General features: G+C 39.9%; 4 protein-coding genes and 1 long non-coding RNA gene across 12 annotated transcripts; 1 reads left to right on the top strand and 4 right to left on the bottom strand.

Moving 5' to 3' along the window:
* Positions 1 to 46168: 46168 nt before the first annotated feature.
* TRMT11 (tRNA methyltransferase 11 homolog) lies at positions 46169 to 84740 on the bottom strand. 4 transcript variants are annotated; one of them, XM_081941796.1, is made up of 14 exons: positions 84717 to 84740; positions 81608 to 81673; positions 76663 to 76736; positions 74745 to 74826; positions 73274 to 73366; positions 70707 to 70841; positions 68643 to 68799; positions 66638 to 66718; positions 65188 to 65352; positions 60566 to 60638; positions 59098 to 59229; positions 53620 to 53740; positions 49373 to 50099; positions 46169 to 48016 (listed from the first exon to the last, which is right to left on the bottom strand). In XM_081941796.1, exons 3-13 carry the CDS (start codon positions 76683 to 76685, stop codon positions 49968 to 49970), a joined length of 1194 nt encoding a protein of 397 aa, XP_081797922.1. In that variant the 5' UTR covers positions 76686 to 76736; positions 81608 to 81673; positions 84717 to 84740; the 3' UTR covers positions 46169 to 48016; positions 49373 to 49967. The 4 variants fall into 4 exon arrangements, with proteins under 4 accessions (XP_081797922.1, XP_081797919.1, XP_081797920.1 ...); XM_081941793.1 differs by lacking the exon at positions 84717 to 84740 and adding an exon at positions 84039 to 84164; XM_081941794.1 differs by lacking the exon at positions 84717 to 84740 and adding an exon at positions 84028 to 84136.
* A 3663-nt stretch (positions 84741 to 88403) lies between these two features.
* Positions 88404 to 99416, bottom strand: HINT3 (histidine triad nucleotide binding protein 3). The gene is made up of 5 exons (XM_081941797.1): positions 99123 to 99416; positions 96481 to 96598; positions 94933 to 95002; positions 92980 to 93106; positions 88404 to 89535 (listed from the first exon to the last, which is right to left on the bottom strand). The coding sequence occupies exons 1-5, from the start codon at positions 99279 to 99281 to the stop codon at positions 89488 to 89490; spliced, it is 522 nt and encodes a 173-aa protein (XP_081797923.1). The 5' UTR covers positions 99282 to 99416; the 3' UTR covers positions 88404 to 89487.
* Positions 99417 to 101228: 1812 nt separating this feature from the next.
* NCOA7 (nuclear receptor coactivator 7) lies at positions 101229 to 189528 on the bottom strand. 2 transcript variants are annotated; one of them, XM_081941792.1, is made up of 16 exons: positions 188346 to 189528; positions 169411 to 169533; positions 165261 to 165505; positions 147011 to 147090; positions 142302 to 142409; positions 137607 to 137702; positions 135731 to 135853; positions 133170 to 133354; positions 129335 to 130326; positions 126839 to 127004; positions 122343 to 122490; positions 112686 to 112814; positions 111327 to 111479; positions 110685 to 110780; positions 109192 to 109265; positions 101229 to 103559 (listed from the first exon to the last, which is right to left on the bottom strand). In XM_081941792.1, the coding sequence occupies exons 2-16, from the start codon at positions 169458 to 169460 to the stop codon at positions 103424 to 103426; spliced, it is 2781 nt and encodes a 926-aa protein (XP_081797918.1). In that variant the 5' UTR covers positions 169461 to 169533; positions 188346 to 189528; the 3' UTR covers positions 101229 to 103423. The 2 variants fall into 2 exon arrangements, with proteins under 2 accessions (XP_081797918.1, XP_081797917.1); XM_081941791.1 differs by having other exon boundaries at positions 129335 to 130359; positions 188346 to 189527.
* Positions 189529 to 210368: 20840 nt separating this feature from the next.
* HEY2 (hes related family bHLH transcription factor with YRPW motif 2) lies at positions 210369 to 225932 on the bottom strand. Its single transcript, XM_081945546.1, has 5 exons — positions 225749 to 225932; positions 223074 to 223152; positions 222874 to 222957; positions 218242 to 218323; positions 210369 to 212571 (listed from the first exon to the last, which is right to left on the bottom strand). Exons 1-5 carry the CDS (start codon positions 225829 to 225831, stop codon positions 211901 to 211903), a joined length of 999 nt encoding a protein of 332 aa, XP_081801672.1. The 5' UTR covers positions 225832 to 225932; the 3' UTR covers positions 210369 to 211900.
* A 14317-nt stretch (positions 225933 to 240249) lies between these two features.
* LOC309386511 lies at positions 240250 to 279369 on the top strand. Of its 4 annotated transcripts, none has more exons than XR_014174427.1 (5): positions 240250 to 240343; positions 243677 to 243734; positions 276118 to 276210; positions 276789 to 276864; positions 277491 to 279369. It is a non-coding gene; the product is annotated as an uncharacterized lncRNA (long non-coding RNA). The 4 variants fall into 4 exon arrangements; XR_014174428.1 differs by having other exon boundaries at positions 240262 to 240343; positions 276115 to 276210; XR_014174429.1 differs by lacking the exon at positions 240250 to 240343 and adding an exon at positions 240355 to 240471.
* Positions 279370 to 288358: the final 8989 nt, after the last annotated feature.

The raw sequence follows: 288358 nt of genomic DNA, 5'->3' as shown, positions 1-288358 counted from the left end.
CTGCCCTGGAAGCCCACGCAGCAATTTGACTTGCTAGAAGCACAAATTGCAACGGAGGGCTTCCAGTGGGAATCGGCCCCCAGTAGGGGTGCCCCAACAGCGCTGGCGTCGGCACTCCGACCCACACGCTTCCCCCAACAGCTGCCTGTGGCTTCTAGGAGCCAGAGCAAAGCCCCGGACTCCAGGAGAGCCGAAAGGGTGAGAAAAACCCAATTAAAAAGGGAAAAAAACAAACTTAAATTTAAACTCACCAGCCTGCTCTAAAAATCCTTAAATATGCTGTTTTAAAAAATTATTCTTCCTCTGGAGAGTCCAAGGAATCAATCTTAGAACTGGAGAAATCTTAAAGCGTCTACTGGGCTAGCTGAATTGAAAAAATCTGAGGAGAGTCGGCACCAGAGGCGTGGCTTAAAGTTTCAATTCAGTTCTGGGCAGATTGGCTGTGTTTAACCCCTTCTTTGGACTCTCCAGAGCAGCGCCCTGGAAAAGCAATATGTTGCTTTTAAGTGTTCAGACCAGGTTTATGTGTCTCAAAGTGGCTGCTTTTCTATGGGCAGGCCAGGTTGGTGCAAGGCAGCTTTGCCAGATTTAGTGTGTTTCACCCTGTGTCAGGCCTGCAACGGTTCCTCTAAAAATCTTTGGCCTGCCACACTTTATTTCATTTCACTATACTGTTTCATTATTGTAGTAATTGGGAGGGGGAGAATAGAAAGGACTAGAATTGTGGAAAGTGTTGTTGTCATTCCTTTATAGAAGCCAAGGTCATCTTTTGTCTCCGTACCTCGACACCTGACCGGAACCAGCGGGGTGGAGTTGTCAGGGTCGAAGAAGAAGATTGGACCATGTGATGGATTTATGGGAGTGGGCATAAGATTATGAACTTTCAACTGGGTGAAATTCCAGGAAGTTTTTCAGAGTTGGAATTTCACAGATGTGCCAACATGTCCGTTTTATTAAATTGGAACTTTAAGGATAACTTTGCCTTAGACTCTGATTTATTTCTACATGATATTTGGAACGCTGACATTATTCCAACTCTCCCTTAAAAATTTTACTTTTATAGGGGTACTGAATCCCAGTTCTGACCCAATCCTGGGCAGGATGAAATTTCAGTGAAGATGGAGGAAGAAAAGAATGCAGCAGAGAAGGCCAAAGATAACAGATCGCTTGTATTTGTCGATACTATCTATGTACCTTCTAAAGAAATGGTTGAAGCTGCAGAAGCTAGAGAAAAGGAACTCTGGCTGGGAGCCCAGCGAAAGGAACCAAACCCCAGACTTCCCTCGCAGATGGAATTAGACCTGTGAGATGAAGCCTCAAGATTTATAGCTTCTCAAGAATTCCAAGAATGATTTATTTCTACATGATATTTGGAACGTGGGCATTCTGGTTGTTTAGGTAATTCTGAGGTGGTTGCTGGTTCTGTGAGCTTCCTGGCACTGTCCTTTATAATTTCCCACAATGCCTTGATGGTTTTTATTCCAGTGGCTTTATTTTTCCTGTCCTTAGGTTTAGAGGGAAAAAAACTGGTTTCATTTGCAGTCTTTTGGGGGAGGGAATTCTTATTTTTTGGTGTTTTCCTGGCACTGTCATAGTTTGTGTGGGTGTGGGTGTGTAATGTCCCGCAGTTATCTACACATTAATAATAATCAAGAACTAATAATATTTCCTTATACATTTTAGTGACCTTTCCTTACATAATTGGTGTTTTCTTTCATACTTTTGGATTTCTAATTTCTGTTTCTGTTAGTTAGCAATTGCTAAAACAAATCCCACGTGAAAAAGTATTCAAAGCCTTCTTGATTTTAATTGTCAAGTTATTTATTCCTGCACATTGTAATATTTATTCATTTTCATATCTCTGTTTTTCCACTGTTGTGCAAACACAATTCCAGCAGGTACTAAGATGTGTAAAATTAAATATATATTGTACTCCCTTTCAAATAGCCAACAAAATATTTCTGGTTTTAATTCCATATCTTACTTTACCATTGCTTCTAACCACTAACTTCTGAATAGCTACTTGGACCAACCTAAGTACTGAACCTAATTCATATATTCCTAGTTTTTGGAACTGAGAACTAAATTTCAGAAAAAGGAAATCTGTATTGCTCTGGGAATCTACCTATGACATTCATTCTTGAACTAACTTCTTGGATGAAAGACTATATCGTTCCTGTTTGTTTATATCTTTCCTGTTTCTCAATCTTCCTGAAAAGACTGTAGATTGTTGGTTGAAAGCAGAGGTCCCTTCTGTTACCTGTAGTCCTCAGCTTACAACCACAATTGAGTCCACTATTGTTTTATTTCTTTTGCAGTTAATATTATTTATTTTTGTACTTATTTTAATCTTATTGTAGTTCATCCATTGGGGCAAAGAATTCAGTGACATTGTCTTGGCCACTCCCACCAGTCACATGATTGTCAAGCCACTCCCACCCAGCCACATGGCTGGCAAGCCAGCCCCACCCAGTCACATGGCCAGCAAGCCACTCCCACAAAGCAGGCCACACCCACAGAATAGGTTCCAAAAAACTTTGAAACCCACCACTGCTCTGTACCTTTTCTAATCTCTGTCCTTGGCAAAAAAAAGTACAGGGAAAGAAAACACAAAAAAGAATACTATGCCAAGAGTACAGATATAACCAAGAAAGTACCAACTGAAATGTTTAAGGATTACACAGAAGGGAGAATCCCAGGACAAACTAGCATTTTGTACAAACATGACCATATTTCTGAGAAACACCAGGCATTGTTCACTGGAGGAAAAACTAGGGGGAAAGAAGACTTATGTTTGCTAAATGATCTTTTAAAGAACAAATTTTTAAAAAGAGCAAAGCATAAGGCAGTCTGTTTACTTTCATAAATCAAACCAACCAGAGCCACATTTATCACATGGTTGTTAACACATAACATCAAACTATTGTTTCTTATAAGCATGTTTTTAACAAATGATAAAGATCTGATTTGTATATAACATTAAGCCACCAACCAAAGTTAACATGCCACAATGATTAGGTTGATGTGTCATGATTTGTTAGTTTTTAATGTAAAGTTTAACCCCATCGTTCTACTCAAATGAGCAGTTAAGTTGGGGGACAACATTACAAAACAAAGCAGGAAAAATTAAAAACCAAACTTGAATTGTGAAATAACAAGAAAATGAGAAAAGAGGTCATCCTAACAGTTTTTATTAAAGATGAGAGAGATGGGAAGTCAAATATTCCCATCAAGGGATTGCTTTTCCATAACTTGGGAGCACACAGGAGATAGCACTGTCCCTCAGACCAGCTGAACAAGCTTCTAACAACAGATTCATATGATGAAGAGTTGATCAGTTTCATAATTAGCAAAGTAACCCTTCAAACAATAATGCTTGTTTTTCAATAGCATTAGAAACAAGGCTAAACCAAGGGAAGCATCTTCTCAATTCAAAAATATGGGTAAAGGTGAACTTTTCACAATACAACACAATTGTTTGGTGTAAACAGGCAATGGACTGCCATCTGGCACAGACAAAAGAGTCATGCAGAAAAATGCTTCACTCAACAGCATTGCTGGACTCTTTGCAGGGTGGTTTCCATTCTTCATCAGATGGTGAGTCAAGGAAGTGCTGAAGCAAACTTTCTTCAAAGAGGTCAACCATGTGGTAAATGCATTGGCCTTTTCATGGGTTTAAAAAAATCTGGGGGGAAATTTTAAAAAAAACCCTCAGTTATTTTGTGTATTAAAAAAAGGAAGTAACTTCTTAACTGCAATATTGAAAGGTCACACATTGTCTACTCTAGGCATAATCCAGATGATCATAATTATATTCATAGCAACAATAATTATGAAAAGAAGAAGAGAATGAGTTTCTGCTTAAAAAATATTCAACAGTTAATCACACAATACTCAATACTTCTGTGAACTTGGCTTGATAGGTGATGCCATACTTCAACGGTCCTACATTTTTGGTACCTCAGAGCAATTTTCCTTAGAGCTAAAATCTGGTATAAGTTTTCAAAAAAGAGAAAGAATTTGTCAATAAGCATATTTCAATATTTCATATTTCTAAAATGTTCTATTCTAATTCCTTTTGGCCTTTTCCCCAAATTAATGGTGTCTTTTTACAAAATGGGTGCATTATTAATAGAGCAGGATGGCTTTATATTAACGCTGCTATGTGATTTTCAAAGGGAAATTATTATTCCCATATGTGATTTTTCCTTCTCCTTAATATGGTCAGCAAATTTGTTGTGATGTTTTTAGCATATGGCATGAGTACTGCACTTGACAGTTGACTTTAATTTGAAACCATCGAAAAACCTTAAGCAAAGGAGTGTAATGCCTTAAAAACTCCTAAACTGCAACATGACTAGTGGCCTGGCCTTAAGGAAGTCCTTTGATCACAAAGACTGTTCCATTAGATTTCTGAACTGCCTAATTTAATGCATGCCTAATCCTGTGTGAGGCACTTCGGATGTCCCTACCTCACTGGATACTAACTCAGTGGAATACTGTTATTTCTCATTTTCACATCAAATTTCAAGACTGTGAAATCAAAGGTTTCACTGGAAATAAGTTTCTTTTTTGTTTTAACAATAAATTTATTTCATCTATTTTCTTGTGTTAGTGGGAGAGAGAGAGAGAGAGAGAGAGAGAGAGAGAGAGAGAGAGAGAGAGAGAGAGAATGTATGTGTGTGTATGAGCTCAAAATTTCTGTTGCTAAGTGAGACATTTTTAAGTTACTTTTGCCCCATTTTATGACCTTTCTTGCCACAGTTGTTAAGTGAACCTGGCTTCCCCATTGACTTTGCTTGTCAGAGGGTTGCAAAAGCTGATCACATTACCCCAGGACACTGCAACCATAATGAATAGGAGCCAGTTGCCAAACATCTGAATTTTGTTCATGTGATATGGGGATGCTGCAATGGCTGTAAGTGTATCAGCTTTTTTCAGTGCCTTTGAAAAGGCATTAAATGAGCTATTGTAAGTTCAGGGCTACTTGTATATGTACTATAATATTTTATGTAGCACAAAATGGAGAGACTTGCTGACATTATTGTATAACTAGATACTACGATCTATGCAAGCCATTCAAAAGAGGTTCTTCACAGGATGTAGGAGTGCATGCAAAAACATCTGCAACTGAATCCCATACAGACACAGCTAAGAGCATCCATGTGAGCCCAGAGCATGTGGCTGCTTAAATATTTGGGAAAAGTTGCTTCATGCACATGTGCACTCATCATGAAGCACATTATTAACATATTTTACACATCCCTATTAACTGGTATTAAATGTAATACTCCAGCTCCTTTTTAAGCAAAAGCTCTTTGCTTAATCACGAGGTTCCTGTTCTGTTGCTTTGCTCAAGGGACATGCCTGGATAATCATGCACCTAGTGTCTGCTCTTGAAAAGCAATTGTCAATATTTGAACTCCCTTTTTCCCTTCCCTCCAATTGTCTACGCCTCCACCCCTATCTTTGCTCAAAGACTAGAAGGATTCTTTGTACAGATAGGTATATATGGATATGTGAGACAGACACAGGCAGGCAAGCAGACAGGCAGACACTTCAAAAGGAGGTGAAGTCCTCATCTAGGATTGAATTCTCTGTGTATGTGTGTGTGTGTGTGTGTGTGTGTGTGTGTGTGTGTGTGTTACATTTTTGCTGATAAATAAATGGAAGAAGACTAGTATAAATCTATTTCAAGCTATTTAGCTCTCATCAGCTAACCATACCCTTGCTGGGATTTGAACTTGGACTGCTTACATATTAGGCAGTTATATTAACCTCTAAGCCACAAGTTCTCCTCCCTCTTCGGGCAGACCAGGTGCTTTGACAGAAAGAAAAACACTATATCTATATCATCTATCTATCTATACACACCCAATCATATATGTATGTATTGTGTGTACTACACACATGTATACATACATGCACACACACATGCACATACACACGCACACGCACACATACCCTCCAATATATGTTTGTCATGTCTTTCTAATTTGGGTATGTACTTGATTTATATCCTACCTTTCATCCAGGAATTCAGTGTAGTTTATATAACATTCTCCCTTCTTATTTTTCTCATAACACAATCTTGTTCACCATGAAGTGAGTGACTGGCCAAAAGCCCTCCTGTCAACTTCGATACCTGAAGATGAACTAGAGCCAGTTTTGCTTCCTGAAAACATCTTTTTGAATTTTGTAATATATAATCCCCCAATGCATTAATGATATGACATATATCTCCGTTTGTTATCAATGCATGTGGAAATCTACTTCTATTTTGTTTCTCCAAAAGTGAAATGAACAATAAGTGGTATGTGTATAGATGGTTCTCGATTTACAATCTGTCATTTAGTGACTGTTCAAAGTTACAAGAGCATTGAAAAAAAATGACATGACCAGTCCTCACATTTACAACTTTCACAGCATCCCCACAGTCGTATAATCAAAATCTGGGAGTTTGGCAACCGGCATGAATTATGATGGTTGCAATGTCCTGGGTCATATTATCACCACATATGACTTTCCCAGACAGCTTCTGATAAGCAAAGCCAATGGGGAAAGCCGGATTCATTTAATGACCATATAATCAGTGGTGAAATTCAAATTTTTTTACTACCAGTTCTGTGGGCGTGGCTTGGTGGCCGTGTTATGGGTTGGTGGGCATGGCTTGGTGGGCATGGCAGGGGAAGGATACTGCAAAAATCTCCATTCCCACCCCACTCAGGGGCCAACCAGAGATGGTATTTGCCGGTTCTCCAAACTACTCCACTATCGGTTCTCCGTAACCTGTCAGAACCTGTCTATACACACCCAATCATATACCCCTGCATATAATTTACTTAACAGTGATTCACTTAACAATTGTTGCAAAAAAGGTCATAAAATTGAGCGCAACTCACTTAACAACCTCCTTGCTATGAAATAGAGATTTTGGTCCTAGCTGTAGGTGGAGGATTACCTGTAAAGAATATTATCACTTGCTGTTTAAGTAATTTATTTTACTGAACAATAGCAAATAATGTTAGAAAAAGGAAAATAATTATAAAAATTATGAAATGCTAATAAAATGTCCCCAGTTTTTCTAAGTTTTGGATTACAGTATTAATATAGAAGTCGAAAGTAGGAAAGCCAGTATTCAGCTTTGCTTCAATCATCTGTGGGTGGCATTAGAATGGAGAGTAAACCTCTCCTATTCTTAAAAGTCACACAAGAAATGTTAACTGGCAGGGCTTGGATTCTACCCTGATGAAAAAAGTATATATAAAACTAAGACTTCTGAGTATAATGAGCTCAGTCTAGATTCATGTTATACTTTCTTTGCCTGTGAAAATAGAAAATCCACAATCAGTGGCATAATTGTTTGTTTCAGACACTAGACCAGTGTTGGATCGGGTAATGGAAAGGCACACACATGGTAACGGTAACAACAGCTCTTTATTAACTCAGTAGCAACTATGTACAATCCAGAGAAGGTTGAGTCTGACAGCAGCCCTTTTACAGGGAGCTGTCAGACCCTTCGACCAATGAGATTAAACCTCTGTTCCCACCGGAACAGAGGACCTTGGTGGAAACCATTATAGCTGAAGCTAGTATCTATCGCCCCTCCCCTCTTAGATGGAGTAATCCTACTGGTTACGTAGTCACGCAGATAGGCGGGCTTTTTGGTCGCTCTGCCTGACCTGTGCAGTTCAGTTGGAGGGTATTCTTTGGACAGGTCAGACAGACCTGTTTGCTCTGCAGCTCCACTTGGTGGAAGCTCCTGGAACCTTTCACAGGCCGCAGCTGGAGCTTCTAGAATCGGTTCGCTCGGAGCTCACTGCGGGCCTGAAACTCAACCAGATAAGTTCCCCGGTACCCTCGGGCTTGAGCTGCCTGTGGAAGGAGTGTGTCCTTGCTCCGTTTGGGTAGGGCTTTGGCTAAGTCGTGCAGGAGTTACCTCTGGTTGCCTAAGAATGGAGTTGGAGATGCGGCCATGGAGTTGGTCAACATGCCTTCTCCAATTCCGACCGTCCTTGAGCTCTACAAGATAAGAGCGAAGCCCGGTGATGCCTATCACTGTGACAGGAATCCACAGAGTTCCCTCGGCATAGTTGTGGGTGTAAACTGAATCCCCTATGCTAAAGTTCTGAATTTTGCTTGTGGAGTCAGGGGGCGATGCGGCAGAATAGTTTGGGCGTAGCCGGTCTAAGTGGGACCGTAGCCAGGGACCCATGAGAAGCTCGGAGGGGCTTCTCCCTGTAGTGGCACTGGGTGTGATGTGCTGAATTAGCAAATAGTGGTCAACCCATATTTGACAATCTCCCGGGCCCATCCTAGATAGGGCCTCTTTTGCAGATCTCACCATTCTCTCTGCCTGACCATTGGAGTCCGGTTGGAATGGTGGGTCCAGGGCATGTCTGATTCCCTGTGCTGCTAAGAAGGTCTTGAATTGCATAGCCATGAATTGGGGCCCATTGTCAGAGACCATGACGTCGGGCAGGCTGTGTGTGGAGAACAGTCTCCATTGTACCTTGATGACCACTTCTGCCGTAGTGGAGGTCATCAGGACTACCTCTAGCCATTTTGAGTAGGTGTCCACAACTATGAGGAATGTCTGGCCGTGAACTGGGCCAGCAAAATCAATGTGTACCTTAGACCACGGTGCTTGAGGTCACTCCCACTCCTTAGCGGGCGCCTCTGGGGGAGCTGGTCTGGACTCCTGGCACGGTGTGCAGGTAAGCCACCCATTCTTCGATCTCCCTGTCCATGTTAGGCCACCACACGTAACTCCTGGCCAAAGGCTACATCCTGACAATTCCAGGATGCCCTATGTGTAAAGCCTCTAATACTGCAATGCGCAGTTTGGGTGGAACAACGACCCGGTCCTCCCACAGCAAGCAGCCATTAACAACAGACAATTTGTCACACTTAAAATGGTACATTTTGAATTCAGACCCAACAAGCCCCTTGGGCCACCCCATCCACACCCAGTTCAAAATTTGTTTGATGGTGGAATCTTTTGCAGAGTGGCAGGCAACGTCACTAGACGAGACAGGACCAGTCTCTAAGCAGTCAATGAGAAGAACTGGTGTCTCGGGGATCGGGTCAGCAAGGAGTTCTGGTAGCGGGCAGCGTCTCAAAGCGTCGGCGTGCCCCAAGGTGGAGCCTGGTCAGTGGACGAGACGGTAGGAGTAGACAGCTAAGAAAATGTTCCATCTGGTCATCCATGGTGATAATGACACAGGAGTAGGTCAGTCCCCAACCAGCAAGCCCAGCAGCGGTTTATGGTCCATAATTAGTTTGAAATCATGGCCATATAGGTACTCATGGAACCTTTTTACTCTGGCCACTGCAGCCAAAGCCTCATGGTCCAGCTGGCTATAGTTCCGCTTGGCAGCGGACAAAGTCCTAGAGTAAAAGGCTATCGGAGCCTTGGTTCCATTGGGCATGCAGTGGCTGAGGACGGCTCCGATGCCAAACGGGGAAGCATCGCAGGTCAGTACCAATGGCAGGGTCTGGCTGTACTGCACCAGGAACATGTCTGCTGAGATAAGTCTTTTTACTGCGGCAAATACGGCAGCCTCGGCTCTGCCCCAGGACCACTTTACGTTCTTCGCCAGGAGACGATGTAAGGGTTCAGCAACGGTGGCTTTCTGTTTGAGAAAGACGCTGTAGAAATTAAGGAGCCAGAAGAATGCCTGTAGCTCAGTTTGATTGCGAGGTGCTGGCATTTTTCTTTTTTGAGACGGAGGCCTTTGTCTCTAATTCTAGCCAAAACAGTTCGTAAATGTTTTAAAAGTTGTGCCTCGTTTGCAGCCGATACCAAGATATTGTTGAAATAGGGGACGACTCATGGTATCCCCTGCAAAAGCCATTCCATGATGCTTTGGAACAGTCCAGGGGCGATACTAACCAGGCGCTGACATTTGAATGCACCCCTGTGCATCACAATGGTTTGGGCCTCCACCGTAGTGCCATCTACAGGCAATTGTTGGTATGCCTGCACCATGTCTAATTTAGCGAATACTTTGCCGGGGCCTAGAGAATGTAATAGATGCTGTACAATGGGTACAGGGTAAGCACTTTGTTGTAGCACTTTATTGAGTGTGCATTTGTAGTCCGTGCAGATGCGGACAGACCCGTCAGATTTGACAGATGTCACTATAGGGGTCTCCCAGCGTGCGTAATCAACCAGCTGGCCTACGAGCTTGTCAATTTCTAGATCAATTTTGGGGCAGAGAGCGAAAGGTACTCTTCTGGGTTTTAGCTTTATGGGGTCTATGTTGGGGTACAAATTAAAAGAGATTGGAGTCCCCACATACTTACCCAGACTGGTGCCGAAGACATCCTCGAACTCCTTAAAAATCGCTTCAGCACTCTCGTCTTTCAAGGCATTGATAACGGTCACTTCTAGGCCCAGGGCTTTGAACCAGTCAAGCCCCAGGAGGCTCTGCAGGTTGCCGCTGACCACCATTCCTGGGAGCTGGCCACTATATTTCTTGAATTGCACCCGGAAGGTGCCCTGGCCCACGATGGGGACTCGGTTCCCCTGGTAATCGCAGAGGCGGATGTTAGGGGCACGTAGATGCTGCTTCTTCAGGCTAGGGATAGCTCGCTTGAGTGTAGACCATGGCATGATGGTCAGTGATGACCCCATGTCGATCTCCATCTCGCATGGAGAGCCCTCGATGAGGACTGTGACCTTCAACTTTTTTGGCCGCCTAGTGTGGACTTGGCCGATTGAGGTGTGGTAGGTGGCTCTGGTGTCACCCTCTGAGCACCGTGGTGGTTTCTGCAATGCCCCTTGGTTGGCCTCTGCTGGTGGTTGGATTGGCTTCTTGGCTGCTAGGTCGTCATGAGGTGCTCGCTTCTGCAAACTTTGGCGATGTGCCCCTTTTGCTCGCAGTGCTGGCAGATAGCATCGTGGAAACGGCAAGCCGATCGGGCATGGTCTCCTCCGCAGCTGTTTGAATTTGCGTGCCGGCTTGGTGCGGCTACTGCACATGCGGCAGCTGTCATCTTTTTTGCCTTCTGAGCTCTCAGCCTCAGCAGCCTCGCAATGAACGTGTGTGTTCTTTCACGCAACTTGTGGAGAGCTTTGGCGCTGCAGGGTTTCTGTTGACTTGACGGCTGATTCTGATGCCTTGGCTTCATCCAAGGCAATTTGTAGAGTGAGGTTAGATTTGGCAAGTAACTTCCTCTGTAAATTAATGTCCCCACACCGCATATGACACGGTCAAGAATAAGCTCGTCAAGGTCTTGGAACCCGCAGTACACTGCAGCCTTTCGTAGCACTGCAACGTATTCGTTGATTGATTCATCTTCTGGTTGCAAATATTAAATTCGTGTCAGTGGACGTGTTTAGACAGCTTGGGAGCGTAGTGAGTCCTCACCGCCTGCTGTAGCATGGACCAAGCAACCGATTGTAGCGGCGTTGTTTCTGACAGGTCTTTGGCAGTTTCGAACACTTCCCGTCCACAGTAACCGAGGAACATGTTCTTCTTGTGGCCTTCAGAAAGGTCCATGAGGTCATTAGCTTCGATAAAGCAGTCGAACCTCAGCATATACGAGTCCCAGTACTCAGTGACTGGGTCATATGAAGTCGGTGGGGCGTGCATGGCTATTTTGTGTTCTGAGGGCGTTTTGAGTTTGCCGCTCAAAAATGGCTGCCTTCCAATCCCATCCTCGTCGGGTAATGGAAAGGCACACTCAGGCTAATGATAGCAACAGCTCTTTAACAACTCAGTAGCAACTATGTACAATCCAGCGAAGGTTGAGTCTGACAGCAGCCCTTTTATAGGGAGCTGTCAAACCCTTCGACCAATGAGATTAAACCTCTGTTCCCGCTGGAACAGAGGACCTTGGTGGAAACCATTATAGCTGAAGCTACTATCTAACAACCAGGGTCTCAATTAAATAATTGTGTATATCATTTGTGAATGAATGTTGCTTTGTGGTGGAAATCATATTTTCTTCAAGTAAAAACAAAGGAATATGTGTATTTATGTGTATGATCAATATTCTGCTTAAAAAAAAGATTTTGCGGTGAGTAGTAACATTTGTATTGGGCTACACAAGCTTTGTTGTTGTTTATTCATTCCATTGGTTCTGTCCCTTCATCCACTCTGATGGATGACAGTTCACCAAGGTTGTCTGTCAACAGTTGTTTCTCTTGGTATCAATGACAGCCTTTTGTCTTCAGCTAGCTTTTTTTCCCTACGTACTTTGATTTTCCCAAGCATCACAGTGCTCTCCCTTCATTATGGGGTCAAAATATTTAAGCTTCAGCTTCATTATGACTTCATTATTATCAAATAGTGATAGAAGGACAATTGTAAAATTATTTAACATAGGAATGTCAATATCCAAGTTACCTAAGAAGTTTGCCTTTATGGTTTCAATGTTCCAATGGTACATATGTCTCTGCATTATCAAATTTATCTTTTGCCTCTTGGCTACATCATCGATTGGATATCCTTTTGACTTTAATCTAATGACATCATAAATGCCAGTGCTAATCTCATTTTCTTTCTGCTCTAACCCAAGAGTTTGGTGAGGAGCTCATCCAGAATCATGTAGATCCTGGCATTATAATAACCATTTGGTTTGTTTAGCAAAATCTTTGGATTGTCATCTTTTTTTCCAGAGGATCATATTTAGTCTGATAACTTCCCTGTTATTGATAGCAGTTCTTGAGGTAGGCAATCACAACTGTACCAGAGTTCCTCTATTAATGAGATGAGTAGTCTCCAACTTTCGCAAATAAATAAAATGTACACCTCAGAATATCATTGGAATTGCAAATTCAATGTAATGACCTGAAAAGGGACACATTCATGTGAGAATGGAATTTGGTTGTGCTGCCCAAATTTAACCTTAGCTGTACCATTTGCCATGATCAAGCTTTCTGTTAAAATTTTTAAGAATAGTATATTTTCCCAATGTTTTATAATATGGTTAAAGGCACCCTATATGGATGTAAAAATCTAGTTTTTCCATGTCTCTTTGCTGCCATTTAGTGTTAGTCTGGATGTTTGAGCAGAAATATTATTTAGTTATCTGTTTAAACTATTCATCTTTGCTTCATTTTTCCACTACTGCTGTTTTGCCAATTGAAAAGGAGTTTCTAGGAAACTGTATCCAGATTTAAAATGTATTCTTTTCTCTTCCATACAAGGAAACAAAATTGAAAAAGACAACTATTTTCTACTCTGAATTGCCTTGAAATTGAAATATATTTTGTTCATGTTTATTTGCCAGCAAATTATATTCAGTAAAAACTCTGGTGAGCAGTTGAGAGATATAAACCCTCTCCATGTTGAAAAGTCATACAAATTAAAGATGAAAAAAATGAACATTTCATAGTCACAGGGAAATTCTATTATTGAAATATTTTAATGATATAGAATATACAGCTTTCAAGAAGTCTTTTTTATGATTCTTGATTTCTAATGAAAATCTTCATTCTTTCAATGAAACAGCATTTGTAAACAAATATTTCTTAATGTGGGATACTACAAATATTCAGAATAATACCATACTTTCATTATCTGTCTCAAAACTAAAAATATGATAGACCCCAATGAAATAGTGGTACCTTATTGGGGCTGGGGAGAACATTACCTTTTTAAATGAATTTGTGTTTCTCCTTGGAGAATGTGTTTTGCAATGAACCTTGCTTCTTTGCCTTCTTTGAATTGTTGCCTTTAAGTAAGAATGCCAGAATGGAAACCAGTGTGAAATAGGCTGTTCTTTCATGGTTTCTAAAGTTACTTTTTGTAAATGGCAGACTTTGATCTCTTGACATTACAAGATGCCACATGATTTACATTCGTCCTACAATTCATTTGCAATCTTGCAATGCAAGACTTTCCATGTGTCTACTTAGAAGCGGACTAAGAAATGGCTTCTGAGAAATCCTTCCCTAGAGCTGCAATATTAAGGAATTTTATATATGCCAAGTCTCCAGTTTGAAAACAGAACGAGTGCTTGGGCGTTTTCTAAGCAATGGCTGGAGCAAACAGTAAGGCAAGCAGAGAATTTGAAAAGCCCGAACGGCTGTCTTTCCAAACAGAATCCCTCTCCTCCTAATAGAATCCAGCAGTGGAAAACAGAGCCTTGCTGGCAATTGTGACTTGTCAATTAGAAAGAAATTTCAGAAATCCAAAGAGAAGGGTGACCAGTTTCCCTTAAAATCTAGACATCCATTAGTTTGTATGAATTTGCATATTTATTAATTTGAATCTGTAACCTCCCACAGATGAAGACAGTTTTAACGCTTTGGATCCTCTAGTGGCTACCCGGGTTTTTGACAGTCCAGGAATAATAAGAGGCAAAACAGTGTTCCAATTTTTGAGAAGTTGTGGCTGTTTGTGTTGCTACTCCTGCCCCGCTACAATGGACTCTTGGAAACTGAGATATATTCTGAGTTTAGAAGTGTGTCTGGCACCTTTAAAATATCTCTCCCTATAACCAGGATTGTCCTGGGCAATTCAGGAGAGCTAAGTATCCTGCCAGGGAGAGAAGAAATAATTTCATAGAGACCTGTCATACTCAAGCTAAGAGGAATTTATTGTGTTCCAATAATATATTATAATACACAATAATACACATTGTAGGTCTTTTATACAGTTGCAAATTATATCACCAAACTCTGAAAAAGCATAGGATTTATCTAGCATTTTTAGACTGAGACAGGGAAAAATAAATAAGGTGATATAAAATGCAAATGAAACAAAAAATCCTTTTTTCCTGTCCAGCCATGTCCTTTAAAAATGCAAAAGTATGGGTTTTCCTGACCTAGCCTGAAGCATACAAAGGAAGAGTATGCCATGTCAACTGATTTAAAACATTTCGATTTCCATTCTTATTTACCTTATTCCTTTGTCTGCAATTAAAACTCCTCTGATTTTCTAAAAAGAGAAGCAGCTCAAATGATTCAAGCTGCATTAAAGCTGCAGCCAACTAAAAAAACAGCAAAGAATGCTGAAGCCCTTTAGATTGTTTGAAGATGACAGCAGGAGACTGAATGTGTACGACTGTTCCAGCAATACTAAAAAAGTAGTAAAACCACCCTTTGATATCATACGTGCTACAAGTCCTTAATTAAACTAGAGAGCAAGAGGAAAGATTATCAAAACAATACTCCGAGCCTCTTAAATTATGAGTCTATTACAAGTTGACAAGATGTACAGGACTGAATAAGAACTGTATGTGCTGGCTGGAGTATTTGCGGTTATTAAAAAATAAATTCTGTACTTTGCAAGTTCTAAGTCTTCAAACATTTTTAAGTGTTATCGCTGCTGGAAAAATTATAGGCTATGATAGAGGAGAAGGGTAATATATTAATTTTGTGTCTTGGATTGTTCATATCTTTTCTACAAAAAACAAGCAGGTCCTCAAAAATATTATTTCAGAGGCACAGGCCTTTGCCACAGGATCATGATGTGTTGACAGCAGCTCTGAAAGCAGGAATTCACCCAGTGTCTTCAGAAGCTGGCTTTTTTTTAACCGCTCCACATTTCTCATGTACTAGGAAATGAGGCGAATTCAGACATATTCTTTATGTCTGGAGACTGGAGAGGGAGAGAGGAAGGAGGAAGATTTACTTAGCACTTATCTCTATATGAAGGATGTAGTGTAGACTTAGCATGAAGGTATTAAAATATACTTATTAGAAAACGGAATTTATAATGCGCTGATTATACCATTAAAGCTCTTCTAGGCAGTCTTAAGCAAATCCTCTCCCATATAAGTTGGCACCCATCTTCTACACAATAATTTACGATTAAAATTGTAATTTAATACTGTAAGGGTTTTAAAATTAAACCTGTAGCCCTAAATCCTGCGCATATTTACACAGAAATTCATCATTTAGAGACTTAGACTTAGTATAACTTTATTGTCACTTCGAATGTACACAAATCGGCATACATTAAAATGAAATTTCATTGCATACAGCTCTCAAAGGGTCTCCACCTCTAATATACACCACATAAACATGACAAAAAACATACATACATACTTATGCATACCCCCATATATAATATGAGACGTAGAAACAATGCAGTCTAGTTCGGATGTATACAGGTATGTGGTGAGAGAAATTAATCTTGCAAGTTTATCAGATGGATGGCATAGGGAACAAAGCTGTTACAGAATCTGCTAATCCTGCTAGAAATACTTTGAAACCTCCTCCCAGAGGGGAGCGACAGAAACAGGCTGTGAAATAGGTGTGTGGGGTCGCTCACAATGCTTTGAGCTCTAAGCACATAGCACCAAACAGTGAAGCACTTTGTTAAAATGCTCTCAATCGTGCCCCTGAAAAATCATTACCCTGATGTCCACTTCAGCATATGCAGGTTTAAAAATTTACACTGCAATCTTATTCAGGCTAACCTGAGAGGGACTTCATTCTCAGTTGACATAGGTTGCATTTTAGTTCATGAGTCAATAGGCATGCTGAAAAAACTCAGTGGCTGAACACCCCTCAAGGTCAGCATCTGATTGGTTCAATTCCTGGGGAGACTGGAGGAAATACTTCCTTGAAAGTGGTGAACAGATGCAGATTCAGCCAGCCAGCCAGCCTTAGTCGCCTTTTATTACTTGTCGGTTGACTGCACTGACATCCTGCCATATTTTATGCATGTTTCCAGCAGTTTATATCTGTAAAGGCATATAACTCAGCTGTTATAGTGACAGAAATAAAATATAAAAAGAGGATTATTCATAAATATGAGAATAATAAATAAGTGCAAATGGAAACCACTATTTAATCGCCATCTGGAACAACTCAATTTTTGGAAGGTCAGTAAAGAGGATGTTAATCTGATTTTGAGAAGAAAAGCTATTCCAAAGCACAGGGGCCATGACTAAGCAATGGTGTCAGCCACAGCCTTTTTCACTTCATGAAACTGGGGACTTTCCAAAAACTTTGCCAACATGTATGCACTGGGCAAGTCAGATGGATTACATTCTACACAGAGAAGATTCTGCATGTACCAGCAGTGGGTTCCTACCGGTTCTGACTGGTTCAGCCGAGTAGGTAGTAACTCGGCCAGCCATGCCCCTAACCAGTTCTATCAGCAGCAGCATAGGTGCCTCCATCTTGTTTTTTTTACTATTGCGCATGCAGCGTACATCAAGCATGTGCGTGCCGAAGTACGTGCACGCGCAAAGCACGTCTCTGAGCGAACCGGCAGTAACAGTAGCCAGAAGCCACCCCTAGCATGTACCTAGGTTATTTGAACTAACCTAATTTTAACCAGGACTTTGAATTTTACCCAGTACCCTACTGATCACCAATGTAACAGCCACATTATAACCAGTTTCCAATAGGTCTTCAAAGACCAGGTGAATGGAGATCAATGTATGAATTAATGTTAACACCGTTATGACCTGCTATCTAAGTCAATAGTATCATGATTTGTGTGGGAGGAGACTCATCGTGAAATTCTAAAAACATCCCAGTAGTTGTGGTGTTATTATTGATATAGAGCAGACACTTTGTAACTAGTTTTATTAGCATCATTCTAGCTTAACATTATTATTGATTGCTGTGTCATTTTTAATCAGAGAATACAGAAGCAATACAGCTATTCAAGTTTAAGCATTCCTGACAGATTTGTGTCATAGCCAAGGAAGGAAAGCTTGCCATGGAGACTGAATTTGTTTCAAAATGATTAGAAAGAATTGCCTTCGATGTGTTGGAAAGAACAATAGCTTTTCTACAGCTCAACTCAATCTGTTCTACATAAAATCATATTCATCACCTCTTTCAATAATGTTTTATATTCAGTAGATTTTTATGTTGCCATGTACATATTGCATTGTTTTAACATATGCGCTGTATCAATATTTTTTAGTTTAGAAGTTGGAACCATGTGACAATTTCTCTTACGTGTTAAATAGAAAATAAATTCAGAAGTTTCTGTTCACTTTATATCTGAATATGAACTTCTGAGTTTCAGCAAGAAATTTATGTTTTAATAATACAAATTCCCTTGGCTTGTTGTTGTTGTTTTTTAATTAAGTATTTGGTCTGTAAATCTTTTCTAACTACATTGGTTCTCCTCTTTCCTCAGAGGCCAATTCCAATTGATATTTGTTGAGAGTGCATAAATAGAGTTCCAGGCACCTGCAGTGCGGAGTGCCTCCAAACTCAAATCTTTTGCCCCTTCTGTTTAATATCAATAGGAGATTGCGGGGAGAGACCATACAGTGCCAGGCCCAAAAAACAAAGGATGACACAGGGAGTCACTTCCAAATAGTTTATTTACTGTTGTTTACCTATTGACAGAATTTTACCAGACTAAAGCAAATATCCACGTAACTGTAGATATACTTTGTGAACTGCTAGAATGTTGTCACTTAGCAGGGTCTGAAGAAACCCATTTTCTCTATCTGCCTCTGCCTTGTGGGACCCATTCCCACAGAGATTCAGCTGCCCCACCCTCTTTGCCTTTAGATGGCCTTAAAGAGCAGACTCCTCCCACAAGTATTAGGATAGGATGAAGCTGGAGCCTAGCAAGATGGCATGCCATAACTTTTTAAATGAGTTTTTCTTTTTTATTGTTGGGGGGGGGAGAGATTGCTACTTTTATTGCCTTGTGACTGCCCAAGATTGTAGTTATAATACGAGTAGCTATATAAATGTTTTAAACAAGTACATAAATTATTTTTTGTAATTAATAATTAACAACAGGCAGATGGCCTGTATTGAGCCATATGGGAATTAGCATTCATATCACTGTATAGAAAAATGTGCCAAATAAAAGAGCAGAGGGTTACAGATTTGTGTGTGTGTGTGTGTGTGTGTATGTGTGTGTGTGTGTGTGTGTGTGTGTGTGTGTATGTATGTATGTATGTATGTATGTATGTATGTATGTATGTATGTATACTGGTCTTAAGACCCGAGTTTCGCTCAAGACTTCCGGTTTCCTTCTGTTGTTGTCTAAAAGAAACTGGTATCTTGGACAAGATCATTAAAGAGAAATTATGAAGCTTCCTCCTCTCTCCGCATATCCTATTTAAGATGGATGTTTTTCAACAACTGCCAGCAACAATGGGAAATTGTAGTCCCAAGAAGATTGGTGGCAGGGAAACGAAAAAGTTTTTCTTTCCTATCAATCCTATTTAAAACCACTGCTAGCACCTTTGAAGAAATTGTTATTTGTCTGCCATAGCCAACTGATGACTAATCAACTGAGGAAAAGGAGTTGGACACTGGCAGACTCCAAAAAGCGCATCATCCAGCATACAGATTGCAGACTGCCTACCATCAGTGGTGGGATTCAAAATTTTTTACTACCGGTTCTGTTGGCATGGCGGGGTGGGGCTTGGAGGGCGTGGCTTGTTGGGTGTGGCAGAGGAATGCAAAATCCCCAGTCCCTCCCCACTCCTGGGTAAAGGTTACTACAAAATCCCCATTCCCTCCCCACCCCACGAACCTGTTTTTCAGCTCCGTTCTCCTGTTCAGGGCAACAAAAGAAGATCGGCTGGGAGGCAGCGGGGACAGGGCCAGCCTTTTTGCCAGTTCTCCGAACTACTCAAAAATTCCACTACCAGTTCTCCAGAACCTGACAGAACTGGCTGAATACCACCTCTGCCTACCATGGATGTTTTTGAAAGTCCACAGGAAACAATCTGCCTAACAAAAAATGAATTTTCTTGAGTTCCCCTTGCCTTTTGGTACAACATGTGGTGGAAAATACAAATCACCATTATTTTCACTTGCAGCTAAGAAAGTTAGAGCACACTCAAACCAGAATAATAATGTCCTTCCAGAATCCCAGCAGACATAATTTAGAAACAAAGTGCTGTGCAAGCTTTCCCCAAGCTACAAGGGTCAAAAAGTAAAATAATTTTCCCAATTATAAGTCTTGAAAATGACAACACCACAGAGACGAAAGTTCATTTTTGAATCTCAGCCAGATGAGACTGAATTTCAATGTCATAAGTCTAATCAGAAGCAAAGATTTAGGACCATCCTTTGCTCCTGATGTCAGCAGGCTAGACTGCTGTAAATAAAGGGGCAGGGGGAGGAAGAACTAGATATAACATTGCTTAACTCAAACCAAGACTATTTTAAGATACATTTCTTGGAAAACCTGATTTTTCTGGGCAAAAGGATTTCTCTGAAGTGAGTGAATAAGGAGCAAAATGACAAGCTTGAACACTAGGCCAAATCAAACAGGATGATGTTGATTGGTGATAAACGTGAGGTAGAAAACATGTCTAATAAACAGTTACAGGATTTGAGAGACCTGCATGTCAAAAGGACCTAGGCATCCTAGTAGACCACCAGATGAATGTGGTCAAATGGGGTGGTGTAGTTGATAAAAAGACCAATATATGCCTGGGCTGCAATAAAAGAGACATCAAAAACCAATAATTTCTGGGGTCAATACAGTATTAGAAGAAACAAAGCAAATGATTCAAAGCTAACAAGCAGACTCATTTTCATGCTTAATAATGGTGCCAACATTTTGCAGAAACTCTTCACAATTTAAAAACATATAATACAGCTAGCCCTCAACTTACGACCACAATTGAGCCCAAAATTTCTGTTGTTAAGTGAGACATGGTACTAAAATGGAGTTTTGTCCCATTTTGCCTCAGTTATTAAGTGGATCACTGCAGTTGATAAGTTAATAACCTGGTTGTTAAGTGAATCTGGCTTCCCCGTTGACTTTGCTTGTCAAAAGGTCGCAAAAGGGGATCACATGACAGAGCAATGGTCATAAATATGAACCAGTTGCCAAGCATCTGAATTTTAATCACGTGATCATGGGGGTGCTTCAAAGGTCTCAACTGTGGGAAATGGTCATAAGTCACTGTTTTTCAGTGCCATTGTAACTTTGAATGGTCACTAACTGAACTGTTGTAAGTCGAGGACTGTACTTACAAGAGCCCAAAGCAAAAGAAGTGTTGCACTCTTCCTGTAGAAACATAATAATGGGTTTTAGTCTGAAAAGAAGATAATTGGTCTTATATCTGAAGAATCAGAGACCCTTCCAATTTTTTAAAATCATGTTTTAAAGTAAAATCCTTCACCTTCATTTAAGACTTCGTTGTCATATTTCTCCAGATAATGTTGATAATCAAGGCAATTACTTCAACAGATATTCAGTTGGGACCAAGATCTTTTCACAGTCCATTTCTTTATTTTGTAGGACAGCGGCACCCAACCTTTTGGGCATAGGGACCAGTTCCATGGAGAAAGATTTTTCTGCGGACCAGAGGGGGCATGGTTTTATGTGCTGGCTACATACTGCGGATGGGGCTTCGCTTGTTTGCATAGACATAGGTTGCTGGCATTGTACAGGTCTGGGCCAGTCCATGGATTGTGGGTTAGAGACCCCTGTTGTAGAATGTCATTCAAATGGACATACTTGAGGGTCAACATATCACTTTTTGTGTCAACAGGTGCATTTGTGGTATGCTCTGATCATTTTCAGAATATTTCCATTTTGATTCCCTTTTTTATGTTGTATTTGAAGATAGTCTATCATCAAATTGTCTTATTTCTGATTTGATCTCTGAACTAAATGTTTAGCCTTTATCTTCCTGCAGCACACGGCATGACTCAAGGGGTTTCCTGCATCTGATTTCCATAGTTTCCATACTTCTCATCTATAAGCCGTTGTTAGAAGGAATATAATACTGGAAGTGTTTTTACAAGTCTTGATGTTGTCCATCTGTTTGAGGATTGTTTTTATCTATGAAGTAATCATTTAGTCAACTTATATGGCTGTGAGGACAAACCTACGGCACGCGTGCCCAAAGTGGCATGCGGAGCCATGTTGCCTAGCACACATGGTGTTGCCTATTCCTCTTCTGGGTTTCTGGCACGCATGCACACATGACAGTCAGCTGGCCTTTGTATGTGTGGCAGTGCCAGAAATCAGAAGAGCTGATCTTCCAGCTGATCAGCATGTGTGCATGCGCAGCAGTAACTGGAAGATTTGCTGGTTGGCACACATGCACATGCCAAAAACCAGAAGTACATTTTCCAGTGTGCGCATGTCCCCTTGGCAGCTCCTCTTCCTGGTCGCAGCCTAGACGAGCACACATGCACATGAAGTGCTCCCTTTTCGGCACTTGGTGCCGAAAAGTTCGCCATCACTGTTATATGGCTACCTTAAAAAATACATAATTTTTGGATAGTTAGCAATCAAAATGTGTTTAAAATGTTAACAATAATAACATATACAGTAGCTATGGATATAGTAAAACCAGCCAACATAGCTATTATATGATACAGGCTCAATCACACACCCAGGATCCCAAGCTTGGTAATAAAACCAGATCTTCAAGGCCTTACAGAAAGTCAGTAGAATCAGGGCAAGAAGTTCTCTTTGGAGTGACAATGTTCCAGAAGGTGAGAGCAAGGATCATGACAAAAAAGGATCTTCTACCAAATGACACTCCTTAATAAACAGAATGACTCCTGCTGAATCTAACAAGACAGGTAGATGCACAACTGTGAAAGACAGCCCTGCAAGTGGACCCCTGCAAGTGAAAAACTTTATAGGTCATCAGCAGCAACTTTAATTGAACCTTCAAGCATATTGGCAAATAATATGTATAACTTGCAGAGTAGAGGGTGGGTCAGAGGTGGGTTGCTCCTGATTCAGCCAGTTTGGCCGAACTGGTAGTGGAATTCAGGCCTGGGTCACAGAACCAGCAGCGACCCAGGCCTGCCACGCCCTGAACCAGTTCCCTCACCGCCGCTGGCTGCCACCATTTTGGACTGCGCATGCGCAGTTCACTGTAAATTGTTCTGCGCATGGTGCGAAGAACAATTTACATTGAACAGTGCACATGCGCACAGCGTGTGTCTGGCGTACACACAGGTTGTGAACTGGTAGTAAAACCGGCAGCAACCTACCCCTGGGTTACATGCACTGAACAAAAAGCACCCGTAACTGCCTGAACAGATGACGCTTCCAGATGCTATTCAAGGGCAGATCCATGTAGACCTTGTATCTGCAGTCCACTCAGGAGGTAACCAGGAGGTGAATCAGTATGAGCAGAGATTTGAAACTGATGTCCAAAATGTAGCTATGCAAACACCCTCCTCCTAGCCACAGCTGACACTTCCTCAAGTAGGAGCCATGATTCCAAGAGAACCCCAAAATTATGCACAGGTTCTATCATGCGCAACCACATAAAGAAGTTCCCCAGAGCCAGAGGATCCTAAAATCTAGAGCCATTCAGTTTTGCTAGTATTGAGTTGAAACCTGTTGTTTCCTATGCAGAGTGAGGGTGAGGATATAGTGTTCATAGTGTTGATACCTCACCCAATGGCTTCATGTACAGGATAGAGTACCATGCCCTGTGACATCCTATAAAGCATCCTTTCTACCCATCAACACTGATTGGAACCATCTATGCAGGAAGTAGGAGTACCAGGTTCACACAGGGTAACCTACCCTTAACCCTGGAGCTGGTATACAAGAAAACAGTCATTGCTATTATTGAATGCTGCAGGACAAGAAGCAATGGGTGGAAACAAATCAAGGAGAGAAGCAACTTAGAACCAAGAATAACTTTCCTGATAGTTAGAACAATTAATCAGTGGAACAACTTGCCTCCAGAAGTTGTAAATGCTCCAACACTGGAAGTTTTAAAGAAGAAATTGGATAACCATTTGTCTGAAGTGGTGTAGGGTATCTTGCCTAAGCAGGGGGTTGGATTAGAAGACCTCCAAGATCCCTACCAACTCTTGTTATTCTATTCTGTTCTGTTCTATTGAGTGCCTCCATCCCACTCCCACCAGAAGTCAACTAGAAGTGCCATAACAATCCCATACAAGTCTAAATCCTGATTGACTTGTAGAATTGAAACTGAGCCATGCTGCCGTTCTTCTGTATGATATTTCTTGATCAGTTTTCTATATTTTTATATTAATCACTTAATTTCTAAGCCTTCATAACCAAGTATGCATTTGGTATTGGCAAAATGGATTCTGCATACATTTAATTTTGTTTCTATTGATCTTTAGATTATCTACTCAACTCACAGACGCAATTTATGCACTTTATAGCTTCACAATTTTATCAGCAAATGAAAGATGTGATCTTTTTGCTGTTAGAATTAATGCATCTGTCTCCTTATTTAAGAGCTGCTGTGAAAAGATTTGGGGAAATTGTGACACCTTGGCATACCTTGGTTATGTGATAAAATGATAAAATAGTGATAAAATAGTACAGTATTGTTATTGGTTGAGCAGAGTTCAGTTATTTTCCTGCAGCCAGATGTATTTTTCATCAATTCCTTGATTCTTTAGTCATTTACAACTGAATTAGACTTTCTACTGTCAAATGCTTTTTCAAAGTTAACAAAGATGAGACATAGTGGCATGTGGACTTCTCATGCTTATTCCATGAGCTAGTTGAACATATGTAAGTGATTAATGGTTGAAAAGCCATTGTGAATGTCAACTTGTTCCTCAAACTGATGCTCATTTAGATGTTTCTCCAATTTGTTCACTATCATACATGTAAAGAGTTTGTGGATTATAGAAATTAGCAGATGAAGTAGTCAATTATTGGGTTTCCTTTTTTTAGCAGTAAGATTATTTTTATAATATCCCATTGGTTTTTCTACCAAGGTACATAAATTCATCTATTTGTTCTGTTTTTCCAACATGTATATATAACTGTCAATTATTCATTTTCTCTGTTGAACACAATTACATCGGACTTGAATACATTAATTTTAGCTCCATGTTTCTCATTGTATATTACTTGTAAATCATTCAGATTATCAGCCAATAATATAGTGTCATTGACATAAAAAGCACATGTATATACAAATCACCAAACACATACCACTAATGTTACCACAAGAATTTTCTTGCTAATACTTTAGGCACCAAGGACACATCATAGTCTGTCTTAGTCCTTGCTCAATATTTCATTTATTAAACAAGTTCATATGGTCATTTGGATGACATTAAACTATTTCAATGCCCTAATATCAAGCTGCCCTTCAAGAGCACTCAGAAGCTACAATGTAGCTATTCGGTAAATGATGGATGTGTCAGAAAGCAACAATACTGCTCTTCCAAGAGCTTTAGTATTTGTAATTGGCTTCTCGGTGCAATTCAAGGTGCTGGTTGTCTCTTTTAAATCCCTTCATAGTTTCTGAGTATCTTCTGATGAAACTGAGTATCTTCTTTCAATAACATTTGTCTGCCCCAAAAAATTCAAGAAGGAAAGGCTTGTCATGGGTCCTCTCTATTCAAGATTATCAGCTTCAGAGCCCATATAAATGTAACTTTTCAATGGCATTATAGTCCTTCCCATCCTTACTTTTTTTTAAAAAAATGGTAAAAATCTGGCTATTCCATCAAGCCAAGGGCATTGGATTGCTGTAATTTCCTCTTGAGTCATGAAATTATTTATGACATGAGATTTCTTCTTTATTATTACTCTAGATGTTTATATTTATGATTCTAGTTCCTTGTTATTGTTAAACTCTTAGTATGCTTTTAATCTGAATACTGATGGGGGAATTGTATCCACTCAGAGTTGTTAGTTGGAGCAGCCTACAAGCCCTTTTAATAAATTAATACAGTAAATACGACTATAGGTTTATTATTTTGTACTTTAAAAGACTTTTATAGATGGTGTACTGGATAGAATCAAGCTCTTCTTATGGACATAAAAAATATTCAAGTAGAAATGATATCCAGACTGTTCTTGTAAAAATACAGCTTGCAGGCAAAGATGATGTTAGAGAAAAAACATGGAAGGGTGTTTAATACTTTGAAAATTATAAACATGCTAAGCTGGAGCATCTCATTATACCATAATTGTTTTTCCAGGAAGCTTCTGACAAAATTAATTTGGCAGGAGTAGAAGCAGGTTAGCTTGAGAGACATGGTCTTTCATAAATATCTTTTGTAATTTTGCCCCTTTTGCAATATATCTCAAACTGGATACCTAAAATTGGGAGACTTGCATAAGAATTTACACCTACTCATCATTTTCTGTCTCTCAGAGGATCAGCAAAGAATTTTCTCTTCACAATGCATATCTGCCAATATAGTCACAAACCTGGCTGAAATATTTGTAACTGGGTGTGACTACATAGTAATGACGACCCAACAGTTAGAATATCTGCTTGATTTATTAACTTTTGTGAAAGAAAACTATGCTAACTCTTTCCCAGTAGAAACCTGAGCCCTTTCTTCAGTAGAAAGAACAAATGAAACACTAGTCAAAAGTGATTCAAACATGCAAACTTTCTCATAAAAAATTGGAACCATGTGTCAAAAAGATGAGTGATAATTACAGGAGATAAATTAAAGACTTATTTTCAGTGAAAGACTGCTGAGTCCTAATTGCTTTTGCATGAGAAAGAAATTAACTAATTGCTACCACTGGTCTCCAGAGTTTTCGATTAATAAAAGCCAGAACAGGTTTCCTCTCTATCCTACATTCCAATCTGCATCAGCTAGTTTATTCCCAATGTGGTTAGCAAATGATCATGGAGATTCAAAACCAGACATTTTTGGGTTCCACCATGAAGTCACTGTATCGACTCAAACACGAAGTAAAATAGATTTTACCAAATGACTTTTATATAGCAGAATGGGAGGATTCCATATAACTTCCCGCATTTTTAAATGGATCTTTTAATATAACTATTGATTCCAATCCAGATACAATCATGGACAGTTAGTAACAGCACACTACATTAGCATGTAACTACTCCAAATGTTGCCTGCAAACTTAAAATAATTTAAAATGTCAATGATGAAAGTGTTTTGAATAGTTGAAATCTTGTAGGATTATCAACTGTCACTAGATTTTGATGCTCTCCTGTAAAAGCAATAGCAATTCCAGGTTGACTAAGTATGACATGTTCTACAGATTATGGTTCAACAACTTCTAAAGGACCACAAATTACAGCCTAAAGGCTGTAATGGCATGTGGGAATGACCTTGGGAGACCAGACCCAGACCCAGATGCTGCCTAGGAAACAGCCAGATAAGAAACAGCATAGTCTGCATCTGGATAGAGGACAGGGCAAGAGTCTCAAAAGAGACCCTTCCTAATATCTCAGAGATAAAGAAGTTGGGAGGAGAATTATATTTTCAAAATTGCAAGATTCAGTTAATATAACCTTAGAATAAAATAGAATTAGCTGATGTGCCATGTTTCTTGCCTGTCTACCTGGTATGGCTGACAGTGGCACAGGTCCAGATGCTCAGAACAACTTCCACAAAACATTTTATTATTTAAAAAAACATCTCAGAGATATCTGGACAGCCATGGTAGAAAGCAGAATGCTGAACTAATAGAGTCTTTAGTCTTTAGTTTGAAAGATATTCTCAAATATCTTTATGTACTAAACAAATGTTGTTCCTGCTGCTGCGTATGTTGTTTATCTTAATATATGTGTGAACATATGAGTGGTGATGCAGTGGTTAGAATGCAGTATTACAGGCTAACTCTGCCAACTGCCAGCAGTTTGTTCCTGACCAGCTCAAGGATGACTCTGCCTTCCATCCTTCCGATGTCAATAAAATGAGGATCCAAATTGTTGGGAGCAATATGCTGACTCTGTAAACCACTTAGAGAGGGCTGTAAAGCACTGTGAAGTGGTATATAATTCTAAGTGCTATTGCTAAGTGCTAAGCTTATCTAGCTATTAAATCTGCCACAGTGCACAAAAAAATCTAATTTTTACGCAAGTACAAACTGACAGCTGAGCCTAATGCCATTTAAATATTCAGTATTTGCTCAATGCTCATGTTGACAAATCTCTGTGCAAGAATCTTGCCCCTGTTGCTTGGCCAAATGGTGGATATCACCTTCCTAAATTGTGATAATTCCTCCAAATGTGAATTAGACTTCAGAAACTAGCAACTGTTCTCACTACCATAAATGGGGTACTGACTACCAGTGTCATGGCCCCATCAGATCCCAGTTCAGAGGAGGAAGAGAAGTTGGAACTGGGACCATCCAAAAGGGATGGCACATCTCCTCTAGAATGTGTGGAGAGTCCAGGGGTTGAGGACGATGCTGTCCCAGGCCCTTCACCTGGTTCAGACTGGTTTAACCAGGTGAGGAGAGGGTGCCTTTGTGTTCATTAGGAACAATTGTTTGTTTGACATACACTTTCCCAACCTTCATGAACTCTGCTTCTTTGATTTTGGATCATGTTTCTGCCATGTGGACTCTGAAACTTGTTTATGGACTCCGGACTTCCTCCTTGCCTTGTGAATCGGCTCTGTTGACTATTGGATCTAATTTGTGGCATTGGATTCAGGGGTGGTATTCACTTACATTCCCTACCAGTTCGCAAATGTGAGCATCCGCGCATGCGCTCAGCCTTCTGTAATGTGCTTTGGCTTTAAAAAAGTGACTATATAGGACAGCATAGAGCCACAGTAGCTGGGCAGGCCCACCCACGATCTCCACTACCGGTTCAGGTGAACCAGTTTGAACCGGCAGAATACCACCTCTCATCAGGTTGCACTGACTGGGGTAGCTGCCTTTGGAAAAGTTTGGGGTGGAATTTTACCAGCAGTTGTAGGGCCATCTGTCACAGGATAGCAGTGCAATGAAAGACTTTATTCCAGCATGCATCTACCTATGCTGCCTGGGTCATCACAACCAGTTTGGCTGGCTTCAGAAAAGGGATGGACCAATTTATGAAATTTTTGAAGATCAATGGCTATTAGTCTTGGTGTTAGTCTCTGCCTCTGGAGGATGTCACTCCTGGAAACTTCTTTGTTCACTTGTTTGGCTATTATGAGAATAGACTGCTAAACTCAGATGGGCTTATGTTCTTATTTCTCTGCACTTAAAAGTCAGTGAAAAACAAATGTATGAATGAATGTAAAGTTGTTTTGGCAATATTAAGAATATTTATTAAAGACATCAAATAAAGTGCTTCTCAAAACCACAGACTGGTGATTCATTCGAGTTAAAAACTCTAGTTCTCAGGATGTTGTCAGCTAGTAGTTTATCTAACAACTTAGTAAATTAAATATATTTTGTAAGAAGATATATTTTTCAAAGTAGTGTATTAAGTTTCCAAATCAGGAATGCTACACATGAAATATGTGAGGTTGGCACTCAGCAAAGAAATTAGGCATATTTGTGTGTTTTCTGCAAGATGAAGTCTTCATACATCACCCAACTACTAAACTTCTGCCTAATGTTTGGCAAAGTACCTTTCAAGACGAGTCCAGATTTACTACATTAGGAAAAGTGGTTTGAATATAATAACTTTTAGACTATGTTCATTAGAGGTTCATTTACTAGTTGCTTATTTTCTTCTAATGACATTTAGTCATAATCATTTAGCAGATTTGTGTCCTCTGAATAAATAAAAGTGTGGTTCAGTTTTCTGAAAACCCTTTTTTTTTTTTTTGTTTCAAACCACTATGGTAGCTGTGTGCCAAATATGATGCTCAGTTTGTGCACAATATGCACAACTGGCACTCAAGGCAAGAAACAATAAAGCAAGAAGACTATAATTAAAACTCATCAAATAAAACACATCAGTCTGAACTAAATTAACATTAGAAATAAATTCAGCAACAAAAGCAGCAAAACAGCCTCAAAAAAATATTTCTACGAGCTAAGAGAGAACAATCAGGCTGACTTTCCTTCAGAGGGAAATCCAAAGGGTTTGAAGAATTACTTTAAAAGCCCAAAATGTGTAACAAATTTGCCACATGAATTTGGATCCAGGAAGTTCCCAACAAATCACAAATACATGTGAAAAGCCAAGCCAGCTACACCGTCATCTACTGAGAATGCTACTGGTAGTAGCCTCCAGGATTTCTAGCAAAGATTTTTTTTTTACAAGTGGCGATGCTGCTTTGGGGTTTGGACTTAAGATCATTTACAAGTTGTAGATTTCAAAACCGTATAGATGTCAGATCTGGGCACCTTACCGAATGATAGCAGTGCTCTGCTTCCTCGTTGTTTTTAGCCATTTCAAGATGTTGTTCTTTGGAATCTGCCCAGTTATGCCTCATCCAATTTCATAGTGAAAAAGCAAATCAGCCTTTTGGGGTTAGTAAACACATCTGGAATGCAGAGAGGGTGAATTTAAGGTAAATGCTTTGGATCTCAAACACCTACTCCAATGGAAGTTGACCTTATCCACAATAGCCCAAAACTATTAGTCAAGAAATAAATTTTGAGAATTTTGAGAGACTGGTGTTGAACTATATTAAGGCTAGTCTTCCATCTACTTTGGATCCATATCAATTCGCATATAGGAGAAATAAATCAACTGATGATGCTATGTCTATTGTTGTCCATACTGTATTAAACCATTTGGAACAACAGGGAACATATGTAAGGTTGCTATTTGTGGATTTCTTAAAATGTCCAATTTGGGTATAAATCAGAGGATTTGTTTGTGGATAAATGATTTTCTGACAGATAGGCCACAGTCAGTAAGGATGGGATCTCACCAGTGACATGCAGTGAGGGGAGGCAGGGGAGGCATTTTCATCATGAAAATAAAAAAAATTACTCCGGGAAGCCGCGAAAGTGGCTGGGAGAGGCGCGCGGCTTGGTTTAGCCTCCCTGGACATCGCAGCAGCAGCCCCAAGTGCACCGATCTCACCATTTTTTGCATCGGGCGAGCCCGGGATCCTTGCAAGGGGAATGGGACCACGTGTGCAGGAGGCTCCTCAGCGCCAGCCTCAGATCAGCGCAGCCGCAGTCCCCTTCATGTTGGCTCAGGAAGGAGGGGAATGGGACCACGTGTGCAGGGGAAGGGGACAGTGGCTTGCGCTGATCTGAGGCTGGCACTGAGGAGCCTCTTGCACACATGGTCCCATTCCCCTTGCAAGGATTCCGGGCTCACACAATGCAAAAAATGCCTAGGTAACATCATCAGTGCTAGAAGGGAGTGGGGGGGAGGGAAGGAGGAGAAAGGAGAAGTTTCTCTTCTCAGAAATGTCTTCTTAGTGGAGCTGTGGCAGCCTGCCTGTCCCTTTCTGACATTTCTGAGAAGAGAAACTTCTCCGGTTGGGCTGCGCCCATGTGATCGGAGCAACCACACGGTTTGATGACGTCACCAGCCATAAACCTCACCGCACATCACTGGATCTCACCATTCTTCTACTCTGATATTAAGCACAGGAGCCCCCCAGGGTTGTGTGCTAAGCCCCTTCCTCTATTCTTTGTACACACATGACTGTATCCCATTGTATAACACCAACACAATTATTAACTTTGCGGATGACACAACAGTGGTGGGGCTCATTATAGGAAGTACAAGGGCTGACATTGTGGTATAAAGAAAATAATCTTACACTTAACACCAAAAAGCTAAATAACTGATAATTGACTTCAGGAAGAAGAGATATGTACATTTACCATTGTACATAAATGGCGAGGAGGTGGAGAGGGTTGGTAGCTTTCAATTTCTGGGCATTTATATCTCAGAGGACCTCTCATGGACCATGAATGCTAACATGCTTGTGAAGAAGGCACAGAAGAGGCTGTACTTTCTGAGAATGCTAAGGAAGATAAATCTATATCAGCATCTACTTCTGTCCTACTATCGCAGCACCACTGAGTATCCTGACATATGGCATTCTTGCATGGTATGGGAGCAGCTCTGCAGCAGACAAAAAAGCTCTACAGAATATTATTAAAACTGCCCAGAATATCATCGGGCTCCAGCTACCAGCCCTGGATGACATCTTCACATCTCGCTGTTTGAGGAAGTTGCATAACATCCTCAGAGACCCTTCCCATCCTGCTCACAATCTTTTTAGACTGTTGCTTTCTGGCAGAAGATACAGAACAATTCAAACTAGGACCACACATCTTCTGAATAGTTTTTATCCCAGAGCTATAATTGCACTCAACAATGAACTAAAGCAGTGGTTCCCAAAGTGGGCAGTACCGCCTTCTGGGGGGCAGTGGGATGACTTAGGGGGGTGCTAAGAGGCAAGTGGGCGCTAAGAGGCAAGGGAGGTGGCAGAGGAGTGCTGGAGGTGTTCTGCTGTACTGTACTCCTGACTCGCCTAGCATAGCGCGCAGGTGTGGAAAGAAATGCGATGGGACCGAAAGTGAGAGCCCTTCCCTGTGCGGCTTGTGTGGAGGTGGCAGCTCAGTCTCGCCTCACCAGGAACTGGCGATGCCGCACCTTTGGGAAGGCTCGGGTCTCTCACGTGCCTTCAACGGGAGGAAGGGCTCGGTTTTTCTTCGTCACGTGAGACAGGCAGTTAAAACTGTTCCTCCAGCTGCGGGGGGCGGCCGTGAACCCTTAACATAGTAATGGAGTTGTCTTCCCCGCTTCTAGCCGGCTTTGCACCCTTCCTTCTCTGCAGCCCGCTGAATGGGCGCGTGGGTGAACAGCTTCACAAGAGCCGAAGGTCCTGTCCCACCTGACATGAGCGCACAGAGACCCTCAGTCACTCTGTCATGCTATGTAGAAACTGAGCTGCTGCCTCCGTAAAAAATTGCAGGGGAAGCTGAAATTTTGGAATGTGATTCTTAAGGGGAAGAGCGTCTACTCCGCTTTAGCTACTTTCTTATATAAATAAGGATTGAACAGCGTACAAAAGAGGTTGTGGATTGTAATCCTTTCATGCTGGGGCAGGGCGTGATTTTGCAGCTACTTCATAGATGCACGGTTTTTTCTATAGTATTAGTATTGTTAATAGGATTCTTTTTAAAATCATCTGCATTAATAAACAATCTTAATCTTGCCCACTGCTGGAAATACTCCAGAAAAATGTGTTTTAAATTAGTAATAATTTTTATAGCATTAGCTGGCTGGCTGATCTGCTGAAAGAGGGAGGCACGTTTTGTTCAGAATAGTTTGTGGAATTGAGACAAATGGTTCTCAAGCATTGACACACCTATCAAAAGTAGCTTACAGTGCAGTTTAACCTCATGTCCTGACTACATCCTTGTGTTTCCCTCCAAAATGAATTGTCATTGCCCTGATCTTACTCCCAGTAATGAGTGAAATATCTTTAATCATTAGTTGTACTAGCTATAAAGTGGCATTTTCCTCATAAGTCCATATTATTTCAACCATAGCTACAAAGTGCAAATTAGTATTGCTTATTATCTGTTATTTTGAATCAGCAACCTATTGTGGGGAACAAAAATGAATTTGGGCAGTGGCACATCTCTCCAGTGTTGGGAGGCACTGGCACATCTCTCTAGTGTTCACAAGACAGACACCTCTTGCATTCCTGACAACAGCAGAGGTCCAGCAACACTTGGTTTCTGGCTTTATCAGGCCTAAAGAACCATGAACAACACATGGACTTACTTCTGAACAGTTTCTTTATTGTTGCTCATCTACAATCTTGCTGACTACAGCAATTACCTGCAATAATTATAGATATAATCGTAGTCATAATCGAAATCGACTCCAGATTACTGAATGTGGTGATTTAAGACTCCTGCTAAGTGACTTAAAACCAGACATTGGGAAACTGGTATCACTTCAAGTGATGTCCCGGTGCTTGGAAGCCGTACGGGTCTGGATGGATGGCAACCGACTCAAACTCAACCCCTCCAAGACGGAGTGGCTGTGGGTTCCGGCCCCCCGGTTCAACCAGTTGTTTCCATCTCTGGCCATCGGGGGCGTACAGCTGGCCCCCATGGAGCGGGCGCGCAATTTGGGCGTCCTCCTGGATGCCCGGCTGTCCATGGATGACCATGTGACAGCCGTGGCAAGGGGGGCGTTCCACCAGGTTTGCCTGGTGCGCCAATTGCGCCCCCTATTGGACCGGGATGCCTTACACACAGTCACTCATGCGCTGGTGACGTCTCGCCTGGACTACTGCAATGCTCTCTACATGGGGCTTCCCTTGAGATGCACTCGGAGACTGCAGTTGGTCCAGAATGCGGCCGCGCAGGTGATTATGGGGAGTACTAGGTACTCCCATGTAACACCTCTCCTGCGCGAGCTGCACTGGCTTCCTGTGGTCTATTGGGTGCTTTTCAAGGTTCTGATAACGATCTTTAAAGCGCTCCATGGCACAGGACCTAGTTACCTGCGGGATCGCATCCTGCCCCATACATCCCTACGACCAATTCGCTCGCACAGAGAGGGACTTCTCCAGGTGCCGTCCACCAAACAGTGTCGGGGGGCGACGCCTAGGAGCAGAGCCTTCTCTGTGGCGGGCCCAGCCCTGTGGAATGACCTCCCCCCTGATATCAGGATTACCTCTGATCTCCGCTCCTTCTGTGTAAAGCTCAAGACCCACCTCTTCCAATTAGCTGGCCTGGCTCAACCATAGTTTTATCCTATTGCTCCTGACGGGCTTTTTAAATTTTGTAATTTTAACTGAGGGTGTTTTAAATAGGTATTTTAATTCTATTTTATATATATTTTATGAGTGTTACCTCCTCCATGTACATGTACGTGTATGTGTTTATTTGTATTTGTATATGTATTGTATATATATGTATATTGTATGTGTTTTATTGTACGCCGCCCCGAGTCCTTTTGGAGAGGGTGCGGCTAACAAATTAAATTTCATTCATTCATTCATTCATCAAGTCCATCCATCACATTAATAATTTACTGAACAGTGAAGTAGTTACTAAATTTTACTGAGTTTACTATGTTACTAGTTACTAAGGTTCTTGATAAATGACTATCAGACTTTGAAAACCTGGTATCACTGGATCATGTTCAACAATTTTGTTGAATTAACATTAATTAGAAAGGTTTTTAAATTGGATTTTGAATAAATGTGCAATTAATTGTTACAGCTTTGAATTTTACTGTTACTATCTTCCTTCCGTCGTGCAAACCGCCCAGTCACATGACCCACCCAGCCATGCCCACAGAACCGGTAGTAAAAAAATTTGAATTCCACCACTGGGTGGGGGGCACTGAGGATCAGTTTGTAGCACCAAGGGGGCGGTGGACTGAAAAAGTTTGGGAACCACTGAACTAAAGGGTCACCATCAGTGAGCAATTGGACGGCACTACTTGGTCTGTTATGTGGATGTTTGGGTGGTTCAGGGGTGGAGGTTTTTTTTTTTTTTTGGTGTGTGGGGGTGTGTTTTGGAGATTGTTATGGGTGTTGTGACTGGTTTCTTTGTGTTACATAAATTTTGTTGTATGTGTAAATGTACAATGACAAATAAAGTATGTATGTATGTATGTATGTATGTATGTATGTATGTATGTATGTGTGTTACAACCCCTGGTATGCCCAAATATGGGAGGAAGCTCACTACTCCCTCTTTCTGTCCTTCGGCTCATCACAGAAAACCATCCAAGCAGAAAACCATATTTTTATTTTTAATGTTGCCTTTTTATATTTGTGCTGTATTTGTGCTGATAAATAAATCTATACTGATCTATACTAGTCTCCCTTTATTTATTTATCAGCACACGCGCGCGCGCGCGCACACACACACACACACACACACACACACACACACACACACACACACATATATATATATATATATATATATATATATATATATATAGTATATATATATATGTATGTATGGATATATATGTATGTATGTATGTGTATGTATATATATGTATGTATGTATGTATGTATGTGTATGTGTATATATATATATATATATATATATATACACATACACATACATACATACATACATACACATACATACATACATACATACATACATACATACATACATCTCTGGTTGTTCTGGTTTTCTCCCGCGTAGAATTGGAAGTATCTTCACGACGTTTCGATGAAGTCTCATTCATCATCTTCCAAAGACGTACATATCAACACCCGTGAAAACCTCAGAAAACATATATATATATATATTCACATTAGTCAAACTCTTGTTCTTCCTAGCATATTCCCACAGGTGTGGTCTCCACTTTTAGGCTCATTGAATGCTACTTAGCATGGTCAGCTGCGTCTCCAGGGCGTAGGTCTGTGGCTTGCATATCTTTGTTTATGGTGTCTTGCCATCTTTGTTTTGGATGCCCACAAGGTCACCGGCAATTGACTTCTAGATGGTAGGCAGAGTTGGCAACGATGGAAGGTGCTGATGTCTGGATATGACCATACTAGCAGAGCCAGGCTTCTCTCATCTTCTCTATAATTGGTGCCACACCAAAATGCTGTTGAATGGTGTCATTTGGGATGTGGCCAAGAAGGGAGATGCCCAATATCTAATGGAGCATTTGCATTTCCATGGCATGGAGATAGATTTCAGTCCCTGTTTTTGCTGTCCAACATTCGGTACCATATAGTGCAACAGGGCAGATGATTGTCTTGTAAATCTTAGTTTTGAGACAGGTTGGCATTCGTCTGTCACACAATATACCACTGAGTTCTCGCCAAGGCATCCAAGCTGCATTTACCCTTGCTCATACCTCGCCATTGATGTTGTCATTGCCTTGGAGATATGATCCCAGATACCGAAAAACATTAGTCAAACTGCTACCCTATATATGTTTTGGTACTCACATATGCTCATTAGATGACCTGGTACTCCCATATGCCCAATAAGATCAATACTCATTGTTGGGGAACTGTAGTCCAAACTATCTGAAGATCACCAAGTTGCCTTCTTATACCCTGAATGCCTACTATAATTTCTCCAGATATTAAAAAAACACCTTTAAAACACTGTTACATGATTAGCATTCTCAAATATGTTGAATGATTAAATATCACCTAAATATGTGTTGTTTGGCATTATTAAAAATCTGTCTTATTGCTAAGCAATACACAACAAAAACAAAGAAGTTCTATTTATTGGGGTTTCTGACATTTCTGGCTACAATTTTGTCTGGGCCTAGACTTCAGAAGACTAGTTTAATCTAGGGGGGAAAGTAATAAATAATTATGGTTAGACAATAACAACAGCAGAATAATAAATTAGTTTGCTTGTAATATTTGTTTATTTATTTACAGAATTTATGCTCCTACAACATGGAGAGATTCCAGGCAGTTTAAAGTTAATTAAAAATATATAAAATCAAATAATAACAAACATTGTAACAGAGGCAGTCCTTGATTTATGACCAGTCGTTTAGTAACCATTCAAAGTTACGAGGGAACAGACACAAATATACAAAGGAAATTGTAGAGTCGGAGAAGCTGGCAGGGAAAAGAAAACAAGATTGTATGAACAAGGGTAAGAGTAGTGTATGCTGTAATTAGGACTGTGAATTCAAAGGCAAAAAGTGCTGCAGCACACATACACTGCACCTATCGGCACCTTCTTAAATCAAACATCTCTTTATCCTGCAATTGCACTTAGTTAAAAAAAATAGTTGCTGACAGGTATGATGTTCATAGCATTAAGAACCATGCTGTGCATCATGATTTTCTTGAAAGCTTTCCAGGCACTCAGCACAGACTAGTAACTGTCAGCTCCACAAGATTAAATTTTAGCAATGATTTGTTTTATTCCTAACATCATTTATTAGGAACATGAGCTTGGTGAGATGTGAAAAGCAGAATCTCAAAGACCATCCAGTCTTTTTATTGGAACTGGTTCTAAATCACAATAGGCGACTTCCTTTTTTAATGGTTGTCAACTAAAAAGGGACCAGTCAAACTAAGCACAGCATAAAGCATAATATCAGAAAATGCTATAAATTCCATACAATAATAAGATATACATATTTATCTATATATTTGTGTTGTATTTGTACTGGGACAGAAGAGGGAGAAGGACAGAAAGAGGGAGTAGTGACCTTCCTCCCATATTTAGGCATACCAGGGGTTGTAACACAAATACTTATCTATATATTTATATATATTTATCAGCACAAATACAACACAAATATAAAAAGGCAACATTAAAAATATGGTTTTCTGCCTGGATGGTCTCCTGTAGTGAGCCGATAGACAGAAAGGGGGAGTAGTGAGTTCCCTCCCATATTTGGGCATACCAGGGTTGTAACATAAACACACACATATATATATATATATAAAAGAAAATATTACTTGTTTGGCAAAAATATCTTTAATTTAACGATAGTCAGCAGGAAGTTCACCAATACTTCGCTTCTTTTCTCTTGCTGCTTTTCAACATCAGCGTCATCCTCACAATAGTAATATAAATAAGTTTGCATGTCATTTTCATTTATTTTAATGTTATTTATTGGGTTCATTAAGACTACCCAAGTCCAGGAAAATTCGGAATAACCTTAACAAACTTTTATTTTGCCAATTCTACCTGAAGGTGAGATCAAATACTTTTTCCAAAAAAACTCAGAAAGTTCACAAAAGATACGAGATTCAGACAGGGAACAATTTGAATTGTAATTTGGCATTTTACATATATATCCAGTTGGAACCAGTGGTGGGATTCAGACAGTTCGCACAGGTTCGAGAGAATCGTTTATTAACTCTTTGTGCAGTTCTGCGAACCGGCTGAACAGTCAAGGCTGCCTGCCTACCTTCCCAACGATTCCAGTAGCTCACACATACCTCAGGCATTCCTTCTTGTAATTAACCAAAGGAAGGGGAAATAAAAAGAAGAAATAAGCACATAGCCCTTTCCTCAGCAGACAAATTCTAGCCCCTTTAAAACTCAGGCAAGGAAAATAAAGTGCAAGAGAGATTTTTTTCCCTTCTCTCTCTCTTCAGTTAATAGCTCCATGCAGACAGCCAAGAACCATTTAAGAGGCGAATACTTAGCTGCGATAACAAATCCGTATGAATGCAGTCAGCACAGAAACAATAGAAACTTACAGATCATACAGATTAACAGTTGGAAGGGACCTTGTAGCTCAACTAGTCCAATCCACCGCCCAAGCAGGAGACCCTACACCATTTCTGACAAATGGTAGTCTGATCTCTTCATGAAAGCCTCCAGTGATGAAGCTACCGCTGCTTCCGAAGGCAAGCTGTTCCATTGGTTGATTGTTCTCACTGTCAGAAAAGTCCTCCTTATATTAGGTGCACTCGTAAAAAAACTAGGTTGGAGCTTATTTTTAAGGTAGGTCGTATTTTCAGGGAAACACGGTATTGCTTAGTTTGGTAATTAAATGTTTGCAAGCCAATAATCAAGCTCAGAGAGCCTCAAAAACACAAGTGTTCACACCTGAACTACACATATTTTCTTTTATTGAATCCTGCTTTTCCCAAATGGTCCATGAGAAAAACAAACACAGCACTTCGCAAAGAAAATGAAGTCTTCAGTAAGAGAGAAAAGACAAGAAAAGCAAACAGCAAACATCCTTAAGCACAGTATTCCCAGCAGAAGGATTTTTCCCATTCAGGAATAGAGGAAAGACAAAAAGATCCCATAAAACTAATGCAGGGCACATTTCTTGGCACCAGCTGTGGCCCCTCAGATAAGGCATCATTCAGCAATACATTCCCACAAGAGACACACTTGAAGCTTATTCCAGATGCACCTTAAGGAGGCTATATAAAGAAGTAGCATCTGACTTAGGTGGCCAATTGCCATTCCATCATTACAGCTGTCAGGTAAAGTTACCTCAGCACAACACATCATCTAACAACCTATTGTAGAGTAAGGAAATGACGATGAAATAGGGAGCAACTGTTACATAAGCAAAGAGGACTGAGATATTCCTTAGGTACAAGGGAATATCCAAGAGAGACTCAGGCAAGCTCTTCCCTGATTCAGTAGGGTAAAAAAGGGGAGAGAAGATAAAACACAATCAGGTTTGCAAGATTATGTTATTATAGGTTATCTCAATGAAGTGTGGTTCTAGTTTTCCTGTGGACTCTGTTTCTTGATGTGGACTGTCCCGAGGGATGGCATCTGTGGACTTTTTGTCATGATCTTCTGATGCCAGGATATTGGTTCTTTTTCATCCCTTTTGATCCCCCTTTTTCATCTGCTACTCTGATTATACCTGTTAGACAACTTATTATATCACAGTCTATACACTTACTCTTGCCAAATGTTAAGTTTGGGTAGAAGGAAATAGCCAACGTTGAATGGTATCTGGGTCAGAATCAGAGCCAGCTGGCTCTCCACACACATAATCTGTAAACAGTGAGAGCTAGCTGGTCAAAGATATCCAGATGCTGACAAAGAGACAGAGTGTAATATGTCTCAACTGAAGAAAACAAAGAGTAATTCCACACTGTCAGCCTAAACTACTAGTCTCCTTTGCAGCTCCCACCTGTTTATTAAGCCAACTTCAGAAATCCCAGCCTGCGTTGCATTGAGTTAGCTACAGGATCAGTCTGGAGAATAGTCTAGCCATGGTACCAAGTGCCCCAATCACAACAGGTATCACTTTACATGTTTCATCCATAATCACATAGTTTCAATTACCAGGTTGCGTATTTCCTGTTTTTTTTTCTAGTTCTTTTTCTTCAACTCTGGCATGTCCTGGTACCACGATGTCAATAAATTGTACGTTTCAGTTTTCGACAACTGTGATATCTGGCGTGTTGTGTTCCAAATGACGATCCGTCTGGATTCGAAAGTCCCACAAGATCTTCACCTTCTCATTTTGATAACTTTTTTCACTTTATATTCCCATGACTTTCTGGGTACATAATGACCAGTGGATTAATTTAACAAGTCAGTATTATTATATATAATTGTGTGTGTGTGTGCGTATGTATATGTATATTATTATGTAAAGTTACAAAATATTGAGCTCCACTGGCGGTGACTAGCTTCCTTACCCAATGCATTTTATCTTGCTAGGATTGGTTCTAAGCCTGTCCTTCTGCATCCAAATCTTAACAACCTTTGGGCACTAAGACAAAGCCTCAACTTCATCTTGTGTTTACACCTAAGTCAAATGGAAATTAAACCTCAGAAGAAAAAAGTATTAAAATTAACCAGGCAATGCTTTGAGCAGATCCAAATTTCAAATTTTTTTAACACGTTTTGTTTATTATCTATTCAGAAATGTGGCACTGAATTGATTCTTTCCTGTGTTCCAGGGAAAAAAACCTTGCTATCAGTGGTGGGATACACCGGGCATACCGGTGCCTGGTGGGATCACCAGGTACCATTCCGGTACGGCGCTCCGGAGGGCCCACCCGCCTGCCCTCTTTACTTGTTTTTGAGCTGATCGGGGCTTCTGCACATGGAGCGTATGGTGCCTGCGCGACGCTCCACCAAGCAGCTGGAGCATCGTGGGTGGTAAGTACGCATGCACGTGCTGCGCGCATGCAGGTGGTGGACGCCTGGCCCCATTGCACCGTACCAGTTGCACTGGGATCCGGAACCCATTACTTGCTATTCTACTTTATTCTTCTTTCCACAGAAGCTATCCTTCTCTTGAGAAGACTACCAAAGAACAGCTTCTAGCAAACTTTTCCTGGCTATTTAAGTTCAATTTAGGGGACTGGAAGAATGAAATCAAATACTCTTGCTAAACCAGAAGGGATTTGAGTGCAATGACTTCTGTGTGTGTTCTGCTCTCATGAGGACTTCTGAAACTTACCATTTTAGAGAATCATATTAAAACATAAAGATTTTATTATATGTTTCTTCTATCCTGCAGTTGCCATATTCAGCATTTGTTGAGAAATGGTAACATTCTTTTACCTACTTATATCCTTTTGAGGTTCATGACAGATGGCTAGATGGAGTCAATCTCCATCTTACAATCAAATAATTTACACCAGCTGTAAATTGCTATGCATTCAATTAGCCGTCTGAATGTTGAGAGGTTCTGACTGAAGTGTGGATGGCTATTATCATCACACAATATTTTAAGAATGTCCAGTTAGAGATGTAAAAAAAGAAAGTATTATCTTACTATCCTACTCAGCTTCCAGTAGTAGATTGTAACAATTTTAACTTGTAATTAATAATTAAACAGATAATAATTAAAAATAAGTCTCTTTTCATATATTATATCATTCCAACTATTTATTATATGTGACAATCTAGAAATTCAGTATTGGAGGGGATCCTTAGTGCTCTCTGAGCTTGGTTATTTCTTCAAGCTCAGAGAGCACCAAGGACTCTTCATTTCAACCCTGAGCTACAAATATTCTCCTCTTTCCGTAATTCAATATCAACTTGAAAACAAAATATTTGCTTTCCTGACAGACAATTCAATCAGTCAGAAATACAATATAGTCTTACCTCTCACCTTTAGCAAACAGTATCAGTCATCATAGAGGGGGAATTATTTTCTGAAGAACAAATAAAAAAGAACTTTGAAATTAATCTGCTCTGCATATGCGCAGGGACTTCATTCTTCATTTGCCATGCTTAGACAGTGGCAGTGAACATGGTGAAAAAAATTATCTCGGGCCTTCTGAGGTGTTGTGGGCTTTTTATCCACACCTTGTCAAGAGTTCTGCTGAGAGACAAAAGTAGCTCTGAAGGGCCTATTCTTTTACAAAAGCAAAGTGTCAACACTACTCTAGGTTTTCAGTTTGGCTAAATACACCTGAAAGAGAAATACAAAAGATACCATTCTCAAATCACTCAATAAGTAAAGAATTTCAAAATAAATAAACCTCTTAGAATATCATTGCATTTGTAGAATGAAGTGTTAGATCTAACTTTTAAAAAGGATCAGTGCAACATAGTTTTTCTTTTTTCTTTCTTTCTTTCTATCATCTATCTATCATCTATCTATCTATCTATCTATCTATCTATCTATCTATCTATCTATCTATCTATCTATCTATCTATCTATCATCTATCTATCTATCTATCACATTAAGATAAACGAGCCCTGGTTGTGTAGCATTACTTCTGTAAATCAGTGGCCTCTGGCCCCTAGACAAATTATAGTTTGCATAGCTGAAATTGGGCATCAACACTTTTGAATTTCAGTTGCCTTCTACCTGAGAAGAGTTTAATTTTCTGCACTTCCTCGGGTTAAAACCAATTGCAAACAGCCAATCCCAGGATCAGTGTACTCCATCAGCAGTTGGAGAATTTTCTGATGGTCAGATTCTTACTGATTCACAACCTAATTTCCTCGTTCCTGACATGGTACGTTTCCCTCTATGAGAATAATGTTGCTATGGACACCAACCACAGCCTTTTTTCTGTGTCCCAGATTTTTTAATCCCAAAATATATAGTATTCCACAATGTTTATCTCTAAAATTACATAAGCAAAAATTTAAAGAAAACCATGAGGAAATACTTAAGGCTGTTGGAAAGCAAAGATAAGGCCAATTTGTATCAAAGCCAGTTTCCCCTTACACCCCTATTAAAGGTTAGATCTCTTGTCATCATGACAACATTGTGGTCTTAGGATGCTCTCCAATCTACATTTGTCATGTTTGTGCCTAAACTCTTTGACCGCTTGCTTCCATGCAGAACCAGCTGTGCTGTGTAGCTGGTCTGGAGAGGGTTTGGTGGTAAAAAGGCTTGGAAGTTGATGTAAGACAGGTTAGGTAGTCATAGGTGGATACTTCCACAAGCAAAGAAATCTGTTGTTTACATCTTTCAGCCCAATGGTAATTCAAGATTAAAGAAGGATCAAAGTAAGCAAAACCAGAATTCACATTTATGAATGCACAATTCAAAAGTATTAAACAGTCTGAACAATTTTGTTTACCTTTTGGAATATAGAACTGAAAATGAAGACATAATTAGAAACTGCATAGCTGCTGAAATAAGGAATTGCAACTCATAATTTCTCCAAGGAAATCTGGCATTTCTTTTTTTGCTTCTTTCTACACCATTCCAAAAGAGAACTGGTTCTAAGAGCTTAAAGTGACTTTTTATAGTTTTATTTTAATTTAAAACTGCACTCGTGTATGTCACAAGCCAACCTTTTGTTAAAAAGGAGTTTAAAAAACCATTTATAATATGACACGGAAGCTTAAAACATTGAAAGGTGCCAAAATCTTGATATACAGTACTGTACAAAAATGTTAGGTAGTTGGTGGTTTTCAGAAATTGAAATGTTAATAGTCTATGTTTATCAATTAACAAAATGGAAAGTAAATGAACATAAGAGAAATCCAAATCAAATCAATATTTGGTGTGATCAACCTTTCCCTTCAAGACATCAATTCTTCCACTTGCACAAAGTCAGGGATTTTGTAGGATTACAGTCAGGTGTATCATTAACCAATTATACTAAGCAGGTGCTAATGATCGATTTCATATGTAGGTTGAAACACAGTCATTAACAGAAACAGTTATGCAAGAGGCTTAAAACTGGGTGAGGAACAGCCAAATTATGCTACTGAGGTTGGGACAGACAGTTTCACGTCATAGGTCATACAGCATGTCAAAACTGAGCTAAGGAACAAAAGGTAGTTTATACTGCATCAGCAACGTTTCTCCCAGGCAAAGGTGTCAAAGTAGACTGGGATTTCAAGATGTGCTAATCAAGCTCTTTGGAAACACAAAGAAATGGGCAATATTCAGCACCACAGATACAGTAATTTGCCAAGGAAACTTAATGCAGCAAATAAAAGACACATCATGCTTACTTCCCTTCAACATCAGATGTCCATCAGTGCGATCAGTACAGAACTGGTGGAAACCATTAGAACCCAAGTTCAACCATTTACGGTCTGTACAAGTCTGGCCAGAAGTGGCGTTCATGGAAGAATTGTGGCTCAAAAGCCATACCTCCTATGTGTAAATAAGCAACTCAACTACGCACAAAAACATGGGAACTGGGGTGCAAAAAGATTCAAATAGGGTTGGTGATTTGGGCAGGATCAATAGTGTCCTTGATGCTGAGAAATACAGGCAGATACTTATCCATCGTGCCATACCATTCAGGGAAGCATGTGATGGCCCCAAATCTAATCTGCAGCAGGACAATGGTGCCAGACATACAGTCAATGTCATTAAGAACTAATTTCAGCATAAAGTAGTAGTAATAGTAGTCTTGGAAGTGATGGTTTGGCCACCACAGAGGCATGATCTCAACATTATCAAGTCTGTTTGGAATTTCATGAAGAATTTGAGGCAGCCTACATCCAGGTAAGGTCTGTGGTTAGTTTTCCAAGATTTTACGAACAAGTTTGAAGGAGACTTGCCAAATTCATTCAAAAACAGTGTGTAAGTGTACCTAGAAGAATTGTGCTGTTTTGACGGCCAAGAGTGGTTACAGCAAATATTGATTTGATTTGGATTTCTCTTCTGTTCATTTACTTTCTATTTTGTTAAATAATAAAAAATAAACTATTAACACTTCTATTTCTGAAAGCATTCTTAATTTCTAACATTTCTGCACAACTTGTACAGAACTCTATCTTGGGTACAATATTTATCTACACATAAAGAACTAAAGCATGAAGATATTACTTGGCTTTTGTCCTTCAAGACTTCAGCCCTGAGTTTTTCTCTTTACTTAATATAAACAAGACATAAAAGCCAATTATCCAACCAAGCAACTCATTCAGTGTGTAGAGATGAACAATCTTTTGGCAAGGCAACTGTTACCCACTCAAAAGCAAAATAGCCATTTTTATCTCAAGATGTAGAATTGAAGTCTTGTGCAAATGGGCAAGAGACATGATTGGAAATCATGTTAGATGGTTGTTACAAACTTCTTTGCTAAAATGAAAACATACTATTCATCAAGATCACTTATTTGCCTGAATAATTTATTTTGCTGCTGAATTAGGAACGTTTACAGCTGCTTCTTTCTTCTTCCTGCTTCCACAGCAGAAATAAAGGAAGCCAATGGGGACGGGGTGGGTGAAAGAATCTTCTCTGCAAACTCCCCAAAAATTATTGTATGAAACCAAAAGTGACATTAATTATTCTCTCTTGAGACAAAATTTGGAAAATATTTGAAAGTCAATAAAAATATAATATGATACAGCTTTATCAGAGTTTTTTAAAAACATAGGTGAAGAATATACATGTTTCTGGCAATTTCTTCAATTATTTTTTAAACTTCACATAGAATTCCAAACGCAAGAGAATTCTTCCAACCTTCTGGAACAGTTTGAAGAGGAAGCATGGGAGCTAGAAGTAGTAGTGGAAAGATTAAAAATTGAGCTCCACCCACTAAGTTGTCTGTCTGTGGAAAGAAACAAGCTAGATTTCACCATTCTCTTGGGTCATTTTAAATGCCTCAGCAGATAAGAGTTTGGAAGAAGTAGTGGGGCCTCAGCAGTTTGCTTGCCAGGATTGCAGTTTGAGGCTTTCAAACATCGAGTTTAATCCAAATTAGTAGGAATTTCAGAAAAGCATTTTGGCCAAGTCACAGCTGGAATGATTTTTTTTGCCAAATATAAGAAATACAAGTGTTAAAAATAAGAGACAGCAGAAGACTCTTGGCACTAGCCGTAGATTTTTTTAAAAAAATGATTTGAAATCCTGACTTAATTATGAAACATTCCATATTTTTGTCTATTCCATAATGTTCCTACACTGGTAAAAGTGTATTAAATCTCCTCCCTTTTAAAAGATGAATATTTGCCCTTATTTTTTATTGTGTAATAGCATTTTGTAAAGCCTTTCAATTTTTGGCAGGTCATTCCCTGGTCAAAATTGGTGTAATTAACAAGCTCAAGCTGATATTTGTCATAATGATTCTGCAAAACACCAATATTCCTGAAGTATATATTTTTTAAAATCTAAATGCTGAATCGAATGAATAATAAACCCTTACTGATTCCATATCTAGGAATACTGAAAAAAATATGTTCGAATTTAAAATTGTAGGAATATGTTAGTCAACTGATCTCTACTTAAAAACCACTTTGCCTAGAGCATGATTTCTCATTTTCGAAGTATTTGATGAAGATTGACTTCACGCATTTTAGATGGTTTACCAGAGAATTATTGCCATGCTATTTTAGACATGGAATTATGCAGTGATGATTCCCAGTCCACATTAAAATCCCCTCCCTCTTGATTTTACTTGAACAACAAGCTATATCATAAAGTATATGCTATACTATATTATGCTATACTATACACACAGGTAGTCCTCAATTTAGTTCATTTAGTGACCATTCAAAGTTACGATGGCACTGAAAAATTTTTTCAGTTATAACCCTTGCAGCATTCCCATGATCATGTGATAAAAATTCAGGTGCTTGGCAACTGGTTCACACTTATGACCATTGCTGTAACCCAAGGTCATGTGATCACCATTTGAAATCTTCTGACAAAGTCAATGGGGAAGCCAGATTCCCCAACAACTGAAATTACTAACTTAACAAGTGCAGTGATTCACAACGGCAGCAAGAAAGATATACAGTGTGTGTGTGTGTGTGTGTGTGAGAGAGAGAGAGAGACAGAGACAGAGACAGAGAAAGAAATATTGTTCTCTTATTTTCCTTTAATATATTTTGTTAGTAGCTATGTTCTAAACTTTGTATGTTCCTTTTAAAGAAAGAAGCAGCATGATAGATGAGATTTTTTTTAGTCCATAGCAAAGCTAGTCAAATCCAGAACTTTACCATTTCTACATCTGCTTCTCGATCAGTAAATTTCTGTTTAGTTTCAAGATAGTTTCAAACTGTCTCTTAAAATCAAATAAATTAGGAGCAGCTGATGAAATATTTTCTATGGAAACTTGTGAAATGTGGAAAAAGAGTGCAATGAAAATATAAATTCCTGAAATGCAGGTAATACAGTCTCCACTTTGCTTTATAAAAGACATAACTGCAAGCTGTCCATCATATAAAAATGTGATCTAATACATCACTGGTGATACAGTCATTTTATTTTTAAACCTGAAAAATTCAAGATTGAGGTGTTGTGGTTTCCATATAAATCTTTAAAAACCCCTATGATCTATTGGATCATCTTTTTTTCAAATATAATAGAGGCTGGCACCATTTTCACCTCTCATGACCTTCAGCAGAGCCCTGATGAAGCTGCCTCTTCTTCCTCCGTTGACCTACAAAATTGCCTGCCACTTTGCTGTGGGAAGAGTGACAAAGGAGACATGTACTGTAAAGAAAACTGCACCCCTTCTCTCCATCCCAACATATCCCCAAGGATCCCCTCCCACCAGAAAGGAAAAAGACTCAATGGTCAACAGCTACCATCACCCTGCCAGCTCTACCTCACCAGCAGGCATCAGTCATTCTTTTGTCTTTCCCTCACCACCTACCACCACTAAGAGATTTCCATTTTTTGCCTTGGTTCCAAAGCAGACATATGCAGATCCATCAGGTCCATCTTCAAAGGTGATGACTAAACACAAAAAGATGGATGGTAACCACCTTTACAAGGGGGTTGGTTCTTTCCTTGATTAGTTTCCACCCATTGCTTCTTGTCCTACCCTCGGGTGCTTTAGAGAATAGGTTGATTCCCTCTTGTTTGTGGCAGTCCCTCAAATATTGGAACACAATATAGACATTGTATATACAGTGTATATAGTGGTGTATATATATATATATATATATATATATATATATATATATATATATATATATATATATATATATATATATATATATATATATATATATATATATATATATATATATATATATATATATATATATATATATAGTCTCATTAAAAACAAAACAACATAGCAGTCTTGTTCTTCTTCTTGCCTACCGTGGTAATGAAAAAAGTGGCATGAAAGAAAACAATAGTCCAAAATAATGTCTTAAACACTGGGGGGAAAATTTCAAAGCACCCCAAAGCACCATCAGAACCAATTGCCTCTGCCAGGGGCAAGAGACTGGAATTTAACACAGTTGAATCAGTCAGCTTGGCTCTTAGGAGCCAAAACAATCTCTTATTGCCAAAGCAAATGACCCATTTCTGGCAAGGAAAAAGCCAATCCATCTTTGAGAGAGACAAGAGGTCAGAAGGAACTTGCAAGGGGGCAGCCTTGTCTCAGGTATTTTCTGGTTTTAGAAGCAAATTGTATGTTTAAAGAGAGGTGGAGGCAGGAGAAAAGAGAAAAATAAAAAGAGAAAGAGAGAAAAAGGGGCAGGGACAAAGAGCAATGGTGCTGCTCTTTTGGGGAAAAAAAACCCTCAAATGGCAATCTTCTCATTATATCATTTTAGTCACCAGACATTTGGCAGCAACAGAATGTGATTTCCCCTCCCATTTCTTATCCTTGCTTGTTTCCACTGCATCTAGTATTTGTGTTTTGTAAAAAGTTACTGTTTTTTTTTTAATTTACATCATTGCTGAGAAGCTTAACACAATATTATGAACTTATCCCAGAATCCATTACTAAATATAAAAATCCTTTAACAAGTGTATGATCATCACAAATGTAGGATTGCCAAACATGAGTGGAACATCTTAAAAATCCAAGCTGGAAGTTATGCAAATAAGGACAGATGTCAATTATTGATATTTAAGAAAGAACAGAGGAAACAAATTTGGCATAGGTCAGTTAGTAGAAGGGAGACTTCACTATTTCTAATAGTCACAACCTGCCTTCCTATAGTGGCATAAAACTGATTAACAAACAAAAGGGGAAAATAACAACCACCATAACAATCATTTTAAAAATAGCAACACAAATACCAAAAGCAGCAATACCAGGGCTTATTTAAAGTGATAGTAGATCCAACGTACAGATGAGCTTCAGATGTAGAATACCACACGGGATCCTTGGCAGGAAGGAAGAGGGTGTATTGGCTCTAGAAATGGCAGTAAGAAATGATAATTGCTGCGACAGACAATATAATTTTAAAATTCAGAACAAACTTTTCTAAATTTATTGTATGGCGGTTACAAAAGAATAAAGGAAAATGAAATAGATCTTCACAACAGGAAAAAAAATTAAACCAAAACACCATTGTATTATTCCTAAGACTTCCAGATGTTCACAGCTAAAAAAAGCCAAACAATAGTCTTCATTTTTGCTAGAGGTAATAGACTGAAAGGCTAATAGTGATAAAGGTTGTAATCAATTATCATTAGAACTTGAAGTCCTAAAATAAATTAAATAAAGGTCAAAAAAATTCTTGTGCAATAATCTGGTATAAACAAAGTTAATGAAAAAGAACTGTCCTTCACTTATGTTGTGGTTTTTGCTTTGAGTTTAAAAAAAAATTAAAAACAGTATTTGTTCTCTGAAGCTTCTACATAATGTAGAGGTCCAGATGTTCTAATAGCCAAATACAAGCCTTGTGCGTTCCTTGCTTTCATTTTTTCCTTTCCAAACAGATTACTTTTGGCTGTCTTTTTTTTCCTTGGCAATCCTCTTCGTCACTCCACTGAAATATTTCTCACGAAAGGAATCATGACATTTGTATTGCAGATACTGGCTATCCAATATGTGAGAATTATAGTCGTCCTCCTATATGGGATTAAAAGACAATGTGACAATGTTAAAAGACGCTTTGGTATGTCTTGAAATGCTAGAAGAGCTCAACTGCTAAACTATGGCAACAATATTAATTCTTACCCTGCTCTTCATTTTTCTAAAATATTTGGTTGCTGATTCCTGCAAAGATCGGCTGATGAAGATGATGAGATAATCGATAACAAAATGGATTAGGCCCTCTGAATGAGCATACCTGCCAATCGTTTTCATCATGAGGAGACTTGAATGATATTTCAAAATATATGAATTGGATGTAAAACAGTCATTTTAACTGACACCCCATTCTACCCCACTCCAGGGTTTTAAATTACTCTTCATAATGTTCAGAGAGAGACCTATGATACTTCTTGTATTTTGCAATTGTTTTAATATCCTGTTGATAATTTCTTTATTTTGTGCATTATTTGTTGCTGTGAAGAGTCCTTAATGTGAGCCAAAATGCAAGGCAGAATTAATTCTATTAGTAAATGCATAACGAAAATATAAATGCCTGTTAGTGCGAAACATTTCCCTAACCAAACATATTAGTGCACGCTTATAAAGTTATGTTAGGAACACTGCATATCTGAAGACATTGGTCTCAATTTACTAAATTATTGTTTGTTAAAGTTCAGATCTAGGTGAGCATTAAATTTGTGTATTCCCTCCTTTAGCAATCCTTTCCTTTTAACTGAAACATACAAAGAAAAAAATAAATCAGAAAACAGATGGTTATATATGGCGTCGTAGCCTCGAGGACTTAACAGAAAGAAAGAAAGAAAGAAAGAAAGAAAGAAAGAAAGAAAGAAAGAAAGAAAGAAAGAAAGAAAGAAAGAAAGAAAGAAAGAAAGAAAGAAATATTTATATAGGAAGATTGCTTGAGATAACAAGCAAATAACCAAATAAAAATGAATTAACCAATAGGTGTTTTTAGCATGTATTTTACACTGCAAACACAAAGCTCATAGGAGTAGCCAAAGCTGCAAATGTACATTTTGGTTTCCGAATGCAGAAGAATTCAATTTCTGAAAGCACTCATATGTTGAGAAATTTAAAGTTAGCTCAATAAAGATAATGTGAGTAAATCTTTGAAAATTCCAGGCATAAAAAGATTCAACCTATATAACAAATATTCTCAAGAAAAGATTTTAACGCATTTGCTCCCTTAATAATAAGATCTTAGGCATATTGATCTGAACAGTACCAGTATGGATAACATTTTCAAAATCAATTTGCTTAAAATATACATTATCACAAAAATGTGTACCGTGATATTACAGTAAATGCTACCAACACTAATTCTAACAAACATAAATGTTTATCCTATATTACTATTAACATAAGGTTACAAGCTGATATGCTGGTCAAATACAACTAGAGGATGGATTAGAGGCTGGATGGTGATGCATCAACATACGGAAGATGCTTAGATGACACCATCATCACAGCTAAACTAAAATATTATGATGGGATCCTGTTCCTTGAGATTACTGCATTAACCACTGTCATGTTTAAAGCTATTTTTACAAACTGGAAGTCAAAGGACTTTATTTTTTTAATCTTTTTAAAATTTATTTATTTATTTGTCTTAAATCTTAAGATTAAATCTTAATCTCTGAACTGTGACTGGCAAAACGGACTTTTAAGATTTTTAATAGGTTTTTATTAAAATGCTATGCTATGATGAAAAGCTACTAGAGTGTCACTAATATGCTCCTATTGTAAGGTATACACAACAATAATGTTTTATATCATTGTTAGAGCATGAAAATATCTTACAGTTCAAACCATTAATTTAAAGACAATATTGCCTTTAACCAACTGCAAAGTAATACATACATCTTGCTATTTATAGATCAACTATTTGTTAATTTTCTATTCTCTGTCACCCTAAAGCCTTACTTGAGCATGGAAACCCATTTAATGCAGACTAAATGTTTAAAATAGTTTTTCTTGTTCTCTTAAGACAGTTACTGTATTTTCTTCCCAGCAGTGCAAGCAATTTAAATGTCAAATGACCAAAACTAATTTATTGGTACAGAATTACACATTTATTTAAAATTGGGTCCTGACAGATAACCTATGCAATATAATAGCACATCAATAGACCATTTCAAACAAGATACTCAGTGCAGATAATAAAAAATTAAAAACAATTCTATTAAGTGTTTTGTTATTTTATGGTTAAGGGTTTTTCAAGTAATTTTCCAACATCATAATTAGAAAATATTTCTTTGTCAATGTATGCATGCTTATTTTCATCAATGTAAAATTATGGTACTCCCATCCCTTTCAAATGTTAGAACAGGAGAAGCTCCTTAAATTCTTGGTACACTAAAAAGTGGGGAAATGTAACAAATGCTATTGCTAATAGAGTACTGCGTCACAAAGTACTTAGAATATGTGTATGCACACACGTGTGTATTTTCAGTGTTACTGATCATAGCAAGAAAAATTGCATAACTTTACCAAGTTATGGTAAAGTTTTTAAAGTTCATGTCAGAAATTGAGATTTTAAAAAATCCAACTGCTGCCAGAGAGTTCCCCATGAAGTCAGGAGAAATGATATTTGAGAAGACACGAAAAGGATTGCCCTGTCATAAAAATAATAAAATGCTTTACTTTGTCTTACTAAAATGAGATTACTCAGTGATACATAGTTCAAAATTTATTAAATGTAAATGATTTTTCACTTGTCTTAACTGGTTTTTTTATTGTTCCTCACTCTGATTAATTTTGGGTCTCTTTTAATAATGTTAGATATGAAAAAGAAACCTGAAAGCTGGTAACAATCAACATCTAGTAATGACGTCTCCATATGATGTTCCCCACATGAATCGTGCAGACAGAGGACTGTATGAATTTAATACACCCACTAGAAGGATGGTGTCTTCCTTTCCCTTCTATTCTCTTTGAAGTTTCATTGTACGAGCTGAAACCAGCTCAGATTCACATTAATATAGCAGGCCAGGGAACTGTATCTAGAGACTCTATCTAGAGACTGCTTTCAGATGACTTTCATACTTTTAAAATGAGTGAGGGAAGATCCATAAATTCAGACGAGTATCAGAATCGGATCTGGTCTATGTATCCAAACAAAGAGACACCCTGACAAAATATTCCAAAATTGTGATCACCGTCCTCCCTTACAGAGAATAGGGAAAAATCATAACCTTTTAAGTGAAGTCAATGTGCCACGCTTAACTAAAGCAAGTAAAATGAAGAAAATTAAATTAAAGTGAAGAAAATAAAACAAGGGGGGGGATACTTTTTTAAACATCCAATATTCTTCAGAAAGAATGGAAATGAAACTAAACACTTCTTTCCTGGACTGTGTTCAAGTTCATTAAATATTTTGGCTTTCTGTTTCGATATTTATAAGCATTCACAAACTTTCTAAACTTGCTTTAAAAATATAGCTTGGCATGGTAAACACCTTACAACAGTGCAGTACAAAAAGCCATGAGAAAGCTGACAGCTCCTTCCTTGCATGAAAGCCCATCCAAACAATTACCTCAAATTCTTTCACCTTTTCCATGGTTATCAGGTATCTTGATGTGTGGTTGGAAAGCGTCTGCTCACAGTTGCTAACGAGTTTCAGGCAAGGGTGCTGAGGTATAATCTCTTCTGTATATCTGGAAGGAATAAACAGTCAAAGAGCTTATGAACGGTAATATGTGAATCTGAAACAGAACTGCCAGAGGGGTTGATTCAAACTGAATTAGACTATACACTTCCACATGGTTCATAGCCTTATTAAATTTTCCAGAAACAATGTGTGCTAATTGCTTTCAGAATCCAAGAAAGAAAGAAAGAAAGAAAGAAAGAAAGAAAGAAAGAAAGAAAGAAAGAAAGAAAGAAAGAAAGAAAGAAAGAAAGAAAGAAAGAAAGAAAGAAGAAAGAAAGAAGAAAGAAAGAAAGAAAAAGTGTTCTGTAGGGAGAACGAGGCGGACAGGAACTGACGCAAGGCAGGTTGAAGCTAACACAACCTTTATTAACAGTATAACACAGCAAAATGTAAGGCAAAGCTCGACCTGGCAAACAGCAACATTGACAGCTGACAGCCCTTTTTATACTAGAGCTGTCAGACGCTGAACCAATAGAATGGCTGTATTCTCCCGCAACCTGGCAGCTTGCGTCTCAACCAATCAGGGGCCGGCAATGTAGTCAATGGCATCATAGCCTCGAGGACTTAACATCCCTCTCCTCCCAGTTAGCACATGCGTAGTCAGCCAAATACGCTCGCCAGCATCGACTCCGCCCAGATCTCCTTAGTTCAGGGACGGTGGCCAAAGGAGGAGCCGCTGGTGGAGAGTCCTGTGGAACATCAGGAGACTGCGCAGCTGAGTCGGCGGAAAACTTGACCGCTGCGGGACTGACAGGTAAGCCTGGCGACAAGAACGCATCAGTGGGGGGTGTTGTGTGTGGCTCTGTCTGCACTGGAGCAGCCTCTGTCGATATTAGTTCTCCGAGGTAGGATTGGACCTGCACCTGGTGTTGGTCTGCTGTGCTGGTGGCTCACCGTATGACCTGGTTGATGTGTCGGCACCACATTCGCCCGTCACTGAGCTGGACCTTATAAGAGTAGGGTCCAGTTAGTTGCGTGGTTTGTCGGGGAAGCCACCTTGGTCTGGCCCAATAGTTTTGGGCGTAGACTGGGTCTCACATTAAAGCCCCTGTGAGGGGGCTTTTCTCTGCTGCATAACCAGGGTGTAGCCAGTCCAGGGTTATCTGGAGGCGACGACCCGTAAGCCGTTCTGCGGGACTTTTCTTGGTGATTGGGAATGGGGTTGTATGCTGTGCCAGGAGGTATTGGGACAGTTTGTCGTGCTAATTCCCTGGCCCCAGGCAGCCCAATGCCTCCTTAGCCGACCGGACAGTTCGTTTTGCCAGGCCATTTCCGTCGGGGTAGAACGGGGCCGTCGGGGCGTGTCGTATGCCATGCTGGCCTAAAAACATCTGGAAGGGTGCCGATGTGAACTGGGGCCCATTGTCAATCACCATGTCAGGCAACCCATGGGTCGCGAATAGCCTCCCCAGCACCCTAATTACGGCCTCCAAAGTGGTGGATGGCATGAGTGCCAGCTCCACCCACTTCAAGTAGGCATCTATGAGGACCAAGAAGTTCTGCCCTAAGAACGGGCCAGCGAAATCCAAATGGACTTGTGCCCATGGAGCCCGGGGCATGTCCCATTCCCTGATGAGCACAGAAGGGGGAGCTGGTCTAGATTGCTGGCGCTGCTAGCAGGTGGCTACCCAGTTTTCTATTTCCTGGTCAATCTTGGGCCACCACACGTAGCTTCGGCCCAAAGCCTTCATCCACACAATGCTCGGGTGAGCAGTGTGCAGGCAACTTAAAATTGGCAACCTAAGCTTTGGGGGAGCTACCACCCTATTGCCCTATAACAGGCACCCGTTAAGAACGGACAGCTCATGCTGCTGTATATAATAGGGGTGAAACTCATGATCTACTGGCCCCTGTGGCCATCCCCTGCGCACCCAGTCCAAAACCTGGGCCATTATGGGGTCTGTGGCAGAGAGCCTGGCAATATTCCGGGCGGATACTGGCATGGCCAACTCTTCAATTAAGATGACCGAAACTGTAGGAGCAGGGTCCAAAACTGGCGCTGGCAGAGGGCAGCAACTGAGGGCATCAGCGTGCCCCAAGTTTTTTCCTGGCCTATATTGCAATTGATAATTAAACGTAATCATGAAAACGCTTTACCCCTGTTACATCCGCTAGGGCCTCCTTATCCAGCTGACTGTAATTTCTTTCAGCTGCTGAGAGTGTGCGTGAATAATAGGCAATTGGGGCTTCTGAGCCATTAGGTAGGATATGACTCAGAACGGCCCCAATGCCATAAGGCGATGCATCACACGCCAAAGTTAATGGAAGGTGATCACTGTATTGCACTAATAAAAATTTGGATGTAAGGACATCCTTAATTGCCCTAAAGGCTTGGGCTTCCTTAGACGCCCAATGCCAGGGTGTCTTGAAGTCTTGGAGCCTATGAAGAGGCTCTGCCAAAGACACCTTATTGGGTAAAAAAATGGAATAAAAATTAAGCAGCCCCAGAAAGACTTGCAGTTCAGCCTTAGAGGAGTGCGTGGGGGTTTTCTTAATTGCCTCTACCTTGGACGGAGTAGGGTGGATGCCTTTGGAATCAACTAGATACCCCAAAAATTCTACACTGGGGACCCCTATCCTACACTTTTCTTGTTTGAGTTTCAGCCCCGCTTGGCAGAAAGGGGTCTGGACTGCTCTTAATTTATTGACGAGCTCAGCTTGGTCCAAAGCAGATATAAGCACGTCGTCGAAATAGGTTACCACCCCTGGCAGCCCCTGGAGTATCCGCTCCATTAGGCTCTGGAAAATATCCGGGGCTACACTGACCCCAAATTGCAAGCGTTTACATTTGAAAGCTCCCCGATGCGTTATGATGGTTTGAGCCATGGCAGTGGCTTTGTCCACCGGGAGCTGCTGGTATGCTTGTGCCAAGTCTAACTTGGCAAAAATGTTTCCCTGACCCAAGGAATGGAGCAGATGTTGAACCACTGGCACTGGGGAAGGGTTGGCTTGCAACCCTTTATTAATGGTGCATTTAAAATCCCCACAAATTATAATACTACCATCCTGCTTAATAGATATTACTATGGGGGTCTCCCAGGAGGAGTGGTCTACTGCTTCGAGCACTCCTTGTGCTATTAATTTATCTAGCTCTAAATCTACTTTGGGCCGAAGAGCAAAAGGCACTCTCCTGGGTTTTAGACGTATTGGCGCCACCTGGAGGTCCAAGTTAAAAGAAATGGGGGTCCCAATATATTTACCAAGCTTGTTGTCAATATGTCCGCAAACTCGCTGGCCAGTGCGGTGAAGGAATCTGGAACAACAGAGTGGATGCCGGAGACGTTGAGCCCCAATGTGAGAACCAATCAAGACCCGGGAGGCTGGGCAGATGGCCATCTACAATGATGAGGGGAAGAGGCCCCTGGAAGTTATTGCTGGCTATTGTGAATGTGCTGCAACCCACAATGGGTATTGGCTGTCCTTGATAGTCTCTGAGGCAAAGTGGGCACTGCCTGAATTGATCTTTGGTCAGGCTGGGCACTATCTGTTTGATAGCAGCCCAAGAGACCAGGGATTTGGAAGAGCCAGTGTCCACTTCCATCTTGCAGGGCTCTCCCTCTATGCGCACAGTCAGGTATATCTTATGGGTAGGCTTAGTCAGGGACGCATGGCTGATAGCCCAATCAGGGTGCTGCTGGTCACCTGCGATGGCAAAGCAGTCTTCGCGGTGTTTGGGAAGTCTTTTTACGAATTGTCTAGACAAAGCGCACTCCGGAGGTGGGTCATCGATTGGCATAGCCGCTCTGCAGACCTTGGCTAAATGTCCTTTCCTATCACACCGACGGCATATTGCGGCTTTGAACCTGCAGACTGACCTTGCATGGTTCCCGTCACAACCCAGGCAACCCGCCTAAGGTAAAAAATCAGCTTGAGTCCGTTTTTTCCTGGTGGCTAGTTTGAGGTGGCTAATCTCGTCGTCGTCGTCTTCTTCGTGGTGGACAGCATGGCCCCTGCTGGCATGGGTGGCCGATGGCAGAAATCTCTGAATTTCTGCGGTACATTTGTCTGACATTTCATATGCCATGGCTTCATCCACGGCTGCCTGAAGGCTCAGCTCTTTTCGTGCCAGCAAGCGTCGCTGAAGTCTGAGGTCTTTGATAGCACAGACCAGCTGTTCTAACAGGGCATCATCCAGCACAGGAAAGTCACAGTGCAGGGCTGCTGTTCTGAGGGAAGCCATGTAATCGCTCACAGTTTTCCCTTCTCTCTGGGTCCTCTGCCTAAACGCATAACATCTGGCTATGCGCGAGGGAGTTGGAGAGTAATGATTTTTAAGTTTCTTCAAAAGAGTCTCCCAAGTCATCGAATGGACAGATTGAGGGCCTGCTAAAGCCTTGGTTGTTCTAAACATCTCGTGGCCATATGCGCTGATATGCACATATGCGAGAATATCCTCTTTTACGGCCAATGGACAAACCGGTGAAGTCATTTGCCTCCAGGAAGCACTCGAATCGCTCGAGGTAGGTGTCCCATGTTTCAGTGGCTGGGCTGAATGCCGTGAATGCTGGTAGATTAGCCATCCTTAGAAGGACAGAACTTGAAGAATTAGCCTTGGAGCGACTTCTCGTCACCTGTGACTTGAGGCAGCTCTTATTAGTGACTTCGCTCTTCCTTACCTCAGTCCTGATCCCACCTTTGTCACTAGTGTTCTGTAGGGAGAAAGAGGCAGACAGGAACTGAGGCAAGGCAGGTTGAAGCTAACACAACCTTTATTAACAGTATAACACAATAAAATGTAGGGCAAACTTCGACCCGGCAAACAGAAGCATTTGACAGCTGACAGCCCTTTTTATACTAGAGCTGGCTGCTCGCGTCTCAACCAATCAGTGGCCGGCAATGATAGTCAATGGTGTCGTAGCCTCGAGGACTTAACAAAGAAAGAAAGAAAGAAAGAAAGAAAGAAAGAAAGAAAGAAAGAAAGAAAGAAAGAAAGAAAGAAAGAAAGATAGATGTTGCAGATAAAAGTTTGGTTTAAATAGGATAAATATACCATGTAGATTTTTCTTGCAACAGTTATTGAAATAAATTATTAAAATCTGCCTAATAGAAGCATTTTTTTAAAAAAAAGCTGTCCATACAATACTAAGCTGTTTTTCTAAATTTGAGAAATATGTTTCTGCCATCCTGAGTTTATTAGAACAAGGATGTTACATATGTAATTAATACTCCTTTTCTAAGCTGCAAATTGTTTACCAATAAATCCAAATGATTTCATTTTCAGTAAAATCTAGCAAATATCCAGTGTTTAGTATTCACTAACAAAATAATATACAAATAGGGAAAATATCCCCACAGACTTCAGAATCTATTCTCTCCTGTTCCATATATTAAAATCTGAGAACTATTGTAATATAGAATACTTACTCTGGTTTGTACACAGGCAACCAGTAGACCAATCTTCCCCCAAGAACCAAATACTTTGCCGCAAATTTTAACAGGTCAAAGATTATATCACTCAGCTGATAATTTGAAGAAACTAGGTTATGATTTTCAGTGCTAGGAGATATTTTGAAAAGTAAATAATAATAGTTATTGATACTTAGATATTTCACAGTTAAGAACAAAACCTAAAGATTAATTATCTCTCACAGGAATCTAAAAGTTTTCTCCTAGCCTTTAAAAATGCACTGATCTACTTGGTCTATTTAGTCTAATTAAGAATAAGTGTAAATAAAGTTTTTATATAAAGTTTGGATTTAAGGAAATATAAGGCACTCTATAAGAAGAGCAAAATTGTAGCAGTAATAAGGATCTGGAAAGGCACATGGTGATTCAATTTTATAAACTTTGGTGGGAGATGGAGTGGAACTTGAAAAGGTAAAGAATGCAAGATTATACTTGGTACAGATTTCAAACTCATGATTTCTGGTGAATACTTTAAAGCATAGCCTTACTGACATACATAACGCATGTCCAATTTGGAATTGGCTTTACAAACTCAATTATATATAGGAGTTTGGATGAAACATAAGGTAGATTTTGCTTTGAACCCCAAATAATCAATTATATTGCAAAAGTTCAGCCAAACTACTTCAGATCAGCCATGGTTTGGCAAAAGAAATCCCATAATATTTTTGAGTCTTTGCCAAAATAAAACCCCCAGAATCCCAGAATGATTTAATAGGCTGAATATGGCAAAAGTAGAGTGCATCGCCCCCTCCCCTTTCTCCAAGTGGCCTTTATGCTTGTTTGATCCTCTTTCCACAAGCTACTGCTGTTTCCTCAGCATGACTTAACCCACTATCTACCTTTTCATGACCTTCCTCTCCCTACATCTCCTCAGTTACATTGACCATGCAACAATTTTGTCTGCTCTTACCTCACAAAACCACTCTTGTCCAGAACTATTATGTTTCATTCCATATCAAGAACAAAACAGCCCTGTTTAGTATATAAACCAAAATTTCAAAAACATACATGTTTGAAACATGCATGACAGAAAACCTGCTCTTTCATGTATGCAGCGTGTTAGTAATTGTTATTGCCGGTCTTCAAAGTTACAATAACATCTGGTAAGATTTAGAGAAGGAACTCTAATTAATATTAGTGAATTATCTTTTTTGCCCGTTTCATCTATTTTCTAGAGATTACACCAAAATGCACCACTATTTTCCATACGGGAGCAATAATTTAGATAAATTTCTAACCCCAAAATGTATCCGAAAAGAGATACACAAACCAAACAAATGCTATATAAAAACTCTCTAATTAGAAACAGCATGGTTGAATTGGTTACTACTTTGGCAGAAGATTATAGCATTCAGCAAATGTTTTCACAGCCACAGCTAGCTTTCTGTTCAGATTTGTGATTCATAATCCAAGATCTGCCTACCTTTTTTCAATCATTTTTGGTATTTCACGCTGTGAACCAATTTTTCTGGTGGCTTCCCGAATGCCATATGGTGCTACAAAGAAAATAAATACAAGACACATATTGGTTTACACAACTCTGAAATTTTAGCGGCTACTAGTTCATTAACAGCAAGAACTCTCTCCATAGTCTTAATATACAAACAGATATACATATCTGAACCAACTACACTGACTTCATTCAAGGACCCAAAGGAGACCTGTTATATTTAAAATCCTACTGATAGTTAAATAACCAGGTGTTCCCACACAGATTAGCCCATCCAGTCTGATGTACTACCCTATATCTGGTCACTGATAAATCCTTGATTTATGAACTAACCCACAGAAAGCTATTCTGCAATATGTTGGCTAATCTTTTAACACAACACAGAATTCTTAGCTAGAGAGATGAGACCTCTTTCTTCAAATCAAGGTTCAGCTAACTGAATTTGATCCTGCTGCCTAAGCTGGTTTTATCTGAACATAATACAAATCCATTTTTTCCCCAAAAAAGAGGTCATTCAGTCAGCTGTGGCCTGAATGACCTTTTACTCTGTCTTTGTCACTTGCTTTGGGCATGCCAAGGGAATGAATGGGAAACAGGATGCATGTATTTATAATGATAAAATTGTGATATTGCAAAGCAATTCTTCTTTTGCGCAACGGCTTTTTGGAGTCAGAACGTAGAGGAGGCACCCCATCTACTGGTATCCAGATCCCTCAGCTCTCTTCATCTAATTGCTTTAATTGATTAACTCACCATTAAGATCCACCAAGCTTTAAAAATGATGGGTGGTCTGTCCCTGTGCTCCTCCCCCTCCTTAAAAAGGACTATTCTCTTGCTCATGCATCTAGTTTAAAGTCTTGTTAAACATGCAGCAGAACTTTGATGTGATTCTTTCTAGCTGCATAATATACGGGAGCGCTTACAAAGGTTCCATTAATCTCAACAAACTGAAACCAGTGAAATGTTATAAAAAGCTCAGTTGAATCAAGGACTAGTAGGCACAGTTTGTTAACTTACATTTGATTCAACATTTAAACTGTACTTCTTTATCATTTATGCTTTAATAAGCCTAGTAAAAATGAATCGAAACTAAACTAGAAGAAAAAAGAAAACCACAATAAAAATTCAGAAAGTGCAGAAACAAGAAAAGGAAAAGAAAAAGGCAACAAAGACAATAATAAAATGGCTTCCAACCTTCATCACACCAAACATTAGGTGCTATAGTAACTTTTCACCTTCTTTTAAAAGTCACAAATAATAACTCTTCTCTCCTTAACTTTTATCCATACCCAATCCAGAAATCGTCATCTTTTCAGTTCTGGTTCAGCAGAGTCCATTTGAAGTTACCAGAAATATCAAATACTTTATCCCTGAAATACTCCATGTTTGTATTTCTCCTTTTTGCTCTTCGTTAACGTTAGCCTTTAAATCATTCCAATGGTATCACAAGATTTGATCTTTCACCAATCCTTGGCATTCAAGAGCAGTCTTCAAAGCTTTAGCAGCCTACTTTGTAAATCCCATAAAATGGCATCATTCAGGATTTCATCCAGATCCTTTCCCCAATTTGTGGTTGTGTCCCACAAATATAATATTTAATATAGGTTTTTTTTTTCAAATCTTATCACAAAGATAACCAATATTCCAATCTTTCTGGTCCTCCAATCCACTTAAAACTTTCTTAAATCTTTTTTTTTGTCAAATGTATATATTTTTTTAAAAAAAATCTGTTTAAAATTTCCTAAATCTCAAAAAAGTAAAACTTATCAACTGTCAAATTTGAATGCCTGTGATAGCCATAAAGTGGTTAAATTGAACACTTCTGACTGTTATTCAAAAGTGAGTTTAGCTGAATTAACGTCAGTTTTAAAAGTTCCAATTCTGGTGAGAACAAAGATTGTCTCCCTTGGCTCCTGGCACTCAAACCTATGAGAGGCCATCATTTCAAACATCTGTGGGCAACCTCCCCTTTTCTCCTTCTCCAGAGAGCTTTCACAGCATTCGTGGTCTTAACACTGTTTTTTTTTAAAACATTTAATTCAGCATTTAAACTGTACAGTTTAATTGTTCACACTTCGACACTATTGTAAAACTATTATTACTTTACTTTAAAGTAAGTTTAATATTTTAGTCCATTTCCACGTTTAAATATTATTTTATTTGTTTATTAGATTTACATGTCGCCCCTCTCCTCTAAATGCTGGATGATTATTAATATATTTGGCTGAAGGATCCTTTCGGTTTTCCTATGGTCTATGAAAAATATTTTTGGACGTGATTAATGAGAGAATTTATTTTACAGTCAGTGTTAAAGCATAAATGTACACTTTTGCTCTGATAGAAATAAACTCTTTTTCTCTAAATAGTGCTATCATTCATACCTTCTAAATACTGATTCATTAAAAAGTATGAATTCAAAGCAAGCATAAAAATGGGATTTTTTGGTACTTTTATGAAATTCACAATGGTTCAACAAGCAATAGAATTAAATATGTTCAATTTAAACCAAAAAAGGGACAACCCTAATTTTACATTATTTAGTCCATGTAAATATTTAGTTGGTATGGTGTTAAATTCTGTGTTACTTTTCCAACCAAGTCACATTTCCTAAATTACATAACCATACATAGCAAAGAGGCATTTAAAATATTTAGCTTATTACTGGTGTTTTTCTAATTAATCCCAATAAAAAAACAAGCCCAATAAGAAAAGGCAGGAAAACTGAAGCATATGGTATTACTACAGAAACGACGAAAGATGGGGAGGCAACAAGACAATGCACCATATAACATATGTATAAACAATGCAGCATTCCATTAATATTTTTAAGCCATTAATAATTTGTACTCATTGGAAATGATCTTGACTTGGTCAGAAAAATAACACAGAATTTAATACCAACTAAAGGAGAAACCATCATATTTTGCAATGCACACCTAGAATTCCTCTCTGTTTGCTTATGGAAATTCCAGATGCAAGCATTACATTTGAAATTAAGATGCTTCACACGTACTACCACGTTTCCCTGAAAATACGACAGGGTCTTATTTTCTTTTTACCTACAAAATATGGCTTGGGCCTTATTATGAGGGAAGGGTTTACTGTTTTGGGGTTGCTGGGTGGCTGCTCTCTTGTGAGCAGGCTCCCAAAGAGCCGGGCACAGCCTCATGGGCGAATGGCTGTGTTGCGCTGTCGCAGCAGCGCAACACAACAGCCATGAAGCGACCATGCTCATGAGCAGCCACCCGGCAAATCCCCTTTGCAGCCGGGCACAGCGCCATTCACTGACCTAGGGGTATCGGCAAGCCGCATGAGTGCCTCTTCGCCACCTGGCTCCCACGGCTTGGCACCTTCCAAATGCCAGTGAATGACGCTCTGCACAGCTGGAGAGGGGGGGTTGCGCGAGCGGCTGTTCCGCTCTCGCTCACCCGCCTCCCAGCCTCATGATGCATGGCCCAGCTCTCATTACGGAGCCAGGGCACCTCCGCCGCTGCCGCCATCCCAGCCTGGCTTTTTCCACGGCTTCCAACCTGAGTCTTTCAGCAGTGGCCACTCTGGGCGCACGCTCTATGGTTGTGGACCAGTTGCCTGCAGAGTGTACAACCATAGAGCGTGCGCCCAGAGCAGCCACTGCCGAAAGACTCAGGTTGGAAGCCATGGAAAAAGCCAGGCTGGGATGGCAGTGGCGGCGGAGGTGCCTTGGCTCCGTAATGAGAGCTGGGCCATGCATCGTGAGGCTGGGAGGTGGGTGAGCGAGAGCGGAATAGCTGCTTTCAGCTGCGCAACTCCCCTCTCCAGCCGTGCAGACAGCCATTCACTGGCATTTGGAAGGCGCTATGCCCGGCTGCAAAGGGGGTTTGCCGGGTGGCTGCTCGTGAGTGTGGTCGCTTCATGGCTGTTGTGATGCGCTGCTGCGACAGCGCAACACAGCCATTCGCCCATGAGGCTGTGCCCGGCTCTTTGGGAGCCTATTCGCAAGAGAGCAGCCGCCCGGCAACCCCCCTCTTCAGATGGGCACAGCACTGCTCACCAACCTAGCGGTATCCCAAAGGCGCCAAGCAACACAATCACCTTTGCCTACCCCCAGGTTCCCGTAGCTTGGCACCTTCAGGATACTGTTAGGTTGGTGAGCAGCGCTCTGCCTGGCCGGAGGTGGGAGGTTGTCCAGGGGGCTTATATGTGGGGACGGGTTATATTTTTGCCCACCAGAAAAATATGGCATGGCTGTATTATGAGGACATGTCGGATTTTCGGGGAAACACGGTAACTTTACTTTTTTTGAAGGGGGGTGGGGTATAATGAGAGCAAATGCTTATTTATTCATTCACAGAAATAAACTTGCATGCCAGTACTGTGATGTTTCCAAAGTACTGAGGCACGTTTCTACTGGATTTACTATTACACAAAACAATGCACACTTGAGTTCAATATTCCTGAAAAATATTAGCATATTTTAAAGGTCCAGATGTTCCTATTCTCATATTTCATCATACGCATCTACCTCTATAACAGGTTTATAGATATTTCCATTTTGTCACCATCCCCATGGTCCACATTCATGAATTATAGTTATTTCGTTTTGGATCTTCACTTACGGTCTGTAATGATTGCATCAAACTGCACTCCCTTCCTCCATATGGGTTTTGATGCATCCGAAACAAATATGTCAAGGTAGTATTTCTCCAAACCGTACTGGCGAAGGTTGGCTCTAATATTTTCATCAGGTCCTCTCCACTTTTGATTTTTTCTACTAGCTTTGCCTTTGAGTGATGAAGAAGGGGGGGGGGGAATCATGGTGAGATTAAAATAATCCTCAATGTTTCTTTTGTCATTGCAATTCTTTTATATTCCATTCAACTAAATAACATTTGGTAAGAATATTCCTCCTTCACCTTAAATTGATCGCAAGTGATACCACCTAATTCATAATCAAATAGTCACAACTCTTCAGTAAGTTCCAGAAGAAAACAAAAACTTGCATGGCAGCATTTCCTACAGGTAGCACTCAGGTTACATCCATTCTTACAACAGTGCTGAACAATGGAGACTTATGATTGGTCCTGAGGGTTCCAATCATCACAAGGAACCCACAGTCACATGATTGTGATCTGGACACTCTGTGCCTGACTTACAATTATGAAGTTGCAGCGAGCTGCAGTCATGTGATTGCGATTTCTGATTTCCCTTCTGCAAAGTCAATGGGAAGCCGGCACCAAATCAGAACTTGAGGTCAAGTGAAGTCATCACTTAACCACTTTCGTAATCCTTGGTTAACTATAGCAACTGGGACTGCCAGAAATAACGTCGTTAAGCGACATCATCACATAACATCAGACTTTAGAGCTCCATAGCTTAGTAATGGCAATTCTGGTCCCAATTGTCATTGTAAGCCAAGGACTACCTATATTTCATTTAAAATAACAGAAAAGCCGCTATTATACTTTAGGATGACCTGAAACATTTAAACAAATAAAAAAGCGAAGTCAATTCCCATTTCCTCTTTTCAGGATTTCTGGATAGTACCCAAAACCAGAATTCATCTCTTCTCTCTGATGAGACAGAAACATAGCAACTCAGTGTACATTTTTTACTGTATCTCGTGAGAAAAACCCACTATTATTGCTGGAAAAGAAAAGAAATGATGACTACCTAAAACAACACATTATAAGAAATCAACCCATGACTCTCAACTTATGGCTCAACTTATTTTATGCACACACCATAAGTTGATTACATCTCCTAGATTTTTTTTTATAGTCAAGCACCATTCCATTTTGCAAACAGCCACCTAAATTCGCATGTAACTGAAAAATTAATCTGAAGAAAGGCACGCTCTTCCTTGAACAATCAGGAGTAAAATTCATTTGCATTTTCTTTTGACAGTAAAATTGTCTGTCTATCATAGCTCACTATGAGGAAGATCATGTGAGGCCGTGAGTAATTACTACTGTCTGATAAAATTTCCTGGGTTCAGTAGCTGTTTTGGGGCTACTATATCTTATATAATTAATTAATTTGTACTAGTAAATAATGAAAAGCACATACCCAACCCATGTACTATATTATAATCTATATCTGTGCCGCAGACATATGCTCCAAAGTGCGCAGAAGCTATAAGAAGTCCACCTGCAAGCCAAAGAAAAGAAGCAAAATATGCTCATTACAATTCACAAAATATTCCACAGTAGGGCGGAGCATGACTTCATAAAAATATTCCCAACATACTTGGAGTGCCTGAATATTTTGCCTTGTTTATGTGGCATAGACTAGGCTACTGTCATCATCACACAGAAATAATAATTTTTGACAATTGTTTTCAGCAACCCTCAGGCCTTGAATGTTTGTTTCTTTGGCCAGAAGTCTCACCTTTTTTCACCAGTGCAAATTGTTTTAAATATTAATATTTAAATTGTCTTCATAGCAAAATTGCATACACTATTGCTACTTAGTGTATATCTCATTTTGAACCAATTTACATCATACAAAAAGTGCGTCTCATACAACGTGTGACACAAGCGCCCTCTACTGTTTTGTTCAAGAAAAACAACTGAAGGAATATCTTGAATCACATAAGAAATAGCATTTAGACAACACAGCAATTTTTTAGAAGATCTATGGTGAACTTCATTATAAAATCTGAAATTTGTTCAGAGCAATGGGCACACAAATAGCTTCCTTGGTCATACAAATCCTGAAGGGATTTTTTTGATACGCTTTAGTGCAGGAAGAAGAAAGGTGCACTGTCAAATAATTATAGTCTGTAAAGGAATCTAAAAATGACCTTGCGGAAAGTTTGAAACAGCCATTAAAGGCAGGAAGGAAGATATGAGCTATTAAGGAGGAACTTGGAGAAGTTCCAGAAATTGAAGTAAGAATGAGAAAGAAACTCAAGATGACCTTGTCTTGATTTTCTTTAATACAGGATGGGTAGAAGGAAACTTGGAAGTAGCTTTCAAGAATAAATATTTGTGCCCTATATTATTTCTAGAATTGCAGCAATGTCTGTTTCTTGAACCTGAAGGGTTGACATCAATTTTGAAAGCCTCTCCAAGTATTTTCTTTATCCTGTCTTATATGAAGTTTATGAAATCAAGACAGGATTACCTTCAATCTCGGGACTGTGCAATCCCTTTTCAAAATCCCTTTTCCAAGTCCCTTTTCCATGGCTCATTCTTTAATTCACCTGTTAGCATCTTTTTCCTATCTGCCTCATTTCCAAATTCCTTTACATAAGGCCACCAGCTCCTGAGCTCTAAACATCTGTATTCCTTCCCAAAATATTCTATCAACCAGTTTTCTTCAATCCAAATGAATGGGATTCCTGAGTGGTTACACTGGAATGAACCATAATGGGGCAATGTCATAGATATAAAACTATCCTTGTTTATTTTTCCTACCGGATGAATCACTGCTAAGAGTTGAGTCATCAAACAAGTATTCTTGACCTATTTCCAGATATTATGACTGATGCTGCAGTTTCTTCGAAGCCAATGACTTCTGATATCAACTGCAACAGGAACTGCATGAATAAAACAATTAAGCTGAATATTTTTTAGTAGTTGTAAGTTCTAAGCAGTGATCTGGTATGGTTATAATGAAGCTTCAGAGCTAAAGATTAATATTAAAGTTTTTATAAAGAACGCATGAGCCTAGGGAATAAATCACATTTAGATTAATGAGGATGTTGCATAATTATATCTGGATAATATATACCTGCATCTGTATAATTTCATTTACCAGCAGGAAGGGAAACCTATGCCCAAGGACCCATTCTCAGTGATGCTTAACTCCCACTCACAATATGCTTCAGCACTTCCATACTGGCTGGGGCTGCTGGGGAATTGTTGTTTAGCAACATCTACAGTAGAATGCCAAGGGTCTGTAGAAACTGCATATTCCCAAAAGCAAATTCTTCTATCTAAAAACTTGGGAGATGGCCAGGTACGTTTGGTGAAATAAAAATAAAATATTAGCAGATTATAAATGTAAAACATTTCATGTATTTTTTTTACTTGATAAAGTTTGGAGGAGAGGAAAGAGAGGGGGATACCTGTTCCCACAAAGGGATCGAACACAATATTGTTTGGTTTTACTTTTCCATGGTTTGCCATGATAAAAGCCAAGCCGGAATGCATGCTCGTGTTCCCAATAAAATGTCTTTTTTTAACACTGTAGGATTCAATAAGGTCCCGTTGTCCATTGGCAATCTGTGGGATACATGGTTGGGAAGGCAGAGAGAGAAAAAGAACAAGAAAGATTTATTTTGGTTACCAAACACGTCTAAAACATACGAAAAACAAACACAGAATGATTTTTTAAAAACCATAGGTGCATATATTTTATCACATTACCATGTTTTATAGAAGAAAAAAAGAGAGAAGAATTGATGGAACTAAGGATAGAAATCTTGTCAGAACCACTAGCGATAACCAAAGATAAGCTGATCGAAGCAGATGGAGGGTTTCAAGCTTATACAAGATATGCAAAAAGCAATAAGTTGCGAAGAGAAGTCCATACAAAACTTACTAAGGAAATAACCAGAATATTAATGCCACAAATGGCAAGAGACACAAGACTGCACTATTACTGGAAAGACACAAGTTGATGTAATGAAAGCTTATGATAAAAAAATAAGTCAAATTTAGTTAAATTTATTTTATTTATTTATTTTATTTATTATTCGTATTTATAGACCGCCCCCTCTCCCGAAAGGGACTCGGGAGCATTATGTATTTAGAGCATTATGTATAAAATGAATAAATAATAAATAAATAAATATTTATTTCTTAGCCGCACCCTCTCCCGAAGGACTCGGGGCGGCGTACAATGAAACATATGAAATAAATATGTGGACAAAACAAACATATAACAGAGACATATACCGAGACATACACAAGGAGGAGGTCGGCTGATGAATAAAAAACAATTAGAATACAGTGATTAAAAAACCCCTAAATAATTAAATATAATTAAAATACCCAATTAAAAACCCGTCAGGAGCGATATGGTTAGATCAAAGTTGAGCCAGGCCAGCTACTTGGAATAGGTGGGTCTTAAGCTTAATACGAAAGGAGCGGAGGTCAGAGGTATTCCTAATATCCGGAGGGAGGTCATTCCACAGGGCTGGGCCCGCCACAGAGAAGGCTCTACTCCTAGGCGCCGCCCCCCAACACTGTCTAGTGGACGGCACCTGGAGGAGGCCCTCTCTGTGCGAGCGGATTGGTCGCAGGGATGTATGGGGCAGAATACGATCCCGCAAGTGATAATGGATACAGTTAAATAAATAATTGATCATGATAATAATGTATATATATGTATTGGTTTGATAAGAGGAAATTTGATATAAATTGCAAATGGTGACTACGAAAGGAAGTTTAGAAACTCTGTTATTAAATATAACCAATTTTTATTTAGAACGTTATAAAGATGTAATGTTACTGGATGATATTGAGAAGAGCTAATGGAATGCCATTATGTGGTTTTGCTTTAAATCTGGAATATTTTATATAAAAGGATGTAAAAACAATTATAGTCAAATGAAGGTTGAGGTATGATGATAGTAATATATAAAAATATATTTGATTTAAAATATATGATTTGATATGAATTGTAGGTGATGACTGTGGAAGGGATGCATGGAAGTTTTTATAACCAATCGACACACTTTCTACAATTTGTAATGGAAGATGATTTTGTGGTTTTTTGTGTGTGTGTGTTTTGTCTGTTTGTGTTTATTCAAAAGGATAGATAGATAGATAGATAGATAGATAGATAGATAGATAGATAGATAGATAGATAGATAGATAGATAGATAGATAGATAGGCAGGCAGGCAGGCAGGCAGGCAGGCAGGCAGGCAGGCAGGCAGGCAGGCAGGCAGGCAGGCAGGCAGGCAGGCAGGCAGGCAGGCAGGCAGGCAGGCAGACAGACAGACAGACAGACAGACAGACATATACCATTCTGAGATACATAATGCATCTATTTCCTTTTATTTCATCCATAAAGTTATACTCTTCAACATTTACTTCTTTCATATTCAAATCTGCCAATCTGCCATGGTAGTATTGTTGTTTTAAAAACCAATAATTTCATTATTAATGTAGTACATTACTCACCCATCTTCCAAAGTAGAAGCCAATAGGCTGTTCTATACTGTTGCTGAGATAAATTCCATGATCTTCTAGAAACCAAAATGTATGATCTGGATTATTTAAATCTACACGTCCTTTAAATGGTAAAAACTGCAAAGACTACATGGTGTGAAGAGGTTGGCGGGGGGGGGGGGGGAGGAGAGAGGAATTAGAAAAAAATGCATTAATCAACACTATTATATGTGTAATATTGTTTATTCCTATCTACAGTATCCTCCTTACTTTTATTATAATAGGTGTAATACAAATAATTGAAGGCAATTACTGCCAAAACATAAAATGTGTATTATTCATAAGCTAAAAGATTATTTTTAATGTTAATAAAGTAGCATAAAATAAAAAATATAGCACTGATGATCTATTAAAACCAAATGTCAGTTGTATTATGTATTCCTGATGGAAGATACACTGTTTAAAAATTGGGTGTTTTTTCATCCTTTAAAGGTCATCGAGCATATAGTTATTTCGCCTTGAGCTGCATGTGTTTTTTAAAATCAAAACTGTAGAGCAGTGATGGCAAACCTTTTCAGCACCAAGTGCCAAAAATGGAGCACGCACGTGCTATGCATGTACACTCTTCAGAGCCACAACCTAGAAGAGGAGCTGCCCAAGGGCCATGCGCACACCACAAAATTAACTTCCGATTTCCCGCGTGCCAGCCAGCTAGTCTTCCGGTTACTGGCGCGCATGCACATGTGGCGATCAGCTGGCCGACGCCCTGGAAAACGGAAGACAAGCTCTTCCAGTTTCCGGTACTGCTGTATGCACGAAGTCCAGCTGATCGCCGCACGCATGTGCACTAGAAACCTAGAAGAGGAACGGGCGCTAAACGGCATGGCTCCACATGCCACTTTGGTCACGCGTGCCATAGGTTTGCCATCACGGCTGTAGAGGGTTAATACAACTAATTTTCTTTTTACTGCCAGGACCCTTGGGGAGGAGAACATCAATGCAGACCATCCTTCCTTGCACTCCCAGTGCATGAATTGTTCATGAATTGTGTATGAATTGTTCATACACAACTCAAAAGTTTGTAAGTAGAGTAACATCTGCTGGCTTCTAACCTTTGGCTAGCTACTTGGAAATTTCTTTTCACATTTTTAACCACAATACGCTATTACTCCTATACATTTTACTATTTCTATATGATTATTTCCTTAAACAAAACTAAAAAATTGTCTAGCTGTATCTCAAAGTGTGATGGGAGTTGCAAAATTTAAAGATGGTGGGTGGCTGTATTCGGCCACCTTGAATATATCATATCGAAGACAATTGTGCAACCAAATATTAAGGCTATTTTTATGCTATCTGAAGTGAGAAGAAATCAAGAATGTTGACAGGCTTTATAAAGAGATTATTTCATAGATCTACAAGGTGGGAGCCTGAAGCAGAGCACTGCAAGCTTCCCAAAAGTTATAAGAGGATATCTAGTGATCTCCCTGGAATGCAGGGGATTAAATTATTTAGCCCTTTTTTGTTTTATATTATGTTTTAGAGTGTTAATGGAAGCAGGAAACTTCTAAGAGGCAAATCCTCCAAATCCCTCCTCCCTACAAATAGTGATTTGGGATCATCAACAGCGTCATGCCCATCCTTAAGGAAAATCATGTAAAATCTTGCCACACAAATTTGATCATATGATCACCAAATTTTAGCAAAACCATGACAGAGTGCTGGATAGCACAAATGGAGAGCTGGGCAATTACCTGAGACCCATGGATCATTCATTGCTGGTGTGCCTTATGATATAATATAACATAGTCTGAAAAAAGACAAGGCACAGAGCAAACAATGATCTCTTCATTGACTTGAAAAACAATGAGTAGAAGACTAACTCTACTTGAAGAATTCTGAGCCCCGGGCTAGGAAGACTTTAAAGCTAATTAAATTTTAATAGGAAACCAACAGATGGCAGTGATGTAGGGGAGTCTAGGTTACAGCTTATGTAGGTATTTATTTAGCATATTTGTACTGTATAACAACCTGTCTTCCAAATGCTCATGAGTGTACAACACAACAGCAAAACAAATCTAAACACATTTTATTTAAAAAAATAAAATAAACATATAAAATTTAGAAACAAAACCCAATAAACTAAATAAATATTAGACAAAAGTCCCTAATTATTTAATTATTAATTTCTTAAATTCTAGGTACAGGTACATATGCCTTTCATAGTTCACTCATGAGAGAAAAATGTGAACATATCATGAGGGCTTCGTGAAGCTTAGTCTGAGGCTTGGTTATAGCCCTCAAAATACACGTGGAGGCATGAAATGAATTCTTGAGCATATGAAGGCTTTGCAATGTGACACTACTGAATGAATGAACGAAGACAACTTGGCTATGCATCAGGTATTAGAAGACAGGACAGAAGCAATTGTGATTTATGTTCAAAACAACAAAAGAATGTTAGCTTTCCAAAGCTATGTGATAAATGCTGCAACATGTATGTGCTTGTGTATGTTTCCTTCCGCAATATTATGAAATAAGAGATATGTAAGCAGTCGAAGAACTAAACAATTACTTACATCTATTCTTTGAATCTTCTCTGCTTGTGTTAGCGTTTTGTTGAAAGCATGGACTATTATTTTGTAGGTGAAGTTGGACTGTAAATATGGAGCCTAAAACAAAGCAAGAGAGTTTAGATTATGGTATAGGGCAGTGGTGGGCAACCTTTTTTTTCAACTGAGCCAAATCTCGCCAAAACCACGATTGAAATTTATTTTGAGAGCCACATTTTTAAAACCGAAAATACATAGGATGGTACACTGTTTTTAGTTTCAATAAACTCTGGCATTTGAAGCACGCAAGTCTTAAAGCTGTCAAGTTACAAGATCCTTGCACCCCTAACCCTTTAGAAAAAAAAAGCCCAGGGGTCTTCAAACCTGACAGCTTTAAGACTTGTGGACTTCAACTCCCAGAATTCCTCCTCCAGTCATATTGGCTCAGGAACTCTGGCATTGAAGTGTGCAAGTCTTAAAGCTGTCAAGTTGCAAGATCCTTGCACCCCTAACCCTTTAGAAAAAAAACCCCAGGGGTCTTCAAACCTGACAGCTTGAAGACTTGTGGACTTCAACTCCCAGAATTCTGAGAATTGAAGTCCACCAAGGGCATCAATCATATTAGCCCAGGGATCTGCAAAATTGGCTCTTAAGACTGGTGGACTTCAACTCCCAGAATTCTGAGAATTGAAGTCCACCAGTCTTAAAACAGCCAACTTTGCAGACCCCTGTGTTAGCCCAAAGCCTGGTGCTGGGCCTTGCTCCCCCATTGGTGGAGCCCCAAGAAGCGAGGAGGGAGAAAAAGAGACGGAGGCCAAGGAGCTTCCCCCCCCCCCCCAGCAAAAATCTAACCGGGGAGCCGGGCAGTAGCAAATTAGCCAATCAAGCGAGGAAAGCGAGGTCTGACCGGGTGGGCAGCGAAACTCCAGGGCTCTCTGTTCTAATTCCCCGTGAAAACTGTTGCCTCTGAAGCGTTTGCTCTACTGTTTGAACCTTTAAGCGCCCCTTTCCCTTTTTTCTTTTCGACCCACAATGATTAGGGAGGATCTTGAAGTCGGGCGGGTACGAGAAGTGAGGAGGCAGAAAACGGAGGCTAAGGAGCTTCCCCCCCGCCCCCTCCCAGCAAAAATCTAACCGGGGAGCCGGGCGGGCAGTAGCAAATTAGCCCGGCTCCCCGGTTAGATTTTTGCTGGGAGGGGGCAGGGGGGAAGCTCCTTAGCTTCCGTTTCTTTTTCTGCCTCCTCGCTTCTCGTCCCCGCCCGACTTCAGGATCCTCCCTAATCATTGTGGGTCGAAAAGAAAAAAGGGAAAGGGGCGCTTGTTTTGAAGTGCCCGAGAGGAGGGAGGGGAGCAGGCGCCCGGCACACAGAAGAGCCGCATTAAAATGTGTAAAGAGCCGCATGTGGCTCGTGAGTCGCGGCTTGCCGACCACTGGTATAGGGTATAGGACGCATAACACATATTAAATGAAAAACTTTAGCATTTTTTTTATACTAACCATTTTCTCTACTGGATAATTCTTCAGCGAAGAATGCAGTTCTTCTACAGATTTCCCATGACCCCACAGCTCAAATATTGATCTAAAAGCACATAAATACAGGTATTCAAGAACATTTTTATCCGACTTCTGGTTAAAAACCTCCAGTCTCTACAAATGTGATTATTTCAAATTTATACATTTACTTTAAAAGATATATAGATAATATTTCTTCCTAGCCAAAGACGTGTAGTATGTTTATAAAACTATGGGTCAGGCACAAAAGACCAAGACCATGTGTGATGTTGCAATTAAACTTATTTATTACTCATCATGCATACGCACAGGAATCTACTCAACTAACATTAGCACTGTTTTGGTGCTGGTTAAGGACCAATGGAATTCAGGAGAGGCAGGACTTAGTCCATTTGTGACTACTAAGATACTCTAGGCTGATTTCTCTTTTGACTCTGCTGTCGGGTCTGTCACTCTTCCTACACTATATAATAATATAAGAGCAGTGAATTATTATTACAAGAAAATATATATATACAGATCCATACAGAAATATACATTACATTCACATACAGGCATTCACTGCTTAAAACTATGATAAGATCGGCAAAATAGAATTAAAGTTGAAATCAACTGACAATCTAAAAGATGACCAAAATGATGGGCTAGGTGTTACCTCAAACTAGACTCTAAATGTTATTGTGTTATATACATCTGCATTGTCTTTCTTGAGCCAGCGGTCATAAAATTGCCCTGAGGTATTAGAAAAATGCAACACAAAATACATAATGCACTTCACGTGTCAAAAAACCTATAGCACAAAAAACCCATAACAAATGGCCATTATTTTCTATCATTCTTGATTCAAAAGGCCAAAGACATATTTCCAGGGATATTTAAAAATCAATCTTATACTGCCAATAGGATCACAATGAATCTTATTTTTAAAATGTCATCCTATTTTAGGGAAGTCAGGAAGAGAAAGGAGCTAATAGGCCCTCCTTGGAATAATTTTCTTGGTTTGTCATCCCGATTCTTGTTGATAAGGATTTGCTGCACTGATGTGGTACCAATCTGATTTGCTTGTAACCAAGGGACAGTAGAATATAGTGGAAAAACAGGGGACAAAGCTTTAGAGCAACAGCTAGCATCCACCTTGCAAGAGTACTCAAGGCTGTCCCAAGTCCAATTTGAATAGGAGAAAAACACTACATCACTGACATACAAAAGGATTGTGGTCGTTTGCTCCATTAAATGAGGTAGACATTGTGGCATTGAAACTATGGAGTTAATAGAGATGTTGAAAAGTAAGTGTGCCAAGATGCAATCCCTTTTGACAGCTCTCTGTACAGGTTAAGGAGTATCCCAAGCAGGCTACATCTGATTTTCAAACTGGTGTTATAACTCCTAATGAGCAGCAGCAAATTTCTGTCTTATTTAGTATACATCCGGATGTCTCTAAAGTCTCCAAAATAAGAATTACATATTTACTTCCAGTGGCTTTACAGCGGAGATGGATAAAATTTCCAATATTGCTTTTGTACAATTCAAGTCATTCAATGATATTTGTACAAAGGGACACAACTAAAGCATACAAAACAAAAATTCCTTGCACCACACCATCAGAAAACAAACTGAAATCACTTAGTCTCATGCATAGAAACCGTAACAGATAAATATTTTCCCTCTTTTTTGACATAGATGTAAACGCATCCTAGAGAGGCCAACTAAGGCAGGATATGTCAACACTGCAATTCATAACCTAGTCAAAGTTCTACTGGCACTGGCAGTGAGAGACGGAAGGAGATTTCTGCCTCTGCTGGAAAAAAGGATGAGAAAGCTTAAAGGGAACCTTAATGCAAAAGGGAAGCAGGGACATTTCCCCTCTCTTATTCTTATTTTTTTTAAGAACATCAGTCCTTACTTTGCACATACTGTTCGTTTCATTAGGCTTCCAGCTACCTCTTCAGAAGGCAAGTCAAGAATCCAAAATGGGCTCTGAAATCAGGGGAAAAAACCAGCAGTTATTACAAGGAATAGGACTGCAAACCAATAACATCGTTATTTAGACAGCTACAACCTTCTTTTCTTTCCGTTCCTTCCTTCCTTCCTTCTCTTTTTTATTTTTTTCGTTTCTTTCTTTTTTCTTTTTTTCTTTTCTTTTCTTTCCCTTTCTCTTTTCTTTTCTTCTCTTTTTTTCTTTCTCTCCTCTCCTCTCCCCTCCCCTCCTTTCTTTTCTTTTCTTCTTTTCTTTTCTTCTCTTCTCCTTTTTTTTCTTTTCTTTTCTTTCCTTCCTTCCTTCCTTCTTTCTTTTTCACATGTATTTATGGAGCATTTATAAAATGTTTCCATCAAAACTACAGTAAGTGGTATTGCAAAGGAGCAGCCACAGCCAGGACAATAATAATGGAAATACAACATATAATTATAGTAGGCAAGCATTATAATTGATATAGCAACCCTGACAGCAGAGTATTCCCTCTAGAGTATTCAGGCCCCAGAGGCTTTCCGAAACAACCAAGTTTTAATGAGCTTCTAGAGGGCCAGAAGAGTGGAAGCAACCTATGGCGGAGGGGGTTGGGTGGGGATAGATGGGGATAAACTATATGGGATTTTCAGCAGGAATTGTTTGTGTCCTTGGATGAGACAGGCCGAGTTTATATGAGACAGGTAATTTAAAGATTTTATTAAAGCTAGATAATCTATTCTGAAATATTTCCCCCATTTTCACATCAAAGGAGGGCTATGGTTAACCTTTATCTTTCCTCTTTTGAGTGCAGGAGCCGCTACTCAGACTTTTAATGCTGATTTTCAGTATGCACCAACAAAGATACGCAACTGTGAATAACATTGCCGCTTTTATTTTTAAAGCCTGTATTCCCGCTCAGTTAAACCAGTGGTCAGCAAACATCAACAAAAAATTATTCCTGAGTTTGAAAAATTAAACTTCTTTCTACTCCCATTATGAATGTGTAATGGTAAACCCTATGGGGCACGTCCAATTTTACACAATTACATGTCATTTGTTGTGTGCCATTGGTTGTTTTTAGAATCAAAAAGCATGTTAATCTTCATGAATGTATAACCAAAATTTGCAGCTACCGTATTTTTCGGTGTACAAGACGCACCGGACTAAAAGACGCACCAAGGTTTTAAAGAGGCAAATAAATAAAAAGTTTTTGCACTCTGCAAACCTCCCCAAAAGGGGCCGTTTTTCACGAAAACGGGCCTGGTTTTTCTTTTCAAAAAAAGGCATGGATAGCCCTCAGGAGGCTTTAGAGAGCTCTTGGGGGAGGGGGGGCAAAAATGAGAAAAATCGGGGCAGTTTTCACGAAAACGGGCCCGTTTTTTGTCAAAAAAAGGGCATGGATAGCCTTTAGGAAGCTTATAGAGTGCCCATTTTTTGCTCATTTCTGCCCTCCCAGGCCCCCAGGAGCTCTCTGAAAGCATCCTACAAGCTATGCGTGGCCATTTTGATGAAGGGGGCAGGGTTTTCGGGAGGCAAAAAATGCCATATTCAGTGTATAAGACACACCCAGATTTTCAGCCTCTTTTTTTGAGGGAAAAAGGTCTATCTTATAGTCTGAAAAATAAGGTATGTGCAAGCCTAAGTATCTTATCCCTCTCTCCTCCTAATGATTACACTTAGGACACCTACCTAACTCCTCCACCTATGTTTTTATTCATTTTTTCCACGTTGTCCCCCCTATAAAAATATAAAAATATAAAACAGATAATGCTACACGTTCAACTGTACCTCCCATTTCTGAAGAAGGGGCCGCATTGCACTGTTTATGACCTCTGCCACTGGAGAGTTTCAATCTTGCTGTTCATAATACCTATTTGGTGCTCTTCCTTTAATTAGTAACTCTGTCACATCAGGCCTGAACTGATGCTACTAAGAACAGCAAAGCTCTGGAGTGGATCTTCAGCTCTCCTCAGGGAGAAACCAATTGATTACCAAAGAAGAGCAGATGATGTACGGTGCTTTGTTGGAAAATGCTATTTAAATCTCCAGCAAGATATATTGGCAGCAGTTGCCAAGATACAAATTAGAGGAAACTGGGAGGAGGAGGAGAATTGGAGACATGTTGAAAAATGTGATGAAATGAAGATGAAATATAGAAAAATATATTTCCAGTGTATATCAGAAACAAAATGCTTCTTTTTCTTCCTTGCTTTGCTTGCTTGTTTTAACCAGCAGGAGTCTGGAAATTGATTCATGAAATGTGACCCAAAATTTGTATCAGATTTGAAACTGTTGGCTCCTGAAATTCCACCACCACCACCCCCAAAAAAAAACCTGGGAAGAAAAAGACAGAGGGACAAGATATTTTGCAGGCGTTGAAGTACAGGTAGTTTTCAATTTACAAACATTTTTCAGTGATAGTTTGAAGCTACAACAGCACTGAAAAAAAGTGACTTATGACCGTTTTTCACTCATACAACCACTGCAGCATTCCCATGATCACATGATCAAAATTTGGGCACTTGGCAATTGGTACGTATTTATAATAGTTGCACTGTCCTAGGGTCATGAGACAAGCAAAGTCAATGGGGAAGCCAGATCACTTAACAATCAGATGATTTACTTAACAATTTTACTTTATTTACCACTATATTATATGAGATAGACTCATTACATGCAAAGTAAGATAGTTCAAGCTGTGATTTGTCATAATTGTGATGATTATGGCTTACAGCTCATGAAAACCCCAAATCCACAATCTCATAAAATTAGAATATTGTGAAAATGTGCAATATTCTATGCTGAAAGTGCCCCACTCTAATCAGCTAATTAAGCCATAACACCTGCAAAGGGTTCCTGAGCCTTTAAATGGTCTCTCTGTCTGGTTCAGTAGAAATCACAATCATGGGAAAGACTGCTGACCTGACAGTTGTGCAGAAAACCATCATTGACACTCTCCATAAGGAGGGAAAGCCTCAAAAGGAATTGCAAAAGAAGTTGGATGTTCCCAAAGTGCTGCATCAAAGCACATTAATAGAAAGTTATGTGGAAGGGGAAAGTGTGGAAGAAAAAGCTGCACAAGCAGCAGGGATGTCCGCAGCCTGGAGAGGATTGTCAGGAAAAGGCCATTCAAAAGTGTTGGAGACTTTCACAAGGAGTGGACTGAGGCTGGAGTCAGTGCATCAAGAGCCACCACACACAGACGGATCCTGGACATGAGCTTCAAATGTCGTATTCCTCTTGTCAAGCCGCTCCTGAACAACAAACAACGTCAGAAGCGTCTTACCTGGGCTAAAGAAAAAGAGACCTGGTCTGTTGCTCAGTGGCCCAAAGTCCTCTTTTCTGATGAGAGCAACTTTTGCATCTCATTTGGAAACCAAAGACCCAGAGTATGGAGGAAAAATGGAGAGGCACACACTGCAAGATGCTTGAAGTCCAGTATGAAGTTTCCACAGTCTGTGTTGATTTGGGGAGCCATGTCATCTGCTGGTGTTGGTCCACTGTGCTTCATTAAGTCCAGGGTCAACGCAGCTGTCTACCAGGAGATTTTGGAGCACTTCATGCTTCCTTCCGCTGACGAGCTTTATGGGGATGCTGACTTCATTTTCCAGCAGGACTTTGCACCTGCCCATACTGCCAAAAGCACCAAAACTTGGTTCAATGACCGTGGGGTTACTGTGCTTGATTGGCCAGCAAACTCGCCTGACCCGAACCCCATAGAGAATCTATGGGGCATTGCCAAGAGAAAGATGAGAGAGCTGAAGGCCGCTATTGAAGCATCCTGGTCTTCCATAACACCTCAGCAGTGCCACAGGCTGATAGCTTCCATGCCATGCCGCATTGAGGCAGTAATTGCTGCAAAAGGGGCCAAAACCAAGTACTGAGTACATATCCATGCTTATACTTTTCAGAGGTCCGATATTGTTCTATGTACAATCCTTGTTTTGATTGCTTGCTTGTAATATTCTAATTTTCTGACATGGTGGATTTGGGGTTTTCATGAGCTGTACGCCATAATCATCACAATTAGGGCAAATCACGGCTTGAACTATCTTGCTTTGCATATAATGAGTCTATCTCATTTATTAGTTTCACCTTTTAAGTTGCATTACTGAAATAAATGAACTTTTGCACGATATTCTAATTTTTCGAGTTTCACCTGTATTTTAGCGCATGCGCTCAGAAGCCCGACTGGGCTTATTATCCGAGGTGGTCTTATTTTCGGGGGAATAGGGTACCTATATGGTCACATAAATGCCAAGATAAGTAAGCAAATGACTCGTTTTCATTCCAGGAAATGAATCTCTCCATATATTGTGCTCAGCAATCATAGTATTCTGGAATTCAGTGCTCCCAGATTGTTCTAGATTCTGCTTAAAAGCAGGGTTCACTGGCAAGACAATGCTGCTCCCTGTAGCTGTCTTTCTTGGCCTATCTGCTCCTCAAAAGAAGTCTCAAGAAAAGGTGATGTCCTTCCATGATTACCCACAGATTGCAAGGAGAGGGCCAGCTGCCAAGGATAATAGGTATTCTGTCACCCAACTTAAGGATGTGGTATCAATTCTCAATGTTCAGACGTGTGGCCAGAAAAATATCAGATCAAAAAAAGGGCCCAATATACATGCATATCTTTTTGGAAATATAGCCTGCATTTTCATGGCACTGAACAACTGTCAACATTTTTCACAGGAAATATTTTGTTTCCCACATTATACTTTTCAAATTATTTCATGCAAATAAAACATTGCATCAATGTAATTAGAATAATATTCCTTATTATCCTAGGAATAATATATCTCAAGATTTTTATCATGATTAAGATTAAAGCTTGGCTTCAAAAATATTCATTTCACAAAACAATCTCATAAAAAATACATTTCATCTTCTGTCTAATTCTTACCTTTAATCTCAGTTCTTGTGAATTGCTGAACCTTCCATCACAGAGGGAAAGCAAAGACTTTATTTCCTAGAAGAAAGTAAGATATGATCAATCATTTTGGAAACAACATTTTAATAAACATCCTAAAATCATATAATACTGTTATTGCATTATTACTGACACGCTGGGCAACCACGTTGCAAGGATGCCAGACCATTGCATCCCCAAACATCTCCTCTATGATGAGCCGTCTCAAGGAAAGCAATTGCACGGGGAACAAAGGAAATGCTACAAAGATGTTGAAATCTCCTTCAAGTCCCTGGATATTGATTCCACCTCCTGGGAAACCCTGACACGAGATAGATCAACACGGCGCACACTGATCCACCAAGGCTGCCAGGCATCTGAGGATGGAAAAACCAACCATAGCACAAGAGAAACACAGCACAAGAGCACTCCACAAAGCCAGAGCTGCAAATGCTGCAACAATGGTGCCCATAGGTGTGCCCGTCATGTGGCAGAACATTTTGTGTTCGTATAGCCCTTACCAGCCACTTGCAGACACATTGTGGACAACCCACAACCTGTTAAGATGTCAAGGTCCTCTTCGAACACGATGGACGAGCATCATCATTATTACAGTATTCTTTATCCTTCAAAAAATACAGCTTATGGCTATCTTCTTTAAGAATGACTTCAGGAGAGCCAGTTTGGTGTAACAATGAAGGCGCCACACTATAAATTAGGAGATTGTGAGTTCTAGTCCCACGTTAGGCACAAAACCAACTGAGTGCCTTTGGGCCAATCACTTTCCCAGTAGCCTAGGAAGGTGGAAATGGGAAGCCACTTCTGAAATCTTGCCAAGAAAATTGCAGGAACCTATCCAGGCTTGTCACCAAGAATCAAAAACTGATTCAAAGGCACCAAATAACCATCAGTGGTGAATAATCCAAAGGCTGAGTAGATTTTCACTCTATAAGTCATACTGGAAAACCCAGAATGCTAGTTGCCGTAATTGCTTTCTCCTTCCACCCCTTCCAGAGTAGGTACAGCCAAATATTACTTGGCTTGGAAGGATGGGAATAAAGAAGGCCTCTTAAAATATTTACATCTTACCCCAGGTAAGTATAAACACACAGAAGCAAAATAGCCAACTGTTTTCCCACCTCTGCCTTGGCAGGAAAAAGAGAAGGCAAGGCTGTATTTTGGGTTATCGAACCTGACATTAAGCCAAATAGGGCAAGGCTATTCAATTGGAAAAGAAGCATTGGAGTGAATGAGAACGAAGTGCAGCAAGTGCAGAATGTTCTCCATGCAATGTGGAGGAGAAAGATACAGTTGATGCAGTGCAAGAAAATTTGGACAAGTTGCTTCCTCAACAGGTAGCATTTACACTTCCTCATCCATTCTCACCTCCCAATATGGCAATTGGCCCAACCTAAGCAGTCCTATCCAATTCTCAAGAGATTGCCTAGACAAGTACCAGCAGTTTTCTTGGCAAGGTTTTTCATGGGTGTTTACCATTATTGCCCCTTTCTCAGAGCTGGAGTATGACTGGCCCAAGGGTCATTGATTCTGTGCCTTCGGCAGGAGTAGAACTCATGGTCTCCAGTCTGATCTCTTTTAACAGTGACATCAAACTGGTTCTCAAGTTTACATGACTAGTAAAATAAATCAGAGGGGAGTCAAGGAAGGTTCTTCTACTCATGTTGATGTTCATATTGAATCTTCAATATAAATCTGCACAAAGAAGCTGTACAGAGTATGTCCAAGATTTGAGGTTCCTGAAATTCTATCCAACCTTTTTTCTCTCCCGTTCCAACGTGTATGCAATCAACTTCCGTATTAATATGCTACAGCCACAGGCATCTCACCTAGTAAATTCTGAAAGACCAGGGTAGGGAAAGATCATCACGATTGTTAATTGTCGACCACTGGAGAGCACACAATAATAATATTAATAAAAATTACACTTAATACTCTGAAGCTATGCTCAAATCCCATGGGCTACTACACAACTATAACGTGAACAAACAGAAATTCTCATAACGACCTCTCTTCCACCCCACTCCTTGGACGTCGTAGTTCTTTGAAGTGAATCTTCTTGGGTTTTTTGCAGCTTGGGGAAATGCTCCAAGGCTCCTACCGGTAGTAGGAAACCCGCAGCGTGGAGTGTCACCGTGCCAGCGTAGGACTAGCAAAGGCCTACATGACCCCGTTTTATTCGTCTGCCAAAAAAAAAAAAAGGAACCCCAAAGTTGCGGGACTTTCCAATCCCCATTCTGCAGCGCCGGAATAAGCAAAAGAATTCATACGGCGCCGAACCCCCAAGGGAGGGTTGAGATAAGATCCGGAGGCGCGTGGAGGCCGCGCGCGCCCGCGCGCGCTCAGTCCCCGGAAAATTCCAAGAGGCAGAAAGGGCTCGCGCGCGCGCTCCGCACCTCGGACTCACCGGCAACCGGAATTCTACGTTCTGCTGCGCTAGGAGCAGCAAGTACTGCCCATAGCCCGTTTTCGCCAACGCCATAGTCCCGGCTCGCGCTCTTAGAGGCGGCCGTACGCGCGCGCGGGGAGTAGGAGGCGGGGTCGAGGCTGGGGAAAAGGAGGAAACATTGTCGAAGCGCCCCGGACTTGGGAAGAAAAGCGCAGAATTTTTACTGGTCTGAATGGTGGGGAAGGCGCTAGCTAGATTTACACTAATTTTATTGTCATTTTGAATGTACACTAATCGGCATACATTAAAATGAAATCTCGTTGCATACAGCGAATTTGCTACTATCTCAGCCAAGGCAATGACGGTGAGGATAACTGCTACTGCATCATTACGGACCCTGCTGCCATAGGGACCTTATAGAGTAGAGTAGAATTGAATTGAATTCTTTATAGGCCAAGTGAGATTGGACACACAAGGAATTCGTCTTAGGGTACAAATAAGCAACCAGGAAACAATCAATATCAATATAAATCGTAAGGATACAAGCAACAAAGTTGCAGTCATAAGTGGGAGGAGATGGGTGATAGGAACGATGAGAAGACTAATAGTAATTTTATTGCCGTGCAAACTTTGTTTGACTTAATACAAATTGTTATTTTTTCAGTAGGATCTGTAGGAGAGTAAAGAAATAAGTACCGGTAGGGAAATTTTAGCCAGCGAAGTTCTTCGCGGGTTCTGATCTGCAATGTTTATTGTTAACCGTGAGAGCTGCTGAGAACTCGCTTCTTGTCCAGCTCGGTGAAATTCGTACCTCGGCATGGGTGAATCGGTTCCCTAGTAAACGAGATCCGCTTAGAAATTTGGGGCCCGTAGATGAGCTGGAGGTTAGCATCAGAACAGAAAGACCCAACTTTTAAAAAAAAAAAACCATTTTCTTGAGGATGCTAGTAACCGGATATAGCACAATAAGACAATGAAAATGTTGGACATTCGCTCCACCTTAAGGAGGCGTTCGGCAGCGAGATGGGAGCGCCGCCCTGTAGCAAGGAATAATGGGGTGGCTCTTCTCTGATTGGCCGTTTTCAGTTCAAGCAGGATGTTTGTACCTTGAAGCCAAATGTTGCAGTGCTTCAAAGGCAAGAATTCACTCCTTTCTCGCAGAGCAGCGGCATAAGTAAGTATAAAGAAGCTCTATCTATCTATCTATCTATCTATCATCTATCTATCTATCATCTATCTATCTATCATCTTTCTATCTATCATCTATCTATCTATCATCTATCTATCTATCATCTATCTATCATCTATCTATCTATCTCTATGATCTCCCTTCCTGCCTTTCAGAAAATTGAAGCAGTCTTGCTATCATTTATCTCGAACATAATGTCACTTCCATAGAACTGGTTTTACATCTTTATGGAGATTCTCAGTCATCCAGGTCATGGTTATCCCACAGGTGTTTTTTCAAAAGGCAAGTGGACTTTCTGGTTTTCCTTTGAAGACGTTTCGCTTCTAATCCAAGAAGCTTCTTCAAAGCTATGGAAGCTTCTAGATGAGAAGTGAAACGTCCACTTGCCTCTTGAAAAAGCACCTACGGAATAACTGATTTTAGAGTTTAGGGTTTAGCTGATTTATACTTATTTAGGTTAATGTGTTGCCTGAAATTATGAACATTTTGTTTATTTTGTGGATGTTTTTACTCTTGTATTTGGGTTTTTTTAATTGTTTTAGAATTTTAGAATTGTAAGTCACCCAGGGTCACTTGGTTGAGTTGGATGGCTATAGAAATTGAATAAATAAATAAATTGGAAAGGCTAGAGATGGAATCACAAGGTTTGTGAAGCTAGATGCTGTTTTAAATCTTTAAAAAGTATTATGGCTCATCAGTCACCACAATGTGTCCAGCAACATGTAGCCAGCCTTAGTCAATCAGAAACCTAAAAAGTGGTGGATTTGGATAGGAAACACACACATAAAATATAAATATAAATTTATATTTATATTTTGTAAAATATACCCCCAAAAATCTTAGTTTGGGAGACAGTTGCAACCCATTTCTGTGCTGTAGACAAAAAAACATTAGGTGGACATAAAGTCATTAAGATGTTGGATGAGGTGTGGAAAGTGACATGTTCAAGTCTTAACCTCAGCCACTGGATGCCTTTGCCCCCCACCCCCATCTCAGAAGGATGCTGTCTTGAACCTCTAGGCAAAATGAAAGAAAATATAATAAATAGTTACTCATCTACAGGTGAAACTCGAAAAATTAAAATATCGTGCAAAAGTTCATTTATTTCAGTAATGCAACTTAAAAGGTGAAACTAATATATGAGAAGAGACTCATTACATGCAAAGCAAGATAGTTCAAGCTGTGATTTGTCATAATTGTGATGATTATGGCATTCAGCTCATGAAAACCCCAAATCCACCATCTCAGAAAATTAGAATATTACATGCAATCAATAAAAAAAGATTGTACATAGAACAATATAGGACCTCTGAAAAGTATAAGCATGCAGATGTACTCGGTACTTGGTTTGCTGGCCAATCAAGCACAGTAATCCCACAGTCATTGAATCAGGTTTTGGTGCTTTTGGCAGTATGGACAGCTGGAAAATGAAGTCAGCATCCCCATAAAGCTCGTCTGCGGAAGGAAGCATGAAGTGCTCCAAAATCTCCTGGTAGACGGCTGCATTGACCCTGGTCTTAATGAAGCACAATGGTCCAAAGTTGTTGCTCAGTGGTCCAAAGTCCTCTTTTCTGATGAGAGCAACTTTTGCCAAAAGCACCAAAACCTGGTTCAATGACCGTGGAATTACTGTGCTTGATTGGCCTCTCCATTCTTCCTCCATACTCTGGTCCTTGGTTTCCAAATGAGATGCAAAAGTTGCCGGGAGATTTTGAAGCACTTCATGCTTCCTTCCGCAGACGAGCTTTATGGGGATGCTGACTTCATTTTCCAGCTGCCCACACTGCCAAAAGCACCAAAACCTGATTCAATGACCGTGGGATTACTGTGCTTGATTGGCCAGCAAACTCACCTGACCTGAACCCCATAGAGAATCTATGGGGCATTGCCACGAGAAAGAAGAGAGACATGAGACCGAACAATGCAGAAGAGCTGAAGACCGCTATTGAAGCATCCTAGTCTTCCATAACACCTCAGCAGTGCCACAGGCTGATAGCTTCCATGCCACGCTGCATTGAGGCAGTAATGTGTTAGGGCTTCTGAAAGAGTAATTTTATTTTTACAGAATATCCTGCAAAATAGTTTTGGCAGTATCTGTTGTAATTTGTTTTCTTTCCTTCACCTTTTCAAATACAGACCCCTCCTCTTCTTTATATGCCATTAAAGCTGTTTATAGCATGGAAGAAAGCAAAACACAAAATATCGGAGCAGCAACAAGTTGTCATGGCATTGTTGGACAACTTGCAAGAAACTGGCAGAGCTGGTCCAAGGATCGTGTGGCTTATCAGCAACGAAACCCATTTAGCAATGGCAACCAAGTAACCTTACGCATTGAGAAAGGGGATGCCACTTATGGGAGACCACCTGAAGGCTCCAAAACTGAGCAGAGAGGAAAAGATGCACACGCACATATGGGCAAAGAAGTAGAAGAATTATGCTTAATTATACGTAACACTGGACAGAGGGAACAGGATGGGCAAGTGAGAATAACATTTAAACAGCTCTTTGATAGGTATGTAACTATATCCAATAAACTAGTAGGTGTCCTCTTAAGAGCAAGGAAGCATGGCCTGGTTGACTTTGAAGGTGAAATGCTTTGGCAAGGAAAAGATGATAGTGTAGTTATTACTTTGTTTGAACAAGATAAAGATTATCCAGCTATTTCATGATTAATTCAGAAATCTCTTAAAGCACTTGAAACATCAAAATGACTGCCTGGCTTAGAACATAGGGAAGCAATTGTCATAAAATGAAAGTATGTTTTAAAATACTTGGTCATTACGCAACAAGAAATATGTACTTATTAAAGGAATTTAGTCAACATATATGGTTGAAAACAACTCAGTACATTTCATGAGATGTGTTGTACAAATTGCAAATGGTAATAAAATTAGAAACTACTATCACACAGATATGTGTAAGAGGGTGATTGACTTGTTTAAAAATAGTAATAAAGCTTTCCTCTACATTACAAATAAGAGCTGGTAGCTTGAAATGTATATGCTGAATACAAGTCTTTGCTTTAGTAGTATACTAGCATTCAAATAATAAATACCGGTATGATTATGATCCTGGTGTTAAACAAAATGGATTAGGTTTTTTTTCAAGAAATCTAATAACACATATAAGTCAATATTTTTACATTCAGCTGTATCCAAAAATATTCAAGAGATCTATGAGTAACAATTTTATTAAAGGTTTCCTTTTCATAACATATTAAGTTATATGTTTCACAGTTCCATCACATAAATTATCAGAACAGTCTCTTTTTATTTTAGCACATTAACATTTGAACATGATTAAACATGTTTATCCATCACCCCTAACAATAAATTGAATAAATCTTTTCAATAACTTTTACAAGCAGTTAGGAGTCATATTGAAATAAATGCATGCTAAGTTTTGAATAAATAAAACAGGTTTTAAAGCCATAAAAAACAGAACGGTTTACTTTTGGCATTCTCTGAACACTAGTCTACTGCATGCTTTCAAAACACACAATGTCAGTGCTTGCTTAAAATCATTTTGCTGTAACAGATCTGTGTGAATACCTGCCTATATAGTTTAAAAAGTAAACATGTGAAAGTCATTTCATGCTAGATTCAAGAGAATCTACGATTTCTGTATCCTTGACAAACAAATTTTAATCCAAGTCCCACATTGAATAATTTGATATTTTATGCTCAACCCTAAATCCAAACAAACTATTGCATGATTTTATAATGTTTTATTACTCCCTAACTACCTTAATACATGCATTTAAATACTAAAATTATTTAAAACTGTTCACATTCAAGTACATATTCTAATTCAATGTACCAACTAAAGTTTTACATTGAAAGTACAGAGTAAGTAAGTCATACTCCGGACAATGGCTTGTTAGCCATTCTGTGCCTGTAATCATGTACACTTGGAGTGATAAAATATAGCACCAAGACAATACTAAAAAGATTAGGAATGTATTTTATAGGCACAAACCTTGCATTAAGACAAAAACAGTCAAAGTCAGATACAGTTATTAAATTTTAATGGCATTTCATAAGTTTCAAGGATTCTTTGCATTTGAACAGATAGGTATTTGTGATCTTATACGTTCTTGCATTCAGATATTTGCCTGAGAAATTTAATGTATAGTGTTTACTAACAACTAGTTCAGACACTATATAGCAGCAAATTCAGTAGTTGTTTTAAAAAGTCTAGCCTGTTATCAACTACATCCAATCCTTTAATCGGTATTCAAAGGTCAGAAAGATGGTACAGTTCAGAGGCAGGTTTCCCTCAACTTGTAGTGCTTTCAGCTTTCAGCCGTTCCATCAGCTGCTCAGCCTGTTCAAGAGGAAACACACATGGCTTATTAGCACTTTCCAGAAATTATACAGTATTGTGTAAGAACATAAGATTGTTCCCAAACACATTTACAAAGCAGAAAATCTATTGAGACAACCAGGAATGAACTAATTCATATAATTAAGCAGCACCCACTGGGCTTAATCCAGATTCCTACCCAGTGGATGAAGGAGCATACATATACAAGCTGCTGGGCACTTTAGGGCACTGATCACTAATCCTTTTCAGCTTGTCTCCTCTTTTAGTTAGTCAAGGGATCCTTATGAGATTACTGAATCTTTTGGGAAACATAAAGAGTTGTGACCTTGCAAATGTTGCCTTACAAAAACATTTAACTTTGGTATTTTTCAAGAGCCTGGATAATGTATTCCACATGTATTACTTTATTAACCTTGTTAAGGGTAATCAGGTTATAGACTTCATACATCATCATCTTTCTTTCAAAGAACTTGGCTTAACTGAAATTAGGAATTTGTTTTAGTTTCTAGGGTAGATGAGAAATAGTATGAACTCCAATAGTATGAATAAAAGGGTTAAAGATAGAATGTAGTACTGCTATTAGAAGCACACAATGCGTATTTCTGCTTCCCTTGCTATCAAAAATATAGCTGATTACACAGTTCTCTCCAATGCCTAAACTCATTTCCTATGTTCCCCTAGATAGGCATCCGTCTATACAGAGAAGATTACATTTTCCCTAATTCACTGATGAAAATGTTCTACTGAATCAAAATCATTTTGCAAATGAAAGTCCTTGTTCTTTTTTTTTATGGAAACTTGTATGGATCCAAAAGAACATGCTTCTTCCTCCCGGTTTTTAGGGTAATTTGTTTTTTCTCAATGAGACTTCTTCAGTAAAAACCACAGATAGCTAACTGATCAAGTTCAGTGTCGGTGCATTTTTTTAGAAATGTGTTTTGTGGAATGCTGATATGGTACGATTGTGTTTATTTCACATTAAAGTTTATATTTGAGAGTCTTATTTTGAAAAGTTTTAATTTCTCTAATGCAATAGAAATAGTTTGGATGCTTAATTTTCTTTTCACACTCTGGTCTTGTGAGATGTTTTTCCTTTTGCTATTTCAGTTGTTATGTAAATTCTTCTGAACTAAGTTATCATGTGCCTTTTTTTCCCTTCTGTTCAATCATGTCCAATTTTCAAAGACTGCCTGGGCAACTTCCTACAGTTTTCCTGAAAGGCTTCTTCAGAAGTGATTTCCCACTGCCTCCTTCCTAGGACTGAGAGAGTGACTGGTTCAAGGCCACCCAGGAAGCTTTGTGCCTAAGATGGGACTAGAACTCCCAGTTTCCTGGTTTCTAGCCTGGTGCCTTAACCATTATACCAAACTGGCTCTCATGCTTGATGTATTCCTATTGAAATGAACTAAAAGCTTTTAGTTCTCAAAATATCACAATAGCTTAGGAGAAATAATTTAGCACTTTGCAATATGAATTAAAAATTTGACCTTACGCCCTAAATCAGTCAAATAGATTGCTCCCCATTACTCTGGTTACATTTTTAGCATGCTGCATCAAACCATTTAAGATTTATTTTTAATGTAAAACTTTAGCTATTTGTTAATAATTCATATCTTTGTTTACTGCTAGGTCTGTAACATATTTGACTATAATATCATATTTAAATATAAATTAAATGTAAACATGTCCAGTCATGTTCAACTAGGAAGCCGTGCTCATTTCCCTTTCTTAGCTGAGGGAAGACATTTCTGTGGTCATGTGACCTGCATGACTATTTGTCAAGGCACATGGAACGCTGTTACCTTCCCACCAAGGTGGTACCTATTTATCTACTCACATTTGCATGTTTTTGAACTACTTAGATGGGCAGAAGCTGGAGAAAGTAACAGGAGGTCACAGCAATTGTGTCTTAAACCTGGGCTGTCAGCTTTCCAGCTAACAAGCTTGGTGTCTTTAACCACTGAGCCATCGCACCCCCTAAATATAAATTAAGGATATGTTATTAAACACCCTGGCTTAACCTCATGGAGTCAGGTGTATTCTGACACTTTCTTAGTTATAATGAAAGCAGACTCTAAAAGAAGGATGGGGATAATTTCAGTACCAAATTCAGTAATTTCTCAGTCTTGGATGTACCATTTTTTGTCCAGATTAGTGGCTATTAAAAGTTTTCTCCAAATGACTTAATCCATGAACAGGTTCGATTTGCTGAGGTTAAAAATATGCTGGTTAATAGAAGCAATTATCAAAACTAGCTATTGATAAACTAATAGGGATACTTGAGATGTAATTCAATGGAACTACTAAGTCAAATGGAATTATAGTTAGTGGGGGTCTAGTGTGTTTGAATTGAAGAAAGTGCTTCCTAATGTACATGTTGCACTTGTCAGCAGCTCTTTTCTGCAGGATCAGGTTGCAACTATGGACAGTAATCTTGTTACCTCAAGAAAAGGTACAGCTGCTTTAAAGATAGGAGCTACATTAACACCTGCACTTCAAAATACATCTTCCCTTTCAAAATAATGCACAGCCCTACAAGATACAAGAATAGGATAAATGTACAATATTCCTGAGAAGTATAAATCAAGAATAGCACTGGGGAAGGAGGAGCTGACGTCGCAACGACACAACGTGCGATCTTGGAGCTCCAAGATCGCAGTCGATACTTTTGCCGCTGGACGGTTCTTTTCGACCTAAACCATCCCAAAGAGATGGTGACAGAGAAGAGTACATCCTGCTAATCTCAAGGACACCGCAAAGTCCCTGATTGATCCAGGAGAATCTCTTTTTGCCGACAACAGAAGTGCAGTCATTGAAGCTGCTGAAGTTGGGACAGCTCCAGAAAAAGAGAAAGAAAAAGTGTGTCCATCTGGTGAAGAAATATTATTATAAAAGAGACTACCCCCAAAAAAATTAAAGCTAAATTAAATTTGAAAACAGAAGAGAACAAGCGGCGAAATTAAGCTACATTAGACAGTGTGTTATCCTTTTTTTAAAATTTTCTTTTATGGATGGAACGTTTGCAAATGTTTCCTATTCTTTAAATTGAACAGATTAGTTTTTTTTTCTTCTACTCCTCCTTATCAGCTGATATATATATAATTTCTACTCCTCCTTATCAGCTGATATATATATAATTTCAAATATATGATTTGATATGAATTGTAGGTGATGACTGTGGAAGGGATGCACGGAAGTTTTTGTAACCAATCGACACACTTTCTACGATTTGTAATGGAAGGTGGTTTTGTGTTTTTGTGTGTGTGTTTTGTCTGTCTGTGTTTATTCAAAAAAAATATTTATAAGAAAAAAGAACTATAAATATCTTCAAGTATCTATTAATTAACGGGGGGGGGAACGACTCCAGATTTATCATGAAACTCTTGGCTAGCTTTTTCTAACAGCAGCAATAAAAGACACTGAATTAATAGTGAAATAACTTACTGTGATAAACCAATAGGAATTGATTCGGTATATCATCCGGGATAAGAATCCCAGCTGACTAGCTGGAGCCAAGACATGAAGGTGCAAGTGAGCTATGGAGCAGAAGGGAGGCCAGTGAAAGCCCATCCTAGAAAAACAGATATGGCAGCAACTATTCAGATGCATAAAACAAGGATCCCGTATCAAGGCAAATCGTAAAGATTTGAATCTTTGCAGCAACTTGACAGAATCAGTAGGAAATTCCATGCAGTCCCTCATGTTTTCCACAAAAGCTAAATTGTTTAGCTTGTTCCAGGCAACAAACTAGTTCTTTCCAAACGTTTTATAGTCAAACAGCACTTTACGGATATTATTCATACTAATAATTGCTCAATTTCTTTTCATTTGGAATTACACTGGAAAGCTGGTGTTTGTTTTTGCTGACCAAAAGTCAGTGAAAACAAGATTACAATTTAGCAAGAACACTCAGCACACCCTGATGCATTCGGTAAGCAGAAAAGAGCATCCTTTATTTGATTGATTTCTATTGGTTTCCATGGCAGATACAGAAGAGGAGTCAGAACTGTCTTTTTCCTTTTGTACTTCATGAGTTCCCATGACTACATGGCAGATACTTAAACACAAATCCATAAAAGAGTTGCTGCCTTAGTGCACTTGATTTCTGGGATAAGATACTCAATTAGTGCTAGTTTGTCTCATAAAATGTTTGTAATTAAACTTTCAAGCAAGGTTTTTGAAAGTGCCTAAAATATACATTTGCCTTTTGTAAACTGGATTATCATGTCCGTTCTCCCCCAATACCAAATTCATTGGAGCTCCAATAGTAGTTGGTGCTTTTTCAGGAGACAATTGGACTTTTTTTTTTTTTTGAAGACGTTTCGCTTCCCATCCAAGACGCTTCTACAGCTCTGACAGGATAGCAGGGAATGGAAGGATTTATATTCCTTGCGGACAGCTGGTAATGTGCATCCTTTTAGAGGGTCATTGAAGCATTTGCAGGTTTATCTGTGCTTCAAAACCCTCTAAAACAGAGGTGTCAAACTCGTTTTCATTGAGGGCCGCATCAGGATTGTGTTTGACCTCTGGGGGCGTGGCCAGGGGAATGTGGCCAGCTCGATGTCACTTGTGTTGGGGCACCTGTCGGGGCCTGAGTGCTTGCACGGCCCTCCCAAGCTCCATTTTCACTGGCAGAGGCACCGCAGGCTAGTTCTTCGCTGTTTCCAGGCGGCCCTGTGGGGCAGATCTAAGCACCCCACAGGTCCACCCGCAGAGCTTGAATTTGACACCCCTGCTCTAAAAAGATGCACATTACCAGCTGTCTGAAAGGAATACACATCCTTCCATTCCCCACTATCCTGTCAGAACTGAAGAAGCTTCTTGGATGAGAAGTGAAACATCTTTGAAAGAAAAAACAATGAAGTCCAGTTGCCTCCTAAAAAAGCATCTTTGGGACAACCATGACCTGGATGACTGAGAATCAGTCAGACTTTTAGCTCCAATAGTAATTCCTATAATGCAATCATGCAGCATACAGGGAGTCCTCAACCTGTGACCGGTAAGTTATGATGTATCTATTTTTGGATACTTACAATCAGATTCAAAGTTCACTTGACCAAACTGGCTGCTCAGCAACACAACCATGTTTATAGCCTTGCCATGTAACTGCATTTTATAATGGTTTCGTTGAAATCCAGTGCCTGGTTTTTTGCAAAATCACACAATAGCAAATAATGGGTTCGCTTAATAACCACAGCGGCCACTTTACAACCACCCTGTTCACATAAAAAAGGTCACAAAATCAGGATGCTTACAAAACTGATCTGGTTTATGACCATCATAACTTACAATGGGCAAGCTCCATTACAGTTGTAAAATGATGATTACTTGTATGTTTATCTTGCCATTTATGTAATAGCACAGCATAATATTTTTTCTTTCTTTCTGAAAATATACCTTATATCGTCCAAGTTGGCGCATTTACTCCACTGAAGGATAGCTTTTCCAACTGTTATCATTCTTTCCACTGTCAAAATAGGACAAAGAAAAGGAGGAAAATTAGATTTCTGAAGTTCAGCCACACAGTGCTACAGACACGTATTTCTTACTCCTGTTTAACTTCTCTGGAAATTATTTTTAAATATTCCCCTTCCCCCGCATTTTGAGGATACCTAAAATGACTGAGTTATGTTTTAACATTTCACAAATGAATTTGTTTATATATTAATTATAATACACATTAATCAACCTTCATTAAAAATGGCTAAATTATTAATTAAAAAACACCAGTATTTATAAAAGTTTAAATGAAACTATTCATACCAGTATGCTATTATTATGAAAAGAAACAAAAGCATAATGAAACCCAATTAAGCAGAATAAAAGCAGATTGGAGTGTGGAACAAAGTGTATTTTTAATGAGGCATAGAAATAGTGCAGGAGCAGCATTAATTTATCCTTGCAGGAAGGGTAGGAAGCATGCTGAAATGTGAGTATCCAGCGGGGAAAGGATGCCATACTTTTAAAAACATACATGCACCCATATATTATTCAACACAACATAATTTATTAACATGTGTGAGCTCAGCCTGATCCTGCAGAGAAAATGGGCATATGGTGACTCACATCAGACTCCTCTGATGCCAACCAGGGTTCTTGCCCCATCTGACTTTGTGTGTATTCTTAAAAGATGAATCTAATTCAAAAATTGAATAAAAAGATGGCATTCTGCAAAGTACTTGCCAATTTATTTACACAAATGCTTTGGGGCCTCAAAATAGTACCTACTGTCTAGAGAAATCATTTTAGAATATCTAGAATATATCTAGAATATCTAGAAAGATCATTTTCGCTCCTAATAAATGAATAATTTGTGATTTCCATTACCTCATGGCAGCAATTCTGAGGGAAGCTACCATATGCTGCCATCTGTTCAAATATGTCTCCGTCTCCCAAAGACATGTTTGCAATATTCTCCTCAATTTCTAAACCTGTCAGGCTCCCAGAACTAAGAAACACGCGGAGTTATTTCTGATTAATTCCTTTATTGTTCCTTATCTACAGACAGAAATCTTGCCAAACTAAGCAACTGTTTGCATCACTATGGATATATAGTACTGGGGGAATCACTGGGGAGCAGCTGTTTTAATTATTTTTCTCCTGAACAAACTTTCCATGCCTTGCTGCCTCTAGAATGCAGCCCCTCCCTCCTTGGGCATCCAAACTACATTTCACCACACAACCACACCACAATGGGGATGGTGCGGGTGGTCTTGGTTAACAATTACAATGGATAATTGTTAATATTTGGTAACACATTCAGCTTTGAGTTCTCCTGATACTGAGATCTAATCTTGCTCTTAGCCACTCATATACTGTATGTGGAGAGCTATATACTAATTAGAGTTTTAGATTGATTAGGTACTGTCAATTCAATGTTGACTTTTAGCTACTGTATAGATTTTCTCCTTTCTCTGTGCCAATATTAAGAGATTTTCCACTTACATAATGGTATATGCTCACTCTTAAGAGTCTTGCAATTTCCAATGTGGTTCTTTGGTACCACTAAATAATGATGAGGCGCTCCTGGTCTGATATCTCGGAAGCATACCAAATCTTCATACTAATGGAATATTTGAAAAAAGATTGTGTTATCGAAATTGCCTTGCTGACAAACTGCAAGTCGTGAAAGAAACAGCTTTATGTGGAGCTCCTGGAAATATCATTCCTCCCGAGAAAATGCAAATGTCGATCAAATATATACTTTGTCGTATTTCCCATTTGCGATATTCATGAAGAATTTCCCCTTAAATTGATTCGCAGCCAAACCGAAGCTAGGGTTTTAGCATAGCACTGGCACTCTCACTTGGATACAGCTATTTTATAGATTAAAGTATATCAATAGCATAGCAACAACTGACAACTTCTAAAGGGCAATAGAAGAAGATAATATTTGTAGCTCAGAGTTGAAATGAATTACCCAACTAGGTAATAGTATCAGTGCAGGTAATTGTGGGATTTGCTACCTGTTTATATGCAGTAGATTGTCCTGCAAGTTTGAGTGAAGATGTAATTTCCTCCTTCTAAGGAGTAACTAATGATTCTACCTACTTAGGTAATTAATCTTCTGCAAATCATCAAGCTCAGAGAGCACCAAAGATTCTAATAGATGCTTACACTTTGAACTGTATCATGACATATTTCAATAGCATCCCCACATCAGGCTTAATTCTTAATATCCATTCACCCTAGATCAGCAGACAGGCAAAAAAAATGCACAAGTCAAAATCAGTGACAGATGGCTGCATTAAGAAATGTAAGGAAATGAAGACAACACATTCCTAAGTTGCAAGTCAGCTGATGTCAAAAAATAGGAAGAGATGACAAGACAGTCAGAGGCAGAAATTTGTTAGCACAAATGAATCATGTTTTCACTCCTAAATTTCACCTTTTTGAGGATATTAAACTACCAGATATGCCAGATATTGTGTGAAACTGTAACTATAAATAAGCCCTAGCATTATTCAATGCTCCTAATCTCTCTTTGTATATGTGTATATATATATATACACACACACACACACACACATACACATATGTGCATGCATGAGTATATACTGTGGTCATGAAATATAAAATTCAGCGTCTACTGTAGTCATGAAATATAAAATCCAACACTGAATCTGGACTATTGTTTAGAGTTGAGAGATGCTATAGGTGCTTCCACACTAAGCTTTTATAAACATCCCGCTCATTTGTGTAACTTTGTTGAGATTGAAACAACACATCTAAATCTCCAAAATTCACATCTAGGGTCAGTTCATTATAGTGGTGAATGTGAATGCATCAGCTAAGAAACAGGGCAGGCATGAGTTTTAGCTTCTGCTTTAGGCACAAAGTCAGCTGGGAGATTTGAGCCAGTCATTCTCCCTCAGCCCTGGGAAGCAAACCATTTCCTATACCCTCTACCCAAAAAAGTGTTAAATTGGTATGTTTTCTATGACTACTCCTGTAATTGCTGCACTATCCAACAAGAGAGAGCAGGAAAGTGGGGCGGAGGCAGGGCCGGATTTTCCTATAGGCTAACTAGGCTTCAGCCTAGGGCCTCAAGATCAAGAGGGGGCTTTTATTTTTATTTATTATCCGTGCCACATTTTTTATAAAGGTTAGTACCAATTACAACATGTTTCATTTAATATATTGATATATATCACAGTAATGATGTATTTTATTATCTCTCATGTAATTTACAAACTTAAAAATGGGAGGTGAAAGGGCCCCATAAGTGGAATAGCCTAGGGCCTCTTTTCATCTAAATCCGGCCCTGGGCGGAGGGCAGAAGAGAAGTGCATTGAAAGGTTCCAAATGGATCAGGTTCAGGCCACAGGCCTGTTTCCATATTTTGTAGTCATTAGGATGCATTTGGGACGCTTCCAGTTGCATGGGCTGGAAGGCAGCAACCCACTTCTTCTGTCGTTTCCCACCACTTAGTATTTAAGGCATGCTGCCTATGGTCAGGCCATCCATGCAGTAGCCATCGATCTTTGACACACACACCCCTCCAGTCTCCTCTAAAACGATCCAGCCGCTCTGCCGATGCCCACTGTTATGCATTCTGTTAAGTCCTGGCTCGCCTCCATTTGTCTACCTGTGTTCTCCGCAAGCTAGAACACCCATAACTGCAGTCAGCAAATTTCAGCTCCGCTATGCTCCATTCCCCATCACAATGTCCAGCCCAGGGGGCGATGACAGACACCACCGCGGTCTGATCTTCGGCAAGTTTCCCACCGGCGGACTATTGGGGGGAGGGGTTTCCCGTAGTTTCCTAATGAGGAAGGGCTGTCGCTCTCCTTTGCCTGGTCTCCACTTCTGTGGCAAGGCAACAGGAGGGGAGATCAGGATGTCCCCGTCGGTTGCTCCTCCTGGGTGGGGTTCCTGCCTTCCAAGGAGAGCCGCCGGCATCAGCGCCTCCCTCACCGCCCCTCCTCGACGCGAGGTGACCTAAGCGATCCAAAGGCAGCCGGTGCCCAAAGCCATTCGTCCTCTGAACCCCCAGGTCAGCTACGGATTAGGAGGCTGCGCCTGGTTCAAGGGTGGGCGGAGGGGGGGTTGCGGCACCTCCTCGGAGGGCTGCCGGTTCTCCTCACCTCGCAAGGCAGCAGCTCGGTGCCCGTCTCCTCCCCGTGAGTGATTCGGCAGAAAATGCACTTGCTGTCGTAGCCACCCTCTTCTCCCGCCGCCCCGGAACCGGCTATTGGCGTCGCGGCGGGAGACGAGCCCGAGCTTCCTCTTTGCTCCCCGGCCATCTGGGCCCTTATTTCGAGCAGGCCACCCGCTCGGTCAGCGACCCGGGAAAAGTGGGAGGGGTAAGCAGAGCCGGCGGCCGGTCAGCGGCAAACCCAGTTCCCTCCCTCCGCCCTTTGTCATCGCGGTAAGTCTCGCCGGCCTATGGAGGGAAGGCAAAGAGGCGGCGCTTGATTGGACCTGCGAACCTAGGCGGCGATCAAAATCCCTTGCTTTGCTGAATTGGAGAAAAGGCTTCGGCTGCTAGTTTTACTTTGACGGAACTGCTCAGAACCAGAATCTTCCCTTTCGGTTCCCTCTCCCCAAATGTCATTCTTTCCCAAGTCCATTGAATTTGGGGAAGGAAGGAGGGAGGGAGGGAGGGAGGGAGGGAGGGAAGGAAGGAAGGAAGGAAGGAAGGAAGGAAGGAAGGAAGGATTTCATATTTATTTCCCACGTGTGCTGGAACAGTTCACAATTCTTCTGCCCTCAACTTCCTGGTGCGGATTTATATTTTGATACCTGGTCCAGCCGCTGCAAAAGCAATCAAGCACTTCAAGTACCACTAAAAAAATGCTTGTGGAGTTTTACTTTCATTGGACAAATGTGTCCACAGCTAATGAAAGGAGCTCTGATCTACAAATGCTTGTATCTGGATTAGTCAATATTCCAGGGTTCAAATTTGCGAGGTTAAATATATTTAAAGACATTGAACAGTATGAAAAGGATAAAACAGTTGGAGAGGGAATTCCAGCAATCACCTGTCTCCCTTTATGATGTACAGAAATAGCTGAACACTGTAAGCTTGCAGTCCGAATTCTGTTGAATCCTCTGGCTTTACATTCTCTCCAGTCCAAGATATGAATGATTTCTTTTTCACTTTTGCTTCAAGAAGAAAGATAAGAGTGTAGAATTTCTTGCTATGTCAAGGGACCATGTTAGCCTTGATCATCATTGGTAAGCATCTACATCCTGATGACTTTGACATGAGAGAAGTGGCCTGATCTTGCAAACGGCATTTTCTTAGCTTATTTATCAGCCAGTCAACATCTTCAAATTAATCATTATTGCGTTCGGACTAGATTTGATAAACCAGATAGGATACCAAGAAGAGTCAAGGAAATAGATAGCTATCCAGGCAGTCCTCAACTTTGGGATCAACTCAACAGTTCAGCCCCAAATTTCTGTTGTTAAGTGAGACATTTGTTAAGTGAATTTTGCCCCATTTTACGATGTTTCTTGCCTCAATTGTTAAGTGAATCACGGCAGTTGATAAGTTAGTAACCCGGTTAAGGGAATCTGGCTTCCCCATTGACTTTGTTTCTCGGGTTGCAAAAAGTGATCACATGACACTGGGACATAAATATGAACCAGTTGCCAAGCATCTGAATTTTGATCACATGATCATGGGGATGCTGGAAAGGTTGTAACTGAAAAATAAGGTGTAAGTCACCCTTTTCCGTGCCATTGTAACTTTGTACGGTCACTAAACGAACTGCTGTAAGTCGAGGATTGCCTGTAATTTGTAAAATCCTAAATTGTACATAGGTGTACCTACAGGCCCACCAAATCTAACTTTGATGTAATTCATATGCTTCAAGCACACATATAGATCTTGTATTGACTAGTGCCCCTTTTATTATCGATTACCAATATCAAATTGAAGTCACATTCACCTGTACACAGCCTGGCAATTCTGCCAGAGGGAAGCCACACAAGCAGTACACCACCTCACTGCAGCCTGAAGCATAAAGGTTCCCCTGGATCCCCAAAAATTCATCACTGCATTGCTGATGAACAGTCAATACGTTATGGGGGGAAAACTGTTCCACCCCCAACACTCACATTCCTTACAACTTACATCCACAAAACACACCCTCAATCCATGTCTTGGAACAAACAAGGCAGAATGTGGGATTTTGTGGAGATGTTTCAATATATAGGGAGAGGAGAAAAAAGTTCGAGATAAATACACCGAAATGCTTAATTCCTTTATTTGAAAATGTTGCGGTAGCACTGCATTACATATATTCAATATCCACAGTTTTTGAAGGATCATAGAATTTTGATAGGACAACACTGTTTGGAATATATAACACATGTTTCTGACAACTATAATGAATAAATTGCAGGTAACCTGGCTGGGATAGGTCAGGTATGAAAAATCTTTTGCTGAAATGTGCAAATGCCCATCTTTTAGTAAAACCATCTTTCGATCATCCTAAAGTGTTTCAATGTGTTAGGTAGTAGAAGCTCATTGTTATAACCATGATCTATCAGTAAAAGTGATGGTTAGAATACCTATTGGAAAGAAATGCAAAAAGCTGCTGTCCCAGGTCATAGCTTATATCATAGCTTATATCATAAGGCTAAAAACCAAGGCTATTACTTCTGTGCTGGAATTACGTTTGGACAGTACATGTGATGGATGCAATTTACTCTGCTTTATGTACATGCTGCAGCAAGCTTGTTTCCAACATATTTTCCTTTGCAACTACATACTCCAAAACCGATGTGTGTTTGCCCTATGTGATTATGTACACAGTTTTGTAAACACTTCACTGTATCTGGTAGTAAATTATATACGTTAAGCTTAAGATTCCAATTGCTAAATTCCCTTTAATTTCTGCACATAAAAGGTAAAAGAAAAGTACAATTAATTTTTTCAATCTAATCAGTTCATATAAAGTGAAAGAATGAAAACACAATTTCATCAACCTTAGACTGATTCTAATATATTTATGTCTACTCCTGATTATTCCCATGTTAGCTGAAAATAATGTCGTGAATGTGACATTGCTGGAAAGCCCCAAGTTTTAACAACAAGCTGACAGACTAGATGGATTTTGCACAGATGCTTGGTGAAGGTACCTAAAACATCGCAGACAAAGAGTAGGATAAACACTTGCACAGAAGTACCCTTTTTAAAAAAAATCCCTACTCACATGTCAATTTAATTTGACTTTTTAAAAAGAAATGTCAACAACCCCAAATCTTCTGATATAAACTTTAGGGATTGAGTTTACAATAGGGAGAAGCAAAAAAAAACCATTTTGGATTAATTTTTAGCCCGATTCTTATCAAATGAATGAATATTCTCAGCTATGTCTAAATGTTTACTTACATGTAAATATGGTCCAAATAGGTTTTTTTAACTAGAAAGAAATATAATTATTTTGCTTAAAAAACAAAATATTGAACATATCCAGGTAACCCAACTTTTTATTTGAAAAGTTAATGAAAGTAAGGGCTACAAGGTGCTAATGTTTTTTTCTAGCAAAGGTTTTAAGTAATTTGCAAGGAATTACTTAAAAGTTCACTTTCTGCTTCAAACTGCACGACTTCATTATCCAAAGGCATTTCTATCCTGACAACCAATTAAAAACAGGATTGTTCTCTCTCTTTGAACATATCCTCCAATTGAAATAATAACAAGGGCACTAGCGATGCACCTGTTTGAAATAATCCAGAATAATGTGTTCTGTCAAAAAACAAGATCCCAACAAAACTAATTGTAACCAATGACTAAGATGTTTTTACAAAATTAAAAAACAAAATATAAAAACGTTTAAGAAATCATTTTTCCACCACTGTTTTAAGATATTACTTCAAATGATAAATCTTTCTAGAAATTCTCACATTTGAAATATTAAAAGGAAAACGGCCTAGTAATATACTTTACAACCAATAAATATACTTAAAAATATCTTTAAGTGCTGTATACACAATTACTACTTTGTCAAGTAAACTACCACTGTAGAATTTGGTAATGCAACTATTCCCTCTTTTTGGTTTTCACTTTCACTGAATAAAAATACGAAGAGAATATACTATACAGCTCTATGTTTTTCCACAGTATTCTTTCACAATTACAAAAAAAAATTATACTGTTTTAAACAAGCTCATATATACACACACATCACAATTGTCTTCCATAAACATCTTGCATTCAGGCTGCAGAAATGGTAGCAGGACAAGAATAAGTTATTAACTAAGTTGCCTTTTTTGTATAAACAAATATCTCCCATTTTTGCTTCATAATCTTGTATAACCTTCGGACCAGCCGGTCTTCCAGGCCTATTCTATGGCAAAGCAATTACATTCCACTTTTTGATGTCCATTGGGTGCTCAGGAAAGCAAAGTCCATTTGCTTAAGGCAACAAGATCATTCAAAAGTCCATACTTCCAGATCCTGTACAACAAAGTCTTCTTTTTTGGACAGGATATCATTCTTGAATGTGTTGCAAGAGTTGCTCCGACCATGATATAAATCAGCATCCAACCATAATCCAAATTTGCCACTGTAAAGAAAAGAAAATTAACTAGAAAGTTTCATTTGTTCATTTGTAGGCAAAAGTGCAGCAATTTTTTTTTGTTTTGCATTTTAATATTCCAGTTATGTTAGTAAGAAGACCAATAAGCACTAAACGTCTTCAAGTAGAATGAGCACAACAATACATTTGTGTGATTTTTGCTGTTAATTTTTAACCAGAAACAAGTTTTCTCTTATAGCAACCATAATTGTTATAAAAGGAAGAATATGCAAACTTAAAATATTGTTCTGTATTTAAACATAAGGAACCATAATAATAAATAATAATAATAATAATAAATATTTATTTCTTAGCCGCACCCTCTCCCGAAGGACTCGGGGCGGCGTACAATGAAACATATGAAATAAATATGTGGACAGAACAAACATATAACAGAGACATATACCAAGACATACACAAGGAGGAGGTCGGCTGATAAATAAAACAATTAAAATACAGTATTTAAAAACCCCTAGATAATTAAATATAATTAAAATACCCAGTAAAAACCCGTCAGGAGCGATATGGTTAGATCAAAGTTGAGCCAGGCCAGCTGCTTGGAAAAGGTGGGTCTTAAGCTTAATACGAAAGGAGCGGAGGTCAGAGGAATTCCTAATATCCGGAGGGAGGTCATTCCACAGGGCTGGGCCCGCCACAGAGAAGGCTCTACTCCTAGGCGCCGCCCCCCGACACTGTCTAGTGGACGGCACCTGGAGGAGGCCCTCTCTGTGCGAGCGGATTGGTCGCAGGGATGTATGGGGCGGAATACGATCCCGCAAGTAACTAGGTCCTGAGCCATGGAGCGCTTGAAAGATTATTATCAAAATCTTGAAACACACCCGATAGACCACAGGAAGCCAGTGCAGCTCGCGCAGGAACGGTGTCACATGGGAGTACCTAGTACTCCCCATAATTACCCGCGCGGCTGTGTTCTGGACCAACTGTAGCCTCCGGGTGCATTTCAAGGGAAGCCCCATGTAGAGAGCGTTACAGTAGTCCAAGCGAGACGTCACCAGCGCATGAGTGACTGTGCGTAAGGCGTCCCGGTCCAGTAGGGGGCGCAATTGACGCACCAGGCGAACCTGGTGGAACGCCCCCCTTGCCACGGCTGTCACATGGTCATCCATGGACAGCCGGGCATCCAGGAGGACGCCCAAATTGCGCGCCCGCTCCACGGGGGCAAGTTGAACGCCCCCAATGGCCAATGATGGAATTAATTGGCTGAACCGGGGAGCTGGCACCCACAGCCACTCCGTCTTGGAGGGGTTGAGCTTGAGTCGGTTGTCATCCATCCAGATCCGTACGGCTTCCACACACCGGGACATCACTTCGATGGCCTCGTTGGGGTGGTTCGGGGTGGAAAAGTACAGCTGAGTATCATCAGCGTACAGATGGTATCCCACCCCGAAACCACGGATGATCTCACCCAGCGGCTTCATATATGTGTTGAAGAGGAGTGGCGAGAGGACCGACCCCTGTGGCACCCCACAAGTAAGGGGGCGTAGGGTCGACCTCTCTTCTCCTGCCAACACACGCTGCGTCCGGTCAGAAAGGTAGGAGCCGAACCACCGCAAAACGGTGCCCCGGACCCCCAACCCCTCCAGCCGGCGCAGCAGGATACCGGGGCGGAAGCCGGACTGGCGCGGGTCTAGATAATCATTTTCCTCCAGATGTTGTGGAAACTGGTAGGCCACCACACTCTCTACAACCTTCGCCAAAAAGGGAAGGTTGGAGACAGGACGATAATTGGCCAGCTGCAAAGGGTCCAGGGAAGGCTTCTTGAGCAAGGGTCTCACCACCGCCTCTTTCAAGGCGGCCGGGAGAGACCCCCCGCTCAGCGAAGCATTCACTAGGCCCAGGAGCCAGTCTCGTGTAACCTCCCAGGATGCCAGTACAAGCCAGGAGGGGCACGGGTCCAATAAACATGTGGTGGGTCGCAGTCGTCCACGCAATCTGTCCAAATCCTCGATGGCAACCAAGTCAAACTCCTCCCAGATCGATACCTCAAGACTCGCCATGGACGTCTCCATTGGATCACTGACAGGAACCCAATCTCTCCGGATTTGAGCGATTTTATCCTGCAGATATTTACCAAATTCCTCTGCCCTGCCCTGTAGGGGGGCCTCCCGCGGCCTCTGAAACAAGAGGGAGCGGGACACCCAAAACAGGGCGGCAGGGCAGTTCTCCGCGGATGCAATGAGAGTGGCACAATATTGGCGTTTGGCCACTCTCAATGCCACAAGGTACGTCTTTAAATGGGCTCGTGCCTGTGTTCGATCAAATTCGGAGCGAGAGGATCTCCAACGACTCTCTAGACGTCTCTTGCGGCACTTCATCACCCTTAGCTCCTCGGTAAACCAAGGGGCTAGGGTGGATCGTTGCCGCCGGAGAGGCCGCAAAGGCGCCACCCGGTTCAAGGCCCCGGTAGTTGCATTATTCCACGCAACTACCAGGTCCTCTACCCGGGGGCGGGTCAAGGTTACAGGAGGTGGCCCAAGCTCCATCTGGAACCTATCAGGTTCCATCAGGCGCCTGGGGCGGAACCATCTGGAACTTTCCGGTTCCGCCTCCCCGCAGCGGGAGGTAGCACCAGGGAAGTCAAGACGAAGGAGTGAGTGATCTGACCATGACAGGGGAGTGATGGTTAAGTCCCCTCCTCCCAGATCACTCAGCCACTGGCCAGAGACAGTAAGCCACATAGACTTCTAATGTCAATAGAATGAGGCAAGCATATTTGATTGTTTTATTCAAATGTCTGGACTACTTAATCAAAAGAACAGTATCTTTATTCATTGGGCATTATGTTTCAATGAAAAGCAGGAACTACAGCTAGTCCTTGTTTAACAATCATACATTTAGCAACTATTTGAAGTTAAGGCAGGATTGAATAAATGGTACTGGCCAATTCCCTAAAATTACATGCATGCGTCCTGTGATCAAAGTTCAGGTCCTTGGGGCAGCCTGCCCATAGTTACAACTGCAGGGGCATTTCAACTTCCCTGCCAGCGTATCTCTCCTCCATCTCTGCTTTATTTCCCACTCTGCAGCAGCTCTCCTATGTAGCAGCAGTAGTGATGGGATTGAATTAGAGTACCTTCAGCAGTTTCAGCCAGGCACCACCGCACCAGGCCTCTATTTCACTCCTTTCGCTGCAGAGGAACGCAGTTTCAAGCCCCATGTTGCAGCCAACCAGCTGCCTGCCACACCAGAGCCACTCCCACCGCCCTGTACGCCACAGGCCCTGCCGTGCCCAGCTGACTTTCACCATCTTCCTTCTGCTCGTGATGCTACAGAGGTCTCGAAAGCTTTCTGGAGGCTTTCCTAAGCTTTGTGAGTGTCAGCCTCGGCTGCCAGAAACAGGGAGCGTGGGGGCATGGTATTTGGGATGGGAATAAATGGTACAGGAGATATGGAAAAGGGAGTTTTCTTCTCATCATTTTCTGCCCATGCTGGTGGCCAGTGTTTGGACCTGTCAAGGTCAACCGTCCTGCATACCATTTGGAGATGCAATCCACATGACACCTAAGGGAGTTGCAGATTGGACACTGGGGTGGGGTCGTTGGAGGGAGGGGGCTGGGTTATCATTTGATATGTACTTGTTCATGCCTTTCTGGCTCAGATCTTGCTTTACTTTCGTTGCTATCTTTTCATAACCAGCAAAAGTATTTTAATTCCATGAACTATGGAGTTGGGAGTTTTCTTTCTTGGTTATTGATGAAGGCACACCTGACAGTGAGTGTAGGGCACGAAACCTGGGGAAGAAGGCATGGTGTGGTCAGCAACTGCCTTGTATAGAGCCAGGCCAGGCATGCTTCATCAGAAGCAGGAGGAGGAAGGTGAAGGTCAGGTAGGTGTGTTAGGTCCTACAGAGTGCAGGGTGATGGGGCCTAGTGGGATTTTGCTATGTGATGCTGGAGTGACTAGCTGCGGCACAGAGTTTGAAGTCGTACTTGGTGGCAGCGGCACTGGGACTGAAGTAAAGCCAAAGGACGATCATCCAAAGACTATGATGGCCCCAGGTCTCTACTTCACCTCCAGAAATGTTTCTTTGAGGAGCGGTACTAAGTAAAGTGGTTAAAAATTTTTTTTTAAAAAGGGGCTAAAATTAAAACATCATCAAAAAAAGCACAATAAAGAATGTTCTTCTTGAGACAACTCAGACAACTCAGAGGAACTGCAGATACAGATCTACAGAGGAATTATTGAGTCTGTCATCTGCACCTCTAGAACTGTCTGGTTTGGCACTGAAACCAAAGAAGACAGACACTGACTTCAATAGATAATTAGAACAAAAAAAAACCCAATTGCTACCAACCTGCCTTCCATCGAGAACCTGTATACTGCACGAGTCTAAAAGAAGGCTGTGAAAATATCTACAGACCCTTCACATCCTGGACATAAACCGTTTCAACTTCTGCCCTCAAAATGGCACTATAGGGTCGGGATGGCCAACCTATGGCACGTGTTTGTTTGGTGGCAAGCCATATTTGGTGGCACATCAGCCATCAGCTCCAGTGCACATGTGCCGCCAGCTGATTTTTCACATTTCTGGAGGGCCAGGGTAGGCATTTTTCACCCTCCCCAGGCTTCAGAAAAACCTCCAGAGGCTGGGGAGGGAGAAAAACAGTTCCAATGGGCCAACTGGAAGTTTGTTCCTGAACTTCCGGTTGGCCCTTTGGGGCTGTTTTTCACCCTCCCCAGCCTCCGGAGGCTTTCCTGAAGCCTGGGGAGGGTGAAAAATGCCCCCAACGAGTCAACTGGAGTTCGGAAACAATCCGTTTCCAGCTTCTGGAAGGCCTGGGAAGGCTGCTTTCACTCTCCCCAGCTTCAGAAAAGCCTCCGGAGACTGGGGAGGGATCGCATGTGCACGCTTCCACGCACACATGAACAATTGGGCGGGGAGATTGAGTCGGCATGCATGCGTGCAGTTTTGGCACGCCATAAGAAAAAGGGTTGCCATCACTGATCTATCTCATCTTCTTATGGCTATCACTTTGTTGCTTGCATCTTACAATTGATATTGTTTACTTAGTATTCTAATATGATTTATGTTGATTGCTTATTTCATCACTAAGTGTTGTATCTTATGATTTATGATGAATATATTTTTACTATGATCATGATTTATCCATTATTGCTTCTATGTACATTGAGAGCTTATGCACTGGAGACAAATTCCTTGTGTGTCCAATCATACTTAGCCAATAAAGAATTCTATTTCTATTTGTAAAAAGGCAAAGATGGCAGGTGAAATGGATAGCTGGGAGACTTAAACAAGAAGCAGTCCTTTTCCTTGCCAAGGCTTGGGGCTGGGAGGAGCCAAGCTGAGAATGGCTTGGATCAGGGTGAATCTTCATCTAATGACAGGTGGAATTAAGTTAATGAGGGCAACACGGTTTGTCATTACTAAGCAATGCATTGTGCTTTATGACCACGTTGCTTACCAAAGGAAACTTCAATACTGATTACTGTTGTTAACCGAAAACTACACATATAGTGTAAACCCAACCAAAGCTTTATTCATTGATCTCTTAGAAAAATCAGTTTTGCAGCATAGTTGGCTGGAAGTACACAGTTCTCACCAATATGATTCGTAATTTCAGAAATGTAAATAACTTACTCTCCACCACCAAATTCTAAAGAAGTGACATCTCCATTGATAAAATAGGTGTTTTCTCCACTCCACTTAAAATCCTATGGGAAATAAGGCATTGATATTAATAGGGAGATTGTGCTATCGACAATGTGCACATTGTCTTATTAGATCATGAGGAACAAAAGAAGAAATAGAACTACAGATAATCCTCAGGTTACAAGCACTCATTCAGCAACCATTCAAAGTTACAATGGCACTCGACAAGTGGTACTATTTCAAAGTTCCAGCAAGTTGCAGCACCCCTGTGATCACTTGTTAGCATGTTTAGAGATCAAAGAAAATACCCAACACATGAGCTAATTCTATAGATAATCCTCAACCCTACGACCATTCGTCCAGCAACAGTTCAAAATTACGACGATGCTGAAAAAAATGAACTTACAACCTGTGTCTGAAATTACAGCCACTGTACTGTCCCTATAGTCACTTAATCAAAATCTGGGTGCTTGGCAACTCACCAGCACTTACAACCACAGAGATACTGCAATCTTTCCTGTCCATCAATCTCCCCACAATATATGTCCTTTTGGCTGCCCTGTCCACAACCCTCAACTTCAGCCCCAACGCTGCCATTGCCACTGAGAAATGCCACCTCATCACCCACACCACAGCCAACCATGTCAGCAACATTAGGTAAAGATTACATAGAGCTGTGGTGGTGCAGTGGTTAGAATGCAGTGCTGCAGGACACTTCTGCTGACTGCCAAGTGCCTGCAATTTGGCAGTTCGAATCTCACCAGCCTCAAGGTTCACTCAGCCTTCCATCCTTCCAAGGTGGGTAAATGAGCAGCCAGATTGTTGGGAACAATATGCTGACTCTGTACACTGCTTAGAGAGGGCAGTAAAGGCACTGTGAAGTGGTATATAAGTCTAAATGCTATTGCTAAAGTTTCCCTCACTGCTCTGCATTCCATAGGCTCTGCCACACCCAGATTAGTGTCTTTTTCCCCTCCATGGCTCACAAGGCATGCTTGCCTGTGTGCAAGACAGCTGCTGGGCATACCAGGTCCCCATGACCCTATCCCTACTCACCTTTCACAAGACATAGAAGACCTGGATATATGCCTTGGCCTAGGAACCCAAGTGTGTAAAGGGACCCATTTCCTGATTACATTGACATCCATAATGATAATTATTCTTGGCTGCCATATATTTTACTTTTGAACTGTATTGTAATTTCTTTTAATTGGTTTATGATTGTTTATCACCTAGAATCAGTTTCTGAGATAGGCAGCTATACAAGTTTAATAAGCAAATAAACAAACAAGTGTTTGATTACTCCTGAATTATCACACCATTCTTGGCTCATAAACTAATATCATTACATTCAAAGAGCACACCAAAACAAAACAAAACACACAGTCACATATATGTGCGCCCACACACCTTCGAAGTTTTAGCACGAGTAAATTACATTGTTCTCATATAAAAGCTTTCAATTGTATCCAGAAACATACCTTGAAAACAGGATTGAATGTGTACAGAAAAGTTTCTCCAGTACCATAATAGTGATCACTAAGTCTGAAAGCATGAGTTGCGTATGCCCCAAATATCTGCCAAAATAATATGTAGAATAGATATAATTTTAATGTTGAGATAAAAACATATTTATGGCTAATCTACTAAGTGCACAAATGAAAAGTAATCTGTATGTCACATGACTGCAGTTTATAGGGGGATATATGAATATTAAACTATCAGAAACCAAGAGCTTGTAAATCCTTAGCTTCATCTCTCCATATTCCTAAATAAAACAGGCCAAATATACCAAAGAGTTTTTCATGTCACCTTGTGAATCAGACTTGGCAACTTTTAAAATTACATAATTCCCAATTAGCATAGGAACACAGTATGGTTGGAGAAGGAAGTAGTAAAAGAAACCTAAATCAATGTAAGTAGTTTTTACAGCAAAAAAACTCAGAGGAGTTACATATAACAAAGTATCTAATTTAGCCTACTATTAGCCTAAATCTTTTTTAAAAATTCAAAATCTGATATATATATAAAGGAAAGGAGGGGAGGGGGGAGGGAGGGAGAGAGAGAGAGAGAGAGATGCAGAAATATAAAAGAAAATTCCGGGAAGAGGGGAAGGGAGCTACCTGGTTATCCATGTCTCTGATGACTAATAAAACTGGACTATCAAGAGAAGATGATTTACGATACAGAGTTTTCAAGCTGGTCCCATGCTCTTGTGTACTGTAGACAAGCTTCCATGGATATCCCTGCACTCGAGCTGGGAAGGACTGAGCAAGCTAGAACAAAAAAGAAAATGCTGGTCTTAAAAAGGCAACATGTTCCTTTTGTCAGGTATTATGAGTCAGTTTTATGTAAACAGTCTATCTTAAAGTCATTGATATGCAGTAAGTGGGAAAAATGGGGGGAGGGGTTAGTCAGGGCATCACATGTTGGTCATTGTCCCACATGAGCGACAACATCATCTGATGATGAATTGGGCAGTCAGGATTACTAGTATAGTTTTCCTCCTGGATCAAAAAGTCCAATTCTTCTCATTTAAAATGTAGCACCTTGGATTTGATGCTGCATTTTCAAACAAAAGGCAATCATGGATTTAGAAAAACTATCTATCCCATTATCTTTGGAAGAGAATTCTGGCCTCTAGAAAAGAGAGAGGAGCCTTGATCATAAGCCAGGGAGGAAACTGGAGGAATCTTAGGTGAGATTAAGGCTACAGCAGGGACTAAAATGACATCTCCTGAAATTAATACAGAAGGCCTCAAAAATTTGGATAAGGCACAAAGTATATAAGAAGTCCATTTTAAGATAAGGCAGCATATCTAGTTGCTTTACAGTGAAGCACTGAAGGGAGGATGTGGCCTATGGTCTTTTTTTACCTTTAAGAGGAGTGATTAGTTAACAGATTATTTGTCAGATTATTATTATTATTATTATTATTATTATTATTGTTGTTGTTGTTGTTGTTGTTGTTGTTGTTGTTATTATTATTATTATTATTATTATTATTATTATTATTATTATTATGCTATACTTAATAAAAGTAATTTGTTATATATTGATAGCATCCCTTTCGGGGATGGCTCTGGTTGTTTTCTTTCTATAGCTTGTTTCCTGTATGGGTTCAGTTGTCTTCCTGTGAATAAAAGGATTTTTTTTAACCTCTTTGGGTGACCTGACTGTATACCCTGGATTCAAAGTAGTGTTGGGATAGTGTTGGGCCAGCAACAACGACAGCGTTCAAGCTCTATTTGGAAATTTAAAAAAAAACCTGGAGGAATTTTAAATCTAACAAATGTATTATTTATTTGTGGGCTACCCACCATTTTATAGGCCATTAAAACCATGTGCCATAATAAACAAGTTGCTTTTAAAGAAGACCCTTGTAGCATCAAACTAACAAAGCCACCCATCTTGAATTTCAAAGTACCATGAAAAAGACAGTACCAACTCAGAGCAGAAAGAAATCATGATCAGGGTTTTACCTGCTCCACATGCATGTTTTCTAAAAGCGCACTTTGGTTTTTTAAAGTAGGCAAAGCATCATCTTCACCATCATCTTCACAGTAGCTGCAGACACTCTGTCGGCGTTTTGCCTCTTCTACAGTTATAATCTAGACAGATGAAAATGTGTTTACATCTTTCATAATGGTACATGAAAAGTAAATAAAGGAGAAAATGTATTCTATGCAGCAGTGTTTCTCAACTGCAGTAACCTGAACAGGTATGGACTTCACCTCCCAGAAGCAGGTTGGCCGAAGAATTCTGAGAGTTGAATCCATACCTATTCATGCACTGAGGTTGAAAAACACTGCTATATAGGGTTAAGGAATGAGAAAAATAACCTCAAATATGGCACCGCTGAAGCTCAAGGGATTTTTGTTGTAGAGATCTTGATAGAACTCATACAAACCTTTACAATAAACTATGATAAAATGTAATGAAGTTGTAACAAGCTGTCAAACAGTTTGCACAATGGTTGCCAATTCCGCTGCACTACAAAGTAGTTGTGTAAACATGTAAAGAAGTTCAGGAAGTCTGCAAGTATCAAAAAAAGGAGACCAGGAAGCCTGCAAGTATCAAAAACTTTGAGCGAAGGGAAGGAAATAACTCAGTTTTCAGCCATAGCATCCATATCTTTAATTCTGTTCACATGATAGAATTAATACAATACAATACAATACAATACAATACAATACAATACAATACAATACAATACAATACAATACAATACAATAGCAGAGTTGAAAGGGACCTTGGAGGTCTTCTAGTCCAACCTCCTGCTTAGGCAAGAAACCCTATACCGTTTTAGACAAATAGCTATCCAACATCTTCTTAAAGACTTCCAGTGTTGGGGCATTCACAACTTCTGGAGGCAAGCTGTTCCACTGATTAATTGTTCTAACTGTCAGGAAATTTCTCTCAGTTCTAAGTTGCTTCTCTCTTTGATTAGTTTTCACCCATTGCTTCTTGTTCTACACTAAGGTGCCTTGGAAAATAGTTTGACTCCCTCTTCTTTGTGGCAACCCCTGAGATATTGGAACACTGCTATCATGTCTCCCCTAGTCCTCCTTTCTATTAAACTAGACATATCCAGTTCCTGCAACCGTTCTTCATAGTTCCCTGCGACCTATCCGCTCACACAGAGAGGGGCTCCTCCTGGTGCCGTCTGCTAGGCAATGCCAGCGGGCGACACCTAGGAGTAGATCCTTCTCTGTGATGGGCCCAACCCTCTGGAATGACCTCCCCCCAGACATTCGAACTACCACCGACCTCCGTTCCTTCCGGCAAAAGTTAAAGACTCACCTATTTCAATCAGCTGGCCTGGCACTTTCTTAGTTTTACCTCCCGGGGATTTATTCATTTTAATTGGGTTTGGGGTTTTAATAAGCTTTTAATGTACTATATTTATTATTCTATATACAGTCTTGCAACCTCCTCCACCTACGTATTTAATTATTTAACTGTTTTATGTATGTATTTTATAACGCATTTTAGTGACTGTACACCGCCCCGAGTCCCTTTTGGGAGAAGGGGCGGTCTATAAATACAAATAATAAATAATAAATATGTTTTAGTCTCCAGTCCCCTAATCATCTTTGTTATTCTTCTCTGCACTCTTTCTAGTGTCTCCACGTCTTTTCTACATCGTGGTGACCAAAACTGAATGCAGTATTCCAAGTGTGGCCTTACCAAGGCATTATAAAGTAGTATTAAAACTTCACGTGATCTTGATTCTATCCCTCTGTTGATGCAGCCTAGAATTGTGTTGGCTTTTTTGGCAGCAGCTGCACACTGCTGGCTCATATTTAAATGGTTGTCCACTAGGACTCCAAGATCCCTTTCACAATTACTACTGTTGAACAAGGTACCACCTATACTGTACCTGTGCATTTCATTTTTGTTGCCTAAATGTAGAACATTACTCTTTTCACCATTGAATTTCATTTTATTAGATAGTGCCCAATGTTCCAGTTTGTCAAGATCTTTCTGTATCTTTAGCCTATCTTCTGGAGTGTTGGCTATTCCTGCCAGCTTGGTGTCATCTGCAAATTTGATAAGTTCCCCAGTTATTCCCTCATCCAAATCATTGATGAAGATGTTGAAGAGTACTGGGCCCAAAACAGAGCCTTGGGGTACTCCACTGCATACTTCCGTCCATGAAGATGCAGTTCCATTGAGGACTACATGTTGAGTGCGGTTGGTCAGCCAGTTACAAATCCATCTGGTGGTAATGCTGTCTTCTACTTTATCTAGTAGTAGGTTATGGTCTACCTTGTCAAATGCCTTACTGATGTCCAAGTAAACTATATTGACGACATTCCTCTGGTCCACTAATTTTGTCACTTTGTCAAAGAATAAGGTTAGCCTGGCATGATCTGTTTTTGACAAACAGAAAGTTTGTCAAAAGCCAGATTGGCTTTTACTTTGTTTGCTTCTATGTGGTCGCTAATTCGTTGCTTGATTATCTTTTCCAAATCTTTCCTGGTATTGAGGTCAGGCTGATGGGTCTGTAGTTTCCTGGATCTGTTTTTTCCCTTTTTTGAAGATGGGAACCACATCAGCTCTTTTCCAGTCCTCTGGCAGTTCCCCGATGCTCAGGATCTCTGAAAAATATAGTTCAGTGGTTCTGAGATCTCATCTGCCAGTTCCTTCAGAACCCTGGGGTGTAATCCATCTGGTCCTGGTGATTTGAACTCGTCTAGGGTAGACAGGTGCTCACTTACCATTTTCTTCCCTATTTAAACTTGTGTTCCTAATCTGTTTTTTGTGGTCCTGTTTTTGATAGGTTGGACTGTTTTATCCCTTTGTGAAGACAGATGCAAAACATGTTAAATAGTTCTGCTTTCTCCCTGTTGCTTGTCACCTTACCACTTTCTCCAAACAATGGGCCAATTGTTTCCTTAATTTTTTTCTAGTTTTTAACATGTTGTAAGAAGCTTTTTTGTTATTTTTTACTTTTGTGGCAAGCCTTTCTTCACTGTGAGCTTTAACTTTCCTCACTTCATCTTTACATGCTCGGACTTTTTGCTGATATTCTGCCTTAGTTATGTCCCCCCTTTCCACTTTTTATACTTATCTTTTTTGTCTTTCAATTTGTCAGAGAGTTCTTTATGCAGCCATGCTGGTTTCTTTTGGAAGCTCTTATTTTTCTTCTTCATTGGTATTGTGATAGACTGGGCTTTTGTAATCTCATTTTTCAAAATTTCCCAAGCTTCTTGAGTTGTTTTCTCCTTGAGGATTCTCATCCATGGAATTTTTCCCAAGCTCCCTCTAAGTTCACTGAAATTCGCTCTCTTAAAATCCAAGACTCTAGTTTCACTTTGTTCTACTACTTGTGCTTGCATAATGTTGAATTCTAATATTGCGTGGTCACTTGCCTCCAGGGTTCCTGTGGCTTTAACACCTTCTATCATTTCCTCTATGTTAGTGAGAATTAAGTCCAATATGGCTGATCCCCTTGTTTCTTTCTCTATTTTTTGGGAAACAAAGTTGTCTGCTAGGTTTGTTAGTAACCTGTTGGATCTTCCACTTGGTGCAAAGTTTGTTTCCCAGTTAATGTCAGAATAGTTAAAATCCCCCACTACTATTGTGGTGTGCTTCCTGCATACCTTAGTTAGCTGATTAGCAAAAAGTTCATCTACTTCCTCTGCTTGGTTGGCCTGTAGTATAGACCTATGGCAATGTCATTCCCCCCAAAACCTTTAATATTGACCCAAATGTATTCAAGATAGTTCTCATCATTGTTGTGCTCTATTTCCGTAGAGAGGTAATTATTTCTTATATATAGTGCAACTCCACCTCTTCTTTTATTTGGTCTATTTCTTTTAAATAATTTAAATACTTCGAGCTGTATGTTCCATTTGTGGATTTCATCCCACCAAGTTTCTGTAATGGCAACAATATCGTATCTGCCCTCTTTTACTTGAATTTCTAATTCGCCCTGTTTATTCCTCATACTCTGTGCATTGGTATACAGACATTTGAGTCCATTTTGATTGACTCTGTGTTTACTGTCTACATAACCTAAGTTATGCCTGACTGCCCCAATTTTCTTGCCACTTGTATGATTCATGCACATGGTATGGCTCTCACTAAACATAAGAACTTCTATAAAATAATTTAAATGGTTCATCTTTTAGACATTTTTCTTTCTTTTCAGCAAAAGCAGCTTTTTCACTGCTATTTTGAACTAACCAATCATGTAAGTAATATCATGCATAAATAGGAGAACCAATTTATACAAATCAACACTTAAAAGAAATATTTAAAGTTAATATTTTAAAATTATGTACATGACATTTAAAATAGTTTCAGATGTGGCTATAAAGAGAACATTCAGGCACATTTCTAAATTAAAAACATTTAAATAAAATATTATTAGCTTTACTATTAGCCTTATAACATTACTAGGTCAATTCTTGCCATTGAATGCAATGATGAGATTATAAGACATAGGCTGTGAGCTAAATAAGGACACTGTCTAACATCACCAAATATTGTCAATTGACATGTGAGCATCTGATTGTCATGTTAACGTTTCTTGACAATCCTGTTCAATTCTTGAACTACTAGATTAGACTAATCCAGAATAAGATGCCTTAAAAGGCAAGGTTGTGGTATCATGGAAATGTTCTAAAATAAGACTTTTGTTTTAGAGAAAATTATTATGATGACCAGAATTTATTTTCTATCTTTTTATGAAGTATCTATTCTACAAAATAACCATTCATATAATTAGATCAGATGTTAATTTATTCTATACCGCCATCCTACATCCTAAACTTCATTTCAAGTTTGAAACATAAACTGGCATTATTTTTAATTAATTGGTTTAGTTTATCATTAAAGTTTCTCAGTATTGGAGAACTGTAGTGTTTTGAATAATAACATCAGTTACTTATGTTTTGATCAACAATAGTGATCAAAATATTAATATAAAATAATTAGAAAAGCAGGATATCAGAACAAAAAGGAAGTTAATATATTTTCCAATCTGGAAAAAAAATATGAACCAATTTTAAGCAATTACATTTCAAAGACAGAATAGATTTTAGGTTAAAGGTAATTCTAGTCCTCAAGTAAAAATAAAACAATATCAAAAGAACATACATGAAAAAATGCTTCATAATTGGGGGGGGGGGGGGAACGAAAATGAAAAAAATGAAAATAATCAGGATCAGAAATTCATTTTAAAGCTATTTGTATACTCAGTGACCAAACTATAAATTCTACTAATCCCAAGAGGACTGATTTGAACTCAGACATTCAAAAGAAGTAAATTCAGAAGAATGTAGCATGAACTCAAATAAGCTGCCTTTCCCAAAAAGCGGAATATGCAACTTATCTTAACATTCTCAGGCACATGCTAAACAAATCAGTAAGCATCAGTTTCTTCTGAAATTGCCTTTCCATTCTGCATATGCACTTACAACTCTTCCATGTGCATTCAATTCGGTGTTTTGTTGCTAACAAACAAAAGAACTGGGGGAAAAGTCAGAGAGATTTCAGCGGATTTTCCTACCTGAACAAAAGGTTCCTGTTCTTTCTCAGGCCTAGCACAATATAGAATTTGAAAATTCAAAGCCATTCCCTTAACTCTCATTTTGTTTAGCTTCGCTCCTTTCCCAGTTTCAAGGTCTGCTCACAAAAAGAAACTGTTGCTGCTTGCTTGGAGAACGAATGAAAGCATGCAGTGTATACTTCCTTGAAGAACTAACTTTCGTTTTCTCCTGTATATGACAAAGAGTAACCTGGCAACCTCAAATTCATCAGAGGAACTCCTATAGAAATGTTCTCAGGCAGCTGCTGCAGCTAATTTACAGAACGTATCTTGATTATTATTTTGAAATTAATTTTCATTCTCTGATTTGTGAAGACCAGGCTTATTTATTACCATTCCAGGAAGCTATAATGGGAATATGTAATATAATTCTGTCTCATTGACTTATTTCTGGTATTACTCTTCAAGTCCATCTGATTGAACAGGCTTAATTATCATATGAATACTTTTTATTATGGTCACTGACCAAATTGCAAACAAAAACACATTAAAATAAAGTAAAAACAAAATAAGATAAACTATTACAATTGTTGGTGGGTTCATCAGTAGACAATAAAAGTCTGTCTAATTGTACAGGCAGTACGATAAAATTTAGCTACAGTGAAGGAAACTTAGCATTATTTAAAAGAAATTATTTTCTGACAACTACAGAAATGTTCCTGATCACTAAATTGCAGGTTGTATCCAGACATCCAAGTAAATAAATAAACCTAATTATAATTTATCAGCGTGCTGCCATAAGTTGCTCAATTTTTGGCCCTTTTCTACAAACCACACAGTTAACAGCCTTGCCTTTGACTTATTATTATGGGTGCAGTAGTTTTGTGATTTAATATGTCAAAATTAGAAGCCATTGTTTCTTCAGCTGAGCCTTGTTTGGAAAGAAACAAACCACTGTTTCTGGTTCACAAATCAGGCTATGTTGAGGCTTGTTTAAACTACATTTTTTTCTATAAATTTTATGGTATTCTGAATAAAATATCAGCTTTAAATTAAATAATGTAATATCTCTACTACCTTTAAGAAACTACTATATGAAACAATAATAAAACAATAACATGAAACAATAAAAAATACCGTACTAAGTTAATTTTCAACATTCTTCATACACAGGAAGAGATTTTTTCCCAAACAAACTGCCTTTGTTCCAGCAAACTTTAGTTGCTATCAATAATATAACAATCAGCATCTGCCAGGCTAAGACCTTTATCAGGAATTTACAGATTTTATTTTTAAAAAAGGATGTTGGGTCTTCCTCACATCACACCCAAAACACAGATGTTCAATTGCAGCTCTTATATGTGGGCAATCAATGTAATTTTGTTGTTGAGTCAATTTACGTTGGAGTCAAACTTAACTCTGCATGTCCCAAAGACTATTTTTCAAGATGCAACTGGACTTTCTTTTCTTTTTCTTTGAAGACCTTTCGCTTACCATCCAAGAAGCTTCTTCAGTTCTGAAGTGAAGAAGGTTCTTGGATGAGAAACAAAAGTCTTCAAGGAAAAACAAAGAAAGTCCAGTTGCCTCTTGAAAAATCATTTTTGGGATAACCACAACCTAGATGTCCAAGAACCTCCATAGATACTTAATTCCAGATAACTTCATAAGTAAATCCATATGGTTTTCTTGATAAGAAGAACTGATTACCGAAGTGGTTCTGAGCACTTGTTGAGAATGGAAGATAGTAAAGTTAAAAAAAATGGTTGCTTTATTGTAAATCTTATTAGCGAAATTAAGACAGCAGCTATCAAGCTTACAGGTTTATAATTTTATAACTGTAGGACTTTATTGTGACCATAAAAATATAAAGGCACATATTGCTTTAATTGCTCTGTGTAAATTTAGCTACTTTCTATTTGCTAACTTTGATTGTTGCTAGGTTCCATCCTGTAGAAAGATTATACCTTGTTTATAATATAGTGACAGAAAAACTACGTTTAAATGTCTGGAAGATGCAAAAAAAAGCTTGTACATTTCAGCTTTGCAACATTACTAATTATATTAACTACCTTAAAGTATATTTTCAGATTAGGGATGCTGGTTGGGGGCCCAACACAACAAGAGGACACTTGAAAAGTTTCTCTTTTCATAATTACAGCATTTGTCCATATTCTGAATTTATAACCACATCCAGAATATACCCATGCAAAACTAACCTCATCTATTCTTAACAAATAGAAGTTAATTCTAATATATTAAACCAGAGGTGTCAAACTGAAGCCTGTGGGCCAGATGCGGCCTCAGGGTGCTTGGATCTGGCCCATGGGGCTGCCCTGTAAACAGTGAAGGACTGGCCTGTGGTGCCTCTGGCAGTGAAAATAGAGCTGGGGGGGGGTGCGCAGTCCTCCCAAGCTCCGTTTTTGCTGGCAGAAGGTTCCAGGAGGCAGCTGAAAATGGAGCTCAGGAGTCGCAGCTGAAAACAGAGCTTGGGAGCCTGTTTTCACTGGCAAACCGCTCAAGCCACCACAGCCCCCCCACCCGACATGAGTGATGTCAAGCTGGCCACGCCCCTTGGCCCCACCCCCACCCCACCCCAAGGTCAAACACAATGCTAATGCCACCCTCAATGAAATCAAATTTGACACCCCTGCCTCAAAATAAAACAACACTAAATCAGACAACAATTATACATAAAAAAGAAGAAAAATCTGCCTGGATTTTGATGATGGTTTATACAAACACAGAGTAACTAATCAAAATTATGATACCAAATGATGACTTAACTCTACCCAACAGAATGAACGAAGGAGATAGGTTAGCAATTTACATTCATTTTTAAGTTTCTGAACAGCCTAATAATTTTTTTCATACTTTCTCATCTCATTTTCACCCATCAATTCATGTCATCTAACAAAATATTGTGGTCATTCATTAACTAAGTTGCATATTTCCCCAAACTCGTGGGTTTTTTCAATGTTTTTTTTTCAATTCATTAGAGCATAACATACAACTACCACTAACTATGTTATTTTAATAATCATATACAACAATCTAAATAACACCACACTTTCCTTCTAGCCCTTAATTCATAATTAAATTTCATTTCCATTCATGTGCTGATTATCACCACTCCACAAATCAGGAAACTTTCATTACATTCTATTTTCCCTTACTCTTATGTTCATCAGTTCAAGAGATACCTATTTTTCTTTCATTTCACTTGTTAATTAATGCTATCTAATATTCATAAGTCACAAGCTTTCGCACAGCTATGGTATCACCAGATGTGCTAATGGGCATTTTCCTTTACCACCCATCATGCTTTGGGTCAATTGAACTTTTCATATAAAGCTTTATTAAGAAAAACAAAGAGGAAAGTAGGTTTCCAGTCTTAGATATACTTATGTTGTATGACTAGGATGCAGGAGGTTTTTTTTCATATACTGGTTTACAGATTTATATAATAAAAGGAAAAATGAATTATGGTCTTGGAGCTACAAAAACCGATTAAGAATGAGATTGAAATATAACTGATCAAACAGTGAGAAAAGTAAGATTGAAAAAAAACCCTGAGGAAATTTGGTGGGGCGGGAAGACATTTTCCCAAATGAAACTAATACTAGTTGAAATATATTTGATAAACTCCTATCTTGAAATTGAACAATATGTGACAGGGAACTTTACTTTTGGCTCTGGGAATATTCATTCTCTAAGCAAAAGATATTTCAGTAATCTTGAATCTTATAAAATGGAGATTAATTAACATTTTGAATGTTGCAACGGAGAAGTGGCTTTATTTGACCTATCGCTAATCAGATGATACTTGGTGTAAAACTAGATTAAGAAATTTATTATATTTATTTAAACATCATCTATGAGATGCCCAGCTGAAAGAAAGTACTTTAAGAGCCAATAGTCAAGCAGGATATAGAAATTGAGAATCAAATCCTTTTGTATTGTCTCTTACCCTTACAACTGACAGTTATTTGTTTTTCAATTGTCAGTTGGCAAACACAAGAACTATAAACTGGACCAAAAAGAAACAATCCAGAGGATAAGGGGATTACAGCAGAAAACTGTTAATTACAATATACTGTACAGTCTCAGATAATTCCAAAATCAAGAACAAAGCACTCACCTCCCAGCTTTTTGTTGAAGGTTCACTGAAGAAATTGTCTATCATGTCAAGCTCCTCCTTTTCCACCACCACAAAACCTTGTTCCTTAGCATCTTTGCCATATACATCTGGAGACCATTGTACAAAAAAGGTATACAGATGATCTACCCTGTCAAACAATTAAAAAAAAGTTAAGAGCTCTAAAAACAATAAACTGGAGGATGCAAATTCACTCAATTGCTAATCAAGTTTGTTCTTATGTTGTTAGTTGCGAAGTCATGTCCGATCCATCATGACCCCATGGACAACGTTCTTCCAGGCCTTTCTGTCCTCTACCATCCCCCGGAGCCCATTTAAGCTCACGCCGACTGCTTCGGTGACTCCATCCAGCCACCTCATTCTCTGTCGTTCCCTTCTTCTTTTGTCCTCAATCTTTCCCAGCATCAGGCTCTTCTCCAGTGAGTCAAGTTTAGTATCTGTCTAAAGAAGATTTTGCTCAAGCATATATTGCCACCAGAGCCATCATTGCGGAATTTTATCCATGAGCTTTAAAGGTAGTCTTTTTTATTGGCTGGGCACCAACAGCTGCTGGGAAATGATTTCTTGCAAAACAAGATGGAATCATACCAGGGATAGATCATCCTAGCTCCAGCCACCAGCCAACAAGCAAACACCTTTTTCTTCCTTCCTCCAAGTACATTTTGGTCTCTCCTATGAATAGTGGTTAGTCAAGGCTGGGAGTTGTGCATTTTTGTGCAGAAAATATCTTCTATATAAACATATAAACATCAATAGTAAAGTGCATATTAGTGCACAGGTAAACTAATGTATTCTGACAATGTCATTTCTTCATCAACTGCAGCCACCATGCAGTTCTTCTGACCCAACTTTGCAGAAAGAACACTATATCATAAAGAATGAATAACTTCAGTTTGACAGACAGTGGTCAAACCATTTAAAGGACAAATTCTCAGAAAAAGAAAAGTATCAGCCTAGAGAGTCTGTGGGAAAGACAACTTGTACAGTTGACAAACTATAAATACTGTAATTCTTTGCAACTGTACCTGCACTTCTATCTAAATTTGATAGCAATGAATAAGGAGAGCTAAAATCTTACACAAAGGCAATAGAAATACAAAAGCCAGTTTCTCATAAAGTTTTGTAACAAAATGACATTGTGCTTTAAATTGGCCAAGATCAGTTTTGGGTTGCAGGCGGTATGCCCCGGTACGGGCGTACCGGAGCCTGCCCGGAGCACTGGGTACCATTCCGGTATGGTGTTCTGGAGGGCCCACCCGCCCACACTCCTTACCTGTCTTTAAACTTTTCAGTGCTTCCCCGCACACGCACGGAGCGTACAGAGCATCGCGGAGGCTCACAGAGGCATCACTGGATGGTAAGTCACATGCGCATGCTGCATGCGTGTGCACTCGTTCATGTGGAGGATGCCGGGCCCGGTTGCAACCATACCGGTTGCAACGGGATCCGGAACCCACCACTGCCCAAGATGAAACTTTATCTCTCATTCTGTTCCCAGAGCTTAATTTAACATTATTAACATGACCAAAGGCTTTCAGATTTGAAATGCTAAGCGACACCAGCCAAAACAACCAAATGACCTTGACTGCCAACCTTTATACAGTCTCTCTCCTAACACTAATATTTTTACACAAATAAGCTTCACCAAGGCTTATCCCAGGCAATAACAAAGCACCGGGCCTTGTTTTGCCCAGCCACACGAGGCAGCCAATGGAAACCCAGCAGGGTATCACCTTTGCATGAAACTGTCAGCAAGGAGGCATCTCCCAAAAATATGGATTTAGTTTAAATGTTTAGGGGCAGTTAGCCTTGACTCCTGCAGTTATTAACCCAAAAGGATGAGTAATAAAAATGCAGCAAATGCTACTAAGACATTCCTCAATATTATATTATTAACTAATTTTCTTATCCATTATGGTGTTTTTTCTGAACTGGCAGCCTTTAACTTGCTTCTGTTTCTGTAATTATAACAGTGTTTTGTTTTGTTTTATTTTATAGTTGTTTTAATTCCTGTTAGGTGTTGTAATTATTCAGCATTGTTGTAATTGTTTTCTTCAAAAAGAACATAATAGAAATTGACATAATAAATATAATTAAAATTATAATTTTAAAAAATCAGAAGATAATTCTGATACATCTTTTCTCCTAGGCGCATGTTTAAGGCAGAAGTGTATATGCATGTGTATTTTAAAATGCCCCGATATTACCAGCAACTTTAAAAGAGCCTGCAAGGTAATGAAACTGTAGAGACTTTAGCTTGTGCTATTCCATACTACTACTACTACTACTACTACTACTACTACTACTACTACTACTACTACTACTAAGAGTTTCAGCAACGCACATTGTCCTACACTTTGATTGAACGTTCTAATGCTCAACCAGAAGAATAAAAGAAAGGCAATGTTTCTTGTTGAGATACATGAACTGCATGGATCAATAGAAAATTGGCTAAGGCTAAAAACTGCAACTTTTAAATAAAATCAATACTTCACTTCATCTCAGAAATAAAATATATACCATATCCAGGCTCCATAATATTACTTTAGGGGCCAATTTGATGTGGTGGTTAAGGCATCAGGCTAGAAATAGGGAGAGTGTGAGTTCTAGTTCCACCTTAGACACAAAGCTAACTTGTCAGCCAGTCAGCCTCTCTCAACCCTAGGAAGCGGAAGGCAATGGCAAACCACTTCTGAAATCTTGTCAAGAAAACTGCAGAGACTTGTCCAAGCAGCCACCAGGAGTCAAGACTGGCTTGAAGGTACAAAAATAAATATTACTTCCCCCTTTAAAAGCATTTGTAGCAGTTTCTATGTTTCAATACTTTTAAAGCTTCACACAGAATGATAACCAAACAGCTATAAACCACCAAACTTTCTTTACAGCAAGTACATACAAATATAGCATAAAACAAAATATTTATACTCACTCTGCAGTGCTCTTAACATTCCCCATTGCAAGAAACACAATGAAGGATCTTCAGTCAGCTAGGTCAGATGCAATTGTATAACTTGGTCAACGGGAATATGTGAACAAAAGCCCTCATAAAGCACAAGTCTTTAACGATTACTACTTCTTAAGGTATGCGCAAAAGGATAAGGAGCATTCCTTAAGAAGGATACCTATTTCACAATCACAGTGCAAGAGTAATCAAGCCACTGTTTAATGCAGTTTCATTATCTGAGCTGATGCAGTACTCTTCTGCTACATGTCTAAAGTCACAACCAGGTCAACAAAATCCAGCAGGCGACAACTGCAGTTAGGACATACTGTACGTCATTGCAACATGCCTTAAGTCATCTAAACTGCTATATCAGCAAATTTGTCAGCTACCTAATCTCATTTCCAGAGTACGTGCTATATTGAAGAAAAAAATAACAACACTCAGGAAACCTCTTAAAGACTAACAAACATTACCCAAATGTTCATTGCGCAGAGTCCACTTGCAAGATTTCATCAAGTGGCTATTCTGTTGTAAAGATTCTTTAAATCTCCTAACACACTGTAATGATGAGAGAACTGACATGTAACACACAAGACATGTTAAATGTAACATGCTAATAGATACATTAGCATGTTACTAACAGTAGCATATATTACTAAAGAACACTTTTGAACAATTCTTAGATGACAATTGAAATATGAAACACATCAATGGAAATGCTGGAGAGCATTACAGAAATTGCAACAGCAATAACACCTAGATTTATGCACTGCTTCACAGTGCTTTACAGCTCTCTGTAAGCCAGGAGTGTCCTACTCAAGGGCCATGGGGCAGATCTGGCCCGTGAAGTACTTAGATCCAGTCCATAGGGCCACCCTGAAAACAGCGTACATTCTGCCTGTGGTGCCTCTGCCAGCTGTTTTCACTGGCAGAGGGCTACAGGAGGTTATCGCAGCCAAAAACGGACATGACAAGTGGCCCTACCAAGCTCCATTTTTGCTGGCAGAGGGTTGCAGGAAATTGTCACAGCCCAAAACAGAGCTCAGGAGCACATTTTCATTGGCAGAGTGCTTGGGCCACCACCGGTACCCCCGACACGAATGTCAAGCTGGCCATGCCCCCCTGGCCATGTCCCTGAAGTCAAACACAACTCTGATGCGGCACTCAATGAAATTGAATTTGACACCCTGCTGTAAGCTGTTTACAGAGTAAGCATATTGCCCCCAACAATCTGGATCCTCATTTTACCGACCTTGGAAGGATGGAAGGCTCAGTCAACCATGAGCTGCTCAGAATCAAAAGCATTACTACATTCTAACCACTGCGCCACCACGACTCTTTAGATTGAATGTTCTCAAGAAGGGGGAAATTATCACTTTTTTTTCAAGGACAAATGACTTGTTCAAGTTTATTTTAGATGACTTCATCAACAGAACCATGCATTTTGATAGATCACTGGGTTTCTGAAAACACACACACTCATACACACTTTGAAAAGGACCCAAGAAGCATTTCACAAAGACCTTGAACATACCTTTCTCGAGGGACAGCAAACCAGTATTCCGGTTGCTTTCGTCTTTTATATTGTTGATCCATCACAGCTGACTGGGAAATGAAAGTCTTCCTCATAGGCGTGCCCACTTTGATACACAGAAACATTGGTGGGGTCTTGCTTTTTTCCTCTTTTGAAGGAAGCATATCTGAATTCAAGAGATTGTCCAGTCACAAAATAACCAACAGATTAATAATGTAACAAATACTTACATAGAAATACCAATACGTTTGATAATAAACCATATTACCCAGTTCTCCTACATAACAATCATTATGTTGCTAATCAATAAAATTGCAGAATTTCTAAAATAAAAAAAAATCATAGAAAATATTAATGGAGTCTTCTTTCTGCTCCACAGTTATGGGAGGAATATTGGTGAGAGTATGTATGGCTACTTCTTAAGTCTCAGTTCCCTTTAAAGAGAAATTTGTTTAATTCTATCTCTTCTCTTTCATTATGAAAGTTTTTTATACTTAAACAAAACTTTTGCCAGTTAAATTGTTAAGCTTTAATCTACTGTATGCTATTCTATTTCTTACTGATCATGTTTTACTTAACACACTTTAATGCCCGAGTTTTCTGAGAGAGAATGCTAATGTGAAGTGCTCAAGCACTCTTTCTGTATGTTTCTAGATAACTGCAGAAACATATCGTATTTTTCGGAGTATAAGACGCACCCTTTTCTCTCAAAAAAGAGGCTGAAAATCTGGGTGCATCTTATACATTGAATACAGCATTTTTCTCCTCCCGAAACCCTGCCCTCTGGCTGTGCATAGCTTTTAGGGGGCTTTCAGGGTGCTCCTGGGGGCTGTGGAAGATAGAAATGAGCAAAAAATGGGCCATTTTTTGCTCAATTTTGCCCCTCCCCCCAGCCCCAAGGAGCACTCTATAAGCCTCCTAAAGGCTATCCATGCCCTTTTTTTGAACAAAAAAGGGGCCTGTTTTTGTGAAAAACCGGTCATTTTTTGCTCAACCCCCCCCCCCCCCCGGAGCACTCCACCAGCCTCCTAAAGGCTACTCATGCCCCCTTTTTAAAAAAAAAATGGGCCCGTTTTTGTGAAAACAGCTATTTTTGGGAGGTTTGCAGAGTGCAAAAACTTTTTTTTAAATTTGCCTCTTCAAAATCTTGGTGTGTCTTATACTCCGGTGTGTCTTATACTCCAAAAAATATGGTATTCCTTGAAATTCAAGCTTTTACAAATACCGTATTTTTTGGAATATAAGACGCACCCTTTTTCCTCAAAAAAGAGGCTGAAAATCTGGGTGCGTCTTATACACTGAATACAGGATTTTTCTACTCCCGAAACCCTGCCCTCTTCACCAAAATGGCTGTGCATAGCTTTTAGAAGGCTTTCAGAGAGCTCCTGGGGCTGGGGAGGGCAGAAATGAGTGAAAAATGGCCCATTCTTTGCCCACCCAGCCCCCAGCAGCATTCTATAAGCTTCTTAAAGGCTATCCATGCCCTTTTTTGACGAAAAATGGGCCGTTTTTTGTTTGTTTTGGACCCCCACCCCAGGAGCACTCTACAAGCCTCCTAAGGGCTATTCGTGCCCTTTTTTGGAAAAAAAACAGGCCCATTTTTGTGAAAAACAGGCCATTTTGGGAGGTTTGCAGAGTGCAAAAACTTTTTTCTTTTAATTTTCCTCTTCAAAACCTTGCTGCGTCCAATACTCCAGTGCATCTTATACTCCGAAAAATACGGTAGTACACAAACATTACATCTGATACAAATGTTATGTCTGCATCTTGATGCATGTCAGAGTTTGTGTTTTTTCTTCAGAAATTCTATCTGTAAAAGTATTTTGAGAGAGGGGAGGGAGGGAGGGAGGGAGGGAGAGAGAGAGAGAGAGAGAGAGGCAGACAGACAGACAGACAGACAGACAGACAGAGACAGAGAGATTCCCAACAAGATCATATATGTATGTTTTGCAGAAAGACCTTGGAAAAAGTTATTGTCATGACAATCCTAGAAATTAGAGCACTAAGAACTCATCATACATATACAGACAGAGAAATAAGCAATAAGACAAAGAAATAAGTAACACATTCAGCAACTGTCTTGGTCATTATCTATAGATGTAACAGCAAAAGTATGATATCACCCAATGTGGAATAGCAGAACCAGTCTCTGAAGAAACATTTTAAAGCCTGAGTGACCTAAAGGTTATCTTTACTTCTGGGTGTTTGGTTAGTCTTAACAACAGAGAGGATTAGAGCTTAACAGAAGAAAAACATGATTGTGCGATATAATGGAAGAAGTTGTTCGAATGCTAAGCAAGTTTTGTATTGAATCACCCCAGGACCAATTTTAAATAATTAATGATGCAACATAAGATTTGTATGTACAGAATGGATATCAGGCTGAATCAAAAATTATTATAAGTAAAGTAGACAAAGTGAAAATAAGGAAAGTAGACAAAGTGAAAACAGGAATTTAGGTTAAAAAAACAACAACAAATATGCAAACAGGTTTACCTTCAATGGGCACTTGGACTCTCTGCAACAGCCACAGTCTGACTTCAGAGTTCTTATCTAGATGAGATGTCAAAAAAGGAGTTTCTAATCCTTCACATGTTTTTTTCTCTGCTGCTACTGAGCTAGCTTCCAACAAATGCTCATTTCTCACCACGGAGCAGGATTCAAGGCCTTCCTTTTTGACAGCAAGAACTTCAGTGGATTGGGATTTTGAAGAGCTAAGCGTGAGGTCTATGCCCACAGGCATATTTCTCTTTTCTTCCTTGACTTCATCCTTAGGCAAGTAATCAATAGGTGATGGTTCATCTGTATCATGATTGAGGTAAAATTCAATAAGCTTGTCTTTATTCACCTCTTTGTTTGTATCCAAGTTTATCTCTATCTTATTGGTTGGTGAACTTCCACCCTTGTTCACTTCAGGCATCGCATCCAGCTTTTCACAGGTGTCTAGATCTAGATCGTTCTTAGAGACTTTATGCTTTGCCCCAGACGAATCTAACACTGGTTGCTCATAATTGTCTTTGTTACTTGCTTGCAACTGAACCTCCTTTTTTGTTTTGCAATGATCCGTGTGAAGGTCAACTGATCCAGCATCTCTACAATCTATTTTACTATCAATCTGCAATGAAGCCTTGTCTACCTCAATAAAGCCATCTTCCTCCAGAAGGGAATTGTCTTTGCTTAAGTCCAGAGTTATATTTGATGCAGAACATTCTGCAGTATAAGTTTTCAAAGTCACCTGTTCTGAAGACTCAGGAGTAACAGAGTTCTTTGGCGTTTCTACTGCTCCAGGTGTGACGAGGGGAGGACTTGCAGAAGGCTTCAGGATTTTGAAATCTGAAGACTTCTCTTTGTCTGAATATTTTATTGGTCTGGAATTAGGAGCAACAAAACTGTCTGGTTTCGGTTGCTTTTTTTCTTTGTTAATGGATTTAAATTTACTGAAAGGGTTGATGTCCTTCTCAGAGGCAAGATCTTCCCATTCACCGGGCCTGTACAGAGGACAAAGATCCTTTGGAATATCGCTGCCAGGACAGGTGGTAGGGTGTATATGGAGTATTAAAAATGGAGAACAAAATGAAAATAAATGAGAATACATAAATGCTTAAATAAACTTAAAATACTTAAAATAATTAAATAAAATTCAAATATGACAACAAAAGAGACATCAACTGAAATGTACCAAAACAACATGGAAATAACATGAATTAACCAAACAACTTTCTTCAAAATAAAATGAAAGTCAATTAAAATAAAGTAATTATAAAGTTGAAATAATTGTGGAAGTAGGGATATCAATTATCTGAAGCAGCTTATAGATACTTTAAAAGAATAAGGGACAAAAAATAACCTTGAGTTGGTGGGAAACAAATAAACATCTCATCAAGAAATTTTCTTTTTACAACATTAGGGAAAAAATCGGCAGCAGGCATAAAAATTCCCCCAAAATTTAAAGCCAGCAATAACAAAAAAAATTAATTAATTTTAATTATAGATTTATATAGCAGCCCAACTGACATGTGACCCAGTCATCTTAACTGTAGCAACCACTACAGCAAGCACATACAAATATGTTTTTATTAAAATGTCTGGAATTTTAAATCAGGTTAACTGTTCAATTTTAATAGAATCAAATAATCAAAGCCATCTAAAAATAATAATTAAAAAATATCTTCAAGTCAGAGGAAAAAACCCATTGCTTCCTCAATGCTCATGCTTCTTGGCAAATGCTCTAACAAGTACAAGCTTTTGTCTCTAGTGCACTGATGGCTAACCTTTTTTGGCTCGCATGCCAAAAGCGGGGGGAGTGAGGGGGATTGTGCATGGGCATGCCACACTCATAATGCTATGCAAACAACCCCAGTGTGCATGCGCAGGCTTCCCCCACCGCACGTGCATGCAGGTGCGACCAGCACCACCACCCCTGCTTTTGGCGTGCTTTTTTCGTGCTCCCCAGGCTCCAGAGACTTTCTAGGACGAAAACAGCTTCCCCCTGCCAGGAGCTTGCCTGAAGCCTCCGGAGTGTGATAAACAGGCCCTATGGGCAAACCGGAAGTTCAGGAACGGACTTCTGCTTTACTCATAGGGCTGTTTTTTGCCCTTCAGGGAAGCTTCCTGAAGGCTTCTGAATGCACCGGAGGGCAAAAAACGGCCCTACGAGCCAGCTGGAAGTCCATTCTCGAACTTCCGGTTTGCCCATAGGGCCGATTTTTTGCGTTCCAGAGGCTTCAAGCCATTCAAACAACATGAAGGCTTTGGGTGTATTGTTGGATTGTTGTTGTTGTTTCAGAAATCTAAAACAATTCTTTCTATCATTGCAAATCATAAAGCCTCTTCAAGCCTCCGGAGGGTGAAAAACGGCCTCAATAGAAGGCCGAAGTCAGCTTGCCAGTGCGCGCATGCGCACTGGAGCTGACAGGGCAACGCCTCACATGCCCTCACAAATGGCTCCACATGCCACCTGTGGCCCACTTGCCATAGGTTCGCCATCATGGCTCTAGTGGAAATGATTATTTGATTATAGCTCTTTCTTGATGTCCCTTTAATATCTCCAATCTTAGAAATTAACTTCTGCACACTAAAGTTAAGAAGAAACAATCTAAGACAACTGATTTCTCTGTTGTTTTCTGTTATCTTATGCTAAAACTTTAGTGGATGAAGCAATTAATGAAGGCATGTGGGTACTTCTATTTAAGAAATCAGACACCAAAATGTTAATTAAAATAACCATTAAGGAGAATGGTAAGGGAATAATAACTAAAACTACTTTTTAAATGTAATTTTCATACATTAGAACTGCCTAAAGAGAGCAGGTAAGAAGACCCATTCAAACAACATGAAGGCTTTGGGTGTGTTGTTAGGTTGTTGTTTTTTCAGAAATCCAAAACAATTCTTTCTAGCATTGCAAATCATAAAGTTATCCTGGATCCCTTTTTACTGCTTATCAGTGTATTTCCAATGAAATAATAGCAGGAAGTTACTCCCATTCCCAGAAAGTGATTTCAAAATCTGCTTTTGGACAGGAGGATACATCATACATCTCCTCCTTATAGCCCTTAGCCAAGAACATTCAGTTTAATTAATGCCATGGGCAAGTTAAAATAACATGCATAAATTAGTTCAGTACATCTAAACTCTCTGTCAGTTCTCTGGAACATCTTTGTCATTCCTTGGTTTCCTGCTATTTGGCAGCTTTTATTCTGTTTAGAATTCTTAACTGTAAAGTTTTCATGACCGTTTTTGGAAGTTATAAAATTCTAACACAGAATATTTTACCTACTGCTTTTACACAAGTCAAATACCTTATAAAACAACTTTTAATGTTAACAGTTACACCGTTAGCAAAACATAACCAATGTATTAGAGAACAATAAAATCAAATAAAGCCACTTTGGTTTAGTGGCGAAGGTGCTGGCGTAAAAATCAGGAATCTGTGAGTCCTAGTTCCAACTTTAGGCATGAAAGCCAGCTGGTAACTTTGAGCGAGACACCCTCTCTCAGCGCAGCCCACCATACATGGTTATGTTGTGGGGAAAGAGAGGAAGAGGAAGGAGTGCCATGCATGTTTTCTATCTTGAGTTACTTATAAAGTAATGAAGGTGGGATTTAAAAAGTATGTCATTTACAAAACATTAAAAACTCATTTTTTAAAAACGTTCTCTGCCAAAAATAGTATTTGGGCCTAAATTTTCACTGTCATTCTACACTCCTTTCTTGTCAAGTGGTGCTTTGCTCCACAATTCAACAAGGTTCTCCTTTTCCTTGCCAGTTTGGCTGAATGTTATATATGCACCGATAATGGTCAGGCACAATCAACAAAGAAAACACTTCTTACGATGGAAGGGCATCCTTTATCTTCATGTGAGAGATATCATTGTAGAGGGCAATAGAAACTACCTCCTCCATGGGACATTTGAGCCCATACTCTTCACAGCCGTTCTCAATGACCACAGGGTCTGACTTGTGAGGATCAAACATGATGGTGTTGGGAGTGACTAACATGACCCCTCCAACGACTCCCTTGAAAAACAAAACAAAAATAAGTGGACACTTAGTACTTACACTCATCACATCCACAACTGCCACAACATGACAACACAATGTACCCTCTGTGTTTTTTATACTCCCTTTCTTCTCTAATGTAATCTTGTTTTCTCCCCAAGTGCTCAGTGTGTAGGGGGGGAATCTCAGCTAAAACTGAACCAAGATAAAAAGATTTTCAAAACACATCTATCTTCAGCAGACAAGGCCACAGTTATAAAAAAAGGGATCAAGGTATTTAACTTTCATCCTTGGTTGCAGCGAAAGAGAAGCTACAGCTTGTTAATTAACGAGAGTCAAAGGGAAGGTTCACAAGAGAGTCCAAAACATTTTCTGATTTTGGCTGCAAGCCGCTAGCTTTAATTGATTTTAGTTCTAAGGGATAGAATTCCCAGTAGAAACTTTGAGTGGTTCTAGAATAGAGAAGCCATTTAAATGGATCTACTGTACATCTTAACTACGTATTACATATATACTCAGGGGGGGAAAAGCCACAAAAAATACAGACTTGGAATTAGGCAAAGAGAATGTGGTTAGGGATCATTATGAGAATATAGATGGAACAGATTAGAGGAGAGAACTGAACACTCTCTTCTCTTCACAGCAGCTTTTATACCACTTACTTTTCTTTTGCTTTCATGTATATACAAAAACCGAGATAACAAAAGAGGCAAATAGTTTTAGGTTTTAATCACCCCAACAAAAGTCTTAGAAGGTTCTTTTTTCAGTTTTTCTTTGTCTTGGAAAACTTAATCACCCCAAGGAAAGTATTTGAAGGACCCTTTTCCAAAAACAATTTCAACCTAACCTTTCTTTATCAACAATTTTATCAAGGAAGCTCAGAATAGTCACAGGAAACTGGGAATACAAGTTTTCTATAAAAAATAGAACCTATGATCTCAATTAAAATGTTTTATATCTGTGATATAAAGACTACAAACTATTAATAATAATCTATTAAAGGAGCAGCACTGGAGGCCACAGATTAGCTCCTGATTTCCAAAGTGCTGCAAGAGATGGTAAGGTGGTGGCACTATCATAAGAAGAAAGACTGAAATATTTTTGGTGCAGTACGAAGAGTATTATTAATATTAATTTAGAAAGACCAAGAATGCACAGAAGAAGTTCTTATGTGCTTCACTGATTATAAGAGGGCCTTCCACTGCCTTGATCATGTTAAGTGTGGAATCTGGTTAGAAAAATAAAACTCCCAGAACATTTCATTGCCCTTGGCAAAACCTACACACATGTCAGGAACCAAAGTATGGTAAGAACATGATGAAACAGGCTGGCTTCAGGTTGGCAAAGGAGTGACACAAGACTGCCTATTCTCCCTTTATTTATTCAAACTACATGCTGAATATATACAGAGGGAAGCTGGATTGGAAGAAGATGAGCATGGTTTTCAAACGGGGGAGAGGGGGGCATCAGTAACCGGTGTTCTGCAAATGATTCTACTCTGATAGCTGAAAATGCAAATGATTGGCAAGACCTAGTCAAGGAGCACAGTGAAAAAATGAGATTTAGATTTAATGTAAACAAGGCCAATCTAATGACAATAAGGTACAACAACCAGTCTTAGAATTGACAATTAAGATATTAAAGTGAAGGATAGTTTCAGTGGTGGGTTGCAGGCGGTACGCCCCAGTACAGGCGTACCGGTGCCTGCCGGGAGCACCGGGTACTGTTCCGGTACAGTGCTCCGGAGGGCCCACCCGCCTCACCTGTATTTGAGCTCTTCGGCACTTCCGTACACGCACATGGAAGGTACGGCACCTGTGCGACACTCCTTCAAGCAGCTGGAGCATCGAGGAGGGGTCACAGGAGGTAAGGATGCATACGTGCCCTGCGCACGTGTGTGCGTGTGCTGTGCACGTTCATGTGGTGGATGCCGGGCCCCGTTGCACCATACCGGTTGCAACAGGATCCGGAACCCACCACTGGATAGTTTCAACTATCAACACTAAAGGAACCAACATTAAAAAATACATTACAGGCTAGCACTTGGAAATATAACTGTGAAGGCTTTGGAAAAGATATTCAGATACCACATTGTGCCTATATACAAAGATCGTGGTCATGCAGGTAATGGTTTTACCTGAACAAACTATGGAAGTGAAAGTGGGACGTTCAAGCAACAGCATAGAAAGAGTAGTTTTTAAACATGGCACTGGAGAAAAACTAACTGGAAAATAAGCCCTAATATGTCTTTTGCAGCCAAAATTAATATAAGACCCTGTCTTACTTTGGGGGCAACATGGATTTTTCCAGATTAATATATCATTTGGTATTCTACTTTGTAATTAGTCTTTCACATAGGAAGCAAATTGACTGGAAATTATCCAAATTCTCTACCTTGCCATCTGTGAAGTAACGACAATTCATTTTTAAAAACTTGTACACTGGTTCATCTTCCTCTGAGGTGGACGATGTAACTCTCTGAAGTGGTCTACAAACCCTTCTGGCTAAATCAGCATCCTTCAAAAATAAAATTAGACAAATAGCAATGGCTTAAATATTAAGGTAGGAGTTCATTCATGCAAATGAATGTGATTGTTACTAATCTGTCCCTCTGCAAAAATCAGGAATATTCATCATATTTATGACATCATTTTGAAGGCCTGAGGAAATTTTTGAGAAGTAGAGCATTTCCAGGACTAAGAGGACTGTAGGGAAGCCCCACTCCTTGAACAAAGCTATTGTCTCCAGGAAAGGAAATGTAGGTTTCCAAACCAGTATCCAAAATAGCTATTACTGTTATATTATGTATGCTTCCTATAAAAACAGTCTTCCAATAACACAGAACTCATGTTTGTTACACAACTTTAAAATTCATCAGTCATTGCCAGAAATAGACCAACAACAAGATATCTATAAACCTGTTTTTATATCAACTTTGCCTTTAAAGGACACCACTGCTGTTTTCTTCTTCTTCTATTGTTGATGAGAAGGTTAAGGCCACAGAGGAACTGCACCTGTTTAAAAATGCCAGCATTGCCACCAGAAATAGGTTGCCAATTTTTTTACTACTGGTTTGGGCACACTCCAGCGCGTGCACGCGTGCGAAGCTTCTGTGCAGAAGTATCCAGGCGCGTGGGAGGAGCCTCCTGACGACGCTGCCACCAATTCAGCGAATCTGGGCCGAACAGGCAGCAACCCACCTCTGATTGTCACTCTTGGGAACTGGCACAATCCTGGCATAAATTGATGATGATCCTTCATGTTTATACTGACCTTTCAAAAAACTGATGGTGATGGTAGTGGGTACTACACAGGGAAATTAAGTAAGAAGAGTACAGCATGCTGGTGGTACAGCTCTAGTTTTTCCTCCCCAGAAATCGCAGCTGTATCAAATCAGCAGGTTGAAAGAAGGCATCTGTCTCAATATAGCCTGGACTGCTTGGGGGCAAAATCTTGTACAGATAGTCCTCAAATCACAACAGTTCATTTAATGAAAATTGAAAACTACAACAGTACTGAAAAAAGTGACGTATGATTGTTTTTCATACGACTATTGCAGCATCCCCATGATCACACAATCAAAATTCGGACGCTTGGCAACTGACTTGTATTTACAATAATTTCAGTGTCCCGGGGTCATATGATCATCTTTTGCAACCTTCTGACAAGCAAAGTCATTGGGAGAAGCCAGATTCACTACATAACCTTGTTACTAATTTAACTGCAGTGATTCATTTAACAATTGTGGCAAGAAAGGTCGTAAAATGGGGCAAAACACCCTTAACCAATGTCTCACTTAGCCACAGCAATTTTGGGCTCAATTGTGGTCATAAATTGAGGACTACCCGTACACATGAATATATGCCAAGATGTGTACGATATATTCAGGCAATGACCTGTTATCTAGCCAGAAAAGAATGTATGTTCCTAGGTAAAGCAGTTCCAGTGTTATTGAAAATTTGTTAATGATTGCATTATTTTTAGAATCGTGAAATGGATAGTTTTCAGAGGCAGCCTAAATGTTTAATCAATTTTAGTAAATCTCTTAAACCCCATGAAGTCTTTCTGGAGAAACATAATCATGCTAACCTATATATTATAGACTACGCTTTCATAGAGTTTACTTTCAGAAAAACCTGTATCATTTGTATTTGCACATGCACACACCCAAAGAGGCACACAAGCACACATGACATAAACTATACAAGTTTTGCCCAACATATTCTGTCTCTAAATGTTAACCTCAATTCAAACCTTATGCAAATCTTACCGGAAGCTTATCATATTCGGCATCTGATGATGAAGGTGAAATAGGAATACCGCAACTTGAGGAAATTATTCTTGAGGTATCTGGCACATATAGTACCTAGTCAAAACATAAAATAAAAAGTGGAACATTAACATGATAAATATTATGGGCACTATTAAGAGTAAATATGAATAGTAGAGAGTTATTTAAGACACAATCTACCAATAATTACTGGTTACTGGATTTCATTATTTTCTTCAGCCATCATCAATCTACTGTCTTCCAGGTGCATTAGACTTCAATGTAACTATTATGGTATTATGGGAATTGTTATCCAATTCATTCACAGAACAAAGGGATAGGGAAGGTTGCAATAGACAATTTTCATTTCTAATTCCGTTACAATTTTTTAAAAAAAACTGACATATGCAATTAATTTGATTTCCATAATTAATCCAAGTACAAGTATTTAAAACAACAGAAAAGGATTAAAATTAACTAAAATAATTTCTACATTTATTTAGAAATAAATTATGTTTCTTTTCAGGTTTCAGCTTTTCACTAAAGCTTGAGTATTGTATATCATGAAGTGCACCATAAGTCACCCAGAGTCACTCTGGATAACAAGAAAAGTGGCATATAAATTTAATAAATAAATGAATAATTTAAAAGAGAACAACTAGAGCAGACATATGAAATGATCAACAACATATAATATAATATAAAGAATGATTGCTGGAATTGGATATGTCTAGTTTAATGAAAAGAAGGACTAGAGGTGACATGATAGCAGTGTTCCAATATCTCAGGGGTTGCCACAAAGAAGAGGGAATCAAGCTATTGTCCAAAGCACCTAAAGGCAGGACAAGAAGAAATGGATGGAAACTAATCAAGGAGAGAATCAACCTAGAACTAAGGATAAATTTCCTGACCGTTAGAACAATTAATCAGTGGAATGACTTATCTCCAGAACTTGTGAATGCTGGAACACTGAAAGTTTTTAAGAAGAGATTAGACAACCATTTGTCTGAAATGGTATAGGGTTTCCTGCCTGAGCAGGAGGTTGGACTAGAAGACCTCCAAGGCCCCTTCCAACTCTATTATTCTGTTATCTTCAAAGAAATAAAATTCACAAGGGAAGATGAAAACAACAACATACTATCCTTCCTGGATATCCTCATCAGCACAGAAAATAAAGGTAAAATAAAGGTCAATCAGAAACACAAATCTATTGAAAAACAAGCCATACTAAACATGTGCTCCATTACCAAAATAACCACCTAACCTATCAGAAGCAAAAAAGGTTGTAAAATCGGCAGGAACATGAGGTGATCTGCTTAGTGGCCACCATGACTTACGAACATAATTCCAGACTCAAATCAAGGACTACATGTATTGTATTCTGCATAAATACAATTTTTATCCCTTACATATGGTAGAAGATGCCCGTGGCACGAGATATGCCAAAATATAAAACAATTTAATCTCAATTTTAAAATATCCACAAAAAGTATTAAAAGCCTATATTTCAGTAACATCAACATGAGAAAATTCCTTGCAGTTTAAATCACAAATAACTGACATCTGGTAATGAAGCTTTCTGGATCTAATTAGTTTCATGATGCGAAACAATGGTTGTTAAACTGTGTTCCAGTGAACTATGAAATTACTTTAAAAGCGTTACAGGAACTGTCAGGGAAAATGAGTGCAACAGGGACATTCTTTCCATACTATTGATATTCCTATTATTCCATGTTATCAGAAAAATATGGCTATATCACCTAGGGTGCCCTCAAATAATGCAGAGTTATAGGAAGGCTCAAGGGGAGAGTATTTCCTAGCAAACATGCTAAAATGTTTCAGACCCCATCACTTTCTCAGGATAAAAAATTACTTTCTATTGAAATATTGCAATCAGTATTGCAATGTGGTCCTTCAGCATATACGTTGAATGATCTTAGTAGGATCCAACACTTCCTTTATTTATGGAAATGGTCAAAATTTGTGCTTGCAAACACTGTTTCTACTCTGAAATTGTGCTTATGTGTGTGTGTGTGCGTGCATAGGTAGGTAGGTAGGTAGGTAGGTAGGTAGGTAGGTAGGTAGGTAGGTGCTATTCATCCGGAATCTCTGGTTCACAATAATAGGAATATAAAACCTTAGAGCAGTTAGAATATCAAGATTGTTACTTCTTTTGAAAGATTACAAGATTTAAGAAAGTGACAGAATGTTCAAAATTAAGGTGTCTATTCACAGTAAGGAATTTTTTTTAAAAAATACTTAAATGCTAACACACGCAAGCATTAGTCTGATTATTACAAACAGCATGCATAAAACCAGTGTGTAGCTTGATCAACATTCATAAAATAATGGGAAGCAATAGGACTCTATGACTATTTGATTAATTTTCTCAGTCATCCAAAAGCAAGCAGGAATAGGCTAGGGTGTGTACTAACTTATGTGTTTTAAAATTTCATAGTAATATAGGCTAGAATACCAATATTTATCAGAAAAGAACTAGCTATTTACCTGTAGCTTAAATTCTTGAACTAATGATCTGTGAATTCAGAGGGGTTGGGAGAATTTAGAGAGCCCACTTTGAATCTTACAGAGCTTAAAGAATGTTTAGGAGGGATTCCTCCAGTGGTGAGTTCCTACCAGTTCGGCCCGGTTCAGCCAAACCGGTAGTGGTATGGTGGCCTGGGTCGCTGGAATTGGCTTTGACACAGGCCTGCTACGCCCTTGAACCAGTTCCCTCATCGCTGCTGTCGCCACCATTTTTTTTTAGTTCTGCGCATGCACAGAGTAATTTTTATTGAAGTGAACATGTGCATACAGCGTGCCTCTAGCTTGCACGCACAGCACATGCACGAGTGAACTGGCAATAAACCGGGCAGAACCCACCCCTGGATTCCTCCCTTATACATAGTATGCATGATTAAGCGTGGCTCCCTTTAATTTCCAAGACAGAACTTAAGCAATTCATTGAGCCTCTCAGCACTGACTGGGATAGACCTTTCATAAGATTTTGGTCACTTACCAAATGATGTGCCAATTCTAAAATGCCAGAATCTTGAAGGTCCCCAGAAAATTATGGAGAAATCATACGTGGTTGAGATGGGCATGAGAGATTGTCTAGCTCCAAACAGCAGACCAGAAATAGGAGGAATACTTGTGTTGACCCTTTTTGTAAGCACACCAAGTATTTAGGTTTGGCTTTCTCCAGAAAGAATAGGAAAACTGCTGTTTCCATGCATGGGGAGATATTTGCTACTGCAAAAGCAGCACTTTTAGAATTGGGCTCCAAAGTGTGTGAATGGGGCGAAAGAGAAGCATCCTGAATTTGAAAATCCCTCGTCCACTGCCCAGGTGGCTACATTCGGCCTATAAGACGCAACCAGATTTTCACCCTCTTTTTTGGAGTAAAAAAGTGCGTCTTATAGGGCGAAAAATACGGTAGGCGAGAAGGAAGACATGATGAACTGCCAAATAAGCATGCTAACACTAAAATGGTCAGAAACAAATAGGATGCATGTTTAATCATATATGCTATTCACAGAGAGATTCCTGCTAAGAAATTTCTTGCCTGCTTAAAAAGAAGCCTCGCTGCCTTTTTCTCTCTGATAGCTGCCTGCTTAAAAAGAAGGACGAGGCTTCTTTTTAAGCAGGCGATCTTTAAGCAGGCGATCTTTAAGGGAGAGATTCTCTCTCTTCCTCCCCCCCCCCCGTTTCTCTCCCCCCTTTCCTTCCTCCTCCTTTTCCTCTTTCCCAGTTTTTCACGCTGAGCCATTGGGGGACGTCAGAAGGAGAGAGAGATGGATTGAAGGGTGCAAAGAGATGCGGGCCTCCCATTTTGAGAAGCCTCCCTTAGCAAAATATCGCTGAGAGGAGGAACTGGAGGATTCCCCACCGCACTCAGTGCTGTTTTCAATGGGAGGATTCCCCACCTCACTTTTTCCTTCCCAAAAGATCCCTGAAAGGAGGAAAGCAAGGATTCCCCACCCCACTCAGCGCTGTTTTCAATGGGAGGATTCCCCACCTCACTTTTTCCTTCCCAAAAGATCCCTGAGAGGATGAAAGCAAGGATTCCCCACCCCACTCAGCGCTGTTTTCAATGGGAGGATTCCCATTCGGCTGCACAAGCGCTGCCTTCTTCTCTCTGATAGCTGCCTGCTTAAAAAGAAGGACGAGCCCCGATGCAAAAAAATGCCATGGACTTGCGAGTGAGTTACAGGGGCGGGGCTTCCAGGTTCATTGACCAACCAGCAGAAACCCACCACTGCCCAGGTGGCTACATTCAGCCTATAAGACGCAACCAGATTTTCACCCTCTTTTTTGGAGTAAAAAAGTGCGTCTTATAGGGCGAAAAATACGGTAGGCGAGAAGGAAGACATGATGAACTGCCAAATAAGCATGCTAACACTAAAATGGTCAGAAACAAATAGGATGCATGTTTAATCATATATGCTATTCACAGAGAGATTCCTGCTAAGAAATTTCTTAAGCATCACAAAGTTCCAGACAAATTCAGAGTAGGGATATAATATAAACCACAAACCAAAATAATAAATCCGAATTATTGTAGAGGTAAACTGGAAGCTGTTGCCCTCTACCACCCATAGATCTAAAGTTATCACTTCTATTATCAAAAGTTATTTTAAAAGAGTTAGCACAAATCAAATATATTCAAGTGAAATTTCCTCTTGCCGTAATTACCTGGCCTGGAACAATTGTGTGTGTGAAAAGCTTATTGAGTTCCACAAGTTTATTTGGAGTTATGTTAAACTTCAGGGCTATGCTGTTTAAGGTGTCTTGGCTTCCAGCCTGAGATAGAGAGAAGACAGAAAGTTTAAATTTCAAAACATATGTTAATCAATCATGCGTCTTTAAAACAAGTATCTGGTCTAGATTTAGGAACTGCTGCAAAACTGTTCTGGAACATAGAAAAACAAATTCTTATTTCAGATGTTGAGTCCACAAAGACAAGAGAAATTTTCAACGCCCAGTGACTGATTATCTGCATAGTCACCACTAGATGACTTTTGGTTCCTTCTGTCTTTGTCCCAACTATACTGATTACCAAACTGTGTGAAGAGGCAATCATTTTGCAACATTCAATGTGAGATTTACTCATTTTGCCCCATTTTCAACTGTGAAGATACTGCTCCACAATTAATCAGGCATAATGGTCAAACCATAAAAACTTAGTCATTTTAGGGAAATCTTCACTGTGGATGGATTTTGTATGTGAATAAATACGTGTATGCACATGTACAGCCGAAAACACCTGAATTATGTTTTATGTACAAATACAATAAATTTATATTCTAAATCTTAATCACGGAGATATTATGTGATTCTTATTATGTTTTGATGCAACAGTCTCATAGATCAATCCCCTTAGAAAAAACATTCTAAAGAGTGTGCATAAAGCTGCAGAACTCAATTGTTTCTAATTCAAAATGAATTTGATTCCATCCCTTTTCCATTGAGTTATATACAGTATGCATGCATCATAGGATAAATATATTATTCACTGTTGTTTTTTCATCTAAACCCATTCCAATCCAGCAGTCTTAAAATCCCATAGAAAATATTCTCTAGTTTTATATTTGTCCTTTCAAAACTGCCAAGAATAGGTATTCCAACACATAAACATATCTAATTTTGGTGGATAACAAATCAACAATCCTAGTACATAAATATTATGCTAAAGATTGGATGGCAGTTAAGACACATTAAATTCCAAAATTATTTATGGAAAATATCTGTGAGTTTGAAACAATAGCTTCTCCCCTCCAAACAGCCATCACATGTGAAAGCTACAACACCTCATTTACATTCAGGATTTTCCACACCCAAAGATTCACCAACTGCTAGACTCATCTGCCCCTAGGATGCAAAACACACACACACACACACACACACACACACACACACACACACACACACACACGGGGTTAATAGAGTTCTATGAAAGCTGAGTAACTTCCTGTTTTGCAGCATTTCCTCTTGAGGTATAGAACCAGTGGTTTCTCACTGGCAGGAAACACTCCTCCCGTTCTGGTTTTTAATAATTTCCCCCAGCCCATAAGCATCTACATAAGAAGATGTCCTACATAGCATCTTATATATGTTAACAATTATCTTGAATGCATTTGGGTCAATATTAAAGATTGGGGGGGAAATGACATTGTCGTAGGTCTATACTACAGGCCAACCAAGCAGAGGAAGTAGATGAACTTTTTGCTAGTCAGCTAACAGAGATATGTAGGAAGCACACCACAATAGTAATGGGGGATTTTAACTACTCTGACATCAACTGGGAAACAAACTCTGCACCAAGTGGAAGATCCAACAGGTTCCTAACGAACCTAGCAGACAACTTTGTTTCCCAAAAAGAGAAGAGAACAAGGGGATCGGCCATATTGGACTTAATTCTCACTAAGAAAGAGGAAATGATAGAAGGTGTTGAAGCCACAGGAACCCTGGGGGCAATGACCATGCAATATTGGAATTCAACATAATGCAAACTCAAGTAGTAGAACAAAGTCAAACTAGAGTCTTGGACTTTACGGGAGCTAATTTCAATAAACTTAGAGAGATCTTGGGAAGAATTCCATGGATGAGAATCCTCAAGGGGAAAACAACTCAAGAAGCTTGGGAAATTTTGAAAAATGAGATTACAAAAGCCCAGTCTATCACAATACCAATGAAGAAGAAAAATAAGAGATCCCAAAAGAAACCATCACGGCTGCATAAAGAATTCTCTGACAAATTGAAAGACAAAAAAGATAAGTATAAAAAGTGGAAAGAGGGGGACATAACTAAGGCAGAATATCAGCAAATAGCCCAAGCCTGTAAAGATGAAGTGAGGAAAGCTAAGGCTCACAATGAAGAAAGGCTTGCCACAAAAGTAAAAATTAACAAAAAAAGCTTCTTCCAACATGTTAAAAACAAGAAAAAAGTTAAGGAAACAATTGGTCCATTGCTAGGAGAAAGTGGCAAGAAGGTGACAAGCAACAGGGAGAAAGCAGAACTATTTAACTCATGTTTTGCATCTGTCTTTACACAAAGGGATAAAACAGTCCAACCTATCAAAAGCAGCACCACAAAAATCAGATTAGGAACACAAATTGAAATAGGAAAGAAAATGGTAAGTGAGCAACTTGTCTACCCTAGACGAGTTCAAATCACCAGGACCGGATGGATTACACCCCAGGATTCTGAAGGAACTGGCAGACGAGATCTCAGAACCACTGAACTATATCTTTCAGAGATCCTGCCAGAGGACTGTAAAAAAGCTGATGTGGTTCCCATCTTCAAAAAAGGGGAAAAAATAGATCCAGGAAACTACAGACCTATCAGCCTGACTTCAATATCAGGAAATATTCTGGAAAAGATAATCAAGCAACAATTTAGTGAACACCTAGAAGTAAAGAAAGTAATAGCCAAAAGCCAACATGGGTTTGTCAAAAACAGATCATGCCAGACAAATCTTATTGCATTCTTTGACAAAGTGACAAAATTAGTGGACCAGAGGAATGCCATCGATATAGTTTACTTGGACATCAGTAAGGCATTTGATAAGGTAGACTATAACCTACTACTAGATAAAGTAGAAGAATGTGGGTTAGACAGCATCACCACCAGATGGATTCGTAACTGGCTGACCAACCGCACACAACGTGTAGTCTTCAATGGAACTGCATCTACATGGAGTGAAATATGCAGTGGAGTAACCCAAGGCTCTGTTTTAGGCCCAGTACTCTTCAACATCTTCATCAATAATTTGTATGAGGGAATAAATGGGGAACTCATCAAATTTGCAGATGACACCAAGCTCGTAGGAATAGCCAACACTCCAGAAGATAGGCTTAAGATACAGAAGGATCTTGACAAACTTGAACATTGGGCACTATCTAATAAAATGAAATTCAATGGTGAAAAGAATAAGGTTCTACATTTAGGCAACAAAAGCGAAATGCACAGGTACAGTATAGGTGGTATCTTGCTCAACAGTAGTAACTGTGAAAGGGAACTTGGAATCCTAGTGGACAACCATTTAAATATGAGCCAGCAGTGTGCAGCAGCTGCCAAAAAAGCCAACACAGTTCTAGGCTACATAAACAGAGGGATAGAATAAAGATCACATAAAGTGTTAATACCACTTTATAATTTCTTGGTAAGGCTACACTTGGAATACTGCATTCAGTTTTGGTCGCCACGATGTAGAAAAGATGTGGGGACTCTAGAAAGAGTGCAGAGAAGAGCAACAAAGATGATTAGGGGACTGGAGACTAAAACATATGAAGAACGGTTGCAGGAACTGGGTATGTTTAGCTTAAGAGAAAGAAGGACTAGGGAGACATGATAGCAGTGTTCCAATATCTCAGGGGTTGCCACAAAGAAGAGGGAGTCAAACTTTTCTCCAGGGCACCTGAGTGTAGAACAAGAAGCAATGGGTGGAAACTAATCAAAGAGAGAAGCAACTTAGAACTGAGAAGAAATTTCCTGACAGTTAGAACAATTAATCAGTGGAACAGCTTGCCTCAAAAAGTTGTGAATGTCCCAACACTGGAAGTCTTTAAGAAGATGTTGGATAGCCATTTGTCTGAAACGGTATAGGGTTTCCTGCCTAGGCAGAGGGTTGGACTAGAAGACCTCCAAGGTCCCTTCCAACATTGTATTGTATTGTATTGTATAAATATTCCACATTCCACACATCGAAAAACCTACATTGGTATATAAAATTATGCTTTCATTTGCCCTATAGATTACTTAGGGGAAATTTAAATAAACTACAATAAAAACAGCTATTATTCAACTATTTGTGAAATCAACCTAATAATTCAAAAAGAAATAGGAATGTAATGGTTCTTAATTTCTGACTTTGCAAAATAATGTCACTTATTTTTTAGCATGCATGCTTGGAGGAAGTCCAATGCTACTCAGCTCAGTTTCTAATTAACCAACATAAAATATTGTTACATGAAAAAACATGTCAAGTCTCCCATGAAAAACTGACTCCTACAGCTATTATTTGGCCCAGAAAATACCACTAAACAATTGGAATGACAAGGTAGGAGTTGGCAAAATGGATATCTCTAGTAGGAAAATAGTACAAATAGGAAAAAACCTTAACGTGTTTACAGAAGCTACAAATGGATTTTATACACTGCCAGGGGAAATCACACACACACACAGAACACTCAAGAAATGACACATCATATGCCAAGTTGCTTTATTTTACATGCTTCAGTTACAGTTACATAAGATGATTTTCTCCCCTTATTAGCATATAACTTTATAGTTAACATGAAACTTTTATGTAAGTAATTTAGTGACATTTCAAGTATACAAATTAGTGAAGAAGTGGGAATTTCCACAACTCCCATGTTCAAAAATTCCTAATCAAGTCTTACCATGTACTCAATTGTACCATGGGGTTTCTGGGTGACCATTTTTTTTTCTTTCTTCTCATTCGTTTTGGTTTGGTTATCATCTGAAAGAAAAACCAGAGCAACCATTACTAATGTTGTTTCACATGTTTTTGGTGATAATTTGACGCTACATGACAACAGCAGCCTAACCATGAATTTAAACCAGAAACTGTAGCTTAACACATTGAGAAAAGCCCTTTTAACATTTGCAAGTTACACAAAGATTACTATCCAGTTACGTCTGCACGGCTCATATAAACTTTCCTGTCTTCCAACATTTTTCTGTTGCCTTGGGCTATGACATTCAACCAGACACTTATCAGCACACATTCTGATCTCTAAAAACAGAAACACTCAAGTTGAAACTGATTTTCAGCTATATATATATTTTTAAAGTATTACATGCTACCTATTCCTTTAAGCTAAAAGCTTTCTAAGGCAAGATACATGCTCAGTTACTTCTGTATTTGTTACACTTTCTTCATACGGAATACAAAAGGTATAAATAGAGAGGAGGAGCCAATTTTGCGACAAGACAACGTGCAATCTCAATGCTCTGAGATCGCCGTCAATACCTTTGCCGCTGGGTGCTCCAAACGGACCTAAACCGTCCTGCAGAGACGGTAAACAGGAAGAATACATCTTGCTGATCTCAGGGACATCGCAAAGTCCCTGATCGATCCAAGAGAAGTTGTTCAAGCCGGCGACAAAAAATCCAGCCATTAGGCTGATGAAGTCGGGGGAGGGGCTCCAAAATGGAAGGATACGGAAAGAGAAAGTGTTTCCAGCTGCTGAGGAATTTTTACCGTTTTAAAAGAGACTGCCTATAAAAAACTTAAAACAAATTTAAATTGGAGAACAGAAGAAATAAGCGGCGGAATTAAATTTGGAATGGTTTTGGGCAGTGGGTTATCTTACTTTTTAAATGCTATCTTCATGGATGGAATTTATGCAAGCCTTTTAAAATGAATGGATTAAGTTTTCTTCTATTTTTTCTTCTTTTATTATTCTTTGTAACCTATGGACTAAAATTCTCTTCTTTCATTACTGTGGGTGTTCTTCTAACTCTTTCAAGAATCAGACTTTTTTTTTTGAAATACAAAAAAGATACAAAAAGAAACAAAGAAGATTGCAACAATAACACTGCTACTCAGAGGCTGGTGGTTTGTGTATTGGAAATGAAGCACTCTTACTTTTGTCACTGATTATCAGGTCTCACTGCTTGTTTATAGAGAGTGATAAGAAGAAAAGCATACAGATGTCTCTTTGAAGTATATCTTTAACCAGAGAAAGGTGAAATAAAAAGTTATTGTGAATCTTTGCTTAATCTTGTTAAAACCTTCCAAACTAGAGCAGCAGTGTTTGTTAGCTGGAGATAATGGCACAATTTCAACAGCAGAAAGAAATTTTGACCTTTAAAGCACTCCATAGCTTAGGCCCAGGGTACCTGCGAGACCACCTACTGCCACCAGTAGCCTCCCACCGTCCAGTACGATCCCACAGAGTTGGCCTCCTCAGGGTGCTGTCGGCCAGACAGTGTCGGCTGGTGACTCCCAGGGGAGAGCCTTCTCTGTGGGAGCGCCTTCCCTCTGGAATGAGCTGCCCCCGGAGCTTCACATAATCCCTGACCTCCGGTCCTTCCGACGCGCCCTAAAAAGTTGGCTTTCCCAGCAAGCCGGCCTGGCCTGTTAATTTTAACTTATTTTAAATGTATTGTCTTTAAATTCGGTTTGTTATTTTGGATATGGATTTAATTTTTTTTAACTTTTGGGATGTGTGTTTTTTTTATGTTGTACGCCGCCCTGAGTCCTTTTGGAGAAGGGCGGCATATAAATCCAAATAAACAAACAAACAAGAAGAAAGAAATTTTAAGTCTGCAAAAGATATTCTCAGAAATACAGAAATTATCAAACACATATGAGAGGATAGAGAAGAAGTTGGAAGACTTAGAGTATTTAACAGTAAAATATGATAAAGAAGTTGGAGATGTTTATCAAATGGAAAAAGTGGTGGTTAAAATCCTAAAAATTGAAGAGGAAAATGAATATAAAGAAATTAAAATTGCTGATATTTATGGTGATTGGTTTGTCTCTGAAAATGGAAAGAGTGGAATACTGAAAGAGGAATTAAATGGAGGGGAAATCTACCCCAGATGGCAAGATACAGAAGAAACAAAAGAATTTATGGATTTAAAGAAAGAAATTTTATTAGCAATATCATTGATAGCACCACCGACAATCAAAGATAAGCTGATTAAGGTAACAGAAGAAGAGCATAGAAATTACATGAGAGATTTTATAAGCAAAGAGTTGCTAAGAGGAGTCCATACAAAGTTGATTAAGGAGATGATTAGAGGACTGACACAACAAATGGCAGAAGATATGACACTGTTTTGCTACTGGAAAGATACAGGTTGATAGATGGAAGAGTATAATTCAAAACTAGTTAAACTTAGTGAAATTTAGTGACAATAGATATAGTTAAATAAATAATTGATAATGATAATAATGTATACAATGTGTAGTGTTATGATAAGTAATAACTGGATATGAATATTGAATGGTACCAATGAAAGGAAGATTAGAAATCCTTTTGGATTATATATAAAGGTTAATAAAAAAGAACTACGTTAGATACAGTTAAGTCTTGATTATTAGGGGGGAAATGTTATGATGGAGGATATAGTTAAATCAAGGAGGGATAATGATAACAACTTATTACAACATAAGGAATCTCGATGTAAATTGTAAACAGTGATTTGGAAAGGAGGATTAGAAAATGTTGTTATTAAATATTATGGATGTTTAGCTAGAATAGGATATAAGGATTCAGTGTTATTGGAGGATTTTAGAAATAGTAAATGAAATGCAAGTATGTGGTTATGTATCAAATCTTGGTATATTTTATGATGAAGGGCATTTAAACAATTATAGTCAAATGAAAATGGAGGTATGATGATGGTAACATGTATAAATACCTGAGTTAAAATACTTGAGTTAATATTAATTATGTTTGTTGACTGTGGAAGAGATGCAGGAAAGCCTTTTTGTAATCAACTGATACACTTTCTACAGTATGTAAAGAAGGATGTGTTGTGTTTGTTTTGAAAATAAAAAATAAAAAAACAAATGTATTTTTTAAAAAAGGTATAAATAAAATTGCCCTAATAATAATGACAGCAGTAAGCAGATGCCTGGTTTTTTTTCCAAAAATTTTATTGTTTTTTACACATTTATGGGGAAAGATAAGGGAATATATAAAAAATTTTGGCAGCTCCACACTAGTGATAGAAATCCATCCAAAACTCACAATCCAAAACAAAATATAAAAGATAAGCAGAAAACAAAGTCTTATTCTATATTGTCAACCATGTGTTCATTCATTTTCCTTTGTCACTTTCTAGAATATCACCAATTACTGTTATTTCAAATACTTTTATTTTTGTGACCTGAGCCTTTTCGATATTGCTCCTTCCTCCCTGTCCCCAGAGGGAGCCTCAGCCCCCCTCCCTCTTGTCTTGTACCTTGCTGTCCTTTTCACTATCTTCACTGTGTTCGTCCTCTAGGAGGGAGAGATGCTTTTTAATGAAGGCTTCAGCCTCCTGCACTGTGTTAATTCTAATCCTATTTCCTTCCCAGAAGATCAACATTCCCTCTGGCAATAACCATCTAAACCAAATTCCTTTATTGTATAACTTCTTTGATAATGTGGAATACTTCCTCCTTCTCTCTCTTATCTTTTTCGGAATCTGCTTAAGAATGGTGATTTCTTCATCTTTATATTTCAATGGTCTCTCCCTTTGTGTCCCAAGCACCTCATCCCTTGTGGTCCTCCTGAGGAATTTAACATGCACCTCCCTTGGAACATTATGACTTCTAGTATATACTGAATTTATCCTATAAACCAGGTCCATATCCCACCACAGCTGTTTTTTGTCTCTCTTGATGTATTCTGCTAAAATTGTACTCATAATATCCTTAAGGTCTTCATTTTCTGTCCCTGGTAGGTTCTGGAATCTGAGAAAAAAGGACATTCTTTCAAATTCTATCTTTGCCAGAAAGTTTTCCAGATCTACACTTCCCTTCCGGGTTGCTTTAACCTCTTCCCCCAGCCCAGCCGTACCCTCCTCCAACACCACAATTCTCTGTTTATTTTCTGCAATATGATGTTTAATATCTCTGAATTCCTCTTTAAGCTCTGTCATTTCTTTTTTCAATTCATTTTGACCCCTCATAAGTTCTTGAAACATTTGAGAAACAGATAGTTCTCTTGAGCCCTCTCCAGTCCCTTCTTGCTGTAACAATGAGGCAATTTTCGTTTGTTGCATACTTGGACTGGAGGAGGCAGATGAGGGGGCCAAAAATGACTTGCCCGTCGAGCAGATGCCTGTTAATATAGAGACACAGATTACAGTACAGGTGAAACTCAAAAAATTAGAATATCATGCAAAAGTTCATTTATTTCAGTAATGCAACTTAAAAGGTGAAACTAATATATGAGATAAGATTCATTACATGCAAAGCAAGATAGTTCAAGCTGTGATTTGTCATAATTGTGATGATTATGGTATACAGCTCATGAAAACCCCAAATCCACCATCTCAGAAAATTAGAATATTACATGCAATCAATAAAACAAGGATTGTATATAGAACAATATCGGACCTCTGAAAAGTATAAGCATGCATATGTACTCAGTACTTGGTTTGGGCCCCTTTTGCAGCAATTACTGCCTCAATGCAGCGTGGCATGGAAGCTATCAGTTTGTGGCACTGCTGAGATGTTATGGAAGACCAGGATGCTTCAATAGCGGCCTTCAGCTCTTCTGCATTGTTCAGTCTCACGTCTCTCATCTTTCTCTTGGCAGTGGTCCAAAGTCCTCTTTTCTGATGAGAGCAACTTTTGCATCTCATTTGGAAACCAAGGACCCAGAGTATGGAGGAAGAATGGAGAGGCCAATCAAGCACAGTAATCCCACGGTCATTGAACCAGGTTTTGGTGCTTTTGGAAAAAGTTGGTCTCATCAGAAAAGAGGACTTTGGACCAAGGAGCAACAGGACTTTGGACCACTGTGCTTTATTAAAACCAGGGTCAACGCAGCCGTCTACCAGGAGATTTTGGAGCACTTCATGCTTCCTTCCACAGACGAGCTTTATGGTGATGCTGACTTCATTTTCCAGCTGCCCATACTGCCAAAAAGCACCAAAACCTGGTTCAATGACTGTGGGATTATTGTGCTTGATTGGCCAGCAAACTCGCCTGACCTGAACCGCATAGAGAACCCCATTGCCAAGAGAAAGATGAGAGACATGAGACCGAACAATGCAGAAGAGCTGAAGGCCTCCAGCTCCCCATTAACATCTTAGCCTCCGGCTATTAACTATTAACTATTACCATCTGCACCCTTACCCAATTGGGTTTTAATATTTTATCAATCTACTCAAGGCTAGACCTGCTCCGCCTGCGAGAGGCCCCTCTCTCGCAGGTATGGCCCTTGGCGCTTTCAAGGGCCTACCTTGTGAACCCCGAGAGGTGGAAGAAACGGAAGCTGAGGGCTTTTTATTGAAATGTTTTACACTGTTCTTAGGGGGTTCCAAGGAGGGGGGGGTTAACCAGGCCGGGAGGGAAGCCAGCACCAGACGAGCAGGTGAGTCAAGGAGGGGAGTGAGCGGGGTGGGGGGGGAGAGGGAACAAGCCATTCCAGTAGAGGGTTGTTTTATTACATCGGTCGCGGGGAGGGGGGGATGCAAGGACAGGAGAAAATCACGAGATCGGTTGGGAGACCGTGGCTGTTGGCTACGCCCGGTCGTTTGTACCAACCCCCGCAGACTGGGTGGTCAGGAACTACAGGGCCAGGGCATGCGGCTGATGCTGTGCAATGCAAGGTCCGTAACCAACAAGGCCCCCCTCATTAGTGAGTTGATCTCCGAGGGGGAGCTGGACCTTGCAGGGATAACGGAGACCTGGTTGGGCCACGAGGGTGGCTTACCCCTCGTGGAAATGTGCCCACCGGGTTTCCGTGCATTCCATCAGCCCCGGGCCCTGGGTAAGGGTGGCGGGGTGGCGGTAGTTATCCGGGAGAGTCTAGAACCGAGAGAGTTCACTGTTCCTCAGATACCCGGTTGTGAGTCCCTAGGTGTTAAATGGGGCCCAGGGAGGCAGTTGGGCCTGCTGATTGTATACTTGGCTCCTCGCTATACATCAGCGGCCCTGCCCGAGCTCCTCGAGCTGATCTCAGAGATGACGGTTGAGATCCCCAGGCTTATGGTCATGGGGGACTTCAACCTGCCGTCGACGGGAGCAGCATCTGAGGTGGCCCGGGAGTTCATGGCTTCCATGACAGCCATGGGCCTGACCCAACTAATTCAGGGCCCCACACACGAGGGTGGTCACACACTGGACCTTATTTTTGTATCTGAACAGTGGACGAGTGATCTGGGAATAGGGGACCTAGTTATCACTCCACTGTCATGGTCAGATCACTCATGTCTCCGGCTCGACTTCCCTGTCGCTACCCCTCACCGCGAGGAGGCGGAGCCAGCTCGTCCAAGCTGGTACTGCCCCAAGCACCTGATGGAACCGGAGAGGTTCCAGACGGAGCTTGGGCCGCTACCTGTAGCCCTGACCCACGCTCGGTCGGAGGACCTAGTGGCCGCCTGGAATATGGCAGCGGCTGGGGCCTTGGACCGGGTTAGACTGAGTGGCTGTGGCTACCGGCACCTCGGTTCAGTCAGCTGATTCCAGCGCTGGCCATAGGGGGCGAACAGCTGCCCCCTGTGGAACGGGCGCGCAATTTGGGCGTCCTCCTAGATGCCCGGCTGTCAATGGATGACCATGTGGCAGCCGTGGCAAGGGGGGCGTTCCACCAGGTTCGCCTGGTGCGCCAACTGCGCCCCCTCCTGGACCGAGAGGCCCTACGCACGGTCACTCATGCACTGGTGATGTCTCGCCTGGACTACTGTAATGCTCTCTACATGGGGCTTCCCTTGGGACACGCCCGAAGACTGCAGCTAGTCCAGAACGCAGCCGCGCGGGCAGTCATGGGGAGTACCAGGTATTCAATTTCAATTTCAATTCAATTTATTAGCGCTTATAGACCGCCCCCTCTCCCGAAAGGGACTCGGGGCGGTGTACAGTCCATGTCAAAGAACAAAATTAAAACAATTAAAATTACTACATGGAAAATATATATATACAAATATAAAATGGATAGATGCATAAGAGGAGGATAAAAGATGTGCAGGACTGTATTGCTAATAAATAATTAAAATAAACAGACATTAAGATCCCAATACCCAATAAAATTAAGACTAGAATAATACCCTTAAAAACCAGTAAAATATAAATGCCAGGAGATAGGCGTTGAAATTATGCCAGGCCAGCCAGTCGAAACAGGTGAGTCTTTAGTTTCTGCCGGAAGGAGCGGAAGTCGGTGGTGGTTCTGATGTCGGGGGGGAGGTCATTCCAGAGGGTTGGGCCCATCACAGAGAAGGCCCTACTCCTTGGCGTCGCCCGCTGGCATTGCCTAGCGGACGGCACCAGGAGAAGCCCCTCTCTGTGAGAGCGAATTGGCCGCTGGGATGTATGTGGGAGGATGCGATCCCGCAGGTAACTGGGCCCTATGCCATGGAGCGCTTTAAAGATGGTGGTCAAAATCTTGAAACGCACCCAAAAGACCACAGGCAGCCTGTGCAGCTCACGCAGGAGCGGTGTCACATGGGAGTACCTGGTACTCCCCATGACCGCCCGCGCGGCTGCGTTCTGGACTAGCTGCAGTCTTCGGGCGCGTCCCAAGGGAAGCCCCATGTAGAGAGCGTTACAGTAGTCCAGGCGAGACGTCACCAGTGCATGAGTGACCGTGCGTAGGGCATCCCGGTCCAGGAGGGGGCGAAATTGGCGCACCAGGCGAACCTGGTGGAATGCCCCCCTTGCCACGGCTTAGACATTCAAGCTGAGACAGGTCTAACGCACAGCAAAGCTTTTTCCTTTGTATACTTTAGTCAGGTTCCATATGATCTTTATCTAGCTATTTCTACCACAATCAAGACCAAAGGACATATCACAGTCCATCATCTCTACTTATCATAAACTGCAAATTGCAAGGCCAACATCTGCTGAAGAACTGGCAGCTATGATTTTACATTGCTGTGAACAGACAATAATTGGAGTAATATGTAAAGAATTCCCCCAATATCTGGAAATATTGAATTTATCGGACGTGAACAACCTAATTCTATTTTTAAAAAACCACCCTACTGTGAACAGCCTTTATTCTTAGACTCTACCTTAATTATTCTTTAGTCTTTGGTTAGAGTGTCTGAATTATTAAGCTTCCATCAGTCTTAGACTGTGAATCTAAGTGTAGATTACCCACACATCATCATAATAATGAATAGGATAGGGCAGGTCAGGACACCACAGCACAAGTTTGCTTTCAACTACATTCTTGCCAAGTCTCTTGCCAGGTAAGCCTGGCCTGCATCAAAGCAAGCCACGTTCATGAAAAAGTTAAAACAATCCATGTAAACATAAGATTGCATTGTTCAGAAGATCAACTGACTCATTTTCTCCAAATCTGAGAAATTTAGGTGAGGGGAAGGGATGTAAGCCTATCCCTTCTCTATTTTCTTTGATTGAGGAAGCTGTGGAGGAAAGTTCTATGCAATGAATGAAGGCACAACAATAAGTGTCATTCTCTACTTTCTCAGCTGCAACATGACTAATTCCCGTATAGCAAAGAAACAGGATAATTCAATGATTTTTGCTTCAGGCAATTCTTACAAAAGAGGTTTGTACTCGTTTGGGAATTACTGTGCATATTAACAAGTTGATACTCATATTATCTATACGTGTAATGCAGGGATTTGCAATTAATTTTCCGAAGGGGCCGCATGAGGAACTGGACTGTTGTGGAGGGGGTAAATTTTACTAGTTTGTTGTTTGTTTGTTTGTTTTATTGGATTTATATGCCGCCCTTCTCCCAAAGGACTCAGGGCGGCGTACAACATTAAAAAACACACATCCCGAAAGTTAAAAAAAATTAAATACATATCCCAAAAAACAAACCCAATTTATAGGACAATACATTTAAAAAATGAGATAAACATTAACAGGCCAGGCCGGCTTGCTGGAAAAGCCAACTTTTTAGGCCAGCTTTAGCCAACTTTTACTAGGGGAAAAATTCAGCAGGTTCTGGAGAACAAGTTGGGAAAATTTTGAGTAGTTCAGAGAACCGGTAAATACCACCTCTGACTGGCCCCGGGGTGGAGTGGGATTGGAGATTTTGCAATATCCAGGCCCTACCACACCCACCAAGCCACACCCACAGAACCGGTAGTAAAAAAATTGAATTTCACCACTGGGCTGAACCAATGGTTCCCGGCTATGCTCCACCTGCAAGGCCACTCTTAGACCGAAGGAGCAGTGGGTGACTGAACCCAGGTCTCCTTATGCGATGACCACTGTCATCATCTCCTCAGGCTGCTCCAGGTCAGGGGTGAGGGCTGTGTAGGTGTAGAAAAGCACATTCTCTACTCACCCTCCCACAACCTCCAGTTGATTGAAGGAGTGCATGGGGAGTGCATAGAGCTGGACCTGGCTTAGCTTCTTCTCCCACCCTCTGAGACTCATTTATTTATATCTGATTTATAATTTGAATTGATTTCAAGAGGGTCAGATAGGGATAGCTAAAGGGCCAGATGTGGGCCAGCGACCATTAATGCCCAGATCTGATCTAATGTAAAGTGTGGTAGTATTAAAACAGCTCTCTTTTGCTTTCAACTCACAGCCAAACAGGCACACCAAAAAGTTGTTTGAGAGGTAATCAGAACAATTATTAAGGAAGCCTGGATAATCACATCTCAGCTTCAAAAGGTATGAAAGAGCTTTCACCCAAGCCAACATTCTCCAGCTCCTCCCTTCCTGGCAAACAGAGAGGAAGTCTTCAATTAATTATGGTTTCCCATTTGGTCTGAATCAGGAAATAAGAATAACAGCATCAGAACAAACAAAGATATTTTGCTGTTCAGTTATCAGCATGACAAGCCAACAATTTTCTAACTATAGAACTGTAAAGTGAAGTCTAGAATATTGAACATATATTTTTGTAAGCTAAAAGCAGGTGAAAGTTTGATTCTCTTCCAATCACAAAAGCAGCACTAATCACTTAAATATATTTTATTTCATTAGATGTCTGTCTGTCTGTCTGTCTGTCTGTCTGTCTGTCTATCTATTCTCCAGCCAGCCAGCCAGCCAGCCAGCCAGCCAGCCAGCCAGCCAGCCATTCAGCCATTCATCTATCTATCTAATTTGTATCCTGCCTTTATTATTTTTCCAAATAACTCAAGGCATAAACATACTTAACATTCCTATTTTCTCCACAACTCTGTGAGGTGGATTGAGCTGAGATACAGTGGTACCTTAATCTCTAGAGCAAACTGATTCTTTTATCCAACCTTTTTCATTTTCTGAGCAAGTCGAGGTGGCTAATATATCCACCACACCTTCCTCCTCCTATTTTCCCCACAACAAAAACCTTGTGAGGTGGGTTAGGCTGAGAGAGACTACCCAAAGACACCCACCCAGCCTTCTGGGCAACCAACCAACCATCAAGAATAGAGCTCACAATCTCCTGGTTTCTAAACTATCTCTACACCAAACTTTATTTTAGAGAAATAAATAATAAAGAAATTGTAGAGTCCAAAAAAAGAAAAAAGAACACTAACAAATATATCTATATGATCTATTGTATTATATACTATTATTTTGCATGTCGACAGAAAAAATATGAGACATGTATTTATGCTTTAGTAGTTCCTCTCTTCAAGCTTAACCCATTGTTGGACAGACCTGTGTTCTCCAATGCTGCCAAGCTGTCCAATAAGCAGCACCAAAAGTGCTGCTTATCAAAGCTAAATTTCACTTACGCTGCATGCTTGTTTATCTTAGGATGGATTGCATTCTAACAGTTTGCAAGCTGGAATAGATCACAATTAGCTGTTTCAGCAAGATCAGTTTTTATCCTCCACCTGTTCTACACTTTTGGCATCTTTTGAAAATGAATGCAACCAAGCCTAATTCTTGATTTTAGATTACCCTGTACTAAATTAGTGCAAAATCTCACAGGACTCAAAAAACCTTTTCTGCAGCAATTCTTAAAGTAGCACAAAAAGATTTGCAAAATTATAGAATCACTTATTCCTGTTATTGTGAGTTATTTTGTATAGATTTGAGCTCTGCATTCAAGGTCACCATGAATTTCTTTTAACCCACAGAGATTTTTTTCTACATATTTTGGTGTATATGCATATACCAACACACAAAATTGATGCCCCTAACAACCAATGTCGCATGACTTTGATGAAGTGGATTCCAGTCCATGATTGCACATGCCATAATCACACTAAAGCAGTGGTTTTCAACCTGTGGGTCGGGACCCCTTTGGGGGTCGAACGACTCTTTCACAGGGGTCGCCTAAGACCATCAGAAAACACATATTTTCAAAAAAATACGGAAAACATAAAATTATTTATGGTTTGGGGGTCACCACAACATGAGGAACTGTATTAAAGGGTCGCAGAATTAGGAGAGTTGAGACCCACTGCACTAAAGCGTATTCATTCAAAACCAAGTCTCTTCCATTAAGGTGTTACACCAATGTATCGCTGATAGCTTTAGATGCTGCAGAATTCATTGTTATCTTCATGACAATATTCAAGTACAGCTTTCTCCTAAAAGGGATCATAACATAAAATCTCCACATCTTGGAGAAAATGCTATCCAGTGGGATGTGTAAAGTACTTGGTTGCAAGTACATTTAGACATTAACAACTCACATTAAAATATGAGATGGTAGAAAGAGACAAAAGTGACTGAAATGATTTGTAGTTCCCTAAGCAAATTATGTGACTAATTAGTAACCCTAATTAGGAGGAGGACGAAGAGAAAAAGAGGAGGAGGAGGAGGAGATGACAATATGGAGAAAGTTCAAAAACAATATCAGTCCATTTTTACTTCTATACATATCCCATTATCCCTATGGCCATTCACAACACGGGAGGAGAGGAACAAGTTTCAGAATGTACAGAGTGAAGTATGCAGCCAGGATGCCAGACCCTCTCTACTGAATCCAGAAAAATTAAACAGAAGCCTACCAGGGATAATAGAGGGCAGGTGGTATGAGGCCAAGAGCCAAATTTCTCCTGGGATGGGTATCAAATTTCTTGGAGGTAAATAAGGAAGGAATAGAAACAGGAAGCCTACTGCGTTGATTTAAAGCTCTTCACCAGAGGAACAGAAGACTAAGGAAATATTGGTGCAAAGACTTCAACATCGTATTATTGTAAGCTACAGAGTAATTTGTCTGCAGCTTAGTCCAAGAGGTGAACTTAAACTCTGAGGTTTATTTATACGTAACAATCTAGACATTTTGGATTAGTGAACAAATCGTGATTAAAATGTGTGCCTTCCTATAATGCACCAGCCAGATAAAATTCCTTGTTATTATATTTTCAAAGGCTCTCCAATGTTAGATTAGGGAGATAATTGGCCAGTCAAACCAATAAATAACAATCAATATCAAGAATAAGCCACCCAATAATACAAATACCATGAATGCGCATCAAAACAATCATAACATTAGAGCAAATGAAAAATAAATGTGGAAAACAATTAAAAGCAAAATTGGTGTGGCTACTGTGGAGGGAAAGCTGAAGAATGAAAATAGAACGTATTCTGAACATATTCTGATTCTTGTATTAGAAAATAGAACATATTCTGTACAGACATACTAAGGAGGAAATTCTAGCTCACTGGCACCAATCCAGTACTATTGGAATTTTAAAAATGAATTCAACATTAACTCATTGATAATCAGTTTTGCAGATGTGAAGTGGCAACTCCTATTTACGTATACAGATCATAATCCAGTAACTGTTAAGACTAGGTAGAAGAACAAAAGAACAATTATAATACTATTATAACTGTTAAATGGTACTCTTACTAAGAATTAAAGAGCTTCTTCCAAATCAGCTTAACCTCTAATGTCTCCGTTTGGGAGAATGGAAAAAGTATTAATTATGCTTCAAAGAAGATCAAAAATCACTTATTTAAATATTCCTTTTCTTTCTTTTTTCTAAATCTCTAGCATCATTCACTTTTTTTCTTTCTTTCCTATCTTATCTTTCCTTTTGTAGTTTTTCACGTTTCTAAAGCCTTTATTTTTCTGAAACTTTTAACTCTGTAAACAATTTTCAAAAAAAGTATGTATCTGTATATTTATATATAAACATCTATTTTTATATATCTCTATGTATATTCCCATACCTACAATATGGATTGCTACTCTAGCATTCGTGAAAGTGTTATTTATCTCATTTTCATCAAATAGAAATAAAGCCATACAAAAACAGAAAGATACATTACTGAATCATTTGAAACAATTCAACACATAAACGTAACTCAATTTCAGATTTAGAACAAAAGATAAAGCAATATGGAAATCAACTACATTTACTGGATATAAATAAGATCTACATGAAGTTTAACTTACCACACATACTTTGGAAAAAGCAATAAATCAGATAAATTGCTGGCCTATCAATTGCATAAGGCACAGGATAAAATAACAATTATTTATGAGGGTTTAAACAGCAAAAGAAAGGATGCAGAAATTTGATATTATGAAAAACAACTATGATTGTTTTTGATACAAATAAGCTTTTGATATAATTTGGCTTAGAAGGCAACTGGGTGCCAGTACAATTTAACCCGATGTTATATGCAACCTTGGTAACGGCTGTTGCTGCACTTTAAACATCCTGCAGTTTTTGGACAGGTTTTAATGCCATTCTCTTATACATCTCATTACAATAATCTAGCTGGAAGATTACAATATATGGGTAGCTGTAGCCAGAATAGCTCTCATCAAGAAAGGATGCAGAAATTATTCACACATAAAAGCAACATGGCAATCCCCATATTGACTTAAACACTCAGGGACAGAATTCCTAAAGTGCAGACTTGAGGAGAATACATCTGTTTGGGATAGGAAATGCCTCCTCAGATACTACCAATGACGTGCATTCGGGGGGGCAGGGGGGGCACAGCCTCACCGCTCTCATCATGAAAAGAAAAAAAATGTAAAAGGAAAAAAGGCAAGTGCTGAGGTGAGGCCAGCTAAAACTCAACCCTTCCAAGACGGAGTGGCTGTGGCTTCCGGCCTCCCGGTTCAACCAGGTGCTTCCATCTCTGGCCATCGGGGGCGTGCAACTAGCCCCCATGGAACAGGTGCGCAATTTGGGCGTCCTCCTAGATGCCCGGCTGTCCATGGATGACCATGTAACAGCTGTGGCAAGGGGGGCGTTCCATCAGGTCCGCCTGATGCGCCAATTGCGCCCCTTATTGGACCGGGATGCCCTACGCACAGTCACCCATGCGCTAGTGACGTCTCGCCTGGACTACTGCAATGCTCTCTACATGGGGCTTCCCTTGAGATGCACTCGGAGACTGCAGTTGGTCCAGAACGCGGCCGCGCGGGTGATTATGGGGAGGACTAGATACTCCCCTGTAACACCTCTCCTGCGCGAGCTGCACTGGCTTCCTGTGGTCTACCAAGTGCGTTTCAAGGTTTTGATTATGATCTTTAAAGCGCTTCATGGCACAGGGCCTAGTTACATGCAGGATCGCATCCTGCCCCACACATCCCTGCGACCAATTCGCTCACACAGAGAGGGACTTCTCCGGGTGCCGTCCGCCAAACAGTGTCGGGGGGCGACACCCAGGAGCAGAGCCTTCTCTGTGATGGGCCCAGCCCTGTGGAATGACCTCCCCCGTGACATCAGGATTACTTCCGACCTCCGCTCCTTCCGTGTACAGCTGAAGACCCACCTCTTTCAATTATCTGGCCTGGCTCAACCGTAATTTTTCTCACTCCTCCTGACTGTCTTTTTAAATTTTAAATTTTAATTGTACATTGGGTCTTTTACAATTGGGGTATTTTAATGGGGATTTTAACTGTCTAAATGTTGTAATTGGTTACCTCCTCCGTGCATGTGTGTCTCTGTATTTTTGTATGCTTATGTGTTTATGTGTTTGTACACATGTTTCTATGTCCTATATGCCCATTGTACGCCGCCCCGAGTCCTGCCTGGAAAGGGAGCGGCTAATAAATTCAAATTTATTATTTATTATAGCTAGCTGCTGCCTCGTGAATGACTGCCTGTTTAAAAAAGCCTCTAAAAAAGCGCCCTCTACTATGAGGCAGGAGAACTGCATGCCACATCTAGTCTGACTTTTTAGGTGTTTTATGATCCCTCGAGCAGAGTTAAGCGAGGGATAAAAGCCTAAAAAATCCCGAGGTAGGTGAGGCGGCAGTTCTCCTGCCTCATGGTAGAGGGCGCTCATTCTTCCTGTGACTCAACTCTTCCCTTTTTCTTCCCTTCTCGCTTGCGATACAGTGACAATAAAGGAGGAGCACAGAGATGTACCTTCATCTCTTCATTGATTTCCCTTTACAGGATGAGACAGCTTCCTGCTTCTTTTATTTTCTGGAGGTCTCACTTCTTTCTCCATTTCTGCCATTTATTTTATTTTATTTTATTCTATTGTTTGGTGTGCGTGCGTCTATGTGGGGGGGGGCGCATGCATATGTGTATGTATCTACTTTGGTGGAGATGAAATGGCTGCTGCTATTATTTTGGAAAAAGCTTTCAGGGGGAAGGTTGTGGAGAGGAAGGGAGGAAGGACGGGAGTGGCTTTTAGCGCTGATTTGTTTCCCTCTCTTTTCCCTCTCTCCCATTCTCTCCTTCCAGCTCTCTTTCATTTCTCTCTATCTCTCTCTCTTTCTCCCCTTTTCTCTTTCATCTCTTTCTTGCACGTGAAAGCAAAATACCCCAGGATCACGGTGGCGGGGACAGCAACTCCTTCCGCTGCGCTGTGGAGAAGAGCCACGCTGTGCAGGAGACTCCTCAGCGCTAGACTCAGGTCAGCGCGAGCCGTGATCCCCTTCATGTTGGCTCAGGAAGGAGGGGAATGGGACAGCATGTGCAGGAGACTCCTTAGCGTTAGACTCAGGTTAGTGCGAGCCGCGGTCCCCTTCATGTTGGCTCACGAAGGAGGGGAATGGGACAGCGTATGCAGGAGACTCCTTAGCGCTAGACTCAGGTTAGGGCGAACCGCGGTCCCCTTCATGTTGACTCAGGAAGGAGGGCAATGGGACAGCGTGTGCAGGAGACTCCTTAGCGCTAGACTCAGGTCAGCGCAAGCCGCAGTCCCCTTCATGTTGGCTCAGGAAGGAGGGGAATGGGACCGTGGCTCGCGCTGACCTGAGCCTAGCGCTAAGGAGTCTCCTGCACACACTGTCCCATTCCCCTTCTTCCTGAGAAAACATGAAGGGGACCGTGGCTCGCGCTGACCTGAGTCTAGCGCAGAGGAGTCTCCTGCACAGTGTGGCTCTTCTTCACAGCGCAGCAGAAGGAGTTGCTGTCCCAGCCACCGTGATTCTGGGGAATTCTGCTTGCACGCGCAAGAAAGAGATGAAAGAGAAAAGGGGAGAAAGAGAGAGAGAGAGAGAGAGAGAAATGAAAGAGAGCTGGAAGGAGAGAATGGGAGAGAGGGAAAAGAGAGGGAAACAAATCAGGGGGAAAGAAAGGAAGAGGAAAGAAAGAAAGAAAGAAAGAAAGAAAGAAAGAAAGAAAGAAAGAAAGAAAGAAAGAAACTAACTTTCTCAGACCTATGACGAAAGCAATGGCAAGATAGATCTCTTGCCAAGAAAACTGCACTTTGCCAGAAGGCACAAATTGGAAGCAAGTCTGATTTTTAAAAATAAAATAACAGATGGCAAAAAAATGCATCTGAAAATAAGATTATTTATAATTTTGGATAACGTATTATATTGCCAAACTCAAAAGGTTTTTGATACTTAATTGTCATCATCATCATCTCTCCCCGCCCCCCCCCCCCCCCAGAGGGACTGTCCTGCCTTGTGAAAAATATAACAAGGAACTCCTCGGCTCCTTGCTCCCCCCAATCTCTTTTTTTTTTGTTGGCCACTGGTGGTCACTGCATATGGTCCTTGGCGATATGCTCTTGCCCGCCACCCCTTCAAAATGCGCAAGGATGGGACAAAACGGCGCGGATCCTTTTATTAAAACCTCCTGTATTACAAAGGCATTTTAATAAAAAGATTGTGATGACATCGATGCCTCACCAGCCATAAACCTCACCGTACGTCACTGGATACTACCAAACCCTTAGACTTGTCTAGATCTGATTTCTACCTATTATTACTCATCCAGTCCATGTGGAAGTTTAGTGCATCTGATAAGAAACCAACTATAGATAAAATTGGGATATTTATCAAGCAACGCCTAATCTAAGATGCCACACAATATTACATGTTTTTCTGTTCCAACCTGTGCTGCTTTAATTGCAAAAGTAAACAGATTTTTTTTTTAAAAAATGAAATATAAAAAATAGAATTCACAAATTTACTATGTTTCTGTCAGACACTCAGTTAAGCAGAAATGTCATCATCTACATTATCATATTTAACAAGTTTGTATCCCAGACACAACACCTTTTTGAAGAGTCAAGTTGTAGTTCTGCAACATATATGCTAAGCATATTAATTAGGCTAGCAAAATGCTATCTAATTCCAATAGCAAATTATATCGCCTAATTTATTTAAAGCTTTTCCAAACATGTCACTTGTTTCTAATTGTCCTTGTTCTTATGCCTGGCTATAAGATGGAGTCATCCATACAAAGTTTTATTTCCCTTTCAGAATTAGGCAAACTTATGAGATAGTTGCATCTGGGGTGCACAAAAACAGGTAGCCATGTGGTAGGATGGAGGGAGGGAGATTGAGACTTTGCTGCCATCTAGTAGTCATTGGGTAGACTGGAGATTGGAGAAAAAAATAGAAAAACATATTTGGATATTATAAACCATTCTTTATGGCAATTGGAATGGCTTTTTCCATAGTTGGTGACCTGAATTTTAGCCAGTTAAAATGCCAAACATTATTCTTACAAATAACAAAGAGTTATTACGAAAAACCAAGTATGGCATATCCCTATTATGGAAGTGTCTTAAGGGTCACTCTGAGGATCAGTTCAATTAATGCCAAAACAATGCCAAATTAATGCCAAAACAATTTTCTCCAACTTCTGAGACGGGGAAATCATGGCAAAACATTGGCGTGGATGATCCCAAAGTTCTTGCATTAAACTCACCAATGCTGTAGTATCGTTTAAGATCAGTTCGCCTAATATCCTTTGGTTGACTGCTCTTTTTCTTTTTTTTCTCATAATCCTCCTTTTCTGCAGAATGCTTGTAGTTTTCTTGAGAACTGTTTGTCTGCTCTAAAATGATTTTACTCCCATCACTTTTTCCAGTCTGAGTTTTACAGGTGTGAGTTCCACAGGTGTTTGCAGGTGGCACATCTGCATTTTGTTTAGCAAGCTTCTTTTTTTTCAAACTAGGGGGAAAAAAGGAAGAAATACAAACTCTTAGCATATAGGAAAGAACAGTGGAATAAAGGTAACAGTTGAATAATGGCAATTTAATATTGGTGAATTATCCGCTATCACATGTACGTAGTTCTTGCTGATGAATCTATCCCTAACTGGTCCTTACAACCTCTTCTAGTTATACCGCTATATGTTCTTCTTATATTTGATAATATCAAAAGGCTATTTTTTATTCTAAACTACCACATGGTTCTCATGCCAAAATCACTCATTCCAGAAATGTAAAATAGCAAAGATAAGATGATTAGTATTCTATCCCCGGTAGTATTTTATTGCAGCTGAATAATGGATTGGATGAACATTGCAATAGGTATTTCAGAATGCATGGGAATACCTGTCTGTGACTCATTAAAACAGCCATATCTGTTTCCATGACTGATATATTAGGAACTCCCCATACAAAACTGGAAAAAGATGCAGCTATTTTCATTAATTTTTAGCAGGAATGCACTCATGCCCCTACATGTTCCAAAACACCTTTTCTGAAGCACCTAGTCACTCTAGCTCTGCAATATTTTTGTTTGTTTCAAGATCAATAATTAGAAGTGCACACAACATTTAAAATATGGTTACTTATAATTAGGTGATCCCTCCACTAGCACAAAGTACTATAAGGATTGGAAGTAGAGTTTTTCAGTAGTACTTCTATGCTATGGAACAGCCTTTCCTTAGAGATTAGACTTGTCTCGACATAAACCATATTTTGGAAGATGTAAAAGATAAAGCTCATTCAGACAGTTTGTTTTAGTTTGACTATCACAATGATATATTGTGTATTAGCTCTGGTTGCTTTTAGGACTGACTTTATTCTGAATTATATGAACATATCCTTCTTCCTCCTATTTTTCCCACATCAACAACCATTTGAGGTAGGTCAGACTGAAAGAGCACGATTGGCACAAAGTCATCCGGCCAGCTTTTACGCCTAATGCAGGATCAGAACTCTTCTTATTTCTAGGGCAGCACATTAACCACTATATTACACTTCACTAAACTGGCTCTCACATGATTGCCTGTCATTATGATCATTAGCACCATGAATGTTCTTAAGCATATTTATTTATTTATTTATTAAAAACCCTCACCCATGGCAACTCAAAGCGGCTTAAACGAATATAAAAACATAATGTAAAAATAAGAACAATAAAATAAAATAATAAAATAATAACCCATCCACCCACCAGCACCCTGACGACAGCACATATTAATGCGAGCCTTTTAATGGGCTCCATCCCTTTCTGGGTTCCTCAGCCCCACTGGCAGAACCATGTCTTCAGCACCTATATAGTATACTAGAGATTTTTTTAACCTGTTGTTATATGCTACCAAAAGTTTTTAATTTGTGGTGGGACCGAAATTAATGGCATGCAATAAAACATAAAAAAATTAAAACAAATACAGATTTATCTAAGGACATTCTAAATATGGCCAACTTGCAGGGGAAGGATACTGTAAAATCTCCTGGATAACAGATAAAATTTGTAAGAACTTCCAACTATGGCCTGCAGGGCAAATATATGAAAAGAAAGAAATGTAGTTCTCCCATCCTTAATTGTTTGTTCAGATTTGCTTGCAACCGTAATGAGGGGTAGATGAAATATGGAGTCCATAATTTACCATCCAGTATAAGATCTAAGGGTGGCTCAGTGGCTAAGGCTGAGCTTGTCGATCAGAAAGGTTGGCAGTTCGGCGGTTCGAATCCCTAGCACTGTGTAACAGAGTGAGCTCCTGTTACTTGTCCCAGCTTCTGCCAATCTAGCAGTTTGAAAGCATGTAAAAATGCAAGTAGAAAAAATAGGAACCACCTTTAGTGGGAAGGTAACACGCCTTCGGCGTTTAGTCATGCCAGCCACATGACCACAGAGACGTCTTCGGACAGCGCTGGCTCTTCGGCTTTGAAACAGAGATGAGCACTGGCCCCTAGAGTCAGGAATGACTAGCATGTATGTGTGAGGGAAACTTTTACCTTTATAAGATCTAAAATTCCTGCTACATCTGATTTGGTATTTTAAATTTTGCTAGAATAATTTTTTAATGTTTTTCTCTTTTGTTCCTGTTCAATGCTTGCAACATTAGTTTGTGTTTTTACATGCAATGCCACTATATTCTTTCAGCAACATTAATCACATATTTTCCTTCTGTTTCTACTAATATCCTGTGATTAAACAGCCTGTAAAAATATGTGACATTTAATCTAAAGATGGTGCAGATCTTCACTGCCTTTCTTCCCTATTGATACCAAAAACAAATGAAAGAAAACAATCTGTTTAAAGGGAAAAACAGATCTTTATTATTTACATAGGGTATTTGTATTGCATCCATTCCTTTAACACATTTCGTCGACTTACAGCAATCTAATAAAACAGCAGAAATGCAATTAAAACAATCATTAAAACAACAAGTCAATACATTTTAGAACAATTAAAATCCCCCAACACGTAAAACAGGTAAAACAACTAAACCAATTCATAAACATGGATGTCTGAGTTGTTGCCTAAACTGTAATAAGAAGGGAGTTTCCTTAACTCTATGGCAATTTATTCTACCACATGGCCGAGATTAGAAAACAAACCATAATTGTCATAGCTATCTGTGAAGGATATTCTTCAATCAATACCATTTTGCCATTAATCTTATTTAAATATAAATATACTTTAATGTGCCAAATTGCTGAATATCATTTTTGAGCATTTCTGGAGAAAAAAAAATGAACACCAAAATTCATTGTTCATGAATTACAAAAGCGAGTTGAAACCTATTAAAATTCTAGCAGTCATATTTCCTCCAAATGGAATTTTGGAAATTTGGGTAAACACCAAATAGTGTTTATAGGCACACAGCAGCATAGTCCTAAGCATATTTAACCAAAACGTAATAAGCATGATGACATGGAAACAAATATTTTAATGAAATATATCAACCACTGATGTGAATAATAGAGGCTTTCCCCAGCTAATACTGTATCTCTAATGAAAAATAATAATATTCTATTAATATTCTAAATTTTGTAGAAAAAAAATTATCTATAGTATTTTCATTTCTGGATGTTTTATATGGACAATAATAATAACAGCAATTGTAATAATGTAGCATCTGAGTTATTAATTCTAAAAATAGAATTTATAGGATTAGAACATTTGACTTCAAGCGTGACAATTTCTGTTTATAAAACAGATGTAAATCTCTTGCAAAATCATGTTAAACACTGATAAAGGCTTTGGGAACTAAGTAATCATTTGCTTTGTGTGTTGCCCAATTTTGTACAGAAGACCTGTGCTTTGCATCACTGAACAGCAATAACGTATCCTCTTACCTGAGAATATACCTCAATAAACCTAATGGAACTTATTTCAGATAAATAATAGAATAGACCAATAATGAAGTTTTGAATCCATCACACTGCTATTAAAATAAAATAAATTTGCAGCAACTTGACTCTACGTTCAGTGGGATGCCCCAATAGGCCATATACATTAAAGGAAAGAAACGTCAGTGTGCTTTATATTATACAGACATAAGGTATCATAGACAAAACCCTATCTAGCACTTTTTCCAGGAACTGAAGTTAGAACATCATGATAGGCAAAGCAAACAGGGCGAGTGGAGGGGGAGATGAACGTTCATACTTAAGAGTCAACTGAAACAAAATTACATTCCCACCTACAAATTTTATCTAATTTTTTAAATGTTATTGTCATATTAATTGGGTTTGTTTTTTTGGATATTTATCTAATTTCCTTTTAACTTTTGTGATATGTGTTTTTTAATGTTGTACGCCGCCCTGAGTCCTTTGGGAGAAGGGCGGCATATAAATCCAATAAAACAAACGAACAAACGAACAAAACATCCTTACCGTGCAAAGTAGCTTTGCTTTCGTTCTTTTTTTTCTTCCTTGGTCTCCATAGCAACCAATTAAAAAGGTACAAGGAAAAGGTGTAAAGGCTTCCACTTAGCACCTCATCTCCAGGCAAAGTCCCTGCATTAAGGGAGGAAAAGAAAAAGTCCATAAACTAATCTGCTGGCAACATCTGATTTATTTGCAAAGTTACAGCACATGGTCTCACAGCAAGTACATTTTAACCTGGGAAAGACAGCCACATGTCAGAGAATGTATTGTACCCAAAACAAAACAAAAAGAAAAAAGTAGAAGAAAAACAACTGCCAAGGCTCATTGTATAGAAATAAAAGTTCTAGCTCTGGTCTAAGCCCAAGAGATACATAGGAGCTTCTTTTATGAAGGCATCTATTAAATCTGATATCAAATGTATGAAAGGCTTATGAATTAAAAGTACTTTAACAAGGACTTCATTCCAGGTTCCTCAGCAATTACACAGCATGGTTACTCTTGAAGCTTCTTTATCTTGACTGTTTATTAGGTACTTAAAGCTAATAAATCTCAGGAACATGTCATAAAATTCATATAGTATTATCTGTTTGCCTGATGACTTGCCTAAGAAAACTGGAAAGAAGAAATGCTGTGGGAGTTGTGGGGTTTTGATGTTTCTACTTGCCTATTGTATTTTGACACTTGTCTCCCTCCCCCAAAAATGAACAGTTATAACGGAAAAGGTCTGCTGTTCCAGCTGGATCCTTTGTGTTTCCAATCATTAGCACACTAACTTAAAAAGAAAAAAATTAAATTGAACCAGGACGCATTAAAAGTGGCAATAAAGGTGGTCCTCGACTTACAACCGTTTGTTTAGTGACCATTCAAAGTCACAACAGCACTGAAAAATGTGACAGTCCCAAGGTCACGCAATCCCCTTTTATCGCCTTCTGATAAGCAAAGTCAATGGGGAAACTAGTTAACAACGAAGTTATTAACTCATTAACTGCAGTGATTCACTTAACAACTGTGTCAAAGAAGATCGTAAAATAAGGCAGAACTCACTTAACAAATGTCTCACTTAATAACAGAACTTTTTGCCCAAAGGTGCTCGTAAGTTGAAGACTACCTGTGTCAACTTTAGCCACCTTCATTCTGAAAAAGCAAAAGTAGTTACATTGCCTGAAAGGAAAGGAAAGATCCAAAAATTATTTTAATCAGTATCTTCATTAGACCATCTACAATTTTACAAAACAGTGAATTGCCTTATATAAATAAATAAAAATGAAAAGCAAGGTATATCTCCTTGACCAACATCAGACCAGATGCCTGATAGCACCCAAAAAACAGATTTGGAGATTTGACATCTGGAAGCTGCAAGACTGGCATAAAAATAGAAACAACTAAAACAGAATAGAAGACTACGGTCAAATTATTATTTCCAAAGCTGATTTTTTTCTTAAAAAATCATTTTTTGCTTTTCAAATAAAATTTCATTTTCTGAAAATTGTGGTTCACCTGGTTACTGTTCCAAATCCCACCTATGTATCTGAAAGACAAGCAGGAGCCTCACAAGTAAGTATATTCAGGCACTGGCATCTCTTATTGTTGATGGTTGCAATATATTTTCATTTTGCTACCAAAAACATCAGTCATGGGGCTGCCAGTGCCTGAATGTCCTTCCTTGTGAAGTTTCCTATTGTTTTTCAGTTACACAATGGGGGATTTGAGGATTCTGCAAATTCAGTAACTGACTGTATGAGCTGCCTAAATTCTTATGGCCCTTTTATCCAATCAGTAATTGTGCAATCAGCAAAGGCATGACAACCGTTTCAAGGAATCAAATCTATTATTATTAGCCTGTAGTTTAGGAAAAATATAGTAGATGTCTTAAGTGGAGGGAGCAGAGAAATACTCTGTAACCAGCAACAATCAGAGTATGCCAGGACTGACCGATTTCTTCAGCCATCTAATTAAAACTGGATGCTCATGAAAAACTGCTAGTCTAATAAGAAGTCAAGGAGTAAGTGTAGCCTGGACACCTTGTGGAGAGTTTGTTAGGCAACTACTTTAAGAAAAGACAAGAATGCTACTTTTTCTCAATTCTGCAATTGAAGTAATTTGTCTTGAAGGTAAGAAAAAGTCAAGGCGACAAACAGCTTCAACAGATAGACAAAGCCCTGGAAAAAGCACTGAATTGAACCCAACTGAGCACATTTTTTGCTTACATTTTTTTGCAAGATGTTTTGATGAATAAATCCTAATTTAATGAACTGTGCATTATTCATATGTGAACATAAATCAATGTTAATACTCTAGATCAGGGGTGTCAAACTCGCATCAGCATGTTGTCGTCACGTGACGTATCACAACTTTTTCCCCTTCCTAAAATGGGGGTGGTTGTGGCCAGCGCGTGATGCACCTGGCCCGCGGGCCGTGAGTTTGACACCCCTGCTCTAGATTTTATGTTCTACACTGATGCTTCATCAGTGAAGGATTCTTCACTGATGGTGTTACCTAGTTTGGTAATGAAATATATGCAAGAAAAAAAATCAAGGTCAGAGAGCACCAAGGATCCCACATTTATGTTCTTTTATTTTTCTTCTTCTTCTTCATTTTTAATTTTAAAAACTAATACATTGCCTTTTTTCTCACCAACATGAATTCAGATTGACATTAATAATAATAATAATAATATATTTATTTCTTAGCCGCACCCTCTCCCGAAGGACTCGGGGCGGCGTACAACGAAACATTCGAAATAAATATGTAAACAAAACAAACATATAACAAAGGTACACTAAAACATACATACATACATAAGGAGGAGATCGATTGATAAAAACAATTAAAATACTGTATTTAAAACCCCTAGAAATTAAATGTAATTAAAATACCCAGTTAAAAACCCGTCAGGAGCGATATGGTTAAATCAAAGTTGAGCCAGGCCAGCTGCTTGGAATAGGTGGGTCTTAAGCTTAATACGGAAGGAGCGGAGGTCAGAGGTATTCCTAATATCCGGGGGGAGGTCATTCCACAGGGCTGGGCCCGCCACAGAGAAGGCTCTACTCCTAGGCGCCGCCCCTCGACACTGTCTGGTGGACGGCACCTGGAGGAGGCCCTCTCTGTGCGAGCGGATTGGTCGCAGGGATGTATGGAGCAGAATACGATCCCGCAAGTAACTAGGTCCTAAGCCATGGAGCGCTTTAAAGATAGTTATCAAAACCTTGAAACGCACCCGATAGACCACAGGAAGCCAGTGCAGCTCGCGCAGGAGCGGTGTCACGTGGGAGTACCTAGTACTCCCCATAATTACCCGCGCGGCTGCGTTCTGGACCAACTGCAGCCTCCGGGTGCATTTCAAGGGAAGCCCCATGTAGAGAGCGTTACAGTAGTCCAAGCGAGACGTCACCAGCGCATGAGTGACTGTGCGCAAGGCATCCCGGTCCAGTAGGGGGCGCAATTGGCGCACCAGGCGAACTGCAAAAAAATAACATGGAACCATGTTAACATCATTCTAAATCAACCCAAATCAACCGTAAAGGGAACATACTGTAACAACAACTTTGTTGCAATAACAAATCAGGAAGGCATAATCCATAGTACAATTTGCTTCTTTTTAACGGGAAAAGTATTTTCACATTTAAAAATATATCTGAGTGCTCTATGAGCTTGCACTAGAAGTACGTTCTGCACTGATGATTCTGCACTATTGATGTTATCAAGTTTGGGTAATTGCATCGTACCCATGCCAGAAGCATCAAGATGCTTCTGGGTTGAAGGGATTAACCAATGGCATCACTGTTGCCTGGAGGGTGCCCAATTGGGGGCTCCTTTCATGTCCCCAGAAGGAGCTGGAGCATAGGACTAGAGCTCACCCCACCCTATGGCAGCACTCAGATCTTGAATGTTGAACTTTAACCATTTATCCTAGGACTGGATGACATCAAGAAGTTTGCCGAGGATGTCCACATGTTTTCAGCCAAATTTCAAATCCTGCCAAAATGAAAAGGAGAGGGAGGGGATAGAGAAGGGATATAAGGAGGGAATAAGAGGGTGCCATATGCAGTGATCAGTCGATCATCCTTTCTTCTGATTCTATGGGTGTTGTTTATCCACCGCTGGCCTATTGTACCCACTGGCACCAAAGAAAGATGGCTCCATCTTGATCTACCGGCTGCAAATCACATCATTATCATCATATAATCCTAGGTGGTCAAATCACCTTCCTTCTACTGAATACCAACCAGAGATCATCCTACTGCAGGTTACTTAGAACACCTATATTTTTGACAATATCCTTCGCAAACCAACAGTTTATGCAGTGGAAATTAAACATATCATCCAGGCTTTGAAACTATAAAACTATGAAATATAAAAAGGCAACCAGGAACCCCCCCCCCCCAAAAAAAAATTACAGGCCCATAAACTGCATTGACTTAGTGGCCAAGGTATAAATTAACCTATAGATTTGATTAACCTATATATACATTAACCTATAGATTAACCCTAACCCTAACATCTCTTAAACAAGATAAAAGTACTGGTTCATATAGTAAACACTCTTAGCAGAAGAACAAACTGGATCAGACCTGACTGTTTTACTACAGGTAATTTTTTCACATCATCTTATAATTAACTATGAATCTGAAGGAAAACAACTTTTTGCGTCCTTCATTGATTTCAGTGTAGCATTTGATTCAATAGATGGTTCTTTGGAAGAAATTGGCCAGGTTAAACATAAAGTCTAGACAGTTATATCTGGTTAAGGCCTTTTATGCAAACACCTATCTAAAAGTCTGTACAGCAACTAAAGGTGCCCTAACACAGAACATTCCCATCTACAAAACCATAAGACAAGAGTACACCTTTGCACAAATGCTCCTTAATTTCTATGTCAATGACATGCCAGGATTTCTTTTTCCCCCCTGAAGTATACATGACCAAGATTTCTAACAAACCTATTAATATTTTTAATACATTGATAACATTGTTCTGGTGATATATTCTCAAAATGGCCTCAGAGGTCTTCTCTAAAAACTATCTACCTTATTGTGTTTTCAATATGTTGAAATAAATAATACAATACAATACAATAGTAGAGTTGGAAGGGACCTTGGAGGTCTTCTAGTCCAACCCCCTGCCTGAGAGAGAGAGAGAGAGAGAATTTCATACCAAGATGTAATCTTTACCAACAAAAGATCATGAATAGATTACTTCAAACAATGTACAGCCAAGGCAAAAGTAAGCCCTAATATGCTATTAAAAATGCTCAGCTACAAACACCCTGACATTCTGATTACTGCACTAAAGGTACATAAGGACAAAAACAACCTGTACTAAACGATGGGGCAGAATTGTGGGACCTATTAAAATCCTTCCTACTCATACAGGGTGTTGTTGACTTATAATCATTCCTTTAGCGACTGTTCAAAATTGCAATGGCATTGCAAACAGAGAGTTATGACTGTTTTGCACACTTACAACTGTTGCAGTATCTCTGTGGTCACTTGATCAAAATTAGCAAGCTAGGCATGTATTTATGTCAGTTATAGTATCAAAAATGCATGTGACCAAGGTGATCATGAGATCGCCCTTTGCAACCTTCTGACAAGCAAAGTCAAAAGAGAAGCCAGATTCACTTAACAACCATGTTACTAATTTAAGAGCTGCAGCAATTTGCTTAACTGTGGTGAAAATGGCCATAAAATGAGGCAAAACTCACACAATGGTGTTGCTTAGCAATGGAAATTTTGGGATCAACTGTGTAAGAAAAGGACTACGTGTACAAAAGCAGAGGTATTTCTTAAGACCTGCCTTAGGAACTGATAAGGCACTTCAGTCTCTGTGATTAGAGCTGAATTAGGTATGCAATCTGTTAGATATCCATACTAGCTACAATGGTTTCCACCAAGGTCCTCTGTTCCGGCAGGAACAGAGGTCTAATCCTATTGGTTGAAGGGTCTGACAGCTCCCTATAAATGGGCTGCTGTCAGACTCAACCTTCGCTGGATTGTTTTTACTTGTTGTGTTATAATAAAGAGCTGTTGTTACCATAAGCCTGTGTGTGTCTATCCATTACCCAATCTAACACTATCTATTCAAATTATTGGTAAAAGACCTTACAAATGGATCCTTGTAAGTTACTCCAACTCTGGTAGTCATGTATCTGACCTCCACTGGAGTAAATGAGGTTTTTAAAGCTATGGTGCTGCTACATGGTCTATCACATTCTTACATATTTTCAGATGGACAAGTCAAGTGAATCTGGATGTCACTATTCAAAAGAGTACTAAACCTCTAAAATGGTTGACTAAGAACAAAAAGGGCATTCAAAGCAAAGAAATACTTGATTATTATCCTAACACAGAGGCAAAAATGAAGGAAAAGATTCAAACTGCTGGACTTCATAATAAAATACAAGGAATTCTAAAAATATCATATTGGGTAAGGAAATGCATAGTGATGGACTAGCTATAAAAGATATTACATACTGTATATATTTATATGTCTCAGGAATAGTCTGGTATCTATATATCCATTACAACTTAAAACAGTTCACTGGGATCCTAACATTAGATTGCCTTGCTTCATTCAAGGGTAAATATAAATGTTAGCAGCACTCCAAATATATAATTAAGGCTGCTCAAATGAGAAATAGTATTTTAGAACAATTTGGGTTTGTTGCAGAGGTGAAGAACCTTTAAAACATATTTTGATATGGAAAATAATTGAATTTGTTTTATTATTTTGATGTGAGGGTATGTTTTGAGCAGTGATGGGATCAATTTTTTTTACTACCAGTTCTACCGTGGCTTGGTGGGCGTGGCTTGGTGGGCGAGGCAAGGGAAGGATACTGTAAAATATCCATTCCCACCCCACTCCCGGGGAAGGATACTGTAAAATCTCCATTCCCTCCAGATCAGCTGGGACTTGGGAGGCAGAGAATAGATGGACCAGTCAGAGGTGGTATTTACTGGTTCCCCAAACTACTCAAAATTTCAGCTACTGGTTCTCCAGAACTGGTCAGAACCTGCTGAATACCACCTCTGGTTTTGAGTTTGAGATTATTTTGTTTAATGAATAAAAATAACCTTATTCTTCTTCTTCCTACTGGGTGGCCAACCTATGTACTGTTTCTTGGCAGAAGGTTCTTTACTCTGATATATGTATGGAAAGCAACATAATCTGTAAAGTATAAGAAAATCCACAAGAAGGTTCCCCTTTCATTCAGCTGTTGCACCTGCACTTTCCCTGGATAAAGCAGATGTAGCCACTAATACACATACTCAAATCTGATTACTGTAATACTGGACACTGCTTTTGAAAAGTATTTTAAAACAGTAGGTGCAAAATGTTTTAATTTTTGGTATTTTTTTTTATATTATGGGTTTTTGACCAAGTTTAAAGTCCAAATTACTATTAATTAATTCACATAAGTGCATTTAAGATATAAAATGCCAAAAAAAACCTTAAAGGGTTTGTCCGAGTTATGTAAAAAAAATATAGCACTGTAAATCTGATGGTCAGCAATATATACATAAGGTAAGCAAGTTTTAAGTCTGTGCTTCTAATGGTAGAAGGGGTTAATCTAAGCAAGTTTTACGTCTGTGCTTCTAATGGTAGAAGGGGTTAATCTTTCCTGAAGAATCCAGTGGGAGGGAGACACAGGGCAGATAGCAGCATCTCCAGTCAGTGCAGGGTGCCTGGCCAGCACTGTGATGTCTCGTGTACAGACACAGAGCTGCTCTCTCCTGCATGCCACACTTGTGCACGAATCATCATCAGGTTCTTGGTTCTAGACTGTTCACACTTTTTCATTGCAATTCATGTTAACTCGTCATTCTTCAACTGTTATGTTATGGCTCCGCGAAAGTGTATTCATTCGCCAGACAGTTTCGGTTTCATCTGTGATGAATATACAGTGTTGAAGCAACAGCAGAATATTACAGACTTTGTGAAAAAACTATACTTTGCATACTTTGGACTAAAAATTGGAGATCAAGATAAAGTTTGGGCGCCTCATAAATTGTGCAAACGGTGTGTTGAGGACCTCCGAAACTAAAGGGTAAGAAAACATCTTTCTGTTATGGGATTCCTATGGTATGGCGAGAGCAAAAGAACCATAGTGATGACTGTTACTTTTGTTCATGCGATGTGAAAGGGTTAATTCCAAATGGAAGCATTCCATTTCATACCCCAATCTTCACTCAGCAATTCGTCCCATCCCCCATGGCACAGATATACCAGTACCCAAGCCCCCTGCTACCTTGTAAGAGATACCTAGCTCCAATGAAGGTGAAGTCATACCTGAACCAGATGACGAATCAAGTTCTGACTTTGAAGATGATACAAGACCAAAATTGTTTTCTCAGGAGGAGATGAATGATTTGGTAAGAAACTTGAATCTTCCCAAAGATGCCGCTGAGTTACTCGGATCAAGGCTGAAAAGCAGGAATTTATTGTTGCCAGGAGTGTCATCTTCATGGTTCAGACATCGCGAAAAGGAGTTCATTCCTTACTTCGCCCAGGAACACAAGTTGGTTTATTGCATCGATGTCGAAGGTCTGATGGGTCAATTTAAAATCCAATATGATTCAGAGCAATGGCATCTTTTTATAGATCCTTCAAAAAGAAGTCTCAAAGCAGTTTTACTCCACAACGGTTTTTACGCTTCCATACCTGTAGGTCATTCCGTACACTTGAAGGAAACCTGCGAGAAGTTGGAATTGGTTCTTCGTAAACTTAAATATGAAGACCATGGTTGGCAAGTGTGTGGGGATTTGAAGGTCTTGTGCATGTTGCTTGGGCAACAAGCTGGGTATACCAAATACCCTTGTTTTCTGTGTCTATGGGACAGTCGAGACCGACAAAATCACTGGACCAAGAAGAGTTGGCAGCCGAGGGTGCTAACAGTCAGTGAAAAAAATGTCCTCTGAGAAACTTTGGTACCTTCCCATAAAGTTCTTCTACCACCTCTCCACATAAAATTGGGATTGATGAAGCAATTCGTAAAATCACTTCCAAAAGATGGAGAATGCTTCAAATACTTGGTCACCAAGTTTCCATGCCTGTCGGAGGCAAAATTGAAGGAAGGTGTGTTCGTCGGACCAGACATTAGAAGGCTTATAGTTGATCAAGAGTTTGTCAATACCATGACGGATCCTCAAAAAGAAGGGTGGATTGCATTTAAAGAAGTCGTACAGAAATTTTTAGGCAATAACAAAGATCCTCACTACAAAAAGATCGTCGGAAGAATGCTGAAAGCATTTCAACCTTTAGGTTGCCTGATGAGTTTGAAAGTGCATTTCCTCCAGTCCCATCTTGACTACTTTCCTAAAAATTTGGGAGCTGTGAGTGAGGAACAAGGTGAACGATTCCACCAAGACATTAAAGAGATGGAAAGGAGATACTAGGGAAAATGGAACATTACAATGATGGCAGACTACTGTTGGATGCTTCAGAGAGACATTCCAGATGCTACTCACAAGCGTAAATGCACCAAGAGGAGCCTCACAAGGAAGAAGAATCGAGTTTAGTGTGTGTAGATGAGCTCATTTCAGTTCAAAAAAGGATTTTCATGAAAATATTGTAATAAAACTTTAATTTTATAAGCCTATTTCCATTTATTTTGAAGTATCATCTTATTTAACATAGTTACCTAAATTGTCAGGAAAAGTGATGTTCTATGACAAAATGGAGGTCATTTTCGGATTCAGCACACCAAAAAATATAAAGATTACGTGGAATAACCAAAACAGTTCTCGAAAAAATTTTTTCGCAGACCTGTGATCCATTTTCTGGATATGCCATGTGCTTTTATCAGGCTATTTTTAAAAAAAAATGAAACAGAACAGTTGAAATTGCTTTAATAGTAATGCTATAATATATACATGTCCTTCAGTAGGCAAAGATTGAAATATGGCCTAACAATACCATCTTCAAAGGATAAAACCAGTGTCTAAGCACTTCAGCATTTTGACTAAGAGCATTTTTCAGGAAATGAGGTCAATTTCTTATGACAGCCTAATTGCTTTATGGCTCAAGGTCGAGGAACTTGATTAATGTAGCACTTGCTAGAGGCCAACGTTCTCTAGAAATGACAAAGCAAAGACCAGGAAGATACTGATTTGCAGCACACTGATTTCTTTGCTTGATTCCTCCTTTCCTTTCTGTAAACTCTGAAAATCTAATGCATCCAAAAGAGCATGCCACGCTATTACTTCTTTTCTCCAGTGCAGACTCAACCACCTCCCAAAATACTGCCAACGCCGATCAGCTTTGCTCCATTTCCCCACAAATCTCTAATAAAAGAAGTTATCATCCACACAGGTAGTCCTTGACTTATGTCTACAATTGGGTCCAGAATTTCAGTCACTGAGTGATATAATTATCATGCGAGTCATCACACGACCGAACCTAATTTTCCTGTCATTGTTTACTGCAGTTAGTTAAGTGAATCATAGTGTTATAAGCGAATCTGACTTCCCCCATTGATTTTGCTTGTCGAAAGCCAGCTGGTAAGGTTACAAATCACAATCGTGTGATTGAAGGATGCGGCAAGCAACATAAATGCAGTTTATGACAAAAAAGAAATATATAAAAAAGTGACTTGCAACCTGCATCACAAGTATAAACAAAGGTTACAAACAAATCTCTCTTCCTCTCATATCCCATTTTTTATTTATAATCCATAAAATATCAACTTCAGTTGAGCTCCATATTCGACTTACTCTTTTTTGCAAAAGAATTATTGTTTTCCAGAGTGGGCTTGCAGGATGGTCCAGTGAAGGTATTATTTCAGCCAATTGGCCTCGAGACTGGGTTGAAGCTGAAGCCATGCCTCTGGGCTCCACTCCTCTGACTCCAGTTTCAATCCAGTCTGGCCAAAGAAAGGTTGAAATTTATTGACTCCTGATCTGATTTACCTTTTCTGGACCATCCTCTACTCAGCTTGTTTCCTATCTCACAAGGAGACCCTTCCTTTACCTCCCAGTAAGTCCCTGCTGATAGCTGCAGTTTTTCCAGCTACCCGAGGGTTTAAATCTCAAGGCTTGGAGGCTCCGGTTGCTGGGTCGCTGTTCCAGGGGCCATTTTGGCTGGTGACTACGTGGAGCCTTGAGAGGGCAGATCGGCGCTGGTGGGGGCTAAAGGGCTCTGATTTCCAGCCCGACAGCCCCAGAAGCCCTATAACAGAGCGCGCCTCGCTGCCGCAGGATTAAAAGAGAGCACAGAAGAGCGCGAAGGCTGCGGAAGCCCCAGGAGCAGCAGAAGCAGCTGGGAAGGCACACGGCGGCAGCAGACTCCCTAAGAATCCGAGCCAAAAACTGTTAAGGAGGAGATCCCAATTTCCGATTTATTCCTGGAAATAGTTAGGAGGCAGTGGGAGACACCCGGGTTTTTCCCTACTCCAGGCTGTAATGACAGATTCTATAACACCGAACCAGATTTCTCCCAAGCATTGCAGATGTCCTCTGTGGATCAGCCTGTGGTGGCCTTGGCAGCCCCAGCCTTGCTGGTACCAAGGATGTGGCAGACAACCTGAAGGCAGAGGACAGGAAGGCAGAGATGATCCTTAGGAAGACCTTCCAGTCATATGGGCCATTAAGGCAGTCGTATGGGCCATTAAGTCGTATGGGCCATTAAGGCAGTTGTATGGGCCATTAAGGCAGTTGTATGGGCCATTAAGGCAGCGGCCTCTGCGTCGTTCTTCTGTCGTACAGCTATCCTTTGGATGGAGCAGATCCAGGAGCGCATTCCACTGGAAGACGTCCGTCTACACCAGGACCTAAACAACTTAGTGGCAGTTGCTCAATTTTCGGCTGACGCAACCTTAAATACTATGACGTTTTCTTCCAGGGCTATGGCATTGTCCGTCGCGCCTCATCACCTCCTGTGGCTCCAGGGATGGCAGGTGGACAACAAGGCAAACTGGCAGCTGGCTCAGCATCCTATACAGGGTGCTCCCTTTTTGGAGCTTCCCTTGACCCAATCCTGGTGGAGGACAAGAACAACCAACCAAAAAGGTGGAGCAGAGGACCACCTCCTACTACCGCAGGTCTGCACAGTGACCACAGGAGCAGGAAACTCACCAGAGCAGGTATCCTCCCGGCAGGGTAGCTACCCGACAGGGGATTGAATCGGGACAGATTCCGCTTCCAGCCCCAGAACAAATGGCCCTTTCGGGGGGAGTTGCCCCTTCCACCAGGGCAGGTAGGTCTCCTACGACCCCACCCATTGGCGGCCGCCTGGCTCTGTTCACAGATGCCTGGGCGGAGATTTTCACGGATGCCTAGGTCCTTAGTACAGTGACCTATGGTCTCTGTCTGGAGTTCCTTTCCTCTCCCCCCAATTGTTTCCAGATGTTCCCCCCGGCCAGGAACTTTGATAAACGTCAGCAGATGCAAAAGACCATCCAACACTTGCTCGACATTGCGGCCATAGAGGCAGTCCCTGGAGACCAAAGGGGTTCTACTCTAACCTTTTCCTATGCCAAAATCATCGGGGGGATGGAGAGCCATTTTAGACCTAAAATGCCTGAACCAATTCTTGGTACACATACGTTTTAAAATGGCCTCTCTCAAGTCCATCCTGGCAGGGATTCGGGAGGAGGACTATATGGCATCCATCAACCTCACTGAGGCCTACCTGCACATCCCAATTTTGCCCGAGCATAGGCGTTTCCTATGCTTCTCCTATCTAGGGGCTCATTCCCAGTACAGGGCGCTTCCATTTGGGTTGGCTTCGGCCCCCAGAATCTTTACCAAAGTGCTAGCGGTAGCAGCTGCCCACCTGAGGGAGATTCCCATCAGGCTCGTTTGTTACCTGGATGACATCCTCGTTCAGGGGGCATCTCCTGCCCAGACTAGGTCATATCTCCAGCAGGTCATTGACACCCTCCAGGGCTTGGGGTTCTCGATTAACTTTGAGAAGAGTACTTCCAGCTACTTGAATCCTCCACCTAGGGTTGGTCATTGGTTGGGTCAAGTTTTTCTCTCCCCGGATCGCAAGTCCAGCTTGTTGAAGTTAATTAACTAGATCCGGAAGGATCCTTGTGTCCCCATAGCCCTTCTTTCCAGCTTGCTGGGAAAGTTCATCTCATGCATCGAAGTGGTCCCATGGCTGTGACTACATGCCAGGACGCTCCAATGGAGGCTGCTGCCATATCAGAGAGCCAATTCCAGAAACTCGATGCTCAAGGTACCAGTGACACCGCAAGTGCTGATGTCTCTCAAGTGGTGGATATGTCTGGCATTGCTCAAGGGCTGCGAATTCAGGGAACAAGAGCGTCTCATATTGACAACGGACACCAGCCTGTTCGGTTGGGGGGGCGACCCTAGGCTCCCAGCTGGCAAAAGGCCAGTGATCAAAGAACGACTTTCAAGACAACATAAATTGGCTGGAGCTCCGGGCAGTCCACCTCACCCTATGACAGTTCCAAACCTCAGTAGAAGGTTACCACGTCCTCGTCTTAACAGACAATGTTGCAGCAAAGGTGCACATCAATCGACAGGGGGGCATACGATCCAGAGCGTTGCACACCAAGGTGATGTCGCTGGGATACTGGGCAGAGAAATACCTACGCTCCATCTGAGCGGAACTCATCACCGGCGTCGACAACCATCAGGTGGACTGGCTGAGCCGGGAGACGGTAGACAACGGAGAGTGGAATCTGTCCAAGGAGCTCTTCCAGAGGATCTGCCAGAGGTTCGGGAGACAGGTGGTGGACCTGTTTGCCACTCCATTCAATACTTAACTGCCACAGTTCTTCTCTCGGTTCCCAGCTCGGGGAATGAAGGGGGTCAACGCCCTTTGCTCCAGGTGGCCGGTCGGGTTGCTGTACACTTTCCCCCGCACTGCCTCTCCTTCCCGGGGTCATCCAGAAGGCAGTCAGAGAGCAGGTGGAGGTAATCCTAGTGGCCCCCTGCTGGCCTAGGAGGGCCTGGTTCGCGGACCTGCTGAGCCTGTCGGCAGGAAGACTGTGGAGGATTCCCCAAGGGGGGAGGTGAGATTACTACAGGGGGAGTTGATCCACCCAGATCCACAGTGGCTCCAACTGACTGTGTGGAGATTGAGCGGGAGCGCCTGATAGGTGCTCTCCTGTCCCAGAAAGTGATCAGAACCATCAAGGCTTCCCGCAGAAGGTCAACCAACTGGATTTACGATGCCACCTGTTTGACGTTTGTTTCCTGGTATCAGGCTGCCCACGTGTCCCCTTCCAGGGCCTCGGTCCCCCATGTGTTGGATTTCCCCCAGGAGGGTCTGGACAAGGGACTGTCCCTAGCTACTATTAGGAGACAGTTAGCAGCACTAGCCATGGTGATTCCTGGGGAGGGCCCCACTCTGCTGCCTCGTTTGCCTTTAGTCAAGAGGTTCCTCAAGGGGATGACCCACCTTCATCCCCCACCAGTCCATAAGTGTCCTACGTGGCATCTTCCCACAGTGCTACGGGCCCTTACTGCTGAGCCTTTCAAACCGCTCCGGACAGTCAGCCGGAAGCTACTCACTTGTAAGTTTGTGTTCCTGGTGGCTATCACCTTGGCTAGGCGAGTATCGGAGCTGGGAGCCCTCTCCTCCAGAGAGGATCTATGCAGGTTTCACAACAATAGGGTAGTGCTTCGCCTTGACCCGGCATTCCTGCCGAAGGTGAACATTGTGTTCCACCGTGCCCAGGTGGTGGTTCTCCCAGCGGGAGCACAGGTGGCACTGCCTAGATGTAAGAAGGGCCTTACGGATCTACTTAAGACAGATGGCGGAGTTCTGGAGGTCTGAGGCTCTGTTGTATTGTTCCAACCCTCATCGCTAGGGAAGAGGGTTTCCCCATCCACCATTAGTCGGTGGATTCGTCTGGCCATTGCCCTCGCCTACGAGGCGCAAAACTTGCCGGTTCCGGCTGGAATCACGGCACACTCCACCAGGAACGCAGCCACCTCAGCGGCCTGGGCCTCCTAGGCCCCTATAGAAGACATCTGCAGGGCACCGACGTGGGCCTCCCCGTTGCCCTTTATCTGACACTACAGACTGGATGCTTTTGCATCCTCCGACGCGGCATTCGGCCGCAGGGTCCTGCAACAGGTCCTGTCGGATCAGTGAGGGCCCACCCTAGGGGACAGAAACTTGGGTATGTCCCATCACTGGACCATCCCCCAAACCCACTCTGGAAAATGATAGTTGGTCTTACCTGAACTGTTATTTTAAGAGGTGTTTCCAGGATTGGTCAGTTCCCACCCTAGGTTAGATAGACAGTATTGGGGGGTGGAGGTGTCTCCTTTGTGACTTGTTTTCAGGATCTCAGGAGTACACACTGCATTGAAACTGGAGTCAGAGGAGAGGAACCCAGAGGTGTGGCTTCAGCTTCAACCCAGTCTCGAGGCCAATTGGCTGTGATAATACCATAATTTGCCCATCCTGCAAACACCTCTTAAAATAACAGTTCAGGTAAGACCAACTGTCATTCCTTCCTGGGCTCCTGCCATGCTATCAAGCTATTTATTTATCTATCTGTATATCTGTGTCTGTCCATCCAATGTGTATCACATGCACATTTTATTGTTTCAAAAATGCTGTTTGGATTACAGAGTTACAGGGTTGCTGAGGAAGATTTCAGGGGAGGGAGAGGATTTTAATTTTGTTCTCTTATTCCACCATCCTGAGTCACTACCTTGCTATGTATTACAATGCTAAAAGCTCAGTGCTGCTGTTGGCTATTTGCCCAGAAACTAAGTGCAGTATTGTTTTGTGGCAGAACAGAAAGGAGATGTTCTTTTTTATTATTATTCTCTCAAGCAGTAATCTTCATTACTCCTCTAATTCCAGTCCTCTCCTATTCTAAGATGCAGTCTTTTCAATATGGTATTTCTTCAACTATTCTGTATATAATCCAAATGTTTTGCTCCCCTTCCAGTATGCGGGTGTATCTGAGCCAAAGTAACAATTTTGCGGAATTTCTAAGTGTGTCCAGTATTGTATTCATATTGATTCCTGTTATGCTATGCTATGCTATGCTATACCCTACCCTATCCTAATGTCAGACTATTAAAAATTGGCAATAAATTTTGGTCAGAAGTAACTTTTATTACTGCTTGTCTCATCAGGTCAATATAGTTCCACCATGCAATTCTTTGCAATATTTTTATGGTCTTTCACATTTAAAACTTACATGGATATACTTTAAAATTCTAGAAATTCTTGATTTAAGTCTCATTTCTGTGTATTTCCTTAAACATACCCTGTGAGTTTCATTTTATATAGAGTTGTCTTTTTGCATGATGTGTTGATTTTAAACCATGTGGAATAATTATTCTTGCTTTATAATTAAAGGATTCACTTCAAAATGCCTTTATGTATTGTTGAATTCTAGAAACATAATCACCTAAAGCAAATAAAGAGCAATAATTTGACAAAGATGTGCTATTTAAAATTATTAGATAGGTAGAACCAAATCACTGTCATTTCTGGATGTAATACTACTGTACACTCTAAAAAGCTATTTTTCAAATAGAAAATAGAATGGAAAATAAAAAGTGAAAAATAAACCACAAGTAGTCAAACCCATAATTACACTGAAGATATCGAGTTTTGTATCCACAACAAAACATTGTAAAAAAAAAATTAAAAACCAGGGGACCTGAAATTGATCACTGCCCTGTCAGACTACCTAAAAATTTTGTTCTATGGTTCCATATATATCATAAATAATGTCAATCAGTTTCCCAGTGAAAATTATCAGCATAATACCAGCTTATCCAAAATATTCTAATAATTATGTTCATTTCTTAAGGGTCTTAAAGTCTTATACAAATTGCCTTTCAGGTAAGCCCAATTATATAAGCATCAAATCAAAGTAAAAAAGGATTAAAGGTTTTTAAATCATTGGAATAGAGAAAGGGTATCAGAAATTTATATCTCTAATATTTTGTCTCTTATTATTATCCTTTCCTGTTTTTTGTTTTTTTTGTTTCTCTGAAAAAATGTGAACCAAAAATGAAAATAAATTGTGATAGGAAAAATTGGAGAAACCTAATCACACCATAAGCTGATTTAACTCTGTAGGCGTAATTAAATCAATGGGGGGGGGGGGAATTAGCTGAGGACTGTGGACTCAAATAATGTTGTAATCAACATTGGTGTAAAAGGAAATAGATACAATACTGAACTTTAGTATCTATATACCAAGACTGTTTGTAACCTCCAATCGGGCAAAGCAATGCTTCATAGAGCAATCATTTTTGAATCAATGTACCTCAAATGGGCTGCCTTAAAAATACATCCAAAATCCCACAGGATCCAGGACTCCTGTGGGATTAAATTTTGGCAAAGGTGCGGCTGCTCCAGTGTTGCCACACTGTTGCACCAGTCATGGCCACGTGATTATCATTTCCAATGCTCCCTGTCAATTTTCCACAAGGAAACTCAATGGGAGCTGCCTTATAAGTTGAAAGATGCTTCACTTCCACTGCTTTTTTGCCCACCTGGGATTATTCTGTTTCTCTGTTTAAGTAAGGAATTATCTCTGAAATCGTGACCCAATAGGTCATGAGTTGCTAGTTTCAGTTAAAGTTTGTCTTCCATATATTCATGGACTATAAAATCATCACTGGCCATTCTGGCTAAATCAAGTGGGAATTCAGTTCAGCAACATCTGGAGAGATTATATCATTATCCCATAGTTTTGGAACTAGGTGCACTAAGTCCGATATCTTCAATACCTTTAGGAACTAGGAATAGTTCCTAAAACTGTTCCAAAACTGAAAGGATTGTGTAAATACCATGTAGGCAGAAAAGAGCAATTCATACTACTTTTCAATTTGTACACTTAATTCAAGATGGATAATATTGATTTTTAAAAAAAACAAAACCTGACATAGTAATTATAGATATTTCATTAGAATCCTTGCAAACATGCCTACTAAAACTTCAAAGATGAAGCAAACCTAAAACTGGAAATAGAAAAATCCATTCTAATGCAAATACTTTCTATTTATATGTGTAAAGCAGCTTATGTCATCAATAATGCATTTTAACATGCATGATAAACAGAGACAGGCACAGCACTGCACAAATCCTAATAAAAAAGTCCAAAAATTATCAATTTGTTCCTTAAGATCTGGAAACCCTACACACAATGATAGGAGTGAGTGAGAGAGACAGTGTGGGTGTGCATTTGCCAGATATGGAAAATATCAGTCTTCCCTTTTAAATTTTAAATGGCTTGAGTTCTGGTTAACACGGTGAACTATTTCTACCCACTTAACAACATAAACAGCAGTGCAGTAACATTAGCAGAAACCATTTTAATAGTTAACCATTCCAAAACTTCTTCCAAAAAGGAGACTCATAAACGTGTTAGAATTGTATTCTTGTTGGATCAGATGTAAACAAACCCTGAAAAGGGCGGGGTGACAGTTCAAACTGCACATTGAAGTGGGTGGATCTTTTCCTCCAATAAATGCCATCATACAGGCAATTCCATTTTTCCCTCTTTCCTCATAAAGGAATGTGACCTCTTGAAGCACCTACTGGCAGGTATGATTCGCTAGTTAAGCACAGAATTAGCGAGTCAGCGTATTACGCGGGGAAGTGAACTCAGTGGGCCCGATAAAAGGAACAGGCAATGGCCACACCCACACCTTGAATCAGCACCCTTAATGCCTGCTTGAACTCTGGCTTCGCCGTCTCGGATCACCAGGCTGGGGAAAAAAGGAGCTTGCTGAAGCCAGCTAAACAAATGCGCTTGCTCCTCAAAGCGCTCTGCCTGTCTCCGCCGACGTACTACGGAGTGGGTGCCCACTCCTCCCATGCTAAATGGGGGCGGAAAGGAGGAAGGAGGAAGAATGGATGCAGCATTTCTATGAGCCGAGAAGCTGCTGCTTCGTTCTTCTTCTCCCCCCTCCCCCGCCCCTTAGCGCTCCATGCACCGAGGCTGGAAACAGGCGCGCGGCGCATCACTAGCGAATACCCACCGCTAGAAGATGGGGAGGGTAGCCTGGGTCTTCTCAGGCCAGGATCGGACCTTCCTGGCTGCCTTCGACGCTGCTGCTGCCGTCGCTTGGCAGATTCTCCCCAAGGATGCCAGACCCAGATTCCTCCACGATCCCCAGGAAGAGGCGGAGAAGCGAAAAGCAGCTACAGCATCCGCAGGCGGAGAGGGGAAAGGAAGCTGCGGCCGAAGGGAGAGACGCTCGCTACGGTCCCCGGCTAGAAGCCGCCAAGGGCTGCGTCCACCGCCAGTGGCTTCCAGGCGCCGTTTGGCAACGGGAGGCCAGCAACCACCGCAGCAGCAGCAGCATATTCCCTCGGCAAAGGCAGACGCAACTCTCCGGCGGCTGCTCTGCGCGCGCGCACACACACACAGCCCCGCATACTCCCTTCCCTTTCGCGGCTGGCTCCCTTCCCTAAATCCCTAAAGGCTCCGCTTCGCGGGAGCCAGCGCTGCCCGCCCGCTTTCCTTCCTCCCCGCAGTGCTCCGAGCTCCGCCTACCGCACAACCCTGTGACCTTTCCTCTAACAGAAATGTAAATTTTTAGGGAAGGAAGCACGGAGTGATGGTCTCGGCCGCAGGAATGCGCTCGCCAACTTTCCTTTCGTTGTCCCTGCGCGTTTAACCGGCTCCTGGCTGATTCGTTCCCTTCGTCTGAACCACAATATTGCATGGATAATTCGTGGCAACGGCTTAGTAGTTTATCAACAGGTTTTAGCCAAAACGGCGGCCTTGTTTTTTTGTTTTGTTTTGTTTTTTTGCTGGTTTTAAAGATGCTTTCCAGCCTTAGCGGTGTTTTCAAGCGTATTATTTTCGGTGCTGGTTTCACCCGATAAATACGGGGAGGGTTGCTGTCTCTAGAGACAATTCGCTTTCAAAAAGTGCTGATCCCAAGACGTTCACAATTAAGATGGCTGTTCCTGTCACATAAGCTACCTGTGTTATCCTCAAGGTTTCCTCAATTTTGTGGATACTGCACCATCATCGCTAAATTGGAATATTATTGGCTTGTTTATATTTAACTCTGCCACATGATTGGACCTCAGGAATTGTAGCAGCTCAAGAGTGAATATTTTTCCCCTTGGGGTAGCTTATTTCCTTTAATCTTATGCCTAGCATTATTCCTGTGCTATGGCAGGAGTCTGCTTGCTTTATTTCATTTAAATAACTTCATGAATTGTCCCCAGGAAATATACACCCCTTTCATTATAGTGCAAGAATGATTTCGTTTTTATTCATATGATAAAACTTAAATTCAGACTTTCTGGTGTACAATAATCTGAATTTAAACACTGACGGTGTTTAGGGAGGGGGCTGGAGTCCCAGGTAAGGAATGTGGGGAGGGGAGGCATGGAGAGGTTTAGTTCAGGTGGTGGGTGAAGACAGGGAAGCTAGGACAGTACAATTACTGGAGCAACTTGTGACCTGTGCTGGCTTCCCCATTGTCTTTGCTTAAGGGAAGCTGGCTGGGAAGGTTGCAAATGGTGATCAGAGACCCAGTGGGAAAGGTGCTGCAACCATTATAAATGCAAGCTGGTTGACAAGTGCCTAAATCTTGTAACTGTAAAGATGGTGTGAAGGTCAGAGCTTCAAGGACTGGTTGTAAGTATCACTTACTCAGCGCCATCACAACTTCAAACAGTTGCTGAATGATCCAAAGGTGCTTTTTCAAGAGGCAACTGGACTTTCTGGTTTTTGAAGAAGCTTCTTGGATGAGAAGCGAAACATCTTCAAAGAAAAACCAAAAAACCAGTTGCCTCTTGAAAAACCACCTTTGAGACAACCATGACTTGGATGACTGAAGAATCTCCATAGATAATTGCTGAATGAATGGTTGATAAATGACGACTACCTGTACTATATAGCAGAATGCGTAAAGAATTGCTACATATAATACAATACAATAGCAGAGTTGGAAGGGACCTTGGAGGTCTTCTAGTCCAACCCTCTGCCTAGGCAGGAAATCCTATACAGTTTCAGACAAATGGCTATCCAACATCTTCTTAAAGACTTCCAGTGTTGGGACATTCACTTGGAGGCAAGCTGTTCCACTCATTAAATTGTTCTAACTGTCAGGAAATTTCTCCTCAGTTCTAAGTTGCTTCTCTCCTTGATTAGTTTCCACCCATGGCTTCTTGTTCTACCCTCAGGTACCTTGGAGAATAGCTTGACTCCCTCTTCTTTGTGGCAACCCCTGAGATATTGGAACACTGCTATCATGTTTCCCCTAGTCTTTCTTTCTATTAAACTGAAGATGAAGATTTACATGAAGATTTATAAATTCACAAGTCAGGAAAACACTAAAAACAATTAAATCATTGTTGGAAAGACAATGCAACACCAGATATACAATCTTGGGTCACCAATTGTCAGCCTTTTGAGGTATGTGAAATAAAAAAGAGTCATGGAAAGGATTCAGGAATGCTATTTTATTAGCATAGGGCAGTGATGGTTGCCTTTTTGTAATCATGTGCCGAAAGTGCATGTGCATGTGCGCTGTCACATGCATGCCCACCTGCATCCATAATAAAATGCACATGTGCCCTCCCCGCATCTGTGCATGCGCACACAACCCCCCCTCAATCCATGCACATGCAACCCACCCACCCCCACGTGCCATTTTCGGCCTACTAGGCCTCCCTGCAGCCTTCTGGGAGCAAAAACGGGCCGCAGGGGGGACGCTGCATCCTCCCGTGCCCCGTTTTGGCCATAGTAGGCCTCTCTTCAGCCTCATGGGATCTGGGGAGATTGCTCGCGTGCCTGCAGAGAGGGCTCTGTGGCACGTGTGCCATAAGTTCACCATCACGGGCATAGTGTATAATAACAGAGTCTTGAAAGCCTATCCAAATAAATTGTATGTGTATGCTTTCTGCTTAATAAGTTCTATATCAGTGTAATGGAAGAGCTAATCAATATTTTTCCAAATCATCATCAATCAACAACAGCATCTGCCTATCTCAGGTCCTTGGGGAAGACTCAGTAGGTGGATAAAAATGTTTAGAGAGCATGGGATGGTCATATATTGTATCATTGGATGCTTCCGTTGGTACAGACATAATATTTCCTTATTAGCAATTTGTACTTTAGCAACGTTTTCAACTGCATATCAAAACTCCTCCACAAAGCCATGCTAATATTTGAGTAATAGACTTTCAGCTCCAAGATAGGGAAGTGCCTATTTGACTATGGGGCTTGTCATAAAGCTTATTATTATGCTTGAGGAAAAGTCCTCAATTATAGTATGATAATATATGATAATAGTAAGTTACACTGAAAGAAAAATATGGGGAATAGGTTAGAATGCCCATCAGACTTTTTGGGAACAGAAACTCAGTATTTTTGTCATTGTGGGATTGTTACTCCCAATCTGCTTATTTGTGGCTGCACATCTGTGAGTACTATAACTGCTTATATCTTCTGGTCCTTCGTAACTTGGTTTTATCAACACCTCCATTCTGAGTAGCATGAATCAAACTTGGGGAGCTAGAATTAAGCATTCATAGTTTATCTGCAAAAAAACATAGAAGGTGTTGAAATGCCCAGCAATGAAATTGTAAGAATGGGCATGGGAGTTGTTTGCGCACCAAGCCGCCAGTGCAAACAGTAGGTCTAAGGTAAATGTTGCGTTTGCCCATGTATTTGCCTGCAAGTGAGATGGAAGAGCATTCTATGTATGTTTGCATACCAAATTCTTCTAGAATCAAGAGGAAACTGTGGAGTGTGGTAATGTAACTAATGTAATCCAAGGTCAATGGAGCACTGGAAGTGTTATTCTCTATAACAAACTTTGGAATAAGCAAGAATTGATCTAAGTTAGGAACTGAATACCACAGTTGTTCCCAACAACTGGGGCTTGCCCAGCTAAGCCACAGAGGAGTACAACCTTTGCCCAAGCTGCTGTTGATAATGAAGTATTATTTCTGTTAGGTCTATAACTATTTCCGACCTTGAGAGTTAACAGCCTCTGATTGGCATGGTGTTTTTTCTGCCAAGGTCGGTGGTCTGTCACCCAGGTTGGAATTAGTGCCTACAGCAGGATCATCCATATTAGTGAAATCCCAGCATGCTACATCTATGCCTGATGTCACCTATGCCACAATGCTTTGGTGTCTCCACAGACTGATCTCATCTCTTGGGACATGATGTCCTAGTGCAAATTCTTGTCTTTATGTTTTATTTATTTATACAAAAATAGAATCAAAGGGTTGGAAGGGACTCAGGCAGGAGTCCTTATATCATCCCAGACAAATGTGTGTCCAATCTTTTCCAGAAAGCCTCCTGCAACAGAGCACACACAAGTCCAGCAGGCAAGCTGTTTCATGGTTAATTGCTCTTACTGTCAGGAAATTTCTCCTTACTTCCAGGTAGGCTCTCTCTTTAATAAGCTTACAGATGAGAAGCCCCTAAAGGGAATGTTGAATTGGTGAAGCTTTCTGCACCACCACTTGCTGCAGAAAAGATACAGTATCTGCTGGATTTCTGCCTGTTTAGTTCTTAATGGTGCAGATTCTCAATATTGGTGTGGGATGTGAGAAATTAGGGACGTTATATCTCAACATGCTCAGGAAGCTATCTTTCACAGCATCTAAAGCTGATACTTGGCCTTGAAAATCCAATCTACACCTGTAATCATTTATATTATGTAGCAAAATACAGCAGTGCTTTTTTTTTTTAAAAAAAAAAAACCCAATACCCTAATTCACCATTAAGGGTTAGATAAAACAATCATAATAGCTGCAAGACAGAAGATTTATCAGAAACTTTGAGAAAGTAGGCTAAGAATGTAGAAAGTTTGCACGATCCGTCCATCATCCACCACCACCACCGTCCCCCAGATATCCTTGCTTCATGCCTTTACTGAGCATTGCCACAAGTATTGTTTCTTTACAATGAATTCTTTCCTAGAAAAATAATTTTAAAATCAACCAACAGGCAGAAACAAGAAAAATGTGCCACATCTACAGCATAGAGAATTGAATGAGAAGTATGGCTGGCAAGTACAGCTAATCTTGGAGAGAGGGTACAAAAACTATGAAAATAAAACTACACTTCAATACATCTGCTGGAAATCAAGAAATTCTATATGTTGTTGTGCAAATTCAACAATTATAAAATTGTTTTCCCCATTTTATGACCTTTCTTGCCACAGTTGTTAAGTGAATCACTGCAGTTGTTAGGTTAATAACACAGTTGTTAAGTGAATCTGGTTTCCCCATTGACTTTGCTTGTCAGAAGGGCACAAAAGGAGATCACATAACCCTAGGACACTGCCTCTGTCATAAATATGCATCAGTTGCCAAGCATTTTAATTTTGATCACATGACCATAGAGAGGCTGCAACATTGAGAAGTGTGAAAAACTGTCATAAGTCACTTTTTTCAGTGCTGTTGTAACTTTAAATAGTCACTAAATGAACTGTTGTTGAGTTGAGGACTACCTGTAGTTTCAAGTGTTTGTATTGTCTTTGTGTGCATCTTTTTGGTATCTCAACATTAATATAGAGCATTCACACCTAATTTTTAAGAAAATAGCTTATGAACAGTAGAAAAGCTACTGATATTAATTCCTACAGTGTTATATTATTAGTTAGCATAACTATTATATATTTAACTACTTCAGAGTAAGCCTTAATTATTCCATAACTTATTAGGGGTAATTTTGTTGGAGGTTTTTTTTTCTTCAAACTGGTCTATTTCATGAATAATTTGCAGGGAAAATCTGCCTTAACATTTGTTTTTTAGATATATATTCCTTTTTTCCATTTAGGAACTCAAAGCATCACCTCCTTCCTCCCATTTTTCCAAAATACTTTCATGAAGTAGGTAGAGCTAACAGAAAATGACTGGCCCCAACCCCCCAGCAGAGCAAAAGAAAACTTGAAGATGAATTTCTCTACTGTATTTCTACTTTTCCACCTTAATGATCATACTCCCTCTCTGTAGAGCGCTTTTAGACATTGTTTGTAATTCCAGAAGAGGAATATTTTTAATTTTGAGAGAATATTCTGGCTATTTTGCAAATAGGGATTTATCTTTTCATTGATAGATTTTGTGACATGGCTGGTCACAAAATTTTCTTGCTCAGAAAGAAAACTCTCACAGCCTCTAGCAGGTGTCAGATGTGGGAAGGCAGGCTGTGCTCTATGTTCAACCACAGAAACTCAATACAGTAGGTGACTTTGGTTATTCCTCTATCTTCACTTAGCTTAACTCACAAAGTGGTAAAAAATTGGAGGAGATGGCACCATGCAGGCCACCTTGAGTTCCTGGGGAAAAAAGCAGGATATATATTTAATTAATATATAAGGTAATAGCTTGTAATTTCATACTGACATTTCTGTTTTTATAAATCTTTGCTCTGTGCATTTATTAGCTAGAGCCCATTTATTCCTTTAGAGTACTATACTATTCTGTTCATTTGTCCAATTTCTCTCCCAGCTTTCATTCAAAAGTTCCTGGTGTACATAAACTTTTATCTTCAGAATAACTATATATATATTGAAAAGTAGCAACAACTGGCCCTATATTAGAACAATTGAGGCTGTATATTGAAACAGCTAAGTAGGAGTGTAACAACGTTTTTATCTATTGATATACAGCAAACATCGTCATGCCAAACAACTTCCCTGGTGGTCTAGTGGTTAGGATTCGGCGCTCTCACCGCCGCGGCCCGGGTTCGATTCCCGGTCAGGGAAAGAATTTTTTTCCTCACCTATTAAATCTAATCGCCGAAAAGACTTTAATGGCTTCTCCTTGCCTTTTAAAAACAGAAGTAGAAAGGCTTCATTTCACTCTTCCTTGGTGAGAAAGGCAGGGTTTCCTTAGACTCGGTTTTGCTTAGTATTCGCTAGGTGAACAATTTCTGTCCTGCAGCGTTTTTTCCTAGACTTTCAAGAATAAATATGTCCTCTTCAGGTTTGGATTTCAAACTTCTAATGGAATACAGTCTTTACATTTTTTTTCAATTTAATGAACTCCGTGAAATTGATTAGACATTTCTCGGACATGTATATGATTTTAAGCTTTATACAGACGACTTCAAAAATAGGAAACAATAGGTTTCCTATTGTTAGGAATCCTAAATTCTTAGTGCAGGGTAAATTGTTTTTCCTCTGTTACTTGAAAGCAATGTTTTTTTTCACCTCGTCAATTTTAAGATATGGGGACTTCAACTCCCAGAATGTCTTTGGGACCCTAGGAACGCTGGGAATTGAAGTCCGCGCATTTTAAAGACGTTGAAGATGAGAAAGCAATTTAAACGAAACTTTAAAGTATTGTCCTCTGCTTGCAGCATAGCTAGGGGAAAACAACAAAATTAGTTAGCCTTAATAACTGAATTGGTATTTTCAATGTAAAATGAAAACCAAAAAAGTATCTCTGATATAAACGATCCTGTTATATGTCTATGGGTTATCCTGTTATAGTTTAGATATTAGAAAACAGACTGGGGATTAGAGATAAGCAACCATTTTCATTTCTAATGCTGTTCGGGGCTCATTATAACCTATAAGGAGGAAAATTACATTTTATATTTTGCCTTTTTAAGAGCTCTAGGTTCATGTATATATTATCTGCCCAAAGGAAATCCCACTAAATGTAATAATTGCCTGTCAGATAAAATTGGCTGGGCAGATATTTTGAGTACCCTAAGTGTGATGCATCATGGTGGCATTAAGCACACCCACTTTCCTCAGGAAAAGCTCAGGGGCCATGTATTGCCTGTGGAAGCAAGTTTCTGTTTATACCCATGTACAGTACTGGGCTGGCTGAAGGATATATTGTACCCCTCGGCCACATTTGAGTGATTGTGCCACCAGTGCAAATATTTGCATTTTTAAATGATTTGGAGGAAAAAGAGATGATGTTGGCGCTCCCTGAGCTTCTGTACCTTAGGCCAGTTCTTGCTCAGTGTTAGCCTAAATCTGGCCCTGAACTTAAATACTTGCATGTGTTGGAAGAAATGTCCTCCTGGGTTCGGCTCCAAGTGGGGGAAAAGACACTGGAGACATGGAGGCTTCTTGGAAAGATGGTTTTAATGGTGGACAGGACCACATGGCTTGAATCCTGAACAGAAAAGGTGTTTCAATGTTGGGAAGAAGAGAAGGAAGGAATGAGATGCTGAGTCCCTGGTTTTATGTCCTCTTTGGCCTTTGATCTTGAGCTTGTCTTCTGATTGGTTGTCAGACTCCCATGGGGCCATGCAGGGGCAACTTTCTAGGCTGCGTTTTGAATCCAGGTTTGGTTGAGTTCTCAGATGCCATGTGGTGAGTTGGGTAAAGGGCCAATATTATTATGCCTTAATCCAGTGACGTGCGGTCAGTAGAGGCAAGGGAGGCAGGGCCTCACCTCTCTTCATGGAATAATAGTATATAATATTATATACTATATATATAATATTATATACATCCGTCCGGCCGCGCCCGGGAGACGCAGAGGGAGAAATGTTGTCGGCGCCTCCGGATGACGAACCAGTCGCTTGCTTTCGTCATCGGGAGGCCGACAACATTTCTGCCTCCGCGTCTCCCGGGCGCGGATGGACGAAGGTAGCCAGAATGGCGCCAAAGCAGTCCGGCGAGCGAGCGAGGCAGCGAGATCTTCGGTCACTCGTCCACCGGACTGCTTCCGCATCTCCCGGGCGCGGATGGACGCAAGTAGCCAGAATGGCGCCGAAGCAGTCCGGCGAGCGAGTGAGCGAGCGAGGCAGCGAGATCTTCGGTCACTCGTCCACCGGACTGCCTCGGCGCCATTCTGGCTACCTTCGTCCATCCGCGCCCGGGAGATGCGGAAGCAGTCCGGTGGACGAGTGACCGAAGATCTCGCTGCCTCGCTCGCTCGCTCGCCGGACTGCTTCGGCGCCATTCTGGCTACCTTCGTCCATCCGCGCCCGGGAGATGCGGAAGCAGTCCGGTGGACGAGTGACCGAAGATCTCGCTGCCTCGCTCGCTCGCTCGCCGGACTGCTTCGGCGCCATTCTGGCTACCTTCGTCCATCCGCGCCCGGGAGATGCGGAAGCAGTCCGGTGGACGAGTGACCGAAGATCTCGCTGCCTCGCTCGCTCGCTCGCCGGACTGCTTCGGCGCCATTCTGGCTACCTTCGTCCATCCGCGCCCGGGAGACGTGGAGGCAGAAATGTTATCGGCCTCCCGATGACGAAAGCAAGCGACTGGTTCGTCATCTGGAGGCGCCGACAACATTTCTCCCTCCGCGTCTCCCGGGCGCGGATGGACGAAGGTAGCCAGAATGGCGCCGAAGCAGTCCGGCGAGCGAGGCAGTGAGATCTTCGGTCACTCATCCACCGGACTGCTTCCACATCTCCCGGGCGCGGATGGACGAAGGTAGCCAGAATGGCGCCGAAGCAGTCCGGCGAGCGAGCAAGCGACGCAGCCTGATCTTCGGTCGCTTCCAGAGCCGGAGCGGGATGGAGCAGCCACCGCCTTGGAAGTGAGTCGCGTGGACGGAGCTTTGGGGCTGAGGAGAGAGGCAGGGACGGAAGGAGTGGGGGGAGAGGAGCTGCCCCCCTCACCCCCCAGGCAATGGGGAAAGCTTTCCCGAAATGGGGGGGGTGTCGCGGGAAATAAAAAGGGCGCGCGCTGGGGGGGACGAAGGAGGCTTTGGCGTGCCTTAGAGGCGGGCGGGCAAGCAACGAAAGGAGCAGCGAGGGCGGGCGGTGGCTGCAGGCGGCAAGGCTTGAGCGGGGTGAAAGGGACTGGTGCCGGTGGAGAAAGTAATGCTACGCCGCGGTCCCCTTAATGTTCACTCAGGAAGGCGGAGAACGAGACCACGTGGTCTGCACACGTGGTCTGCACACGTGGTCCCATTCCCCGCCTTCCTGATGACGTCACCAGCCTCCCCAGCCATAACCCTCACCGCACGTCACTGCCTTAATCCCATCCCCCTGGAGCTGAAGGGGAGAACTCTATATTATGTAAAGGGACTGGGTTGGCCTTCTTAATGGCCCATTGACAAAGTGGGTGGGGGCAGGAAGCTGCAGGGAGCTATTCTCTCTTTATAAAACATGTTTCTTTCTTTTCACATCCAGGGAAATATTCTGCCTTTTCAATATTTCCTAGGGTATTTCATTTTTCTGGGAGAGGGCTGGGTGATAACGTCCTACACATGGAAGCCACAGATCCGTGGTTTTTCTTCATAAGGGGCAAAGTCACAGCTGTTTCTTGCCTCTTTGTTTGCTTCAAATGATATTTGTAAAAGAGAACTTCTCACTATGACATAAAGTGTCCCACTCACTCTGCACTTCAGGATTCCTAACCACATTAAAGCAATTTATTTGAATCCTCTTTGAATGCAGGCAAAAGTCATCCAGCTGAGTAGAGTTTGCTTTTGGTGTCATAACTCTTGCTCAACATGTGGAGGCACCCAAATCCCTGGGAGGGAGCCCTAAGTCACAGTTCTTTATTTTTTTTAGTGAGAGACTCGCTAATGTTTTTTCTAAACGCTCTCCATAAAATGATTAAGAGAAACATATTTGGTGTAAAGTCTATTGTATGAAATTCCGCAACTGATTGAGAGATGCAGAAAGCATCTTAATACTATGGGCAAGTCGGTAGAGCTCAGCTTTCCTTGAATCATTTGAAATGTGGCATACAGTCTCCATTTCCCTGGAGTTTTGAATCTCTTGCTGATGTAACCATGACAGAGGCTATTTATGCATCCTTGCCTTAAATGTATTCTGGAATTAGTAGCCATTTTGTAATATCTTTGAGACCCTACAGAATTTGACCTTGTGGCTTTAAGCTTTGAGGTCACCTTATCCAAATATTACTGCTATTTACATCCTTCCTTTTTTGACTAATGTATCAGTTCCAATCCTGAACATTTCATACACTGTTTTTAATGTGCCGTTTGCAAATAGTCCTTGTCTTACAACCATCCATTAAAAACCACCTGAAGTTACAAGAGCACTGAAGAGAGTGGTTTTGACTGGTCTTCGCACTTATGACCATTGCAGCAGCCCCATGGTTACATAAGCTGTGCTATCAGAGAGAGAGGCTGGTTGGAAACACTGAGCAGAGTTTTCAACACAGCTACTGTAAATTTACACTTCTCTGAACAGAAAAGCAGCGCAGTGAGTAGAATTGCTGATTTTTCGTAGTTTTCAGTTTGAGCATCAACTCAGCCAAGGAATGGGATCCTCCCTCTCTCCCCCACCCCCCAAAGGCAAGATGCAGGGCAAGAGTACCAAGAACGTAGAAGATGAAAAAGATAGAGGGTTTTTAACAAAACCAATAATGTATTGTGGTTCAGTTGCCAAAATTACCCTCTTCAGCTTGGTGCAGTGGTCTTTTCGATGAAAAGCTTGATAGATTTAAAGAAAAGAAGAAAAATGACTCATAGTTCTCTGGTGGTCTAGTGGGTAGGATTCAGCTTGGGTTCGATTCTCGGTCAGGGAAACAGTATTTTTAAACTCCAAGCCTCCAGAAATTTTCTTCTGTTTGGGACAATAGTGTATAATATGTATCGTGGGGTTTTTTTCTTATAAGGTAAAAGGAGGAAGTGAAAAATAATTTGCATTACATTTTTATTTAGATAACATGTTCTAGTTATATTTATCTGAAAGGAAGACTGTCTCACTGGATATTTTTAAAATGAAAAAAATATATATAGAAGGGATGTTTCTCCTTCTATTTTGAGAATGTAATGAAAAGCTAAAACGACCTTTTCTGTCTTCTATCTTGTCTTAAATTCATGACTGAATTCCTTTGGGGTAATTTACTATCTCCTGTTCAAGTTCCTCTGTAGTTTTTGAAAACAACTTTTTGCTTCTGTTGTGTACCACAATGAAGCTTTACTCTTAGGCAAGATAGTCAAATCTTCAGCCTACTTACTTTCATTTTTAAGCCTCCCTATTCAATAATAGCATGGCAAACAAAAATGTTGCAACCAAAATTTCTGCTGTTTGTGCTAGAGTCATCCCAGAAAAAAAGGGTGTTCTACATTTGCTTGTAAGCATGTGTACAAAGGAAGAAATAAAAATAAGGATAACTGAACGCAATGCAGTGCAACGCAATGCTCTATTACTTGCAATTCTTACTCCATTATTAAGTTCAAAAAGAAGCTTTTATTGTACAATAGTATCCTGAAACACAGGAAGACTTCTATTAACTTATCATGTTGATATTGCATGAGTTTTTCATGAGACCCAAGAAAAACCATGATCAAATCCTAGATGAAGTGATTCTCCGTGAGGTTAATCAGGATATCTCCAGGAAAAAAAAATATGATTCCAGATGTCAAAAATTGGGAATGAGAAGCATGGATTCACTGGAATCTTAACTGTGGTGGTTTGGACCATATTTATATTTTATTTCATCTTTTTGTCAGGATATTGGATTGAAATCCATCTTTGTAAATTGATGCAGCTTTTATACATACTGCATATTATACTTGAAAACCAGGAAAAGCCAGTGATGGTTGGTGACTAGAGTCAAATAAGCATGAAGTTAATTGGGAAAGAGAAACACTTTTAAAAATATTTTTAACCTGCTTTTAATGCTTTCCCATTTTAATTCTTTGTGCTAAGTTTTACTAATTGCACACTGCCTTTCAGTCCATTGGTATCCACCAATTGCTTCCAATTGCATTTTTGTGTACTTTAAAACAAATACATACATATTGCAATAAAAAAGTTTATGTAAGCAAGATAAAAAATAAATACCCAGCATATACCAGTAGTAGCAAAACACCAATAAACTTGACTTTAAAAGGCCTTCACCTGTTTTTATCATAATAATGTAATATTTCGAAGCAGCCTTTCCAAAATGCACAGTCCACACTATGTGGCCTCTGAGGTTTGGCAGCTATCTGCTGCAGCAGGAGTAAGAGAATTGAGCAGAATTGGCAGCTATAAGCTGCAGCAGGAGTAAGAGAATCATGGCCACCCTTTCTTCATCTGAAGTGTTTTTAGAAGTTTAGGAAGTTAGATTAGCAAAGGCTAAATTTTGAATTCGTTGGTTGACATATATTCTGTTCAGTATTATGAACAATGATTGCTATTATTATACCTATAATAACTGTATTTAGTAGTGGTTTTTAAAGCCTAAGGCAGGTGTTTTCTCTGTTCTCCTTTTTGATAGCAAAAATGCAGTAAGTATCCTGAGAGCCATTTGCTGGAATTCTAGTAAAAATATTGGAGTACTCCAGAAGGGGGCACACTAGTCCCACAATGCAAGCTTCTGATTTGCTGCCTCAGAAAACCTGTACATTTTTTTCCTTTCAAATCACATGGATTTGGCATAGTAATGAAGGTTTAGTTGTGAGGGGGGATAAGGTTATATATCTGAAGCTTATGTTTAAAATAGTTCATAAAATAAATATTGCATAAGAACAATAAAACATTTGTGTGATTAATGAACATATTTTTGGAAATACACTGTAAAAGAAACGTTGGCTTGGCTGTCCCAGCCCTAATATATATTTTCTTCCCATCCCTCCAGTGAGGAACAAGGAACTTTTCTGTTTTATTAACAGTACATAATCTGGGGTCATTAAAATTATCCTAAATTGTAGGACCGTGTTATTCTGAATTCTTGGAGATCAGCTGCTGTGTAACATAAAGGACTTCTGGCTAGAAATAAGTAGATCATATCTTCATCAGTTAGCTATCTATAAGGTAATAGTAAAAGCTTATCCTTTCCAGTCGGGTCTGAGGTGTATGTCCTCATATCAATTTCCTAGCCGAGAGAGCTAGTGCTGTCCAAATACACTTCAGTGACCATGTGGCTGACTTTGACCATACACCAAGGCACACAAAAGGCTGTTACTTTCCCACTGAAGTGGTATCTATTTATCTACTTGTATTTGCATACTTTCGACCTGCTAGGTTGGTAGGAGCTGGGGCGGGAATGGGAGCTCACTCCATCACGGGGTAGTTGGGTATCGAACTGCCAATCTTCCAGTTGATAAACCCAACATCTTAATCTCTAGCCCACCACGTCTCTTAGTTATCTAGGCTTGATAAAATGTAAGATTTGCTTAATCCATAAAAGCCCCCTTTGAGGACTATTCAAAAACTGTAAAGATATTTGTAACAACATGTAGTCTTCAAGGTGCCACTTTGGGTTTCTTGTTTTGTTTTTGTTATAAAAGACCATCACAATGGCCACTTCAAAATAATTTCAAAAATACAGTTGGTTCTGATGAAAACTTTTACTTCAGTACAGTGATGGATAATATTGAACATATGCCACTGCTTAAGAACTTAACTAGTTACCAGTCCATTTCAGAAGACCACTCAAAGCACCAATGGTGCATTTCAAGCTACATGTGGCACAAATCCAACTCTGGAACTTATTAATTAATAATAGGCACCACATTTAAACATGAGAAAAAGTCTCAACTAGTCTTTATATATCCAAAATCAGGGGAGGGGAAAGAAGTTTTTAAATAACACAACTTTAAGAAAGATTTGTGCCACAGAACCTTTCATTTTACAAATGAAACACAGCTGCAGATTTTCACATTAATAATGGGGATATTCTTACTCTCAGAATAAGAGAAATTTAGATTTTGGAAAACTAAAAGGATGAAAAAATACAGAAAAACTCAGAAAGGGTATCTCGGTAAGTATGAAACTGGCTTCTTAGACAGTATTTGGGAGGTTTTAGGCAATATTTATGTTTGCTTCTGAAAAAGAACTTTTATTACTTTGAAACTTTAGAGAACAGAGCTCACAGCTATTGGCCACATTTTGTTGCAATATGTCAAAGGCTTGATCCATGACATTTTGCATTAAAGAATAAATTGGCTGACAGTGATAAAGTGTTCTGGACTGTGGAGTCAGCTGGAATAAGCAACACTGGACTAGGGAAAGATCATGCCTTATTGTCAAAGTGATGCAAACTTATCTTCATTGCTATTTCAGTGCTTAGAGGTCCTTAGAATACACTTACAAGTTTTTAGTAGAGGATTCTACCTTAAGTGAACCATTAGAGCAGGATACACACATATACACATCCCTATACTTTTTAGTGAAACCCTGTATCTTTTATAAATACCTACACTTGTAATTAAAGTGTACCTTTTGATACTTTTAATAACTGCATAATGTTAGCATCTTATATATTACTATAAAGTATTTTGGAACTTTTTCAGATAGATTTCAGAGATGGCTTTTTGTCCCATCAAACAGTCTCTGCCTACTGTGCCTTGATGCTCTTCACTTTCAGAATTTACTCTTTTGCAAACAATTAAGAGCAGAGATACGGTCTCTTTGTGGTGTTTGATTATCTAGGAGCAAATTTATGAAGCTATCCTGAAAAACAAACCGGTAATCACTTCAAAGTGGTGAAGGATTAGTGCTTTTACTCCCCCAAACCAATAATAGGATCTGTCATGCTTGCAAATCTATGCAGATTTCAATTTAATTTTTCCAGCCACATTCCAAATCCAATTGCTACAATCTTCATCAAATGGATCAGAGAGCTTTTAGCTAGCACTCATAAGTCAGTGCATTAGTTCTTATTTCAAAATATATCGTTTAGCTATAAAAATGTCTGCCATCTTTTTAATTTATCATTTTATTTAAAAATCTACTCATGCCTTATATAGCAAAGATATGAAGACTGTTCTTATTAATATTCTATCATTCTCACAGTATATGTGAAGGAAGATAGGTTCTTACTTTTAGCCAAATCAGCATCACTATGAAGGCCCTTCAGGTGCTAGATGTATTGAACATATACATCTGAACATTTGTAACATTCCTTTCTTGATGAAGGCACATCCACAAGAGGCCAAGGGAACATATTTATAGCACATTCAAATTTAATGACAACAGAACACAATAATAGAGTTGGAAGGGATCTTGGAAGTCTTCTAGTCCAAACTGTACAAGCACGACACCATACAGGTGAAACTCAAAAAATTAGAATATCGTGCAAAAGTTCATTTATTTCAGTAATGCAACTTAAAAGGTGAAACTAATATATGAGATAAGACTCATTACATGCAAAGCAAGATAGTTCAAGCCGTGATTTGTCCTAATTGTGATGATTATGGCTTACAGCTCATGAAAACACCAAATCCACCATCTCAGAAAATTAGAATATTACATGTAATCAATAAAACAAGGATTGTATATAGAACAATATCGGACCTCTGAAAAGTATAAGCATGCATATATACTCAGTACTTGGTTTGGGCCCCTTTTGCAGTAATTACTGCCTCAATGTGGTGTGGCATGGAAGCTATCAACCTGTGGCACTGCTTGGGGGTTATGGAAGACCAGGATGCTTCAATAGCGGCCTTCACCTCTTCTGCATTGTTCGGTCTCATGTCTCTCATCTTTCTCTTGGCAATGCCCCATAGATTCTCTATGGCAGTGATGGTGAACCTATGGCACGCGTGCCACAGGTGGCACGTGTAGCCATTTGTCAGGGCACGTGAAGCGCTGCCCTGTCAGCTGGCTAGCGCGCATGCGCACGCTGGCCAGCTGAGTTCACCCTTTTTTAAAGCCATTTTTCACCCTCCCCAGGCTCCAGAGGCTTTATAGGAGCCTGGGGAGGGTGAAAAGAGCCTCCCCCGCCCCCCGGATGCCCTCCAGACAGGGAAGCCTCCAGACAGTCCCTGAAGCCTTCGGAGCGCTCAAAACGACCCTCCGAGCAAACCAGAAGTCACTTCCGGTTTGTTTGGAGGGTCGTTTTGAGCACTCCGAATGCATCAGGGAAGCTCCGACGGTCCCTGAAGCCTTTGGAGCGCTCAAAACAACCCTCCGAGCAAACCGGAGGCCACTTCCGGTTTGCTCGGAGGATCGTTTTGAGCGTTCCAAAGGCTTCAGGGACGGTCCGGAGGCTTCCCTGACGCCTCCGGAGGGCATCCGGGGGGGCGGGGGAGGCTGTTTTCGCCCTCCCCAGGCTCCTATAAAGCCTCTGGAGCCTGGGGAGGGTGAAAAAAGCATGTAAAATGAGGGTTTGCACCTGTAGTGCACGCATGCGCACTGGGGGTCGCACATTGCATTATGGGTGTGGCACACCCGCACATGACCCCCCTGCGCTTCCCCCACTTATGGCACGTGAGCCAAAAAAGGTTTGCCATTGCTGCTCTATGAAGTTCAGGTCAGGCAAGTTTGCTGGCCAATCAAGCACAGTAACCCCACGGTCATTGAACCAGATTTTGGTGCTTTTGGTAGTGTGGGCAGGTGCCAAGTCCTGCTGGAAAATGAAGTCAGCATCCCCATAAAGCTCATCTGCGGAAGGAAGCATGAAGTGCTCCAAAATCTCTTGGTAGACGGCTGCGTTGACCCTGGACTTAATGAAGCACAGTGGACCAACACCAGCAGACGATATGGCTCCCCAAATCAACACAGACTGTGGAAACTTCATACTGGACTTCAAGCATCTTGCAGTGTGTGCCTCTCCATTCTTCCTCCATGCTCTGGGTCCTTGGTTTCCAAATGAGATACAAAAGTAGGTCTCATCAGAAAAGAGGACTTTGGACCAGTGAACAACAGACCAGGTCTGTTTTTCTTTAGCCCAGGTAAGACACTTCTGATGTTGTTTGTTGTTCAGGAGCAGCTTGACAAGAGGAATACGACATTTGAAGCCCATGTCCAGGATCCGTCTGTGAATGGTGGCTCTTGATGCACTGACTCCAGCCTCAGTCCACTCCTTGTGAAAGTCCCTAACACTTTTGGATGGCCTTTTCCTGACAATCCTCTCCAGACTGTTGTCATCCCTGCTCCTTGTGCACCTTTTTCTTCCATACTTTCCCCTTCCACATAACTTTCTATTAATGTGCTTTGATACAGCACTTTGGGAACATCCAACTTCTTTTGCAATTCCTTTTGAGGCTTTCCCGCCTTATGGAGGGTGTCAATGATGGTTTTCTGCACAACTGTCAGGTCAGCAGTCTTTCCCATGATTGTGAGCCCTACTGAACCAGACAGAGATCATTTAAAGGCTCGGGAACCCTTTGTAGGTGTTATGGTTTAATTAGTTGATTAGAGTGGGACACTTTGAGCCTAGAATATTGCACCTTTTCACAATATTCTAATTTTCTGATATTGTGGATTTGGGGTTTTCATGAGCTATAAGCCATAACTATCACAATTATGACAAATCACAGCTTGAACTATCTTGCTTTGCATGTAATGAGTCTATCTCATATATTAGTTTCATCTTTTAAGTTGCATTACTGGAATAAATGAACTTTTGCACGATATTCTAATTTTTTGAGTTTCACCTGTATATCATTTGGGACAAATAGCTGTCCAATCTCTTCTTAAAAACCTCCAATGATGGAGCACCAACAGCTTCTGGAAACAAGCCATTCTACTAATTAATTGTTCTGTCAGAAAATTTCTCTTTCAGTTCTAGGTTGGTTCTTTCCTTGATTAGTTTCAATTCATTTCTTATCCTGCCTACAGGTGCTTTTTGACCCCCTCTTCTTTGTGGCAACCCCATAGATAATTCTACATTTCCCATAATTCCTTCTGAACAGCTCTATACTGTGCATTCTTATTGCATGAAAATTCTATAGAAAGGCTAACTATCTGGGAGAATCCTGGTGCCCACTTGCTTAAAGTCCAGATCATTTGACTTGGCAGCAGTTTGAAAATTTCATTGCAAGGATTTTTTAAAATTTGCTTTTCTTTTGTGAAAAGCTCAACTGTAGAGGCGTATGAGAAATGAACACACATTTGTCTTTAACTGTGTGTGTAGGCATGAAAAGTGGAGATGCAAAATCAACAAAGCTGTAGTCTGTTTATATTACAGATGAATGTTGGGCAATGTCCAGTTGATTCAAACTTCAAGTTCCATTGTGTATTTTTCCAAAGAGACCGTTAAATGTGTTATTTCTCCCTCCCCCCAAGTTTGAGTTAAGCATGGGCTTAAATCTCACTCTCGCTAAGACTTTACATTAGTTAATACTTGCTCAAGTCTTAGGTAACACTGATATTTCTCTGATTAAGTCTATACATTTTTTATATACCATAAAATGGTTTGCATTATAAAAGGGTGCCGTTTGGAAAACAAGCTTTCCATTGTTCTGTTAAAGTATTACTTTTTTATGTACAGTTCCTACTTGTGTTTTTGGATATCCTTGGATTTCAACATAGTGTGAGAATTGGTCAATGTTGAGCAAGATATTGCTTAGGTTTATTGCTAAGATTGCTTCATATAATTGTCAGTGGCCAGTAGTGAGTGTCTAATCCTTATATTCTCAAAAAAGCACATTGTGGGTGAATAGTGATTTACTAGGATGAGTCATCCATGTATGATTGACCAGACTTTGGCAAGCAATACAGAAATATTTAAAGGTCATGTTAATTGGAGTAGACAAATATATTTTTCCTTCATGTCTGCTACAGCCTGCAGCTATGGTTTTTTAAATTTTTTTTTTAAATGTATCTTATTCATCTTATTTTGTGCTTTTTTTCAGTAGATGTTTAAAAAATTACTTTATGCTTCAACAATAATATAACTGTTGTAAAAATAAATTAAAATATATAGATCTAACAAGCTTGCACACATTTGCCCCAAAACTGGAAGTCTTTAAGGTGATGTTGGATAGCCATCTGTCTGAAACGGTACAGGGTTTCCTGCCTAGGCAGGGGGGTTGGACTAGAAGACCTCCAAGGTCCCTTCCAATTCTGCTATTGTATTATTGTATTGTATTGTATTTTTAGCTTCCAATTTCTATGCAGCATTTACTGAACAGAAGAAACAAAAACAGTTTTTTTTCTTTTACAGTTGATTAGTACAATCTTGTGGTGATGATCAATTCACCTTCTCTAGTCTAATGGCCTTGAGTGCTAGACAACTTTCCAAATTTCTAGTTATCTTGGCCATCTCTGTTCCAGAACGACATGATTTGGTTTTGGGGATGTTTATGAGAAATAAAAGAAGTAAAAGAACAGCAGAACCAGCCTTGTTTTGTAGAAGAGGAATAGATTTGCTGTTGTTTAATTTGGGAGCGCAGCAGAGAAAGTTCTAGCCCCATCATGCACACCAAACTTTCATGATTTTCTTATCAATATACACACACACTGAATTCTTGCTGGCATAGGATAATTTATCTACAAGTCCTAAGAATAATTGCTAACATTGGTTATTACTTTATTTGTTCCAACCCAGAAGACATCAGGGAGAAAACTAAGCAGGCCCAGAATTGTTTGTCTGTTAGCAGGATCAAACTTTGAAAATTGAACAGAATAGGAACAGAATTTGGTCTAAGTGAAAAAACTATTAGGAGGATTAAGTTTGAAAATGATCCAAATCAGATCAGATGCATCCTGATGGGAAGCAATCTTGAATTTGTTCTCTGATTCAGAATGGCGCATGTGCAGCTGTGTGTTTCCCAATGCACACAAACACCGACAGAGACACAACACATTACTGCATTTCACAGGAGAAAATACAGACTTCTTGTATGGTCCAATCTCAGGAAAGGATTGAAAGAATTCCAGAAATCATGTTCTCCATGCCTTTCCTAACATTGGTATGTTAGAAAATGATTTATTGAGAAGATATTGTGTTTAGGGTTTGGATTCTGTCCATTCATTTACCAGCACAATAACTGCCAAAATAAACAAGAAACAAGTTTGGTGGGAAAAGACAACAAAAGAAAGATTGAATTCCAGTGCTTCCCTATAGAAGAGTGAATTGGGCAGCTGCTCAGAATATTGCCAATTCCTCCTTTCTAAATCATCTTCCCTCTTGTTTGCTGGTCATGGGCTACCAGGCAGCCTGCTCTGCACTTCCTAGTGCACAACAACAAGAGATTCAAACATGGCTGTAACATCCCTCAAGTAGTCCTTGAGGAGAAGGTGGACGTATATAGAATGGAATAACAGAGTTGGAAGGGACCTTGGAGGTCTTCTAATCCAACCCCCTGCTTAGGCAGGAAACCCTACACCACTTCAGACAAATGGTTATCTAATCTCTTCTTAAAAACTTCCCGTGTTGGAGCATTCACAACTTCTGGAGGTAAGTAAAACATTGTTACATAAATGTCTATGAAGATTCTCAGTCATCCAGGTCATTGTTACATCAAAAGTGCTTTTTATTTTTGAAAAAGGCAACGGGACTGAGTTTTTGAGAAATAAGATAACATTTCGCCCTCTATCCTGGTCATGGATAAAATCTCAAGTAACTTCAACTGCTGTCAGTGTGAAGACCAACTATCAACTGCATAGGAAACAAAATCTTTCCATCCCCCACCCATCTTGTCGGAATCTATCATCTCTAAAATCAACTGTGAATAACTGTCCTCCCATCTCTAACACCATCCGATACAACTGATGAAGCTTCCAGGATAGGAAATGAAACAATCTCCTTCCTCAAAAAAAAAAAAAAAAAAAAACTGTCTACTTGCCTTTTCAAAAATAAAAAACCATTTTTGATATTTTGTTACACAGAACAAAATACAGACCACTTCTGGTAATTGTAGGGGAAGATGTAGAACAAAAAATCCAGAAGCCATAATCTGCTCCCTTTCCCAGGGTTTAAAAATAATGCCTGGCTCTTTCTGGGCAGAATATTCTTCCTAATAGGTAAGTGGTTTTCTGTATCTAGAGTAGAAAACTGTAACCCCTCTTATGTTCCAGAACAATTTCCAACTATCTAACCTGCATGAGTAATCATAAACTATTCTGGAATCTAAAAATCAGCAACAGGGCTGTCAAACCCCTGGCCCACAGGCGGGATGTGTCATGTGCTGGCCACATCCATGCCGTTTAGCGAAGGGGGGGAAACGTCCTGATACGTCATGTGACACTGCCATGACGACCTGAGTTTGACACCCTTGATCTAGAGCAGTGGGTCTCAACCTTCCTAATGCCGCGACCCCCGATTTGGCTACCGAATTGTATTTAGCATAATTTCACCACACATATAAGAAACTAAATTTAATAGAACCTTAAGTGAGACTGTGTGCACTTTTAGATGTGTAACACAATGCAACTTCTCCAGGAAGCTACCACCATCTGGACTTGCATTAACTTTTAACACATTCAGTTTCTTCCCTTTCATTGATCACATCAAGACAATATCTGGAAGTCAGTCAAAAAAAGACCTCATTTAATAAGTGATACATAAAAACTTTTGCATAGAAAAAAGGGTTACCAAAATAATGAACAATTTGCCCCTCCTCCAACTAGGAACAGTATTTTTAAAACAAATATTTTAAAAGTACATTTGTATAATGTTTAACATTCTGTTTATTGCTTTCTCCACACAGCAGAGAAATGAAGTGCATAATACATGCTGTGCTTTCATTTAACTTGCCCTCCCCATCATTAACTCTAGCTCTTGAGTCAATGAATAAAATACTTGTGTTATTTCATGTTGCTGTAATAATAATAACAACAAAGCAAAACCTTTTTATAGTACTGTTTGTATGGGTAGTTAAAAAAAAACATAACTTACATTTTCTGGGTTGGGAACTGAACCCGTACAAAAAAAAGGAAAGAAAAAAAGGAAACCAAATGGCAGCAACCGAAACTAACCCAAAGGTTCACGTTGTTGCTACTACAACTCAGCCTTTAGCAGTCTAGTTCCTTCCCGATCTCCTGGAATACGATTGCCCTGATTTTTCAGGTACGGTATGGCCAAAGAGAGCCAAATTGAGCTCTAATGAAAGCCAGTTTTCAATCAGATATGATTGAATGGAAGAAAAGAAAATGGCTGAAGGGTAAAGTATTGTAGCTATTTAATCATACCTCTTTCTGCGACCCAAAAAGGGACTCTAATCTAAAAGAAGCTGTTTCCCAGCTTGCAAAAAAAAAAAAAATGAACCAGACATATCAGCTGTGACTTTATCCAAAATGCATCAGTATATAACTGGTGGTCAAGTTATGCACACTTAGGTATAATTTGACACAAATGGTTTTACAGAAAGTGCCAGGAGGCTTGTAATTTCTTAAACCACGCTGAACATTTAGTGCTTTTATCAAGATTACATTGAAGACATTTGATAGATCTGCACAATGAAGGTAAACTAGATGAGATTAAGTATATACAATCTCAGCAACCTTGTTATTCTTAAAATTCAACTCCGCATAGTTAGTTTGGTGGGATCCCACTGATGTTAAAGGACTGCCACCTTACTGTGTGCAGAAATATTTGGAAATTGTATCCCTATTCTGGATCTTATTATCCGATTCCAAATTCTATTGTTTCCTCTCCAGCATCATTTTCATGCTTGCCTGGTGGTTTAGCCTTAGAGGAAAAAAATGCAAAGAAACACATATAAACACATTGCCTATTCAGAACAGGGCAGGCACTTAAGCATTTAGGACAGCGTTTGTTTTTCAGGAAGATTTTGTGAGCTATAATCCACCACTTCCCTGGCAAATAAAAATGCATAGCAAGAGCATTAATGGCGACACAGGGTATCATTTGAAGACACTGTCATCCAGTATGATTCAAACGAAGTAGAAAACACCTCCATTCTGATGATTCTTATGGCAGATTTGCTCGCTCTTTCTCTTCTGTGCCTTCAGCATCCGTCCGACTCCTTGAGCTGTTCATCACCTAAGCTTTGTGCAAGAGCTTTCTGTTCTAACTGCAGAAGTCGGGAAAATCTAGAAAGCTCCAACTTCAGTACCCCAAGGTCGGTAGGGTTTAGTGTTTCCATTACTACCAGGTTGCTGAGAGTTAGCGGTTGCCGAAACAGATAAAGGGGGGCTAATGGCTGTGGCAGCTGCCACTGCCGCTGCACTCGGGGGAAGCATTGGGAATGCTCCAGCGAAAGACAGAGGGAAACTCTGAGCTGCTGCCGCTGCCGCAGCATGCACAGTGGCTGAAAGCGAGAGCAGAGAGGTAGAAAGTGGTGGAACACAAGGAGCAACACTGCCCGCCGAAGGCACTCGGAGGGTAGAATCAGCATGGGCAAAAGTGGCGGTGAGAAGAGCTGAGCCGTGGGAAGGCACCTCTGTGGCGGTGGAGAGTCTGCAGGGGGAGACGTCAGAGGGATGTAATCCATTCTGCTGCAACAAAGCCGTAGGGAGATGATGGAAAGCAGCCGCCCAATGATGAGGGTGCAGAGGATGGTGATGGTGTGCCATGGACGAGGTCATGGCAGCGGCTTCCCTCTGAGAAGCACACGAGCTGAGATGGGAGACTAGTCGGACTCGAAGAGGGTCTGCCGTGTCCAGACCTTCCACAGAACTCAGGTATCTTGCAACCTCGGTTAAACATTCTCGAAACCCAATGCTAATGAAATCCATGGCCAGAGCATGAGCATCAAAATAACCTGGAACACAGAGGAAAAATACACTTAATTATCAAATGCTTCCTTTGGTCTTTCTTGTAAAGCGCAGCCTGGAATACATACTTTAGTTTTGAAATAGGTTAGTGAAGATGGCATGTAAATTAACTTGGTAAAGTTGTCATCTCAGGAAGAAATCTTTTTTTTTTAAAAAAAAAAACTTTATTTGGTTTATTTAAAATTGTACTTCTATTATGATGATTTTGACCCTGTGACTGATAAAAGCCCAAGTCTGCATCGAATACTTACGAACACTATTGCTGTAAATCGAGTGTAGGTAGTCCTTGACTTACGATGACAAGTGAGCCCAAAATTTATATTGCTAAGTGAGAAAATCGTTAGGTGAGTTTTGTCTCATTTTACGACTTTTCCTGCCGCAATATGTTAAGTGAATCACTGCAGCTGTTAAATTAATAGCAAGGTTAAATGAATCTGGCTTCCTCATTGACTTTGCTTATCAGAAGGTTGGAAAAGGTGATCATATAACCCTGGGACAGTGCAACCATCATAAATATGAGTCAGTTGCCAAGCATTTGAATTTTGATTACGTGACCATGGGGATTCAGCAGCGGTCATAAGGGTAAAAATGGTCGTAAGTTATTTTTTCAGTGCCACTAAATGAGCTGGTATCAGTCAAGAACTACCTGTATTTGAAAGTTTGGCTGCAAAATCTTGATCCTTATATTCACAGGGCTATTGAAAAAATATATGTGGGTATATGCATAATTTTGCATGTATGGATGGATATGTATGAATGTATGTATGTATTTTGTCATGTTTATGTAATATATATTGGAGGTGGACCCTTTGAGACGTGTATGCAATGAAATTTCATTTTAATGTATGCCGATTAGTGTACAAAGTGACAATAATAAAATTATTCTAAATTCTAAAATAAAATGAGGGGAGATCCCCACTATGCTGCCTTGGGTACTCAGACAAAAGGTAGAACATCCTGAGTTGCTAGACAGTGAAATGGGGAGACTAAAATGACATAGATTCACGTTCACCCATAGCCCTGGGGGTCTACTGGATGAATAACAGCATGGTTCCTTTTAGGAAAAAGACAAAACAACTGGAGCACCACTTGAACCACCATCAACACTGACGACATCCGTGTCAGTTAACTACAAAAGTTAACTACAAAAGGCAGCTTCACTTGGAACTTCAACAATATCAACAATATCTAACACTTACAAACATCTGCCTATCCCAGGTCCTTGGGAAGGACTCAATAGGTGGATAGAAATGCCAAATCCAATTTAAAATGCTGGCTGATTGCGTCACCAACCATAATTAATAACAACAGCAGCAGCAACAAATACAGAGCAAACGGCGCCATCACTTGAGGTAATAGACTTTTTACTGCCAAGCTTTCCTCTGTAGTGATTGCTTCTTCATGAACTCTAGGCCTCAATAGTCAGGTCTGACTATTCTTCTTCCTTTAGCGAACATTCCTCTAGAACAGTGGTCGGCAAGCCGCGGCTCGCGAGCCACATGCGGCTCTTTACACATTTTAATGCGGCTCTTCTGTGTGCCGGGTGCCCGCTCCCCTCCCTCCCACTGTTCCCTCTAAGGTGCGCGGCTGCTAGAACTGGCCGCCCGCAAAGGACCTCCCCGGACTTGTTTTGGTGAGCGCGGGGCGACTGACGCCAGGAAAGCAAGCCCGAGGAGGAGGTCCTTTGTGGGTGGCCAATCCTAGCTGCTTGCGCCCGGCGCTGCAGCTAAAGTAAAGCCCCTGCCGCTACCGGAATATCTGCTGCCGCCTCCTCCTCCTCTAACAGCACCTGACGCTGCGGCAGAGGTGAAGCCGCCAAAGCTCCCGCCGGTGCCCACGCCTATGGCAGCGGCGCCTCCCCCTCCGTTCGGAGCACCTGAGTTGGGCCCTCCGTTACCCTGCCCCCTCCTCCTCTGCTGTGCTTTTGAGCCATGAGGCCGCGGGAGCCAGTAGGAAGGCGGCGGCGGGGGGGGGGGGCAGGAGCAGGGAAAAAAGGCTCATGGCTTCTCAAAAGCATGGCGGCGGCGGAGAAGGCAGCAGCGGTAATGCGGTGCTCCGAGTGGAGGGGGGCGCCAGCGGGAGCTTTGGCGGCTTCACTCCAAATGTAGTGGTGCTGTTGGAGGAGGAGGAGGAGGCAGCTGTTGTTCTGGTGGTGGCAGGGGCTCGTCGGCATCTTCAGCAGCAGCCCTGCCCCCTGTGAAAAAAGCCGAAGATGGATCCACACAGATGACGTTGCCGCAACATGACTGGAGGAGGAATTCTGGGAGTTGAAGTCTACAAGTTTTCAAGCTGTCAGGTTTGAAGACCCTGGGTTTTTTCTTTTTTCTAAAGGGTTAGGGGTGCAAGGGTCTTGCAACTTGACAGCTTTAAGACTTGCGTGCTTCAAATGCCAGAGTTTATTGAAACTAAAAACAGTGTACCATCCTATGTATTTTCGGTTTTAAAAATGTGGCTCTCAAAATAAATTTCAATCGTGGTTTTGGCGAGATTTGACTCAGTTGAAAAAAAAGGTTGCCCACCACTGCTCTAGAAAAGCATAATAGAAAACACCAGCGTTTTTTTACATATGTTCTACTCGCTTTAGCTGGATTTGCATTAAATGTTTACACTGAATCTAAAGCAAATTATATTACTATTAAATTATACAATTTTTGCAATCATTATTACTGCCATTGAAAAGACATTCACATGTTATATGAGATCTTTAATTGTATTCAACTGAATGTCACATAATGTATTATTTCTTTGCTTATGCAATGAGGAAATACTGTTGTACACCCAAGATTGGTGACCATTTTCATAGCTTTAGAATTTGATACCATGGCATGTTGAGGGAGTCACCTCTTAATTTCATTTTCTATTTTCGTGTTTATCTTTTACTTGTTTAAAAATATTGTAATTTTTTAAAAATCAAGCAAAGTAGTATTGTTATTAAAGCAATAAAAATGAGAGGTAGATCTAAAACTAGTTTCCTCCCAAAAATTCTGAGAAATGTGTACACATTCCTCCTATTAAATGAATAGGACTTAAACAATTCTCAATAGCTTTTTTTAAACAAAATAAACTCCTGAAAATGAATTGAATTGTCTTTTTTTGCCAAACTCTACTATTTTTGTATACTAATTGCTATGTTCCAAATCACTAACATAGGACTAACATAGTCACTATGCTTTATTGATTGCTGCTTTATGTAAAGCAGCAATCAATGTACTATCATGAGGACTAAGGTATGTATTAAGTTTACTTAATTCAAGAGGATACATGGTGTAGAGGATCATAGATCCTTACCTACAGAATCATAGCTTTAAGTTCTCTTCCAGAAATACTAAAGAAAAATAAATTTAAAAAACCAATGTCTTACTTTTATGTATTTATATAGCACCTCCATTTCTTGTTTTCAAATCCTTCTGTTTCTACACCCTAAACACAGCTTGCTCAGAAGTTAGAGCAATGGAATTTCAAATATATATACCACGTGCTATTCTTTTCCAATATGGGAAAAAGAACCCAATATGGTCATAAATGGCAAATGGAAACTAGTAATACAACTCTTTGCAACCATTTACCGTATTTTTTGGAGTATAAGATGCACCAGAGTATAAGACCCAGGTTTTGAAGAAGCAAATTAAGGTTTGAAGAGGCAAATTTTTAAAAAAGTAGGTAGGTAGATAGAGGGATAGAGAGAGAGAGAGAGAGAAATACAGTAGGTAGATAGGTAGAGAGAGAGGGACAGTAGGTAGGTAGGTAGGTAGATAAAGGTATAGAGAGGAAGAGAGAAATACAGTAGGGAGGTAGGGACAGAGAGAGAGTAATTAGGTAGGTAGGTAAAGGGAGGTAGGGAGGGAGAGGGAGAGAGAGAGAGAGAGAGAGAAATACAGTAGGTAGGTAGGGAGAGAGAGAGAGAGAGAGAGAAGGTAGATAGGTAGATGTTTCCAGGTGTATTTATCCATTTGCTGGAGAAGGAAATCACTGATAATCTGCAGCACCTAAATCTTTGTTTCTGCTGGCACAGCACTTGATCAATGTAATTCTCATCAACAAGTTAAAGAGGAAAAAAAAGTTTTTGCACTCTGCAAACTTCCCAAAAACGGCCCAGTTTTTTGTGAAAACAGGCCCATATTTTTGTGAAAACGGCCCTGTTGTTTTCCAAAAAAAAGTATGAATAGCCTTGGGATGGTGGTGGCTTGCAGAGTGCTTCTGGAGGGCTCAGGGGGAAATAAAAATGAGCAAAAACTGCCTGTTTTTTGTCAAAAAAATTGCATGCATAGCCTTATGGAGGCTTATAGAGTGCTGCTGGGAGGGCAAAAAAGACCCGTTTTTTGCTCATTTCTGCCATTGCCAGCCCCCAGGAGCTCTCTGAAAGCCTCTATAAGGGTATGCATGGCCATTTTGGTGAAGGGACAGGGCTTCAGGAGGCAAAAAATGTTGTATTCGATGTGTAAGACGCACCAGATTTTCAGCCTCTTTTTTGAGAAAAAAGGTGCGTCTTATACTCTGAAAAATACGGTATGTTAGCAAGGATAGAAATCACATGAATGAGCTGATGAATAGTCGTATTTTTTTGGAAAATAATTCCTGATAAAATGACAACTGCTAAGACTGATGAAATTCATAAATCCCCTTTACAGACAAGCTACACAAGAAAATATAATTATCTTGAAAATACCCAGTTTTAGAAATACAGTAAACATTGCACAGAAATGATGCATTCTCTACATTGCCTTTGTGCCAATTGTCAAAAGAATTGCAGAAGCCTTTATGCGCATTAGTTTTGCCCCCAATCTTCATAAGGCTTGATGAACCCTTATGAAAAACAAGACAGGATTATGGAATAGACAGATATAATTGCAGCAATCAAAGCTAAAAACTACTGCTAAATAATTAAGACTCTGATAAAGCCCTGATCCACAAATCATCATCATCATCATCATCATCATCATCATCATCATCATGTGGAGTGTTCAAAGCACCTCACATATTTAATTTTTTGAGTGTTCAAAACATTTCAAAACTGTTCTCTAAATCCACATAAAGCCACATTCTGTATGTACAACATTCCCAATTCCACAAGAGAAACGTGTCAGCCCACAAAAAAGTCAGCACCTACGGTGGATCTTTCCCCCCTTTTTCCCAGTAATATAGAGTTTCCTCTTTAGCTAACCCACACCCAGAAGATGCAAACTTAGAAGTTGTTCTGGTTACGAACGGCGCAGTCTAATTTTTCATGGAAAACATTCTTTCTAGAACAAAGGGCAATGCATAAACAATACGGAAAGTTTCCTCTGGATCCACTTCCCGTGGTATAGCAACTGCATAATGAATTTTAAATTTGGTTTTGTTTCATGCCTCACAATAGTGGCCGCAGCCCTCTTTGTTTATGTTTGGGGTATTTGTTTTGTCTCTCTTGTGCCGATTGCTGTGCTCTTTGGAAACCCCAAACAGATCTCTGACTGGACTGCCTCTGAATGGAATCTTTACTCTCCCACAGTGTTATGAAAGCCAACGCAAGCTCAGGGTCAAGTGCTCCTTTTGTCCCAGTAGTTCTTTCCCACGAGTTCAACCCTGCCTTGAGCACCAATTTCCACTCCTTTAATCTAGAACTGCCAGGGGTGTTTGCAAAGGTTTCCCCTGCTCACATTAGAAAATCAGTTCCTTACCTTTCCCGCCTGTCGCCTGGAGCATCTTCAAATGATCCACTGTCATTTGCAGGATTTCTGCTTTTTCTAATTTGGCAGATCCCTTTGAGATAAGAGGCACAAACAATAAAGGCTTAAAAGTACTCTGTGCTTTGATTTGGTCTCCTTCCTTTTGAGCTCCATCTTATGGTTTCAATTTTCCCAACCATTAGAGCATTCTCGGTTTAATTCTTCTACTGAGCATCTGTAGTCCAGACTTTACTGTTACACACAAGCACTATATATCACGCTGCATAACGTGACATATATAATGCATGTGCTTCTATGGAGCATGAAAAAGCATAGATAATGATAATACAGAGAATAGAGCTATATAGCTCAATATCAGACTCAGCATACTACCCTACTGAAAACATTTGCAAAATCCACTATAAATTCTTTATATGACCAAATAAAACAAATAGAAACTGCCATAAACAATGGCAATCTTTTCAGCTGCAGGAGAACTTCATACCAAATAGGGCCCAACTATCAGCTATCATTATCTTCAGCTCCACGAAAAGCAAAACCAAAGCCAGTTTTATTGATTTATTGTCATCTTAAAAAATGTATGTGCAAATAATTGGAACGCTTTCATATGAATCTATAGTATGGTGAAATGCCATGTTTTAGTTCTAGACTAATCTTGTTTTCCTTTTGGGCAGAGAATCAGTTCAAAGTTCTGGTTAACCTGTTTCCATATTAGCCAACTGTCCCTGGGAGGAAGAGTGATGGCAGATTAACAGTTGTCATGATCAGGGACATGTGTGGCAGGCGGCCAGCATTTTATTTTTATTTGCAATAGACACACACAAAACAGGGGGGTTGTCTTTTATTGCATGGTTGTGGCTACCATTTTTACATCCTGCCCCAGCTGCATATGAATGTAGGCATGAGGATGGGTTTAGCAATCCCTCATGTCCATTAGCTTTTAATCTATAATTAAGTGTGTGTGTGTGTGTGTGTGCGTGCGTGCATGCATGTATGTATGTATGTATGTATGTTGTATTTGTGCTGATAAATAAATAAAGGGAGACTAGTATAGATCTATTTCAAGCTATTTAGCTCTCATCAGCTAGCCATACCCTTACTGGGAATTGAACCAGGGCTGTATTGCATATTAGGCCGATGTAATTGCCACTAAGCCACAGGCTCTCTTCCTTGTCAGTTAGGTCAGGGAAATAGGTATGTATTTGTGTGACAGAAAGGGGGAGTAGTGAGCTCCCTCCCATATTTGGGCATACCAGGGGTTGTAACACAAATACACACACACATACATACATACATACATACATACATATTCGTAGATTTTCACAGGTGTAGGTATGCTGGTCTTGTTGTATTTGGGTTTTTTCCTATGTAAGATTGAGATTGTCTTGGCAGCGTATATATATTCAGGTTTAAAGAAATTGGTCTCTTAGAAATAATATTTGGGCTTTTCCCTAATGCTGCTATGAAGTGCTATTCATCTGTCCCTGAGCCAGCAGTAAAGTACACCTGTGTGAAAATTGATATACCTATTCCCGAATAAATTCTTCAGTCATCATGGATAACAAATCACAAGACTGGTTTTATATATCATGGCCTCCCTTTAGGGTTGGAATAAAGCGGGAAACACACCTGAAGCACTGGAACACAATTAAGCCTATCTCATTCATAGGATGAAATGATGGGACATCTTGGGAACACAAGCAAAGAAACATAGTGTCTTGGCATATTTTTCTCGAGGTCATGTGCAAGTTTAAATATACCAATAACTGAACAACCTCCTAATCTAACGTGTTTTGGATATTAATAATAATTTAGTACCATTAGTTAAGAAACTGGTTCTAAATAACTTATTCTTGTTAGTGATGATGCCATTTAAAGTATCTTTTGTTGTCTCATTTTATTGCATAATTTCATAAAGTTTGAGTTAAACTAGTAACTTTCTCTTCTGAATGTAACTGGAAATCATACAAACTTGCAAATGAATATTCAAGTAAGACCCCCAGTACAGAGTAGACATGCAACATTTCTTTGGATAAGATTACATCAACTTTCCATAGCAATACGATTAAAATAATTAATAACAGCCATTTTAGATCAAGATAAAGCAGCTATAAGAATCTGGCTTTGGGTCATTTAAAAATTTATTTCAAAAGGATCTTATTTACATTAAATGTTCCTGTTATAAAGTGTGTGCATATGCACACATACGTGCTGGTATTTAAATTGTTTTCTAAAATTTAGTTTACTCTATATTCCTCAAATTACATTTTGTCCTCGTCTCAATATTAATATTTTTCATATAGTGAAGAATTATAATTACTTGTTCCTGAGTACTTTCCAAGGTCTCTGAAAGCCTTGTTTTACAATGTTTGTGATTTTCTAAAAGTAAATAATGTATTGCAATTAATAACTGTTGGCTCTTGTCCTGGTTTCTTTGATTGGCCAAAAACACCTCCAAAATTGCTCAAGATAAAGCGTGGCCACCAGGAAAGAAGTTTAACTTAACTTATTTGTTATTAATTTCTTTTACATTACGCTATAATTAGTTTATTAACTCATATCAACATTCTTTGTACAATCTGTTCTCTAACCTATTTCTCTAAAATAAGCCATCCCTTTCTACTTGAGTCAAAGAACAGGGAAAGAAAGTGATCTGAGGCCTAAGCCACAATATTTATTGTATTTTTAATGGTACAGCTTTCTTAATGGGGCATCACTTCCTTTACAAAGTGAGGTGATAAACACCAACAGTAACTGAACTAAAATGGGATCAACTGGAAAAATAATGTGGAGGTCCCACCATGGTTGTAACTTTTCTAGAAGTACATCAAAAATAGATATAAACACTGATATAAAAGAAAATGTAACTGCCCTAGAACAATGAATACAAAGGATGCTCATTAGAAACAAAATGTTAAAAGCTATTTGCTAAAGAAAATTAGGAAGCAAAAGTTGTGGTGAAATTGAGTGGAGAATATTGAATACGTAGCTGAACTGAAAATCCTAAAAGCAGGATGTAAGATCTTATTGATATGAAGTTACTTACAATGTTAAATTCAAGTTTTACCCACTAAGTGAAATAATTTATAGTAAGTGTTCCTGATACCTTTGCAGCTTTAAAGTGTAAGGCATACATTTCTTAAAATATCTGCCCCTAACCTACTACCTTCTAAATATCTCAGAATACAAGTCTATAATCCCTACCTAGAATAACGGATGAAACACCTGCACAATAATGAGAAGTATGCCTTAAATAGTTTTTTGTAGTTGGATGATCGTTTTGGAACATGTGGATCACATGTTGATTGCATGCATATTGATCACTAGGTATGATATAGCATTTCATTTTTGTGGGCAAAGGCAGAAAATCTATCATTAAACATGTATTCCAAAACTTTCACAGACATTTATGTTGTAAATTGTCTAGTGATAGAATTCTAAAGAGTTGAAGCTGCTGATTTATTGAAACCTCTATTTTATGAGGTTTCAGACATAACCAGAATTGGACGATGTACCCAAAACCTACTAAGCCATTATTGAAAATTACCATACTTAAGAAATCATTCTTTTCTTTACTTCACAAACTTATCAAGAATTTTATTTTATTTTCTAACATGCAGTTTAAATTGTCCCTGCCGTCTAGGCTGATTCAGGATCCACCCATAGATCTGGGGTGTATGTTTGTTCACCTCTTCAACTTATAGAATTTTTGGCTAATTGTGAATTATTTGAGAAATAGAGAGGATGGCAGAGGGGTGAATAAAATGTGTTCTTTAAATCTGAAGTTATTTCATTCCTTATGATAATTATGACTTCAGCAGAATCTTGATTCTAAACAATTATAATTTTTAATTGGGTACTTATTATATTTTTGAAGAAAAGTATATAGTACTCAGAAATTAAAGGCTGAAATGAGTTCCTGCAGATTGCATCAGTTTTTGTAAAATGCCCTAAACTAATTATTTTTAAGGTTGTTTTTTTAAAGGTAAGGATAAACTATACAAAACAAAGTTATTTCCCGTCCTGCCATGTATTTTTCAAATCAGCATATCCACATAACAGAGAAAAATATTTACTTCGATTGCTGGGACAATTCTGAAAGTAGAATACTAGTCCTCTTTCATGTGAACCTTTTGGGGAAATTTTCATTTAAAATATTGGTTTTGGGTCATTTCAAATATAGCATGAATAACACACATTACATCAGTATTTTTTTCTGTATCTTTTTAAAAATCCAGCCAATTATAATGACTCTAAAAATACTAACTGGGCTAGACAAATTAATGGGAAAAATACAATGCTACTGTAGAAATTATTCAGAAGAGAACTTGTCATGTTTAAAACTGTATCATATAAAATAGGAAGAGCTACAGAAAATTACCCCCATCCACCCACAAAAACAAAAAACAGAAACAGCATAGGCATTCTTGCTCAAAGGAATAGCGAATAAAAAAATGAAAATATTTTTCAGCTTTGCGGAGAGTTTTGCTTTTCATCAGTTTGCCACAACAGGGCATTTTATTGAAATGCCTGCTACGCCAGATCGGGCACATCCAGTCTTTCATGAGCTCTATGAAAGACACAACAAAATGACATACAGGATTGTTTATTTATTATGCTTACTTGTTTTTCAAAAGCAGTTGGTACAAGTCGCCTCAGTTCGGATAAGCTGTTATTTATACGATCACGGCGCCTTTTCTCTATAATCTATTCCAATAAAAACAAAAAGCATATGGGTATGTAAGCATTAAAACTATAGGAAGAGCAAATATTTACACAACTGCAAATGTTACATTACAAATACACTGGAGAGAATTCCTTACCCCTCTTCTTTTTTTCCTGGCCATAATCTGAGATGTTGTGGTTGGAGAATTTGACCGGATCACAGAACTGGCAGTAGGCCTAAGAAACAGTTGAAAAGGTATGTCAGGTGTTGGATCCCATTGGTGCATTTTTTTCTTACAAAGTGTTAATCTCTCCCCACCCTCTGAATGAAGTTTAGCCCAAGCTGAAAACAATATAAATACAAGTTTAAACAATTCCCCCTCACCATTTTTTTAAATTAGCAAGCCACAAAGTGTATTTAAAAAAATTGTTTCAGGCAGTGATTAGGAGAGATCATTAAATAATAATTAAACTGACGATCATATACTTAAAAGAAACCTACTATTAAAATTCTGAACATGAGCGTACTACAAGCTGCTGCTGACAATGCGTTTTGTATTAGGACACAATTACTTTAATGCAAAATCCATGTGCCTCCTTTCATCTCCGAATGGCGCATATATGGCAGAAATAATAAAAATGTTTATTTACAAAATGTACAGGAATTGTGGCCTCAGAAAGATAGAATCCTGTTCTGTATATTTTACTGAGTATTTTAACTACAGCAACATATATAACCAAAGCAAGACATATATTTTTTGACATAAATTACATCCAGGTATAAAAGGTTAGGAACAGGACTTCATGTAGAAATCTGAACATTTCAGTAAAATCTATGGAACTTATTTTTCAATTTGCACATGTTCAGGCATAAATTCTGCATTATAATGACTATGTGAAATTAGTTTGTAAATTGATGCAATAAACGCACACATGACAAATATATAATGTGGACAAAGTGTACACTTTTTGTAATTTATCTATTTAGAGAATATATAGACTTTTATGCTTGCTTTATCACACCCTAATAGGCACCCTATTATTTCTCTTATCCATTTAGTACAGCTTCTATTTTGGCTTCATTCAAACTTATACTGACTTGAATTAAATTTTCCCTTAGGACAAAGATCCTTAATCTACTTACATTTACCTTCTGATTTTTAATACTACTCCAAACTGGGTTTAAGATTTTCATAAAGTAACTTAATTAAAACTAATTGTTCAGTTAATCTGCATAGCTAATTTGCTGTGATCAGGTGTGAGTTACTAACCTGTGTAGCACTTATAATTATACTAGCTAACATTAATTGTGATGCCCTGAAGCAAGGAATCAATAAAGATTAAGTTCAAGTGCATTATGAAAGGTAATTTGGATTCACTACATAATATTAGACAATGATCTACAAGTGGAAAATACTACTGTCTTAACAAACTCAGAAAAAATACTATTACTACCAGCTGAAAATAATACTACTTACCACCTGAAGAAAAATAAAATTGATTTCATAACAACTATATGTAATTTTACTATTATACATTCTCATAGGTTCTTTATTAATTACAATATATTTTAAAAGGTCTACAACATTACAGGCACAAAGTACAATACTTTTTAAATTCTTCTATTTTCAAAGAAAATAAAGGAAACATGACCCCTTTTTCTTTTCTGGGAAGTTGTAATAATTTAATGTCTGTAGCTGAATAACCAACTAAAATGCCATGGTTGACTGACAGCACTCTTGTAAGCACATCTTACTATGCCTTGGTAAGTGCTTTCTTCAATCACTGGATCACAGACATCTCAGAGTCCAAGAACTGTTAGACAAGCAGGAGAGCATCATGCACTGATAGAACTGAAGTGTGCCTTGTTCCATCTATCTAAACAGTGTCCCTCTTGTAAGTAAAACATAATCAGACTGACATTCAACATCTAATAACTAAATCTCTTCATTTTCTCTTGAATTCCTTACCATCCATCCTTTCCAGAAGATATACCTAGAATGCTTCCAGGCATACAACTCTAATTTCTGTCAATCAAAGGACACTGTGGAGCAAACCACTGCATCCTTTATAGATAAATACTACATAACATAAAAGATGGAAAGGGCAGCTGAAAAACAAAGTGTTTTAAAAACTGAATATAAAAAGCTGGACTGCCTGAAGCATTATATAAGTTTTATAAGCACCTTCTGGCAGTGGCCTCTCACTTCTCAAATCCACATGTAGAAATTCCAGCAATGCACATTACTTAAGGTTTGCAAGATATAAATTCAAATCCATGACAGCCTTTACTACAGGATCCTGCAGAATAGCATCTACTCATTCCCTTGCTACCTCTGAAGATGTTCATTGCCTTCCAGTGTTGCCTCTTGCTATTGCTTTTTCTCTTTTCTATGCTCCAAAATAATATTCATAGCTTTCTCTTTTTCTAATACTTATAGAAGTGCCTATGATAAAAACTGTTGCTACCTGCCTTTCTTCTTCCTCTGCCCAAACAAGTCTTATGCAGAGTCATCGTGAACATCTGCATTTGGAAGTCCGGCGTGAAACACGGCACCAGAAGAGTAAGTGAAAGAATCAGTCAAAGTATAAAGAAAGAAGTAAATATCTTAATGGAGGATCCATGAAGTCAGAACACAGCAAAAGGCAGCCCAGTGGATGAAGACAAGAATGGCTCTTAGTCCCTGTCCCAAACATCCTACAGGACACAGCCAGAGTCCATGACGCTGAGCCAGAGGCACTTGCACTCCCAGATTCCCCCCCCCCCCTTTAAGCTGAAAGAAAGAACAAGCAGAGGCTGAATGTTTAAAGGAGAGAAAAGGCTTTTTCTTACCCGGAATAATTGTTTTCGCTCCCTACGTCTATAGTCTCGTCCATATCGCTATCTGAGGTAGTGTCCTCGCAAGGTCGCTTCATCGTAGCCAAAGGAGACAGTCCAGCTTCCAAATCAGGAGGTAAATAGCAAGAACTTGAGGTTGTGAATAGCCTTTTTTTTTCTTTTTTGGACAGTCTCTGGATTGAGCCCGCCTATCCCCACCCCCCACCCACCCCAAGCCGGCGCCAAGAAATTGAAAGGATTTCTGAAGCTCTTTCCCACGGTGCAGCTCAGCCTCAAGCTCCCGGCCCCGCCCAGTCGACGAAGTCACTCCCCCTCTCTCCGGGAGAACCACTGGTTTGAGAAAGCGGAGGAGTGAGTGACAGACCTCTTTGCCAAGTGCTTCTGTTCCCTTCTTCATTGGCTGAATGAGCTGAAGCGGTGGCAGCGCCAAGCTCTCCCGGGTGTCTTGGAAGCGTGGGAAAGCCCCGAGCGCCTCTCGCGCACAAGGGAGACGGAGGAGGGAGAAGAGGGTGGGAGGACGGCGGTCTGGCGCTGGCTGGGAGGCACCTTCGGGTCTGCACAGCCCCGGCTGGATGGGGACAGCCAGCTTGGGCAGGAACCGCTCCTAAGCATGTGTGCCTGCTGACTGCCTCGCGGATGCCGTGCGCGCAAAGAGGAAGCGTGCACACGGACTTGCAAAATGCAAACAGATTTTTAAAAAGTTCTGCGCAGACGGTTGGCGCGTCTGCTTGCATTTTTTAAACTTTAACCCAGAAAAAAATGGCGTGAAAACTAAGCTAGGAACCACTTAATACCTAGCAAGTTTTCGGATGCGAGCATCTATTTCCGTACAGGAGGCACAGAATAAAGCAAAAAACAAAAACAAAAAACGAGACAGATTAACACCACATGCACATATACACACATACTTTACACGTGATTGGTTTGCGTATCTTCGTCCCTTTTTTTTGTATAGAGTGATTTGGGTCAACTCCCCTCCCCCCCGGAATTCTAAGTACCACATATTTCAAAATTAGACTTGTCTTTTAAAAAACACCAAGGCCACCCTTTCTCAGAAGCAGAGAAAAGCTTAAGCCTTAAGATATAACGCAACACTGAGACCACTTTTGGAGCACTTAATTTGGAATGTGCCATATCTTTGAAAGGTTCTATAGGATCTTGCAGTGGGAATGGCTAGCTAAAGAAAAGAATCCAGTGAATAAAGGTAAATATCCAGAAATAATATAGTTGCCTCTTCCAAAGAAATAGTGTCTATTTACAGGAGTGCTTAAGAAATATTAAATGGAGACAATCAAAATTAAGAAAAGCCAAGCAATTAGCTTATTCTGCTTTTCGTTCTGCTTATTTCAACCTCAGTCCAGCATCCTTGTTTAAACTTAACCTCTTTAGCATTTTCCATCTTGCAGGCGTCTTCCTATGCTTTCTCAGAACTTACACTCCATTTTGATGAGCAATCTCCCAGCCCAATTGCATTTAGGATCAACGGCACATATGTCCTGGAATGCATGGGTACCATTGACAGGTGGGGTGTCTCCCCCCCCCCCCCAAGCAGTCGTTCACGGGAGCAAGCCAGGGATAGGTTGTGGAAAGAGAACAAAGGCAAGGTGCTATTATTTCTGCTGGTTATTGCCACCACCACTGACATTGGGTAAACATGCTTTCCCTTGTCAATTGACTCTGGTGTCTTGAGCTTCTCCGAGAGAAGGCGGGAAAAAAGCTTTAAGGTACGCTTGAAAAGGAGACAAGAAGAAAAAGAGAATAAACGAAGGAAAGGGGATAAGGAACAACAGCGGAAAGGAACAAAGACCAGAAAGAGTAAGCAGGAAGCCGAGGATCATGTTGCCCCTTTGGGAAGAAAGACAAAGTCCCGGGCGTTGGTTAAACACAGACGTGAAGCGGTTATACAATAAAAGAGTGATGGGCAAATGCACCCAAATGCAGGCACCGTGTTGAGAAAGCCCCTGCTGGGAAGAGCTGGAGACAACGGGCTTGTTGCGGATCTTTCTGTCCTTGTTGGCGGCACTAGGACGGCCTCCCCGTGTGAACAGAAACCCGATCCATTTCAGCTTGGCTGGTTTTGGAAATGTAGCCTGCACGGCACTACCGCCGGGCGGCCTGCCTGTCTTCCAGCAGACTTATCCTTCAACGCGGTAACTTCCAACCCTGACAATGTCAGTTGCTTGTTTTTCACACGTAACCAGTGAAGAGATCCTGGATGCCCTCAGAGGTGTTGTGCAGCTGGCTTTATGAAGATGATAAGCCTGTAGATTTGAAAAGTGGAAGGCCTCAAAGTTAGGAGGGAGAAGTGGCAGGAATGTAAGCTTTGGCCAACATTCTTCAACAGATCCTGAACATTCTACTGAATGCATGGCAAAAATCTGCCTTCTGTTCAAGCTTTTTGCCCCATAATAACTCTATATAAGGCTATGGTATGGGGGGGTGGGACCTTCAATTCGATTCCCAGGTGAATTCTTTGCTCTATATTCAAACTTCAAACGTGTTTGTGAAATTGGGAAGCTCTCTCTCTCTCACACACACATGCATTATGTACTTTTGTTTGTGTATGTGTAGCATATAGGTACCATGATTTTTTTTAAAAGAAATCTAATAGAATTGAATAATACAGATTGTGGTTTGTCCACCCAAATTTCTCTAGCACAAAGTTTAACATTTCCAAATTTGGCAAGAAAGCCCGTTGGTCGATGTACATAAGCTAATTGTCACCTTGCCTATGAAGTCGGTAAGAATATAAAATATAATTACCGTCTATCCCCCTTGGTAGATTATGGGCAATGAAAACACAAGACGAATATAATCTGCAAAACCCGTTTATAATTCACATTTTAGCTTTAGCGAATGGGATTATATTTCGGCTTTTTTTAAATACGTCCTACTAGTTCAAAAGGTTCGAACCCAAATTAAAATATCCCTCAAAGGAAAAGGGTTTCGGGAAACGAGGACTCAACAGAAGAAATTTACATAGAGTGAGTTTCCCCAATTTGGAGTGACTTTCCCAGTTGCTCAAAAGAACTCTGAACGGACGAATTCCGCCGGGGAAACGATGGAGCAGCGAGACGAAACGAGCGCCTCGCTTTCTCAGCGTCTTTCGGGCAGCGGGCGTGCGGGGAAAGAGACCTCGCCGCGGCTTCTGGGACCGCGCGGGGTGGCGCCGGGCGCGGCAACGCAGGCAAGAGGTTTCAAAAGTGTAACAGAGATCACATCCCAACCCCGTTTGCACGGGGCGCGCGTGCCGGGGAGGACCCCTGCGGGGAAGCCTAAAGAAACAATTCCATACGTTTCCGAATGAAGTGCACTGGAGGTACTTGAAGACCGGCAAAAAGAAAAGAAAAACTTAAAATCGAAATTGGGGCGCGTGGGAGTGAGGCAGTTCAAACAAAATTTTTAAATACCAACGCTTAAGAGCTGGAAAATTAACATTTTTCAAGGAGCGAAGGGGAAGCCTGGTGGGCTTAAACGCGTCAAGTGAGAAACTAACGCGGAAGAACCTAGGCGATAGCAGGGAGCGCAAACGGTTCCTATGAGGAAATTTGGGTGGATGAATAAAAAGAAAGAAAAAAAACCCGCGTGCTTGCCCGGTGGCGCGTGCAGGTGATTAAAGGTGAGAAGGGCCGTTTTGCGAAAATTTACTATTTTCGTGGGGTGCAGTGAATGCAAAACGAGGAACGTATGGCCGAGGGATGCGGGTGCGTGCCCTCGTAGTTTAGAAAAGAAAGCCTTACTAAGTTCCTTTTTCATCCACGCCCCAGGCTGTGTAATTATATATAGTGACATGTTGCATGTCGCTCTTTCATGTGGCTGTTGTTACTGTGTAAAGGCACTGTGGGATTTCATGCTTCATTGCCTCTACAGGAACATCCTTTTCATGCTGATGTTTGCAGAGTTACTAAAAAGTGCACCACTACTCAGACACAACAAAAGCAGCAGCTCGCTCCCATTCCCCCACCCCCACTCCTCCCCTAGCAAAAACAAGCGGTAGTTCTCAGAGTTTTTCAAAACATCCTCCACAATGGACTGATTTAACAACTGGATATATACACTCTCTTGCAGCATTGCTCCCCCCTTTCTGGGACATGTGGGAATTTATAATGAAAGAATGACAGTTTTTGAAACATAAACTGAAAGACTGAAATATAAATCAAAAGCCAATATTAAAGGTTTTACTTTTTTATTTTTCAATTCCAGTAGATTTTAAAATGCTTATTAAGGTTAACATCCCCCAAAAGATTTATGTGAGAGTAAGTAATTCACTGGGACTGCAAAGTAAACTTAGGTGTTTGTATGTTGCCTTTGTATCGTTGGACTAGAAGAAATATAAAGTCGAACCACCTTAAATTCTATTATGATTGCTATAATAATTCTCTTTATTTTGCTTAAAGATTGTTCAAATCAAATTGAATATTTCTTCAAATTACTATGCTCTTGCAATCTTTTAAAAATTAAAAAAAATTAAAAATAGCTACACAAGTGACTTGATTTCCTTTTAAAAAATATGTTAATCATTAATTTATTTAGAAATACAATCCTATTAACTACTTAATGATTACCTCGAAGCACATAAAATGGAATGGGGGTGGTGTTAAGATTTAGATATCATTTTTGCCACAGCTGTCACTTATCATTAATATGCACTTTTAATTATTAATTGCCACCTATACCTCCTTACCTGAATCTTTTTTGAGATGTTTTGAGTAGGCTATAGAGAATGTTAACAAACTAAAAATAGTAAAATAATATTGCCTGCAGTGGAAAGTAATTATTTGTAATAATGCTTGTGTTCTGAACTTCCTAAAATCTCTCAACTTTGTTTAGTGATAACACATCTTTGAGATTTTAGGAATTTCTGAGGGCATTATGAAGATACCAATGAATGACATTACTTTTTTCATCTGTCTGTCATCTCCCTTAGTTTATTTTCAAAATAGCATCTTTATATTAAAATAGTTTAAGGTGTACCAATCCTATCAAATATTTCCAAGACTAGATTTTATTCATTATAATTAAATGATTTGTCATTTTTATTTATTGTCATTTTGTGAATATAAGAATCAAGGCCAGCTGCCTATGCCTTTGATTTGGCATTAAAATAATGAACATTGCTTGTAAATAAAACAGGAATGAGTTATGTAACTTATAGTACTGATTTAGAAGAATGCAACAGAATAAACACATACTTGGAAAGTATAATAAATGGTAACTTCTTTCAAATAAATGTAGTGAAAAGTTGGCTTTAAATTCCATTAAAATTAATGGAAAATGAATGCTTGTGAATGACAGCCTATTTGTAGACTTTATTCAAAGACCCAAATAATTGGATTTGAGCCATTTTATATTCAACCAGGAGGGAATATGAAGTAAACATAGGGAAATAGATCAACAGATATTTCAAAGGAATATATCGTGTGTTAACTTTTGGACAGAACCTATTATGTTTTCTTGGTTCCCATTTCTGTTTAGTGATGCTTAACTTGTAGATTTTAAGTTAGGCCCATAAAGATATGTGAAAAGCTTACTGTCTGAAAATTATGCAATTAAAACAAAACCTTTATGATTTAGAAAAAGTTATCTTGCAATAATCAATAATTCAGTTTAAAAATATTTCTGAGTATTATGCTTACTTGAAGTAAATATGGTATGGTGTGAAACCTATGTGGATGTAGGTAGTGACTACATAATGATGGAAGACCCCAATTGTGGGATAGTTTATATTAATGAATGAAGCTGCCTTTAAAATAGTTAGTTGGTTTATTTAGTTGCTTATTCATTTTCTCCAGCAATGGGAAAGCTAAGCTGAAATGCCAGGACTTCTTAGATGTCTGAGAATGTATCTTGTTATCAAGGAGAAAGATTCCTTGTGTCTGATACCTAATTATAAAGCTGAGTGCATGCTTCAAAAATGATTCAGAAGTGCTTTTGATTTCATGCACACATAGCATGTATTGGCTGTTCTGCCAAGCCAGACTACCTTTATTTCGGGCATAAGCCTTGAAAACAAAGATGCTGCTGCTGCTTTAAGTTGAGTTGAGTTGGTTACAGAAAGCAGGATCATTGTTTTATCATGCTCATGGAGAAACCCCCCAAAATAGAATCCGCTTAGGGTTGGGTATTGTGCTTGTACAAAGGCTACCATACTTCTTCCCAGTCATTTTCAAAATGTGCAGTATGGTGTGCAATTGTTCAGATAAAGGCTTAATACTTCCATGGGAGGTTTGCTGTTATAAATGAGTTCTACCACACTCTGCATACATTTTATATTCAATTTGATTTCTATATACTATATTCCATTTGATAATGGTATCGGTTTGGTTTCTAGATTAACAGTGAAGAAATGATTGGCTTGATGGAAATTGGTTTTGATCTCCAATGTCATTTTGGTTTTTATAGATCATTTCACTTCTCAATATATCAAGTTTTGTATTCTAGTCTCCAACTACAGGCAGTCCACCTTGCTTGCATGTTCTATTAAATTATAAATATCATCGGCCTATTCTTCTGCACAAGTGAGTGGAATATAAACGTGAATAATTGAATTAATTAATATTAAAAGTTTGTCAGCAAACAGATATTATTCAGTCAATAATTGCATTTTACCCAAGTACTTTTGCCATATCCTTGGTATGATAGAAACACCATTTCCTTTTTATGAATTCTGAGAAGTGAACTCTATAATCTTGTGACTGAAAGTATTTAATTCTAATCAATTTTAATTTGTTGGTGCCTAATATGACAGTGTCTAATTGATTCATTTTATCTTGTTAAGCTTTTCCATGTTCATGCATCTTATTGTAATTCTGTTTTTTCAGTTTTGAATTGTCAGTTGGTTTCCCCTTTGGTTGGTTTCCTCTTTCTAGCCTTCCAAGTTGCCTGACCATGCAATCTGCTACAGCACAACTGGCAAGGCCTATGAAATGGATGTAAAATCCCATAAATCAAAAACATTTCAAAGGCAATCCACTACTACAATCCCTTGGTATCACTGTAGCACACAAACCAGCTAAAGCCTCTGAAACATCTTAAGCCAATCAAAAGATTCAGTAACCCAAGAGTAATAAAATAGGAATCATCTACATTATACAGTGTAAGGACTGTGACTGCCTCTATGTATGTAGGATAAAAATGTATCCATGAACACCAACTAGCTGTTATAACATATGATTGTTTTGTTTTCTGTTTTTTGGGATTTTTGGGGGGTGTTTTGTATTTTGTATTTTAACTTTGCCTTGATATGTGTTTGTGTGTGTATAAACTATGAGTATCTTAGAACAGACTAAATCCCAAAATACTAGAGAATTTTTAAGAAGCTTGGCATTCAGACAAATCAACCGTCAATTGACACATAGAGATAAACCACAGTTACACACCAATAAAAAAAGACAATACAAACCTAAGAAGGAAACAAAAAGATTACCGTACATTCCCTCCAGCAGCCCACATTCAGATAAGCAGAGATCAGCACCAGACAAACAGGAAGAAAACAATAATCTAATCAAGGAACCACCAAGGAGAAAACCACACTACCACCAAAATTGGCAGGGCAAGCTGCTATATATAAACGGGCAGCAAAACCCACATTCACATAGATGATACTATCTATTTGGGTAATGAAACCTCTATAAAGAAACCACTAAACTCAAAGAGCAACAAGAACTCCCCAGTTCAGTACTGAGTTACAAATATTTTCTTATGCTTATATTCCCAATAAAGGTGCCTGTTTGCTTTAGCTGGGCATATGGAATGACAGTCATGCCTTGGGTGACCTTGTTAGAACTATCTACTAAAAGTATAATTTTGGCATAAACTATCAGTGTTCTTTGTTCATCTGCCTCAGGAACACCCTTCATCACAGTGAAGCAGCTCAGCAGGATTAGAAGTCGGGATGGGGGAAGATGTTAAAATACAGCAGTATAATAAAATGAAAAATACAAAATAATAAAACATATAGCATATAAATGGCATGCTCTAGATGTACATGCACGTATTGTGAAATTCCTACGTGATTTAGATAAATGAATCATAAAGAGTTCTTGACAAAGAACGTTGAATTAACTGTATTCAGTTTCATGGACATCTGTCAATGCTAGGGAAAAGGGGAGTTTCCAAGTGAGGGACTGCTACTGGATACTGCTCCCTATCATTTTTAGGTTGAAGTGGACTCTTGACATTTAAAGCTACAGAAGTAAGAGCTGATATGATATTCATAGTTCACCTGCAGTTTAAATAAGATTGGAGCTAATGTCATCTTGAGAACAGATGAAATTCTATAAGTATAATTTTGGAAACATTATCTATCCACCTGCTATAACTGGTGAGTAAGAAGTGAAGATAAACCCATGCAAATGTTAGTGGTCTCAGCATTCCGAAATGAATTACTTCCATATAAAATCTTTGTATTATAGTATAGAAAAGGAAAGGACATTTTTGCTTCTACAGAAGAGTGTACATCAGCATAGGTATCTCCACTGATTTTCTCCTTGCAAGCTTATCTCTAAGCAAAGCAAATAGCGGAGACAGCAGGAAAGGGAGGGAGGAAGGAAGGAAGGATTATTTCTGATCTTTTCTGCCAGCTTTTCACAAGGAAACTCATTGGGGAAGCTAGTAGGAAGTTAGAAATAGCTATTGCTTCTACTGTTGTTTGACCACCCATGGTCATTCTGTTTCTCTATTTAGATATCTCTGAAATGATAACCCATTGGTGCATGGGTTGTTTAGTATGAGCATAAATGTAGTCCTTTTTAATTTATTTCCTGGTACAGCGACTGTTTGCTGTTATGACAATGATGGAAATTAGATCATAAGCAGTTTCATTTCATTAAGTTCTGCTTAATTATAAGATTGCTAGTCTCAAATATTATTGCTTCTGTGGACTACCTATATACATATATATTCTTTATCAATATGAATAGAATTTTGTCATGTAGTCCAGATATGTAAAGCTGTTGTATATTGCTGAAAATACACAATTCGTTGAATAATTATATCGAGGTTAAAGTGTCATAGCAGTCACAAAATTTAAGCAAATTAGATAGAAATTAAGATATTAAACTATTTTAAACTGTATACCAAAATGAAATGTTTATTGGAAATGTAATTAATTAACTCAGAAGGGGTCTTCATCAATTGATCTTGGAAATAATCTCACTTGTACTAAGATGCAGTTCTACCTTTTTTTTTGCAATCTCCAATTATACAATATATTTTTATCAAGTCTTTCTGAGATTTCATGGATACATTGGTTCTGAAGAACTCATGTTTTATGCTGCTATAAATTGGCTATCATATCTTGTGTTTGATGTCATTAGATAATTTGCATGGTCTGAAAATCTTACCGTTTATTTCTGTTTTTTCTATTTATTCCTGTTTGAATATTTAACACCATCCATCATAATTACATTGATGTCAACAAATAGTTTTTAATTTTAAATTTGTCTAGGAATCATCTAAGAATATTAATGAGCATAAATGTAATCCTTTTTAAATTATTTCCTGGTACAGCGACTGTTTGCTGTTATGACAATGATGGAATGAGCAATAAATAGCTGATTTTACATATTATATTTGATCTCATAGCTTATTATTGAACACTTTACATGTTCAGCTTTAGGTTGCTAGTATTGCTTGCTTTATCTAATTTCTGGACTAGCTGTTCCTCAACCATGCACCCTTTAGTTGTACTGCGAAACAACTCCCATAGTCTGCACACGTATTTGGAAGGTGCAAAATTTGGAAAAAGTGGTCTAGGCTAAATTGTCATAATACAATGATTAGTTGACATATGTATGCAGAAAATCCAGTATTAACACTATTCTAAGAATAGTAACTATTTTTTTTATAGAGTATATTTCAAGAATTCAAAGCATTCTTACATGATCTATTAGAGTTAGTCATTATTACTTATTTAATCCTATTTTGGAGATTGAGGGCAGAGACTAAAGATCAGTATTTCTTTTAAGAGCCAAACTACACATTGATAAGGAAAAACTAGCACACAGGATTCTCTAAAATTGAAGAGACTAGCATTGCTGAATAAATTTTGACTTTCTTCCCAGCACTTTTTCGAATCTGAAGTGTACTTCTAAAATAACTAAAGCTGTATAAGGACAAGTGAATATTTAATTTTCATGCTAAATGGTGGCATGAAGATTCCTAGAATGTTTAACTGTATAATCTCTTCAAGACTCTTCCTTTACTTTCTCTACAATTAGCATATTGTTATCATTAAGTCACATTTGTTTCTTCATGACCCTGGATCGTCTCAGTAGCAAGTTTAAGCTCATACTCATAAACTCATTTGTGTCATCAATGAGAGTACCAAATCAACTTGTTTCGTCAACCTTTGATTACATTTAAAATTTTCATGCATCAAGATCTTATTCAATGATTATGTGCTCTTGACATTTGTCCAAAATATTTTAAGAATTAATTTAGTGATTCTGGTAAACAAACCGGTTTTACTTTCTCTAATACTGAGTTATTTATTTGATTTTTGATTCAAGATATGCCCAGTAATTTTGTTCAGCAGCCCAATTCAAAACCTACCTTTAGTTATCATGAGTAATTATCACAAATAATAGCACTGGCACATCTTGTGCTCCTCTTGAGGCAAATGCTAAAAAGGGATAGAATTAGATCAGGAAAGAGTTCACATATTTTTTGCAGTGCCAGCATTCTGATCACATTTGAAATCTTGTGGTGGGATCTGTTATCTCTTTGTGTGTGTCTCTACATGTGTATTTCTTTATGTAAGGATGGATGGATGGATAGAAGATAGACAGACAGACAGACAGATAGATGATAGATAATTAGATAGATAGATGATAGATAGATGATAAATGGATAGATGATAGATAGATAGATAGATAGATAGATAGATAGATAGATAGATAGATGATAGACAGACAGACAGACAGACAGACAGACAGACAGAATCTCCCTTTCTCCTGTTTTCTGATAACTCCCTTATATTGTTTTGAGAAAGTTAGAGAGAATGTGAAGAAGGCATGGGTTGGTGGACGGTTGAGGAATATTAGGGATCAAAACCTGTAATTTCATTGATGTATCCTCTGCATTTCCTATCATTGAACCATAAAAGCTTATTATCATTTTCTGTCATCTCATGTGACTTGACCCCCAAAATTCCAGGCACATTTATGGCACAGAATAAATTTCAAGTGGACAAGAATTATGCATGTTGACTGCAAAGATGTCAAAGGCATTCTTCTAGCTACCCAGGAAGAAATGTGCTTGAATGTGAACTTCTTGTCTCAACACTTCTTTTTTTAGTATTGTATACATATCAGGCCACTGGTAGTAGAGTGCTCATAATTATAGGCTGATTTCTGCTATATCAGTTTATTCTCCAGTACCTTCCAATTTGTTTCCCTTTGTAGTTCCATGTACATTAGTAACACAATGTTCTACTGTATGCTCTTTCACAAAATTAAAACAGAAGTCATTTTGCTTCCAGAATGATATTGTTCTGTTCTCTTTGGTTTCCCCAAATTTGCCTCACTAATATCAAAATCTGAGTTATGTTTTTTTCAGCTGATTATTTTTCACACAGTGGGCTTTCTGATAGTATGTTTATTCAGCCAACAAATGCTACTTTTTTAAAGCAAAAATATATTCCTATCATGTGTCTTGTTTTAAGTCTCATTAAGATATCATTTGGAATGGAACTGTCTCCAGACTAAATTGATTCTTTTACCCTATGTTGTAATGGTATTGTCACTTTCCTCTAGACCTGTAAAATCCATGGATTATAGTTCCAATGCTAATCCACATTGTCCTGATATTATAATCTATGTTTTAAAAACTTAGGTTCACCCCTGCATTGTATCATGTACTGTTTCTCATTCACACATTCCCTACCACCCAGAACCATTCCTTGCTTGCACAATTTCCCTTTCCTTTTTAATATTTAATTGGGTTTGGATTTCTTCCATGTTTATCTCTTGTCTTAATCTTTAAGAAGCACACAACATTTCAGTTCCTTCTAACAATGACAGAAAATAAACACAGTATATTTATGAATCATATAATTTATTTCCCTGCTTAATTGAGAAAGCTGTATACTCCAGAGTTGTAAATCTCTAAAGTCTAGGAACAATTAACTGAGGCTCTTCTTCTAAGATGAGTAAAACACATGATCAGAAGTGGATAGGACCTTGGCACCCTGTTGTTGTAAGTTGCGAAGGCATGTCCGGTCTATCGCAACCCCATGGACAAAGTTCCTCCTGGCCTTCCTGTCCTCTACCATCCTCTGGAGTCCATTTAAGCTCACGCCAGGGGTAGGTTCCTGCCAGTTCTAACCTCTTCTATACTTGCCCCGCCCACCACTCACTGATTGGCTGGCTCACCAATCACCCCACCCACCTCTAAGAGTCCTATCTAAACCTTAAAGTCTTAAAGCTGTCAAGTTTGAATATCTCTGGGTTTTTTTTCTAAAGGGTTAGGGGTGCAAGGGTCTTGTAACTTGACAGCTTTAAGACTTGCGTGCTTCAAATGCCAGAGTTTCTGAGCCAACATTTTGGTTGCTAAGCAAGAGTGTTGTTAAGTGAGTTTCACCTCATTTTACAAGTTGGCCACGCCCACCCAGTCACATGACTGCCAAGCCACTGCCACCCAGTCACATGGCTGGCAAGCCACTCCCACCCGGTCACATGGCTGGCAAGCCACTCCCACAAAGCAGGCCACACCTACAGAAGAGGTTCTAAAATTTTTTTGAAACCCACCACTGGCTCACGCCTACTGCTTTGGTGACTCCATCCAGCCACCTCATTCTCTGTTGTCTCTTTCTTCTTTTGCCCTCAATCTTTCCCAGCATTAGGCTTGTCTCCAATGAGTCCTTCCTTCTCATTAGGTAGCCAAAGTATTTGAGTTTCATCTTCAGGATCTGGCCTTCTAAAGAGCAGTCAGGGTTGATCTTCTCTAGGACTGACCGGTTTGATCACCTTGCAGTCCAAGGGACTCGCAAGTGTCTTCTCCAGCACCATAGTTCAAAGGCCTCAATTCTTTGGTGCTCAGCCTTTCTTATGGTCCAACCTTCACAGCCATGCCAATTTTGTCACCTAGATTAGATAAAAATGCTCCTTTCTGAATTGTTCTCAAGATACCAAGTACAGCATTATAGATTATTTTAATTCATGAGGGACACATAGTATTTTCCGATATTCAGGGATATTTGGTAGCATTTTTCTTCATGGGTTAAATTATCTTGGCCTTGGTCTACTGTAGTAGGCAACCCACCGTGTTTTGACCCACAAAATATGGCCTGGGCCTTATTATAAGGGAAGGGCTTATTGTTTTGGGGTTGCCAGGTGGCTGCTCCCTTGCAAGCGGTCTCCCGAAGAGCCGGGCACAGCCTCGGGTGAAGCAGCCATGATGTGACCACACTCACGAGCAGCCACCCGGCAAACCCCCTCTCCAACTGGGCAGAGCGCCATTCACTGACCTAGGGGGTATCCCTAAGGCGCCAAGCCACATGGCGCTCTGCCCGTTCCCCAGCTCCCGTGGCTTGGTACATTTGGGATACCCCCTAGGTCAGTGCATATAGCTCTGCCTGGCTGGAGAGGGGGGTAGCACGAACGCCTGTTCCACCCCCAGCTCCCATTCATGAGATACAAATTCATCATTTCTCCTTCAACTGCAACTCTTACCTTACCTTAAAAGAAGAAACAAACAAGCTTGGCGCCTTCGGGATACTGCTAGGTTGCTGACCGGTACTCTGCCTGGCCGGAGGGGGGGGTTGTCCAGGAGGCTTATTTTCAAGGGGAGGGGGCTTATATTTTTGCCCACACGAAAAATGTGGCAAGGCATTAGTTTCAGGATAGGTCGTATTTTTGGAGAAACATGGTATTATTAATTAATTAAATTGATATGCTGCCCATATCATTACCTGAAGTGACTCTTATCATTCAGGACTGCATTTTTACTTCTAATTGGTTTTTTTTTCTTTTAAGGTAAGGTAAGAGTTGCAGTTGAAGGGGCAACAATGAATTGGTATCTCATGAATGGGAAGGACCAGAATCTTGTGGGGGTGTTGTATTTCATTTGGATTTTGTGTGTATATGTAAGAAGATCTGAGAAGAATAATAAGGGTGTACCTCCTGAATGCTTTACTCCGAGTGAGGTCAGAGCATACAGTGTTATGTATGAACATCAAAATTACCAGAAAATGTTGGTAATACACAAAGTATGTACAATTACTGACAAATGTAAAATGTAAAAAAAGCTGTACCAGTGTTTGAAGACAATATTGCATGTATAACAATGGCAACAGGAAATTGTGTCAGAAATAGAAGTAAACTTGTAGACATTAAATAATGTACCATGAAAGACGCAAAGAGAAACTGATCAGATTATAGCATTGTTCTAGGGATTGTAATATAGCTGATAGGTTAACAAACCTGCATCTGTAGAAAAGTCATAAAGACTATGTCAAAGTGTTTGGATTATCAATTGTACAGCTTTAAATGGGAGGAGAGTCGGGTAATGATTTAATAGCTGCCATCTGATGTAAGGTTTAAACTGTAATCTGTAAACTGATGCAACGAGGATGATTCAGCAATACAGGTAAGACTCTGGTGGGATCCACACAAGGCATTTACTGTTTTAAGAGATGTCTAAATATAGGTGGCCCTTAGAGGGTGTTTCTCTCTCGTCGTGTATGTCATTTCTCTCCTTGTGTCCGTAGCTGAGTGGTAAGGGGTTTATATGTGAATGTCTGTATATATTTGTATATAAACCACTATTAATTGTATAAAGGCTCTGTGTGCTGTGTTTTGCTCCTGGGTTTATCTCACAATAATAATAATAATAATAATAATAATAATAATAATAATAATAATAATAATAATAATAATAATAATAATAATAATAATAATAATAATAATAATAATAATAATAATAATAATAATAATAAATTTTTATTTGTTAGCCGCACCCTCTCCCGAAGGACTCGGGGCGGCGTACAATAAAAACACATAAAATACAAATATAGACAATACATACACAAAAATATAGACGTATACGTGGAGGAGGTAGACAGATAAATGGAGATAGAATTAAAATTACAATTTAAAATCCCCTAAGTAAAATTACAAGATTAAAAACCCGTCAGGAGCGATATGATCAAACTATGGTTGAGCCAGGCCAGCTACTTGGAAAAGGTGTGTCTTGAGCTTTGCACGGAAGGAGCGGAGGTCAGAGGTAGTCCTAATATCCGGGGGGAGGTCATTCCACAGGGCTGGGCCCGCCACAGAGAAGGCTCTGCTCCTAGGCGCCACCCCCCGACACTGTCTGGTGGACGGCACCTGGAGAAGTCCCTCTCTGTGCGAGCAAATTGGTCGCAGGGATGTATGGGGCAGGATACGATCCCGCAAGTAACTAGGTCCTGTGCCATGGAGCGCTTTAAAGATCGTTATCAAAACCTTGAAACGCACCCGATAGACCACAGGAAGCCAGTGCAGCCCCGCGCAGGAGAGGTGTCACATGGGAGTACCTTGTACTTCCCATAATCACCCGCGCGGCCGCATTCTGGACCAACTGTAGTCTCCGAGTGCATTTCAAGGGAAGCCCCATGTAGAGAGCGTTGCAGTAGTCTAGGCGAGACGTCACCAGCGCATGAGTGACTGTGCGAAGGGCATCCCAGTCCAATAGGGGGCGCAATTGGTGCACCAGGCGAACCTGGTGGAACGCCCCCCTTGCCACGGCTGTCACATGGTCATCCATGGACAGCCGGGCATCCAGGAGGACGCCCAAATTGTGCGCCCGCTCCACGGGGGCCAGTTGTACGCCCCCAATGGCCAGAGATGGAATTAACTGGTTGAACCGGGGGGGCGGAACCCACAGCCACTCCGTCTTGGAGGGGTTGAGCTTGAGTCGGTTGTCATCCATCCAGACCCGTACGGCTTCCACACACTGGGACATCACTTCGACGGCCTCGTTGGGGTGGTTCGGGGTGGAAATGTACAGCTGAGTACATTAGTCATACTGCCAAAATTCTGACAGTATGTGTGGGTGTGTTTATTTTATAAATGAGTTAAGACTACCTGACTTAAACTATTGCAATTGTAACATAACAAACTTGATCTAGCCAACTTTGATCTTAAACTAATTGCAAAATCAAGTTTTATTAAGCCTTTCTAGCACTGATGCTTGCTTTGGTGATAGGTTGCACTAAATTTAGTTTATCAAACATTCTGCAATCACTTTTAAATCCTTTTCAAATGTTTGAGCTATCTCTGTGCGATATCTAAGGGAATCATATGATCAGTGACAGACAGGGAAGCCATTTCTGAAATATAGGACTCTGGAAAAACTGGAGATAAATAACAACTTTTGACACTTATTCCAAAACCATGCATTTTCTTTTCTTTTCTTTTCCAAATCAGCATTTTCTGGTCAGACTACAAATCAAACTGGCCAGAATATTACTTTTTCTCCTCATTTTAGAAAGGAGCTATGAAGTTTTGTACTTTCAACAGCTAATAGCAGTAATAGATACTTTTTAAGTAAAGCACAAACACTTGAGCTCAAGTCTGAGAACTTTCTATAATTGCATGGCATACAGAAATAGTACTTGGCTTGCAACGTAGACTCGCTCACTTATCTAATTGTACAGTCCTAGATAGGGTTTGTCTGATATTGTATTCCTCAAAATTTTCCAGTTGTATTACTAAATGAGGTCATTAATATCTTCCAATTGACCCTTTGCCTCAGAATAACCTCTCTCCCTTTCTCTCTCTCTTTTTGCAATCAGTCATGCTATATTTGCAGAGGTATTGCAGGATGCCAGATTCAGGATCTGACATTTTACTGAAGTGCTTCTTAGTCGTTCTTAGTCACAGGTTCATGCTTGGGTTTTATTATTTTTTTCAAATGCAATCAGTGGCAATTTTGTTTTCTTGATAGGTGGATTCCAAGCATTAGACAAAGCTCTTTTGATTTTGTCACCCAAAGGGTGAGAGGAACAGTTTACAGTAGCTTCTTGTACTTTTAACACTATCCGTTCTGTGTTGATGGTAAGAGAAAAGGAGAAACTCTTTCAAAAGCTGCAGTGAATAAATTAAATGGAGTAGCTGAGAAGCAAAATAATAATAATGATGATAATTTTGTGGATTTTACAAACTACTTTAATGCCCTTGCAAAAAAGATTAAAATATTTGTTCTATATAGTAGAACAGACTATAGACTATAATATAACAAGGAGAGTATCTAATATTTAGTGAATATTTCTCCATGAGAAACACTTACTTCCAAAAATAAAAGTTAATTGCTTTATGTGTTTGCCCACTTGGAAAACACTAAGACCCCCTAAATTGTTCCATAAAATATTGTTTATTATGAGAAAATTCCTGAAAATACCATGAAAACAAACAATCTGAAGATCCAACAAATCAAATTGGAGTTCTTACTTGAGTGATCAGGCTCAAATTATCCTACTTCAGAGACATTATGCAAAAAACTGCTCTCTGGAAAATGCTCTAATGCTAGGAAAAGTGAAAGAAAAGAGAATAAAAGGATGACTATAAGCAAAGTGAATATACTCAGTTGCAATTTATAAATAAAACACTAGATAAATAAAATATATTAAGAATAATGTAGCTAAGGGACACAGAAAAGAATTTAATGGTTTAAGAATGTGGACGAAGAAAAAAAATAAAAGTTGAAAAAAATAACCCGATGGTGCAATGCTTATTCATAAGATTCACTGAATTTTATAATTTGCTTAGGACTACAGGCAGTCACAAAATATTAAAACAAAACCCTACTTCCTGTAGTATAGATAAAAATACCCTTATCTATGCTTAGATGCTTGTTTGGGTATCTGGAAAATAGACTGTAACTTTGTTTTAGTCATAATATGATAAAGAATGGGTGATTCCCATTTTTTACCTTCTAAAGGCAATATTGAAATATACAGAATAAAGGTCTAGGTCAAAGAGACAACAAAGGAGTTCAGGTAAGGTTACTTACATACATGACACTAACTTTATATGCAAGTTTCATCCTACTCTTTGATTGCAAAGATCCGAGCAGAGAAGAAAAAGAAAATTCCCACAATGGTTTAGTGTTACAGGTCACTCAGGGCAGAAGAGAATTCACTGAAACATGGAGAGGCTGGGAATCCAATTAGCTTCCAAAAGAAGCTTCTTTGTTGCACAGTGAAAGCGATCACAATGTCAGCTGTAATACACGTGTTGAATCTTGTTAGGGTCTAATTATATAGGAAATTAATGATGTCATTAAGAATTCTAAGTCCTCTTTAAATTGCATCTCTTCTTTGGGAACAATTTTAACTTGTCTGCAAATCCTCTGAGGTAAGGCAAACTGAGACATGGGGATCTGATCATGGTCACCTGCTCAATGAGCAACCTAGTGAGGTTGGGAGCCTTACTCTACCAGTCTACCAACATCATGTTGGTTCCAAAAACCAGGCATGGGTAGGTTTAAGGTAAGTTCTTTCTCCAATCACAGTGTCAGCAAACTGATTATGACTAGGGAGGGAGAACATATTCTAGAGAGGCATACTTTCAAATAACTGGGAAACAACGTGTTCTAAAAGATTAACAGTTAAGGGTATCAATGAGTCTTCACTGTGTCACAAAAATTAAATTGAATAATGCCAAAAGCTAGACCATACTAGCTTCTTAAAATATTTTTAAACTTATAATGCAATCGAAATCACAAACGTGTAAAATTTAAATAGCATGTTTTAAAACATCATGGTATAAACACATTAGTGTTTTCAAACGAAAACTTATAAAAGGAAAATATGCATATGTGTGTATTTACACATACCAAAAATTGAAAACGTGTGCATTTTTCTAATACTGTAGCTCAAATGTTTTTCTAAAACAAAAATGCATTAATGTCCCCCCTTGTCATGATACCATAATGATATATGTCATCGTGCAAACAAATAAGGAGAAAAAGTAAACATAAACACACAGAGACACTTGAATCAGCCATTTTCCATGAGTAAAATCTGTGATCTGTATTCAAGAGGATGATTGAGAAGTAGGCTTACGTCCAAGAAAAGTTATCACAAGCAGCAGAATCCCCTAAGAAGTAAATTATGGTCTAAACTTTACTGCATAGATAATCTCTTGGAATTTTCCTTTGATTCATGTGCCTTCCATCACAGCAAATCTCTTTGCAATCCAAACCACATGAATTGCATATCACTTAGAATTAAAGATGAAAATACAAAAGCATGTTGGCTAAGACACCAGTTAATTCAAGCAAATTCAACATGAAGGCTGTCTTCCTGCTATAAGCCTCATATTTATGCAGGGAGGAGGTACTCATCCTTCAGGACAGCATGTTGTAATATTGTACTGCTCGGTTTTTAAAAACTAGGGGCAATTGAATAGTAGAAAAGAATAAAGAGTAGAATACAAGTATGTTTTGTCATCAAGAAAGGAAGGAGTCCATATATGCTAATTGCTTACAAACTTCCTGCGATCAAGGGTCCTTCCGCAATGATATATTGATTTGGGGACAGGTCTAAAGTGGGAAAGAATCATTGGAAATTCAGTGGTTTTGCCTTATATAATAAATGCTTTCCTGTTTAAATAAACATATTTTGACCAGGGAGTCTAACTATCCAAGGCAAGGTACATGGATTTCCCTCTCTTTGCTATCTTCACAATAGCCTTGTAAGGCTCATTATTTTGATAAGGCAAAATTAGCTGTGGGTTGGTCAATGAACTGACTTTATGGTTCACCAAGACCTCAACCAATGCTTCCTTGGTCTTGAATATGCATTCTACCATTGGACAATGCTGACTTTATTGTTGTTATCTCTTTTTTTTCTTCTGCTCCTTCGCCTCCTCCTTCCTTTTCTTTCCTTCCTGATACATGCCTCAGCAGCCTACAGATGGAAAGCCTCTAATAGGAAAAGACTTTTGAATGTGTGCTGCAACGTGATCAAAATTCTGCTTTTTTATAAGTGTGAATTTGGACATGCTGCCCTTTGTATGTGAATGTGGATTCAATCCTGCTGTTGTGACTGCCTTCTTAACTTTTTCGACACCTTCTCATAGACACTGCTGGTTTGAATTTTAAGTCAGCAATTCTCTCAAGCCAACCTACCTTCCATGACAGAAGAGGTGACATGTGCAACCTTGGTCTCCCAGAAAGAGAGAGATTCTAAATGTATCTCTGATGAACTTTGCATAAATCAAATTCCCTCCTCTCGGTTTGAGTAGTTGACAGGAAAAATAAGCAATTCAGAATAATATGCTGCATTTTCACTGTATGGGAAAAGGATTGCTACTCAACTCTTGACTCCAGACAGTTAACAAAGGAGTGAGACATGTCCAGTAATTTTTTTTAAAATGTAGAAATAAGTTAAGTTAATTAAGGAGCCCTCCTTTGTCTTCTCCTTGAAAGTGGCAATGCTTTTGAACGAGTGGAGATGGTTTCACTGTGAATTTGTGAGGTTAGCAATACAGCTGTGATGCCGAGTCTGTGGGCTGGATGGAATGAGCAGAATGTGTTTGATCAGTCTCCTTACTTGTATTAGGCAGAAATGACATGAAAGGAATATGGAGAAAATGTGCATGAAGGCTGAACAGGTTCTGTGGGGCAATTCCAAAAGATCTGGTTTTCAGGGACAATTTATACCCTGCCTCTTTGCTTCACGCAGTTTAAATAAGAGGCTTCTGCTTTTATTTTTGAATTTTCTTACAGATTTCAGGATTTTCTTCTAATATAGTAAGGAACATGGGTATAATGCACATTTTTAACAGTTGTGCTTTTAGATCTCATAGCAGCCTTACCACTTCAATTCCCATATACAATCCTGATGATAACCATCACAGCACAGTAGGTGGGGAGGAAATGACAGGCACTACTACCTGTGCAGTTGTTTTTTGCAAGTTCACTTGCTCTGCATATGTACCCCTGAAATAACCATATCACCAGCTTTTGAACCAAGACCTGCAAATTGGATACTCTTTCTCTTGGTATCACCCTTCTCTATTGCTCTGCAAATATCTTAAAACAGCACCAATCCATGCTGGTCAGAGAATATAGTACATGCTTATCAAATAATATCTCTTCTCCATCAGAAAACAAGTAACTTTCTATACATAGATAAAGGTATAGATAAATGTCCTTCCCCATTTTTTTTTCATTCTACAAATGTCAGCCAAATCAAGCAACTACCCATGGAGAAATGTTAGGGTTTTTTTTTCTTTTTCAAATGCCTTCCATGCAGTGAGTCCATTTGAAACCCTGACAATAGTTTTTTTACTCAGTTTAAAAATAGTTCCTTTATATTGGAATTGGGAAAGAATCATTTTTTATTCTGGGTGGTGGGATGGTGTTCTTGGTGCTATTGTTGTGGTTTTCCTCAGAAATGCATTGGTTTCAGACAGTTTTTGAATGCAAAATGGCTGCAGCTGGTTTGTCATTTAGATGGGATGGTCATTATAGTGGAGTAAACATGATAAATATATACATTTATAGAGTCTATTCCCATTAACTGTTTGCTATGACACCCTCCTGGTTTGACAACACCTCTTCCTACAATGTGGTCTTCATTCTATTTTCAATCCTTGAACGAAGGAGTCTTGTTGATACTGACTGTGCTGTTACAAACCTAGCTTTTCCTCCTTTAAAACAGTGTTTCTCAACCTTGGCAAACTTAAAGAGTGTGATCTTCAACTCCACAATTTGCCACTTTTCACACGATCATGGGGGTGGGGGGAATATAATGCTGCACCCCTTACTGCCATGGAAACAAAGGCTGTGAGCAGTAGTAGGTGGAATGAAAGGTTGCATTAGGCAGGCTGGGTGTTTTCTCTCTCTAGTTACCAGCCATCCTGCGCATTACACATTTCTCTCCCAGTTTTTGAACTCTCCACGGCCCCTTTGTTGCTTGAATTCCTTTCCTACTGGTCACATCCCCACACCCACTTTTGAAGCTAATTTTTCTCCAGTCCCCCAGCATGGAAGAAGGGCATACTCTTAAATGACTCAGCCTCCGTTATTTTATTTGGGGAAGAAGAGGAAGACAGGAGGAGGAGGAGGAGAAGATTTGTGATTTTAAAATATGTGAAATGTAGGGATCTTCATCTTAGATGCCATATTCTTGTTGTTTCCTCTATGCAAAGACCAAAAAATAAGGATGGGGATAGGGACTTTTATTTCATATTTGCATGTTTCCCTGTCTTTGTTTTCTGCTTTCCAAGTTGACCCTGCATCCATCTTGCATGCAGGCTGTCAGGCCTGCAGCTATCTTTTCTTTTGGATCTTTGGCCTGCCATACTTTCTATTATTCTGCTATGCATTTTCTATTGTGGGAAAATGGGAGGGGGGATTGTAAAGAGTCACATACTATGTAGTCACAACAAAATTCTTTCTAGAAAGCCAAGGTCATCCTTTGTCTCTGCACCTCTGCACCTGACCAAAATTGGATGGGTGGAACTGCCAGTATGGCAGTGGGAGATTGGACCACGTAATGGACTTGGGGGGCAAGATCTTGAACTTCCAACTGGGTGGGGAAAACTGAGAAGCTTTCAGATTTGGGTTTTCCCAGATGTGCCAAAATGACACTCTTAATAAATTGAAACTTTGACCAATACTTTGCCTTGGACTCTGATTTATTTTTGGATGCTATTTGGAATCCTGATAGACAACAAGGCAATCTTGTATGACTCTGTAACAGCTCAGATGGTAAATAAAAACATGGTTCTAACGTGATGATGCATTGGTTGTTTTGTCTTAAAGCAGCTGCATTTTTTCCTGGGGTTTCTCAGACACTTTGATTTAATACAGAATTCACAACCCATGGGCTGCGTACTAGTACCAGTTCATGGCCTGTTAGGAACTGGGCCACACAGTTGTAGGTAAATGGTGGGTGAGCAACTAAAACCAAAACCATCCCCCCTCCCGCTCTGTGTAAAATTTGTCTTCCATGAAACTGGTCCCTGGTACAAAAAAAGGTTGGGAATGGCCAGTTTAATATGTCCCTGGTATATTCAATGTGCATGCCCAGCATTCTTCAAATCATATGAATCCAGATTACTGTGCAGCCTCGTTATCTAGTCAGTTTCCATTTTCCTGCTGAACAGGATCTTCTTAGTTGCATCCTCATGGCAGAATCTTTATATCTGGGGCTTTTTCTGTCCTGAAATATATTAACATTTTTCTCCATATTTTTTAAAAACTTGGGATATACCTAGAGGGAGTTGGAACAGAAAAGCCAGTTAAGAAAAGCTTATTGAAATGAAACAACGTTCTTCATATTTCAGTGCTTTCACTGTCCATATATGTTCTTCTCCATTGACTGGTGAGAGATGCTCAGGGGATAGCAACAAATAGTTCATTCACCAATCACTGCATTCAGCAATGATTCAGAACAGACACAATAGAGTCCAGATAGGGATTGACAGTGGGGATAACTTATTCAATTCCAGCATTGCTTTGTGTATCAGGGACTGGTAAAAGCATTTTAAAGTCGGTCATGGGGAAAGGCCCACTTGGTCTGTGAATAGTTCCTCCAGCAGCTTCTCTTAACTGTTTCTCCAAATACACATTTTGTTTGGAGGTATATCCAGTAAAATAGGGTGTGTTCTATTCAGTTATAAAATATATATAAAAAAACACTGATAACAATGAATTGGCATTAGTTGAGTTTTAATATAATACTTCTAGAAGGCATCAAATTGGGAGACATTTGTTGCTGGGAAATGAATGCATCATTTTGGAAAGCCTGACCTATAAATCTGGGGTTGAGGTCATACAACAGTAAATTACCAAGACCAGGGAATGGGACAATTGTTCATAAAACTCTTGCAGTAACCAGGCTCACTGCCCCAGATGGCACTTGTTGTATGACTAAATTCAAAATGCAAACTATCCCTTTAAATTCCCTCAGGATACAATACCAGGATATATTAGGCAACACTTTGCTGAAATCAACCTTTCCAATCTTGTCTGGCCTTCTAAAGAGGAATTATTGCAGGTCCTCCTTCCTCTCAAAAGGAATCTTCTAACTTGAGCAATGGTCTGTCTCCCTGCCCAGCTGATTTGATCTTACATGTTTGGCTGAAACTCTGGATTCTTTCAATTAAACAATGTTACAGTATTTATTTGGATCTCCAGAAGTGTGCCTTCTTTGTAGTAACTCCTGCCTTCTGGAATGAGGTTCTCCCAAGATCTAGGTGAGTCCCTCTCTGCTGTTGTTTAGAAAGCTATGAAGACCTGACTCTTCACAGGTCTTTAATGAGTGAGGGCGAGGATTGCTTTGTTCCAACTGATCTGTCGTTCTTGCAACCTTTAATTTTCCTTTTGATGGTTTTATTGCAATGTATTTGTTTTGATTGTTGTGTCACTGGAACTGATGGCACAGACATTTAATAAATTATTATTTATGAAACCCTCTTTCATGGATGTACAGAGGCCCCTAGTTTGGAAGTTCTTCAAAATCTGGGCCAAAGCAATACTATTCCAGGAATATTTAGCCTTAAGTGAATGCTGTAGTTTTTTTTAATGATTGATTTGCATATTCATTTATGTATATTTTCATTATATTCTTCCCAGAGTCTATATAAGAGTGAGAATTTTCTATTGCCACCAATAATACAAAAAGCTCATTTGTTAGCCCAGGGGTATCAAACTCAAGACAATGTGGTCAGATCTGGCTCATGGGGCCATCCTGAAAAATGTAAGGGACTGGCCAGCTTGGCTTTGGCCCAGTCTACTCAATGCGAAGAGGTAAGATTGGGTCTGATCTACCCAGTGTGAAGAGGAAACATGCCAGCAGTTTGGACAGTGATGTCAAATAGCCACGCCCACCCAGTCAGCCACGCCCACTCAGGTCAACCACAACCCTGACGCGGCCCTAAATGAAATTCATTTTGACACCCCTTTGTTAGCTTGAAGTATCTTTATTTAAAATGCTGATCCTGTTGTCAATTTTGAAAGTACTCTCACAACCACTTTCCTAATAGTTTCAGCATGTTAAAAATCCAGTTGTAATCATGCTCTGTAAAACTATGTTTTGCTTGCTGGCTTTTGTGCCATCAACTCATTTTCAACTCCTAGCAATCACATAGATATATCTTTGCCCTGGCAATCTGTCCCTAATCTGGTCTTCAACTTTTCCAACACTGAACGTTTTATCACTATAACTCAGTCCAGCCACCTAGCTTTGGGTTGTTGTCTTCTCTTTACTGGGGAAAACTATATTTTTACACAGAAATATTCATTAAATAGCAAAGATCCACCATCCACATTGGTTTCTTAAGTAGCAAGGATCTTGTTTGATTTGTGGATCCTAGAGACATATTTTTAAAACAACTTTTATGTAAAATAACAGTATTGAGAGTTTTGTAAGATCAACCACAGGACCAATGTTAATTTCCTAGGGTTTCTTTAGAGAAGTCTCAACAGTCCCATTCCTGCCAAAATATTGCAATGAAAATAATGCAGGGCTACAGTGCCATGGATAATCCACATTTTTTAAACTAGCATCAGACTCCTAGAATCAGAAGGGAACTAGTACAATAAAAGTTTAATATAACAATTCTGGAATGCATGTAAAATGTAATAACAGACTTCTATCAACTCTCTAGGGATGCACTTTACATTTAGATATATAGACCAGGATGTAACTTTTAAATGTGGGATATTATTCTGGGAATTCTGGAAGGTCCAGCAAATTTACTTATTTGAAAAAGTGCCTGGTTTTCTTGGCCTTTTATAACATTTGCTCGTGTGTGTGTGGGGGGGGATTTTATTTTTTAAAATATTTTATGGTTAATACCATCAATGCTGACTTGATGGTACATAATTATTCAATCTTGCTTTCCAAGTTATATTTATAGTTTAGCTGTACTTTACAAACAGAAGCTTTCATAGTGTTACAAATATTATTCTGCTTTAATTTGGTCTAAATATGCATTGATGAATGCTAAGTAAAGATGTTTTCAAGTTCAATTTCTGATTACTAGATTTCCCACAGTTTTTGGCAACAGTATGGGAATATTGTATTTTTCAAAGTATAAGATGCACCGGAGTGTAAGCATGATTTTCAATAGAAAATTTTTTTTTAAAGTTTTTGAACTTTGCAGGCCTCCCAAACTCTCTTTGCAAAAAAAAAAAGGTGTGGGGGGGAATGCAGAGCTTTTGGAGGCTTCTTAGAGGGCTCCTAAGGTCTGGGGGGGAACAAAAGCGAGCAAAAAACAGCCTGTTTCTTTGCAAAAAAAGGGGGGCATGCAGAGCATTGGGAGGCTCTTAGAGTGCTCCTAGGGTTGGGGGGGGGGGGCAAAACGAGCAAAAAACAGCCTGTTTTTTTGCAAAAAAAAAGGGGGGGCGTGCAGAAGTTTCTAGAGTGCTCCTGGGAGGGGGGAATGGCCCAATTTTTGCTCTTTTTTTTTTGGTCCTCCCCTGCCCTCAGGAGCACTTTGCAAGCCTCCCAAACCCTCTGCATGTCCATTTTTGCAAAGGGGGCGGGGTTTTGGTAAGCCAAAACTGCTGTATTCAGTGTATAAGATGCACCCAGATGTTCACCTGCTTTTTTGGGGGGAAAAGGTCCGTCTTATAATCCTAAAAATACAGTAGATTTTTAAAACTTAATTAATTCATACATGCATACATACATACATACATATTTCAGATTCCTAGTCTACAGCTATAGGTTCCTCTGGAATTTTTATACTCTCTGGGCCCAAGGCTTTAGTTTCCAAGCCTAGGCAAGATCATTCATGCTGACTTGACGCCAATCCAATTTGTGAATTAAGTGTACATGTGTACATGTAGAAAATTTAGGTGATAGCAGTGTTATTGTTGCTCAGATCAAGTCATATTTTATCAACGTCATTGCAAAATTGTTAGATATTTTGAGAGTAACAACAGAGACCTCTCTGACTATACTATTGCTGAGTTAAGAAAGAGTGGACTGATCTGGATTAAGATGAGACTATGGTGGTGCATATGTAAAGTAAGTAGGAAAATAAACAGGAAGAATGAAATTGTCATCTAATTATGAATTAGGTGTCAGGCCTGTAGTTATGTTCTTTTTAGGATCTTTGGCCTGCCACACTTTCTTATAATTTTCTATGCTGTTTCAATAGTGTAGTAGTTGGGAGGGGGGAATTGAAAGGAGTAGGATTGTAGAATGGATTGTTGACATTCTTTTGTAGAAGCCAAGGTCATCTTTTGTGTTCGCATCTCGACACCTGGCCGGAAGAAGATGGGTGTACATGCCAGCGTGGAAGAATATGATTGGAACATGTGATGGATTTGTGGGTGTGGGGATAAATCATGAACTTTCAACTGGGTGAACTTACAGGATGTACTTCCAGAGTTGGAATTTCCATAGCCGTGCTAACATGCCTGCGGAATAAATTGCACCTTTAAGGATGTTTTGCCTTGGACAATGATTTATTTCTGCATGGTATTTAGAACCCTAACATTATTCCAACTCTCTACTTTAAAATAATTCACTAGCTCCCTCCCCCTATCAAGGGGGAAGGGCTGGTGATGGAAGATCTGGTGATGGGGTCTCGGCATTCCCAATGCTGACCGGGACAGCGTAAATATCAGTGAAGAATAAATGAGAAGCTTTTGGTGATAAGAAGCTGAGTGCGGAACTTCAAAGGCAATGGAATGCTGCTTCCAGTTTAATTGCATCAGGAGGAATGCAGGAGGAGACACGACAAGACGAAGGAAGGTCGCAGATGTACTTCTTCAGGAAAATTGTGAGTGCATGCTCCCCCTCCTTCCCCCCAGCTTGGAAACAAGGCTTGGAAAAAAAAAACACCCTAGAACAGAGGTTTGGGCTCCTTCCAGACGGCAATAAATGAAATGGCTCATCACCCTGCAACTAGATGGGAGAAAGATTCCCTTTCAAAATGGGAATTTCAAAGGAGGCAGGAAGAAGGAATTTTTCCAGCATCTGTCACTTGTAAGCCACCACAAATGGGGCTGCAACCAGTAAATGAAGCAAATTGGGCAGTAAATTGGGCTTTCCTCCCAGGACTTGGATGGAAGAGATGCTACTTACCAACTCCTTTGCCATCAGCATGGGGAAATGCTCCAAGCCAGCAGAGGGCACCTACTTGGCCCATAACTCATCCAAGCCAGCAAAGGGCACCTACTTGGCCCATAACTCCTCCAAGCCAGCAGGAGGGTCCTTGGCACGTAAAACCCCCTAGCCAGCTATCATTGGTTGAGCTGCAACCTGTGAAGCAGGCAACCCCGGGATGGGTCTTAACCCCAGGTCATGGATGGGAGGGATGCCAGTGGGCACCTGCCCTCTCTCAGCAGATGGCACCATGGCAGAAAGCTGGGCAGTGGCCAACCGAGGGATTGACCTCCCCACCGGTTCCAGTCTCCCCTGCAAGGCCCAAAAAGGTTCTTACCAGACCTTCCTACAGAGAAGAAATCTCCATGGAAGAAGGGATTACCAAACAGAGGCCTGCAGTGTGGATGGCGGGAAAATGTGCGCCTGCAAGGCCCCAAGTGGTTCTTACCCCACCTTCCTACAGAGTAGCAATCACCAACATGGAAGAAGGGATTACCAAAGCCAGGCCTGCAAGATGGGAAACAGGACAAGGTGCATCTGCAATGCCCCAAAAGGTTCTTACTCCACCTTCCTACAGAGAAGCAATCTCCACCATGGAAGAAGGGTTTTCCAAGGGGGCAGCTGCAAGTTGGAGAGCAAGGCAGTGTGATGAACCGGTTCCTAAGTTTAGAGATGTAACTAGGTTCCATTCCTCGTGGGGGCCAATTAAATGCCACCATTGTTGTCAACTTGACCACAGAGCGTCAGAGTGCTTGGCTCCAGCCCCAATGCCACAAACGTGCGCACCAACCACCACGGCGGTAAAGAGAGGGTCCCAGATGCCACCACAGAAGAGTCATCTGGGCCAACAACCTCTGGAAGAGGATCCCCAACTTAAGGTGAGGAAGTGTCCTACCAAGGGGGAGGCCTTGGAAGAGGAAAAGGGCAGACAATCTCCGGAGGAGGATCCCCAACTTAAGGTGACAAAGAGTCCAACTAAGGGGGAGGCCTCGGAGGGGGAAAAGTCTAAACGATCTCTGGAAGAGGATCCCCAACTTATGGTGATGAAGAGTCCTACCAAGGGGGAGGCCTCGGAGGAGGGAATTGCCGAAGAACAAATGTGTGTACCAGTCGCCATGGTGGTAAAGAGAGGGCCCCAGATGCCAGAACAGAAAAGTCATCTGGGCAAACGACCTCTGGAAGAGGATCCCCAGCTTAAGGTGACAAAGAGTCCTACCAAGGGGGAGGCCTCGGAGGAGGGAATTGCCGAAGAACAAACGTGTGTACCAATTGCCACGGTGGTTAAGAGAGGGCCCCAGATGCCCGCACAGAAAAGTCATCTGGGCCAACAGCCTCTGGAAGAGGATCCCCAACGTAAAGTGACAAAAGTGTCCTACCAAGGGGGAGGCCTCGGAAGAGGAAAAGGGCAAACAATCTCCGGAGGAGGATCCCCAACTGAAGGTGACAAAGAGTCCAACTAAGGGGGAGGCCTCGGAGGGGGAAATGCCCAACCGACCTCTGGAAGAGGACCCCCAACTTCAGGTGATGAAGAGTCCTACCAAGGGGGAGGCCTCGGAGGAGGAACAAGGCCAGCAGTGGATGATTGAATCCAAGAGCCCAGAACCTACAGCACCTGCAGCAGAGAGCCCTAAATGGCCGTGGGAAGAGGTCGCAATGGACTTCATCCTGGAACTCCCAGACAGCAGTGGGCATAAAGTAATTTGGACTGTGATTGATTTGTTTTCTAAGCAGGCACACTTCATTGCTTGCTCAGGATTGCCATCCGCAAACGAATTAGCGAAAATGTTTGTGAAACACATTTATCGCCTGCACGGAGTACTCAAGAGGATCATTTTAGACCGCGGAGTCCAGTTCACAGCCAAGTTCTGGAGAGAGGTCCTGAGATCCATTGGGTCCACACAAGAACTGAGCTCAGAGGTTCATCCCAGCATGAACGGCGCAGCAGAGGAAGCCAATGCGGTGGTGGAACAATACATCCGGTGTTTTGTGGACTATCAGCGAGACAACTGGTCGGACTTGCTACCCTTCGCCGAAGTGGCGTACAACGATGCGGTCCACAGCAGCTGAGGATTAGCGAGTTTCCAGATTACCAGTGGCATGGAAGTTGTTGCCATGCCTGAGTTGCCTAGAGAACCTCCTTCCTTCATGTCTTTGAGTGAATGGATGGACATGCTAAAGAAAGGATGGGAGAATACGAAGAAGGCTCTAGCAGTTGCGGCAGAAGCCTACCAGAAGCAAGATGATCAACATCGCTCACTCCTAAACCCCTACCGTGTGGGGGACAATGTTTTTGTATCTACCAAATACATAAGATTAGAAATGCTTAGCAAGGAATTGGGTCCAAAATTTCTAGGTCCATTCCCAATAGTGAAGATAGTTAACCCAGTTACAGTTCAACTCAGTCTACCCAGAAGTCTAGGGGAAATTGACCCAGAATTTCATTGTAGCTTGTTGAAACCAGTAATTGGGTCTAACAGAAGAGCATCCACCCAAGATCAATCTCCTCCTGTAGTGATAGAAGGGGAAACACAATCTGAGGTGGAAAAAATTGTAGATTTCAGGCTGAATAGGGGTTGCTTACAGTACTTAATGCATTGGAAGGGTTACCCTTGGTCTGAAGCTAATTGGGTGAACAGTGGGAACCTAAAAGTGGAGAAGTTAGTAAAGCAATTCAATGGGAAGTTTCCCAAGAAGTCAAGGGGTTCACCTGGGTGGAGAAGAGGTGGTTAATTTTGTTATGTTAACTTTTATGTTATTCTCTTTGCAGGAAACGTTTTTCTTTTGAGGAGAGGCCGCCTGTCAGGCCTGTAGTTATGTTCTTTTTAGGATCTTTGGCCTGCCACACTTTCTTATAATTTTCTATGCTGTTTCAATAGTGTAGTAGTTGGGAGGGGGGAATTGAAAGGAGTAGGATTGTAGAATGGATTGTTGACATTCTTTTGTAGAAGCCAAGGTCATCTTTTGTGTTCGCATCTCGACACCTGGCCGGAAGAAGATGGGTGTACATGCCAACGTGGAAGAATATGATTGGAACATGTGATGGATTTGTGGGTGTGGGGATAAATCATGAACTTTCAACTGGGTGGATTTAGAGGATGTACTTCCAGAGTTGGAATTTCCATAGCCGTGCTAACATGCCTGCGGAATAAATTGCACCTTTAAGGATGTTTTGCCTTGGACAATGATTTATTTCTGCATGGTATTTAGAACCCTAACATTAGGTTTATTATGTAATTTATTTTTATTATGTAATTTTTTTATTATGTAATTTCTTTTTTTTTTTAAACAAAGTTTTATTGGCTTTTTAAAAATTTTACAGGGAAAAAGGTAATGGAAAGGTATAAATTTTGGCAGTTGCAATGTGCGGTAGGTGCCCCCTCCCTCCATACTCAAAGTATACATTTACAGAAAATTCCATTACTAAATAGTAACATATAGTCAGCATGTAAATTCAATTAGTAATTTCGGTCAATTTATGTCAAGCAAATTTTCTTATTCATTTTTGTGATCTGAGTTTTCTCGGTGTCGCCCCATCTCCCCCCGCTGGCAGAGCTCCGGCCCTTCCCATGTCCTGTGTATCTGGTGTAGGATCATCTGGTTTTTCTAAGAGAGCTTTGTTTTTTTCCATAAAGGCCTGTGCCTCTATGGGTGTATTAATTCTAACTCTTGTGTCCTCCCAGAATACTAACATACCTTCAGGCATCAGCCATCTGAACCACACCCCCTTCTGGTATAGTTTCTTCGCTAGCTGCGAATAACTTTTTCTTTTTTCCCTCACTTTCTTGGGGATCTGTTTCAGAATGGTTATTTGCCTGTCCTGGTATTTCAAATCTTGCCCCCTTTGTGCACTCAGAATTTCATCTCTTGTACTTTTTCTGAGAAATTTAATGTGTACCTCCCTGGGTACATTATGTGTTCTAGCATAAGCTGAGTTCACTCTATAAACCAAATCTATTTCCCACCCCATCTGTTGTTTCTCTCTCTGGATGTATTCAGCCAAAATACTTGTCATAATGTCCCTTATATCTTCATCATCTGCTTCCACCACATTTTGAAATCTAAGATAAAAGGACATTCTCTCAAATTCTATTTTCATCTGTTGGGTATCAAGTTCTTTGTTCCCCTTCTGCACCCACTCCATCCCCTCCCTCATCTCAGCCGTCCCACCCTCCAAGAGATCCAGTCTCTGTGAGTTTTTATTGATTTGGGCCTGGTTCTCTTTGATTTCTTCTTTCATCTCCTTTAGTTGTTTTTTTATTTCCTCTTGTCCCTGTAGAAGTTGCTGGAACATTTATTGAAACTCAGTCTCTGTAGTTTTAGGTTGCATCAAAGCTGTTATCGTTGATTGTGTACTAGGACTGGACGTTGCAGATGTCGGGGCAGAGGCAGCAAAGCCAGGTTTTCCAGGAGGTGGTTTTTTAGGAGACATTGTTTGTGAAATAAAGAGTTCAGTCAGTACAGAGAATAATCAGTCAGAGGGATAGAACAGCCAGGAGAGTCCAGGAGACAGAAGGTCCAGGCAGGAGAGGATTTTTCTAATCACCCTGGCAATAGAGTAAAGTTTTTCACTCCAGGGAGTTCAAAAGGTAGCAATCCACAAGAGATTTGTCTGAGTAGCACAGAGACAAAGACCGGAAGCCTGAAGTTTTAAAGGTGGAGTCAGGTTTCACAGTTCATAAAGACAGCAGAAGTGTGCCATCTTGCCCTGCCAGCTTCGGGTTTGGAGGCATAACAAAGTTTTCAAAGTTTCCAAAACTTTCCAGATCATCATTCCATTATAGAATTAAGTTCAAAATTTGCCATTAATAGGAGCGTGACATCCTTAGTCGGCTCTCCCCCCCTCCTCCTTCCCTTGGGGCTGAGAGCAAAATTGTTTCAAGCCGCCTGTCCGAGGGGGGGGGAAATCCCCCTCCCTCCAGCCGTGCTTCTCCAGCCAAGCCGAAAGTAAAGTTTAAGTGCTGGCAATTTTTCCGGATTAATAAAGGGGATGAGAGGGAGTTGTTGCCTCACCGCACCGCAGCTGCGTCCTTCTGCTTGTTGTTTTCTTCCGTCAGCATCGCAGCGAAGACGCCGGAGCGTCCCCCATCATGCTCCCCGGTGCCTAGAGCGAGGCGGCCCCCCCGGCTGCTGCCGATCCAGGGGATCCCCCGCGGTGCCGCTCATTCCGGCAGGAGCCTCTACGGGGTGTCCTGTGCCCCCCAAGGAGTGGGGAGCCCACCGGGAAAGCGCGGGGCGAGCAAAGCTTGTCCGTCGCCGTCAGCTGCCGGAACCGGAAGTCATTTATTATGTAATTTCTTAATGTCACCATTTCATATTCTGAATATTGTCACTATTCTATTGTCACTATTCTGATTGACAATTGTCAATTAATAAAAGTCTTCAAATAAAGATTTCTCAAGTTCTAAGAAAGGACTCCTGAATGTTATTATTATTTAAATAATTTTCTCAGTTAAAAGTTAGATCCTTCAAGTCCAGCTATGCTGCCTTCTCAGGGTAATAGGGATGTTCCTGGAAAGGATGAGTGAAGAAAGCCAGGAATATATTGAGAGAGTACACTTTCAGCAGGATGTCCCATGGTTTGAAGTCAAACTAGCTGCTCATTTAAAGGAAGCAGACATCTATATTTGGCAGCAATGATACAGGAAGATGCTGGATGTGAATGATCCCTTTAGTAACAATGGCAAAAGTGTCATATCAGTCAGGAGAAGACAGTGGTAAACCATTCCTATCTTTTTATTAAGAAAACCCCCATAGATAGCAATATAATGCAAAATCAAAAGGAAGTTTTGACAGAGAAACAATATTCACTGTCATGATAAATCCATTAATCACCACCATGCGTCACCTGTTTAATATGTCAATGCTACACAATAATACTGCAATACGTTGTGTTCATCAGACACATCTGCCTATAAGACGCATCTTAATTTAGAAGAGGAACAGAACAAGAAAAAAAGGGTTTTGGCTTCTGAGCGCCTCGTTTTCGGCCCTTTTTGAGGCCTCCTTTCAGCCCTTTCCTAGCCTTTTTTTTACCCATTTTCAAGGCTTTTTGGGCCTTTTTCAAGGTTTATTTTGGCCTATTTTGGGGGCCATTTTGAGGTTTTTCTCAGCCCATTTTGACGGGTTTTTGGCCCGTTTTGAGGGGGGTTTGCCTGTTTTTGAGGGGGTTTTTGGCCCATTTTGAGGCTTTTTAACAGACCGAAAAAAGCCTCAAAAACAGGCCAAAAAGCCACAAAACAGGCCTAGAAAAGCCTTGAAAACAGGCCAAAAAGAGCCTCAAAAAGGGCTGGAAAAAGCTCCCAAAAGGCCTAAAAAAGGCCCAGAAAGGAGGCATGCGGAGGCCAAAAAATGACCGGCAGGTGGATGGGGCTTTGGTAATATTCGGTCTATAAGACACACAGACATTTTCACCCCATTTTGAGAGTCAAAAAAGTGAATCTTATAGTCTGAAAAATATGGTATGTGTGTGTGTGTGTGTGTGTGTGTGTGTAGATTATATCTATATCTATCTATGAGAGAGAGGGAGAGAGGAGAGAGAGATCAGCTATGAAGAAGTGCTACAGAGCCCCATAGATAAAAAATGTAAGCTTCATGCAATTCTATAGTTTTCAGAGATCTGTAAATCTTAACAAGGCTGTGATGTATGTTCGGTTAAGAATGTTCTTCATGATTTAGTGTAGTTTAGCATAAAGATCATTCTGAAGATTTTTTCAGAGTCAGATAATAACCATTGCAATAATATTTGGGCAAAGCAATCCTGTCTTGAGTTCCAGTGTCAAGATCCCTGAAGAATTATGCTGCCCTGCTGAGTCCCTTCCAGAAAGTCAGAGAAAAATCACCCTTTTAAAGGCCACTTCTCTTTTCACTGATTCCTTTCCCACCTTTTAAATCATTTCTTTCCTACTGGCAAATAATATGAAGAAAATAATTTATGTATGTGGTTTCAGAGCTGGTATGGATTAGATTCTAATATATAGCCATGTCAGAACTGGGCAGGCTTTTATAATGCAGATCCATCATTCCCTTTGACATACCACAAGACATAATCCCAAGTCTCGGGGTGTGTTTAGGTGGGTCAGCTGGCAATTTCATGCCTAATTGTCCATTGTCTAGTCAGAACTACATCTACCGTTGTGGAAAAGTAAGGATTTCTGTGGTTCCCCTGATCTTGAGTATAGGGTTAGTAATGTAATTTATCACCATGAAGGAATGTATGGTATACACCTTATTGTATGACAAATATTCATTTCACTATTTCAATCCTATATCAGACAATTATAGGTAATCTTCAACTTAAAAACCATTCATTTAGGGACTGAAAGTTACAATGGCGCTGAGAAAAGGTTATTTATAACCATCTATGGAGATTCCTACTCATCCAGGTTATGGTTGTCCCAAGAGTTCTTTTTTCTGAAGAACAGAACTGAAGAAGCTTCTTGGATGAGAAATGAAACACCTTCAAGGAAAAACAAAGTCCAGTTGCCTTTTGAAAAAAAGCATCTTTGCCAATTATAACTGTTTTTCACACTTATAACTGTTGTAGCATCCCCATGGTCATGTAATCAAAATTTGGGCACTTGGCCACTGACTCATATTTATGTCAGTTGTAGTGTCCCAGGGTCATGTGATTACCTTTTGCAACCTTCCAACAAGCAAAGTTAAAGGGAAGCCAGATTCAGTGAACAATCATGTTACTAAGCAATTGCAGTGATTCACTTCACAACTGTGGTAGGAAAGGTCATAAAATGGGGCAAACTCACTTAACAACTGTCTTATTTAGCAACAGAAATTTTGGGTTCAACTATGGTGTAAGTTGAGAACTACCTGTATTAGGTTACAGAAATCTAGCTGTATTGTATATACAGGTGCCAATAGTGGATTTTTCCTTAATAAATATAATAAAACAAATAATCATCGTTAACATACTTATACTTATATCTAAATATCTTATAAAATCTGCAGATTATGGCTATTGTATTTTAACTGAATGTTACAATCTAATAAATACTTGAATAAGCCATTGTCCTTAACCTAAATCACATCTCAACTTCTGATTAATTGGAGCAAATTAATGTATATATTTGTTTATAAGGGTTGAGAGCTAGCATTCATTTCCAGAACACTTAACAAAAACAAACTCCTAATTTTTAACACCTTACTTAATAAGAAGAAATAGCTGAATTATTATTATATACTTTATTCATTAAACATGAAACTCAGTCAACTGAACATTAAAAAATGCATCACAAATAACATTGATTGGTGGTAATGGTTGATACAGGTTGCTGCCAGCATCCTAGGTATCAACCAAGTACTTGTTGTTGTAATAGTTGTTGTTATTCAAATGTGATCTTGAGTTGCCTGGCGTAACCTAACAATATATGCTTCCTCAGAAGATCAGAGAAAATTTAAATAGCAGAAAATTTAACAGTGACAAAGACAATAAAAGAAGCATAATTTTTATTTTGTATTTCTTTTTTCAATGAGCAATAGAACTAAATTATTCGTACAGAATAAGATTGAAACCACAAGAAATTCAGTTTGCAAAAAAAAAAAAAGGTAAAATCTACAACAGGTAGATTTTAGGTTGAATCTACACCAAAACTTTTTGTAAAGTCTTCTTTACTCCCAAAGTCATGCAGTCCTCTTGCTAATAGTTTTGCTTCATTGGCTGATGCATTCAAAACAGAAATTTTAAAGATTTAAAAATTTAATAACTGAAAAGGAATACAATAGATGATAGACAATGAACAAGTGGCTTGCCTTGCTATTGAAAACTTTAAGATCTTGAACTTAATGGGCTAACTTCTGAGTAAGTTGGGATAGAACTACATTGGTTAACAAGTAATCCTGCAAAGAATATGGCAGATTTATCTTAATACAGAAAGTAAGTTACATCAAAGCATAGCATATTAATACGCGGAATATAGTACTTTATTGAATCTGCCCACTAGGTGGCTGCCATTTGGGAAATGGAAAACTAGATTTGTTGACTGATACACTTGTTATGCTTTAGCTGCTATAGCTATAGCTGCTTTAACATATAGTTTGGATTAAATGCTCATATTTATTCTTGCTGATTCAAGAAGAAATTAAAAGTTGATTATTAGAACACTGTAGTTCTGAAAATAATATATTTATAGTTATATAGTTGGGACACTTAAACAGTAGACCTGGGCAAAAATAATGTACGGTACTTCTTTTAGACATTGGCTATACATCTTTAGTTAAAATGCAGAAAACTGGAAAAAGAAATGGATTGAGATTGTATTTAGTTGCACTTGTTTCACAAAAGAAAATAACCCTATCAGTTTTTGGAGTATTTATATATCAAGGAAACACTATAGTGTTATACATCTTTCCCTTTGAATGTAAACCCAAATTGTCTTTGCATATTCAAGAAATTAAAAAGAGAACTTTAATTTCCAGTTTTAAATTTGTGAAAATATATAATTATGAATTCAGGTACACAGCTTCCTATTATTGCTTGCTTATAAACGTCAGTATTGCTTAAATGTTGTAGAGTGATCTGGGAAAGACAAAATATTGCAAACCATACTCCACTGCCTTTGCCTCCGCATTAAATACACTGCAATGATCCAAATGAAAATAATTTAGTTGATTGATTATCTTATAATATTTCTTTAGTATGGAGATTAAAGATAAACCATGGAGATTTTCATGGACATATTCAGAAATAGGATATTGGTTTGCTGATCACCCTTGCCCATGTTTTCCTAGCAAAAATCAAACCAAGCATTTTATTTAAGGTGGGTTATGGAAATAATAGTTGAGTTAGGACATCTAAGCATCCTTGCTATTGAGTATTTCGTACATGTTTGCAACCAGCAAATAAACACTGTACTCTTATTTCCTCTCAAAAAGAATTTTGAAGCAGACAAAAAAAAAATCTTATGTGAAATACTGTACATCTCTCAAAATTCACCTCCTGCCACTCCACCTCATTCTAGGGAGAGCAATTGGTGGATATTTTTCCTTCCATTATAAAATGCAAAATTGCTTTCTTTAACTTGTCCTATATTGATGCTGTCAGGAGAGCACAATTTGAATTCACTATTGAAGTAGAAAAGATATATGTTGTCAGGACAGGGCATATGGCACTATCTCATGGATTCGGAGTCATCTTGGTGTAGTGGTTCAGGCATCAGGACACCATGAGTTCTAGTTCTGCCTTAGATATAAAACCATCTGGGTGACCTTGGACCAGTTCCTCTCTTTCAGTCCTAGAAAGCAAGCAAAGGCAAACCTCTTCTGAAATCTTGCCAAGAAAACTGCAGGAACTCATTGAGGCATTTACCAGCAGTCAACACTGAGTTGAAGGTACAAAAACAACAAAATGGATTTGATGAAAGAATGTTAAATGTTTTGTCTGGATGTACACTGAATAAAACTTTCTGTTGAAGAGGGGTGTCCTTAGAGAGTGTGGTTGAAAAAGCCAAGAAAGTGATCATGAAGATGGACTGCCTGATTTTTATGTACATTGCATAACACACATGAAAAACAAGAGTTTTGATTGCACTGTTGCAGTTGCCATCTTTACTTTTTAACCATATCCTGCACACACCTATGTTTCTTTATGGTGCTTCAGCCATAAAGCTGAATCTAAGCAGCACACACACCAATCCTTTTATACTGTTAATATAACATAATATACCCTCAAAACAAATAATGCACTTTATATATACATAATCATATATACTAAGGAAAAATCATTCCAAATAACTTAAACTCTACTTACTCTCACCCTCAAAAGAAAAATTAACCTTAATAGCCTTTCTAAATACCAATAAAGCTTAGATGCAAGCCAGGCTTTTCTTTTCTCTTCCACCCCCCCAGCCCCACTATTTCTCAGCCCCTCATGCAGAGTGTTTATCAAATATGACTTGGAGATGGGGCAGTTGCTTGTTGTATTTCTGGGATTTGCTGGAGAGACTGTAGTCAAATAGATTAAGAGTACAACTGCACTGTGCATGAAAAACAAGGCCGAAACCTGAATTATTCAAAACAGCCTGTAGGCACTTCACTTGAACATGCGTGACCAGTGTGTACTCAGCGAATGACCTGAGGTCACCATAGCCTTGTCAACATCAGAGACTTAAAATGAGCAATACTGTAGTGACATTGTTAAGAGCCACTTAGTTATAGCTTAGAAGAACAATGGGTTTTTCATGCGCCTTTGACAAAGTTAACATTTTCATGAACAGTTTCTTCAGTGTTTCTAAGCACAGGCCTAATTCTTCACCATAAAGTAGTAGGAAGAGTCCCACTATTGAAATAAATATTGTGGTCGGTCTTCAAGAATGGCGAAGACCCTTCCCAAGCCTTCATGTCTTTCTTTCAGAGAGGCCTGAAATTGTGATTGTTTGTGTTAAGTTGGCACAAACGATAGTGGAGACCGTGAGGCAATTGAATTGTCTTTATTGACACACGAACAGCAAACAGCAAAATACAGGAGAGAAGCACGGCTGGGCTAGTCTGACAGCTATTTATGTGAAGCTGTCAGACAAGCCAGCCAATCCGAACACCGGATTTTCCCCGCTTTCAGCCAGGTCGCGTCTGATCCAATCAGACGCGACCTGGCTGTTGCTAGCGCAGATGCCGGCTGTCAGGGGGAAATCCCTGACGTCATCTGCCAGGATATAACACCCCTTCCCCCCCAGTGAGTGCGCATGTGCGGACGTCGCACAGACGTACTCACGCAAATAGGCTGGGCGGCGCCGGACCCGCCCAGAGCGCCTCAGTATAGCAGAAGACGCCAGAGAAGAAGGAGGTGCCCGTGGTAGCTCCTCCCGCGAGGGAGTGGAGCTCCGGGCGCCATCTTGAGGGCCTACGTTAGGAAGTGGAACAGGTAGGCAGGGCTGAGGGGGCGCGGCCGTAGGCGGGCTTGAGAGGGGAACATCAGGGTAGGCCTGGCCTGACTCGGGGAAGGCCAAAGGGAAACCGGGAGGAGTTCGCCAAATGGGCGGAACACCCCCAACAGCGGACGGCCGGGAGGCGGCGTCCTCAACAGAAGTGGCCCAGGGCAGCTGGACTGGGTCGACTGGTTCTGGTGGAAGTGCACCAGGAAGCGATGCGTCAATGGGCTCTGGCGGAGTGACGACGATGGTCGACCCTGCAGGGTTGTCGTTGTCGTTGGACGGTTGGCGGCGCCTCAATTGATCCAGGTGGCGCCGCCATTCGGTCCCATTATGCAGCAGGACCCTGTAAGAACAGGGGCCGGTTATGGAGGTGACGGTGGCAGGCACCCACCTAACAGCCCCTGAAAACGCCTGTGCCCATACCATATCACCCATCGCGAAATCTCGGGAAGGGGCCCCCAGGTTGCCAGGCTGTTTCTTGGAATAGAGCGGGTGCAGCCTATCCAAGGTGATCCGCAGGCGCCAGCCCATCAGCAGCTCGGCTGGAGACCTTCCGGACAGGGGGCAAGGAGTGGCATGCTGTACCAAAAGGTAAGCAGCCACCCTTGATTGCCAGTCCGCCCCCTCCATCCTGCCCAACGCCTCCTTGGCCGAGCGAACCGCCCGTTCCGCCCGGCCATTACTAGCATGATGATATGGGGCGACCGGGGCATGGCGGATGCCCTGAGAGGCCAGGAACAGCTGGAAAGTGGTGGACGCGAATTGAGGCCCGTTGTCAGAGACAATGACGTCCGGCACATTGCGTTTGCCGCTGGCGATCAAATAGCACTCGAAGCGCTCCAGGAACGCTTCCCAGGTCTCCCCGTCGCAGCCAAAGGGGGCGAACGTTGGCATCACCGACATGGTCTCCCTCAGAGAACGCCGGGATCGGTCAGGCGGAAAGAAAAAAAACAAATTGCCTGGTCCGGTTGTGCCGAGGTGGTAACGTGCGGTGGGTCAGCGGCGGCTGGATCCCACCTTCGTCGCCAGTGTTAAGTTGGCACAAACGCCAATCTGAACACCGGATTTTCCCCGCTTTCAGCCAGGTCGCGTCTTATCCAATCAGACACGACCTGGCTGTTGCTAGCGCAGATGCCGGCTGTCAGGGGGAAATCCCTGACGTCATCTGCCAGGATATAACAGTTTGTTATAATGAAAATCCCACAATATAGCAAATAGATGGATCTCCTACATCTTTATAGTATTCTTTTCCCCAGTCCAAGGCCCGCTTAGCTCAAGAGCACAGAAGAAGCTCCCTGAGCCACCATAAAAGGCAGTTCTAACAGTTTTTCTAGTTTATGCCTCCCCCCCTCCCCCAAGGCCTTCACTGAGATGGAAATCTCCACTGATTTAACAAAATGCTCCTTCGGGTGGTATTAAATAAGTTATTAGGAACACAGAAATCATCCTAATGAGGAGTTGCACTTTTGGCCCATCTGTTGTATTTCAGGACTGTCTACATTGGAAACAGCAATCCAGGATTCCAAATAGGAGTTTTTCTAGGATAAGAGATTAAAATCAGGACCAATTTCATGCTAAGCATGTATTTTACCATTGAGCTACAGCACCTGATTTCTTCACTTTGAATTGGATTCCTTGATTTTCATTTCAGATGTCATAATGTATGATTTCAATCACTCTTCTTTGACTTTTGACTTATCAAACTGGTTATCAAACACAAACAGCTACATCTGTCTATGCTTTTTAAATGTTGCATCTGGACTGGGAAGGCTAGCTTGTTAGTTTTGCCGGCTGGCAGAAGCATTCCTGCTCATTTGTAAGTAAAACAGATTTTTTTTTTTTTACAATTGTGGCCTACCTACAATTTGCAAACAACATGGGTTCTTGCTGCACTTTGATTAGCTTTTTAAATTACATCCCTCTAACCTTTGGCCTAAAATACTGTGAAATTCTAGAGAAAAGAACCCCTTTGAATTTATAGCTCACATATCTGTAACTCATGAGAAAAGATGCTACAGAAATAGAGGAATAGAGAAGAAGAGAACAGTCGCATTTTAAAACTTTGAAAAATGACTTAGACAGATTGATGAGTAAAGAGAGGAAATCTGTAACTAGCAGGAAAATAGATTTCCTACTCCAAGACATTATGAGCTCTCAAGCAGCTTGTAATGCTAAACTTTTTAAGTTTTTATAACTCTGATTTATTCTCTTTGGCCTGATCCATACATTACTGTAGTGTAGAAGCGTGGGAACTGCTTCTTTTGTGTCATCTTCCCATGTTTTTGTCCCAAGCATGTCTAGATAATGAAACTGTGTGGGTGAGGCTAACAGACTATCTGTAGCTGAATACTTGCAGAAAATATTAGTGGTATGAGTACATTTCTTTTAAAAAAAGATTAATTATTAAATGCTTATGTATTTTCACTTAAGGATGTTACCTGCACATTTCATAAGCATTTTGATAATTTTATGCAGTTTTATTACTGTAACATAAATTGAAAGGATTTATATAATTTGCATGCCATTGGAAAAAAGTAGATTCTTGGAAAGTATGCAAAGAGGCAAGGCATGGACATATACTTGAACTACTGTATCTTCAGAAGCTATTTAACAACACCTTTAAGAATAGCTCAGAGAGTTATCCTGGATGCATTTCTATGTTGTTCCCTCTATTTAATTGACTGTATTGCCTTCATCTGGAATGAGCTGCCCCCGGAGCTTCACATAATCCCCGACCTCCGGTCCTTCTGACGCGCCCTAAAAGTTAGCTTTTCCAGCAAGCCAGCCTGGCCTGTTAATTTTATCTAATTTTTAAAATTTTAGTGTTATATTAATTCAGTTTGTTTCTTGGATTGTTTCTAATTTTCTTTTAAGTTTTGTAATATGTACTTTTTAATGCTGTACGCTGCCCCGAGTCCTTTGGGAGAAGGGCGGCATATAAATCCAATAAAACAAACAAACAAACAAACATCTGGTGAAGCTCTCATATTAGGTAGTGTGGCTCAGCTACTTTAGACAGATTTCAAGACTGTAATAGCAACCTTTTAGCTATTCTTCTATATTGGACATCAAACCATTACATAATCATAAAATCATTACGAATTTTTAGATGTAGTGTGTATTTCTTCAAGTCAGTTTTTGACTCCTGGAGACTGGGGTGCCAAACTTGCATCATCATGTCACGTGACGTATCGCTGAAATGGGGGTGGGCATGGCCAGTGCATGACCAGCGGATCTGGCTCGCAGGTCGTGAGTTTGACACCCCTGGTCTAGACTAGTCCCTGTAATTTTCTTAGCAAGGTTTTTTTGGAAGGGAATTGCCATTGCCTCCTTCCTAGGGCTAAGAGAAAGTGACTGACCAAAGTCAGACAGTTGATTTTGTGCCTAAGTTGAGACTAGAACTCACAATCTCCCAGTTTCTAGTCTGATGCCTTAACCACTGCATGAAACTGGCTCTCTTTTCAGATGTAGTAAAGGATGTAATCCTGTCTCTGGTGTTAAAGTAACATTCAGTTGCCAGTCTAATTGGCATCTGTATCCTGAATAAGATTGCTATCTTGTCTTCTTTTATACATTCCCTCAGTGATATGTCCCTTCCTCTGATCAATGAGGCATTCTGTACAGCTGACTTAATTTGGGCCAATGGCACAGTGCATCAGTTGTGATATTGTTTTGCTGCAGAGCCCATTATGTCTCACAATGAAGGTGTGTACTAATTTCTGTGTTGTGAAAGATCAGGTTTTACCGCATAAGGGGGTAACTTTGTGGTGGCCGGACGTCACACTTAAGCTCCGTTTGGAAAGCTATGTCAGACAAAGGAAGCCTTCATGTGTTTGAGGGGAAAGTCAAGGGTGACAAACAGTAGGGTGATGACATAAAATGGACAGGGGCTTTCTACACATGCAGGCCAGACTGGGATTCTCTGGCTTTGGCATAGGTTCTTTGCATGTTTGCTTTGCATTCAGACTACAGTTATCATCTGTATCCCACCTCAAAATGGTGGCAATAGAATTATTTATTTGCTGCTGAAGTATGGAAACACCAGCTGAAAGGATTTAGAGGGATGTATCTGTGCTTGGAACCACAGGTTGGCTCTCTCTGCTTTACATTATCTAAAGAAAGTCTCCCTTGTCCTGGTAAACATCTAGCTGGAAAATTCAAGTGCCAAGTTTCAAGAAACTGTTTAAAAATGCGTATTTTTTGAGGAACAATGTTGTTTGTTGTCCTCAGGGTTGATAATACCACTAAAAAAATTTTTTTTTTCAGTCAGGAACGTAACTTTTTAATTTTGCTATTTGCAATAATCTCCCTTTAAATGTTACAGATGAAACCCCACAAACCATGATATAACCAAAAATATTTATATTTGAAGCAGTACATTCTTGAGGCAAAAAGAAGACACAATCTGTTCTTAATGTTTGCCTTCCTCTATTCTTCTACTGAATATATGGCAGTTAGATAATTGTTTCCCTGTGCTCTAACTAGACTGGAGCATTTCAAAAACCCAGTTACAATAAAATGATCCATCCTGGCATATTGGATATCTCCTGCAATTTATACTCACAGTCCACCAAATATTTTTGCAGCACCATCTCTGTTCAGGACAAGGAAGTTACTTGAAAGATCTAGGTCGGTCATCGGGACCAGAGATCTACTCTTCTGAGCTTTCGGACTCATACTGGAGGCCATCTTCAGGAAAGTTCTAGAAGTTCCCTGAAAATGGGTCCAGCATGAGTCCGAAAACTTGGAAGAGTAAATCTCTGGTGTCAGTGACCAACCCAGATTCGATCTTGCAACATTATCCTTCATTTGCCTTCATTCACAGTTTCCTGAATTCATCACTAGTGATGCATCTATATGTGCATATGGATATTAAATACATCTCCTTGGAGAAGTCGCCTGTAAAACAATGCAGTTCAGTTGTTAATAACCAATTGTCCAGCATCTATAGGATTATAAATTGACCACATTTGTCTTAAGTAGTAATGTCTGAATCCAGTTGTCATAAAAGGATTTTATATCGATGTCCAAAATGAAAACTGAGGTACTGTTGGCACTGCACTATACTTCTAGTAGGCAGCCTTTCCAGACATGCTGTCTCAAGATATGAAATGTTGCTGTCATATAATCTCAATATGATATCTGGTGGGGACTATGGGAGTTGAAGGCACATATCTGGAGGGCTCCCAAGCTGAGAAAGTCTATGGAAGAGAATACTGCTAGTAAATATTGACAGCAACCAATACAACACAACACATAATAGAGCAAACATTATTCATTAGATTTGTAAAAATGCACATAATTTCTCTGAAATTTCAGTAATCTTTATTTCTACTGGACCGTCACCATAGTAGAATTCTTGCTACTATATCTTATAAATTATTTGGTGTTAAGTCTTCATCTTTGTTCTATATTCTGAGTAAAATAGAATCACTTGTTAAAAATAGCAATAGCTATAGCACTTAGGCTTATAAATATTTACAGCACTCTCTAAGTGGTTTATAATATAGAGACATTATTTGCATATTGTCTCCAACAAGCTGGATCTTCATTTATCAACCTCAGAAGGATGGACGACTGAGTCAACTTTGAGCCCTATCAAGCTTGAACTCCAGGCGGTGGGCAGAGTTTGCCTGCAATACTGTACTTTAACCACTGTGCCACCACGGCTCCAATAAAATAATTCAAATAATTTTTAAAAGGTGTGTGTGTGTGTGCGCGCGTGCCTGCATTTGTGTATTAATTTTTATGTTCATGAATCTGAACTTGGTGATCATGGAGAGGGACAGTAGAAATGGGAATGCTATGATCATTTTCTTATGTACTAGAGGCATTATGCTATGCTTTTCTTTAAAATTACTTTGTTATTTGTTTGTCAGTTGCTTTGGTAAATTATCTCTTGTATTAGGCATCTGGTTTTCAGTATTCTCTATAACATCATGGTTTGCTAATGTACAACCCACCACTCATCAACACATTAATATTCTAAAAAATAGCAGGGAAAGTGAACAGGCCTGGAATAAATTCTCTAAACAGATGGGCAAAGATACGATACATACTGCTCTACATAATATTGCTGATATTCTGTGAACTATCATTGTGTGCTGGCTGCATGTTATAATTCCAGTTCCATCATCAAGCATTCTGACTTCCAATCTGAACTATTTTGCTTTTTTTTTTTTGTCTGTTGTATAGATCCAGATTCATTTACTCCTACCAATCCAACTAATTCAGGGCAAATATCTGGAGGACCAGGAGCAATCCCAACATGTTGTAGCATAGGCCACCCTGAAGACACTGTGCCTGAAGCACAGTTTCAAGCCCTTCCTGGCATCAATTTGCTAAGCAGAGAATTAAAGATCTGTGGGCAAACAGGCAGTCCGCTCACATCTCTGATTTTTACAGCGCTAGCAGTCTGTTGCCTGAGATAAGAGTTCATGCTGCCGAATAATAGGACCAATGCTGAATTATGAAGGAGGAATTGTGGAATGAGATCCTTGAGAGTTAAAGAAGAGGTGTAGTGGATAAAGAAGAATCATCAATGAGCAGTTGGTTTTCTACTCCACACCCCCTCCCCCCATTGCCCATTTTCCTTTGATGGGAGTGAGTCATCCTGTTCAAGAATAAAGCTTTGCACATGCATAAGAGGCTACTTCAAAGCAAGATAAATGGGGCAAGACAACAGCTTGGGAAGTGTTCCATGCATAGTCAAAGAAAGAGTTAGAACAACTCACCCTTCTATCCAATCAGAAACTTAAAGGTGCTCCAAGCTTGCCCCACATCCTCCCATGCAAAGCATGAAAGAAATTCCCACTGAGCAACTGTTCTCTTTCACGATGACTCATGTTTAAGCTTTTGTCCAATTTGAAATGAAAGGAAACTTTGTAAAACACTCCACGTAGCTGTACCAGCATGACTTTCCCATGCAAGATTAACCTGAACGATGGAAACCGTCCTACTTTGCAAATGGGTACAGTCCTTTGGATCTGTTCAGGATGGAGGTCACATGAATGATTGTCTTCCTGGTTTATCATGCAATTGCTAAGATGATCTATGGGAGCAGGGAAGTCCAGCAAAGTCTTGCCATAGCTGGAAATCTGTATTTAGTGAATACTGGAATACCAAAGAATGTATTCTCATATCTTAGTGACATAGGGGTGAATTAGGCAAAAAACAACAACAACAGCGTAATTTCTTCCATAATAGCTCACCAGAATTAGATTAGTCTCCCTGCCTTCACTCTGAATTGGCTTTATAACATTGTCATGTACCCTAATTTGATTCAACATGTAGAATTCTAATAATAATCACATTGGTGACATGATTCATTCATTGGATGGAAATTTCTGATTGGTTCCTTAAAATCCTCATTTTACTTTTGTGACTACAATGTTGTTATTAGGAAAAAAATTATGAATGAGTCAGTTCATATCCGTTCTGAACATTTCTGACTAGTTGGGGTACACCTAAATTTTGTACTGGTCAGGACAGTGTGGATTAGATTACCAATGTACATATCTACTTTAGCTATAAGCTATCCTACAATTTACACACTTTTGTTGATGGGACTCTGATATCCTTGCTGATCTCAAGTTGCCCAACAAAAAAATTCCAATTACTTTCCTTAATTTCCATTTTTTTTACACTAGCATTTCCAAGAATTCAATTTCCTTTGTTCTTCCAGTGATAGATCTAAGAAACCAAAACACTAGTATCCATTTTCCCCCATTACATTACAAATTCCTACGAATTTGAATCAGGTTTTCTTATTTTCTACTGCAACCAACTGGATTAACTATCCATGAAGCAAAAAACCAACAACCCCAAACCTTTCACTATAACTTAAGGAAAGGAGAAGAAAACATTTAACATTCCTTTAAGTGAAGCTCTTTATACCCACAGGTTTAGAGACGTAGTAAAGAACATTCTTTGAGAAATATTTCTTTGGTGCCTTGCCATTTAACTACCCTTCCACTATTAGAAAATTGTGACGTCCATGCCTATAGTATGCACTTGGGAGAAAATACCAGGCCCCTTACAATTTAGAATTTTCAGATTTTGTTGTGGTGATAGCCATAAAAATCTTCAAAGATTCCCTCCATGAGCTGGATTCCTCCAGGAGGGGCAAGCCTAGCTATGTAATTAGGCTTCAGCAGGGAAAGAGAGAACTCCCTCCCTCGCTATCCACCCGACTTTTATTTTTTTAATTTGTTTGTAGACCCAAGCTATGAAAACCAAAGGAACACTAGGGCCTCCCAGCACAGTCCTCATTAGACGGAAAACAGCAACAGCACAGCAATTGTTTATTTATTTGTAGTATATATCAGTGACTATGGTTTTACATCATCTGTTTTTGCTTTTTATTATGAACGGAAAATTGAAAATATGCTGTCATTTATGTGAGTGTGTGCATGTATATATGAATGATATATACATATATTTGGTGCCTTCGCTGTAATCTGGTTTTGTCATGATCGTACAGTTATGTTTTTATTGTGTTTCATATTATTTTAATTACAGTTGCACACTATCCTGGTTATATAGATAAAAGGCAGATAGATTTTTTTTTTTTAGAAATGTGAATACAGATTAAAGAACATCATTGCATGCTAAGACTTACTGTCAAATTAGTGTCTGCAATTGCTCAGTTTAGCTCTGGCAAAAGATAGTACGGAAGGAAACTTGATTTTAATTTTATCACATTATGAGCTAAGGGTTGTAAAGTAACTTTCAGGGGCTGCCACAAAGAAGAGGGAGACAAACTATTCTCCAAAGCATCTGAGGCAATGGTGAAATTCAATTTTTTTTACTACCAGTTCTGTGGCTTGGTGGGCGTCGCAGGGGAAGGATAATGTAAAATCTCCATTCCCCCCCCCCTCCAAGGGAAGGATACTACAAAATCTCCATTCCCTCCCCACTCCTGGGGAAAGGATATTGCAAAATCTCCATTCCCACCCCACTCTGGGGCCAGCCAGAAGTGGTATTTGCCAGTTCTCAAAACTACTCAAAATTTCTGCTACCAGTTCTCCAGAATCTGTCGGAACCTGTTGAATTTTACCCCTGATCGGAGGGCAAGACAAGATGCAATGGATGGAAATTAATGAAGTAAAGAAGCAACCCAGAACTAAGAGGAAATTTCATGACAGTTAGAACAATTAACCAGTGGAACAACTTGCCTCCAGAAGTTCTGAAAGTTCCAACACTGGAAGTTTTAAAGAAAAGATTGGATAACCATTGTCTGAAAGAGCATAGGATTTCCTGCCTAAGCAGGGGGTTTAATTAGAAAACCTCCAAGGTCCCTTCCAACTCTGTTATTCTATTCTATTGTATTCTATTCTATTCTATTCTAAAACTCCAGTGATGGAACACCCACAATTTCTGAAAGCAAGCTGTTCCACTTGTTAATTGTCCTCACTGTTAGGAAGTTTTTCCTTAATTCCGGGTTGCTTCTCTCTTTGATTAGTTTCCAATTATATTTTTTTGTCCTGCCCTCTGGTGCTTTGGAGAATAATTTGATCTCCTCTTCCTTGTGGTAGCCCCTCAAATACTGGAATACTGCTATCACATCACCCCTAATTCTTCTCTTCTCTCAGTATGTCCCCATGGTCTATTCATACCAGGTAGATTTCATCCAAAGCAAAAGGTCTCAGATGTATCTTTTGGTTTACTAATAAATGTTTCAACTGGGATGTTTGTATATTGTGCACACAGGTCCAAAGTGTCCATGCCAGTATTTTTCTCTCTATTGTTACATATGTTTATCTCTTCCAGCTCTATTTTATTCTAAGAGTTGAATACCTCCCTACTCCATATCAGAAGCATGCATGCTCAGTGGAAGGCCTTTTCATTTGTGACTCTCTTACTCTAGAACAGCTTGACTTAGATGATGGCTCTCTCTCCTTATGAACATCTAGCAGAGCTGGCAAGACTGCCACTTCATAGAGCAGGGGTGTCCAAAGTTGGGAACTTTAAGACTTGTGGACTTCAACTCCCAGAATTCCCCAGCCAGCCATGCTGGCTGGGGAATTCTGGGAGTTGAAGTCCACAAGTCTTAAAGTTCCCAAGTTTGGACACCCCTGTCATAGAGCTTTGGGACATTAGTATGGCCAGGTTTGGAAAACTGATATTGAAATGTCTGGCTGAAAATAGCTTTACTTCGAGCTTATTGTGGAGCTAAGATCTACCTGTGGCTTTATAATGTGATGTCCTTTCAAATTTTGAAGGTGTTTTACTTTGTCCTTGCTTTTATAGTTTTATGGTTCTTAGACTATTATGAGCCACCTTGAGTCTTGGATGGAAGTGGCCTAGAAATAATGGCAAACAAATAAAGGAAAACCAATGCCACACCCACTATGTGGATTTGAAAGTAATTCTGTAGAACTATCTTACTTTTAGAATGACCACATCTGCTTTTGTCTTAGAAGATTTTACCGGGGGTCCGTATACTGGAATAGAAGATAAGCAAAACCCGGAAGGATTAAATAAGGATGATACTTCATGTGGACATTATGTTTAAGGTGAGTGAATAGGATGTCATAATTCCAAAGTAAGAACCTCATCTGGAAATCCTTATGTGCTTTTTAATCCGTTCTGGATGAGTTTGGATGAACTCTTGGGACATACCATATTTTTCGGAGTATAAGACACAGTTTTTTCCCTCAAAAAAGAGGCTAAAAATCTGGGTGTGTCTTATACACTGAATACAGCATTTTTTGCCTCCCGAAACCCCGCCCCTTCACCAAAATGGCCTCCTGAGGGCTGGGTACAGCAGAAATGAGTGAAAAATGGGCCATTTTTTGTTCAAATTTTTTCCCATCCCCCAGGAGCACTCTATAAGCCTCCTAAAGATTACGCATGCCCTTTTTTGACAAAAAAACGGGCCCGTTTTTGTGAAAAATGGGCCATTTTTTGCTCAGGGGGGGGCACTGCCCAGAAGCACTCTACAAGCCTCCTAAAGACTATTCATGCCGTTTCTTTGGGGGAAAAAACCAGCCTGTTTTCACAAAAAACAGGCCATGTTTGGGAGGTCTGCAGAGTGCAAAAACTATAGGATAGGAGGGGAAGCTGATTTTCTGCACAATTGTCCCTTATGCAGATATAGATGCGGGAAAGTATGTCTGACAAGATGCATGTTGGAAAAGCCTGAGCTGTCATTGGATGTGCGGATGAAGGTGTGATGTACATTATTTTACATAGGCTAGGCCTGTACATGTCAACTAAAATGTTCTTCAAAGATTTATTTTCATGCCTTCCACGCAAGAAAAGACAATTTTAAGCTGACTGCATAAGTTGGCATTATAACTATATCTGGAAGAAGACACAATGTGTTGTGGCACCTTTGAGACTAACTGGCTTTTATTTTTTTCATAGCTGAAGGGTGGAGCACTTGACAGAGAATTCCACATTGGAACCCAGCAAAGACAACCACTGTCAATTTAGCTGACTTTGTTGGGGAGAATTAATATTTTCCAGGGCTTTTATAGCTCACAGGAATGGTTGTAATTATGTCGTACTGCGTTTGTTAGTGAGGACATATGGAAAGATCAGCCTTAAGAATCTTACTCATGATGTTCCCTAGAGGATTACACCACAGTTGTTCCTAGTGTCCCTCCCCTCCCTTTTCACCGCTTTTATTTCATTTCAATACATCAAAGTTTAACATGCAAAAAAAAATTCCGCTAGAAGTATGTGAGCACCAACAGATTCTAGTAAATGTGCTTTGTTTAAAGAGTCAGGAAATGCGGAGGAGGCATCTTGATCATTTATTCATTCATTCATTCTTTGATTTATTTTCAAGGTTCCAACATTTTGGACAAACATATTCGCTCCTGAATGCAATTGACTTGCTATTGAAAAGAAGACAATAAGATGATCAGGCTGGTATGAATAAAACTACTTCAGTAGCACTTAGTTTGTTAAATAGAAAAGAAACACAACCCTGCAAATTATGATAGCTAAAGAAGAGTTAAACCGAGGGAGAGAATTTTTAGGACAAATAGTTGCACTCCCATTACACAAAAATATACACTACAGCATCTAAATAGAAGACACATATTTAACTATTGTGATCTCAAATGCTGAATATGAGGCCAATATGTATTAGTTACCACTGGACAAACTTTTCTTTATGGAAGACTAAAACTCTGTCATTCCCCCTCTCATCAGAATAATTTCATCTTTCCGAAATTTCCACGTGAACAAAGCTAAGCACATGAATGCTGTTTTACTATGGTTCCACCCAAATTCAGCTAAACAAAATCTGTAGCTGCTTATGCAAAGCACATGTAGGCAAATGTTTAGGATGATGCCCAGGGTTACATTAGAAAACCTTGAGAATAAATCAGTTCTATGTCTGAATGGCCCTTAAAAGGCCCTGCCAAAGATGGATCACAGCAATCCATAATGGGTAGCTTTCAACGATACATGCATTTTATGAATACTGGAACTTGATTAGAAAAATGAAGGCATGATTCAGACTTCATTCATTTCCCCTTTAAAGAGGAAGGGTGTGAGGGAGAGAAAAAGGGAAGAATGGGGGAAAGGCAGGAAACTGTAGAATTGTGTGTAGGCTGAACTGCAAGTTATACAACAAAAAGGCATTTCCTGCACTTGAAGCCCTTTCCCTTTCTAACTTTCTCTTTTTTAAAAATCTGAACTATCTTTTTCCAAAACATGGAAAAAAGAATCCTCCAATTCTCACTATCCACTTATTTTTAAATTTAAATACACATTGGCAAATTTATGAGGTTTTCTATATAGTATAGCACCTATTACAAATTTCAAACATGGTTTTCCAGGCTTAGGGAGATAGTATTAAAGTAAAAATCAGGACTTTTGGAGACATTTCGCCTAGAATTCCAGTAAGCCTTCTTCAGCACAATGGTCCAGAAGTAGGAATTGCCTTGTGGTTTTTATGGAATTTCAATTGTGTGAGGTTGGCTAATGTTTAGATGTGTCTTGGAAAATCCCTAATGCTGTCATTTTAATGCTTCTAAGTCAAAAGCTGAAGTGGAAGCATCCTAACAATGCAAATCAGCTATAGGAGCAATGTTCTGTTGCTCTTTCTTGAGGACAGAATTTGAAGGAAAATAAGGCAAAATTTTAGCAACAACTTTATTTAAATCACTTCATCAGTGGAATGATCTGAATTGTATTGGTGTGAGAGAAAGGGGAAAAAAATACTGCAATCACTGTCTCAACTCCACTGATAGTTTTGGCACCAACTTACCTGCAACATGTGATGTATTCTATAGCTTCAAAAACTCTTATTCTCCTAATATCCATACAAAAAAGATAACATTTGTGACAGTGGAATTAGATCAACCCTTGCACCTCTTCCATGATTCTGTGATTTCTCTGATATAGAGACATATTAAAATATTAGCAATTTAATGTATGGCTCATTTAAGAATCGTCATGCCTAGTAACTAGTTCATGTTCCATTTGTCAATAGAGTCTTATGTGTTATTTTAGCTTCATATTTATTACGTAGCCCATGTTTCTACTAGGAACTGAATGCAGTGTATATAAAGATCATTTTATATTTTGAAAAGCAACCGTAGAAGTAGTGACTTTCTCCAATCACTGTGAGTTTCATGGTCTTCTGTCACATTTGTTTTCCTTAGTTTTTAGTCCCTTCAGAAAATGTTGGTTGAAGTTCAAATACTTGGTTTATAGTTTCTGTAGATTATTATTTATTATTTATTTATTTCTTTGGATTTCTAAACCGTCCCCTCTCCCAAAAAGGGACTCGGGGCAGTGTACAGTCAGATAAAATGCAGATAAAATACATGAATAACAATATAAATAATATAAAAACAATTAGAAACAATATAAAACAATTAGAAACAATTAAAAACAATATAAAAAGCAATGAATCTCTACAGTCTCCTTATCCTCATTTAGTGATTCTTTAAATTCTTTGTTTCAATGGTTCAGCTTCTTCCCTTAGCCGGTTTCTTGCTTCTGATATATATAAAGCTTTTTAAATTGTTAGTTTCATTTTTTTCAGCAAAGCACTAACTGCTGAATCTTTACGATCATCTTCCATTTTTTGCTTGTGCTATGTTTCTTTTTTCTTTTTTTTAATCCTTACCAAACTTCCAATGATGAAGAAAGTTTCCTTTTATTAAATAGTTTTCTTGACAGTGCTGCTTGTTAATAAAATTGATGATCTCTGAATTTCAGGGTACCTTTTCTGATGTATGGAAAACAATTTCCAGGGAGGTTGTTTTTAAATCATGCACATACGTTCTGGAAGAGTTTTGAAGCTCTTGATTTCTCTTTCTCACTTTAAAGGAAATTTCTCTTTTATAAAGTAAAAAAACAACTGGATTTCCTTGATAATTTGTATTTATCTAAAATACTTTAATTCTGTGTTATAATTTATTTCAGGTGAAGAATGCATATAGCTAACCCTATTAATTGGTGTAGCTCTCAAAGTGGGTGGGCAGAAAATTAGCCTGATTTTGATGAGGGGTTGGCGTCAAAATAAGTATATATAGCTTTACAGATGCCGATAGCATCCATGTTACCCATTCAAACCAACTTGGCCTGTTTGCTTGGACAGTGGTCCTCCACACATCATGGAAAATCTGGTGTCGCTCCAATCTAAAAAAGTTATGCATACCAATAGAAGTGAATATATGTAGCTCAACTATGGATTCATCTCAGAGGTGGGTTGCTGCCGGTTCAGCCCGGATCAGCTGAAATGGTAGTAGTGGTGGCAGCAGGAGGCGCGTGGGGGAGTGCACCCAAACCAGTAGTAAAAAGATTAACAACCCACCTCTGGTTCAACTATGAAGGTGATCGTTTGTTTGCAGACATTTCTTTACCCGAGTAGGAAATATTAGTATTGCTGACGTTACCTAGTTGGATAACAAAACATTTGCAAGCAAACACAAAACTTGGAGAGCACCAAGGAATCCAAAGTTACTCATGCCTGTTTTAAATAAAGCAGAAAATATATCAGATCAGTCATCACACAAAGACTAAGGAAGCTTAAACATTTCCATCCCATCCCTGCTTTAATTCCGAAGTTCTCTTATTCCAATGTGGGAAGTGAAAATAAAGGAAAAGCTTCCTTTGTGTTGTTGTTCAGTCACTAAGTCATGTCCTACTCTTCATGTCCGACTCCCCATGGACCGTAGGACACCCAGTCCCTTGTCCTCCTCTGTCTTCCTGAGTCCTGCCCAAACTCATGTCCACTTCGTTGATGATCCTATCTAACCATCTCATCTGGTCCCAGTGACCGACCCAGATTGGATCCTGCAACATTATCCTGGGACACGTATGTTCGCCTTCAACCATCTCATCCTCTGCCATAGTGGGAAATAAAAATATGAGAACCAAGTCATAAATCTTGTATCTGTGAGGAGATTATTCTTTCTAAGGCCAATGGGAGATGGTTAAAAAAGGGGAAAGGCCTTATAGGCAGAGCCCCTTCCCTTTTTTTTTTTGCCAAAATGTCTTTATGTTTAAAATAAGTAAAATATAGTAAACCATTTTTCCCCCGCTAATGGGCTGTTGTGGAATCCTTTAGGCTGCCTGTGGGCTTAACCCCATCAACGTTCAGCATTTTAAAATCTCACTGATTATGAAGGAAACCACAAAACAGTTAAATCAGCCAGGCGTACTTGCTTTGGGATGTTGTGTCTTCTTGTATTCATGTGATTGTCTGCTTCATGGTCATTTATTGCAATTTCAGTCAATTGGTTTTCAGTGCTGCACCTCTTCTGACTTTATAGAATAGGGCCTAGACAAATATATGTGTGTCACAGAAGATCTGGTGGAGCAGCTATTGCTGTGGCTATTTCCTGTTTGGCTGATTCATTCCCACAGCCTCTTTCACTGAACTGTAACTCAATCACCGTGCGATAGCCACAGATGAAGGGAGTGATAGAAACGCACAGGCAAACCTCTTTCCTTTCAAATGGCAGCCTTTCACCCCATCGTTTATGCAGTCACTCCTGCTTACAGCTGAACCATCAGATTGCTGGGGGACAAGAGGCAAATATATCTTCAGCAGTCTCCAAAGGAATTCTCCATTATGTGTCCATGCTATATATGTTGCAAGAATGGGCATAAAAATGAATAGCAGTTACTTAATGACAATAGCTCTCATTCTCTCTCTGTCTCTCTGTGGCTAAAAAAGCAAACACACCAGAGTCATGTTGTAATTTTCATTTCTTCCTTCATTGTCTAGAGACGATTAATCCCATTGAAAAAGGCCCTTAGAAAGATTGATTCCCATCTGGAAATGAGCATGGGACTCTTTTTTCTTCTTTTTTCTTTCTTTTTTTTTTTTTGCAAATAAGCTACTCAGGAAGTTGAAAGAGAGAAAAAAGAAGAGGGGTGGGGAGGGAGAGAGAACACCACAGACTAGAAGGTAGGGAAGAAAAAGGATTCAAATGAAATTGAAAAGTGTCATTGGTGCCTGCATGGCACTTGGCGAAACAATCAGAGCAAGCAGTCAAGATGGGGATTCCATATTTAGGCACTGGTCAGAATTCTGACCAAGAAATTAATTTCCATTACTTACAAGGATGCCCCCGGTTTTTAAGGCTAATTTGTGATTCCAATTTTGGAACTTCTTAGGAACAGCACAGATCAAGAGATACCTTGCTGAAGTAAAGCTGATCTACTCTTGTAGATATGGGGCAGTTGAATCATTTTAGGCTCTATTTTAAATAAACGTATTGTAAAAAAGTTGTTTAGAAAGTAATATGTATCATTTTTCTATTTCTCCCCCCCCCCAAATCTCTGTATAGAATGCTAGATCAAACTGCAACCCCACCAACTCTTAGAGGACTGATACAATATGGAGTTTTTGAGATTCTGTTGTGGCTGTCCCAGCTTGATTTCCATCAGATCAGAATTAGAATCAAAATCCTAGTATTATCAATCAATTGAAATGAAGATGGTCTGATGACTGGATATTCTGGAAGTTGTAGTTTCAACATATCTAAAGACCAGGTTTGGGATGACAATGGTAAGGTCACAGATGTAGGTAAAGCACCAATGTCCCAGTTGCCAAAACCACTTGAAAAGTGGGTGCGAACAATCACATAGCCTGATAAATAATACACTATGTTATTGATTAATTAGTATTCATTAATACATGAAATTGTTAATAAACATGTTGATTACTAAATTTATACACATCTGTGAGCACTATGCATCCAAGAATAATATACTATAAATGTGAAAAATATGCAGAGCAGAGTGCTATATCTAAAATAAATTAGACATAAATTTGAACAGTAAAATTCTCTGTAAAATTAGGCTTGAATGACATGGGACTTTCATTTGGAAGTGAAATGCAATATCTGTATTCAGAGGCAAGTGAGTTTATTAATTAAAAGGGAAAAGTGTAACTTATTATTTTTAAGATAAATGTTTTGTTTTGTTCTATTTTGTTTTGTTTTAAGCTGGAAAACAGTTAGTATGATAGGAGTTAAAGAGCAACATGGATAAAGGGTACCAGATCAGGAAATTTAAAAATAAAAGAAAACAAACTTAAATGTTCCAGAATTGTTTTTATTTTAACAAAATTATTGCCTGGTGTTGAAATGCCATCCAAGAAGTTAACTCAGTATTTCTTTCTGCAGAGGGCATTTCTTAACTGGGACACTGATAAAGTGTCCCAGTTAAGCCTAAGTACCATCACATCTCATTAGACAAGATTAGTCAGAAAGGTTTTCCAAAGAAAACCTCAATATCCTAGCTGGGACTTGAAGAAAGATGGTCTTTTGGAGCCTTGATCTTAATGAGTAATTTTAATTTAAAAAGAATAAAAGCACCTTAAATTGAGTATGGAAACATCCAATAAAGATGGCAAAGTATCACAGATATATTTGAAGCAACACAAATTTCCAGAGCATTTTCTAGACACCCTACCTGAAGATAATGCGGTAATCCCAATGGAAGAGTGCCAAACCATAAATCTGTAGAGCAAGGCTATTTCTGTTCAAGAAAAGAGATTCTGGCCTGGAAATAATGCTATAAATCTGGATCATCCTTTGGAGGAAATTTGGAGTTAAACAACATACAGCTGATAAATATCTAATAAGTATCCATTTCCTCTTAGTTGCATGCATTTTCTTTCTCATATGATCTTTGATTGTATTAAGACATGTGTCAAACTCACATCATCATGATGACATCATGTGACGTATCGTGACTTTTCCCCCCTTCACTAAACCGGGCATGGGCATGGCAGTGCGTGACACATCTGGTCCGCAGGCCACACGTTTGATAGCCCTGTATTAGGACTAGTTAAAAAATGAACACAACTTCTGGGTTAGCTTGAGTCATTCTTTCTGTCAGGATTTTGCTTAAAACTCATTTTAATTCTTCAAAAACTGACAAATGGAACCAAAAGCTTTTGGTTCCATATGCTTCAGGAGGGTTTGAGAGAATATTAGAAGCTACATCTGGATCATGGATCACCCTTATCTTCATAAAGCCAAGTCATGTGAGCAAGGTAGGTGGCCCTCATACCTCTGATAGATGGGATCTCAGTTCTGTGACAAGAAGTAAAAAACAGAACTAAAATGTTAAATGGAACAGGTGTAATCATTTGCTAGTGTATGTAACTACTATTTTTTTCTATGCTTATTTCCTTTTTCTTGATTATGCCCTGCACAAATTTAGTTTTGTTGAGCACATTACAAAAACAAGCAAGTAAAATCAGCGCTTGGAATGTGTAATTGCAAAATACCCTTGGGAGGTTTAAAGTAAATTAGGGTCCTAGGTAAATAATACAAACCAGAAATTCCCATTTGGCTTCCCTAGGGACAGTTTAGTTGACCCAAAATAAGCTAACAGTGTTTGGAAACAGGAAGGGATTAGCATATAGGAGCTTTGTTAAGGAACAGATGACCAGATTAATGCATTCCGCATGCTGTCCTCAAGTGCGAATCACCACTGTATCTACAAGCTGAAACTGGAAAGCTAGACTGATCCAAAGCAGAGTTTGTAATTTTTTTGCTTTGCCTTTTTGAGAGGAACTGCTCTGAAAGAAGTGGGCATCATCATCATCATTCCCCATTCAGTTCCAGTTCAGATCAGTTCAGTTCCACCATTCAGTTTCATGGGAAAAGAAGGACATTTTCTGTACATACCCTGTCTAATGAGGAAGCTTGTCAACTATATCAAAACTACATTTGAGGTAGACTGACAGGATGGATCTATTTTTAATTTTTCTCTTCCAAATGAAGTAGCTACTATAGAAATGGAGAATGCGTAGCTCTCCAGATGTTGCTGGACTGCAGCGCCCATTGCCACTCGCTTTCACCAATTCTGACTAGGATTGTTTGGAGTCAGTGTTAAATGTCTATGGAGATTCTCAGTCATCCAGGTCATGGTTGTCCCAAAGGTGTTTTTTCAAGTGGCAACTGGACTTTCTTGTTTTTCTTTTTAAGATGTTTCGCTTCTCATCCAAGAAGCTTCTTCAGCTCTGACTGGATGGTGGGGAATGGGAGGATTTCTGGAAGGATACTGTCTGCAAAGACTATAAATCCTTCCATTCCCCACCATCCAGTCAGAGTTGAAGAAGCTTTTTGGATGAGAAGCGAAACCTCTTAAAAGAAAAACAAGAAACTCCAGTTACCTCTTGAAAAAGGCAAGTAAATGTCTGGAGTACTATCCTTGGTCTGGAGCAGTAGTGGACAATTAAGTACCAAGGCCCAAAGTGTGTGTGTGTGTGTGTGTGTGTGTGTGTGTGTGTGTGTGTGTGTGTTGCAATGCAACAATTGCAATATGGGTTATGTTATGGTGTACATGTTTGAAATAGAGGATGGGGTTTTTAATATTTTCGTAGCATGAAAATCTTCATGCTTTTCTCAACATGAAGCTTCACTGCTGGTTTGGGTAAGCATAACTCCAAAATACAGAATCATGGGGGGGAGGGGTGGTTTGGGTTGAAATACATACATGTATGCGCATGCACTCAGTCACATGAAGGGTGCACCTTCCAGAGCACAACTGGCCTATCTATCCCCATGGTAGAGAGAGGCTTAGACTAAGAGGTCTCAGATTGTGTCTCTGATTAAAGAGCCAAGGTGGCGCAGTGGCTAGAGTGCAGTACTGCAGGCTACTTCAGCTGACTGCTAGCTGCAGTTTGGCGATTCAAATCTCACCAGCTGAAGGTTGACTTAGCCTTCCATCCATCCGAGGTTGGTAAAATTAGGACCGAAATTTTGGGGGGCAATATGCTGATTCTGTAAACTGTTTAGAGAGGGCTGTAAAAGCACTGTGAAGCGGTATATAAGTCTAAGTGCTGTTGCTATTATCTATGAAGCTCAGTAGATGATCTTGGACCAGTTACTGCCTTCTAGCCTGGGAGTTTCTGAGAATAAAAGAGAGGCTGACTTTCTTAGAGAAACAGCAGCAAACTCACGTTTTCAGAAGAACTTTCTTCCCTTTATGCAAACAAAGCTAAGCTAAGCAATTGATCACTAGATCCCTTCCCCCAAACAGGTTGTTGGCTACAGCTTCTCATGTCAGATCTCATCATAATCTCTTGTGACAGACCATCAGCTATCACTTCATGGGAAGATGCCACATCTTAGTTACTCTTAAGCTCTCAATCCTTGAAGACAAAAGCCTGGAAAAATTAGGAACATGTTTTTTCTCCAGTTATTTGCACAATATGCTTCCCAATGGAGTGTAATTCCTCCCTCCCTCCTCCTCCTCCTCTTCGTCTTCTCTCCCCCCCCCCTTTTCTTCTTCTCTCTGGCTTCTTCCTGCCCTCCCTTCTCCCTTAGGAGACAAATATGGCATCTTAAACTAAAGCACACTTCAGTCAAGCTCCCTGCGCATTGCTCCCTGCCAGCAGCCACAAGAGTGCTTTCATCTTGGCTTCAAAGTGTGGAGGGGGGGAGGGCATGGTGAATGTAAGAAAGAGAAGCAAATAAACAAATGAAGAGGAAAGGCAAAAGGGGGGAAGGAGGAGGAGGAGTGCGGGAACAAAATAAATAAATAATATCTTCCACCCAACCAGGAATTGCTGCCTGCTGGAAAATTGCAGCATGCATTGTATACACCACTGCAAAATGGTGATCGATTGAGACATGTGTGGGGTTTTTTTCCTCTTTCCAGGCAGGAAAAAAGGTGTGTGTGTGGGGGTGAATCATGTGTTCTTCATCACTTGTGGTGCTCCCACACATGTCTTTCATTCCATTCATACATGCACAGGGGAGCTGCGGCTTGCTGGACCATCCCAGCGTGTGCATGAGCATCAAGGCAGACAAGCGTCCTTGGCATGTGTTTGCTCTTCTCTACTGAAGAGCAGCCTTCTGCAGCCCATACCCTCTGGCCATGGTGGACTAACTCACACCAGACTAGGTATGAGGAAAAAGTTGCATTGCTGGAAGGAGATGCCAGTGTGGGACCTACACAGTTATTTACTGTTCCCAGCACTAAAGAATTATCGGGGGGGGGGGAGTTTCCTTCTTTCCTTCCTTCCTTCCTTCCTTCCTTCCTTCCTTCCTTCCTCCCTCCCTCCCTCCCTCCCTCCCTCCCTCCCTCCTTCCTTCCTTCCTTCCTTCCTTCCATTCTTGTCCCTCAAATATTTTATTACCCAAACAGGCTGCCCTGCCCTATGTTGGCAGTGGAGGCTGTGCCCCTTGGTGTGCCACACTATCAGTGGTTCCCAAGGCTGCCTAGCCTGGGAAAAGCTGCATGGATACGTTCCAAAATCAGCATTACATGCACTATTGTTCTTACTCTCCCTGATTAGAGTGCACACAATGAAAACAACAGCAGCAGCCCTGCTTTCTAACCCTCCTCCCAACACAAGACTGTGCGTTGGTAGACTGTCTGATTTTCTTTCACTGAGTCTTCATAAAAATTAACTCATTCAGCACTATTCGCTTTTCAGACTGGCAAGAATATATTTTAGAATTGTCCAGGTCTGGGTCTGTTTTCAGTTACAATTTGAAGAAAAGCAACAGATAGAAAGCCTCAAGTCGGGAAGACAGCAAAGACTGGAAATTTGGGCCAAGGTAGACAAAAGCAAATAAACAAATCATTAGAATTGTCAGTTTCCCATTATTACAGTAAGCCCTGCATGTCAAAATGAGTTTCATCTGGGTATAATGTGAAATGCCATTTATACATATAATGGGAAGAAATTGGGAGTGGAAGTAGTCTTAGACCTTGTATACAGTCTGATCATGTCAGATTCGAAAGGATTTAAATCTGTCGATGAAGATTCTCAATCATCCAAGTAAAGTTGTCTGGAAGTTTAGTCATGGCACCTGGACTTCTTTTCTTTTTTGGCTTGAAACGTTTCACTTCTCATCCAAGTAGCTTCTTCAGTCTGAAGAAGGATTTAAATCCTTTCTTTCTTGATCCAAGCTTGATTAAATCCATCACTAGCCACATTAAAACATTTTGAAAAGGAAGTCTACAACTAACTCCTGAAGTTATAGGGCTCCATCACTTGAGGTTTTTAAGAAGAGATTGGATAGCCATTTGTCCCGAATGCTATAGGGGCCTCTGTTTGAGCAGTGAGGTGGTACTAGAAGATTTCCAAGGTCCCTTCCAATTTTGTTAACTCTTCTGGTCTGCTGGATATTTCTCTCTTAATGATCTCTGATAAAGCAAGGAACTTGCCTAAATACCAGTCACAAAGGCCAAGCACTTGCATTTATAGTTTGA

This window comes from Natrix helvetica (genome assembly GCF_964273705.1).
Source record: "Natrix helvetica genome assembly, chromosome: 2".
In the NCBI taxonomy this organism is placed as follows: domain Eukaryota; kingdom Metazoa; phylum Chordata; class Lepidosauria; order Squamata; family Natricidae; genus Natrix; species Natrix helvetica.
The sequence above is the reverse complement of the archived record's forward strand: the minus strand, read 5'-3'. Positions and strand labels throughout refer to the sequence as shown.

Excerpts from the sequence above, each read along its gene's own strand:
- TRMT11 (XM_081941793.1), bottom strand. The coding sequence starts at position 84,113 with ATGGCGTTGGCGAAAACGGGCTATGGGCAGTACTTGCTGCTCCTAGCG. Across the intron at positions 70,842-73,273 it reads AGAAGATTCAAAGAATAGAT|TCTTTGCAGTTTTTACCATT; the intron begins GTAAGTAATTGT and ends CACACCATGTAG. Across the intron at positions 50,100-53,619 it reads AAAAGGTGAAAGAATTTGAG|GAGGACGACTATAATTCTCA; the intron begins GTAATTGTTTGG and ends AATCCCATATAG.
- HINT3 (XM_081941797.1), bottom strand. The coding sequence starts at position 99,281 with ATGGCCGGGGAGCAAAGAGGAAGCTCGGGCTCGTCTCCCGCCGCGACG. Across the intron at positions 95,003-96,480 it reads GAGTGAGCATATACCATTAT|TGGAAAGAATGATAACAGTT; the intron begins GTAAGTGGAAAA and ends CTATTTTGACAG. Across the intron at positions 93,107-94,932 it reads GCCAACTTGGACGATATAAG|GATGGGCTTTCACTGGCCTC; the intron begins GTATATTTTCAG and ends CTGTTTTTCTAG.
- NCOA7 (XM_081941791.1), bottom strand. The coding sequence starts at position 169,460 with ATGGAGACCAAGGAAGAAAAAAAAGAACGAAAGCAAAGCTACTTTGCA. Across the intron at positions 147,091-165,260 it reads TAAACGATACTACAGCATTG|ATGATAACCAAACCAAAACG; the intron begins GTGAGTTTAATG and ends TTTTTCTTTCAG. Across the intron at positions 110,781-111,326 it reads TCAGAGACATGGATAACCAG|ATATTTGGGGCATACGCAAC; the intron begins GTAGCTCCCTTC and ends TTATTTTGGCAG.
- HEY2 (XM_081945546.1), bottom strand. The coding sequence starts at position 225,831 with ATGAAGCGACCTTGCGAGGACACTACCTCAGATAGCGATATGGACGAG. Across the intron at positions 222,958-223,073 it reads CCAGGAAAAAAAGAAGAGGG|ATTATAGAGAAAAGGCGCCG; the intron begins GTAAGGAATTCT and ends TTATTGGAATAG. Across the intron at positions 212,572-218,241 it reads CCAGGCGACAGGCGGGAAAG|GTTATTTTGATGCTCATGCT; the intron begins GTAAGGAACTGA and ends TCTGTGTTCCAG.